The following is a 223,806-nucleotide window of genomic DNA, read 5'->3' as shown; positions in this document are numbered from 1 at the left end:
TTAGTACGCTCCATTAGGGTGTGCAGGGCTGCCAGCAATGGATGTTGAATGGAAGCTGTAGTGGAAATGCCAGACTGAGCTTGGTTTTGTGGCTAGCAAAGCTTGTAAGGGAGAAGCAGAATAAGAACCACCTGCAGGTGTTTTTGAATTGGGCTATAATCTGTATGCGTGTAGAAAAAATAGTGCATGTAGTTATCGTTCCAAGCACTGACCCAGCAATGTTAACGTGCCTACAGCCACGAGTAGGAAAATAAAACGAAGAGCTCACTGTACGCCTGCAGTTCATTAGCTGTGCAATGGCCTCGTGAAATTGCTGTAAGGCTTGTGATACGTATAGCAGATAACGTGAAGTAAATCTGTGTGCCTGTGCCCATACCAGTGGTAAATACATCGCTGAAGTCCAGGAATTCATACGTGCAAAGAATCCCTTGCTTTCGGTTGGCTGCAGTGTGTGACTGCCGAGTCAGAAGCCGAGCAGATGTTGGTATGGAATATGGTGTTCCCTTCCAGCTAAACAGAGATTGATAGTAATTAATACATGATCGCTTAAGTATAGTGTGGCGAGACAGCATGAAGGTTACTTTAATGGCCGCAGGGATGAAGGTAATCTGAAGGATTTCGTGTAAGCCTCTTGGATGCTGATACTCCTGCTTAAGTGCTAAGGAGTAAACTGCTTGGGACGTGCGAGGACCCTGCCTGGGCTCAGCTGTGGGCACCTGCCCTTGATTCAGCTCTGGGGAAGACCGGCATTAGAAAAAAAAAGGCTGAGAATGCTCTGTAACGTGTTATTTATGACCCTTATGGGGCCGCATTTTGGCAATGGCCAAACTCCCCCAGAGCTGAAGCTATAGATATTGCTTTGGTAGTCCCGAGCAGTGACAGCTGCACTGCAGATGAGCACCTGTGAATGCTTTATGTGCTGCCAGCAAAGAAGCTGGGATTTGTGGCAGCTGTTTCTGCTCAGCCACTGGAACTCAGCTGCCCAAATGTCAGACAGGTGCTTCTGAGTCTGCGCCTTTTAAGCTGGCTCTGGGAATAAAGGCACGTTTGTACTGAGGCAAGGGTGGCTGGATCTTTATGGGCGGGGTGGTCTTATTTGCTGGAGGTTTGTTTCCTCCTTTTACCAACCTTTGTGTAACTCAGTATCAGTTTAACTACAGTTGGATACAGAAGCTTTCTTCCTTGGATAAGGCGAAGAATTTGGCAGGGCTATTGACGTTTCCGTGTGACAGCATGGCTTAGCTTAAAGTATTTGGCTCAAATGCTGCTTCTTTTGGCTTTAATAGGAACTTCAAAAAACTAGTTTAAAGCTGAAGGCTTTTTGTGTTGAACTCTTTTCATTTCCTATACTTCATTAACTGATGCTTTCAGCTGAATAATAATAAATACATGTATTAACTTGAGATTTGTTAAGTTGGGCTAAAGGAGACTCAGGGTCTGCATTATGCAGAGACCTTCCAGGTGTCAGCTAAGCCACATGTTGGTATTTTAGATGTGCTATCGTGTACAACTGCCTTCTTAGTACTCCGTGTACACAGTTCATGGGTTATGTCATGAAGCAAGAAGCTGGACTGGCCCAGGGCCAGCTTACGTCTGTTAGATTTTACAGCAAAATGTCTTTTGGGATGAGGTCCATATTTTTTTTCTGTTGCTCTGTCAAGTCAAGGTAGGGTGGGCGGGCTGCTTGTTCTGCCTCCTGCACCCTGGCCTGATTTATTAGTTGCAGCAGAATAAGGTATCTGTCTTTCAGATTAATTACATGTAGAAGTGACTATACAATTCTAATTTTGAAATCCTATTTTCCTGGATTTAATGACTACTCTTTCACATCCATTCTGTTGAAGCAATGGGAGAGGATGCCTTAGAAACTCCTCCTTGACTACACAAAACAGCTACCAGGACCTTCGGGTTGCTCCTCCCAGTCCTCTTCAGTCAAAGTGAAGTGGGAAGGGGTGGCTGTGCCTCTGAATTGTGGGTGTCAGGTCCCCCCCCCCAAACCACAATGTGCAGGGATTAATGCTCTGCTGCTTCTCTCTGACAGCCACATCTGTGGAAGTTTGCAGCACCCTGAGGACAGCCCTATCAGAAGGACGGCAATGAATGCACAGCTGTACCACTTGAATATCAGGTATTAATCTTTAATTTCACATCACAGCAGTCGAGTGAATGGGTAAGGGAAAGAAACCCAAACCAAACAGCAGATATTTACATCTAAAATTCACACCACTTGTTTGTTGATTCTGGAAACATGCTATCACAATATATACAATGAAGTACCTTTAGGACACTTGTACAAAGTATTTTTTTTTCCTTTTCAATTTGATTTCCATTATAGATAAGATAGCTGTTCTGGTTGTATTTTAAACATGAATACACAAAAGAGAAGTGGTTAGAGGTTTTTGCCTTTTTTAAATAAGCACAGAATGCCAGAGGTTAAAAACACATTTACAGGGCAGAATACCAGTCAGACATCACAATCTATACATTTTTTGCTCAATTTCCTGTACAAATACACAGCATTCAAATGGGGGTATTTACAAAGAAGCATGAATAGAGGAAATTTTAAATATCACTTAATTTGTTTCCCAAAGGCTCTTGCTCTCTCCAGCCTCCCCAGTTTTGGCTGATTCTCCCACAACAGGGATACAGGATATCCCTTACCTGAAAAATGGTAAGCAGGATAAAAAGTGAAGGAAAGGATGGATAACTGTAGTCTCGCACACAGCAGTAAAACCAACCCAGCCACTGAAAAAATGTGTAGGACTCAGAAAAAATTCTAACTGCTTTTCTTCCATTGCTGTAGTTTCTTCCCATTTTTGTCTCAGATGGGGCGAGCAGGTATGATGGAGGTGAAGAGATCTGCTGCGGAATTTCACCAGTTGTTTCAGGAATGCACGTGCTGTTGTTACACAAAGAAAACCCAAGGAAGGCAGGTAGGTTGTGTCTGGATCAGAGTGAAGCACAGAACAATCGGGTGCTGTTCGAAACATCCCAGTACTGCGGTTATACAGAGAATCTTCAAATCCTGGTGCATCAGTGCAACAGCTGCTGTTGCTTCCACCTGCTCCGGGACTGAGTTTGATGGAGTTGCACTGTGCTAGAAAGCCACCCCGCCCTCCAGAGAAGTATTGGTTCTGTGAAGTACTTGTTCCAGCATTCACAAAACCTAAGAGCAGTCTATCTTCTGCACCCTATAAGTTAAGATCTGAAAAGGGCGACAGAATGCGTAGCAGATATCAGAACGACAGAACTTTAACTCCAGGGAGGCTCAAATTTAGTAAATTCAATAACTTATTCTATCCTCCTTTGTGTGGACCTGCCAAAATTGGGTATTTGTATACACCACCACTCGATTATCTTCAACCCCCTACAAATACACAGTTATGGCACACCCAGAATGCTCAGACTGCTGCTGTACAGCCCCTCTAATCAGAGCAAGGTGGTGCACTGTAAGAGACTGATGGGAGCTCCATGGGGCAGGTTTTCCAGCTGAATGGGACTCGGTCCCACATGAATTGCATTCTTGCTTTTGCAGTGTTATTTGCAGGACCTGCTGTCTTTTGGTGTGTTGTTTTTTATTTACAACGAGGATGTTCCATGTATCAGTACGTGTACTACTTTCAACCTTCCCACCAAAAAAGCAACCCAAATCAAATGTGGTCGGGGAGATGGAATTGAGTATTTAGTTCTCTTAAAAAAATTTCTAAGAATCTCAAACTAGAGAATAACATGAAAATATTTCACTCACTTCCATGGAATTACCTTGACTTACCTTCACTGAAACGTGACTCTGAACTGAGCTTTCACACTGTGTGCTACAGACACAGCTTGGTTCATTAACAGTTAGGATGGTTCTACTACTGGAGAACTCCTATTCCTGTTAGAGATTAAATGTCTACTGTATGCCAGATTTTTGATATCATTCTCTTCTTAATTGTGGAGGTTGTAGGGATTACAAGCAGCCTATGTTAGTAACAAAACAGAGGAAGCACAAGAGACTTTGTTCCATCTGAACGGGCCATTTAAGAAACAAAACCATAATTTATTAGTTTTGTGTGGGCTAGAGCTTGAGAAAGAAAGAAATCCTCTTAAAATCCCCTTCGTACGACAGCTGACCGAGCCCAGACTTTGTACAGACAGACCATCTTCAGGAGAGTTCAGAAGCAACGTACTCTGCCCTCTACCATTCAGAGGTAGTGCTAAGGTGACCTGTAAAAGCTGTGTATCCTTTTTTGCTTCTTTGCACTGTTTGTAGCAGGAGAAACTGAGTGGGCTAGGGCAACAACATGAGGTGTCCATGCTATTCCTATTTCTGACACTAATTTACGTGGCGGAGGTGAGTGCTCTGTTTGAATGTGCTTCAGGTTTTCAGTGGTTACTTACCATCTTCTGGAGTGTGCTTTGCAGTCTGCAGGTGAAAATGAATGTAAGGAAAGGCCACAACGTGTGTGGGCATGGCAGCAGGAAAGGGCATTGCTGACTTATCTAAAAAACACCAGATACCTGCTTTTGATCAAAAGTTTCTTAAAAGTTATTAAAATAGGAATTAAGATTTCTTCTAGTTCTTTTCACACCAGAGCCAAGATCAGCTCTGTTACTGCACGATTTTTTCCAGTCCTGTAACGTAACTGAACTAAGCAAATACCAATTAAATGGCTTGTTTTGCATACATATGTTTGCAGACTCCACCTCTGCACAGTTCTGTTTCTTGTTTTTATTTTTTTCTGTCCTAAATCTCCCACCTGCACTGAATTCTTCATCCCTTTCTGGAGCCTGACCATAAAAAATGGTGGTGGTGGGGGGGGAAGGCTGTTATCACCACACGGGGAGAAAAGAGCCAAAACCTTCAAAAAGAGAGAAGAATAAAATCTTACACAACTTCTTCATACATCCTAAAGAAGCAAAAGAGGAAAGAAATGTTCCTTCTTTACAGGTTGCCTTTGAGATTCCTGACTTAGGGTGCACACTACACTGGGCATTTCTTGCATCTGCCTGCTGTGGGAGATGGACGTCCTGCACACCAGCTGCAGTGAGTTTTGGAGTGGGGCTGAGGACGTGATGGTTTTGGGTAATGGATCTCAGCTCCTGGGTGATGGAAGTTGGTGAGAATTGTGATGTTCAGCCCTGAGGCAAGGAGTGGTGGATATTATGCATTTAAGCCACCTTTTCTTTACTGGTGAGTACCAGCTGTGGCATGAAAAGCTTTTTATTTTCTTTTAACTGGAATAGAAATGCTGGTGTCGACAGCCTGCCTGAGGCTGGGCATGGGAAAGGCCTACAATCAGGTCACAGCTCCAGTGGCTACTAACCTCCCCCTCATCCTGTAGCACAGATGAACAGCATGACTCCAATGAGAAAGCAGGTTGGCTTAGCCAGTGAAAGCAAAATCTAGGAAATCAAACAGTACATAAAAAACAAAGGAGGCAGAGTTTGTTGGAAATGGTATCTTGGAAATCAGTGCATCAGCACTGGTTAGATTGCCTCAGCACCTATGAACCAATGCAGGGAGGTCACTGCACAGATACGTACAATCCTGCTCCCAAATGAGCCAACATCTTCTCAGAGTTGCCATCTTTCTGCTGCCTGCTGCTCATGCACCTTCCAGACTGACAGTTCATAAAATCCCTGATTTCAGCAATGAGCTTTCACTTCTGTACAGCAACAAAATACGTCCCTAGTGCAACTGCTTCTACTCAAATGTGTCTCAGAGCTGGGAGGACAGCAGTTTCAAAACTGGCTTGCCACCTTTCCTCCTTCTTCCCCCTCCACTTAAAATAGTATTTTTTTCAGCTTCTGCAAGTCTCTATGGCTCGTGTGCCACGCGGTGCGGTTAAGAAACTGCAGAAGGAATAACCATCCACTGCACAGGAAGTGGAAAAAAACGTAATGGAAAGGTGTCAAAAGAAATTTGACAGGAAAGCAGCAACCTCCCTTGCTGGCCCCACTGCGTATGCGGGCTCCAGCCAAACTGGTGGCAGTAGAAGTCAGCTTGCTGTTCTCCGAGTCCCCAACTCTCCGCGCTCTGCTCACACCTGGAACGACGACGCAAGCTGCTTACCAGCAGTTTTCCTACTGCTCACTGATGCCGTGCTCCCATGCTACCCTGGCCTGCTCCTCCTTTCCACCACTCACTGGCTGGGACACTTTACGATGCAACTGGCGGTGTTTGTCATCATCTTCAATCATCATTCCCTCCTCATTCTCTATGTTTGGCAGCCGGGAGTGGTAAGGTTTGGGGGGTAGAGCAGGAGGGTCCAGGGTGTCCTGAGGAATGACTCCTGATGGAGCTGAGTGGCTTCGGCATGGCTGGGATTTGAGCGACTCGAGGACATCAGGCTCAGAGAGACTGTACCTGACAGGGAGGTAGGGTGTCTCTAGGTCTTCATCAGTGTTCCAGGCCTGGCTGGGGACAGAATCCATGGTGTCTGTGCGAGGAGGTGGTTCAGAGGAATGTCCAAAGTTACTCTCGCTCAAGGAGGAGACGCCGCTGCTTGCGCTGCCGGATAACGTGGAATTGCTTCCATCTAGACCAGACTGTGGACTGGTGGGGGACGCAGGGATGGGATGAAGAGGGGACTGTTAGGAGAAAGCAGAAATCGTGTTAAGATCAACAAGGGAGGCAACTCTAAAGCTTGTTAACATTTCAGCTTCTGACATTGCAGTTCTGGCTGTGTTCAAAACGTCAGCTACTGATGGTTTGTATAGACACTCCCCTGACGTACAGAAACACCTCTTGTGGACAAATCAGTGCACTTTACACAGCAGCTGAGGTGATAAAATCCCTCTGTACTGAGGGGGCCTGAAATCAGAACATATGCAAAGAAGGGAAGTGGGAGGGCCGACATTTAAGTTCAACAATTTATCAACTTTCAATGAATTTTCTCCTAAGTTAACAGCGTGTTAAAAACAGTGAACGTGTATTCAAGAACTACTCGGAGGTGACAGTGGAGGAGGGGGTCCTTCCAGAGCCTATTCTTCTCCTCCTCTGCCTCTCACTTCTTTCTTGCCACTTCTTTTTTTACCTTGCGCAGTGTTCGTGCAGGCAGTGCTGGAGGAGCATCACTGAGCTGGTGATGGAAGGCATCAAAGTGCAGCGAGTAGTGTCCTGGAATGAGACAAGGGTCAGAAATACAGCCCTGTGCAGCCTCACCTGCTGCAAGAGAGTTGGGATTTTAGATTCTGGAACGCCAAGTAACAGCTCCAAATGTTGATGAGCCTGCTCCAGCCTGGGGCTTCCCTTCTGACTGGTACTGCAGAGCGCATCTGTCACATCACAAAATGCTCGTGAGAAGTTTAGTGCAGTGATAGGTTTCCACCCACTCCTGTTATCAAGGATTTTGTGGCAAGGCAACAGGCTCATAAACAATGAACGTGGAAAGGTTTCTTTACTTGCTATATAACCATCGGTTATTGCTGAAGAAAGCCACTGGCGAAAAGCCAAGCTAGACTTCCAACACACACACACCTAATTCTAGTCCACACGAGTCCTTAAATTTGAAGGTCTTGAACAAAACTGAAAGTGTCCAGTGCTAACCTTGTTTCTGATGATTTCTAGAGGGGAAAACAAAGACTACAGCTGGCTTTCAGGAGGCCTAGTCATCTGGCACGACTGCATGACTTATCCAGCAGATCTACTGGGCTTTTCCTTACCATGGGGCAGGCTTCGGGGAGGTACTGGTGGGGCCAAGATGCTCCCAACGTGAGCAGACAGGAATGGCAGGGCCTCTCTGGTTCCGCTGTCTAGGCTCCAGCTACTGGGTGCTGCTGGTACAGCTGAAGGATTAAAACAGATTGAACTTGGGTAACGTAGGGGGGTCATGCGGCCAGAAGGACTGGCTTGCCGGTGAGCTCTTTAGTAGTAAAGAGGGGTGAGATTTGAAGAACTTGGGGATTGGAGGCATACAAAGGCATCATCTCATCTACAGCGTGTTTAGTTCATAGGGTGCTTTGTTAAGGAAGCGAGAGTTAGGTGATCAGTGTTTGTTAGTCTGCCCATCTCCCCTCCACTCATCCTCCAAGCACAGCTCTGAGAACTCTGAGGAGCAGCAGAACTCTGTGGAGTTTTGTTTGTTTTTACGAGCCAGGGAGTAAAAATGAAATCTGACTGATGGAACAGCAGCTAGATCTCAGCTACGAGCTGTTCTGCCTGGCAGTCAACAACTACAGAGCAGGAAGAAACGTGGGGCAGAACCCCAGTGAGTCTACCGCTGTATTACGGAGGCTAAGCAAAGTCTGGGTGAAGGATGTGAGGGCAAAGACACCCTCAATCTGTTGCAGAAGAAATCAGGGCTTCAGAGATCTGATGTGCTAGGCTCCAGAGCTGAACAGTGAATGTGTTCACAAAATACTTAGGGATAACAGCCCAGGCTCCTTGCATCACAAGGTCAGTGATGAGACTGAGCCTTCGTTAAGTGGGGAAGATAGAGGCAGGAGTGCTTTCCTCATATGACAGATACTGAGAATGAGTGTACGTGACTTTGTGATTTCATCATAATAGTTGTTTCTAACAACGAGAACATGGCAGGATCTCAAGAATTTTGTGAGCAGACATTACTAAAATGTATCCTCCTCTCCTCCAAATGCGCTCTAAGACTCAATTTGTTCTGAGGAGACAGACACACAGTAAATGCTGTGTACGTTTATAAACAACTGGTGAGTTTCATCAGCTCAGGCAGAAAAAAAAGGGGGGGGAGGAATAAAGTAATTTGGTGATTCTACCACAGAAAACTGAGATTAAAGGCAGCTTTTGCCATCTTAAGTTTGAAACATGAAAAATGGAAGCCTGGAGAAATAAACACAGAGTCTGACATAAGAGGAGAATTTATCCCTAATTAAAATGCCTGCAACCATTTTTCAGGTGTGTTTCTTCTCTAAAATGACTTTGAAAGGTTTATTATTTTTTTTTCCTTAGCTCACGAACACAGACTCCCCGAGATCTAAAACTCCCCAAGGTAAAAAGGATCAGAAAATGACAGCCTCAAAAGACAGCAGAAAGCCCATACAAATATCAAAGCAAATGTTGGTTTTAAAGAGAGACACTCAAAGGAAGAAGGGAGTACAAAGGAGATGCTAAGAATTCTGACAGAGAACAGGTTCAAACCAAAGGATACGTGCATCTCAACACAGGTAACATGGCTTCAGATGAACTTTCTGAGCAGCTCTGCTCATGCTCTACACATCCCAGTGCTGTGATATGCATTACAGCAATTGGAGTCAAAAGGTTAAAATGAAGAGGGACGAGATGCATAATGACGCCAGCCAGGGGATGCTCTGCTGCAGAATACCAGCATCAGATGAAAAGGACTCAACAGGACCTGGTTTTCTTGGCCTGTAAAATGACTGCTTTTCTTTGTCTGTTTGTTTTTAATACCGAGATGCAGCAGAAGACTGTGAAGAACAGAACATGGCACTCCAGTGTGCAATCCTTTTATACTTTCTCAGTGTTCTCTCATTCACTGCCTTCTGAGCTAAGTGCTGGAGATCATCCTAAGGTCAGATGATTCCAGATCATGGCTGCTGCCTGTTAAAATCAGAGCTGTATCCAAAATGCTTCAGGGAGAAACCTACCCAGGGAGCTCCAGTGATGCCCCAGCCCATCTCTCTCAGCCTCAGGGGCCAAGTTTCATTAGTGGGGCATCTGAACCGTTCTGCTCTGGGCAACTGATGTCACCCTGTTGTCAATGGGAATTACTGAGCAGCAGTTCTGATAAGGCAAGGAGGGGGGTGGAAAAATTCATGGAGCATGACTGCTAACAAAAACAAGGCAGACATCATCCTGACCAAGAGAGTGATGCTGGCTCCAGGGCTGCAGGAACGCCGGTAGCTGCAGTTACCTGGAGCAGAGCACGTTCCTGTTACACCATCCCCGAGAACGTCACCTGTCTTTCATGGCTTCTTCAGGCTTTAGGGGATTCTGTCTTGGGTTCCCTTCTCTTTGTGCTGTAGACATGCTCTTGCATAGATATTGCACACAAATACAAATTCACATCACATATATACCTTTTTCCAGTTCTTTCTCTTGTCCTGTCTAAAAATCTTACCGTGTCTGTCATGTTCAATTCAAATGCAACATGGCTAAGCTCTTAGTTCCTCACTCCCTAGCTTTAACTGCTGTCACTATTTGTTACTGTCATCAGAATCATCTGTTTAGAAATGCAGGTTGGCTTTTGCTTTCAGTCTCAACTTCTCTGTAATGCTGCCACACTGCTAAAGAAATGGATTCTGATTCAGTAGAAATTCTGGAATAGCATCTGGCTTTCTGTTTTTCAAAGAGTCCATTGAGTTCAGGCACAGCTGCTGAAACACAAACTCCGACAGAAGTCTAACAGAGTGCACTGTGCAGGTCAGACTAGAGGACTTTCCTGGCAGTCTTTCCTGGCCTCAAAATGTTTGACTTTCAGATGCTATTTCTCCTAACCGCACACACGACCATTGCTTTCTGATGGCAGCACCCATGTTTCAGATTTTGACTCAAGAATGTCTTATGAGAACCCTCTTCTACTTGTTCAGAGTGCTGCTCCTCCGATCATTTTGTGAGCCCATCACTTTGTCTGTGGCACCCCACTCACAAGCTCCTCCTCCAGCCCTGCATCAAAAACAAGCTCCTTCTCTCACGGTCTTTTTTTCCCCTTGGCTGCTTACCACCCTTTGCCAGATACATCAGAATCATTTCCCACCTATGTGCAGACCTGTCATGTCGGTCACTGGGATCATTTGGGAGATCCTCACATGAGTCATGGAAAAAGGGGAAAAATCAGAGACTCTTTAAAATCTCTTACTTCCAGGGGCTCCACTCATACTTTTTCAAAGCACTGAGTTAAGCATATGTTCCTAACAAGAAACTTAAGTATGAAACTACCTCAGAGAGAACAGAAGAAATGCCACTATTCTGAAGCATAAGTTCATGCTGAAACCAAAACAAGAACGATTTATACGGTATGAAGAAGAGCAGCAGCATACCTCATTATTTTTTCGGTAACAGTACAAATCCTTCACTCTTCTTTCAGAAATTTTCCTGTTTGTTTGGCTGGGAGCTCTGCCTGATAAAGGCTGATTTATTTCAATAACACAGTGCAAAAACAGCTTTTTGAAACAGAGAACTTGGTGCAACTCCACCCTTCTGTGAATGATCTGAAGTGACTATAGGTTGGCAGAAAGCCCAGTTAATTAAACTGTTAATTTAGAAAATGAGAGAATGCACTCTGTCAGGAAATGTAAAAGCCCATTCACTACTGCGTGATCAGAGTAATATTTTAGAAAGCATGCATGTTAACTGGGGAAAAAGAGTACCTTTCTCAGCCACGGAGAGGTTGGGATCGCTGCAAGGTTTGCATGGTCCAATCATTTGCTGCATCAAGGCGCGCTGAAAATTTGGAGGCTGAGGGAGAAGAGAGCACAGAACCTGTGGATTTCCGTTCACATTTTTAGGCAAAGAGATTTTTTAAATGAAAAAACCTTGTGGGAACCTGAAGACAGTCTACATGAGCAAGTAGTGCAGTGCAATCCTAGTGGATCTCTAGAGGGTAACAGCAGTACGGACCCAGTGCTCACAGTGCTGTGCTCTCTGAAGGAGTTATGTCAGAGCAGCTCTAGCCTGGTCTTGTGCCCGTTAGCAGCTTCAACACATGCCATGCTCTTCTGGAGCTTATCTCTTACTTGTCTTCATTTGAAATAATAGAGTTTGTGTGCTCTGAGACAGTTCTCTGATGTGAACTGAAGTATGGGAAGTGGGCATGGTCAGGAGATTCCCTTCAAAAGTGCATCCCAGAGCTGAACTGAAATGTTTGTACGTACACACGGTGAATTTCTCAGTCTGCCCAGAGAAAGCTGTAATTGTTTGGAGACCCCATACATTATTTCAGCCTCTTCTGTATTTTGTTACCTCTGGACATCACTGTAGAACTACTTAAAATCAACACTGACGCTAGCATGCAGGACTCATGAGTGGATAAATTAAGTGACACGACACTTGCAGAGGACCAGGGCTCAGAGGACAATCAATTGCAGCTTTAACAGTCATTACAATTTATGTCACCTGACTACCAAAGTGGGTTGTGTGGTTAGTATCAGAAGGTCTGTGTCCACTTCTTGGACCACTGTGAAAATGATCCGAAGTTCTCGTGCTTTCCAGAAACAGTAAGGAAAGCTTTAAAGCAGACAGCCCTTTTCAGTGTGGCTGAGCTAACAGAAGAGAAGTTAGATCTGCTACCTGTCCGTTTTCCATGATCGCTGCGGGGTACATGGCGCTGCTAGGCCGGTCCCGGTGGGTTGGCAGCAACATCATCAGCTCCCGAGTGTGGCGGTACTTATCTGGTAGAGAGGGAGAGCCTGTAAACAAGTGAGAGCAATCACGTACACGTGACAAACAACAGCCATGTCTCCATGCCCAGAGATCTAGTCCTCCTGTGCACTCAGTTCAGACGATGACCAAACAGGACTCAAGGAAACACGGCGCCGAGCACACGAAGCAGCTCACTGCTGGTGGGGTGCGTGGCACAGGATGAGGAACTGGCATGTTACTTATGGCGAGGGACACGGCGCGAGAGCTGCGTTGGCTCATCCCTCGCTGTGTGGTGCAAAGAGCTACATATGTGTAAACCAAGAAAGGGAAAAAGGGCAAGTGTGAATGAAGTGTTGCAGAGTTATACAGATGCTGTGTAACTGCGTACTGGGACTGAATGCAGCAGAAGGGGATAAAAGCCTGAGGTGCATGTTCAGTTCAAGCAGGAAGCTGCTTTATTCCTCAATTCTGGTAGAGACTGAGGCGTTGCCAAGTTGCTGGTGATACCACATTTGGCTTCCTCTTTGTTCTAAGAGCACAAAAACCAGTAATAAGCAGAATTTGCTATAAATGTGGGGGGCATTTTGCTCATAATGCCTCTGGGTAAGGGAGGATTTGTATTGATTGTATTGGTACGCTGAGCCATTGTATGACAACAGAATGTTTACCAGTGCTTATAGCTGGAATATGCTTGACCTGGTAGACCTAACTATTAGCTATCTGCATACTTGCCATTTCAGAAACAGCAGCATGCACGTAGACAGCTTCCTGGAGTGTGGAGATACTGGGGATTCGTGTCCTTCGAGGTGAGTGCCACACGACACTACGTCTCCTGATATGCAAGAGCTGGCAAGGGATTTGTTAGCAGAACGATTCCCATTAGTGACTCCCTGAAGTCTGATACTGCTGACAGACACATCCATTGGGATGCACGGTATTAGGCAGGAACTGATGATCGGGGGCTGCCAGGAGTGAGCTTTAATTTGCACTGATAATTCCACTGCGTCACAGACACGCACTGAACAGATGGCAGCACACAGCGCATTACAGAGCCATGCTGGCTTTTGGGGAATACATGCCCCCTCTTGCAGACTTTCCACAACCACACACATTATCTGAACAGCACTCCGACATATGAGCAAAGGCATTGGTGCTGGTTAATGCAGCTTTTACCCCAGCAAAAGCAAACATGCACTTTTTGAGACCGATATTCAGCACACAGTGGAAGGAACAATGTGTCCAGCAGAATGCAGGATAACCTCCTACAATAGCAACAATGCCCTCAGGGAGGCAGATCCCAGATTAATCCACACCCCCACCCCGAGGTGGACAGCCACGAAGTATCTGCATTCTAGTTCCGAACTCATTTTCTCCCCAGACATAAAACAGGAACATAATTACACAACATTCTTTGCTCTCATACACACACATCAGCTTGGAAAACAGTGTTATGCTTTATGCTGAGTCTCTTTTTCTCACACATCACAGGTAGTCCTACTCTGCATGACAACTGAAATGTACCCAACTCTTAGCTGTGCCCAGAACTGCACCACAACCCGCATGGTAAGCTTTTCCAGTTTATTTATTTTGTCCTGCTTTTTTGTCCAAGATGCAAACCACCTCGGTGTGCTATTGCTTAATGAGGGATTCTAGCTTCCACCAGGCCTTGCACTGCATGACCTGAAAAATCCCACACGTGCTGCACGTGGAGGCAGTTTCACCCTGCTGTTTGGTACCCTACATTTGGAAATGACTCGAGCCACAAAGATCGTGGCAGATTATGCCATGCATCCTCCTGCTAACAAATTAAGCACCAACACCTCCACACTGAGTGCCACGAGAGGAGTGGCCGTAACTGAAGCATTCATTTGTTAATAATCAGGCCTGCTGCTTTGGAAAGGAAGGGAACACAACCACTGTGGCTCTTTTCAGGGACTGACAAAATGCAAAAAACAACGTAAAATCTGAAAGCTTTCAGAACAGCCACAGAGGGCACCTAAAATGCTGCAGAGTGTACCAGGGCTCATCCTTTTCAGCCATACTATTCACGGGAAAGGAAAACCTATGCTGAAGGCAGAGGTAGCTTTTCTTATCTTCTTTTAATTATGAAAATGTCAATCGACTTCGTCACAAGCATTAGTTTTAAGGAATGACACTGAGAATGAACACAGTGGAGCTCCAAACTCAACGCATCTTTTTGGTTCTGATTCATCATTCTCTTTACTGTCATGAAATCAGTCGGTCCTGCACCGAACTGTCACTTCTTGGTTTTATTTGCAGGCAAATACCTGGGCTCATGCCAAGTTAAGACACCAGGATTCGCTTCCTGTCCCTGAAAACTGTGCAGGGGAAGCAGGGCACCTCGGGAGGTCAGTCACCAAGTGTCAGCAGGACATGCTTTGGGAAGGCTGGAGTACCAGATTCATTTTAAATGAAATTACTGAAGAAAACCCTAACACGCTCATAGTCCTTTCCAAGTGTTTTTGCATTACAATATCTATTTAGGAGACATTGCTTTACATACTCTTTTAACTCCAGTAGGGTTAGAGCAGTGCTTTGTATGAGTCACCTCAAATAAATTTCTTACTCATCCTGCATACACACTGCTTTCTTGATAGGAAAGAAGCTACAAAAGGGTTGAGCCAGGGAAGAACTGAAAGATGCATGCTTTAATCTGAAAAATAACTATTCATAATCTTCTAATTGCACAGTTAGACAATTCTTGCTATCTTCTGATTACAATTCTGTTTAAGTCTCGTGCTCTAAGTAGCATACAGTATAACTTCAGTATAAGGCTTGCTGCTTTCAGTATAAGGCTTGCTTTTTCTGCTCTTCAGCGGGACAATCACATCATCATTAATTACTGATCTATTAAACAAGATGTTGGATTAATGGCTTTATTACTTTGATTGGACAAACCAAACTATCTGCTTTTGTTGTCATTTTAAACATCAATGAAAGGGCTTTGTTTGGAAGTCAAGAATTGAACTACAATTCTATTTCCTGCTGGATTGTTAATGCAAAGGGCTGTGGCTTTCTTTGTTCACTAGTGGAACAAATCTGTATTAAAATACACCCAACTCCTCAGAACAGTGCTAGCAGCTGCGGTCCAGAAAAAACTCTGCAGTAGAAAAGCTGGTGAAGTATCCAGATAATGGGACAGCATTTTGGTTTTGCTTTTTAACCTCTACGTTAATGTGTCAATCAACAAAAAAACGTGCCTAACAAAATCCATGCTTTGCTTAAGGTCATGGGTGACAGAGTTGCTAACCTGGTAAATTTAGGTGGCCTGCATGAAATGAATTATTGATCCTCATGTAATTCCTGTCTGAGCAGTGGTTAGCTCTAGCACTCCAGCATTTTGTGACTACTTAGCTTTGTTGGCAGTCTCAGCAGAAAGGTCAAGGATCGGATGGGTCATGGAGACCAAACTATCCTCTCACCTCTAGAGGTGGTCCCTCCAGGACAGAGATGAGGCACATTGGTGGGGGCAGCGTGGGGAAGCTTGCACGGCTGCCGCCCATGCTGTATCTGTTCTGTGGGTAAATAGAGGGCTTCAGCCTCCAGTGTAGACAATCCACCACCTTTCACCAGCACTAAATTAAAAAGAATATAAATAAATACCAAAAAAAGAAGGAAAAAAAAAAGAAGGAAAAAAGAATAGAAGTGCATTGGCAGAGCTGCGCATGTAATGGTTGTGAAGTACCTTGCTCCAGCCAGTGATATACTGGTCCCTCAGTTACATAAGCATCAAATTCACCCAATTCAAAACCAAAACAAAAAGAAAAAATCACCAAAGGAGAAAATCAAAGCTGTATTACCACAGTGGAGCATTTTGTAGGGCTTTTCGTGGCTACAATTTCGTTCCAAACAGCAGTGTTGTAATAACCAGAGTGGTGACTTGCACACTGTGAAACAGAGAATCTGGGACTTCAAAATGCAATCCCACAGTGAATGGGTAAAGTCTGAATGCTATGCTCACCTAACTCGAAAGCGAACAAAGCAGAAAAGAAATCTATTATCTATGGCTGTCAAAACTTGTTAGTAAGGGTGAAGAACAGCACTGAGATATACACTGTAGTATTTTTCAAAATGGTTATTTCTTCATTACTGGTCATTTACATTGCCTAGCTCTCATCTCTAGGAGCTGCTGTTGACTCATCCATCAGCACCATGCCCTCTGCAGCATTCATCCCTTTGGTTTCTAAGCAACAGTGAAGAATACATGTAAGAGGGAAGTTGGTGCTGCTGAGAAGTCATCAAGCTCAGAAAGAATGGCACAGCCCATCACTGGGAGTGCTGGTTTTTTAAAATGAAAAATATGCTGAAATACTGTGAGCACCAAAGCCCTCAGATTCCCCAGAAGATTCAGACCTCATATGCCAGCTGAGGCACATCCACTTAAGGGTGACTTTCTGGCATGACGACTCTCTGCACTCAGTTCCATCTTCCCCTTTCTGTTACACCAGTTTCATCTCATTACTTTGCTGTTTCCATTGTCATTATTTTCCTTCTACTCTGTGGTAATTAGTAAAGCCATATGCCTTTATTTGAAGATGTGCACTTCTCTCACCTTCCCACTCAATCTGATTCTTCAATTAAATCATTTTGACAGATACATCCGTGTCATTACAACAGCTAGTCAATTAAGACTTTACTGCAAAATAGAGTGAGAAAGCCCCAAGCTGGCCTGACAGAAAGAAGTTTTTATTTGTCAACAAGCAACAGAAACCTTCTCCTGCCTGCTCTCGTACTCTGTCCATAAGGAGAAACACAGTTCCCCTGTGCAGAAAAAAGGGATAGGAATTAAACAACAGGCACTGTCTCTGTATTTCAGATACTTTCTTCATATACCTGTGAAACACAGTGTAGAAATTCATAAGCCTGCAATTAAGAATCCAAAATGAGAGAAGAAAACTCAAACAGAAGTTATCAAAGTCAGGAGACTGCACAGAGTACTTCTGCTTCAGCTGTGAGGTTTGGGAAGAACATGGTTAGATTTATCAAGACCAGGTATTATAACAGCAAAGGCAATTTAAGTACCTCTAGAGTTTGTCATTATATTTTCCCCTTCTTCAAGAATTTCCCAGCAGGGAAATCCTTTTTTGTCTTCATTCACATCTGCCAACATTCATTGTATACATATGCTTCTGCATGCACAACTTTCTGCTAAACTGCCTCAAGTTCTTTGTGCCACGATTTCATGAAATGTCTAAAGTGAAATTCCCATGTTTGTCTTCACAATCTCTCACTTTTAAGCACTGTATCAAAAAGTATTCTTATTTTCCACTACACTGCCTGTCACAATTTGTGGCAGAACAATAGAAACTATGATAAAATCCATCTGCCTGAAACCAGCACGCATCAGAGATAGCTCCAAATGCTGTTACAAAAAAGAAAGAAAAAGATCATTTTTTGAAAAAAGTAAAACATTTTGAAAAAAGAATCATTTTTGAAGACCCAAGCTCTGACAAAGCAACGCTGGTGTACGTCAGTGCAGGCAGCACTGCACCCAGTAAGCTGATGAGTTAAGGGATGCCTGCAGTTCCCATTAACCCTTATTTGAGTCCACTCGTTCTTACCTCGTGCACTGGAAGGAGCAGAGTTAATCATCTGGGATGGTGCCGAGTGCGTAGAGCTCAGGCTTGAGGTGGAAGGGCTGGCCTGGATGAGGATAAAACAGACACGTTGGTGCTGAGCCTCAGTGCCTGCAGTTAGGGTAAACAAACTGCAGGAGGCAGAGAAATCATCAGAGGAGAACAGAGTGGCTCACCACACTGGACTTTTACCTGTCTTATATCACCCTGTGTGACCTCTGACTAGGAAACAGCTATTAAGTCACTATTCATCTGCATTTGACTGTGGGACTAATTTCAGCCTCTCACAAACTAGAACAATATCAGCTGCATATGTTGAATAGGTCAGATGAATAACACGCTGACTAAAATCTCTATTTTGAAAGCAATGCTATAATCTCCGACAGCAGCACTTAGAAAACTTCTTCCCAAAGTAAATCTGTCTGAATTAATCTGTCTTCCCTCTTAAATGTCAGATTCCACTTATTCAGTTCTTCACAGATAATCTAGCAGAAAAGAGCAGTGTTTGGTGATGCAGACTGCGCTCGGAAGCACAGCCCTCCAAGCATGCTCAGTGCTGTTGCCACCAACAGCTCTTGCCGTGCTGGGCTGTACCTGCATGTGGTACATCTCCTCCGCAGCCTCCCCCACAGAACTGTCTGTTAGGATAACCAGGTTTCCCGTTTCACTGGAGGTGTGGGATGACAAAGAGGATGATGAGTGCCGGACTGAGCCAAGCAAGTTCAGTGGGCTGCAATGGAAACAGACAGAACAGGGCTGCAGTTAGTTTTTGAAGTCACACTTTTAATTTGTGAAGCCCAATTTTCTTTCAGTCTGGTTAAGTACTTGCTTTAGGTCACCTCTGCAAGTCAGACACTTCTGAATAAAATCAGACAAAAGAATCAAATCCATAAATACAAAAGAAGTGCTAGTAAGACTATACTTAAGATAACACAGTCTGTGGGACATCCAATTTCAGAATCCAGAGCCAGGTTAACACATCGTGATGCACACACACACAGTTTTTAAATAACAGAATGTTCTGCAATCATTCTCACTCTTAATGCTGCAGAATGATGGGGGGAAGCAGCTCAAAAACCTTTCTGAGGCACAAGGCACAGGTCACAATACAGACCTCCTCACTGCGTCCCTGGGCTTCTCCATTACAGTTGAAGGCAGCTTTCTACCTGGCAGTAAATTAAGTGCAAAGAGTGTGCAGGCTGCACTCTGTTCTCAATCAAATTTGTTTCTTTTTTGTCACTCTGAATCGCATACACAAATACATCTCTTGTACACTACAGGATCTCCCCAACTTACCCTAAGACCCAAAGTAGGCTTTACAAAGTGATGAATTTTGAGGAAAAAATTCCATTGCCCAGATCCCAAAATGCCAAGCCACAGGAGTGGTGTACGAGTCACTCAATTTTAATTTTAAAAAGAACATCACAATCCTGTGCTCAGGAGCAAGGTTCCACAGTTTTTTTTCTGCTAGGCTTAAAAACAGCTAAACTATGTAGACCTACCAAGAGAAACATGAAGAACCTCTGCCACTGCACCATTTGTCTGTCATCCTTGTCTCTGTTTCTCAGACTGGCATTTTCTAATAAGCAATGCTGGCTGGGTGCAGTGGCTTTGTTTGGGCCTGAAAATCCCCATTTTTGTCCTTAGTTTTTATAGCTGGGTATTCTGTCTCAATGAGCATTCACATCTTCAGCCTTCTGATATAAACAATTTTGGAGTCTTAAAAATGGGCACATATTGAGTTGTGTTTCTAAACCAAACAACAGGAATTCCCCGTTTCAGAAGATAAGGACCTATTTATTTGCCATTTGCATAACAGGAGAAGTTGGAACCTCCCAGGACAGATTGAATCTGGAGATGTGTAAGTAAGGCGATGTAACATCTGGAGGTATTTACCATTTGCTGCAAACCAGATTTCTCAGCTTCTTCATTCCAATCAACATTCAAGCTTTAATAGCTGAACAGCTGAATGAAGATGAAGGGCACTTCTGCCAGAACTCACTCTCCTCCTCCTCCCCCAGTACAGTTATCTGCTTTTTTACCCCCTGAATCTTAACGCAGCAGTGTGCAGAGATCCTGCATGTTTCAGCTGAAGACATCAGGGTACCTGTGTCGGTGAAGCAGCTTTATGCTCTCTGGGCTCATAGGTCCATGGGAAACCAGAACATTGCTGCGAGGTGTACTACTGCCAGAACAGGCCGGGCTCAGCTTATCCAAACCAGGTAACTCCTGCACAGGAGACACACAGTCACTTAATTACGAATATTTTAGCTAAGTAAGTCATGAGAAAATCACAACAGTTTTCTCAGAAAAAAGTCTTATTTGTTTCCATATTCCCTGTAATCATCTACAGTTATTCTGTGTTTCCACAGCAGGAAGAACTTCAGTATTTTTTTCTCTATTTCCAGCAATACTTCCCAGCCACCATTTCAGGAATTCTGGAGAAAAGCAGGGGCACAGTGTCATCCAAATCGCAACCATCTACATTTTCCTGGAAGGACACATGGACTGAATTCCTAAACTTTAATGGAAGGCAGAGAATTTGGGCTGACAACTGCAGCCTGTATGGACTGCATCTGCTCTGAAAGAGAAAGGCTGTATTTTAAAATGGTGATGCTGTCATTTCTGGCCATCCCTGCATCATGTTCGCTCCTCAGTACAGGGAGAAAGCCTTCAAGTTCAAAGCTTTCAGAAAACACATACTTCAGTTTGAAGTGACTGTTAACACATTTCAAATAAATCTTTTATGTTCTACAGAAAGAAGTCCTTCAGTTTGGTTGTGGCAACGTACAGTATGGTGTCAAGATAAGCACAAAAGTCTCAAATTTATCTGCCACAGAATGTTGATACACAGCCGAGCACACATGGGTGGGAGGTGCTGTTCCTAGAGGACGTGGTGTGTGCTTCTGGTAGTTAACAGGTACTGTGAACTGTCCTCTGGAGGCAGTTCTCATGACTTACATAGGACATGCAGACCGATAGCATCGTGTGCATACATCATCAGAGCTGGGTGCCTGAAGTGAGCGACAGGAATTTCTGTTGCTGTCTGTATATATAGAAAATACTTCTGGAGGACCTAATCCATGTCATGCTACTCTGAATGTTGACAGATCTAAGAGCTGAACATCTAATGTTTCCTGTTTATCTTTCTTTCTCTGCTTTATATCATTTTATGCCATGTAAGTAAAGCCTGAAAATTAAACTTCACAATTGTTCTGTGATGTTAAAATAAAACAGCATACAAACATTAAAAATCCCAGGAGGAGGACAGAGATAAGTTAACAGATTTGCTAGGACTTCCTCCTTGCATTCAAATGAAGAATTCTTGTGATTATTTGGCAGTCCAGTAGGTTTGATCAGTGCCACATCTGCCCAGTTCTTGTGGGAACGCTGCCGCAACAGGTGGAATTTTAATCATAATTCCGAGTGATTCAGAATAGGAAAATGGAAGACCAGCTTACGTGGTACAAACTAGATCTCATCATCTGGAACTGGTCTATCAGTTTCTTATGCAGAGGACGCATTTCTGGATGTACAAATTTCTCATGGACTGCCAGCCCCACTCCTAAGACGTGCACCTGTTAAAAAGAAAACAACAGCACAAAACTAAAGACTGAGAGAGTGGCAGCCTTCCCTTCAGCTCTGCCAGTGTGTATGGGAGTACTGCAAAGTATTCCCCTGTTCACTTACAGGGCTGCTGACAACCAAGGACCCAGAGAAGACCTGCAAGCTCATATTACTTCAACAAGTACTTTAATGTGAAGCAAATATGTTTATGTCATAGTGGATTACATTTCTTAAAGACAATTAAAAAAAAAAAAAAGATTGATTCTCTGTCCATGGTTAACAGCACTGAGTCCTCATAATTCAATGTGACCAAAAAATTTACACAATTTTTCAAAGGATCTTCAGATAACTGAGCTGAACCGTGGCAGCATGCCATGTGTGTTCACTGCTCATTATTTATTTAGAATGATCACATTTTCAAAGGTCAAACATATAGTATAAGTCACTGAAAGAGATCATAACAATTCTCAGATGAAAGGAAGTAGTAGTGATAGCAGGTTTAAAACGTATTTGATTCCCTACACGATCAGAACTCTCTACAAACAATAACTAATCAATCTTCAAACATCCTCTTGACAATTAAGGGGAGATAAACATTATCTTTGTTTTACAGATGGAAAATCTGAAATGCAGTTAAGTGATCTGTTGACAAAGCAGGCCTAGCAGCTCTGCTCAGACTTGGGTGCAGTGCTTAAAAGGGTTTTATTTTGCCAAACTTTCTATTAGCAAGGACGTGACTGTCTGATTTCACTCCCATCAAAGCATCCAGTGGGCTTTATCTACAACGATGTTTTGTGAAGATACTGAAGAAAAGCAGAACTGCAGATAATATAAACAGACATTAAATTTTCCCATGTGGCTCTGCCAGTTTAATGTAGAGCCAGGACAGGTCAGGCTCCATCTTTGACATTTACTAGGAACTAGGTAACTCAAAATGCCACACGTGAACAGCAGGCTTGAAGCATGGCACATCTGTTGGATAACAAATGGAGGCAACAGAATTTAGGTACTGTTAGCAGAGCTCCACCTAACACTGCCTAAGGTGATGGGCTCATTCATAAACTCCTTGACTATCTTCCCACCTTTTTGTTTAAATGTGCTTTGAATGTCCTGTACTGAAATTCCTTGTGAATGCATCAGTTGAATCTGGCATGTTTAGACTGCTGCTGAATGCAGAAACTACAGCAATGTTCCTTTCTGTCTGAAGAGCATTACCTGCTCCTGCATGAGTTCCTTGAGCTGTGTGATCTTCTCTGCATCTCCAGGGTGCTTTGTGATGTAATCTTTATCAAAAAAGGCCTGTAGGAAAAAAAAACAAAAAAAAACCATCTGCTAATGGAAGACATTCAGAATGAGTTGGTGTCAACAGACAAGAAGAGGAAGTTCAGGAATCTCAGAAAACTAAATACACGAAGCTAACAGCAGAAGTTCAATTTTATTGCTTCTAGCACTCTGGGGTCCAGGTAAAGCTACAGTAAGGTTTTTGCTACCTAGATGATTCGGTTGCTAATTTAAGGGAGCCAGCATAGGGCAGGCCTCGGCCCTGAAGGATCATGAATCTCATCGATTCATGTGATAACGATGGGCAATATCACTAAACCTTATAGCATCCAGTTACTTGAATTTTATATCATTTCCCCTCACAAAATTTCCTCAAATTGATGGAATTAAATGAGTATAATGGTAACTAATATAAGAGTGAAGAGAGCATTCTGTGCATGGCTTTGTAGGGAAGACCTGTCCCAGACCCCTGGACCACTGCTGCCATTTCTTACTCCTTCACTCTAGATTTACCTTTTGTGAAGTGGAATTTAATTATCAGCTTGTCAATGAATATTTCTGATAACATAGCAGATAACATCAGATAATTTCAGGGTCTCAGTGAGTCTGAAATTGGGCTAGCAAAGCTAACGGTTGAGTAGCAGGAAGTAGCAGCTTTTTCTGAATACAGGACCAATCAGTCTCAAATACCACAGCAAAATGGATTTATAAAATAAGAAATATCTTTTTTTGTACTGCCACTTCACTCCTGCATCTGCCAGCACAGGATTTCCATGTAACCCAAGTTTCACTCTTAAGAAACTCTGCTGCCAACTGCACCTACTTTAATGCAGCATCCCAATCCACCTTCGGATCCTCCTGTTAACACACAGCTACCCAAGCATGGATGCAGAATAATCAACCGTGAGGTTTAAATGTCACATTTAGATAAAGTGTGTGAAAATTTCTTACTTACCTTATTCCATATTTGCAACAAAAATGGGAATATAACTGAAAAATACTGATATTCATGAGCCTTACTAACCTCCTGGTACCGTGCAATTCCTCCATTCACAGCTGCATCAATCACTCCATTCAGACACATGCTGAGAAGATTAATGTTGCCATGCATTTGTTTATGCTGGTACTGGCTGATCAGCGTTCTCAGCTCCTGGTTTTTGTTCTCGACCACTTGAATGGCATTTTCCAAAGGACTTACTTCAACCTTAAAAGCAATAAAACATACTTTAATTCCACAGATGCTTCATTGTGATTTATTAACTTCCTTGAAAAGACATACTTGTAGATGGTTCAGTGATCGCTCTTACTTTTTACTGCTAGAAAATTAGCTAAGTTAACAAACTCCATTGTCAGTAATGTTCTATTTCAGGTCACAGAGTTGTGATGTCTTCTGTCTGTAAACTGAAGACATGGAAACAGTGCAATTATTTCATCTTTTTGGCACTTTCTCCTTCACACCGTCATGCTCCCCTGAATAATTCCCCCTGTTACATTCAGCAATTATTTAGACTAAGTGGTGTAAAAAGTACATACTTAATTGCTGATAAACTTGATCATTTTAAACAGCAGAATTTCAGCCAAAGGAGTTTTCAGTCCCCTATCCTGTGCCCTTTCAGACCTCAGTGACAGAGCTATGAACGTTACCAGTTCTCTTCTCTCCACTTCAAACCAACGAGAGATCCCAGGTAAGCTGTGAGTCAAGGTCAGAGTAGTGCGTTCAATCCACAAGCTCTGCAAAGAAAAATTGAGGGATGTGAGGTACAGAGTGAATCACAATCACATAATCTATACTCTTACTACAAGCGCTGGGGAGGGCAAATGTCAGAGAAGAATATATTAACCTTGTAAGCAGCCACATATTTGGCAGTATGTCATGCTGACAGTCACTTAAATACCAGAAAATAATTCAATATGCTCTAAAGCAACACATTCAGCGTTTCTGTTAACTTTCATCAGTTCAGTTTGGCCACCAGTTCTGTCATGGGAACCAAGAAGATGCGGTGAACATCTATGATCGTAAGAAAAGAAATCCAGCCAATCTAGAATCCACTCTTCGTTTCTCCTGGCACTTCAATGACTTCCCTTTAAACTGCACGATGCTCAGATGTGAAGCCACCAGATTCAACAGCCACTTGTTATTGATGTCCAGTCATCAAATCAGGACTACCTGAAAGGCTATACTGGCATAAACTAACAAGACAGTATGTGCCTTATTAAGATCAACACTTAAAGGCAGTTTAGTGACTGCTTGCACCTTAAACTCGTTGTCCTTGTCCTTTGGGCCTTTGTGGAAAGGCCTGTCATAGCGGAACTTGCGGATGTTGTTGACTCGGTAGAAGCTCTTTATGCGATCGGGGACACGGTCCATTTGCAGCACATCGATATTGTCTGGGATGGGAGTCACAGCATAGATCTGCAAATCTGCAAATTGCATTGTCAAAGAAAGCCACATAAAACAAGAAAGCTGCCTCTTCTGTGGAAAGAAACAGGATGATGAGTTCAGAAAGTCATGCTCCTCTTTGTTTTCTAACACCCTTCTTCTGCAAGTGAAACGAGGACACAGCACCGAAGTCCTGAGTGTCTACAGAGCTGCAGTACCTTACAGCCAGATCAAACAGAGCGAGACACATGAGGATGCACAAATTTTTGGATGTCTTACTACATACTCTCTAGATCAGGCCAACAGCCATCCTATTAGCATTAGAGCTAGGTGCTTCACTTCTGCAGGCAGTTCAGTAAATCTTTGTGTCTCTAAGTATTTAGGAACCTAAATATTTAATATTGACTTTTCATCTTAGATACTATACCTTTGTCTGCAGTCACAAGTTGCCCTATGTTCATCAGGGTAGTTAAACTGCTGTAGTCTCAGTGTTACAGACAAGACCTCTTGTGCAACAAGCACAAACAAACCTATGACAGTAAATATACAAACAATCCTTCCATCTATTAAAGTATCAGTGATACATAACATTGGAGAGAGAAAAGCATTTTGTATGGAAAATGAGTGGGAAGCACCAAACAATCTCACTTAATGGGAATGCTCTTAAGGTTAAAGTCCTGCAGTCCTGTGCAGTGTCCTTGCTGGTGTGACACGAGCCAAATGGCAGTGTTTTCATTACTAAACTCCCCCAGGTCTCTGCAGCCCCACTTAGTCATTACATGATTCTGTCCTTAAATGTATATAGTGTTATATTGGGTCCATCAAATTGCAGTACTCGTTACCAATGAGAGGAAAGAAATTTAGAGCCACAGTTTTAAAGGAGCTCTGCAACTTAAAAGAAAAGGAGACAACAGGAAACAAAGTCGCAGTGAAGAACACAACAGAAATTAACACTTTTAAATGTCTATCTGTTCCCAACAGCATGTTCTCCAAGAGAAGGTTCATTTAGTGCAGTTCAACGCCCCTTATGCCAATGCTAAAGGTGAAAGGCTGGATGTGAGCACCCTCTTGCACAGAGTTTGACCTGCAGAATAAAAGGCAACAGTCCTCTCCAACAACACAAAGAATCAGCCAATGTGTGCTACAGACAGATACATGGCTTTGTCCATATCCAGCTCCACCCAGGACAGTTATGAACTGAGATATCCAAGATGATCAGTACCACAGGCCTCCTAATTGTTTGCCCTTTTACTGAAGGATACATTGGGCATCGCACTGCAATATAGAGTCATCTGGGTGGTTTGGATGCTGCATTGCAATGGCTTGTGGGAACTCGCTCAGCATCCTCTGCTGGAAGGCTTCCAGCCTCTCGTAGTCGTGGCCCCGGCACACGTATTCTTTGTTCTGCAAGAAGGGCAAACATAAATGAATTTCCTTAGAAGTTAGGTTAAATGCAGTTGGCTTACATCTCACTTTAAATTTTACTGCTTCAAAAAGTGAGCTAAGTGACAAAGTCAACACGCTCACGTGAGAGTGAAATGTGCAGATCACACAGCTGGTATCTTTTATTTCCTTCTTTTTCATTAGAGTGTATTTCCTCAACTGAGAAATAAGTAGACCGTTCTGCTGCTCCCCCAACAAAAAGATACCTTTGCTCCCTCCACGCGTCGCGTTCAGTCCTATAGTTTTGTCTGATTTGCTTTTCAGACAAGCAAACAAGGAGTATCATTTAATCACAGTATTGAAACATGTCAAACAAAACTTAAGACTGGCTTCACTGTTCTATGCTGGGAAAGCTGCCATCAAATGCAACTTCCATGAACTGGGTAGAAGTCTGAGGATTTCATAGAACAGAGGGAGATACGTATTTATCAATTTACCAGCTATCTTTAGAAAGGTGCCATATCAAACCTCACAAAACATCCCTGCTTAGTCTCTGCTGCATCGTCACAGCCATGCAGTCCAGCCCTGATCATGTTCAGCACTGCTGGGACACTGCTGCTCACAGGGGAATAACTGAGCACATTCCACCTCAGCTCTAACAGCTAATTTCCTCGTGATGGCCAAATTTCCTTTCTGTCAGCAATGAAAAGTTTGCATTTAAAATATACCTCCAGAGCCATTAAACCATATGCTTAGAGTTCTTGGGCAGACTGGAACTCTGAACAGCAGGAGACAGCATCTCTATAGTCCTCAGTGCCATAAAGACTGCATTCCAGTGTCTTAGCCGTTATTAGTATTTTGTATTAGTATTTTGAGTGGTGGGAATGCTGCCTGATGTGAGACTTATCAAATCAGGCAAACCTAATTCTGGCAGCTTTGACTCTTATGCACATCACAATAGCTAGAAGTACAGGGAGATCTTTCTCCATCCAAAACAAACAAACAAGAACTAACCAGAAAAACCCAGCAAACAAGAAAGTTGCCCCGATTCTATTTCTTGCACTTTAACAGCTGCAGCATATGCTGTGACTTCTTGGTAATAGTAAAATGAAAGAGAGATTGGCAAAACCCGTTCATAACATTTAGCTAATGAGTGCAGCCTCTTTGGGTTTTTGCCCTTCACTTTTAGAGACAAGATCACATGGTGAAATCTGTGATGAAAACACAGTTCAGTCTGTAATGTCCCAGCTTTGCAGCTGCTATTACATCTGGAGTAATTTTTGAAGGTGAATCTCTTCATGACATTTACTGCATTCTGTTTTAATTTTTGATTGCAGCAACTGAGAAAACTGTATGAGCCTATAAGTAAAGTTGTTGGGATTCTAGAAATCCTAAAAACGCATCAAGGCTGTATTTAATAGACTCTTCACATAGAAGCCAGTGCAAGATCTCAGCACACGGCTTCTCAGTCCTTATTTGAACTTCTGGTAGGAGAAGACAGGAGCAGTTTTAATTTATTTATGTAGGAATGCTAGAAAGAGATGGAGATTCCACAGCCACGTGAGCAATGCCTTTTGTAGACAAAAGGGTCTCTACAAAATCACAGTTGTAGAAGGAAGTGGCTACTTTCTGTCTTAAACTATTCAACACTAGAAAATAAGAGAGAAAAGTGCATGAAGTTATTTCATCACTTTACACTGCTCTTGTATGCACCAGACAATTTTAAATCCACGTACATCTTTTCCTTCTCTAGATAGCTGCTATGAAACTCTCTGCAGTGTGATCCATGCAGATGCTACTGCTAATGGGCTCAGTGTGTGCACTGCATGGATCATTAGGGAGAGAAAGGAGGAAGGGGCATTCTAATGTGACTGCTACCACAGATACTGCTCCTAAATACAATTGCAGAACTAGCAGGGATTATAACTGTGTATGCTCATGTTCACTGTTAACATCTCCAGCCAGGAATCCATACTGCCACAGCACCTCACCGTGGGGCTCTGTAAGGCCGATCGGGGTCCACAACAAAACTGCAGCACACAGAATGCAGCAAGACACACAAGGATTCATTGACAGTACTTCAAACGTAGAATGCTTATGTGCCATGATGACTTTGCTGTCGTTTATTTTCTGCAACATCTGCTGTTAGATACTAAAAAGGAAAATGAGTTTTCTTGGGAGATTTTCAGAAAAGGGGACCTTTGTAGTGCAGCACTCAGCACTGCCTCATATACTCAGCTGAATGCTGACTGGGGCTCCCGCATTATGGCACTGTTCAGCTTCACCTCTGAGTGTAATAATGGCACTTTTTATCCACTGGTACTGCATCTTGATTGACTCCAGCTCATCTCCATTGAAATAACGTAATCACACACCAAGACTTTAATCTCAGCTAAAACACAGCAGAGGGAAGTTTAAGAATGCAATTTTCAGAATATGTACCCTTATGAAATCAAAATGGCAGTTTTGCTTTTTATAACTTATTACTGTATTACCCAAGAGTGCTGCCATCTCCTGTCAAGTCCTGTCTTCAGAGAGAAGACAAAACCATGCTGCTCCAGCCCTTCAAAGCACGCTTCAGGTTAGCTTGTCCTGTCAAGCTACATGGGAACAGCCATCAGCTATCCTGCAGCTTCTCCAGAAGGTGTCAGATTATATTCCCTCCCTACTCTGAACCAGCAACAAGAAACTGTGTGAACAAATGCCCATTTAAGTTTTATTCCTCATTAGGAAGAGAAAACATTTTCACTTCTCCAGTGGATCTCAGCGTGTGCTGACCCTGCGTACAGCAGCTCAAAGTGAGGATGTGTACAGAGAAGCTGACAGACTTTTTGCTCAACATCAGAAGCTTTTTGCTTGCAGAGAGCAGAAGAGTGCCATCAGTGTGGTTCTAGACACATTTTGCCACGTGAGATCTTTTTAAAAGCATAACTCGAGATGATGAAAATTGGTTGAAATAATGACCCACCAGTACTGCAAAAGAGCACCTTACTTAAATAGAGGTACATTTTGCTGATGTGAGATTACCAAAGATACACATACAGATCAGTCATGGTTCTGATCTGTGCTCCGAAGAGTACTGCCAATGAACGCTGCCCTTCAGCCCTGTCAGAAAGCTGCTTCTGCTTGCACAAGTGTAAAATATAAAATGAACAGCAGATGTCGTATCTCCACAACCAAAATTCAGAGCCAAGACTGCTACTCAGCCTGGTCCTTCTGCCATGTTTTGTAACTCCAGCTTACCCTCAGGAAGAACGGGAACTTTCGACCATAAAAACCAACTCTGAAGAACTCAGGCTCCAGGCGCTGCTGTTCCATGATATTATCATAATAGGTAGCTTCCATTTTCTGTGGAGGAAAACGACAGCTGCCATCAGGCTCTTAAAACACAAGAATCCCAAGCTACATTAAAATATCACATTACTCTTCTGCATACACGCACTTTTTCTTTTAATGAGAACAGTGATATTCTTTTAAAGATTAAAATTAATAATGAAACAGTCCACGTGGTGGAAGAGACCGTAATATCACCAAGCTCATTTTACATTTCGGGAGATGATGTGTGATTTTTTTCCTGTTGCATTTCATTTTAAACGAAACAAGTCTTGCATGTGACTTTCTGTGCGCTACAGAACGAAGGGCCAGGCTGAGGTTAAGGCCTGTATTCTAACTTCTCGCTCTAACCGAACTCTCTGCTCCCCACAGATGTCTGAAAAGCTGTACCAATTCAACTGGGTTTGCCTTAATTGAGTTGAAGAGCATGAAAAAGGACAGAATATAATTAAATCTTCCACAGGTGTGTATATCAGTAAGTTTAACATGGAAGGAAAAAGGAGTTTGGAAGCACTTTTCTTATTTTTGTGGCAGTGTGCTGGCATTGCATCAGGAGTGGGATTTCAAGCTCCCGTGCCAAACTGAGTCTCTGAAACACTCACAAGGATTTCACTGTATGAGAAAAGGTAGCTTTCTAAAGAGAAGCACCAGTCTGATGTCACTGCTTCCACTGCAGGGAACCCCTCACAGCAGCTTTGACTCAGAGCACCATGCCAAGGCTTTGTTCTTGGTTCTGCACACATTATCTCCTTTTGTAATATGGAGGAAGACCTGAAGTCACTGTGGGAATGTGCTAACTGAGGTGAACAGAATAAGGAAAAACTTGTACAGTGGGGAGAAATTCAAGCCAGTTCAGGTTGAGACAGATTTAGGGGCCTTGAACAGAAAACAGATCACACAGAGGTGAACAAAATGATAAGCTCAACAGGTTCCACTGCTAAGCTGAGATACTACTGCCTGCCCACTGACTGAACCCAATTAACAAAGAGGCGAAAAGAATAGCTAATTTACTCATGTTTCAGCAAAGCCTTGGCACACTACTTGACTAAGGTTTATTAGCAGGTCAATCTGCTCATCATCTGTAATCACCATCATAACCGTTTCCTGCACAACAGGAGGAATGTTCACACTGCCTTATTTTAGATGTCTTTGCACATTCATAAAGGTTATACACAGCAAAACTTTGACTTTTTCTGATTACAGCCACAATGCTGCAGATCTGCCCCAAATTGCATCAGGTTTGGTTTTACCAGGGCATCACACTTTTTGAACACTGTTGAGAAGGCCATAAATGTTTGCCTTCTCCATTCTGTTCTTCCTTTTCCATCCTCTTTTAAGTCAGCTGAGGCACATGTGTCCTAGATGTTTTTGGAATTAAAATGAAATACCAATAGATTAAAAGAAAAGGAAGAAAAAAGGGAAGTTTTGAGCAGAAATATATGTAAAACAGGCAATGGCAGGAGCAAGTTGAGATTCACGTCCATGTTTACTGCTGACAGACCTAAGAATGACACCAGTGGACCTACAACAGCACTAAAATGAATCCATGCCAAGGGAGTCAGCTGAGTTTGGTTCGTTGGTTGGTTTTTTGTTTTTTGAGAGGTGAGCAGAATTCCCAAGAGAATGAGAGTGTGCAAGGAGAGGAACTGCTGCCACGTACCCGAATCCAGCTGAGGCTCTGGTAGTCATAGAGACTCTCGTACTGCATGGCCAGCTCTCTGCACAGCGGGATCCCAAACTCCCAGCTCTGCAAAACCAAAGCAAATCACACTCACAGCGACCAGTACCTTTGCATCAACTAACAACCAGCTGAGAGGAGTATGGGAACTCATTTTAGGCAATTCATTAGGTATGAAACACCAGGGTTTAAGGGCAAAAATGCAATGTGATGAAATGTTTTCCACAAATATCAGACTCTCTCAAGATGGTAATGGAGGCACATACACTACTGAAATTACACACATGCTCTTGCTAATAGTTCACTCCGCAGACTGGGAACTTCTCTGGAGAAACACAGCTAACATCTTACTGTTAAATTCCCCACCCACCCAACATCTCAGCTTTCTGCACACACTGAAGTTAAGCCTCCCAGCAGCTGGGGCCCTTCCTGGGGCTGCTCTCTCCTACTAAGAACACAAAACCATCAAGCAGTGGGAAACTCTCCAATACAGAGACAAAGCATCCTTAGAACTGACATGCATTTTTGCACTGAGTACCTGTACCCAGAACTGAAAGCAAAACTCACTTCTTTAACTTACAGTCTGCATGCAGTCAGTCTTTTCTGGCACACCACAGCCACTGCCATCAGGGGTAAGGAGGAAGGAGGCTGAGTTCAGGCATGCCCACACACGGACAGGGACTCCCACATCACCAGCTTGTTTTTCAGAGTGCTCATTTTACACCCTTCAACTGAAATTTCCTCTTCTAGCACCTTTAACCTGCATAGATTGGAAATGCCCTGGGGGCTGCTTCTAACCACACTATGTGAAGGACACGGAACCCCCAGGTCTCAGCTGAACCTTTTTTAGATTATTTTTATGCACTGCTGGGATAACTTGCCTCTTTTCTTTTTAACTGAGACAGCGTTGCAGCGAAAACAAAAATAACCTGTGAGACTATCATCATCAGTTTTACAAAGAGTAATACCACAAACTACTGGTAATGGTAATTAACAGTAAACATGTAAAATAACAGAACTTCATATGGGAATACGTAGCTTTCCTTCACTTCAAGAGAATGTCTGCACCATTTGATTTAGCACAGTGGGCACTTTGCAGCGCTTCCTTTTACGCACACACTCTCAGTGTCTGTTCTCTTAATAGCAGATAGGATTTTGTCCCCCGAAGAGCAAAAACACAGTGAGTCTAAGAACTTCTGTTCTTAGAAAGAATAATTTCTTATTAAAAGAAAGAAAGAGAAAGAAAGAATAATTGGAAAAAGGAAAAAAAAGAAGTTCCCAGCTTTTTAGCTTCTGTAACTTACATAAGCACTTGCTATGTAAAAGATTCCTTCAGAATATCTCTGGAATTAGGAAACAATCTGAAACTCCAGCTCATGAACTGCTTAAATATTAACTGGGGTTGCGTGATCTCAAATTAATGGCATTTTTACTGCGGCTGTCAAAGTTCATGACGTTCAAACAGATGCACAGAACTGCAACCAGCAGCATTAGCTGGCTAAGTGCTTTAACTACAAACACAACGATGCCCACACTGCATGTCAAAGGGTTTCGGAGAAGTTACAGGATCAGTGCACAGACTTTCAGTCTTCAGGAATCAATGGCTTTTGTTACAACACATAGAAGCAGTCTCACTCCTGAATGGGATGCTGCTGCTAAAACCTACATAATTCTCTAATCTGTCTTCTGGATAGAAGCAGAAAGCTGACTGCCTTCCCTTCAGGCGGTCCTGAAGACGCAATCTTTTCTTGTTCCTTTTCTGACGTGAATTAAATCAACAAGATGTAACCACATCTCACTTCTATTTATACCAGCTCTTTCACAGGTACTATCACACTATTCCTGTCATATAGCTCAGGCTTTCTCTCTTTCGTTCATTCAGATTTCAACAGAGAGAAATTCTAATGTGCCAGCTGAATAATCTGTGGGTAATGCTGCAATGCGTATGTGGAAGAAATACAGTATACAGATAACTATACAGATTCTGTAATTCTGTGCAAACTTGTTAGAGAGGAAAGACAGACAGAGATCTGACAGTAAAGCAGAATAAATGGGCATCTGATGCGCTGGGATTCTCCTTTATAAAACTGGTGGTGCTAATGACTACAGTCTTCACAATGCAGAAATTGAATGTGTAGCTCCACATGCTGCACAAGGGCTCTTCCCTCGAACGCATTATCCTTCCCCTCCCAAACAATCTCCTAATGTCTCCACTGTTACTTTCATTCATTAGTGCTTTCTGTTTTGCTGTCTGATCTGGTTCTACATTCCGTATTATATCCTTCACTCGTGGAGCAGGTTCATGAGTCTTACTGCAGCTTTCTCCTACAACACCAGTAACGCTCATTTGTGCTGCTGACTGCACACAAGAGGCATAGATAGAGACAGTCAACATTTGTGAATGTTTCCTTTGTTTATTCACTTCCCAACGTGCAGATTTCTTTTGGAAGCATGACTCATATTAGTGTGCAAGAGAGAAATCAGTTCAAATGTTTGTAGCAGAGCACATGGCCTAAAAATGAACTGCTCTGGAAGTGTAGCACTGGATCTCTGGCAGCACTTGGCTGCAAGTAAGGAGAACGCACACCGTGGTGCTGGGAGGGGATCTGGTCAGAACTCTTAATAAAAACTAGAGCTGAACCGGGTAGAAAAGAGTTACGAAGTCCTCAAGGTATTGCTGTCCAGAAAAAAGGATGAGTCAGGTTCAAACTGTCCCACTCACTTTCCCTCAACTAGAACACCTTGAGTCTTAACAGACAAAATCACTGCTGACATCTGTGAACCAAAAAAACCCCTACCTTTCAAGTTATGCACCTCCACATGGTTCCCACTGAGTCACAAACCCATGGGAAGCACGGCAAGGCAGCAGGAAGGAGTATGCAGTGTGAAGGGTAAAAGGGTCTCGGAGCATCTGCACAGGGCTGCCTCCAGCCACACTGAGAATGAGGGCAGCCCAGCTGCCCTGGCCACGCCTCCCTTGCTCCGCTGTGGAGGACTGGCTTAGAGAAGGAGGTCATGTGTGGAGCACTGCAAACAAAACTGGATTTGAGAAGTGGTGCACCGCTGACCGGGCAATGATGAGGGAGTAAGTTTGCGGTGGAACCAGATGGCCCTGGTATGTGTGGGGAAAGAGCAACTAACTGGACACTGCTTATCTCGCAAGGATAGAGCAAGAACCACTGCTTAGCAATTATTCTAAAAATAGCATGTGTTCAGGGGTATAAAAGTACGTAACCTGCGCAATAAAGCTGGCTCAGCTGCATAATCATATTGATGTCTCTCTGAGTCCTTGCATCGGCATCTTAAGATCGTTCTGACGCGGCCGTGGTTCATCCTCCTGGGGTCACCACAACACTCCACTCCTCCTGCAGACCCCTCTGCCTCACACACCACTGCTTTTCTCCCTCACCGCTGTGAGACCTCTTCCCATGAACAAGCACAGAATTTCTGCGTCTTCTCCATGCTCCTCTGACCCCCCTTACTTACTGGAGGATTACAGAAGAATAAAAAACTGTCTAGATAGGCAACAGTAAGACAAAGAGCAACACGTTCCATTCTTCAGGACCCAGGGAGGTCCTCCTCCTTCCTTGAGGAGTGCAGAATACAAACACCAGGCATAAGCTAAGCGAGCAAGCTTCTCCCCCTCCCTGAGCTGGTCCCCATTAAACAGCAGCAGCGGATCTGGCTTCTCTCCATCTTTCAGAGCCTGAGTGACATATACACTGCTTAAGTAGATTAGTTAGACATTTAGCTACCATTTAAAATAAAGGAGGATTAAAGCACAGCCAAGTAACTCCAGAAATGCCCAAAAGGAAAAAAAAAACAACCGTAGAGGTGAACACTGCAATCTGTTAGGAGATTTATGGCAAAGTTATATCCATGAAGTTTGCACTCACCTTAAACGCCTGTATGGATGGCCTGCTCGTCAAAAATACAGGCTCAGTTTCTACATAGCCTCTTTATTATGCTTGGCTAAACCAGGTGGCACAATACTACCACATTTACATAAGTTAATAAGTGAATTTCTTTAAATGACAACTAAAAAGCTCTGAAATCTTCTGTTACTAAACAGAGAATCATATGCAGTATTATCAGAGAAGATCAATTTCTGAACCAAAAAAGATCTCTAGATAATAAATCACTTCCTCAGAAATAGGCCACGTGCCCTCACAAGCAGGAATCTGACTGCTTGGCCAAGTTCTGCAGAGAATGCCTCTGCCAGAAGCAAACTGGAATGCCAACCCTACATGAATGAAATCCCATTTCAATTTATCCCATTTCAATGTAATGCTGCCATCACCGTCATCATAAGAAAAACCAACCCCATAGTGCACATACAGATGTTGTGTTCCAGTGACACAAGCTGAACAGGTTTTTATTCCTGGAAAAAATAAAACTTTGACAATATTCTGACAGATGACATCACTTCTAACATTCACTTCTGAAACACAGCACTGCGATACAAATGACTGTAGCACCTATGTCAGTATCGATTTGAACAGATATTCATGGCAGGAAAAGCATACCAAATATGGAGAACTGAAATGTGTTCACTCTTGTCTCGTGCATTGGATGGAACTGCACGTTAAGAGAAAGCCACTTTAAATTCTCAGTTATACTGAAAAGGCTTTAATTTTTTAATATGGATCTCCTACAGTTACTTCTACCTACAGGACATTTACTGCTGGAGGCTGGAAACAGAACAAGTCCATCAGTGTAAAGCGAGACAAAGCACAACAGTCTGCACACCCTATGCTTTTTTTTTTTTTTTTAAGGAAATTAAGGAACTGGTGTTCATCAGTCTGCCTCGTCAGATGACCTGAGGTTTGCTTTACAGGCAGAAAACTGCTCCTGGTGGCCTACCTAAACTAGTTCCAAATGTTACACATAATGGAATATGCACACCCATTTTCTCATCTGTTTTTTCCTCTAAAGAGCCAAGAAGCAATTAGTCAAGTTACTAAACCTTATGGTACAAATTTACTTCCAGACTACTGAACTGAGATGATAGCCTTGCAAGCTCTAAGTCAGGAAAAGGGAAGGAAGCTGCTGGAAGAGAGAAGAAGTTGGCATACCTTCCCTTTGTTGAAGTAATGGATAATCTTACGGCACAGACCTTCCTTACGTTGCCACTCTGACTGAGATGGGTAATGCAGGAACTCTCTCAGAGGTCTGTCCTCCCACTGAAGCAACTCACAGTACAAAAGCAAAGTAAATGCAGCCTCTGTTGGAAATGCAACCATTGAACACTGAATCAATGATGATGAATCTCCAATAGGTTCAAAGATCACAAGCTGCTTCTAAAACATGCTGGAAGTTCTGATTTGCAATTTGTGAAAAGAAAACTGAAGCATTAAGTTAACATTACATCACTCAATGGCTTAAAATAGCAGCAGATAGCTATTTCTAAACCTGTTAGGTACAAGTCTGTTGAGTTCCTTTCTCCTGACTGCTTGACTTAAATGCACAGTCAGACACTCAGATGAGTAGCACGCATCAGAACTGAGCTGTGTAACACTGAGATGGGGTCTGTAGTCGTAAGCAGAGCTTGGACAACACAGAATTAGTCAGCAGACTTTTAAAGCGCCCCCTAAATACACAAAGAAATTTGGAGAATGGTAATGTAACAGCGGGTTCATGATTCTCATCTTCCTCTAATTTTCCACTGCTGCAATTTTTCAATCAATCTTTACTATAAAATTCAGGGTGCGAACTAACAGCTGCTGGACAGAACAAGGTGGACCTCAGCTTCTTATCTTTCTCAGTAACTGATTATAACAAAGCTTTTCCAAATGAATTCAATAGATAATAGAGAATAATGTTACAAGAATCAAAGCCTTTCAGTAGGACTTCCAACAGCCCGACTGGTGTCTCACTGACCTGTATAGTTCTCAGCCTGTAAGTGCATGTCGCACAGCTTGTGGATATAGCGGATGTACATCTCTTCCTTGTTAATTTCTGATTTATAGAAATTCTGTAAGAGAAAGAGAGTGGTTACTCTCACTGAGAATGTTCCTTCTTTCACAACAATCAGAAGTGCCTCTGTTTGTACAAAAGCACTGAAAACAGAATACGTTATTAACATAAAAGGAAAGGACTCATTCTTTCTGCACTCATGCAGATTTAACCCACCAACGTTACAACTATTTTCCAAAGTGAGGGCGGTCAAACATGGAAAGAAAAGGCAAGAGAGTTTGTGGGACCTCTGTGACAAAGTTCCTCAGAACGCAGCAGGACGAGGTGCAGGAGACACAACCTACACCACCCAGCTTCAGGCAGAGCTGGACCACAGCTCCCGGGAGCTCCTCCCAAGCCCTGTCATTTCACTGTGCCTGCGCCTGGATCCTGAACCTCGCTTGACACAGACTCCTACCCAACCTTCCCCACCCCAGCATCACAGTGTCACAAAGAGACAAAGAAAACATCTTCACCATAAGGTTAACAGTGCAACCAATTTTCTTGTTTTCTGTTTCATCTCCTTTCATGCAGTCCCTAAAAAAAAGCAGAGTAACATTACAACACACATCTGCAAGATTGCCTTTCGAAAAAAAGAGAAAAAACTTTTGACTGGGTCTGGGTATTTCCAAACTTTGATGCAGTTTCCTATTTTGTTCTGCTCTGGGACTGAAATATTCTGCTGCTTGTTGAAAAATAAGTTTAAAAACTATTATCTGTTCCTGAATTAAGCATGAAAATGGGTATCTGCACATCAAAGTTATATTGACCATTGCACCAAAAGCAAAGTCAGCTCCCTTGTGTTCTCTTTTAACGTGTCTCAGATATCTGGTCTTGCTTAGTTTTACAGCAGCTGTTGTTGGGAAAAGAAACAGCAGATCAGATCTAACTGGTAAGGAGAACAAAAAGTACAAACAAAAACGAGCAGCAAAGGATTTGTGATTGCAGAATACCCACACCTAGTCACAGGTTTTCACCTCTACTGAGCAGCAGAAGAAGCAAATAAATATTAGAAATCTTCAGCAGGCTGTATGGGTCAGTTCTACAGAGTTTTTAACTGTCTACTGTTCCATAAAAACAACTCAGTTTATGTGTGTGTATCTAATATGATGTATATAATATTTATATATAATGTATAATACTACATATATCTACATATATACGATTGCACTGTGAGAATGAGAGACTTTCCTCACCTTGGCTCTTTAACAGGAATGAGCGGCCAAGAACAAGTCAGGGCTCTGTGCTTTCTGCTGGGAGCCTTGCAGCACTGAGTGGGTATGGGACTCCAGCACTGTCCCAGGCAGCCCGCTCCACTGAGTGCCCAACCCGTATGTGAAGAAATTCTCTCTTAATTTTACGTAACACTTCCCCCATCAGGGAAGCATGCAGCTTGATAAACAATGGAAACGCTTTATGCGCAGGATAAATTTGTACTACTTCTTCACAAACTTCTTATACGCACACTCAGGACATGTTACACTGCTGTCAGATACCTGTAGTCAAGCAGGCGCTCCATGAGGCGAGTCACTGATGTAACAAAAGAGATTCCAGTCTCACGCCACGTCTCCTGCTCAATCTTCTCCAGCAAACTGTGCAGAGACGAAAAGACAGCAGGTGAGGCTTCTGCAGAACCAGCACTGTGCGTGCAGGCAGCCGCAGACAACTTGGTTTCTCCCTCATGAAACGAATGCTTAGAATGACTGTCTTACCTGGGATAAGGCCCAAAGAGCTGGGTTCTACTCCAGGCAGCATGAAGCAAAGACAAGGAAATTACAGAATTGACAGGAAAAAGAAAAACAACCTCACAATGCAGTGTAAACTGTGTGAAAAAGAGCACTGCCTGCAGGCACAACGGACTGCTGCACTGTTACCTGGAGCTCTGCTAACAGCACACAGAAGTTGGGAGCCTAAACCTAGTGCGAGTTCCTCTGCTCGTTCTCACATAAATTTTGGTCTCTCATGAGCAACCAAACAACCTTCCATCGCAATTTATTTAAACTGTACATAAACAGAAGCAATCTTTCTCTGATCAGCAAGCTAAGCAATACATGGAGAATCTCAGTGAGGTGACTGAAGAATGAGAAAAGGCCAGAGTAAAACCACTGAAAATCATCTGTGAAAAATGAGAAAAGAAAGCAAAGCCAAATGCTGGTATCCTGAACCTGACACAGATCTCTCCTCAAATCACTTGCCACTTCTATACTGGCAAGAGGAAAGAGAAACTGTTGGGTGTGTCCTCAGAGGAGGCAAACAACACCGGGATGATCTCCAGGTCGGGGACCTGCCTCCCACTTCAGCAAAACAGCTGAGATACAGAAGTCAGTGTCAACTTCTTATTTCACACTGCATTTATTAACTTTGCGAGAAAAAGAGTTGAACTTTTCTATTCTTTGGAATTGCTTCCTCAGAGCTCACAGTATTCTCAGAAAAGACAGTACAAATGTAAACTAAGAGTGTGCTGGACTTGAATTTCAAGGCTGTATTTCTTGGTAACACACTAGCATCTAAAAATACATCAAACTGTAGTCCTTAATTCTTAATATTTCAGGTTACAGGTGCCTTCAGGAGGAGCAAATGAAATGCAGAACATTCCCCTTGCCAAGTGAATAAAAGAACAAAGATATTCTCCTTTTTTCCCTAAAAGATGTATTTTTCACTGTACACTTGAAGTGCCAGAATTACCAAGGCTGATAGCCACAAACCAAAAGTGAATACGCTTACTTGCTTTCTAAGGAAAGCATACAGATGGGCAGACTTATCCAACTTGACAATAAATGATCTAGGTTGAAAAAGACCTTCAAAGTCACCACTTGGTGACCTCAGCCTTGACCTGCCAACCAACCTGATCTATTGAGTCCCACCATCAATCAGATCTCTCAGTGCCACATCCATAACTTAAATACCTCTGGGTATGGGACTTCACCACTGTCCCAGGCAGCCCATTCCAGTGAGTGCCCAACCTGTATGTAAAGAAATTCTCCCTAAAATCCAATCTAAACTTTTCCCGGTGCAATCTGATGCACATTCCTGGTGCAATCTCTGCTTTTCTGGTTCCCACTAGGGTGCCTCATGTATTTATTCTCATAACACTCCAGGAATTTCCGAAACTGTTTCCACTCTGCTTCACTGTACTTTAGCAATCACCTGGGAATCTGAAGTCCGACATTAGAACAAGGGCTAGTGATGGTGAGACTTCTTCTAGTTGCCTGTAGATTTCATCCAGGCCCTCATCCTGGCTGCCTGTTCTGTAACATACTCCCAGCATAATATCTACCTTATTGGCCTTAATGTATGGCTTGAATTCTGCTAATGATGTGTTTGGCTCATTAGAATATTAAAAGACTTAGTGTTAACTATTCTGGGCTCTCAAAGTTCTTTTGAAATAAACTAGGGTCATTAGAAATACAATTTAAAGATAGCTCAAGTAATCAAAGATAACTAAGTTGAAAGTCAGGTTTTAAGTCTGAAGTTCATCCTTACGAGTATTGCACGTTTGAAAGGGAGTGGAAATGCAGTGTTGTGATGGACCCTGCAAAAAGCACCTTACAACTGCTGAGCCAACACAAAGCATGACCTTCAAAAACTGGAAGCAGCAGAGGAAACCAGAGAGGAAAATCTCCTGCTGTAACAAGGCAGACTTGCTAGACTTTCTCAAACCAGTCCCATGGTCATGATTTCACATATTGCTAAGTAAAAAGAAAGGCACTGGCATCCCTAGCAAATCAATTTTTTACAGGAGGATGATAACTACTTACCTGCGCAGCCTGCTACTGGATTTTTCAGAAGAAAGACACAGAAGAATTTAGTTTTTATACTCTTTCCAGAACTAATGTGACACAGCTCTGTTTTGCTGAGAGCCATGTCATGAAAACCTGCCAGGATGCCCTTTACTGCATTCTCTGAAGATCAGCACTGGAGCTGCTACTGCAGCACGATGACTGCTTTGACTGCTTCCGTGACCCCACACAACACAGAGTGAGCAGAAACTGGCATAGCTTACAGCAGGCTGAAGAGTTCTCTGTAGTTCTCATCACCTTTTCCTTCGGACACCAGGCTGTCCAGCTTGTCGATCAACTCAGCTTCCACCTGGATGAAGAAGTGACTGGTTACAAATCAGCAGCTCGTGAAGAAGACAAGTTCCAAACACTAAGAGGACTGAAAGAACATTTCATTTCTCATGCCCTGGAGGCTTCACACTTCTGTGTGTGAGCAATTTATTTCTCTATAGCTCAGTTAAGTGGAAACACTTCTCCTATTTTGCAGTGAAATAGAAGGACTAAAATTAAATTATCCATTTGCTTATCAGAATCTAAATGAACATCCCAGGGGAGGTAACCCTGCTTCTTCCCAGGGGTTTCTGATGTTCATTCTCTTATCAAATAAATCATTCTGAGAACATTTTCTGTGAGCAAATATATCAAATAAACTATATTCTGTGCCAAAATCCATGCAGAAAAGCTAATTTATGGCATGATCACCACAAGTCTGCTGTGACGGTTCTGCTGGTAGGTAACTGACTTTCAATCATCCAGACATAATTACATTGGAAGATTATTTGTACATTGAACTCAGTTTTATCAAGCTTCTCTATGATTATATGATGCATTTCCTTTTCACACATATACAAGAACAGAATACTATTATTATGCTTCTCTTCCTTTACAAAGGTTATGAATACATATTCATTTCCCCTGCAGTCTAGTGCTCCATAGTCAAGTTTGAGATCAGATATTCCAGTACAATTGGTTCAAGTGCAGAATTCAACATATCTAACATTAAAGATTTTTTAATGTGTTTTCTTGGAAGTCTGATAGAAAACATGCTATCAATGCTAATGAAGACGGATGTTTCTAAAGGTTGAAAAGGTCTGTAGGAATATGGCTTGTTTTTAGTTAACCATAAACATAGTTTGAGTTTCTCTGTTTAACTGCCAAACTGGAAAGGAAGTAATGATGAGATGGAAGAGCAAATCACCCAGTGACAAACAAATGGTACCAGTGCTCCTGTAACTGAAATCATTAAAAGGAGTCATCATTTAGTCCATGAATCAGACTGCACTGTTACCTCCTACTGCTCAAAAAATTACCTTGTTAAAACATAAACTGCTGAAAAAAAAAAAGAAAGAAAAAGCCTGAAAATGGATTTCTTGTATTTTTGTATTTTTGAATACTAAAATGGTTGTAAAAATTTCCAAACAATTAAACTTCAAAATTAAAATAACCAAACAAACCCTCTCTTTTCCTGTAAGCTACAATAACTCGTCCAAAAACTTCAGAGCATCTGTCCATCTGTCTAGCATTATACTGGACAAAAGATAACTTCCTGCTTCGAGCTGCCAGTAAGGTTAAATGCACCTTGTACTGTTTAATTGTTACATTTAAGAAAGACTTTTGGGGCTGTAATGCAGCAGAGCACATCAGAGAGTAGAAAAGCTAAATGGTTATGAAGAGTTTATCTTTGATGCAATAAGTATAATCAGATCCAGAAACTACATGACTGTGGGTACTGTTAACTGTAAATGCCAGAGCAGAAGCTGTTCCATTGTTATGCTAATACAGCACCTCAAGCAAAAAGAGCACCGTGATCAAATGTCACCATAATAGTACTACCAGCAGAAATAATAATCAGGGGAGCTGAAGAGGAAAAAAACTCCACAGAAGCCCGTGGTAGTACTCTTCCACGTAGTCTCCGATGGATCAGGCTGAGGAAAAGGTCTGTTTCTCTCTTGGGATGATTGGAACTGGCATTTTAATATCACATGAATCATGATAATTGAAAAATGAAGTCAAATCATTTCTGGACACAGTTTGCATTGTGTGACTGTGCGGTAGAACTGCCTTCTCCAGAGCACCTATCTGCAGGTCCTTGCCACCAGTATGGCCTCAAACATGAGGATAATAAAGCACTGTCACCTGAGGACCCATTCCAAGCTTGTCCTTCATTATCAATACTTTGAACTTCCAGGGTCTGTTTTACAGTAAGAAATTTATGCCAATCTCTGACCATGACTGGGCAACAAAATGAGCACTCCCCTGGCTGTTCTGCAATCACAGCTCATGGCAGGTCCCAACAACAGAGCTTTTGCTGGCCACAACCATTCCAGCAGAGCTGCTACAATTTCTCCAACAATATTCAGTCACAAAATCTGTTTCAAAGCATGGTATAATTATGTAGTTATACAACACCGCTTTCTGGCTAGAAATTGAGTTCAGAGAAAGAAAGACCACTGCCTCCAACAATACTGGCTGAACTGTTAAGTCTTTATTTCTGGTTCCCAGAGTGACTCATTTCATGGCTGACAAGCTGTGTGGAAACCAATGAGAGCAGTGAACCCAGCACTTCACAAATTCTTTTCTCTTTCTCATCTGTGACGTGATGCACACATTGCTCTTCTCTTTATTCATAGAGAAACGTAGCTTGCTGTTAAGTGCTTAAACAATCCTGAGAGACCTGTAATAGTTTTGTGAGTGATGCTCCAAATCTGCTATTTTTATACATATGCATGACAACATCCTTGTCCCTATTGGACATGGATCAACAGATCCCTTGCTTCTAGCTGGGTACTGCAAGACAGAGCAGACGTGAATGCTGCCACTGGCTGGGAAGGTACCTCACCTGTTTGAAGTTGCCATTCTTTCTCTGCTCCCAGTCCATCATGTCATGGAAGATGGGAATCATGATATTCCGGACTTCTGGTTGCGGGACAAGCGTAACACCAAGAAAGGGGCCAATCATTCCCGGAATAAAGTGTATCTTATGCTCCCCTGTACAACACAAAACAACAGAAATTAAATAAAAGCCTTTGTTATCTGTCACTGAGAAGATGAGGTGCCTTTGCAAGAGTGATAGCAACAGGCCCAAACATGAAAAATGCTAGAGCATTCTTTTCCTGAACAGACTAAAACAACAGCATTTGCTTTACACCATTCCCTGAAAGTCTCTAAGAACGTTTTTAATTTCACTACAAAAGCCTTCAGAAAAAACTGTTGGTGCATTTCACTTGCAGAGGAATTCAAATTGTTAAAACCAACTGAATTAAAACATACTACCCGTGGGGGAAAAGAAGCCACAGATATTTCTAATTTATGAAGGAAAATATTTTGAAAAGGTTGGCGAGAATAACTCTATTTCATAAAACATATTTAGATTTCAAAGAACCACAGAGCTCTTCATCCTCAGTGCTATAAAAATCACAGTTTTGTAACTGACCTTGTCTTAGATCAAAATAGCACTGCTTCTCAGCAACAGAAACACAAGGCATTTTGCTAACAATGTATTCTGTGGTCTGCTTATTGTGCAGTCACAGAGAACAAATCAAAACAGCCATGTTTTGAACAACTCCCAGTGATAAATATCTCTGCATCAATAAGAGGTTTCTTTTTTCCTATTTGAATCCTTCTACCACAGTTTTCCAGTTACTTGATCTCCAGTATATATTGGAAAGTCTTCTTTTTCCTGCAGGTGCTTCAAACCTGCCTGTATCACCTTAGCTGTGAGAGATGGTCAGGTTTCTCACATTAAGATTTTTTCTTTTCACTTCCATAGTTACCTTCCTGATTGTCAAATTTGGTTTTGTTTCTTATAAGCTAGAGGGGCCAGAGCAAGTGTTCCAGAAACAAGAGCAACACTGGAAAACTTGCAGCCATAATGTAGCCCCTCTTCCCTTACTTAAGATTCTTCCTTATTTCTTCAAAGAGCATGTTACTGGTTTTAGTCGTGGCATTTTACAAGCAGCTCCCATTCAGCTGATTATCAACACAATACATTTGTGGACGTAGACCACATAACGCAGATGCTATTTGGTTGTTGTATTAACAAAATCCTGATCTATTTAAACTCAAGACTGCTGCAGTGCACTTCTCAAAGCAGAAGTCCTAGATGAAAATTCTCCATTTACCTTTTGAGACTTGTGCCGATGTATACTTTGTCCACTGTGTAACATATTTAATTTCTTTATCAAAATACATTAAGAAAAGGTGAAATTTTGTCACAAATCTTGCATTACTGTGGATAAGGCTTTTCTGTTTTGGGCTATTTTTAAGTAGTAATGTAGAATTTGTTATTTTATGCACATTAGATACCAGAAGAAGACTCAAAGAAAGAATCTTTACTGTATGTCACTTCTGGGCATTGGAATTAAACATCTACAGCTATAATTTCCTACCATAACTTTGGCTTTGAACCATCTCCAAATGTTGAAAATTAATCATACCTATGAAAATGTAAATATATGCTCTACTGTCTTGAATTAGAGGGAGGTTAGAGAGTATCCCCATGAGAAGAAGCAGACTGCAGCACAGTCCAAAGGATCAGAAAAAGATGATTTTATATTTGCAGATACATATAAACTGCCACTGATATGTCAAATAAAAGTCTGCCACAGTTGCAACTGAGAAAGCATTCAAATTGGTAGGAATGCATTACTTCAAATGAAGATAGTGCAGAAAAGGATCTTTGGTAGGAGAAGAGAAATGCTTCCTGGTTTTACAGATGTTACAAGAAAGTATTGTGTGATACTAAAAAAAAACCTACAAAATTCCAGAAGTCAGGGTTACCCCGGCTTTGGTTGTTATGACAGAGAATGAAGAGTCATACCTAGGTTCTGCCACATGCTGAAGAGCTCATATGCCATCATCACTCTCATATCACCATATCTGCAAGAGAGGATGGAGATAACTGCCTAACAGGAGAAACAAAACAAAACAACAACCCACAAAAGGCAGTGATGTTCAGACTACAATAGTTCAGCTGGAAAGATCATCAAGTCCAACTGCCTGAACACTTAATGGCTAACCAAAACTTAAAGCATATTATTAAGGGCACAATCCACCTGCCTCCAAAATAGAGAGGCATGGAGGCACCAATTTTGTTCCCATTAAATTCACATTCAAGTCAACAAAACCTGACTTTTCACAGAGCACTATATTAGGAGATCTACTTATGTGAAGTACTTCCACATTCCAGCTTCCATAACAGATCACAGAGACTTGTGGTATAAAAAGAAGTCTCTCTTTTTCAGGTGGCAGAAAAGACTGGGAAGCCAACAGAAGATCTTCTTACTTATCTAGTATCTTCTTTCTCTTAGCTGGTGTGGCGTTTTCTAGTTGGAGGCTTGGCTGGTTTATGAACAGCACTGCCAGGCTGAAATAGGAGTTCCACACCTGCAAAACAGGAAGGAAGTTTTGTAGCATTACACTCCAAGGAGCAAGTCTTAACAAGAAGACACCATAGGATAGCTTGGGTTGGGAGGGACCTTAGGGATCACCCAGCTCCAAATGCTACCTGCTACATCAGGGTACCGAAAGCTCCCTCCAGCCTGGGGCCCACAGCTTCTCCGGGCAATCTATTCCAGTGCCTCAATACCCTCTGTGTAAAGATTTTCTTCCTCACTTCTATCCGCATCTCTCCTCTTTCAGTTCAAAACTGTTTTCCCTTCTCCTGTCACTATTATCAAACTATGTTCCTTTGTCTGTAAGATCCTTTTTGTAACCAAGACACAATGTAATCAATACATACTTAAACCCTTAAACACATAAAGATTGCAATGGATTATTTAAACCTATATAGGAGATAAAATTAAAGAAGGTATTACCTTTACTCTTAGCACCGATGTTCAGAAATGACTAAACTTGGTTACCTCAGCAAAGTTCATATTACTCACTGTCTCCAGGCTGAACAGATTGTATCCCTCAAAAAACAGAGTTTTAGTAATATTGTGAATGACAGTCCTATGATTTTGTCTCTTTTCCCAAAGAAATGAGGCTTATACAACCATGCTGTGTATGCATGTGTGAAGGCACACGTCTGGCTGCTCTTCCTTAGTAACACCAAAGTTGTTATCTGCTTTCATCAGCATCAGGCAATATGGAAAACACTCTTAAGATACCGTATTCCTCCAAGGTTTAAGTCTCCAGGAAAAGAGGAAAACCCTTGGAAGAGGAAAATAATGCACAGCCCAACTTCAGGGAAAGCACTGCTTGAGTCTGTATTTTATTAGCCTTGGATTTCTAAGACAACAACTTCATTAGCTCCTCTGCTTAAAGAGATACTTGTTGCCTTTACAAAGGGCATCATTTGCCTGGTTCAAGCATTCTGTTCTACTTCCCCCAATCCAGACAAGATTCAAAGTTCTCTTATTGATTAGATCATCTTCCCAAAAATCAAATAGATGCTGCAAATTTAACCAGCTATTACAGAGAGCAGCTCTTGTTCCTTTGGTGCCACTAGCTTAAAAAAGCCCACAACCTACTCTCAGTACCAATCCTTACCTTAAAGTCAAAGTCTGTTTCTGTGAAATTCTTGTGCAGGGCAGAAGACAGGTACTGAACTGTTGTAACTATGATACTGCAGTCAAAAAAAGACAAGGAAAGAGGAAACATTTGACTCTGAAGTACAAATCACATGACAGCACTGTACGTGTTGTTCTACTATGCACACAGAGACATGCATTCTTCATGTAATGACTGCTAGATTCACACAGAAGTCACTTATCTTTCTGTGTTTTAATCAGCAGCCTGTAGGAAATGATAAAAGGTAAAGAATCTTCACCAGTATTGCAATTTGGGGAATTTACAGAGAAGTTTTTAAAACTCTGTGTATATTGTATGGCTGGGCCGTATCACCTGAAGTGAAACAACACAATACATCTGTTTTCCTTCTATTTTAACAGAAACATTTGTGGGTTTTTTGCAAAAGAACAGCAACTCAAGATGCTCAAGCTGCTTTAATTCCTGGCTATACAACAGTTCTTCATCTGTCACACAACAACATTTTTGAGTATTTCTGCAGTTTCCAATACTGCCCCTCCTTGCCACCTCCATTTGGGAGAAGAGGTGGCTAAGCACACTCCAGTGCTTAGCAATCAAGCTGCATAACAAATACAGGAGTTCACAGCATGTAGATAAAGCTTCAGCAACGTTAAAAAAACAACAGCAAATCTCTGATTCACACGCAAGCAATACTTCCAACAACACTGCTGAACCTATTTACCTTAGCCTAAGAATTTAAAACAAAATAGTGCCTAAGGGGACGAGGAAACCCACAGCATCTGAGATACATCCTCTTCCGTGTGCATTTTTCTTTTCTTACAAACATCATTTGATCTAAGATCCTGAAATACTGAAATCCACTCCTTCCACTTCACAATGGCACTGTGAACTCACAGAGCAGGACTCAGTGGCCAGGACCTCCTCCTGTAATGGGAAGCCCTGCAGTTCTCAGCTGGTAGTAATTCTATAGCTAGTTTATCTAATGCAACAAGAGACCAGCAAATAATTCCAGCCACGGAGTGTTCGTCACACTGCTACCGTTCCGAAGAGTGTGGTACTTAGCTGAAGGAAGAACTATAAAAAAATTTAGCATTTAAATGGCCACTGATAACTTAATTGAGAAAAATCTGTGTCATATCTGGTGTCACTGCTGGGGTCTAATCCTGTTCTAACAACCTGAGTCCTTCTAGGTACAGTAAAGGCAGCTAAAGGGAAAAAAAAAACCACAGATATTTGATGTAGTAATTTACTGAGAAAGGGAGACAAGAGGCATGGCTGCTAATACCTCTTGGTGTGGCTACCTGATCCCTGCCACTGTGCCACTCTTATCCTCAGTGCAGCTACTTCAGCTTTGGGTTTAAATCTGTAATTCTGACACCTCTGCATATTGGTAGACTATAACAAGCAGAATGACAACTGAACTCCCAGTTTGGTCTGAAGCGTTAAAATAAAGGCAGCATTGGGGTAAGTACTGCAGAGTTCTGCCTGGACCACAGCATTTCAATCTGATGAAACCACATCACAGGTTTTAAGTGCCCAGGAGAAAGAAATCTGATAGAGAATGGCAGAAGTTTATACCTGCTTCTCTACTTACTTGCTGGTGAGTAACCTCATCACCATCCAGTCTCGAGGAAAGACACTCATTTTCATAAGGTTCCGAAATACACAGAAAATCTTCAGGAGGAACTCCTATTGCACAGGTGAAGAAAAAGAGCAATAGTCATTAGCAGCTGAAGGTCTGTGCTCCTGACTGTAAGCACTTCTTAAGGTCAGAGTGCTCCTTTTGAGCATGAGGCCATCCATGCTGATGCATGGTAACAACAAATACTGGGATATTGCTTTATTTCCATCTAATATGTACTGATTGGGCTGTAGATGTCTTAAATCTTAACTTTCACAGTGAGACAAATTCTTCCTTATGAGCATAATATATGACAGCTGCTCCGAAAGTAAAGCCTCCTATTTTGACAGATATGGCAGTGACAAGAGGGCAATGTTTGAAAGAAAAGGTAAGGAGGTATGTATTTTATTAGATTAACTGACAGTTGGAAAAAAACTACTAGGGATAATATTTTCAGTCTGTCATGCTACTGAACATATCCTTAGTATTTGTTCTTATGGTTATATGCACAAATTTTAATTCAACAATAACTCTTTACACTGGTTTCACACAAGCACGATAATTCATAGGTTTTTTTATATATAATGAAAATTAATAGGTCAATTTATCAAATCATTTTCCTATGAGCAATACAATTATCTGAAACGTAATAATCTCAAGTAACTATCAACCTGAAATACATTGAACCCTACAACCAGAAGGCAAGAATTCCACCAGCACAAATTTATCTTCCTGACGTATTCAGCCTCTCTATATACATATGATCTGGAAGGACTACTCAAGGAAGAACTTCTCAGTGCTTCTCCATCTCATTTGTTAAGGTAACATAAGTTCCTGCTGCATTACACTCTTCTCATTGTCCTTATTTTATTAAGTGCCATGCTAATCAAAACCAAGCTATATAAAACCTTGTATTTATTTACAAAGTTATTCTGCCTCTTAAATAGACTGCTGTCTGAGATATTCCTCTTTCTTAAGGAAGGTGAGACAAGAAGTTGGTTTCTGCTGTTTTGAGAGGTTACATTTCAAAGTGTCAGTGACAAAAAAACCACCTAAGATGTCTGTGCCCCTCCCTCATCATCTACAAGGTCATGAACAACCATAATTAATGTTCACAAGTTTGGGAAGGGTGCAGAAAGACAAGTAGCAAGATTGCTGCTTTTCCAAGATAGATTCCATTTTCTAGAGACATCTGTATCCCAAAACAGGTTTGAAACATTCTTTTGACACATCATCTACTGTCCTAAGAGGGAAAGGAAGCTGTACAAAACCAGCGTGCCAGAGAGTGGGAACGATCAGCAGAACAAGCAAAGCCAGAGGGATTCCCTGTGCTCTCCCATTCTGAGCAAATGACCCCACAAAGCATCATATTCTGCTGTACCTTTAGTTCATCCTTGCTTTGGAAGTTGTCCAGCAAGTGCTGGAAATGAGTGTCTGACATCTGACGAAGCAAAGATAAAAGACAGGACACATATTCTCCCTGTTGACCGAATGAGAAATTCTTTAGGTCAGACAGTCTGAAATTCTGAGCATACAAAACTCAACTCAGGGTAAGGTATAAAGGGAGGGGTCTGAAATGGCCCCGATGCCTATGAGAGGGAAAGCTATCATGCACAGAGATTAAAAATACTGCATGTTAACAGTTCTTGAATGACTTAATATACAGGAATACATCTCTCAGAGGCCTACCACAGAAGCTGTTTTCACACGTATTTTAACAAATGTTGTAGTCTAAACAAAAACTATTAATACGGACATTAAAGAATTTCTCTCCAAGCATGCAGTTCTTGACAATCACGTTCTCAGTTACTATGTCTCACAAAGTGTGAGTGCTGCTCATGCAGGTGCACCAGGAATAATTTAACACAATTGCTGAGATACTGCAAACAGTATAGCAATAACAGCACGGGATCAGTACAGGCTGCCAAAGATGTCTGGAATCTTGTAAGTATTTGGCATATTAGTGCTCACCAAGTTACCTGCTGTCATAGCTACAATATTAACAGCACTCCATTAAGATACTCTGAATATAACTTGGGTAAGCCTACGTGAGTTACAATTACATTTCTGGCCTGCAAAGCAGATGCACCCTGACCAGTTACCACAGTATCCCAAAGTGTTTTCCAAAGATGGGCTCCCCCATTTTACATATCTGAAAGTAAAGCACAGAGAAGTTAAGCAATTTGTCCAAGATAATGACTATGGCAGTGGCAAGAAGGTAAGGAATATGTCTTTTGAGCGCCACTCTCCCTGTGAAACATGCAAACTACTTTCTAATTGGTATCTAAAAAGGACAATGCCTACTACCATGCTGTCAAATACAAATTCAGGAACAAATATGAGGGCATTCTGTACTTGGGGCTTTCCTATTTCCATTTTTATTTATTCTTACATTGTCTCAAGCATCTACCCACAAGCTTTGGCACAGGATGTTCCAATAAACTTCACAGGGCTGAACTTCATTTGAAAATCCATACGGTGGCACATGATAAATAATATTAAGTCAAATAGTAGAAGGAAAATGAGATGTCACTGGGTGCTGTAAAATCTACTAAAAACCCTTGCTGTTTATTGGGGTTCTTTTTTACTTTGTTTGAGCTAAAAAAGAAAGATAGCATCTTTTCACTTGTGTGAACGGTGTGCCTTAGTGTTCACCTGCCTGTGAGGCTTTGGCCATTAGATAAAAAAGCAAGACACACAGTGCAAAAGCTGTGTTAGAGATTCTACCAAATAGACCAGGATAGGCTAAAATAGAAAGGGCAACAAATCCAGAAAAGCTTATCAGCATTTCTGTTTCTGTCACCTGTTCCACTACATGTCAAGGAAAAGCCTTCTTCCCCTACATGTATGCTGGCAGAATACATAAAGTGCTGGCATTCTCCCTTCTCCCACAGAGCTCAACAGTTCATCTATCTTAGGCTCTGCAATTTCTTTTTCCAAAATATGCTGTATTTCATTTGTAAGAAAGAACCAGTGAACGCGAATAAAGATTTCCAGGGTGGTGCTAAGGGACTTGCCCACTTGGAATTATGGTATTCTCAGCCCTACTAATCAGTCTGAAGCCCACTCAGGAAGGAAGCCCTAGGCAGCAACTCAGTTAGCATATGTCCTAAGTTCTAATCACTATTTCGCAATCACAGATGAAAAGATAATCAAGAAAATGACCTGGAAATCCACAGAAGCCTCCTTTAGTCCTACTGCTTCTCACAGACCTCACTAGTGCACAGAGGAAGGAATGGATCTGTGACTTACTAAGGGAAAGAGACAAAGCCCTGGGCATTCATGCAGGAGAGATGATAATGAGGTGCAGGTGGTGGTGAGGGACTGAATCAAAGGTTAGAGAAGCAGGAAATAGAAACTGATTGTTAGTTACTAACAGTGATTTCTGCTGTGCACTGCGGGCAACGCTGCCCTCTTACCGCCTCCTGAGACTGCGATTTACTCATGATTGTTAGCAGAGTTTGTAAAAGCACATCCAGGAGGCTTTCCACCATCATCTCAACCTCCTCCACGACATCTCCCTCCTACAGAAGGTGGTGAGCAAACAGACAGTTAGAGACCAGAGAGGATGGACTGGCAGAGAATTCTTTGAGCCAGCCACACCACAAACACCCACTTTGGTAGAGACCTCCACAGTGGAGGCCCACAGAAGTACAAACAAATTCAATGTGGGTACCAGATGCTGCTGTGATGCCAGCGCGTTACCTCCTCCCTCTGATAGAAACATTCAGGGTCACAGATGTAATGGTAAATCTATAATCAAAGATCTGTATACATTCTGGAACACAACGGGGTCAAATTATGTTCACTGCTCTTTATTCTACGGCAGCGTTAATTTAGCTTATTACCCTGCCACCTTTCATTTCATTCCTTTCACACAAAGCAGTAACTTGTTATTAGAAGTACTCATTGGTACAATTTATATTTAGCACTTTGAGCTTCCTCCTTTTAAGTCAGGTGGGGAAATTTCACCACCCTTTGTTTGTGAGCATTGCTCTAAATGATCCAGTTACCATTTGGATCACATTATTATATGATCATCAAAGCAGGGTGTTTAAACTCAGCAGTGATTTCTAGAAGTATGTGTGATTTCATTGATTGGATAATTTTAGAGCATTCACTTAACATGAATCATAAATTGCTAGTTACTGTCCCTTGCAGAACTACAAGTCCTCGAGCTGCGTAGGGCTTTTGAACCTCACTGACATCTAAGTTCTGGGCTTGGATAAGAAAAACTAAACTGTGTCAAATCGGGTAAATGAATATGCCTTTTTCCTCTGCTAACAGCAAGAACACCGTGTAATCAGAATGCTTTGAGTCATGCATACAAAAGCAGACCCTGATTACAAATGTTCTCTTGCTGACAGAAAATTAGTAGAGTTTTATTTTCAGAAGGATCTTTGCAAAACCCGTATTAACTGACAGAAGTCCCTCAGCCTTCAATTTAGTGAGTGAGTGAGTGAGGGAATTAGAAAGTCAAGGAGTAGATTACCAAAGAGCTGGTCTTGATTATGGAGAAGATACTACTCAGAATCCCAGAGCAGATGAGTAGTTCCTTCTGCTGTCGTAGGTGAAGGTGAATGTGGTGAAGAACCACAGGAAGCAGGATGCGTCGAGACTCTGAAAGAAGGAAAATAAGATCACAGTTTGTACAAAAGAGACCTGAATTTCAATTATGTTCATTTGGCAGCCTTTAGGTATCCAAACTTCTTTGCTGTCAAATAGCATATTTAATTAATTGTTGCAAATTCTATCATACAGATTGCAAAAGAACACACTTCCAAGGGCTGTATGTAAAGAATGAATAGTGTCTCATTTTAAAAGTTGTAAATGCAGAATACATGAAGTCTTCAATACTGTTTCAGCTTGAAAACAACATTTGTGAACTGATACTTGCTGATCTTGATTTCCTATTGTTCAGACTTCTTCCTCAGTTCAAGGTGCTTTTCAGATCTGTTGTCACAGATAAGAGAGCTTTTCAATATATGCCTCTTGGACACTGGCTAATTCTTCTCATTTATCTGGCTTACAAACCTGAACTTTATTTAAGGAGGGACAGCAGGCAGCAGCTGCTGAAGACAGTAGTCAGAACAGGAAAAAAAGAGAAAAAAGTGGGAGGATGGCAAGGAACTGATAGGAGGGATGGAAGGGAAAGGAGCCAAGAAAAAGACAACGGATCTTCCTTTAACAGCAAGGCTGGAAGAGTAGGCAGGGTAGGCAGGCAAAAGAAGTCTGGCAACTAGAATCATCTTCTGAGGGACAGAAAGGATATGGGAAATTGCCGACCTGGGAGATGAGTACTGAGTTCACTAACTTCTGATTAGGGTAGATAAGCCCTATGTTGCTTTTTATCTTCTTTTATTACGTTCGTAATTTCATTCATTTGAAATAAACTCAATCTTCAGCCCTTATTCATTTAACCCATCATAAAGAACTACTAATATGTTGAGCTATACCAGTATGACAGTTACCACGTAAAAATTAAATATACTTTAAAAGAATGGTGGGCTTCTCTTGTAACTGTCCTCCTGTTTCTTCTCATGCAATTAGTTTGCTGGAAAGCAGATTAGCCTTCCTATCTACATCTTTGGAAGTGAAGTAGTGAACAATTAAAGAGTAATATAACATATAAAATGAGATTTGTTAAGGTACAGAATTTTATCAGTCTTCAGTAGCACAACTTACCTACAACGGATTTATTAATGTTTCCTACCACAGAAAAACTTACAAAGCACACATAATGAAGATACAAAGTAACCATGATGCTGCATAGAGAAATAATTAGCAAGTTCATTAGCACTCAGTAATGAACTGTCTGCAACAAAGCAACAGCGAACTCAATGGAATACGTTCCTACGTAAGAGCCAATCTTAGATTAGATCTTAGATTAGATCTTTGATACGTAAGAGCCAATCTTAGATCCATCCCATCATCTTACCTGGGAAGGAGAAGAGGCGGCTGTCCACAGTGCGTGCAATGGACTGGAGCTTAACGACATCCATCGACTGCCCGATGTGCACAGTACTGGGCATGCTGCCCAGCGTGCCCCTCACAAACTCTGCGACTTCCTGCACAGTGAACATCTGCAGCAGCTCATCAAAGATAGCAGGGAAGGAGTTCAGCAAAGCAGCCTGTAAAAAGCAGTCGAGGAAGTTCAAAATTCTGAATTCTTTAAGTGCAACTGAAGGCAGTGAAACAGAAACAACAGCAGGACTGAATTAAGGGTCTGGAAAAAGCTACTACGTAGTGAACTATGGCTGGAGCGAATGTTTTGCAGTACCTCAAGTTAATAAAGACCAAATCACTAGTACTATACAAATATCAAGCTCTGCTGCAGTACTAAGTCATATGGTAAGTTGAGCACAGTTCCTGGAGAACCTCAAGAGGCCGTTCTGTAGATACAGATTATAAAACAGAAAAGGCTATACAAGAACAGAAAACAGTCAATTTTTTGAAGGTTTACTTTTTTAAAAGAAATATTAGAAGTATTTCTGATTACAGTAGCTCAATATCAATATTTTGGACTGAGGAACTACAAAAGCCAGTTAAAACTCTTCAGAAAATATTCTGAAGAACACGCTGACAGACCCTTAACCATAGCACTAACTGTCATGTGATATTACAGTACCTCTGTAACAGGGACACAGTGCAACTTCATGTGAAAGAGGCATCACATCATGCAAGTGAGTGTGCACGTGACTCTTGCAATAATGGATACTTCCAGTGAGCTGGAGCTATCCAATAAATGGGAGTGCAGAAACAGTATCACCACAACACACCACAAACTCTTCATCTTTTGTTTCACACTTCTTCAGTTAATCCCCTGTTCTCAAGTTCCACAGACTTGGTGTCACACCTCCAAAATTTTACACTTCCTTTCTTTCCATCCCACCCAACAGCCATCCCCACCTCCTTCCTTACTAGAGGTCCACGACAGTTGCTGTACAGGCTGGTTTTCATGGAATCACAGAATCCTTGGTTGGAGAAGGCCTTAAAGATCACCAAGTCCAACCACCAGCCTGCTGGATCCCATCACTAGTCCTGGCACTGAGGGATGTGTGCTGTGTCCACACATCTCTTGAATACCTCCATTGCTGGAGTCTTCAGCCTGTGCAGCCTTCCCACAATGCCTGACTAACTTCCTCTGTAAAGAAACTCTCCCCAGAGTGAAGAGTTTTGCTGTCTTACTTCCAGCCACCCCAGCCCCAGTAGCCACCATCCTGCACACTTCCTTGCTGCTTTCCCCCTTCTTTATTGAAGCTATCCACTCTGCCATCCTGCAGAGGCTAAAACCTACTAGGCTTTGTTGCAGATTTCCGTTCAGCTTCGCCCTACCCGAGTCTTACCACCTTGTTCTATCCTGCAAGATCTTTTCCTCACGGATTTTTCTGTTCTCTCATTCCATAAACATTTCCATACACCTTTCATGCCGGCTCTAACACTCAGAATGCCTCTCCTAATCTCACGTAACAGACAGCACCCTTCTTTGCCATGTGTTTCTTCTAAGAATCTTTTCCTCCAAACAACAGCTCTATTCATTTAATAGTCTTTGAGCAAAGTGTAAATTATTTTCATGACTAACTTGGTAAACACTGAAGAGCCCATTAAATTATTCTGAATATAAATTTACCTCTTTCTTCTTCGTGCTTGTTATCTCTCTCAACATCTTGTCTTGTTACACTGAATTCAGATTACACAAAAACCCACATAGCCTCCTGGGTGTTGTCACCTATTTGTTGCTACACAGATACAATGTACTAACAAAATAAACAAATATGAATCATTTAAATAGTTCATGGTACTTTGGAAGGCTGTAACAGCTGCAAATCCATTCATCATCATTATCTTTAGGATAATGCAAACGAAATTATAATATTGGCCCAACAAAGTTTTCCTAATCTTATTTCTGTTACTATGAGGCAGAAGGATTGCTGCAGCCCTTCAGAATTTCCACTAGCAATTCAAGGATGTGTATGGGATCTCTTCAGGAAGTTTTGGCTCTGTCTTGAGGAACAGCTGCATTGTTTCAGCAGTTCCTTGAAGGGCCCTTTTCTGTGTAAGAACCTGAAGCATTCTGGAGCATCACTCTTGTCGAACTAATTGCCTGGAATTAAGGACACAAAGCAGTTCTTATCTCACTGCCGACAAAGGCTGCACTGAGATCTAATATCCTGGATAAGAGGAAAGGTGTGAAGGAAATTATGTTTACTAAGGCCTCAAGCACTTCTGTATAACAGCTGTCCAGATTTCTGACACTCAAATGTCATCTCCTTGGTTTGCCTGAACAATGTGATTTATGCCATTCTGCACATGCCCTCAATACTGTATTACCAAAGCTGCCATAAGCTGCTCCATTAATGACTGAAACATTCCATGTTTCCTAGTTTTAAAGTACCAGCCACTTAAACATTAAATTCTGGTTTATATGCAGGAAAAGATGGATTGGGGTAAGGAAAAGGGATTCACTGGGAACATCCACAATGAAATACTTGTGCGGTTTTGGGGATCGTTACTTACAAAATTAAATGACGGCCTTGAAGTACCACCACTTTTTTGTGGGGCACATGTCCCAGCTCCGCTCACCTGACCTCCAGGCTGAGAGGCCTACGGGGCAATTGGGATCAAGGGGCAACACAGTGGCACGGGGAAAACAAAACAGTAAACTTTTCAAAGATTAAACAAGGACAAACTTTCCAAATTACAAAAGTGTAGAGCAAAGATAGTAAGAAAAGAAACAAAAAAACAGAAAGGGAAAATAACCCCATCCTCAAAACTAGTTTCTCTCTGTACTTGTGATCCCTACAGCTAGAAACCAAACAAACCCAGCCTAAACATCCTACATTCACCAGATGCTGCTCCCACTCACTGTCTGAAAGAATCTGTGCACTGTTTTCTCATGCTCCTGTGTCACCTCATTAAACCCACTAATTAGTGATTAAACAAAAGAGTAGAGAACTCTTCTCAAAACCTTGCAGAACATCTTCTTAAGCAAGAGACCACATTGCTTCCCAAACCACTGCAGTCACTATTTTGTTGTGACATTCGCAGCAACGACTGCTTTGACAAGTTACAGTAGGTGCTCAAAACATCTGCAAATAGTAAATTAGTAATTACAAATCACCTTCATATTACCAGGATGTTCTAGGTGATCCATCCTTGAGATTTCCTGAGCGGAGGCATACACATAATATTTAACATTATTATTCACATCTTTTCAGCATAGAAGTGTGTCGTTTAGCAGAGTACTCTTCTCAAATATGAAATGAGACACTGCAAAATCCTCACTCACTTTGGTAGTATCTGTAGCCCACAGAAGTCTCAGTGAATTCACCTGGGCCATATTTAAAATAGCATATTAAATGAGAGTGTAGGTATCACAGTCTGCATGCAGTCAGGCTGCACATCATTCTAACTAATGTTAGACTATGCTGGAATTAAGTTTTCCAGACTGGGAGTACACTGGGACTACTGGGAGAACTTCTCCACGGCGATGTTGCTGTGACCTCTATTTTTGATGTGAGCTACTGTAACTACTTAAAATTTCTTCAGGACAAGTGTAAGAGCACCAGAGATTTGACAATACATTTTACTTTTGTGAAGAGGAGAAACTGAATTCTCATGTGACAAGTTGTTTCCCTCTTGAGACTCCACAGTTCAGCATCTGTAACTGATGTGGTGCAAAGATGCTCTGACACTCTCTATTGACTATTCTGTTTTTCAGTATTAACAGATTGCTAGAGCATGAAAGCTAAACTAATCTGCACTCAGCTGTCACGTGCCCATATACCACCATTGCAGAAAATAGTTGCCCTTCAGCTCGCCAGTTAAAGTGTAGAAAAAAGCAAACCTGTGTGAAGATCAGAGTCTCAGAACTCCTGCTGTCCAAGCTGAGCACAAATCTGATGGACTGGAAAAGCTCTTGGATGCTGGAGCGGAACTGCTCCTCCTCCATTCCACAAGTAGCTCTGGAGTAAAGGATCCGAGATTGGACAATGAACTTGAAAAGATATTCCAAGGCCTTAAGGAGCAGGAGAGGAAGGAAATTAAGACAGAGAGAAAGAAAAATACAGGAGCTTTAAAGAGAACCAGGAAAGACTCTAGGTGCATAATTGTTCAGCTTGGAAAAGAAAAAGAAAAGCAGGTTTTGTAAATTCTATAATTCAGTAAAGGAAGTGCTACTCATACACAAGTATTCATTCCCAACAATAATCTTTGTGACTAATACACCCCACTAACAAAAAAAAAAAAAAAACAAGCATGCATTTAACTCAACTAGATAAAGTCAATATACACAATCTGAGGAAAATTTTGGTGTAGATGGGAGATTTGGAGTTTGCTAATGACTTGGTACAGTGACTCTATCTGAAGAAGCTGTTTTCCTGTCTTCGTTCAAATTTTACCCTTACTTGAGCTTGCTAATCTGGGTTAAGATAAGTGGACTGTCAGTGGGACAGAAGTGTTTCCTGGAAAAAGAACTGCGTGCTTTTCAATATGAACACAACAGTGAAGCCTGCCTCTGACAGCCACAGGTACAGACAGAAATGAGTGCAGACACAGGAACAGAAGACATGGGCAGCACATGAAGCACTCTGGCAGCCCACAGCAATAGCAAGCAGCAGCTGCACTACACTGCGTGCACATCTTTTTACTTCCAGCTGGGATAACTTAAGGAACCTTCCCTTTATCATCACATACAAAATTTGGAGAGCACCCAGCAGAGGAACAATAACCTGCACAGAAATGGCATTTAACACCAATATGCACAGGTTGCTCCAAAAGCAATGCCACCTCCTTATTTCCATGGAAACGACACCAGGTAAAAAGAGCACAATAACACTACCTGACACAGTAAGTTCTCAGCTACAAAACACTGTTTTTCATTGCCACCATTAGCTGTTCATTTTTGCCAGCAATGAACAAGAGCCTGCATGTCCAACTCATAAAAATATGCACTTGCAGGAGACCACTGTTGCTGTCACCACTGCTGACACACAACACCTCCACCTCACTGTGCTCACATCCCCACTGTACGGTCTCCGCAGATGTTCAGCAAGCAGTGCCAAATGTCAACAGCTGCCATATTTTCCTGCACGGATGAATTCAGTGATTCATCTTAACTTCGTATACACTTCCATGTCAGATATCATTTTGTCAGAGTGCCCCTCTGCCACCATAACCTGTATAGCAACAAAATGTAATGGAATACTGGCAGGAAGGTTCAACCTCTGCTGCCATCCCACCAAGATTCACCTCTGATGTTCTGGGCCAACAAAATTAAACAGAAGGCATTACTTTCAGAGCAGCCCTCGAACTATGGGTGGTAGATGCTGCGGTCTGAAGGGCTGACAAAGTGGATATTTTTGTAGAAGAGTGATAATTTGTTCAAAGACACGTCTAGAAAGTCTCAATTAGCAACCTAAACACCTTTAGCTAAACTCTGTTTAGTAGTATCATTCAGAGCTCCATTTATTTGGCACCAATGTCAAGGAAGAACGACGCGCTGTTCTATGCAGCCTGCGACGAGCTTCCCAATCTACCCAAGGCCTACAGAGATGCTATGATGACTGTCATATTCCACACAGATAGAACACCTTTTCCATCATTTGGCACACAAAACTGTTAACACAGAAATGCACTGAACACCAGTGACATTTAGACTTCACTCTTCCCTCAGTGCTTAATGTGACAGACCATTAAGAGAGCATTAAGGAAGACAGATGTACAGTCTGACTGTATCCTCAGAACTCAGCACAGGAAACAACCAGGCTGCAATTCACTAATCATAGTTTATAGAGAAACATTCGAGCCATTACACTGTACTGATTCAAAATTATTCTTGTCTGATTCATTGTTTGGAACTTAAAGTAATTCTAATGACAAATTTTACTTTCATCTGATTTTTGCATCCATAACATACTTGAGCCACCACACTAAAATACGCATTTGAGTACTATAGGCAACAACTTGTTCTAAGCTTTAGAACACTACCACAGCTTTAAGGACAGAGAATGAGAATGTGAAATCTCCCACAAATCCATCTCAGATTTCAAAACCCTGGTGATGATTACAGTCATTTTTTTCAGGAATGATCACAACTTCAGTGACCTGGCAGTACTTCACTCATACCTCTGTAGTAAAGCACCTCCCAGCATAGCTTCCTTACTCCGAAGAACTCCAACAGGAAATAACACTTTATACTTCTGTCTGCTTCCAGATAAAGTTTAGTTGGTTCATAGCAGTCTTTAAGGTTAGCATCTCTGCTAACACAAAATACTGCAAATCAAGATGTGACAGGTTTTATGGGTTTGGTACAGACAACCAGATTTCTAATGTGAAAGCTCATGACTTTAACATGAAGATTATATTTTGCAGCAAACCACAGGATCTCTGTCTGAAAATCTGTAATTCTCCATTGGAAGTGCAATGGTAGGCTTTCAGCCTTGGCACACACAACCTAAACTGCTGCCTAGAGTGAATCCACCAAGACAACCAACCGAAGAGCTCACGCTGCTCACACAGGCAGCTGAGGTGCAAAAAACACAAACCAAGCCCTGTTAGCACACATCAGCACCTGGACTAGCTTTGCATTTTACTACTTACAAAATCCCAGATATGACACATATAGGGCCTTAAAGATGTAGAAGTGCACTGAAGAAATTCAAGCCATCTGTTACATTCAGGCTTAAAAAGAGAGATGTCAAAAGGAAAACAGTATCACATGAGAAGAAGTTTCTTCGAAGAAGAGGTCCCAACAGCTGAGCGCACACCAGTTACTGGCCATCAGCAGTCTGAAGACTCATGGGACCATCCCATGAAAAAACAAAATGACAAACACAATCATAACCTCATTTCCTCTCAACCACATCATCCTCAAATTTTACCAGGTACTTTAGCAGAGAAATGGGGAAAGAAATTTGTGTTTAGATAACACATGGCGAAGAACTTCTACTTACTGATGAGTAACCTTGCTTTCTTCTCTGTGTGACTGTCCATACACATGTTCACTCTTGTGAACACAGCAGCAGCACCTCAACTTGCACAGATTACCTGGTGCTCAGCTGCTGTATGCCCCAGGAGAACTAAAGGCAGAAGAGTACTCTTAAAAAACACAGCATCAGTTAGAAGCTGCTATGATTACACAGGTAAAGTGTTGGATAAATTTCTACAGGTGCAGTAGATTATGACACTCTTCACAGACATCATTAGAGTGATTTGTGCATTCAGGGACTATGCACAAAACCACTGAATGACTTTACTGTAGTGTATTCTTACATCCGGTGGACAGTCCAACAGCACATACGGACTCATCTGCCATAGAGAAGAAAAGTCTGTTTAGTTTCAAAAATAAAGCATACCTAACAGATGAATCCACCTTAACCTAACCTGCTTTAAGAAAAAACAGAGATTACTTTCTTAACTCAGGATATCCAAATATCACTTGAAGAAGGTAACCTTCCTCAAAAAGCCACCTTCATAAAAATACATGGAAATAAATACGAAGGCAAAGTCTCAAAGGACAGTCCCAAACAAGAACTTAACATCCAGTCAAAATCCCAGTAAGCAACTAGAATATCAGCTGAAGAAAGAGGTTCTGTTTTTTGTTGACCTTTACAGAATTTCATCAAAGCTTCTGTGAAAAACAAACATCCTTCTTACAAATAAACAAAAGAATTTTTGCAAGCTGCTCTTTCACCAAACTAAGATACAGACAACAGACTATACACACATCCACTTCACATTCAAGAACAGCTAGCAAACTTCTTCCTGCTCCTGGCAATGTTTTCTTCCAGAGAACCGAGTACTTGCTGTAAGTGCAAGAAGCAACTATTCTGCATTAGTAAGTGCAGAGATACAAGTGGAGGTACCAATCAGAGTCTTGTGAGAGCAGGTAAGAGACCTGAGGCAAGGTTTATAAAAGTGTTATCAACAAAAGGAGCAAGTCCTAGAAACAAGCTGTCCAGGGTAGAACAACTGCAATTACCTCCACAACTTTCTAGTATTCTTAGAAAAAGCAAGACTGTAGAAAATACAAATCACCAAAGAGGTAATTACTTCTGAATGAGGTAACTAGGAGTAAGTCCAGAAACATGGACGTTTCTTTTTGATATTCAAGAAAACAATGCGGAGAACTCTCCAGTCTCAAAAGGCAGGTTGAGAATATCAGGGTCTCACCTTCCAGGATGCCACAGTTCAGAAAATATGGGTTTCCACAAAATCAGCTGGGAAGTACAACATTGCTTGAGCCTCTGCCAAACACTGACCTTTTTCTTATCACCGATTCATGTAAAGCCTTGTGGCAATGGTACAGTTCAGCTCCAGAACACCGATACGAAGACAGGACTTTCTGAAACAGACCTTGCTTTTCCAGTGGATCCCTTGATCTAGGCAAAGCCACCTGCGATTACACCACCAGAAAATGCCTGAAGCTGAAAGGGCTCCACCTAGAGACATTTCACTAGTTTTACCATGTCTAGTGGGAAAGGTAAAACCGTCTGTGGGGCAAACCATGCAGACTCCTGCTACAGAATTTTCCATGTAGTCACTGGTAGATGTACTTAGATGCAGCCAACATGGAGCTTGTTAAGGGCTGCAAGCAAGGAAAATGACACCACGTGTTCTAGGACAGCTGGAGAAGTCCCTGTGTTACAATTCCTTCAGGTTTCATAGATCATTTCTGAGAAAAAGTCTTGAGTGAGGGAAGCCATTTCTGAGATAGGCTAGAGCACTGCTTGTTAACACTAAGGTCTGAATTAGAATTGTATGAGACGTCTGCATATCTATCATGTCCATGGGGAATCAAGAAAGAAAATGAATGATTTGGGCCTCCAAGATCTACTTGTGAAGCCAACAGTTTGCCTTAAGATGCAACAGCAGCTGCAGTGGTAGAGGATGCACTATTACGTCTGAAGCAACTCAGCTGTTCCTTGCTAGGAAGGGGCTTGTCAGCTCTTCAAAGTGACCCTACTCACTGAGAGGCAAACACTTGAGAGTCTCAGCAAGCAAAGAGCTGCTTTGGCATCCTTGGAAGAATTTACTTTATGTATTTATTTTATTTATTTTCAAACACTATGTTGAATAACTGACCTTCTGAAAGACATTCTGACACTCATACTTCCACAGCTGCTGAACAGAACTAGTATGAGGTTCAACAAATACCTCTTAGGAACAATATCACACATCTGTCTGCTACGCTGCACACCACTGAAGAGTTTGAGGGGGAGGAAAACCTCGCAACCATTGCAGGTAGGGATCTGCCTCCCATTTCTCAGGTTCCTTTGTAAATCCAAAAAATGAAGAATGAGGACGGAAACACAGAAGAAGAAAGCTGAGAGCTCCAACAGGATTTCATGAAAAGTCATCTCTGGCCCATTTTTACAACTCTGTATGGAACTTGGTTGAAAAAATATTACAAGTAAGTATCTTCTAAATACATAAATATCTACAAAAGCCAAAGTAAAAACCTGCATACTGCTCTTCTAAGTATCAACAGGAGATCTTGAAAGCTGTTTAATAGCAGGGATGCTGTACCATTCCAATTCTCTAAAAACAGAAACTACTTTCTCAAAAACGTTGAATAAATTAGGTCAAAGGAGACAAAGCAAAGCATAAAAATACCACAAGAGGGAATGAAAAACTGTGATAAAATCTGGAATGTATACTAAGACATAAGCACAAAGACATTCACAATAAATGACCTTTAACTTTCCCATGTATTTTGCCAGCAGTTAAAGCAACAATGTATGTGTACATGTGTGTGCTTCACCTGTAACATGCTTCACTTATTCATACTCATGTGAAAAAGTGAGAAAAGCGAAGTGCAAATCCCTGCCACTGCTGCCAGTTTTAAAAGCACCCACACTCAAAATGTTCAGTCGTAAGCCTGCCTACAGTGAGAAGGACCATCACCCAAAGACACTTTCCTGCAAAATTTGGACTCGCACATTTATCTGCTCTCTTTCTCTCTTACAGTCCCTTACAGTAAAACAAACACTTCATTTACTCTCTGAATTCTCTGTCATTAGTACCAAAATTATTCCCTTGACTTCCCACAACATTGTGAAGTTGTGCCTTCTTTCAATATCATACTCTTGTCAGGGAACCACGATTCCAGGTTCTGTGCAATGAGAAATGGTAAAACTTCCATCTTCCCAAAACAGGACAGAACTTGGATTGGCGATGCAATAAAGCTATGTCACAGCCACAAATGGAAACTGTATCTCTGAACCACAGCAGCTCTGCCCAATACATGAAAAAAAAAACCGCTCCCTGAAGTGCAAGGTGTAGACATAAACACATCTAACATGTGCATATATATTCCACTAAAGTGGCACTTAAATCTCCTTAAGGTTTCAAAAGGACTTACGAAGACGTAGTTCTTTCACTGTTTTCTGCACAGAAGCGAATCTGTTTCCCACAGTCATTACACTTTTGGCAATAAAACAAAATAATTCTAGTTAAACGCTTCAGATGTCAATGACAGACAACCCTTGATTTTATCTGCAGCTTCCTCAGCCCTTCTGGAGTCACGAACAAAATGGACACAAATACTTCCAATGAATACATACCCTCATTGCCTCCTGAATGTGGTCTTGGCGTACAAGCTCAGCTGAGTGGTCCATGTACCACTTCAAACAGCGGATCAATTCTCTGAACATAACAGCAATAAGAACAGTAACATGAAGATTAGCCATCACTGTCGAGTTTAAATAATATTCAATCACAACTGCTTCAGGATAGATCTTTACCAATCATCACTGTTCAGAGGCTGTCCCCTTCTACCTTTTTATCTTTCAACTCAGAGTTGATCAAACCTGCTTTCTTCATAGTCTTCTGCAACAGCAGACATTAAAGGGTTTGCAAATATGACTATACAACCTGTCTCTTGTACTTAACTCATTTCACACATTTTTAGCAGCACTTTCTCGTCCCTACTTAACCAGCCTGCAGAAGAATGTGCCCAAGGAGGTGAAGCTGCTGCTGGGGCAGCAGCAGCAGCTTCAAATACCATTTTAAAATAAGTCAGGAAGCAACATTTTGGTTCTTGAGAAAGATCTATTAAAAATAGTCAAACTTCAGTCCACTCCAATCATCAGCTACAGCTGAATTTTATACAACATATACTTTTATTTAAATTTCTAAACCAGAAAATAATTTCTTCTCTTGACCTCCTGATGACTACGAGAACATCAAAAAGATTATTAAAAATAGAACTATATTGCTTGCCTCTATCAAACCGAAATCAATGCATACTCTATATTTCTGGCCTGAAATGCTAGGCCTCCTCCAAGAAAGCAGTGTTTAGAAACTGAAGATCGCAAAGAACTATCCTCCTGGAGTGCACAGTACCATTTGGACTCCCTTAAAGAGCTATGTTTAAAACATTTCTACTAGCTGTTTGCTCTGACTGAAAGAAATGATTATTAATAGAGGGCAGAACACCTTTTTAGACTCTTTCTGCAGTTCTTTGTCTGCCACTGTCAGTATTTTTGATAAGGAAAACTAAACCCCTGAATACTAAGTCTCACTTCTTTCCCAATCAAGTCTGTCTTGTTGCCTGATGCAAAACTCAAAAGATATACTAGAAAATAAAGCAGAATCTTCAAAGTAACAGCGAAGATTAAGTTTCTGATCCACTGAAATATAAACAAGCACCTTACAACATTGAAAGTGTCTATTCTGGAAGTTATGACAATCAGTTCTGCAAGCTTTCACTCACATTCTATATCCCAATGTCCTTGGACAAGGAATGTATATACTCTTACAGCTCATTAGCTGGCAGACTGACAAGGAGGTGTTGCTGAGTGACATTTAGACAACCATGAAAATAGAATTTGTCGCTTCAGAAAGTCGAGGTAAAAATCAAAGTCTGCTCATTTCAACAGGTGACAACGAGCAGCTTTTCTCTGAAACCGTGCTGGAAAATTTATGTCCAGACAGTTCTGTTTTTGAAAACCACTGCTAACATAAACATTACGACTCCTAGTGACTTCATTCAAAGGCTTCTCACACTATCTTCTGAAGCGATGGATAAACAAATCTTACTTATAAGCCAGTGCTCCTGCAAAGTGCTTCTGAATGTAAGTGTCCATCACAGGTCGAAAATGAAAATACTTGCTGTCACGCAGTAGATTTATGATGAACACCTGAAAGAAATGAAGTAGTGAAGCCTCACTGAAGGAAACTGTGCATAGTGTTCTATAATAAACAAGCTACAGAACAGCAGAACACACAAGTTTCTTTATGTCAATACTTGTGTTATGAGATTTTATTGCATGCTTCACCCAGGTGACAGCAAATGCTGCTTACCACCCAACTGCGAGCTGAAGCCACTCAGGATTATTATATACATTCCAAATCACTGACCATGAGAAAGGAAAGTAAGAATTCATCAGCTCACCAAAGACTGAAAGACCAACAAGCCATACTTTTCAGTGTTGTCATCCAAAACTACAAACAGGGTGTCCAGAATGTCTTGAAGGAACTAAAATGACAAACAAAAAGTTTCAATTGTATTCAAAATAAGAACTTTTTGCCCTGCTTGAATTAAGTCATACATGTTGATACCTTTGTAAACCCAAGGACAAACTGTTTCAGGCCCAACCATGAGTCAAGACAGCTTTTCATTCATTTCTCCTAAGATTTTTTCTCTTTGTGAGGGATATTTCTAACTGAGAATTAAACTATAACAAAAATAAGAAATACGTACTACACATAAATAAAACTGAGTGTTCCTTCCTCTGTCAGCTGAACTGACCTTCCGTGCTACTTGGGTTGGAAAACAATGTATTTTAATTATCATAACATTAGAGTGTACTGGATGCCATTCTCATCAAATTTAAGACATGGAAGCACAATAAATGGTGCTCCAAATTCTGCTCAGTATCAAAAACTTCTGTAACAGGAATGAAAGTAGGGCTTCTGTAACAAACACTGAGTGATTCAAGCTATACACTGTCAATTGTTTCTCTCATCTGTAATACTGAATGCAGACAATTCAGTGATTTTACACATCTCAAAAAGATGACTGTGGAGAGGAGTGCAGAAGATGAAGTGAAACGCTGCTTTTGTCACTGTGATTTTTATATATATTCAAGTTAAATGTCTTGGGTGGAAAGCAAGAAATAAAAGGCAACAATTTATGAAGTCTCTGAAAAGATAAAATTCCTTTTCTAAAATTCTTTACTGCATTCTGTTCTTCATATCCCAATGCCAAATGGCAACCAATTAAAGGATTGAATCAACTTGGAATTCTCCTTGGAATAATTTAATACTTCTTTTAATTTTATTTTTTTCTGTAAGAAAATAAACACTTGTCCTGCCTTGCTATCGAATGTATTAAATATGACCTTGAATAATTCCAATATACACCAGGTATTTTCCTCTCATATTAATTTTACAGGTGCTATCAAGAAAGTTACAATTAAGATACGGCAACATTTAAATGCATTAGAACAAAGCAGCATAAGCTCCTAATCAAGGGATGGCATTTCTGTGTGACATTGGCACTCTGCACAACAGCACCACTTCACGGTTCTAGGAATTGCAGGATGGTGCACTCAACTTTCAGGGTTTCAGATTTGTTCTTCCTCTACACAGAGGTTTCAAACATATTTTCAAAACAGAAACACAGATCAATACCACTAGCTGCTTGAAAAGCTAAAACTTCTGTGTCAGCTCTATTTTCTTCACTCCAGAAATGGTCAACCATAGCTCCTTATTTCTGAAAATAGGAGTGGAACAGAAAAGCCTGCACAAAGCACCACTATCAGTGGCTGCGTTCCCATTAGGAAACAGCGTGGCTCAGTGGGGGCACATCCACAGAGCAGAACAATAGGTGCTGAGGATCAATGCTCACCGTACACGTGGATGAGGGTACTTTTCTTGGGACCAAAGCTGGCTTGATCCTGAGGATTGGATACTATGAATTTTTGGAGCGTTCAGTTTTGTATTAAAAAAAAAATCCCCATTCATACACTCTGAGACTTCACAGCATGAAACAAAGTATAATAAGAGGCAACAATCAGATGTGCACTGCAGGTATCAATTAGCTTACTAACACAGATACGTCCAAAGACTGTCATCACATGCAGTACCTTAACAATTTCCTCGCCGCTGACGTGTCTCAGTCTTCCTAAAATATCCATCACGCGATCTGGGTAAGCTTTCCATTTCAGCAGGGCAAGCAAATCCACTGCAGAACAGTAAGAGAGAAAGAGCTAGAATCCATACACAAAGGGCAGAAGGGCAACCACAGACCCAACTGAGATTCATTACACTACAGTTCTGCTCTTGTTGCTGCTCACATATCTTAGAAAAAAAAAAGGAAGAAAAACAAGAAGGAAAACAAACATTAAGAGCAACAGTACTAACAAGAATAAAAACAGGAGGAACTGTAAAGTCTTTCTGAGAGTAAAAATACTGCCACCTTCCCTAAGGCAACCTCACACTGCACTGTGAAAAAGACACTTTTTCTACTGTTTGTCTTCCTGTGCTTTGGGAACATTGCTGTAACAAGTTTTGGTTCACTTAGTAGCTCTGCAAGAGCCTAAAAAACAAACTCTAGGATTGCGTAAAAGTGTCAATATTGTTTTTTTTTCTTGTTGTTATTTAATCATTTAATTAAGTTATCTTCGTTTTAAAACAGTATTTATGTCAATAAAGCACACACACCTGCCCTGTTGCCATGAGCAATTCTGAAGTGCCAGCTACTTACCATTCTGGGTCAGTTTGGTAGAAGAAAGCTGTGTGGAGACTGAAAAGGACTCTTTGGTGCTGCGCTGGAAAATGAGACTGGAAGGAATATTGGGGCAGCCGTTGTAGTCCTCTTTGCAGCAAGGCAGCCCCAGGTAGAGAGCGTGGTTATTAAACGTGCTGTTCTCATCACACTGCATGCATAAAGAAAGGAGGTAGAACGTTACCTGGTCTATTCATTTCATCCCACACACACATCCTGATAGAAATTGCTTGGCAGTACTTTTATTGATCTTTTGGGTGCACACAAACACTTGTAAGAAAAAGCTGGGCGTATCACCTTCGGGGCTTTTATATACACAGAAGAAACTCGGTTTAAAAAAAAAAAGTGATCTCCCAACTATTCTGATTCTTTAGAACCTATCAGCACCTTCCAAATTAGTGTTGCTGTCTGAAATTCATACCGAATAAATAAACCAAAGCAAATCAATATGGCTAAAAGAAAAAAATGCACAGCTACAGCAACAAAAGAAACCCACACCTGAAAACTCTCCAGTGTCTTGCTACAACATTGCTGAGACACAGCAATGTAACAATGCGTTTGGAAATTCTGGTCATTGAAACACAATTTCTCAGTGCACAATAACAGTGTCAGCTGGTGAAACTGCTGAAGACTAGAAGACTCAAGATTGAATTTCAAACAGTCAGAATTAACGAAAGATAAATCATCAGTATCTGATGAGAAAAGCTGAGTTGTACCTACAACAGAAGGAGGTATCCACACCTAGTCATGTGGATTCAAATTTTTTAGTTCTTCTAATGTGGGGAGAAAATGATAATGCAGTGACAATTAGATATGTAAATTGAAATAAAGGTGAATAGTGGAGAAGATCTGGTACCTTATAAACATAAAGCTCATGGATATCATCCGACAATGTAGTGCCATCATCTCTCATCAACGGAGTGAATGCAAACCCAAAGAGCTTCTTTTCTCCCTTGTCTTTTGCTGTGACAGGAGATACAAGTACATAATCGTATTTGTTCATATTCTGTCCACATACTCCACAAAGTCACTCACTAAATTCTCTGTGCTCCTAACAAAAAGCAGGCAGGTTACATAAGAACCAATATATAACGTAGTGCTATGTTTAATCCATGCAAGTCATCAGCAAGCCTCAAAACAAACAGCAGTGTCAGAGAATCACAGAATGGTTTGGGTTGGAAGGAACCTGTAAAGGTTGTCTAGCTCCAACTGCCTCACCAAATACTAACATGCTGATCACAGTAAAATAAAACACGGGCATGCTATAAAGAAAACATTATACAGGAAAACACAGCAACAGAACAGCAGGGGAGAATATCTACAAAACGTTTTGCCCTGCAGGGATTGCTCATGATGCTTTGAATGTGCTGTTTAATGAACACAGCAACGGGCTAACAAACTACAGTAAAGATGCACGGTTAAAGTTGGCGCCTTCTTCCTGCTTTCCATAGAGTAACAGCCTCATTCGAGCATGAATCAACGAAGGAAAGACCTCAGACATTTTAGATTTCTTGAGGTTACATTCTGCACTCACTGGAGCAATGTCTGAACTCAAAGCGGAGGTGAGACCCACGAAACCTGTCAATGGGGATGGGCAGCTTGATGATCTCCCCCCATCGAGGGCTGTTGTTATGGTAAAGTACAAAAGAGTGGTATGCGCTCCTGCTTGGCTCTCCTGAGCCCAGGCTGATGCAGTCCTGGAACAAAAGAACACAATTTAAAAGACATCACATCACTACAGATGAGTCATTTTATTACACGGTGATAATCCTTATATAACTCATCTCTTTCTGTGGACGTATAGGAAGAGTCAGAAGCACAAACTCAGACACAACGAAATCTGAAATTCTTGAAGAAATTTTTGAACTGCATTTTGGGTCAAAAGAAGAGGCAGGACACCTGTGACAGCAAATGAATTCCAGTATCTCAATTTAATATTTAAGCAAAATTATTATTTAAACAGAATTTTATGCAGAACATGGGACAGATAGAATAAACACGAGTCCAAATAAGCAAGCACGTATCCAAAGAAGGACCCAGGGAATCATCACATAGTATTAGACATCTGGGAAAATATCATTTGATACAACCTCTCCTTCAGTATCTCAGATCAGAATCAATATTTGAACTGTTTTCTTAAAAATTTCAGTCTTTCATAACTGTAATCATCTGGACTCACTGAGTATCCCAGAAAATTCTGATCAAAGTTATTTCATTAGTGGCAAGAAAAGAATTTCTGTTAAGTAGCTGTTACCTAAAAATATCGTGACTTTCTGATTTTATACCTAAAACGTTCAGAGATCTTAACTAATCAGTCAAAATACAGATGAAAAAAAAATAAGTTGGTTTTATTCAGGAAGTATGGCAATGCTCAGTCGAAACATGAGAGAAGGAAAAATATGAAATCCTGAAATAATGACACTGAAAGTTCCCTAGTAATGAAGATACTGAGCAGGGAGCACATTTTCTTTTATAAGCACTAAATCATACTGCAGTCCTCGCAATTAAAGTGATGCAAAAGCTCTGACATCTTATAAAACCACGCAGAAAAAAGGACAGCTAAGATTCTTCACTTTTAGTATCTCAAGGGATAATGAACCAAGGAAGAAACAGAAGCCAAGCAGCATTGAAACAACACATGCGATATAAACTCTGATGAGAAAACACTCCACATGGAATAGTGTCAAAACATGATAGGTCATTTCCCCATGGTGTCTCTAAACTCTGTTCTAGAAACTACTACCCATGTTCATTTGGTATTTTTTCATGTGTAATCAAGAGACTATCGAGACATGTATGTCCCATTAACCAGATTAATTAATTCATTCAGTGCTAATTTTTCTGGCTTTGAGAAAGCTAAGAATTTGTGAAGGAGCCCAAAAAGAAAGAAAAGTTCACTGTCCTGGGATTCAATGCAAGAACAACCCCTCTGGACAGAGATTCAGTGCAGAGGCTCTAAGCCAAACTGCAGAACTGTGGCTCATATCCACAAAACTCAGTGCTATCAAGTCTTAGAAAACACATGCTACTTGCCACAGTCCAGGCACAAGGTGTATTCTGCATGTTTTTCATACAGCAACAAACACCAAACTAGCACCCACACTAAAAGGCTGCAGTGAGAGGAGTGGTGGCAGACCAAAAGCCCACAGTGCCTTCAAGTTCCTAAACGTGTCAAGGCTTTTATTTTTCAGACTATACTGCAAGATACTAATAATTGGGTGAGACCATGTCGAAAAGAAAACACTTTCATCTTGTTTGGGACTGATTTCCACTGTTTTCAGTACGATTACTTCTGAACCAAGATATACTCAAGAGCAATAAGAATCTGAAACAGAATATTTTCACTAACACTAAGCATGGTTCTGCTACAGGCTTCACAGAGCCGTAATTTCTGCACCACAGTGTAAATCAGCATACGCTTTCTTATTTGGCTTTCGGAAACACTGAAGGTCAGGAACAGCGTTCAGCCAAAAGTGGTGTGCTGGGGTCAACGATCACACATTCAGTGCACTGCCCATGCTATTGTAAGCTTCAACTGGAGACTTTTTATTAGTTTCCCTACCGCACTATCAACTGAAAGTTATTAAATTAACCCTATGATTAGAAAAATGAAAGAGAAGGCAGAAAATAGCTGCACTTGACTGCGAATGCAACCTCGAGTCACACAAGAGATCATTCGGCAGTCAGACAACCCGAGGCAGTTCACATCATCAGTCCCACGCTGAGCCCTAGCCAACACAAACTTCATTCTTATCTTACATATTAAGAAGTTTAAATTGCACTCCTCTTGTTGCAGTCTCAGTGTTTCCCTTTAGATTATGCTGGATGACTGAAACAAAAGTTCCCCCCTTCAGCAGTCCCTCTGCAGCTTCGCCTTTGCCCCCATTTAGGAAAAAAGTTGTATGGTCATCCTCTGAGCGAAACCAGATCCCCTCCTAATGGAAACGACAGGTTCCAACACACTGATTGATCTTACCCTACCACAGATTACAGAAACCAGGTGCTTGCAGTGAAAAAATAAGTTTTAAACAAAATTCTTAATATATAATGTGAAATACTAAAATAGCCTGGACTAATAAAGCTGTATTTTATTTTATGGATCGATGGAGACCACGAGCTCTTAACAGTTTTCAAGGCCTTTCTATAGATTTAGATTTTATTAAAAGTCATATGCATTTAATAGGGTCAATTGTCTTCCATAAGGACTTTATCACTAAAAGGTAAGACAACCCACAAAGTCAGAAGTCATTCCAGGTGGCTGTCCCATTCACTTTACCTTTGGGAGATGAATTTACAGAATTTTTGTATCAAGTAGAATCTATGGCAGCAATGAAAAAAGACAATGCCCCGTTAGTTTCTGAACTCAATTCTATGCGACTATTTCCTTATCCTGTGTGGTTATGATTTTTACTTCAAATTACCATTTAGAACTTTGAATTATGTCTCTATATTCAGTTCAACCAATGTTTGGTTTCATGTGTTATTTTTCTAGGTCTATCGTGCAATAAGAGAGAGCACAAATGTACTTATGCAGTGAGAAGGGGATCAAATTAAAGGGAAGGAATTCAGGTTTTATTGTTCTTGATAGCACTTTCACTTGTATTTCAGTTGACATTTGCTGGTGTAGTACGTCCTATGTAGAAAAATTCTGATGACTGCATGCTTGAAATACACTTTGATCTGAAGGACAATTAGGCTTCATGAACCAAAGATCTCCCTGGCATACTCAAAAAATCTTCATTGCTTTGACTGGAACTACACTGAGTAGCAATAATATAGAAATTGGTGCAAAGGTAAAGTCTCTGTTACAAAAAGTATCTTCACCTGATTTGTTTTTTATTTGGATTGAGTGACTTTGATTATTCTCTGAGTTTGTGCCATGCCCCATCTCCAGTTCCACCCACAGCCTTGAAGTAGTGCTGGAGCAATGGCAACGGTAAGGAAAATGTAACAGCATCTCAGTGACCACCCCAGCTGAAAACAGAAGATAACTGGTAACATCTACAAACTATGCTGGCATTTGAAAACGATGATCTTGCACTTTGGAGAACAAAGATCTACCACTGTCTTTGGCAGGCTGCTCTGTAAATACAGCAATGATTAAAAACACATGCCACTCAAGTTGAAATGTATGCCTAATGCAATTACACAGGAAAGGATTGTGATCTTCCAGAAACAGCTGTGAGCACAAAGCAGTTCCTTAAAAGAGATGTACTTAATTTTTAATCAGATCACAAGCAATTATGATAATAAGAGAAAAGTTCCCCTTTCAATTCAAAAAACAAACTGTGGCAATGAGTTAAGACACACGGGCACTTCGGTGCTTAGGCTGTTCTAAGAGAATGGCTACAAATACCATTTTATTGCATCGAAGGTTAAAAAACAAAAGAAGGGGAAGTTATGATTAATACATTTTAATACAGCTGCTTCTCCATTCCTAATAGAAGTTTCTGTCAAAATACTTCTACCTCCCTTTCCTCACTCTTTCCCACCCCACACAAAGCTGACTTATCTACTTCCTTCTCTTCAGCAATACTGAAGAAGAGAGAAAGAAAGACACTAAACAACACCATCCACAACTGGAACGAAGCCCTCCCACAGTGAAAGCCAAGATCTTGGAAACAAGGCTACTGAACTACACACTCAACACACTAACTCCAACAACAGTCTTGCTTGTCTTATCGTGTACACTATTTCATTTCAGTTATTTGTCACACGCTCTTCTGTGCATTCTCTGACTGCAGTTACTCTTAATTTTACTATTGCCACTGCCATCATGCTGCAAAATTACATGAGCTTTTCAGTTTGTAAAGATTTTCTCTGAAGCACCTATTCCCACATGGAGCAGTGCTCCAAATCCTTTCAAATAGGCAAGTGAGCACTTCTTTCATTACAATAGTTTAAAACCGTGTCAAAACCAAAAATAGTAAGAACTAGTTTCAGTTTAGAGTTTCCCTGGCATCAGATAACAGAGACAGCATGCATGCACATGGAACAAGCAGATGGCATCCAAAAGTCAAAGAGGAAACAAGTGCTTACCTTCAAGATTTCTCCATCTGCATACAGAACATACATGGTCACTTCGATGTTCTTCTGCACGCTTTTTCCACCTCTTTCAAAGTCTCCCTTTTCCAATGTCAGGTATAAGTCATTGCGTATATCACCTGCAGGGGAAGAACAAGGCACGTGCCTAAACTCACCACGGGAGACACAGGGCTTGTCTGAAACTGATGCTGATTCTGCAAACCATTCTGTCTTCTGCAAGACCATGGCTGATGCCAAATCATTCCAAGCAGCAAGTTAATTGTTAATAAAGATGAACATTTTGATATCAATGCACAAAATCAGACTGTTGTTAGTAATGCCTTTATTAAGTGTGAACTTGGAATCAATACCTGCTTTACTGCGTGTGAGTCAAGAAAGGAAAACAAAACCTCTGCTACTTTGCCTAGTTATGAGATGCAGCTATCAGGACAAAGCTGAAAAAACATCAGTAGTGTCAGACTTCCTATTTTCATTACACTATACAACAGATGAGCATTTTTGTGGTGATGGGTAGAAAAATAATTTCTGTTAAATCTTCTTGGAGTATTTTGTAGATTTGCAAAATTTTCCTTTTATCGTAATAAGAAAATAAAGGCAGCCTTTTTGGAAACTTGGTTGTAATTCAGTTGAGATGGACAAGGAGGGAATTATTGTTTTTTCAGCTAGATTTCTGGCTAGCTCCTGGTATCCATATGTAAGAATGTAAGAAAGCAGGCAGTATGGATACTTGCCAGTTTATTACTATCCCACTTCAAGAGCTCTCACAGCAAATGACGATACTCAGCAATACAAACGCTGGCACCTCTCTCAGGTTTGTCATTACCCTGAATTTAACAGAGTCCAGTTCACTTCTTATTTTGTTCTAAGAATACGGTTTGGGAAATGTTGCTTTCAAAAGGAATGCAGTCAATTCCATAGCATGCACCAAGAGGACAGCAGGTAGCACCTGCTTCTCCCTAAGATTTAGTTACTGCTTCCATTTTGTGACCGTGCACCTATCATTTCTTATTTTTTTGTCACAAAGAGAAATGTACAAAGGGGTAATATAAAAAAATATAAACATTTTTAACAACTAGAAATTGAACCCTTTCAAGGCAAGTATTTTGTTAAGCAGACTCAAGAGTAAATAATGAAATGCTGTAATGGTTAACCAGCAAAGCAGAGACTCCTCCAATGCTTAATTTCTTCCAACTCAGTACTTGGAGAAGTTGATGCAGTTAAATCTGTTTATTAATCAGAAGCACAATGAAGCAAGCAGTGTATGTTTTCAGGCAGTGAGGGATATCCTTCTGTCCATCAAAGACACACTACAATTTTTTCTTGAAGTCCCTAACCCCACCAAATTCATTCCTGATCTTTCTGGAGGGACAAACAATAGAAGCTTTCAGTCTTGCCTTTACAGCCATTTTTATTTCTGGAGATAAGTACAACTTTATAGGCACAGAAGTAGCACTCTGGAGCTGCAGCTCGGTGCTACCTGCTAGCTCTCCTATGAAGGGAATCCGTATGCGAAATGTCCTCTTGCCATCAGCCCTGCTGGCAGCACAGGCTCACAGAGTGGGCAGCAGGACATGCCTCACAGCAAGGGCTCAGGGACTGCTGTGCTTCACTGCTGGGAAAAAGATGACAGCAAGAGGGTCGCAAGAGCCCTCCAGTATTCACTCTGGTCTTCTCATCAAAGAATAGTCATCACATGGAACACTCCACAGAGAAAATTATCTGTGCACTTTTCTGGCTGTTTAAAATACAGCCAAGACACCTATATGTCGATCACAGGAATGTCAAATAAATGTAAAAGTCACAGCAAAAGATGGCTTAAGTCAGGGATTTTGTTTTGATATTCCTGCAGCTCAACAGCCTCCAGCCTTATTTCATAGCAGCATGCACAATGAGGAAAAAAAAATCCAATTTATACACTGTAATTCTTAATAGAAATTAATTGTATCCATACAATTAGCATTTTGGAGATTCTTATTTATGGCCTCTTCTCTGGAACAGGGTCTGGCTACACAAAGTCCAACACCAGATTGCAAATCATTTCCCAGCCTAAATTAAATGTAGAGTTTGGTGTATGTATAGCATCTAATCTTCCATTAAGCTTAACAGGAGGGATATTACTTCACTAATTGAAAAAACGCCTGTGGGGTGAGGGGCAAAGGAATCTAGATAGTAGTGGATTTGCATCAAAACGAAGAAAAAAAGGGAAAAAGTACTTCAGTGAAGTGTAATGGGGCATCTTCTCTTGTAAAAATAGTTTATAGCATCTTAAAAAAACAACAGAAAAGGCCATTATTTACAGTAAAAATAGCAAAGACCAAAAGCCTCTGACTCCTGGGCATTATTGCACTCATCAGCTTCTTCAAAGTCTGGAGTTAAAGCCAGAAACCCAAAGCCTTCAGTCTGTGTGTAACCATGAAAACATGCTTCCTACAAAGAATTCCCTCTTCCTAGCATGTCAGTGAACCTCACCTCCTGCTGCGTCCGTGCAGCCTTTTTTTCCTGACTGCTGCTCTCACTCTTGAGGTTTCTGAGCTCAGATACAGTAAAGGGCTCCACAGAAAACAGAGCAAAGGCTTGGACACAGAGCAGCGTATTAGACATTTTGTTCTGAGTATGCAAATTGCAAGGCTAGAAGCAAAATGCTGCACAACAGCACAAAAGTGCCTGAGCAGATTGCACCGTGCAGCTCGTACATGACGAAACAAGAAGTGTGATCAGTAGAATCAAGAGACCCTTGTCAGCTCCGACACCAAACAATAGCAAGTCAAAAATCTTGGCAGATAGAGCTCTTCCCCTGCTTGACTCTATCTCAAAATAGAAAAAGGGAGGAATAAAGGGCTTGTTTAATAAAGCAGACACCTTCATGCAAACAATCCTGGCTCGGGAGTGACAACAACACTTCTCTTGCACTCTGGGAGAAAAGCAGCATGGTGCGGTAGCGTGGATCGCAGCAGCCTCTCCCATCCTCGCAAGGAGGACAGCATAGCTCATAAAAGTGGGTCAGCGTTGGCCTCCTATCGTTAGCACAGTAAAAGAGTGCTAGAAGGCTAGTGGGCCAAAAGTATCTGTAGGCTCCAACCAGTGGGCGGCACTTTAACTGAGGACACTCATGTCAGGATGAAATAAAGCAGCCAGTGAGTTTTCAGAATGGTATTTGTTTTAAAGGCCATCCCTCAACAAATGCTTTGAATTTAAAAACCAACATACACTGCTCTCTAGTACAAAATATGTGCAGTTTTTACATATGCAGTTCCTGAGATAAAATCTTTATGAAATGTCTTGACATACAGCATTTCTCACAATAAGAATTATCTTGTGGTGTCTCATGCTGCTCCTTGTTTATTCTCCCATCACTTATATTGGGGTTTTTGTTTCATTTATTATTGCTCTTTTAAAATCTAACTACAAAGCCTTATGTCAAATATTTATATTTAAATTACAAGGTCATTAAATATTAACTATGGGGGTTTTGCTTATATTGAAGTGAAATCTTTTTCTTGTCACTCAACACTATTTTATTTTAAACAGGTGGTGGAAAAGAATATAAGAGTCATATACCAGTTCTGTGTTTACAACACACACTCTACACATTCCAAATATTGTGGCCAAACTTAGTAACAAACAGTCCAATGGACAATAACTGTGTTAGAGTAAGTATGATTTACACTGGTTTTGCAGGTTTTCTACTCGAAGACTAAGGAGCTTCTTGAACAGCAAAGTAGTAACCATGTGCAGAACCAGTCTGTATATAACTTAACACGTCCTTTAAGGGATCCTAAAAGTATTTGTACACTGTGGACAGGAATGGTCCCAATTTTACACAAGTAAACACTGTGCCAAAAAATGTTATGTTGTAAGTTCGTACTGGGGAAAGAGGAAAACAAACCTCTACGTCTTTTGAAAATCTCAGCATTTTGCCAGGGAACTCCAGCTCATAAGAGTGGGCAAGAAGGACATACAATGGCTTCTGAAGAATAAACACCATGATATATTTACATTCTATATACAAGGGAATATCCTCACAACATCCTCCATCAATATCACCCTGCTGGTTCCACTGAAGGTACAGCACAGTAAGCCTAAGGGTTTGACTCAGTAAGAGTCGGTCCAGTTAGGAAAGTACAGTCTTCAAAGCAACCGTAAACTGCAGAGCACTAACACAGCTCCTTACAAGGGCTGCTGCTTCCTCTGCTCAGGAGCACCATGTGGAAAGATGTTCCCTGCACACACCAGAACGGGGTGCCAGGAATTGCCTTCTGACCTCAGCAGCCTGCTCCACCCTTACATTAGGTAGCAACTTTCTACATTCTTGAATATTGACGGCATGCAACTATTAACATTTCTGGGAATAACACTGCATTGTAAGGGGAGACAGCTTGTAACTATTGCCTACCTACCAAACAAAACTTTTTTTTCCCCCTGTATAAAAAGAACATTAGGCAAGTTTATTTCTGTGTGACCCTCGAGCTTTTGGTGAACAAAACACCCAAACTGTTTCAATGCCTGCAATTACAAAGTGAACAAATGATGCTTAGTAGATTATTTGCGATCCATTGTTGCACTTCTGTGTAAGGAGTAGAATATGGTGCTTTTTAAATTCAAAGATTTGCCTCGAACAGTTTCCTGCCAGTATTCATAAGCTGAATTACTAATTAATTAAAAATCCAAATTAATATTTTCTACTTTCCATTTTCTGACAGTTTATTAGTGACAAAAAACATTCTTTATTCTCCTTAGAAATGCTTTTTGGGGGTAATTACTACCTAACTGTATCTTTCGGCCTCATCAATTCTGTCCCCCTGAATATTCTGAGGATGGCTGATGAGTCTTGCCACATCCAATTCTCAATGTGTTTCTGCCACCCGAAAGAACAGATGCTGAGATTTTTCTCACACCTCTGCTACTGTTGAATCTTTCCTAAGTACTTAAGTTGGCCTGCAGTATGAAGAGACTGGTTAGATGAAGCCTCTGTTACCAGTTTCCCTGTAATGTTATGATTTATTACCTTTACAAATCCCAAACATTCCATGAAAGGTATGAAAATGGGAAAAAGCAAGCAATAAGCAGACATTATACAGAAAAGCAGAAACTTACACCCAACTATCTTCATCTCTGCATCAGAAAGAAAGGGGGGAGAATAAAAGGAAAGGAGAGAGAAGCCAGGAAATTAAGACAAGGAGAGAGAAGAAAAAAAAGAGAAAGAAACATCACTCACAAGTAGAAGATGAAGCATGCACTTTTCATCAGAGGATCAAAGTAAAAGACAGAACACTTATCAGCACATAGGGAAGGGAAGGGATGTCCTTTGGGGAAATGACAAACACACATGCCTATGCAATAGATTTCTGATCAGCAAGTTCTGTATACAAACAAAGTTGCAATCCAAAAGGCAAGCAGCACATGCCTCATTGCTTTTATCTCTGGGAAAAGGTAAAATTGTCAGGATCAGATGGACATTCTTCAACCCAATAGCAACTTACAAAAGAATAAAAACCAAAAACCAAAACCAACCAAAAACCCACCACCGCTTTTTGAGGCTGCGCTGAGCGAATCCCTTCCAATTTGGGCAAAAAGAGCATTAGTCTTCACGACGCTCTTCTCAGACCACAACACATCAGGAAACAAAGAACATTTTACACTTAAAACTGAAGACATGCACGGTTATTTTAAAATATATTAACAACTTTCTTCATAACCATGCAAGATCTAGGCACATAAAGACTGGTTTCACTTCATTTCTTAATGATTTCCACTCACGTTGCTCTTATCTGAGTGGGGGAAAGTGAGCTTGATATAGGACCTAGTGCTACTGTTAAAAAAAATGGGGTAGGAGAATTGTGTGGTAAGACACAGCTACAGAACTTTAATGGTTAAGACATCTACATTTGAAAGGAATTTCTAATAAATAAGGAAATGAAGATGTTAAAACCCACAACCAAGAAGATCAATTTGAAACGTCAGCTCTGTTTGCCTTAAAGAAAATACATCTCTTGGTTCAGCAGAACAACTGTTGCATATTTTGATAATATTAAGTGACATAGCCTTTATTAATTGATTAATCAAAATAATTATTAAATCACTGCCTTAAAATCAGCATCCACTTGCAAAATACAAGTTATGATCTTCCTGTGCTCTTCTCAAAGAGGAAAGAAATCCTGTCCTTAAAGAGAAAGAAACAGTTCTGAAGCAAAGGAAGGAAATGGCAGTTTGACAAAGACAATTAAAGAAACAGATATGGTTGAGAACTGCTAAAAGGTTTCATCTGGTTGCTCTGTAAATGCTCTTTTCTAATTCCAGACAATACTAGTACAACACCCAGTCTGACCCTGGCTGTAACGACATGGGCACAAGCAGTGAGATGACAGGCAGCCCTTATTCATGTAGCTTTGCTCAACCACCTGAAGGATAACTTCCTCTATCCCAATGCTCTATCCCAGCCATCATGTAAACTCAAACCGGTTTCATCTACTGTTTTTTAAAGAATAAATGAAAAATGTGTGAGCACTTGCTGTCACAATTCACACATAATAGAATGAATAATGTTTACGGCATCAGCACAGCTATATTATATTTTCATGTCCTGATTTTTCAATGAAGAAGATCCAGGACAATGACTTTTTTTGTTTGCTCAGAGCACCATTCATGACTACCTCAGTCTCTGCATCCTATGTCTACTCTAGCAATGTCCTCACTTGTCATTATGGTGACAGTCTGTTCACTCCCCATGACTGCCTTGGCTTTCCTACCTGGCACTCAAGCATATTTACAAACTGCCTTTTCTCCACAAATGAGTTTTCCCTCTGCCCCCAGACAGAAATGCCTAAAGCTTGGCATCAAAACTACTGTGTGTGTGGACCTCTTGCATCCCACTTGGAATTGAGAATTTCTGGGAGTTCAGCACCTTCAGAGGCTACAAGCTCTAACCAGCAGAGTGGTGGTCATTCCACCTGTTTGTTGTATCAGTCAGTAATTTCAGTAGGCCAATCTGTCTGTCCCAATTGTCTCAATATAAAATCAATTCCAAGCATATCATCATCTTAACAGAATGCTTTTGTGAAGAACACAACTGGAAAAGATACTGGGCTGATCACACCTGGAAAGATCACTACCATACATATGAAGATCCCTATGAAGGGAGCATTGCAAGGATTCCCTGTGGAAACTGGTTTTAATTTAGTTAAATGTCCAAGGTGTCAAAGCTGAATATCACCAAGACCATATGTATGTATAATTTGGTTGACCTCCCTTGCACTGAAGCAGTGTTTTCTCTAGTGTTCTTAATTAGAAATTAGAAATAGAAATTTTAATTAGCTTCACTAGATAGACAATCTCTAAAGTTTAGGGTAGGAACAGCTTTTGCAGAACACTGCTAACTTCCTTACTCAGCACCTGGACAAAAGCATTGCTCACTACAGCAAAAGCACAGGGAAGACAGGCTTGCAATGTCAGGCTGCAGAAACAGGATAGGGGGAACACCAAGGCCAAAAAGCCATTCTTCAGGTTGGCTATAATTGAATTAAGTCTGAAGGACCTGAGAGGCAGCTCTACAACTGCAGAAGTGCAATTCTTGCATGAGAATCAGGTAAATAAATTTTGGTTAAATTGGTTTTGGTGCTGACTTTTCTAGCTGTGATCTAGCTTTTCTAGCTGACGTCTAGATGTCATGTCAGTGGCAGCACACCATCATGCAACCACAGTGTCACCATATCTACACACAATATTTAATCTTTTCTTTATTTGGCTGCTTTAAAGCCCATAATATGGGAAGACCATATTATTGTATTAGTTATTTTCAAGTGCATTAGTAAATAACATATTGTTCTAAACCCTTTTACTTTAGATTCTAGAAAAACTTCCCACATGGAATATGGGGAATCAATTTTTGTTGTGCTTCCTCAAGAGCCTCCATAATAAAGTTACAACTGCTTATGATACTGATGTGTCACTGCAGTCCTTCCAGTAATAAAATCTGATTGTTTTGCCATTATGTATCATTAAATTTCTTATGCCTGCAAAGTCATCCTTGGTCTTATTATATTGCAAAGCAATAAGGTTGTATTTCAAATGCTATACATGCAACATAATTAGAAAGCCCATTTCTTATTACACTGTAAAAATTAAGGATGTTTAATGCCAGTTTTTGCATTAAACCATGATTGTGACTGGCTAGGTTCCAATGATAAATGAACTCTTGGCTATGTTGTGCCTACCTCAACTCCTGCCAAAAAGACAACCATCTCAAACTGCTGCTCCAGAAGCAAGGAGCACATGGAGCACAGCAACATTTCAGCCATGGCAGCTGCTGCAGGGACTAGGTGCTCTTAAGACCAGCTGGAAAATCACCAGATCTGCAGCCTCATGTACTGTGCAATTCAGGGCAAAAGGATCATAGTAACTCCAAAGATCATGGTGGCAAAGTAGAAAAAACTATTAAGAAGAAAATTCATGCATTATAAAATAAACATCTCTGTGCTTAGTCTACACAAGCAACTTCTAGTTGTGGAAAAAGAAATAATGTGAACTTTCAAGATCATCTCCAATATGTATGAATGTAACAATTTTATTGAGTGTCCACTGATTAAAGCCTGCCTCCCCAAATCCACAATTGGCATGTAGTGACAAACAAGACAATTCCTGTATTTTTAATCCTCTTTAAGATTTTTTTTATGGTTGTCTAAGGAGAACATGAAAAAAACATGACCAGTATTTTAGGACTAGAGTTGTTACGCTTACCTGGCATTATGACATCGGGGAAACCCAGCTTCCTGGTAACAGAAACCCCTCTGTTAAAGATCATGGGGTTTTCCCTTCGAACCTGCTCCATGTCACCACGAAGAAGCTGAAGAGATATTATAAGTCCTGAAAAAAAACCCACAAAATTATTCATTTTTTAGATTTGAGAATTAGACGCCTGAATGTACAAGGTGTGCAGCTAAAATACTGCCTTGGCTTATGGTTAATTTAATACAATTTTATACAAGTACCCAAACACAGAGTTATTTTTTGCCTTAGAGTAACTTAGAAGTAAAATGGGAGAAACAAATCTGCTTTGAATGACCAGTTAGGAGCATATTATGCAAATGACAATGTTCTTAAAGTCAGAATACTTAATTTCAATGACACAAAGTATTTAACATTTCTATACATCACACACATGGCATTACAGTACAAGCAACATTACTTCTATACTACCATATCACACAACCTTGTAGAACATCACAGAAGTGCCTTTAATAACACTTGATACCATTAGAAAAACGCTCAAAGCTCATCCGTTCCACTTGATTCTTGACCTACTTCATGTAAGAATGTTGACTTTAATGAAATCCAGTACATCAACATATTTCATGAGAACCAACAGGTGAAAGTGAACTTGGAAAACAAGAGCCAGAAATGCTCAGCAGCTAGCTCTGTCAATGATACAGCAGATACGAAGGACTAAACTTATGCAAGAACTGCTGAGATGGGGGAGAACCAACCAGAGCTGGCTCTCAGGGTTCAAATCACAAATGTGATTTGATCACAAATGTGATTTGAACATTTCTGCACTGCAGGAGTAGGTTATGAGAAGCCCAGTCTGCGTTACTTATGCTACAGTCTCGTCAGATTGCAATACAGTCCCTCACACTGGGAAAGTACTTCTGCCAAGGTTCAAACTCTCGATCCAGAGATGCATTAGATCTTAATATGTTTCAAATGATTATCTTAAAAAGCTGAAGATGAGAGTAAAAATCTATTTGTTTTTCTTCTGCTCTTCAAAAATGCCCATACCTGAAGAAGAAAGTTTTAGGCAGACACCTAGCAGTTGAAATTTTCCAAGTCACTAACAATTCAGGACAACATTTGAAAGATTAGTGGCAGATGAACTTCTCTGTAATAGGAACAACAAGGAAGGGGATCAGCTTTGAATGTTACAAATCCCAAAACTCAAAACTCTTTTATTTGCTTTTCTGTTGTGTCTGACATCTGTGCAGTTGAGAAGTGCATATTCCACTACAACAACTGAATATACGAACAAAAGAAACTGGGGCAATAATAGTATTTGGACATCAGTGTGCTCGTCTGAATCATAGTCTCACTTAGTACTGCACAACTACCTGCACCCAAGCAGAGCACTGTCTTATTTGCGAGTTTCTTTTGGGATGAAATAGCAATGCCATCCTTAAATCAGTTAACTATTAATGAAGTTACAGTGAAAGATGTACATTTACTTTCTGTGTATATCTGTCATTAACCAAGAAAATAAAAATAGATGTGAAAGGTCACAAAAGACTTGCTAAGACACTTATTCTCCTCAACTGTGTAGTGAAACAGTCAGTACTGAAAGCATCACAGAGACTTTGTGACAATCAATTTGTAGGTATGAAAACTTCACTTAATTTGGGATCAGAATTTTCTGGACAGTGAGGCAAGTACCTTAGAGAAATACAGTATCTGGTTTTATTTGGCTTTACGTGGCTCACAGTGATGCACCATATCCTCGGAAGAGCAATCCATAGATATATATGATACCTGGAAGTTTCAAGGGAATACAGGATGAACTGGAAGATTCTTTTACTCAGGGAAATTCCGATGAATACATTTGAATCCTTCAGACAGTGTGCAGGGAAGTCTGCTCACAGTAACCTCAGCGCTAGCACCAGAAAGACACAAGGGAGCTCTGCCAGTGCTGATAGCTGCTAATATTGTATTCATCCATGGGCTAGCAGTTATCACAGCATACACTATAAACACAACAACCATAAGCTAATTCAGGCCACTACTATCCCCAGTGGTGAGATCTTCAGGGATAAATAAATACAACAGATAAAAAGGTTAAGGAAATTAAGCATGCTGAAACCACATCATTATTATTTTCAACTGTATCTGAAAAGGAAAGTTAGCAAGTATTTATTATAATTCCTGGTTGAAGTGGCAAAGGTAAGGCAGTTTACACCTGTAAACAGAACACAAATTTAAGTTAAACACTTAAATCATCACAGTAGGTACAGAAATGCAGCTATGTGTAATCTCACTGAACTACTCCACTCTAAATAATCAGCAGTCTCCTAAAGGAAATCATCAGCTGTTATCATCAGAGAAGTATGCAAGTAAATATTTACCATAGTTGGAGCTGGGTGCAGTGTACTTGGTGCTGGACTTGCGAATAATATTTTCATGGATCTGACACCATTCATTTTCATTGTTACACCTAAAATAAAAGAACATTGATTCAAGCTAAAAGCGTGACAGGAAAGTCAACTTTGTTGCAGAAATAACATAAAAGCTTGTGGGGTTTTGATGCACAAGCATCAAAAATTCTTGTAAAAGCGAAGGGAAAAAAAACATTTTCCCTAATAAAATAAAAAGTTATCTCCTTTATGGACACTTTTGAGTCCGCAGTGACATTTCTGTCGTTAAAGCGATTGCTTCATTCTTCATATCGTGATATAATGAAGATGAAAATATCTTTTGTTGAATCATCTGCACATAGAAAATTGGTTTCAAGTTGAAAGTAACTGTTGTCATATATTATTGTTCTGTGTATCATAAACAACAACAACAAACTTAGATCCAAGAAATAAAAAGTAGAATTTGGAAGATAATATAAAGATGTTTTTTAGTATCTCAGACATTGACACTGAGTCTTTTCCTTACATACATACTTTACAGAGCACCTTGAACATGATGTAACCCCACCACCCAAACTGCAGCAAAGGCTTATGCATGCATCTGTACATAGTCCATCTTCTGCAGGAGTTTTCTGTAATAGTCCACTCATCTAAATGCAATTTTAATAAGCATAAAGAGTAAGTGCTATAATTTTTCACTTTTCAGTTAAAGTCCTTGACACATTTCCAGGATAGAAATTACAATATAACTCTGTGAAGAGATCTGTCCTATTTCCACTCAATATTATTTCACTGTAAAAAACTCACAATGTTAACACCAGCTTCAATAACGCACTGGAATCTGGTATGCAAATTATAATCTGTTTCAAGCAATATCCATGCAATGGAGCTGGCTGCATGGTCCTTGGTTAGACAATCAAATTCAAAACAGCTGGATGTACATCTAAAAGCAGTGTCGAGAAACAAAACTGTCGTAAACATTTCCTGCTAATTCTGTCTTTCCTGCCAGGTTATGCAATTAAAGGCTCTTCTTCCTGACCAGAATGGAACAGAGGAGCCCTGCTAACCTCAGCAGAGAGCACAGCCACTGACCCTGCTCCTCCTGCAGCAGAATTAGAAGGGAAACATTCAGCACTCAGTGCTGGGGAGGAAACTGCTGGATGAATCAGCAACAAAGGCACTCTGGATTGCTTTACAGACTGAAAAGGGCTCCCGTCCTCAATGCATTACTGACTCTGGGGACATGGGTCTTGTGATGGGATGCTGAGAAACAGCTTTCAAGGATTCTTCAAGATATGAATTGCAGGGAAATAGAGGGCCAAGAGTATAAAAGGGCTCAGTCATAAATAATCATGCTGCTGTCAGAATGAAGATACATTCACAACTCTACTTTGTAAACGATTAATGCTTTGTGTATGTTTCTACTGTCATTACTTGGCAGTCTGATCAACAACACTGTGCTTAGTTTTGGGCTCCCTAATACCAAAAGAAAAATGCCTCTCTCCTGAGAGAGCCCAGTGGATGGGCAGGGGCTGAGGAAAAAGGGATTTTTTTGGCCTGGAGAAGACAAGGCAAGGGGATAACAAGTTCAGCAGCTTTGTGTTCAAGAAACATTTGGATGTTGTACTGAAAGACAGGGTTTAGTGGGGAAATATTGGTGAAAGGTGGATGGTGATGACCCTGGAGGTCTCCTCCAACCCTGGCGATTATGCAATCCTATGATTCTTTTTCATACCTACAAGCCATCATTAAGACAGCAGCCAGGTTCCTCAGTGAGGCGTGGTGCCACGATGTAAAGCTACAGGCTTTAGCTCCCATAAGAAACGACAGTTCCCTTCAACAGGAATGATGACTGTTATTTAGCTGAACATTAAAGCCGAATAGCTTTGTTTGTACTAATAACAAGTAAAGCTGTATAACCAATCTGGTAAAGTTGCAAAGCTTCCAGGAAAAAAAAAAGTGCCATCAGCACCTACAGCTTGTTATCACATAATGAAGAGATGCACTAAGAATGCTATAATGTACTTCGCACTAGTATAAGCTCAGCTAAATGACAATTTTACAAGTATGATTATCTAGTTGAAAAAACAAAATGCAACCTTTCTCACCAACAGTTCTATTGGTGAAAAAAGAAACAGAAAAGAAGAGTGTTGATCATGTCTAACTGCCTTTTAAACCTGTTATTTGAAGTGTTTAAAGTACAAATGAAAATCAGCAACATTTAACTCAGCGGTAATAATGAATCTTATTCTTCGTGAAGTGCAACTGAATTAAACAACTGAATTAACATTTCTTTCCTATTTGACTTTCACCTAAAGGAAACCCCAACAACAAAGAAACAAACAAACAACAACAACAAATCAAACAAAAAACTCTTCCAAAAGCACGTTGTAAGCTTTTGGCTCCTACAAAGTGTCTTGAGAAAGAAAAACTTTGCAGAACTTGCTCCACGCTTACTAATATTTTAAAACATTTATTGATCTCCTCCAAGAGCATGTAACATTAGCAAAATTGGGGTATGATATGAACCTGCTATGGTGAAGACAAGAGAGATTTTCTGGCTGCTGCATTATGGAACTGAATAATAGTCTTCTGGTAAAAGGAGTTAAAGACGTCCAGAAAAAGGCGTAGCCAGTAATTTTCTGTTGTGTCAGAATTATCACACCATGAGAGTGGTGACAAGAATAGCAAGTTAACCCCTGCAGCCTGTTACAGTACACTTACCAATACCCCCTACAAATGTTGAGTAATTATTGTACAAGCAAAAGAAACAGACGATTTAGAATAAATTAAGCACCATGTGCAAACAGTAATAAAGGAGAAATGGAGAAAAGTCATGTCCTCTCTGCTTGCTCCCTAAAACGCTGCAAGGCTGTATTTCTGGTTCATCAGGTGAAGTGAGGCTGGGACTATCCCACATGGTTCTCCACTTATCTCAACATCCCTCCTTCACTGCATGGGTTTGGGCAGCAGATGTCTGAGCTGACCACGGAACATAGGACCCCTTCCCACAGTGACACAGGAGGGCAGGCAGGGTGCATGTTCCTGCCTGCTGCCTGCAGGTCGCCCTCCTCACCTTTTTGGATTAGGGATGTTACGATTCACACCCTGTCTATTCCTATTCCTCTATTTATAGACCTGTTTGGAAACTTATTTAATATTTAGCTTACTCATCAGGAAAAAAAATACGTACTCTCTCCATGTTCTTTACTCTACTTTCCTTGCCAAGACGTTTGAAATTATTTATTCCACTGCAAATAATATTTTCCTTAAAGTAAAAAGGGAACCAACAGGATGAATTCTGTACCATCCTTCACCCCCATAGCTGAGGTTACAGCAAACATTCAACTTCTGATAACTTCTCACTTGCTGTATCAACCTCTGGAGTTGAATTTAAATAGATTTCAGTCTTCAATGATTTATGCTTGTAAATCAAGCTGGAACAAGGTTGTCCCCAAATCAATGGAGTGTAAATTTAGCTTAAAGCTAGTTTTGGACCAAACACCAAAGTCAGCTGTACTACGCATTTCCTCTAACGCAAAGAATATTCTCCCCAGATATGAAATGCTGGCCTGAGAGCACTTCCCAGTAATGGATTTTATTGTGTTTTGTGAACATTTCACCTGTTTTCTGAATTACCTGTTTTAAGAACTTTCTCCTGAGCCATCCATCATCTCTGCAGCTTGGCTGGTTCTACAGTAAATCTACCAAGTGGAATGTCTGCTGTACTACATCAGACCCTGATGTCAAACAGACAGGGACAGAAATGCAACGTCTGTCTGTCCAGCTGGGCAAATAGCAACTGAATTTCAACAGGGAAAAGGCAACATAGCACACTAAAAGGAAAGAAACTTGAGAACTAGTGCTAAAGGAAGAGGAAAACGCACAAAGGACTGTGGAAATGTAGGAAAAAAAGACCCCAAACCCTTAAAAAGATGAAAGGAAAGTACATGCAAGTTTTAGAGAAGTGGAAACAACAACACAAGGAATAAGGTGCAGTGATCAAAATCACACAATTGAAGATAAAAAATCATATAACAGTATGAAATCAAGGTATCTTAAAAGTATATGGACTGATATTTTAGTTTTCATCTCACTTTTAAGTGTACATTATTAAGAAGAATTACAGAAGTAAACCTTCATGCCTTTACATAATGAGCTTATAGCTAGAGCTGTGATAGTCTATCCTCTTAGTAAGATTATAACATGACTGCAGGATTAACCAACAGCAGATTGTGAGCAAAAAGACTTTTTCAAACATAAATCTTTAACAATAGTAAGGCAGACTGGTGAAGTAAATTGATTTTTTTCTTCCTTTGTGTGTTCTCTCTCGTGGATCCAGCAATAGCCTCAATTTAAATGCCATGTATTTCTTTCAGCCGCAGGTTTTCAACTTTTTTCCAGCTGCTCCCTCTTAGGGAGGTTTTTCTGTCTTTAAGTTTTACCCAGACAGTGTACAAAAATAATGCTTCTTCTTTAAAAATACACCTCCCTCCTTAACTCATCTCATTATGTTTTGGGGTTGGCTTAAGGCATATTAAAAATAAAAAAAGTGAGTGCAGTAGGTAAGAAAAGTAGTTCAGCACTGTTTAAGCATTCATGTACAATTTCCAGTTCATAAATGACAAAACTTTGTTATTTCAACTCTTATCTACTAAGCAAGATAAGTTAGCTTAGCCAAATGAATGCGCAAAGAGAAGATGTAAGCAGACCAACCTGTGAAAACATTCTGTCAGGAAGACTAACAGCTATTAAAGCTGCAAAAGGGAAAAACTGGCACTTTGTAGCTACATCAACATATTCCCCCTTCTGAAGACTTCTGTTGGAGGGTTACAGAGAACACTCCAAAGAGCAGTGGCATAAAAGAACCATCTACAACACTCCAGTGAATGATAATGCCAACAAAAGATTTGAAACATCTGTTTACAGAGTTGAACTTTGTTATGTGCCCTACATCCTCTCTGAGAAGGCAGTAATGGCTGCCTATGGATGTTAAAAACAAAGAGTTTGGGAAGCAGAAGAGAAGAACAACAACTGGTATAAACCTACTTCAGCACTTTGGCAGACACAGCTGGTATTTTGGGTGGTCTGCAGGGAATCCATACTAACAGGACACTTGAAGGAAAGTAGAAGAAAAGGAACAGTTCTCTACCGTGTGATTTTTCTTCATGGCAGCATTATGACTTTGGCTGCGTGAATTGATAATCTGTCACTGACAAATGAACAAGCCCACTATTTAACAGATTTTTCAGCAATCAGAAGCTAAAGATTAACTACAAAGGCATCAAACCAGAAATCAGATTCAGAACACTTCCTTACTGTAAACATTCAGAATGTGGCAGTTGTGATATATTAACATATCTCTACAAGTCCAACATTAACCAATTATATAACCAGAAACCATCATCTTGAAATAAGCTGAAACTGAACGATGACAAAATGCCAAATTATCCAGATTCCATTGTCAAAGAGGAAAGAAGTCCATTTTCCTCCCTTCAACTTGTCATTTTTGCTACAGTTTTCATAACTGCCAGCAAAACAAGAATGGAAGAGCTGACTCCGAGAGACTTGCTTTGGACATACTGATTTCTAATTTAGGAAGAACTATTAAAGAATCTTTCCCTGAACAATTAAATCTTTTTTTTTGTTGTTTCTAGCTTCCCGTGAATGGCAGATTTTCTGCTGCTGGATGCACATCTCACAGAACAACGAAGTTCTATTACCCCTCCAATTATCTTATTACTCAGATGGTGGCTCTAGACCATAAAATAATGTTTTCTGTATCTCAGCCCATCTGTAAAGCAGATCTTGCCAGTATTTCTTTTCACTGACAAGGTATTTAAACAGCCTCTGCAGTCTTCAGACAGTCTGTGCTCTCTTCATTACAATTATGAGACCACACTGCACAGTAAGAATTGGAAGTTCAAAGTTCAAAATCACAAATCAACTGGAGATAGACTCTGGCTCAGAAAATGTTGACTTGTTTTGAGTTTTTCAGTCACACACTATTGACTTCAGTTGTTTTCTAGATCTTTTTTTGGTTGTTGTGACTGAAAAAATTTGGAGATGCTGCTTCTGTAACTACTTCCTTCATCAAGGGCAACAGAAAATATTTCTGTGTTTTTGAGCTTAACAGATTTTAAATAAGGCACAATAATAAAAACATAGCCTTGTATGTCATGTAGACTTGGGCAATATTCAATAATTTCTAAAGCATTTAACATACCCAAAACATCTGTAATAATATTCATTGCTTTCTATGAGCTTCTGAAACAATAACTGCCATCAGCACTAGTTCAACTTGTCAACATAAAAAGCAGCTTATGGCACTTTAATATCTCTTCAGCATCAACATACAGAGTCTTCTTTTCCTTACTTCTTTTACTTTTAAGAGTTACTCACGTGTAAACTTTGAGAACAAAATCCTTTTCTTCTTTTATTTCAGTGATTGACTGAAGGACATCCATGATGCTCAACACTGCGCAGCCATAGGGGCGGCGATAGTGTAAATGTGGGGGCCCTTTTTTTGAGTCATTTAGCAACATGCGACCTAAAATCATCAGAAATTCAGGATGTTAGACTCTGAAATGCAGCAATTCCATCAACTGTGTTCTGTTATCCCTCTAAGAACGTATACCTACAGTAAACATCAGCAAAACTGCAATCCTCCCTATATCTGTAGCTTTCTTTTCTCCTCATACTGTTTTTAATTCAGAGGTCCACTTGAACCTAGCTGACTCACTGGGCTACTTCAATTAAGGAACATGAACTTATTAGCTAACAAAACACTCAAGGACGAAGTGAATGGTGCAATGTATGGTCATTGTTGATGCGCACCCTCATGACATATCCAGCTCAGCTGACTACAAATCATTTCTCAAATGAGACAAGAATGTATCTTGCATTTATCTCCGCATCCACACAGTGATCCACTGTGGTCCTTCTGTTTTAATCCACTATTTACATGTATTTTCACATCACACAATTGTTTTAAGGGAATGTATTTCATATAGTGTAATTTATCTTGTTTGTCTTGGAGCACTCTGAGATAAGCTGTGCAGTGACTAACTTCCAGTTTTCTAAGAGTCAAATACGTATAGGCCAGAAAAAATCATCATGATCATCTAAGTCAACACTACACATAATCTGTCCAGCACATCTTGCATCGATATTAGGAATCCGAACTTAGACTATAGCACAGCTTTAAATATTTCTACAAGCTCCATTCGATATATAACTCAGGTGAAGTAATTACAGCTTTCTAGCATTTCATAACACTCTGAAGTCAGACAGTGAAAAATGGATCCTTCTAATACACTTGTGAATTTGATGGCTTCTACTGTCATTCACAGGAAAGTCTGACAAACCTATCATTTCCTTATGCCACTTAAACATTCTCTACTTCAGAAAAGAGACCAGTGGCTGTTAATGGGAACTTGTGATGAATTGGTTGGATGGAAAGAAGGTTGAATATAATTTCACTGCAAACACTACCACATCATTTTTCATCTAAAAGCAACTGAAGAGACTCCCACATTCCTACCTATGCACTGTTAACATTTTAGGTCTAAATGTCTGTAATAAGTTACACGATATAGGTAAATATTTACTTGCTTATTTCCCAGTGAAAGTGTGTGCATTCATAATTTAGAACCATTTAACTACCTGTTACTTACTAATAATACCCTATTAACTGGAGCTTTTTTCCTATCAAGGAAAAAAACTTTTTCTCATCTAGAAGTGTTTCTGGCAATGTAATTTTTATACCAGAAATCGCACTTCACTGAAGCACCCTGCTGGGCTAATACATTCACGTCACTGTCTGTGAACTACTTCAAGCTATACCATATTAGAAACATTCTAAATGGAATTTGATCTTAAACCTTCTTGTACTTGCTACTTATATTTTCAAAGACAAAAGAAGCCTTGCCTCGCCTAGAATAGCCAGAGAAACCACTCTAAAAATGGTGACTACTCAAAAAGACTCAGCAAGGAAGGGCTTCTTTCCTTGGGTAGGGTCAGCTCATACCACCAAGCATCCACATCTCTTTGTTTGGTAGTTCTACCTGAACAGACAGGAAATCAGAAAGAAGCAAGCATTATGTTACTGGATGTTGGGCTGCAAGCAGGCAGATGCTACTGCAAATATTCCTTTTTGGTGTCAGATGGCAGAACCATCAATAGGTGTGAGAGATTCCCTTATTATTTACAGGCACCTCCTTGAACGTATCACTTAAACAAGTGTGGGTACTTGGAAGTACTGCAGATTCCTACTGCAGAAAACAGGTCTTCTTATCTATTTATCTAACACCCCTGAGTGGCCTGGCATGACAAGCCCTGCACCATAAACTACCTTAATATGATAAGTACTTCGTAACAAGTATTTTCAGTTCCTTCCCCCTCCTCCTAAGTGTGATGTTGGACCAAACATTTTGTCTCACACTGAGAAAATAACACCATCGTTACAGAGCCATCAGGAACTTTTTCACACGTGCAACAGATGGTCTCAGCAGTAACCTGGGCAGACAGACACGGTCTGTAACTAAGTTTTCTAACTCATTAAATCATTATAACATCAGCTCAGTAAAACAAATATTTTAAATACTTGTAATAACACTGTTAGTTTATATATATTTCAATGAATACATCATACTGTACCTATTCGAATTACATGGGCAACTATGTACAAATCTCTCTTCATGTCCTTGCTGCTGAGATCCTAGAAGATTGGAAAAAACAGAGTTGATAAAAAACAGAACACACTGCAGTTCCAAAGCCTGCAAAACTCCCACAAACAATACTGCACAGCATGACTCTGCATTCATTTAGCATCTTTATATTTAAATATCCGGAAGTATTATTATTTCCAATATACCAATTAAACAATAAGAAAGCATAGAAAGAGTATATTTGGTTGGCATGTTCTCTACAAGGAAAATAAATGAAATATACTGACTCCACTGGCTAGAAACGCTATATCAAAATCACAGTATCTAGTTTTGATAGAATATTTTGATGCTACAACAAAATCATCTCAATTGTACTCAGGACATACAAGCTCTGTCTCTACAGGCTGATGGGTGCCAAGGTGAGCTCATTCGTAGCTAACAATCTTCAAAATTCAAAAGCAGGGTGGGCTGCACACAGTCTGCTGGCTGGAAAGGCCTCCTGCCCCTACAAATTGACAAACTGTGCCCTAGGGTTACTAGGGGATGTGGGGAGGGCCACTCTGAAATAAAAACGGTATTGGAATAACTAAGAAATGAACTCAGTTTTATGATACAGTTGTTTAGAGAAATACAAGACACCTTAAAATGTTATTTTAGGGCAAGTAACTATAGAGATATGAAAACTGAAAATTCCGTTCAGCATGATGAACTTCAAGAAAATCTAGTAAATGGGTAAAGGAGAATCTAAGGAAAAGCAAAAGGAGAGCTGAAGCTGACGAGAAACAAGAAAAAAGAGCACTACTGATCCTGACAAATCCTTACAGGTAGAGAAAATAAATGAAGAAGAGGAATAGAGTACTTTTCGATAATTCATTACTGCAGCAATTTGCACTCACATTAGAAACTGCCCTTGATGCCTTTATTTGTTTCTGACAGTTTCGTAGACATTGATCAACCACGACACTCTCCCCCATACTTTTTTCTTTTCTTTGTACTAAGGATCCAACAAACATCTCATCCTAAAAGCATTAGCACTGTTCAACGTATTTTGCTTGTAAGACTAAATCCCAAGAAAAGAAGATTTCAAATAGATCCTGTGTGCTGTGAGAATCTTCACTGATGTTTTACACTCTCTCGCAAAGAGGCTCCTCATGTTCTACAGCAGCAGCTGTCACCTCTCGGCTCTACTACATGCTGTCACCTCATTGATCTGCACTGGCTTCTGCCATACAGCATCCAGACCCTCCCCAAACGTAACTGGCATTGCTCCAGACACTTCTGAGGAAAGAGGAACTGTCAGCAGGAACCTCAGACTGACAAATGCACTCTAAGATGGTGGCAGAGGGAGTGGAGTACGTGAAAGAAACATCCAAGGAGAAGCTTCAAAGCTTGGTTACCACTGTTCACTTCATTCCTCTCCTTGTCCTGAAGCAATGCCCATCACCTCTGTCACAGTTTTATGATTTTTGTTATCAGTATTCCACATCATAACATTATGTGAGGCACTGGGAGTTACTGCTGCAGCTCCATGCACTGCTGAAATTCTGGGCACCTGGTTCTCAGAAGAGAATTCCGTGCCCCGGAGGACACTGCGTTCCTGTTCTCCACCCAGAGGCAAAGTTCAAACTGCATGCAAGTCCCGAGACCTCTCTTTGCTGTTCATGTCAGCAGTGGAGGTTCCCTCACCATCTGGCCTTCAGCTTCAGAATGAGGCCTTTGGTTTCAGACTATCTCTCTATCACTTTATTTGATTTATTAGCTTCATTTCCAAATACATTAATTATATTATTTTGCATTCCGATGCCTTATTTAGTAAACTAGTTCTCCTCCTCAGATCACTGACAATGTTTTGTTTTGGGGCCCACCTCCCTGTCACTTCCTTTTTTCCCTTCCCCTTTCCCAGAGCATGGGTCCGTTTGTCTCCCACCCCATTAGCCACAGAGCCAGGCCGAACCGGCCCATAAACCACTGACAACCTCACATTGTTTTAAGGCATAACACAGCTTTTGTGTGGCGTTTTCAACGTAATGCTCTTAGGACACTTCTAGGGCTTTTGATATGACTTTAAGAACAACTTCATCAGGGAACTGTCTACATTCTCATGTTTCTCTTCCCTTCCCTTTCCCTCCTTTCCTACTGACTGATGAGATGATGCCCACCCCAGCCATTGCAGCCCCTGCTAAGCTGTTCAGTGGGGTGGGCAGAACAGCACTGTGATTTGGCAGTGCTCAAACACAACTCGCCCTTCTGACAGTATACTTTTCGGAAAGTACAATACAGGAATCAGTGGGAAAAAACTCAGTAGCATTCAAATAAAAGGTTTTTTCTAAAAGCAAAATAAAAAATAACCCTAAGCAGTATTAAGTCATTATAAAAGGAAACCATGTAATTTTTAAAACAGTGGACACCACTCTTAGTCTGATCCAATTCGGTGAATTAAAAATCATGCTTTGCAGGACCCTAAAATATCAACTTTAATTCACACACTAAGATTCTTTCCTCTGTGACATAAGAAACTGAATCTCAACCACTGAGATTATGATGGCAATGCAAACACTGAATGTGACATTTTAGTGACATTCCTATATAGAGCACAATAAAATCCCAACATGGGGAGAACTTATTTTAAAGAGAAGTTTCAGCTGCCTTCAAATAGCACTACATAGCTGAATTACAGCAGGCACATAATAAACTCATGGTTGTGTCTTCTGACTCCATTTCAAAGGACCACTCTCAGGGCAGCACATACACTGAGCTGCAAATACACTGTTTGGTGTGCCCCCAGCTACCAGCTCATGTCTCTCTGCAGCAGAAGAATCAAGCTATTAAATCCTCCTTAATGTTTTCTCTTCAAGTCTATTTTGCTGCTGGAAGAAGAAAACATACTTTTGAGACTTTCTTCGCCACCTACCATACCAACGTAGCATATGGCAGGCTCGTGTGTCTTGGAGAAACTGAAGCTCTGTGATAGAAAGGGATTTGACATAACTTTAATCTCAGCACTGCCTGGCAATATACTTCAAAAAAAAATCAAATAAAAAAGGGAGGTGATGGTTAATACTAGATAGTAGTAGTTTTTTTCTGTGAAAATATCTGTGATTCAACACAAAGATTTTTGTTACAATATAAGATTGCCAGTTCTAATTAACAGCAACCTAGATAACTATTTTTTCAAAGGGCAGCTGTCAAAATAACAGAAAACAGTAGGGTGTGCACATATTGATGGGTTCACACATTGGGTGTTTTTCAGTTTCACAAAAAACTACACTGTATCACAGTCAGAGACAAAAGCTGTGGGCACAGATGGCCCTGTGCTCCATTTCTGTACCGCAGAGGTTTTTACAAGGGAGAAATGCTTACTGCGACACAGACCCCGCAATCCCAAATCCTCACACCCCTCTGAGAAGTCTTCACATGATTTCTTTGGAACGAATCCACACACACAGCTCAGGACTCCAGAAGAGGAGTAGCTACATTTATTTTTGGTTATGGGCAATATAATTAAATCTAATTCCCGTGCTCTGAGCACGGCATACACAAGGAGTTTATTTCCCACATCCTGACCATTTAAATTCACTCTGGTTGATAATGCAAAACAATCTCATGAGAATTCTAGCTGCAAGGCTCTTTAGAAAATTGCTAGTAGGAAAAGTTTTCTATATCTGCTAAGGAGAAGAGCCACTTTCTAATAATGGTTAGTTCCTTGCAATGTTAGTTACCATAAAGACCCAACCGTGCATTCAACAACCAACCAACCAAACAATAAATGTCAAAACACCAACAAAAGACCCAACACAGCAGTATCAAGGATGCCCAACTGCAACTGAGATAGCTTCATGAAATTGAGTTGCCAGAGACAGCAAGGTATTTAACCTGAAAAGAAAACTCATGCTGCGTAGCTACATTTTAATTCTGATCTAGAAAAGCTTCTGAAGTGTGACCAGCCTGGAATTTAGTTGAGCAAGCTTTAACCTTCAGAGGAGGCAGTTTCTCATCTTTGGTGTGAAATGACAACTGATCAAAAACCTAAGACGAAATCTTACCCAAGGAGATGGCTGAACACCTCAACACAACAGAGATAGAAGGAAAAGACAGAAATATCTTGAGTTAGCAGGGCTTCTTCCCTCTGGTAAGGATGAGAGTTTTGGAAAGATACTGGGATCCAGGGAGCACGATTAGGAAATCAATGAATTGATTTAAATACAAGACTAATATAACATTGGGAACAAACCCGCACTGAAATAATAGGGCTACCTTAGCTTGGAAGCACCCAGAAGACCTCAAGCTCTCTTCCTTTTAAGCAATGCACATTCACTGCAAGATTACCATGGATGTCAAATGGTGAGGGCAAGGCACTCAAGAGAATTTCAGTAAGGTTTACAGAAACAGCACTGACGTTGTATACTAGAAGATTTTCCCTCTGACGAGCCAATATGCAGTGACATACAATCTGTCTTGTCTTTTCCCAAACTGTATTCCTTCAAAACCAGTAATCAGAACAATCCATCAACCACGGTAGTGAGAATGCATCAAGCACTGAAGTGCAGCACAGAAGAGGTTGGGAAATGCTAGGAGCAGCAGAGAGTGGGGACCCTGGGGCTCCTGAGTTCTCGTGAGAGACATTTCTTGGAGGAGGACTGTGTGCTGAGACAGCCCAAGGGGTCTTGGGAAAGGCTGCAGCCAGGCCTGGGAGAGATGTGTGACACAAGAACACGATGGACAAGTGAACATTCTGAACTCCCTCTGATTAATGTTCAGGCATTTTGAAATTTCCTGAACAAGAGAAGATTGGCCTTTTAGGTATGATCAAAGAAAACTTGGCTTTTGAGAGGGAAGGCACTTGGGGATGCTTCTTCAAAGTCTCTGACTCAACAGTCCAGTGAGTCATGGATGTGCTTAGCAGGTCCCAGCCAACACAGAGCCAGCAGTTGTGAGCACTGAGCACACCCTGCCTGATCCTGCACTTCACAACATGACTCAATGTCCTCACTGAGAACATGTGAACGACAGCTTATAAGGGAAAGATGCCTCACAGCGAACCCCAAACGCTACTGTGCTGGCCAGCTAGTATCTGTTTTGATAATAGTCAGAATTGGGATTTCCTCTGAAATAAAATTCTGTTGTAGGACAGAAATCTTCTGAGACGATTCTTGACTGCATCTGTTTAGTGTCAGTGCTAGCTCCCAGGATACACAAAGCTATGAAAGCTACCCTGTATCACTGATGCACTGTCTGTATTTTATTCTGTCTCATATGCAGGGGAAGTGATGTATACAGAACTTCCACACTGTGATTAACTGCAGCTACGCAGCCAGAATCTGTACAGAGCAGACCAGAAAGCTGCACCTGGATTTCTACAGAACCATAACCACCTGTTTAAAGGAGAAAGGCAATTGAAAGACAATTTCAATGCATCAAGGTTAAAAAGCAGACAGAAAGTTCATCTGAAAATGATTCTCTGTTGCTCTGTTACACACCTTGCACGCTGCTCTGAATAGACTCGTGAAAAATATCACATCAGCATTGGGCATTTTTTTGCACAGATTTTCCCAATTATCCTAGTTTCTGTGATGTAGCCAAAAGATTTACAAGACAAAAGTGACAGGCAACTTGACGAAGCACCTCTGGGAATTGACACTGAGACAATTTTAGTTTTTTCGTAAATTTTAAGTAGAAAGGTGGCTTGGGAGTGATCTCTGAGTACCTGTAACTGAGTATGGAGTGGCAATACTTGCAGCTGGCCTCCTTCATAGGTTGGCTTCATTTGTGATACCTGTCTCCTCTGGAACAGTTATGCCCCTGGGCCTATCATCACTCTCTTTGTGCTTTTGAAATCATGCAAAGACTGTCTGCAGGTCAGCAGAGCAACACTTTCACAGTGTGAAGCAAGGAGGCTGTAGCATGACCAAGTAGCGTGGCAGCAATGCAGATGGTGAAGTTTGACGGTTGAAACGCTTTAAAATGCTGGAACGCCATTAAGTGCCAAACCTGATACAAACCAGTCTATGCTGTCCTTTGGGAATAACACTGAGCAATTATTAATCCTGAAGTCAAGCTTTCTGAGTCATCCAGGCAGCAGTGCTAAAGCTTGCTTCCCAGACATTTTTCTCTTAGAACAAAAATACATTCGTTAAGGACACTGGTGTCAGCAGAAACTGCAAAACTAAGACACTGCTACCTCTGTTGACACTGAATAAGCCAGTAGCACTTTGTTTATTGTGCCAAAACCTGTACTGATGTTAGCATCATCTTGAGCGCTATTTTGGAAAAGGTTCACATCATTTCCACCCAGATGGAGGCAGAATTGAGCACCCTTATTCCTGCCTAGACATGGACTGTTCTTTAAGAGAAGAAATTTTAAGGATAAAAGGAACGGTGCTGGGAACCATGCCTGTTTCAGTGTCCCACACTGCCTGACTCTATAGGCTTTCATTGCCAGGACTACAGTTTATACCAAAGCTGTCTTCCATCTTCTTTTTCACTGAAAGCAAAAATGCTTTTCCCAAATTACTTCTACTATGTGCACGAAGGTGAATCATGATGGAAAGTGTTTATTACACTCAGGATGTGAAATTCCTTACTGCTCATCTACGACAAGCCTTAAGCTTCAGAACTCTAGATTTCCATATTCTTTCTTAGAAATGACTGATAGAAGTAGTCTGACATTTGATACAGAGGCAATTTGTAACACAGCTTAAGACGAGTGAAATGCAGATACTGAAGTCTGCATGTTTTGACGCTACTGTCTTGGTACTGCTGTCAAGAACTAGTACCACAAAGCAAAGGCAGCAGTCAGGTGACAGGTCTGTCTGAAAAATAGAAAGGAAGTGAACCTCAGCTGGATATTTCACTCCCAACTGAAGTATCACCCGGGGGATCCTGTTTTGCTGGCACAGATGGTTAGAAAGGTCTTGGTACAGTTCACTCTGCTTTGCATCAGCTCAGAGCAGCTAGGTCCATAATGCCTACTGAAGAAACCAGAGAAGACACAGCTGGTTCCTTCAGTAAAACCAACTTGCAGTGCCTCACTTTGGCTGCTGCTCCTGCAGCATGTCCTGGACTTTTCATTCCATCACACAGACTGTGCTACCAACATGGGAAGCTCCTGCTGCACCATGCCCCCGGGGCTGCTAACAGACTCTCCAATAGGCCAAGGCAGAAACCTGTTTGGAGAACTGTATTTGTGTGTTTATGCACACGTGCATGTGTTGTATTTGCTTCCCTAACTCTGGAAAAAGCACCTTGCTTTATGTTCAGGCCAATCAGTTTTTCAGTTTGCCCCGTTACTTGAGTGCATAATGCATGCAATGAAAATACACAACATTTCATACTATAAGCAAGAACAAAGTTACAAAGCATTACAAAACATTTCAGAGTATTTGCTTAGCTGTAAAAATAATTCAGAAGCATTTCTCTTTTTTTCCTGTTAACATTTAGTTATAATGATAACCAAACTTAAAAACAGCATCCACTTCTGCTTAACACATGGGAAAGAAAGAACAGTGCTCTCCCTTCTCAGCATTTCCATAATCTCACTAGTGTAAGGGAAGAAGGGAAGAAAGAAAGACACGTACTGTGAACAGTGCACACATTCGATCTATCTTCTCTGGATTCCTGGGGCCTCCATTCTTGTTCAACCTCACCATAAACCTCTCACTACAAAGCAAACAATATTAAAGAAAAAACATGAGTTTCATTTATACACTTTAGCAGAAAAATACAGCTACATACATTTTTAATAAAGGATGCACTCGTTATTTTTGTAATTCTAAAGCATATGAAACAGCAGTCATTAATACAGATACTATTACATGGAATACTGCAAAAGACCTAACAAGTCAGTACTCTGATGAGAAAATATCACATTCACGATAGAATAGCATTAAAATAATGTGAATGTATTTGAAGCACGGGATTTGTACATGTCACAGGTACTTCACGTGAGGGGAAGGCACACTTGTTGAAGCATATACTGCTTTTGGTAGAGGGAAGTTCATTAAAATCCACTCAGAAGTAACAAGAATATCGAGTGACCAAACTCCATCCACACACTATTATTAGAAGGAATACATTAAATCAAACACACTGTGATGCAATTGACTGAAAAAGCTCATCAAACAAATGACAGTACTTTTACCAGCAACAGCAGCAGAAATGAAGGCTGTGAAATACATAGTCCTTACTCCTGCTTGTAGGCCATGGACACTGATCTTTAGCAAAACAGAGAACTCGCATGTACAAATTCACTAGATGAGTAGTTATTCACTAACGTGCAACGAATTATCAACCAGATTTTCTTTTCCATAGATTCATAGAAATAAAGCATGAGCACAGCACATCCTAAAGACTTCAGGTTACTTTTCCATCATCACACAGATCCTTTTGATCTTACCCTGTAAGATTGTATATTCTAGTAACCTTTATTTGACTAAACACATTTTCCAGCATAGCTGGCCTGAAAAGCACGAAGCACACACTGCTTTCTCTGGTAGCTTGCTCCAAGGGTATTCATCCTGACTGCCAAAATGTACGGGTTATCACCAGCATGGAAACATCTGGTTTTGGTGCTCAGCTACAGATTTTTGTTACCCTTTCCTCAGTAAAGGTCCCTCTAGAAAAGGCATCTTCTTACAGAGCACTGATGTCAGTCACTGGTTACACTGTGTGATCAAACATCTCTCTAAAAGCACATGAACAACTAAGTGCTGTTAAGAAACTTGTTCTAAAGTGACGGAATATATAGAGCTTATCTACAGTGTTATTTTTCAGCACAGATTCACAAACATTTCTACCAACATGCAGCAGTCTCACAGCAGTCCCAGCTATGACATAAGCATACGTGTGTGTCTTCTGCACTTGAATTCTGAACTAATCCCAGCTCTGTAATTCATTAGGCATCATATACTAGCCTTTCTACCACAGCATTACACCATGAGCTCATTTGGAGCAACATGAATAAATGCTGACACATTTTCAAGTTGTTGCTTCTTTAGGAACAGTGCCTACTGCATTACACACTGCTCACACATCTTGCTGTCCATCTTTGCTTATGTGCTTATCTTGCTAAGCAGTGCAGACCATGCTCTGTCTGCTTCACTCTCTCCTTTACTGTTTCTTCAGTCTCTATGTATCCCACTTCTTCCAGCAAGAATTTCAGTTCACTTGCTGTAAATGCTAATAAGCTCTAAGATTGCTAACACAGCTTGAAGAAATCCAATGGGCACACACATCTGATGACTCCTTACTAATAACAACCTTCTGAGACATCATTTAGTAAGATAATGTTTTAACAAATGCTTTAGTGACATAGCATAATCTAATCTTTTAATAAGAATTTTATGATGTATCAAGTACACCATTACATCTTCAGTGCTTTATGGTAACAGCTGCATTATGGTAACAACATTATGCCTTCACATTTACCTCTAGCCACTGAATACATAATCACAAAGAATGAAGTCAGAATTTTAAAAGTGAGACCCGTTTTCAAGAAAAACATGTTAATTGTATTAAGATGCACTGGTATGGGTGCTGGCCTCACAGCACCTGCTGCTGCTGGCATCCAGCTCTGCCTGCTGCCATGGATTTCAGAAAAAAGCAGAATGGTTTTGGTGGGCAGAATGGTTATGGTGATGCCCACTGGTAGACAGGGAAATACAACGGGAAAGCACACTTCATGCCATCAATTTCTAAATGGGAATCATGTTTTATGTCACTAACATACGAAGTCACTTTAAGAGACATTAAATCATAGCCCTTCTCATTCCAGTCTGCAGCAACAAGTGTCAGTATTTCTGAAAAATATTGCTTGGGGAGACTTTAGTTTCAATTAATTCCCTTCATTTTCCTCCCTGAGTAAGTGCCATCGTACTGTCTTTCACCTAGAAAGTTTGTTTGTGGGGTAGAATATGTTTCTTTTCTGCTATGATTATAATTGGTAAAACATCTCCTTCGTGAAGAAAAATGCCTTAAAAAACAATAATGACTTTTAGAGCTACAAAAGTTACTTTGATAAAATAAATATCACTCCTCTTTAAAACTGAACTTGGAACAACAGTAACTGCAAATCTGCCACAACCTGCTAGCTCACTGAACAACAATCGCTACGCCCCACGCGTGCTAAGCAGCCCCACTTTTAAGAGCACAAACGCATCTGATCCGTCACTGCTGCTGCTCAGAACGTAACCCAGCCCTCAGCCTGGGATGCAACATGCAAAGCAGCAAGAAGGCAGGCAGCAATCAGCCTAGCAGCGAGCAGGGACCGTGAGCAATTACATCTGCAGAGGGAAAGGTGTTCCAATGTGAAGTTGTCCATCCAAAACTGAAGCACAAATCAAAGGGGGTTTGATTGCAACCCCCTAGAAGTTATCATCCCCTACATCTGCCCTGGGGGGGGTCACATCTGGAATACACTCACTGCATTGCAGTGGTCACAGCAGACACTGCTTTCTCATTTGAAACTCTGACTGAAGTTTGGAAGGGAAACCAAACCACTAGCAGAGCACTGAGCTCTTCCATGAGCTGGAAATTCATACTACTGTTCCACATTATATTTACATAAGCAGAAAATGCTGAATCCCAAATGAAGTGAAAACCAGACAAACAGAAACAACGATTGTCCATACCAAAGGTCCACTTTAGCCTACTGTTCAGTGATGCCAATAGTGGACAGATAGGGAAGGATGAGAAGAATAAGATAAACGTACAAGTGAAGTTAGAAAATCACAGCAGCATCTTTAGCAGCTCTGGATAAAATGAGCCTGGGAAAGTATTCAGGCCGTTACACTTAAAAGCCATGACCAACCATTTCAAGAGTTGCTATGTAAACAGCAAATGTTTACCTGTGCATCACAACACTACACAAAGCATGCATCCCATACCATCGTTTAAGAATTAAAACTCAGTATATTGAATATTTGAGAAATAATCTTTTAGTTTCACTGATGTCAATAGTAAAAATTCTTGTATTTTACATCTCTAGTGAGTTTGTACTTTTCAACTTTTGACAAAGGTTTTCTTTGAAAAAAATATTTCAGCACTAACAACCATTTCATTTTCCAACCTGAAGCTGAATGCAGTACTGCACACCTCAGAACCCTCTGCATGCTGCCCCTCTGGCAATGGCAGCGTGAGGGACTGACAAATCCTGGAGCTGAGATGTCTGGTTCTCACACAGTCACAGTCTATTCATACCTGACCCATTACCAAAAGTTGTCCTGCTTGGCCTGCTTTCAAAATGTTGAAAGATACATTCTGGAGGCTCATGTGATAATCTATTGCAAGGTTTTTCTCCGCTAGCAAGTGGAAATATTTCAAATTTTCCCTTTTTCCTCTTTCAGCCACAGAGAACAGCTGGGTTGCTGTCCCCACACGCCAGTGCTTTTCAACATATGAGACTGACTGCCATTCTTTCCACCCAGCTATTCATCTACTCTCCCCTCGTTCCAGCACTGCCCACTAACAACCTTTGAATTCCTTCTTTTAATTTCCAGTCCACCCCAGAGAACTCTCGAGCTCATTAAGGAGACTCTGAGGGAAGCAGCACTTGAGCACTGTGGGACACGAGGAGGTGCCACTGTGGGAGCAGATCCCACTGCAACACAAGTCGGACAGAAGGACGGTGCTGAGATCAGGCAACCATAAAAACCCACGCTTCTTCAAGAGTCATTTCTCCTAACCTCCATTTTTGTTTTTCTGCTCCAGGATTTCTCTCACCTTTGGTACTCCTGTTTAGGAACAGCTTTCAGAAAGCAGACAAAACATCCCACAAAGGTCTCCCTGCTGCCGATAATGATGTGAGTATATCCTGGCACGGATGCAAACCTTTTACAACACGACACTGTTGACCCATTTTTCCAGCTAGTCAGATGTCCCCCTTTTACAGCTGCAAATTTATTTCTACATAGAAAGAAACCAGCAATAATAACTCTGTTTCCAACTGCTCTGAAGATCCACCGCCTTCAGCTTCAATTCCTTCTTAAGGCAAAGGAAGGGCACACACATTTAGGGTCAATAAACCTGGCAAGAATTCAATCAATGTATTTCTTATTTTAAGATCTACTTCCTTGGAAGGAGTTCCATGTCCAGGCTGTCTTCTCCTCACGGTTATTCTCTGCACAAAAAGTATGCACAGAATCTAGACAACATTAAAGTTCTGTAGGACCAAAATGTCAAATCTGAGTAAAGTGGATATTGAAGTAATTGCCCATTTTTTGCAAGCACCAAGCATTTTTATTACAAACAGAACTGCATTAACTGCTAAGTGAAAACAAACACATACTACTCTCAATTAATAGAAAACCTCAAACAAATCACAAGGAAAAAAAACCAAAAACAAAACAACAGCAGTTACATAACACAACTGTCAAATGAGTGGTGGAAATCAGGTATGGAGAGGTTGTGAGTATCTGATGCCATCTGACAACTGCCAAACAAGCCTCTTTTTTCAGCTATTCTGAAAACACACCAAAACAGTTCCTTCCTGCATAAAACCAGAAATAAGGAACATACCAAAACACAGAAAAGCATTAACATTTTTCCTTATTGACTTCAGACCTAAGAAGAGCTGCACCAGTCGCAGCATCTTAAACAAAAGCTTATTTGTTCCTCTCATTCCTACGTGCCAGAAGCAATCCTCAATTACTTTATCTGCAAGGTCTCCTCCCGTGCTAACTCTCATCATGGTGAAACCCCCTCTTGTGTAGCATTAAAGCAAGTTTTACAATCACTGGCACCATTAGCAATTGCTAACGCTACTGAAACACAAGAAACATTGCTCTGATAAGCAAAGTCAATGAGCTTCTTGTTCTTTAACTTGAAAGGCAATAAAATGAAAGAAGTACAGTGTCTCACTTCTTGGCTTCCTTTAACTGGATGAAAAGCAGGACCATACTGAACTGACATCTGTTTCTGCAAAAAGGAAGGAAGCAATCGGTGGTTTGGGACATTACACGTTCAGCATGAAGGAAGGGGCAAACAGGGACAAAATTTACTGCAGGGTGAGCTAGAGTAGCATTATGCCTATAGGGAGCTTCTGTTGTTTAATGTTTTTGTTTGTGGGTTTTTTGTTTTTTGTTTTTAATTCTGCACAACATGCAAAGACAAGAACACAAGGCCTGGCAACAAGCACAGAATGGATTAGTGAGCTCCCCTTGTACAAGCTCAGGTTTAATGGCAGGTTTAATTAGTGTGTGGTTGCAAGGCAAAAATCCCGACCACATACTCCTGTATGAATGTGGGTACAGCATTACTACATGCAGAGTGGCCAGGCAAGAGCAGCCACCTCCTTTCCCCTTGCTCACTCCTACCATTTAAGAAATGGATAAGAGCATGATACTTAATTCTCACAAAAATCTTTTCTACTCTCATCTTCTAGTGAAATCTACTTAACAGTAATTCTAGAAAAAAAAAAAGAGTTGGGAAATAAACATCATCAGCATTTTAAGTTGTTATGTAAAAATCTGAGAATCATTTTCATGCCAGATAAAAACCTGAGAATCAATCTTGTGCAGCGCAAGCCCAAGTTAATGGCAAGATACCAATACAAATTCTTTTGACAAAATGCCAATAGTAACTCAGCTCACAGCATGGGGTTGCAGCTCAGGTACAAAGATCTCAGGACGAGCGAGTCGCTCGCTATGAGAACGGCAAGCTCGCCAACGCTTGCCTTCGAAGTGCTGCTGCCATGCTGTGCACACCATACTTTGGACAGTTTAATTCACTGATACAATGAAATGCTGAACTCCTCCTGCTGCCGTGTGCACGAGCTCTCCAAGGACAACGTGGTGACCAAGTGAATGGAACTGTATTAGGAACTGCTGGTGTATAAAACAGACAAAAAGAAGAGGGTGGGCAATAAAAAATTGAACAACATTCTCTAAACTGTACAGTTTCCACATGCCAATGTGTGCAGGAGCTAACTTGGGAAACAATTCTGTATTGGAGAGCAGAGCAGAAGTTATCCAACACCTCCATGCACTGGCTGCTTCTCTTCAGTCAAGTCATTGGAGCTCACCAGCTGAGTGTGTGGTGGCAGAGAGAAAATAATGGCTGCATTGCCCTGGCTTCCCTTTGCTACTGCAATCTACTTAACAATAGCATTGTGGGGCTTCTCTCATCTCTCTGTAAAACCTTTCTTTCCATTTTCCACATTCCTCAAAATCTTTCTCACGTTTTTCAATGCAAAAACATAAGCATACAGTGTAACCAAAGTGGGTCACTATGGGTACACTGATGCTTTTGAGAACACAATGTAGAAACCTTCTAAAAAGGAAATCAGGACTTCTGAGGTTGTATTTTAATCAGATAGTGTCATACAATGAAATTATACGCACACACTGATATCACAGTCACTGCTCGTTGTCATAAATATGGGGTTGACTTTTTTGCCTCAAAATGCCTTAAGTAACAAGAGAGGATTTCTAATGAAATACAAGAGCTCACAACACATGGCAGGTACATGAAGAAAGGGAAAAGTAATTCTATGACAGAGAAAAATCTAACTTTGCTTTCTCAAAGGAGCTTGTAAGTATTTTAAAAACTACTTTGAGGGAAGATCACAAGTACCTTCAGCATACAGCATCCTCTTGGTGAAAATATTTCAGAATACATAGACACAGTGCTATTGTATTTAAAAGGCAGAACTCTTGAGATGATTAAGCAATCTGTTTGCTGTTCATTTAGGAATATCCTCCATAAAGAGCTTTACACATTTATTTTCCACTAATGTGATATACTTTTACAATACCTATTTATGCTCATCTGTTGGAAAGAAAAAGCTGCCGTGAGGCTGACCAAGTAACAAAATCACCCAGTGTGTCATAGGAGGAGTCTCCAGGTCTCAATTTAAGTATGAGTGCAAGTCAAAGCACATGCACAAAAAGGCACCAGCATCTCAGTAAGAACTCAGTTCCCATGAATAACACAAGCCAGAAATGAGCACTATTAGCCATGGCACAGCAGCACGTGAGTGATCCGGTGTCGATAGGGGTCACCCTTGAACCCCAAGACAGAAGGATCACCTCTGCTGAACTTTGCAGATTGTCTGCACAATGATTCATGGACTATTTAAAAATCTTTCTTTTCAGGCAAGTACTGATGGGTTTTCTTCCTTTTCTTTTTCTTACTTTCTTCTCTTTTGTCATCAGCTGCCTTCTCCAGATGACCTGCCATAACCCTGCTCAGAAAAACAAGCCAAGAGAAGTACATGGCCTTGGTTTATGCAGAGTATTTTATAACGATGTTTTAGAAAAAAGAACACCAAATTTGTGAGGGAAATGAATCAGGCTCTGAGAAAACAGCTCTAAGCAACAAAGTTTGCTTCCCAGCAAATTCAGGCTTAATGCTCATGAATTATTAAGTTGCCTCTTTGGCTAGAAGCCACGGGGGAGGATTACAAAGCTCACAGTAAGACCGTTACTGCAAACAGTCTTCACTGTTTCCATGGAAACAGAAATTAGTTAAAATAACTACCTGCCATTTCGCTCACCATACTCAAGGAAAAACCACCAAATGTTAAGAAGGTTATTAAAGCTTGCAGGAGAAACGTAGCTGAGGACCAATTACAGTCTCCTTGGGCTCTCACGCATCCACCACACCAAACGTTTCACACCACGTTGGGCCTTTCTTTCCTATTTACACCACGGAAAGTAGATACTTGTGCTCCTGAAAGGAATCCTCTCCATCAGCTACAAAAAAAAATTAAGAATAAATCTGTATCTAAAACAAGAGACATCAGTCATACGTTGTGATTCCTTGGTCCCTGCTGGTGGTCTCGACCAAGACTGAAGAAAAGCAGGACAGCCCCACCTGCCAGTTGGTCGGCGTGAAACGCTTGAGTGGAACCACACGGAAGAGTTGCAATTCTGGATTACAACTATTTTAGGGCATATGCCATCACTGTCCATAACCTGGGAAAAGCTAATTGATCAGAACACGTTTGGATGTCTGACACAGAGATCCGCCCGTTTCACCCTTGCACACTTCCAGACAGAGGCAAAGATCTGCTCTACTCCGACATCTCACAACACATCAGACAGCAAAACCTTTCCTAGGGCTACGTGCTCATGGGATGATGCTTTTGTTCTTACTGAGCCAAAAAAAGGGGAGAAAAAAGAAAAGACAACAACAAAACCCACAGCTCATTCATTCCTCTTAAAAACTTAAAAACACAAATGGCCCTTTAAGAAAAATGGGCATCCCTGCAGACTGCTGTGTGACACTGCCAACCTGAAGGCATTTCCTGGGGAAGAGCGGCAGTGTGAGCAGAGATGGGACGTGACTGATTGTGCACAAGATCCTCTTTTAAGATGGACTCATTTAAGAAATCTCACAGGACAGAATGCACATCTCTAATTAAACCACACGCCTCTCTACACAACTTTCACATATAAATGCAGTTACTGTTTTAAATATGCAGCATTTACAGGTGATAAATGGGAAAATCAAGCAAATGGAAACACATGCACCAGAGATCTTGTTCATTGTGTACTGCAGTTAGTGAAAGCAGGTAAATAAACAGTAAATTATGTCTTCCATATCTTGCTATGGTATACAGAGGTCCATCTGGCTTTGTTCATGACCCAAACTCTGTGGCAGGCAATACTCTGTTTACCTCACATAAAGACAAAGACATCCTCCAGGCATTTGGAAGAAAAAGTCCATGGAGAAGAAGCAGCAATTGGATATACCTGTTGAGTGTTTTTCTCTCTCTTTGTGCTAAGTAGGAAAGTGCTGCTTGCATTTGTACATCTTTGAGATTCGTGCCATTTCAAATTTATTTATTGCCAGAAGTGCCCAGGAGCACAGGGAACAGGACAGGCCAACAGGGCACAGTGCAACAGACAGGAGGGAGAGGCAAGTGAGGAAGAGGTGGAAGGTCCACACGGGATGTTACCTAGGTCAAAGCAGCCAATTCCACACCTCCAGACTGCCTCTGCCAAGAAGGACAGAAGGGTGGCAGTCCTCGGCAGCTCCCTTCTGAGGGGTCCCATATGTCAGCCAGACCCTACCTGTAGGTTTGGCCCAGGGATATTTCCAGGAAACTCCCTAGTCTGATCCACCCTTCTGATTATTATCCTTTACTGATAGTTCATGCTGGCAGTGAAGTCGCTGAGAGAAAGCTGATGACACAGTGGGATCACTCCCACAACTGGAGTGCTGCAATGGAGGACTATAGGCTCTTCAAAAGGGATAGGCAAGGAAGGAAGGGCAGTGGGGTGGCTGTCTAATTATGATATACCGTATCATTGAGTTCAGGACTGGAAATAATAAGGTTGACTCCCACGGGCAAGGATCAGGGCGAGGGCCAACAAGGCAGACATCGTAGGGTATGTTATAGACTGCCTAACCAGCATGAAGAGACAGGACTTCTATGAGCAGCTGCCAGAAGTCACATAATTGCTGTCCCCCTGTGCCATAAGACAAGCCAGCAGGGAGGAAGACTGGCATGGATGAACTTTTCCTGAGGCTCCAGGAGAAAAAGGGAATCTACCTCCTGTGGAGGAAGGGGGAGAGTACACGGAAGTGGTTAGGATATGCAGGGAGAGGCAAAAGCCCAACATGAACTCAACACGGCTACTATAGTATAAGAGAACAGAAATACTTTTTTACCAGAATATTAACAGTAAGAGGAGGGCTAAGGAGAATCTCCATCCTTTACTGGTTGCAGCAGGGAACATGATGTGGATAAGGAAAAGGCTGAAGTTCTCAATGCCTTCTTTACATCTACCTTTAAATCTCAAATCAGTTATCCTCAGGCTTCCCCTGACATGGAATTCTGGGATGGTGAGCAGAATATATCCTCCACAATTCAGGTGAAAACACTTAGAGACCTACTACTCCACCTGGACTGTCAGAAGACCATGGGGCTGGATGGGATTCACTCAAGGGTGCTGAAAGAGCTGGTGGAGGTGATCGCCAAGCCGCTTTCCGTCATCTATCAGTGATCTTGGTCAACCAGAGATGTCTCAGAGAACTGGAGGCTTGTCAATGTGACTCTCATCAACAAGCAAGGCTATAAGGAGGATCTGGGGAACTACAGGCCCACCAGCCTGACCTCAGTGCCACAGATGGTTATAAGGCAGATCATCTTGAGTGAGATCACACAGCATGTGCAGGACAACCAGGGATCAGACCCAGCCAGCACAGCTTCATGAATGCAGATCCTGACTGACAAACCATTTCTTTCTATGACTGAGTAACCCACCTAGTGCATGAGGAAAAACCTGTTGACATAGTCGACCTACACTTCAGCCAAGCCTCTGACACTGTCCTCCACATTATTCCCCTGGAGAAGCTGACAGGCCATGATTTGGACAGGTGCACTCTTTTGGTGGGTAAAGAACTGGCTGCATGGCTCACAGAGTTAAATCCAGCTGGTGACCGGTCACAAGTGGTGATCCCCAGGGGTTGATACTGTTTAATATCTTTATTGATGACCAGGGATTGAGTATGCCCTCTGTAAATTTACAAATGACACCAAGTTGGGAGGAATTATTGATCTCTCTGAGGCTAAGAAGGCCTTTCAGAGGGATGCAGACAGGCTGGACAGCAGGCCTGAGGCCAAAGGGATGAAGTTCAACAAGACTGAGTTCCAGGTCCTGCACTTTGACCACAATGCCCTCAGGCAACAATACAGGCTTGGGGCAGAGTGGCTAGAAGACTATGTAGAGGAAACACACCTGGGGAAACATCTGGAAGTGCCCTGTCAACTGCAGCAGCTTATCTGTTCGCACCACCTGATTCAGTCTGCTGCCAGGCCTCAGCTGGAAGTTTTCCTTCGGAGGTGGCTGCTGTGAGGTCCATATTCATCTTCTGACACTTAGCAGGGGATTGCAAATGCAGGTCTCTCCTTCCTGGGCTTCATTTTCTCTTCTTGCAAGCCTTACTGTTTCATCCAGCCATGGACACTTTGCAACAGGTTGCAAAACAGTGCTGTCATTTTCTCAGCTTCCTTTCCTCGCCCTCCTCAGACTCACAGTTTCATCCAGCATTTTGCAGGAGGTTCCCAACTGAGGCAGGATCTTTCTGCCTTCCTCTTAGCACGATGCACAATGACACACATCCTTCAGGCTTAACAGCACAACACTCAGCAGTCCAGGCCTGAAGTTTCATTGCACTTGTGCTCCATGAATCCATGGCAATCAGTGTCCAGCAGCAGGGCTGGCCACGGTGAATTTTGACATCAGAAGGCTATGGTGACAGCAGCCTAGGCAGCATCCCAGCCATCATCATCACCTTCTAGGCATGTTCAGACAGTTCTCAGTGCATCCCACTGCTTACTCCTCCACTCCAAACTCAGCTTCTCTAGGAGCCAATGGGTGACAGTGTTGCAAGTGCTCCTCAGGAGGAGGTAGATGCTATGCACCGTTCTCTCCTCAAAGCAGCAATGATTCTCAAGCATGGCTCTCAGCCAGCTCCTTCCACACTCCTGTGGGAATCTCACTGAGGGACCATGGACTGCTCTCCATCCCCCGTCTCAGTTATTGCCTGACATGATGGATCGAGTTTACATGGCGAGGTTTTGCTGCAGGACTGACCTCTGTGATAACAGCAAGCTTAGGTGCAGACAGTGTCAAAAGAAAATCAAAATACATGCCATGACACCTTGGCACCAAGAGGGGACGACGTACATACTGCACAGAGCACAACCTTACAAATGGTACCTCACAGCACTGCAACAGCACCTGGAAGCAGCACAGTTCTGTAAACACTGGAGCACTTTGATCTGGACAGGCACAGGACGAAACAAGACAAAAATAAACCCAAAGCAACAATATTCCTCTGATCTCCATTAGAAAAACGATAATTAGAACTGCAGAAGTAGTTTTCTCCTCTTTGCTTTGTAACTGTAGTAATCCTTGAACATCCTATTCAAACCACTTCAAAAGTTTCCCTTTGCAGTGTTAATGCAAGAAAACTTTAAATGGAACTATAAAGAGACCTACATTCCCAGCATGGGGGAAATTTCCCACCACGTTCACTTGAAATACAAAGGATATATGTGGATATTTCTGGATGTATGTGGATTCACAGGAGAAATTTTCTAGATATTCTGTCAACCATTTGAAATACTTCAGAAAAAGTAAAGAAATCAGCTCTAGCATACTTCATGCTGTACTGTTCCTGTTTCTACTGTTACTGGAACACTTGTCCTTTCCTTGCTTTCAGTACCCAGCACCTATGCAACAACTCAGAAAAGCAAACAAAAGCTGCCCCCAGTATGCATCCAAAATATTTTTCTTGAAACACAGACAATACAAACTCAACTATAGGCAGTGCTGGTGGAGGATTAGCTATCCCAGCAGACTAGGTTACTAGAAGAGGCAAAAATAAGATTTTATCATGAGTCAGACAAAGAAAAAGCTCGTTAGTTGCTAAGCTTAATCCCTAGGAAAATTCTCTGAATATTAAGGAAATAATTCAGAATGATAGAAAATTATTTTTCCCAGTAGATAAAGTATTATACCAACAGTGAAACAGATAAGTGTTCTGTTCTGAAATAACTCTGAGAAAGCTGCCATTCAAACACCTAACAAATGGAAAGTTTAGTATGCAACTGCTCAATAAAACACAAATATCATTTTCTGCTTCTGAACATAGCAACTGAAAACAGAGGAACACAACAGTATTTTAAACATAATTAACAGGGAACAAGTACACACACATTACTACAGCACTACCAGACCTGCTGCCTGAACAGAGAGGTAATGTAGAAAAAAGCATTTTAGGGTCAATTCCAGCCTCTGAGGAAGAACACAGTGAGACTTTTTTGGCACAGCTCAAACTAGGTTCCAGTTACACTTACTATCATTCCTCTTTTTCTTGGTGTTTCCACATTAAGTATATCAATTTCTTTTTCAGCTGTGCAACTTTAGCTGTACCCACTCATCCAGCAACACTGTCTTTCTTTCTTAGGAATAAGGCCACTTCTTTTTGCTTACTCTTCCCCCTAACCACGTTTCCCAGCCCTCTGCCAGCTCTCAGCTGCTGAGCCTCCCTCCACCCAAGCAGCATCTCGTTTCCAGGATGTGAACAGTTCCTACAGCTGTGCTTTGCAGCATGCAGAGTCACTATGTACAGGCATTCTCCCATTAAGCATTCTGATCACACACAGACCACAGCTCTGAGGACTCAACCACCTACTGTGAACCTGCAGAAAATTTGCTATCACTGTTCCAGAAGACTACTTAGTGCTAGAAATGAAAGTTTTAGACAATGGTAAATGTCTAAAATAGGAAACATTACAAGAAAATAACCCAAAAACAAACACATAAGCACAATGTGCTTTTACTTATGATGTTTTTGCTTGTTTTCCTTGCTAAGATTTTTAAGCAGCTGATATGTATTCCTATTGATAGTTTAAAGGTTAAGAAAGCAAGACTAAAAAATTAAGAGAACCATGGAGCTAATTGTTATCAAGAACTGTATGGGGTTTCCATGGCAAGGGTTTGGCAGCACAGGTCTCCTCAGGTCTCCCAGCAGCTGCCCCAGCTTCAAAGGACGGCCCCTGTGGTAAAGACGATGCTGGAGCAGTGCTTGGAGACGTGCAGGCTGTGGGAAGCCCACGCAGGATCAGCTAAGAAGGATGACATCCATGGGAGGGACCCATGTGAAGCAGGAGCACAGCGAGCATGGAGGAGCAGCAGAGACCAAGCGTCAGGGACTGATGGCAGCCCCCACTCCCAGTTCCTCTGAGGCACTGGGGAGCTGGTGAGAAGCCTCCCTTACCTCAGCCCATGAGCTTTTCCATTCCATTTTCTCCCCTCTCCTTTTGGGGAGGAGGGTAAGAGAGCAGCATGGTGAACTCAGCTACCAACTGCCGTGCAACCACCACCGAAGCAGAGAGAGGAAGAACCGCACACAATCTGGCAAGGTTACTTCCAGCAACATCTGCATTCTGTCACCTGGACTGGGGATACTGCATCAGAGAAAACCCCTACTATGGAAAAATGAAAACGGATGCCCCAGAAGCTCATCATTTCTAAATGTACAGACATTCAGCGTGCGGTGAATTTTATTCTCCGCTTTCTAAACACTGTCACAGTTTCTTTTTAAAACCTAAAAACCAGGCAGTATGGTGAATTTTGTCAGTTCAGCTCTGCCTATCAGAAGGTAATGGAAGTTTAGAGATACTAAATCAGATCACCGCAGACTGTAGAAGTGTGTACTCTTCCTATTCTTCCCTACACTGGAGAATTCTTCTTTACACATCTAGCATCTCAAACTTTTATAGATTTGTATTCCAAGCTATTTTGGTTGAAAAGTATCTGAACACCACTATTTACATGATCACTGCTCTTAGCCCATATCCGACTCCAGATCAATGTTAATAACAGTAGTGCCATTTCAAAAATCCTGCTGTACCCTTGAGAAAATGGCCAGATGCTTTCACTTCACGTGACCTGGAATAGCCAAACCCAACCACCGTGATAGGGACTAATGGCAACTATTGGAACATCATTACGTTTATAAGTCATATTTCTTAGAATTGATTTGTAAGTGGCATTAAATTCATAAGATAAAAGGCGGGGATAACATGAGTAGTGAAGTCTGCCTCACAGCATCCACCCAAAAATTAAAATACTTCCATGAAAACCACATTTTTATATCCCTTATTAGCATTAGGAACAAAGTTGTATTTTCTCTCATTTTGTATATTGCATAAGCATTTGAACACTGGCAGGACTAAGTGTTCTGAAACCACTGCATTCCTACTATCTTATGGAAAACTGGCTTGGAAAGAAAGACACTTCTACCTTTCTAGTCTTTTAGAATCACTGTGAGACTCAGCTCCTTCATGGTTGTGCTTGTGCTTCTTTAGCCATCTGCTAAGAAAGAATAGATTACAATCATATTCTTCAGCGAGAATGTGAAAGGGCATCTCAGCAAACAAGTTCTTCTCACAGCGAGAAACCTCAGGTCTAAATGGCAACCTTGTTAACAGCTCCACATAGCAGAGGGAAGAATCAAAGAAAACCTGAAGCTGCTTCAGAAATGGACTTCAAAAGACTTCTCTACTGCACCTAACCAATCCATGTTGGCTTCTATTAGAAAAGCCACACACATTTATCAATTAACCACTGAACTACAGTCCTGTTTCAACACTGCTGCATGCTTTCCCATCTAACAGGCTCCGTGCTTCGTTGTCCCAGGTAGAGAGGAATCATAAATTTTGTTATTCTAAGGTAAAACCTTTGGAGGTAAAATATTCAGCCAAAATACCTTTTCCAGTCAAGATCAGTTTTTGTTATGGTACTTCCAGGAAGCTAACAGCTGATTACTAGTAATATATTAGAAACACTTCTAATAGCAGATTCTTCTTTAAGAAGAAGAATTCTTCTTTTCTTCTTTTTTCAATATCATCATGATGATTGAATCTTGCCTACTATTTAATATAGACCATTTATTTTAACACACACCTTCGGGTTTGTTTATTTTAAGAAGGAAGAAGGAGGAGCAGAGACAGATGTCTGCCCTATAAAATGTACATTTTGTTATTCCTTTTTTTTAATCCCACATCTACTGATGTTTTCTCCTAAGTGCATCCCTCCTTACATCAGACTACAGATGTGTTATGCTTATGATGCTTATTGGGACATCAACTGATAAGAAAAAAGGTATTATGTATACTCTGGTAGTACTCTGTATCTGAGAACAAACTTGTACAGGCAGCTTACATTCCAGCAAACATTCCTCAGTAGGACATCATGCCCTGACCCTGTATCTGGAAGTCCAAACACACTGTTTCCAGTCAGGTCCAAATTTATCAACTAACTAATAAGGAAAGATAAAATAATAGTTAAGTATGCACTCACTGTGTAAGGTTATCTAGTATATCATCATTAACGTAAAGCCTAAAGCACATTTTAGTATAAAGTACCTAAAAAAAAGTGAAAAATGCTAATCTTTCCAAGTTAATAACCACCCAAATTGTTAAACAACTGCCTTGCCTCTCCTACATTCATCTCTCATTGCTGTGCTTTACACTCCCACAAATTCAGTCTCATGAATGATTATGATTCCATTCCTCTTTTCCTTCTCTCCTTTCAACAAGGAGTATTTTATTTGTATTTTCTTTTCTAAATCAAATTCTTTCTAATGATAGCTAGAGAAGAAAATTCTACTAATTCCTTTCGGACGTTTCTCCTATAATGAGAACAAAGAAAAGAGTCAACATTTGAAGAAAACAGAAATGAAAGGAATGCATTGAGAGAAGCAAAAATACTTAAGAGATGAAAAACTCAGGTAACTATTTGTTGAGGTTCTGAAGAAACAGATTCCCAAAAAAAAGGAGATATGAAAAAAACCCAGTGGTTAAAACACGGTGCTCTGAGCTTACTGCACCCAGACAGACATTGTGGAAATGAGACCCTCCCCAGAATAAGAAGGATAGAAGTTTGCATACACAGGAACTAGCAATAGCTTTCATGGTCAGTAACGTAGCATCATTCCTCTCTTTTTATTGTACTGTAAGATAAATGGGTCCTAAGTACATACATTTATATCAGCTCTTTAAACCTGATGATCACCAGTGATTTCCACAAGTCTCCCATGTATCAGAGATTAAGGAGTCCAGGTTAGGAAGCATGCAGGCAGAAGGAATATATGGCTCTGCATTTGCAGGCATACATTTCTCTGTTTCACCATAAAAACCTAACTCTCTCCCTCACCTGTAAGTGACAGCTATCACAATTCCCTCAAAGCCATCTTAACACTGAAGAACTGTGGAAAAAAACCATACTGAGACACAAAGAAGACAGGAGCTGCGTGATGCACCTAGAAATGAAGAGCAGTTCTCAGCAATACACAGCCATTATTTCTCCAGTTTTATATTCTTCCATCCTTGGTTTTTCTTATCTCTCAGTTACTTGCACAGGCCCCATATAAGGTATTGTCAATTGGATTATATTTATTTATCTTTCTCTAATTTCAATTTGATAAGCATCATTCGAATTGCATTTCACTAGAAGATACATCCATCTTGTTTTGCCCCTCTACAGCACTGAACAAAAACCAAGGCACAGTTAGTAGTCAGACAATAATTAAATAGATCCGTGAAAGCAGTGCCTCATGCAACACTACTTCATTCTCTTTATCTGATGAAGAATCACAATTAGTAGAACAAATTCAATTTTCTCAGAGTGGTACACAGATTGGTTTCCAGTTCAGCCAAAGACATCCAAGCCCAAACTGCTAATGTCCAGAGGAATTCTTTTACACCATCTCATGCCATGACAGACGCATTGAAGATATCCCAATGCTTGTTTCAGGATTCAGAGCATTCGGAAGGTCTTTCACAGGAAAAAAAAAAAAAAAAACCACAAAAAACAATAAATTGCACAGGACAAACCAAAGTAAACTTGCCATCTTCTGTGCTGTAAGAGGGAGCTGGATATGTTGCATGTTCCCCAGGGACTTTCTGAATGTTGGCATAACCACTATCATAGTGCATAATATATGCATTTGCCATAAAATTGCCATAAACTGAAGTATTAAAGTTTGGTACCAAAGGCTTTCTTGCTTGTATAAGGCATTAAAAGTAAAAATGAGGGACAGATTTTGCAACAAAAACTCCTGACTACTTTAAGACATACAAACAGACTTTCACCCTTTTGGTGTGAGCCATTATCTCAAGCTCAACTGGCAGGCTGTTTCTGTTATGGGCTGACGAGTTACTGAGGCAGATGTTTCTTAATCCTATTCTATATAATCCAAAGAATTTATTATAAATAATTTTGTCAAAGTAATAAAGTTTCCTTTTTTTTAAAATCTGATAGCAGTATTATTCTTAGCATCTGTATTTCCCCACTGTCATCTCTTATCTTCTTCTTTTCAGACAGCACAGATCACTGTACAGTATCACACGTGCAATGAGAACCTAAAATACCTCAAACTGTATTTCTATTGCTGCTGCACTCTTCTGATCGCTCACATGTAACTGGTGCGTGTTGTTACCTCCACTGCTCAAAAAACAGTGAAAAGTTTAACTCAGACTTCAGTAAACCTGAGTAGGAAAAAATTACTCCAACTAATTAGCTGAATGAGATTTGTAATCTGTTACTGCAAACAGTCTTCACTGTTTCCATGGAAACAGAAATTAGTTAAAACAAAACAAGAGACATCAGTCATACGCTGTGATTCCTTGGTCCCTGCTGGTGGTCTCGACCAAGACTGAAGAAAAGCAGGACAGCCCCACCTGCCAGTTGGTCGGTGTGAAACGCTTGAGTGGAACCACACGGAAGAGTTGCAATTCTGGATTACAACTATTTTAGGGCATATGCCATCACTGTCTATAACCTGGGAAAAGCTAATTGATCAGAACACGTTTGGATGTCTGACACAGAGATCCGCTCGTTTCACCCTTGCACACTTCCAGACAGAGGCAAAGATCTGCTCTACTCCGACATCTCACAACACATCAGACAGCAAAACCTTTCCTAGGGCTACGTGCTCATGGGATGATGCTTTTGTTCTTACTGAGCCAAAAAAGGGAAGAAAAAAGACAACAACAAAACCCACAGCTCATTCATTCCTCTTAAAAACTTAAAAACACAAATGGCCCTTTAAGAAAAATGGGCATCCCTGCAGACTGCTGTGTGACACTGCCAACCTGAAGGCATTTCCTGGGGAAGAGCGGCAGTGTGAGCAGAGATGGGACGTGACTGATTGTGCACAAGATCCTCTTTTAAGATGGACTCATTTAAGAAATCTCACAGGACAGAATGCACATCTCTAATTAAACCACACACCTCTCTACACAAATGCAGACGGTCACTGTTTCTTTTAAATATGCAGCATTTACAAGTGATAAATGGGAAAATCAAGCAAATGCAAATTGTGGAGAAGTCAAGGGAATAAAAGTCAGCTGGAATATGTGGAAAAGGAAATGAAAAGTCACTACTACTTTTTTTTTAATTTAATTTTTAAACAAACACACATGCAAAAACCTTATAGAAATTCTCCATAGCTTATATCTGTCTAAATAGATTAGTAGTTGAGTTAGGTTTATAGTGTGCTAGGTGCCCAAAGCATGCTGGAAGTCAGTCAGTCTCCACCACAATAGTGGAAAGAGTTCAGATAAGAAATTCATCAACATCATCATCACTTCAGAAAAGTCAATTTGTCCTTCTCATTCTGAAGCACTTGCAGAAGCTCTGCTAAGTTTTCACTTAAATGCACTATTTCCTGAGGCATACAGAGGAGGAAAGAAACTTCATCTTATAAAGCAGACATAAACATATCACTAAATTTACACCAGAGTGTTTGTTTTCCACTTTCAAGTTTTTTTTTTTTCTAAAACAGAGCTTAACCTCATTAAATACTTCTTCCCACCCCTCTTATGGGATGTAAGACAATATAATTTGCTTTCACTATAGCAGATGCATAATGTGAAGTGCTAAGTAGTAACTGTTTGCACATCTGAGCACTCTTATATATACTTAAATCTCCCTGAGCCACACACACTGCAACTCTTACTTTTTTTTAATCACTGGCAAGAAGCCTTCAAGGCTTTCCCACTCCATGTTAACATACTATGCAAAATGCAGCCCAAGACAATTCCTCAGCAGAAGCACTTTCTGAGGCCTTCCACAGTCATGGCAGCAGTTTGTCAGTTCCTCTTTCCTGCAGCTTTTGTCATCTTAACAGTTTTACTGCTTCATGGTATTAAATAATTACAGCTTATTTTATTGGCCATTTTTTGCTTTCCTTCTTAACAGGTATTTTCTGTTAACCCTCTCACAGAGGAATCATAGACACGTGCTCCTGTCTGTAGCAGTACAAGAATTTCTCAGGCAATGGTGGTGAGCATGGTGCAGTATCACAGTGGCCTTTGTTGCCACATTTTGCAAAATAATTTATAAGTTGACAAACTAAATGGGGCAGACATATTCAAAAGATGAATTTGATTCATTACAGCTTTCTAACATACAAGACTTTTTTTGAGTGGGATTTATTTTGAAAAGCTACAAAGCCTTTACCATTGTACTCTGAGCTCCCCTGGACAGCACAACGTTCTTCCGAAGAAAGAGAAGAATGTTTTGGGGCTCTTCCCTCAGCTTAGAGGGAAACATTTGCTGAAATACATAGAACAGTTTTAACCACAGCATCGAAAGTGATTAGTGTCAACTGTCAGGACATGCTTCAATCACAGCTCAAAAAACCCAGACATGCTGTGCTTCAGATCAGGCCACACTATCGTTAGCCTCGTTTCCAAGACACACTGCAGTCATTGCAATACTCTTCTACTCAGTCTGATATTTTCAAAACACACTTGTGAAGGAAAAATGCACAACATTTCATACTTCCTGACATTACTATCAGTTACCTCAAGGTACTGAGCAGCAGTTATCCAGCCCAGACACGAGGATCAACAGAAATATCCCACTGGATATTGGTAAAGTAGTGATGAAAATAAGCTATACTGTATCATGCCTGTAAAGCAAGAACTAAATGAATGCTCCGGAGCCTCATTTCAGCACTCAAACACACAACAGTCCTCTTTTGGAGTCACATTGCATGACACTGCAATTACTGATACTTCTCAACAGCCCTAGGAAAGCAGCTAGTAAAACATTAAGACCTCCAGTAAGGCATGAAGATCAACTGAGAAACCTAAACAAAACTCAACTATTCGGTGGCTGTAACGCATTGGCTATTTACAAGAACCAGGTTTCATGCATAATGTTTGGCATTACTGAGTCCATGTATGCCTTGTAGGACTATCAATTCATGATCTCTCAGTGTGCTTTCAGTTGTGATACAAGAGCAACTCATGCTTTCCTCCAATAATACACATGCTTTCCTCACATTTGAGAATACTTATGTATTAAGTCCTACCTGATCTGCTTGCCTTCTCGAACATCATATAAAGAAAAAAAGACATCAGTGTCTTCTCCAATTGTATTGTAGGTGAAGCTCTTCAGACTGAGGAAGAAGTGATGAGGCACTGGCATACGGCAAGCATCTCCATGACGCTGACGAATTGTATCCACCTGATTAAACAAACCTTTTTTACTTGGTCACAAATAAAGGACATGACTGAGTTGATAATTTCAACTGAAACTTTGATCTCTTTTCTCTATCAACTAAAGCTTAACCTCAAATATATCCGATCTTAAAGACAGACAATGAAGTTTTTATCCTGTCTTTTACACTGGATGAACTTCTACTCAAGTTTTTAAGCATAACATTTATTTATTTATTTTTTTATTTAGTATCTGCAGTTCATTTGTGGAAATCATTTAGAACCAGACTTTAGAAGCTGACAGCCCTGCAGATACAACAAAGAAATCCTAATGTTCGTTGGTCACACAAGCAATCTACAAAGTCAAACAGCAGAAAGGTTTGTATGTTTTACTTAGTAGATCAAGACCAATTTACAACAGTGAGAACTGTACTAAAAAAAAGAATACAATTAGAAATAACTTCTATTTTATTTTCATAGCACTTTACATCTGTTACAGCCTGATGTTAGTAAACATATTGCACGACTGACCTAAGCTCACTAGGCTAGTCTCCTCTGAATGTGTTAGACAGGCAGACACTAACAAAGGCAGCCTTAATATATTGTCAGAGTTTCAACTCAGATTTGCAGTAGACTTCAAAACGCAGCTTAAAACAATTTTTGCTCTGGATTCTGAATTAAATCCAACTAAATCCTCACCCTTTAAAGACTTGCACCTGTGCAAGCACAGCTCCCTAGGAAAGAACAGATCCAGACTTCATGACCAAGAAGGGATTACGTTATTACAGAGAGGACATGTAAAACAAAAACCTCCTAAGTTACATGTTAGCAGGAAGAAAGGAGACTCACACAGGCAGACTGAGGCTTCTGGTCTCACTAGAGAACTTGCTCTTTGAAAGAACAACTGAGAGCTGAGGAAAAGAGGCCTAAGCAGACTTTGAAGAAGGACCTGTTGAAGTAGTTAATTATTCTCAAGGTGCTTTTGAGGAACTTGGATACCCAATGATCTCCATCAAACAAATATACACAGATACGTTATCAAAGACAGAAACAGCAAAAATTCTTATGTAGACAATGTTTACCTGTGATGTACTCTGCTGGACACTGTGTCTACTCGACAAATGCTGCAGAGAAACAGAATAGTAAAATTGAAACTGTTCTGATGTAAGAAAATACTGTCACTACATTTATGTTGCATTAAAAGAGCATTTTGTAAATAAGACTGCTCAACATTATTACCAGCTCTTCATTGTCCTTTTCTCAGAATGCATCATGACTCACAAGACCACTAGCTCTGCTAAAAGATTTTCCCAGCTAAGCCATTTGCTAGGACAACTAATTGAATTTTCAGGTTGTATTTACCAAAGCTTTCAATGTAAATGGTTGTCACAATCTAGACAGAGTTTCCAAGGCTGTAATACTACTTTCTGAAAAGTCTACCAACACCTCACCTAATCTTCATTTATCAGTATGCCAGTCCATGAAAAGCTGCATTTGTTAATCAAGAAATAAAACAAAAAATGAACAACACTGACTTCTAGGAAGAAGGATGAATTTTATACATAAAATGAAATATATGTTATATATATATTTATTGATTTATTTCTATATATAAATTTAAAATCTTTTTTCTCAGATCAGGAAACGAAATCCTGAAAACCAGGTAGCAACTCTTCTACAATTTCAGCTGTCCTACACCTGCACAGAAGCATTCGTACAGCACTGCATCTGTGCAGCAGAACTCAGAGGATGATCCTGTATTTAAAGCCCTTCATACTAAAACGAAATGTTATAATCAGAAAATGGTCTGCAAGTCTCACTGAACCCATCTAATCTCCAAGTGGAGATTTAAATACTAATCTAAATTGAAAAGGTTTCAGAGAGCTTTAAAAACCATATAATTAATGATTCTGCCATGCACAATCCACATTTATTCATCTTACCATTAGTACTTTAAACTGGAATATTAACACTACCACATACTGACACTTTCTCTTCATTCTCCCCCCATCTCTACCCTTCTATTTCATAGCCAATATCTCAATCTGAAGAAACGGACACATTCTAGCAGGACCAGCAGGGTCTGATAACCTTCTAGCTTCAGAAGAGATGAGAGCAGAAGATATCCCTCCAACTGTATTTAGCAACACTTTTCCCAAACAAATCAAATGCACAACATTCTTAAAATTGAAAATTTTACCACGGGAAGTAATAACTTTGTGTAAAATGCTTCACTTTCCTGCCACAGATGGGAAAGCCCAGAGTTACTGCACGCATTTCCCTGCTAATAAGGGACCGTTTCCTGCGGTACATTTAATGCTCTACAATTCTGTGGGCTCTCAGAACTATTTCCACAAGATTATTTTGCAATGAAAAATATCAGAGGTAATTTGATAATCTGTTAAGTATTTTGCCATAAGTACAGAAAATTCTCACCATGAGGAAAAAAAATCAATAAAAAGAAATTTTAAAAATCTTCAATGGGTAAAATAAACTTCAGCAAATAACAGGTGTTCAGCTGTTTTGGTTCCCGAGATTACCTTCTGACCATGTAGGAGATGTGATTAGGCAGTACTGTCTTCCTGAATCTACAAACTAAAGCAGTGGTAAAATGTGAACTGACTAATGGTCATGTCCTGAATAGCAGCAGAGATCTGAACAGAAAACCGTGCTGTGGGCATTCTCTTTAGGATTAAGATGGGGCACGTAACTAAGACTGCTCCAACAATTAAACATTACCTATTTTCTGTGTTACAAGTATTCAGCTTTAAAAAAAACCACAACAACTTCAGAAAGGAGAGCAGAGTAATAAAGTAATCCAGTTAGCAATTTATGTGGCACTGTGTGAGTCATTACCCATTTAATTTTGTAGCAAAAGTTATTTCTGTACTTCATGTGAAGGAAAACTCTCCAGTAATAGCAGCAAGGTCTCCTCAGTCTATGGCAAACCAGGAACAAACTTAAAAATCAGTACTGTGGGCAGGCATACTTCGTCCTTTTTTATGTAGAAGAATTTCAATTTCTTTACATGAAATGCACTGTTATATTGTATAAATAATCAAAAAGGGGATTCCTATTAAAGGACACCGAGTGCGTTTTCTAAGGGACACTGCCAGATAACAAAGATTGATTTAATGTTCAAAAATTAGTTTTGCTTAAGGCAAGTTATTCAGCAGTCTCTCTCCTTCCCTTCTGTGACCTTAAAAATCTCAGAGAGGGAGCAAGCATGCCTATTATCTGTGCACATCCTAGAAGCAGATTTTTCACTTCAATTTTTATACCTATCTGAGGACTGTCCTCAAAGAATCAAACAATGGCTCTCATGGGTTTTCTGGACTCACACGACCGCTGATCAACTCCAGGTTCAAGACGTTTTAATTAATGGAAGTGAGGACAAACAACACTAGATCATACAGAGAGGAACATTCCTATTTCTCCTAACAGGTTAATGACTGTTGTTTGAAGTAATGATCAAGAAACCCCAAAGCAGTCTGTTAAGACTCCTTCACTGTATCTCAATAAAGCTTGTAGGGTCATCTGTCTGGTTCGTGGCACTTTTAGATGAACAGACGTGTGCAAGGCAGCACCACAATTTGACTGTGGAGCTTCTAAGGCTTTGCGTATTCCACCAGATAAAATTCAGCAGTGTACCTGCTAAAGGCAGCTGTCAAATGGCAAATGGCACATTATCTTGTGTAATGTCTGCCAAGTGCAGGAACCAGGAAGCCTGGCCTTTGACAGAGAACAAAAATAAACATGGTGGTGTGGCCCAAGGAAGACAAGGCTGCTGCAAAGAGGCAGGAAGCAATCTGTTCTGCTGTGGACACAACTGGAAGATGTGAAGCTTAATCTGCAACAAATAAAGCCCATGAATTTTCTTTCCACTACTAATAAAATTTCCCAGTTGAGAAGACAGTGATCCAAGCAAAAAGATTGCCTGGGTGAAATCACCACGTTTTTTTAAGAGATGAAATTGTCAGAAATGACACTAAGTAGGAAAACAGACTGGATGACCTTTCAAGATTCTCCAGACCTATTTTTCTTTAATTACACATACAGTAAAAAGATTCATTTAATGCTAATACACTGATTTAGCAACAAAGACGAAAATTTAAAATTATTTCCTATGTCTTTCTGACTTTTTTTTCTTCTTTTGAAAAAACAGATTTAAAGAACAAAGATCCATAGGAAGAAACAACATTCAAAATTACCTTCTCCACTTTTTTACACTGTATTATTCTCTAAATGGAATTTAGCTTTGTCTGCCATTTCCAAAACTAAGTTGGTACATTCTTATTAGAACGAATTGGGGGTACTGAAGACACTGACTACTCTCACAGCAAGGGTGTAAAGGAGAATGATGTAAGAAATAAAAAAGCTTACATTTTTTTCAGTCAAGACAATTCATAAAGATACTTTCCCCCTTCTTTCAATCCCAAAACAAAAGCTCAGAGCCATCTCCCACAGATTTCTTACCATTTTATACAGATCTGACACACTGATCTGATCTGAATCCACCACTTCAAAGTCCTTTCGAGGAACTAAATCTAGACCCAAATGCCTGCAAAAGAAAAGGAAGAACAATGGTAAGCATAATACACTGTGCCTACAATTACCAGCTACACATACTTACTCAAGGACAAGGAGAAGGGAATTACCAAAATGAATTTGAATCTTTTTCCAATTGTTAACCATTAAACAATCCTTTAAAATAAATTTAAATGTAAATATTGAATCAAAACATGCTCTGAGCTTGTTACTTTTTCTTCACTCATTTCAGTGGAGCTATAACAATTTATGTTAGTTGAAGATTTTGGCCAGTATTTTGGAGCAGTACGGTCATTTCCTACAAAGTGATGCAGTAGGCAAACAAGCTTAGTACAATTCCTTCTGATGCAGAATTCAGGTAGGGTTCTTCACCATGTAATGGAAAAACCTTCCCACCAGTGACCCTGATATTTGCTTTGGGAAGCTGCTCTGAATGAAACTTCTGGTGCTCACACAACTGAACTCCCAACTTTATCACTGCACAAGCATACTTTTCCTTATGATCTGTAGCTACAAAAATACTAACAGGAATTTTAACCTAAACTACAGGAGGACTGTAGCTCAGATCAAAACCAAACTATTAAAAAAAAAAAAAAAAGTATACCAATCCAAACGTTACTACTTCAGAGAGAATTTTCTGCTCTGCATTTGTTCAGCTTGAGACATAAGGCACTCAGACAACTACAGTAAAAAGCTATTCCATTTATGCATATTAGCAGTAAAATTCAAGAAACACATCAATGAACCATTTCCCTGCTTTCATCTTACATAAATTTGATATTTCACTTGCATATGTTTTATATTGAACTTCTTACTAGTCCCAAAGAACAACCAGTCAGCAGAGGTGTCCTCACGGTCCACCCTTTTCTCCTGTCATCAACTAGACAACAAAAGCAAATTCCAACTTAATTTTGTAGTCAGAGAAGCACTCTGTGCAGTACTTTTCCTGATGGCAAATAAGGTTGGTTTGTTTGTTTTCTTTCCAAATAAAAATTCATTCTCAGGTAGCACAGACTAGTTTTGTATGCTGCAACAAACAGAAGCCTCCAAGCAACCCAGCATCTCTTGCTGAGCAGTTAAAACATGAGCAGTAAGAGGCAGTGGTTTGTAAGAAGTCCAGTTGCCTTTGTTGACCATTGTACTTGTTAATTATTTCCCTTAACTTTCCCAACTCCCTATTTTCAAAATTAACTAATTAATTTAAGCTCTGCTTAATCAGGCTTTCCTTACTTAATATTATCCTAAACCCATCCCAGCTACTCTCAAGAGCACAGCTCAGCCCATGTTCACTTACTGGCAGACAGCTGCTCAGCAGTTCTGATTGCCATGAAAATACCATACAGACAAATGAGAATTTCCGCATTCTTAGTTCTTTGCCAAAACAATTACATTTTCAGTGGGGGAAAAAGGGAACCATTTACCTTCTTCAATGCAATTCTCATGCCAAAAACTTGTTTTGATAGTCTAGGGCTAAAATGTGGAATGCAATAGTTATGCACTTTTCACACACTTCGTTCTGATTAAACCAAGACAGTATCTGAGAATTGCTGCTGTAAATATGGAAATTACTGTATTTAATTACCAGACAAAAAAAGATTGAGAATGAATTAAGTAGTCCTCAACTGCAGCTACCACTGGAACATACTTATAACACAAAGTCAAAAAATATTGTAGAAAAAATGGTAACAGGTAAAAATAGTAATATGTAAAGAGTCAATTTCAAAGTGTTTCAAGTGAAAGTTAATGCTCACTTTGTTAATTTACAGAGAACTTCCTAAATCTGAACCGGTAACCCACCCCCAGAAGAGCTGATCAAGCACGTGTGCAAACACACAGACACACCTGAAGTGTGCGTGAAGGACTTTCTCCTCAATATAGGGAAATAGCAAATGATTTTCCAATAATGTGGTCAACATCACAGAAAACTGCTTTGTAGTTCTTATATAATTACAAAGAACTATCAAGAGTTTACAGAATAAACTGCCAAATCTAATCATAGCCTGATACTGTTCTGGTGTCAAAATTTCAACTCTCTGGAGAACTAAAGACGAACTGCTTGAACTCATTACTCGCATGGCAAAGTTAATTTCTACTTAATAACGTTCAACAAAGCTGCACAGCATCCCTGAGAAACTTACCTGGTGCTCTATTTTTAGTTAAATCCCTTAACTCCATGGATCTCCAGCCCAGAAGACTCTCATTCTCTAAAATTACATTAATCTTGTGCAATATTTGTTCCCAGCAGATAAAGGTTCCTTCTTTCTTTAGTTCTCATATTGTGTGTATCAAAGTCCAGGTTTATTAATTTAATCTTTTTTCTTTTTTTCCCAACAATAGACTGACAACATCATGTTTGAAATGACAATGACAGTTAGTGGCCCACTTTCACTCTGTATTATAAAATACTGTGGGGATATAAGAACACCAGCTGCCAAGCAATATTTCTGCAAAACATATCATGCATAAAAATGAGGTAACGTGCTGCTTTGTCTCTTTGACAGTTTGTCTCTCCACAGCACTCTTTCACAAGCGTTTTCGTTTACAGCATTTTGTTGTGGCTTTTGTTGTGCCCTAAGACTCCTCTGACTTTGAAAAATATTTCCCTAGTGCTCCGACAAAAGATTCCCATCCTGGCAGCTATCTCTTGGCACTGTACGACTGGGGCAAGTTCTACTGACACTGAGAAATTGCCTCTCCTCCACAGTGCAGTCCTTGGAACTTAAGACTTCATTTTACCTTCTTTGGTTGGGGAATGGACCTGTGCGCTTTTCTCTCTGATAATACCAAGCCCAAGGTTAGCATCTGTAAGGCTGACAGGGATGGACATACAACTCTCTTGGCTGAAGGAAATCAGCTTGGTTTAAACTGCATTTGATTTCAAAGAGTGGTCTTAAATTAGAATACATTCACAGATGTATAACATGAATGCCAAACTACTTCCAACACATAGACACACAAGTTACAGCAATTCCTCCTGGAAGTACCTTGCAGAAATACTGTCATTTAACTCAAAGATGTGTTTAGGAGGCACATGTAATCTGTAAGAACAGACTGGGAGAGCATCTCTAAAGCATTCAGTATCTCCTTCCTTCAGCTCCAAAACCACACATTTTACCCTGATTCTGTATCTAACTTTGAAACCACACGTTTTCATCCTTCTCTATTTCTTGTCCTATTCCTTCTCCATGTTAAAGCCTCACTTCATATCACTCATGTTCATCTAATAGAAGTACACATAAAACGAGCGCGGTGAAGGGGAAAGAAATGACTGACAACTATTTACAATAACTGTAGACATTAAATAAAACCAATGGAAATACAAAAAAATACACTACAAGGGCTTCAGTCTATGTAATGTTTAATCAATGTAATGTTACACAGGAAGCCATTTCTTAAAATGAAGATGAAGGGTAAGTTATCTTAGAAAGAAACTGATTAACAGAGATGGCAGCAAATACATCTGAGCATGGAAGCATCAGAACACAGAGCGAGATCTTTCCTCAAAGATGATACCCAGGAGAGTTCCTCACAGCTGTAATCCCTTCTCAATCATCACATTGCTATCAGTACATTCAGAAGAGAAAAACGTTGCACATTCAGAGAGAAACGGCAACTATTCTTCCTGCATCCTCCTTAAAGGCTTTTCATCATGGCTGCTTAAATTGTTTGCTACTACTTCGCTCACGTTTGAAGCAGCAAGGACAACTAGTGTAAGAATTTCTGTCATTCTCTTGGGAGTTTCCAGATGTTTACTCACGTTTACATTCAGTATCTGCAGGTACATTTTCCAAGCATCAAGCTAATTGTTGCAACACTACCAGGAAGTAATTATTATGCCTTTATGTCAAGAAAAGTATGACAATAGAGTATTGTCACTCAAAAACAACACTTACTTCATTGGCTCATGCTATCCCCTTGACAGCGTTACATGTTAGTATTAAGTTGGTACTGACACTGCAACTGCCCCTGGCTTGCCCACTGCAATTCTGAGATACAAGAAGGACCACAACCAGATAAAATTCATTTTATCTGAATAACAGCATGAAAGATTTATTTACAAATGCTTTTTTCTGCTTTTTTTTTAATCCTCATTAAACAGTTTTGTAACTTTTGTCTATGTATGCATCTTTCTCATTGTATGTGGAAGACTGCTTTCAGTGCAACGGTTTAAACAACATTTTAAGTGAAAAATAATCTGACTAAAAAGTAGCAAAAATCTACAAATTGATCTTGTTCAACTTGTCTGCCCAAAGTTTTGGTGGCTCCACTTTTCCTATTCTCTTTCTGAGCCTAACCATGGAACATCCCAGACTTATATGGAAGGAAGCATCTTGGATTTAGCATAAAAGAGAAAGTGATTGTGGTCACAAACTTGGATGTTTTCTTCTGGCAGGTACTCTATGAATCTGACGATCGCTGAAGATGAACTCTGATGTTTAAGCTGAATTACTCTGAAGAACTTTCACCTGTACTTTTGGTAAATTAAGCATCTGCATACCAGGGCAATTAATTGTGGAGCAGAAGCAGAGCATTTCTATTTCAAATGAAGACTGTAGGTCAGATTCCTTCCTCTGCTTTCAGTGCAAAGGACTGTAAAATGATACTGCTCTCTCTTAGGAAGAAAGTTTGATTGTGATTTATCAGCCCATGCACCAGAAAAGTTGAAAATCTTACCCATTTTCTATCTTAAAATAAACAAAACACAAATAGAAACTCGATTTTGAAAAGTTCAGTAATTTTCCTTGTAATATAATTTAAAATTAGATGATGAACTGCAGATATCTCTATAATATGATTTAAAATAAGACAAGGAATTGAATTGTAGAGGTCAGCTTTTATATATATACACAAGTTTCCTACAATACTGTTTTTTCCCTATTGTTTATAGGCCACTGGACTCAATAGCACTTCAGACTTCAATTATCAATAACTGATCAATGCCCAAATAAATCATATCAGAGTGAAATATTTTTTAAAAAATAAAGTCTTTTTAATACTCTGTACAAAACCTAACAAGACATGGAGGCAAAACATACCATACAAGATTTCACCTGTGCAAAGATACCCAAAAGGACGCTTCAGACCTAACTCTTAAAGCAATAAGATGCTGATCTGAAAGTGCTCTTTTGATTATTTGAGAAATAAAAAGCTATCTAGTAGTAATATCAGCCACTGTGTGCATATAAAAACCTAAATGAGGACAACTGGAAGAGGAGACAGCACCATAAAAATAGAGGCATCATAGTTGTGTTCTGGGGAAAATGAATGCATCAGTAACAGAAGATTAAACCACTACAGTAAGTAAAAATTAATAGTGCATTAAAAGAATGACCAGCAACAATACAGAAGATTAGCAACCTATTTTTGAATTACATTCCTTCATTTTTAAGAAACCAAACTACAAAGTAAACTTCCTTAATATTTTAAATTAAGCATACAGACATAAGTGGAAGTTCACAGCTGCACTTCCAAAAACAGCCCGAATTAATATAGCCCAAATTGCTTCTCCACAAAAAAAAATAATCCCCAAACAACATCTAATTACTAACCCAGGGACTGTATTTCTTCCTCAATTTCTGCCAGCTCCCACAACAAACAAGGGATGATCATCAGAACTGCTGCCAGGTTACTTAAACGAAAACAATACCAGTTCAAAAGCCAAACAAAACAGTCCTGACTTGTGGTGATAGGAAATTGGAATTTCATGTTTGCATCACTCCCTTCCAATTAACGCAATGCATTAACGACCAAGGTCAGGATAAAGGTAGCTTCAGGCTGAATAAAATGCTACATACCAGTGTAGAATTTCTGAAAGCTATTTGGTCTTGGAATGTCTCCTATTAAATTATACTACTTTAAGTAACTACAGACCTACTCACATGGCATGTACTTAAGTTTCTTTGTTAGCACTAACATGTTAGTAATTATATATTTCATTTATTTGTAAATCTCAAATATGACAGAACTCTCCTGTCATTCTTTGAAAAATAGCACTACGTGAATATACAGATGAAAAACAATGTTTTTAACAAATTGAGACACCTGGTCATGAGTTTCATGATAAAATTTGAGTGGAGATACAAGAAAGTGCTGTTGACCTTCAACAGTTCCATTTATATTTAAATACCTCATCGTGTACGGATGCAATCAAATACCTTTTCATTCACATAGATCTTTATCCAGTTCCTTTACTGATACCCTCTTCTGTTTCAGCAGGAATTTCTGACACTATGTACTTTTTTCTTTAGAGAGAACAATACCTATTCCCAGATGAGAAATGAATTCAGTCACAAATGTTTCTACCTACTGATTTACCTGATTCCTTTCCGTAGTTGTCACGCATTGGATTTGCCTTTACAGCTTTACTGTACCTCGTATTTCATGATTTTACATTTAGTGCATTTAAAAATAAAAAGCTTTCTATAGTCACCTAGTTTAGCAGCCCATTCTCTTAACTGTTGTCTGCTGCCCTCCTATTTTCTTCTTATTTTTGCTACTTCCAGTTGCTAACTTCATCCATATAGTTTTTGAGGAAAAAATGTCTAGATAATGTTCAAACATGGTTTCTTGCTTCCCATTTGATCCAGTGGGAATGACAATGGAAAACATCGGTAGGTCTGAATCGCAGACCAATGACTTGATGACATCTATTATGTTAAGTACTTCAGGGCTATTATTCATTAGGAGAGAAACACTGTGTGGGGGGGTAGCAAAAATTTCCTGATACTGTGTAAGAGGGAGTATGTGACTAAGGAGTGGAGTCATAAAAAAAGATACGTTCATGAAAAACATTTGCCTTTCCTCATTAATTATCGACTTAAGGTGATACATTCCCCCCTGCCCACCCCTCACCCCTCATATTTTAACTAGCACTAATCCTACCCCTAGCTGAAATGCAGTAGCTACATGCCTGAGGAGGGTGGTATTTACTTTGAAAAGGTTATATGAATGTCAAGCAAAACTTACCTGTCTGATAGACTGTATCTCAGAACAAAACCAGCACTGCTGAAGGGCTAGTTTCTGTGTAACAGTACCTTATTACCATTTCACCTTCTATCTGAATTGCACTATTCACTAGATTTGTAAAAAATTATCCACCAAGTCACAGTGGAATTTACCGAAGAGTCTAAACCTCTAAGAAGTCTCATCAGCAGCCAAGAACATGGATTATATTAAAAACTTACATAACACAGTCTCAGTTTCAGTGTAACTGCTACCAGTTGTTATCAAATCAACCATTCAGATATTTGTTCTATGGAAAAAAATGGGGTTTAGTATCTATGAACACACATTCCCAGGCATAATATTCGCTACACTGACACAAATAAAGTAAATTGACCTACATCACTTAGAAGTGCATACAGCCTTAGAAAAGACCTACAATTATTAAGCAAATGGCTCATCTGTTTGTAGCACAGCAGACTTAGGCAGAAAACTCACTGTAAGAAGTTCTATATGATTTCCAAATAAGTAAACGTTCTGTTAATAAATACTGTTGCAAAGAAAAGCTTCTTTTTTTCCTTCTAAATTAAATCTATTTAAAAATAATTAGAACAAACAGTACCCAGCTGGTACCTGTACTTACTCATTGCCCCAGTCCAGCCTCACTGTGAGGTGTCTCTTGACCTCTCGCACCTGATCCTGCGTCAAGTGACCTGACAGCAGCTGTCTACGTAGGTCAATGAGTTCATTCATCACATGGCGCAGTTTGTAGAAAAGATCTACCTTATGCTTCTGTAAAGGCATATTTTTGGGAGGGGAGCAGAAGAGAAAGGAAGAGGAAACAAAAAAGAGTGAAAGAAAGGGATCAGTAAGTTTGGAAAGAGGAAAAAAGAAAAAGAGAGGCAAAAGAAAAGTGGTGGGGAGAGAAGAAAAAGGCAGGGAAGAGAAAGGGGAGAGAAAAAAACAGTGAGAGATTTATAAGTTCAGAAGAAGCAAGAGGGGGAGAGAAGACAGACCAAGACAGAGGAAACAGAAAGAGAGAGATTAATAAGTTACTAAATTTACATTTAATTACCCTAGAGGAACATTAATCCAGTTTGTACAAGCTTTAAAATACTTATATCGAAAAGCAGTGTTACTGATGCTATTTAAATTGAATAAATTATATCTACATTTTGGGCTCAATTTGCTAAGGGATCCACTTTCTGATGGAACCTAATGCCACAGCTAAAACAATTCATTATGCGCAACAGGGATCACTTATTCCATCAGCTAATAAATTCAGAGCGGGGAGAACGCCTGCCTTCAGTCAGCTGTTAGCATCATGCTCTGAACTCTTAACAGTGATGATTTACCACACTGGAAAAGCACTTTCCATATTTTAAGTATTCTACTCACTGAAAATCACCCAGGTTTCTATGATACGCGGTAGTGGGAAAATGAATATTCATTATATGCACCCTGAAAGGGACTAAAACAATTACCGATGAAATCTACCTGAAAAACTACTTTCAAAGAGGAACATTACCAGATAAAATAGAAAAATAAAAATTAAAAAATACAAACCACACCATTAGTAGCAAAGATTTTCTAAGCAACTAACCCTCAATCATTTCCAACAGAACCGGTACTCTTCAGGAGTGGGAAAAAGGCAGAACAGGAATTAACTACAGGGGAAGACCCCTCCAAAGAGGCGGCTCCGGAGGTAACAGCAAAGACCACCTATACGCAGCCAAGCATAAAGAAGGGTGTCTACGTTGTATCTGCTAGATGAGAACTGCTCAAAAAGGCTTTAAAACAGCTGCCGTGTAACAAATGAAGAAACGAAGAAGGAAACTAACTTACCACCAAGTGCAGCTGAACTGTCATTGTTTCTTTTTTAAACAACTCTATTTCATTCCTATCTGTGAGCAAACCTTCAAAGCAAAGGATCTCACCTGGGGAAAACACGGGGACTAAAACTCAGACTTCATACACCAGCACTGCTCTGACTGCATTTCTGGTTGTAGATCAGTGTTTTGTAAAAGCCCTCTAAATGAAGATAAGATCATTTATCTCTACTACATCTGACAGAAGAACATCCACAAAGTGTTTCCTATTGCAACATATTATTAGAAAAGCATGTTTTTCATGTGCCTAACCAAAAATAAGTAACATAAGATGAAGGAAGAATTTCCATCTGCTTGGATTTGTTTACCACCAAGATCACTAATCTCATGTGACTTCCAGAAACAAATTGCAATATATTCAGTTTTGATCAGAAATGTATTAATTTCTCTGAGTCTGATTAACATCCATACTGCTGAATTAGGTTGAGCACGGATGGGACTGTCTGGAGCTCCTAATAAATTTTGAGATGAAAAGATGCACATTCTTTCAGCTACACTTCAACATTGATTTGGCCCCTTCTGAAAGAGCTGGGACACAGACACCAACAGAAAGAAACATATTTCCAAAGCTGGAAATACTTATTCTAAGGAGATATTCATGTATAGCTGGTGAGTATATCATGACTAAAATTGCGTTTGGGTTTTCTCATTAAATGCAGTGAAAGTAAATCACCCCCAAGCTGATAAAGATGGGGGGTGAAAGGAAGCTCCTGTTTTTCTATTGTACTTGTGCAAAAAAGAACACGTAGCAAGTTCTGCTGATGTAAGATGAAGACAAGTAAATTTGCTGTATACTGTCTATAATGAGCTGGCAATTAAATGATCATTAATCATAAATTTGATTAAATCATCATAGAATAAATCATCATAGTAGTTGGGAAGGGATAGTGATAGGAGGATGGTTGGACTAGATGATCTTGTAGGTCCTTTCCAACCTTATGAACCTATGAATCATGAGAATCAGCTCCAAAATCATCATATGAAGACTTCTCAAAGAAACCTACTGTGATGAAAGAAGTAATACTCTCACTCTTGCATAGATGGTTCATGGTTATCAATTCAAGCCCAGAACACCATGCTGGTTAAATTACTGTATGTTTGAGAGTTCTTTCCTGCAGTATCAGAATGACAGAATCATAGAATCCCCAAGTTGGAAAAGAGCTACAAGATCGTCCAGTCCAATCGTCCATCTGTTGGTGATACCAACAGATCCCTCTAAACCATGTTCCCCAACATAATATCTAAACATTTCCTGAACATCTCCAGGGTTGGGGACACCACCACCTCCCTGGGCAGCCCTTTCCAGTGCCTGACCACTCTTTCAGAGAAGTATTTCCTAACATCCAGACTGAACTTCTCCTGGAGCAACTTGAAGCCATTCCCTCTCATCCTATCACTAGTTAAAAGAAAAGGCTGATCCGCAGCTCAGTACAACCTCCCTTCAGGTCATTATAGAGTGCAATAAGGTCTCCCCCCTTAAGAGCCTCCTCTTCAGGAGACTGAACAATCCCAAACTCCCTCAGCAGCTCCCCCTAAGACCTGTGCTCCCTCACCAGTTTTGTTGCCCTTCTCTGAACACACTCCAGGGCCTCAATGTCTTTCTTGCAGTGAGGGGCCCAAAACTGAACACAGTACTCGAGGTGAGGCTTCACCAGTGCTGAGTACAGGGGGACAATTACGTCCCTGCTCCCGCTGACAACACTTTCTGATACGAGCCAGGAAGCAGTTACTTCAACCCCAGATAAACAAGAAATAATTTGTAAAGCAATTTCATAAAAGCAAATCATATTAGGTCCTACACTAGTCCAAAAAATCTTCTCTAGCCTGGGCAGGACAGGGAGGAAGGTGAATGGGGACTGCAGTCAGTCTGCAGCAGCACCAGTCTCCTCACACTTCTCCAGGGCCCATCCCAAAGGCTGCAGCCCTTCAGGATCAGCCCTGCTCCAGCACAAGCTGTCACAGGTACTGCTCTGCAGTGCTTCCCTCGTGGGCTAAAGGGAAAACTCCACTCAGGCCCTGGCAGCATCACTTCAGTGCCCTTCAACCTCATTCCCTGCCAACATTGGTGTTCTAGGGCTGTTTCACATTCTCTTCGTCCTTACAGCCTGCACAGCAGTTTGTCCCTCCTTCTGGGTGCTTCCCCACAGGGTCAGTGCTGAGAGCCCCTCCCTGTCCTGAGGTTTGTCTGCTGCACAACCACCTGGCCCAGGCCCAGCCCAGGCAGCACCCACAGAGAAACCTGGGCACCCAGCACAGGTGTTCAAGGCTTTAAGGAGCTAGTGAGGTAACACAGGCCTCCAGTGACACACACATACATCAGGTGTTTTACACGAGATGCCTCATCAGGATTTTAAAATCAGAAGCTGGAGGACAAACTTGTTTGACACCTCAGTACAACAAAATGCACTGTTTCATACCTGCAGCAGCTTTGGAACACTAATACTAACACTGTCATTTTTATCTAAATAAGTACCACATAACATGAAAATACGAAAGACTGGTGATGTATGAATTGAATCACTGCATGGTTGGGTTGGGAGGGACCTCCCAGCCACACCCCTGCCCTGGGCTGGCTGCCTCCAGTTCAGGCTGCCCAGGGACCTCCATGTCCTGTGGCACCTCCAGGGATGGGTATCCACAGCTCCAGGCAGTGATGCCAGCACCTTGCTGCCCTCTGAGTGAACAGCTCCTCCCTTATGTCTAATCCAGATCTCTCTTCTTTCAGTTTGAAGACATTACCCTTGTCCTGTCAGCACACTCCCTGACAAGGAGTTCCTCTCCAGCTTTCCTGTAGCCCCTTTAGGTACTGGAAGCTCTCCCCTTGAGCCTTCTCTTCTTCAGGCTGAACAGCCCCCACAGGAGAGGTGCTCCAGTCCTCTGAACACCCTCTTGGCCATATGACCGAAACTGTAATCATTTTGCTGTCATAATTTCATGTAACACTGCTGTAAGGATATTGGAATTTCTAGAACTGCCCCTTAGGACTCCTCCTACACAATTGTGTTGGGCTCTAATGGGGGGGGAGGACACAAAAGCATTATTTCTGTTACAAGAGCAAGTGAGCAGACATTCCCCTGGCTCCGTCCTATAGGTTTCAGTATCTAACTCAGATGCTAAATCTTGCAAGCATTATCAACAGATGACAAGAAGCAGTAAATCTCAAAACAACAAAGAACACTTTCTAGTTTTCTCTGGATTTTTTAATTAAGCAAATTATTTTATATTAAAGTTAATTGCACTGTAATTTTGTTCTACATTTATAGTTTAATCTTACACAAAGTGTCCAATGTTTATTACCATGCAAAACTAAAAAACTACAAGCTTTGCAAGAAATGGTTTAATAGAGCTATCACTGTATTTCCAAGCAATGCCACTCTTGTAAGGTTTCCTTTCAAAAACTGATCATTTATTTCAAATCTTTCAAATTAATATCAAACAATTAATTAGAAATAAGTATTTCACTCTTCAGAAAGACTCCATTCTTCTGGAAAGCCACAGAAGCATAACGAACTTGGAAATTGATAGAGGCTTTTTGATTCTAGGCCTAGAGCTTCTTATTTTAAGCTCATATTTGTAGTGTAAAACAGATAAAGTTGGTGCTGATGAGAGAGAATTTGGCCTTCAAATGCACCCCAAACTGCACCCAGAAACTTAGCTGCTCAAGTGTTTCTCTGAGAAACTCACAACTATTTAATGGGTACATATTTAAAACATGAACAGAGGAAGAATGCCCCTGTTTCCAGACCCTGCAGGAAACAAAGGGGAGTAAAATGGATCCTCCAGTGATCCATCCAGTACAGCATATCTAACACACCAATTATCCCAGCTAACGCTCTGTTCAGTACTTATTAGTTGCTCACCTCAGGGGCATGACAGCTGAGGTGCCTTTTAATGGCTGTAGGAACTTAACTGATGTTTCAAACCTTCTGAGAAATTTAGCTGAAGTAATGGAACAACTCCAAACATTATGAAAAAGAAATCTTGAGAGGCAGTGTAAACATGAACAATGCCCCTGTAGAATTTATGTTAGATTCCCATGATCCTACAGGACACGAGTGATACTGCCTGGATTTCTGTTAACACAAGTGAAAAACTGCTATGGCAAGATGTCCAACCAATTCTACACTGAAAAGTAATTTGATGTAATTTGATAGAAAAAAGATTATCTGTACTTCTGAAGAGAAAAGGGAATGAACTGGATGAAAAGCATAACTCTAAGCACTGGATGTTCATTTTAATAAGAAATGTTAAGAAACTATGGAATGATAAAAATACAGAATATTGAAAAGGAAGAATCATAGAATTGCTCAGGTTAGAAAAGGCTCTTCCCCTTGTGCTGTGTTAAATGACATTATGTGGATCACCATACACTCTGCTTAACTAGTGCAGTAAGTTCTTCCTGCACGCATTCTGCTTCTTCCAAACAGGGAAATCCTGAAGCTAAGAGCTGTCAGGCACATGCCATGTGCATCAGAAACTTCATGAAAAGCTTCCTTGCCATTCTGGGCAACCATACAGGCAGAAATGACAAGAATGCTGGCTTTCCCCAGGTTACTAAGAATGAAGCCTGTGATGTGAAGTGTTAAATTATACTGAAGCAGATTTTATATAGGCATCCTCAAACTTGCAGCAGGTTTACAAGTCCTCTCCGAGACTCCTTATGCCCACCATTTCTCTGCTATGTATTAGAAATCTAATTTGTGCAGAACTTTTGCTAGCATCTTCATCCTCTTAGAAGTACATAATATGATTTAATAAAAAAACACAAATACAATGAAGCTCTGTATGAAAGACAGAAAACTTCAATTGTTTGACCTACTCTAAAAACGAAGTGCTATGGAGTATCAAAGCTATCTACAGACCAGTCCGAATCTAGAGATGCATTCTATCTGCTGCAAACCAAATCAACGCCCCACAGATCTTCATGGTTATAAACGTCATGCAAATAGGAATGCAAGTAACATTATAATAGCAATACTAAAGGAAATAACAAAAGACAAAGCAAGAAAAGACTGATTTTATACAAGCTATTCCTTCCTGAAAAGAGTTGGTTTTCTTTCACAGTCTCTATTACTCTCTACAACAGACAGTGGGTAACTCCTGTTGTCACAAACCAACCCATCTCAAGTACATGGGCTCTTCACAAAGTTCCATGAACAAAGATCTTAGTGAGTGGTTGGTACCACATTACAGCTGTTCTCCAATAACAGGTTGGCTCCCTTTGTGCATATCACCTCATAGACCCTAAAGCTGAAGATGCAATTAAGAAATTGCTTTTATGGATAGCAATGTGTTAGGGTACAAAGAAAAACATACTTTTTAATTTCTGTTATAATTTCTGCCCTTTAAAAATCAATTATATTTCTAATTAACGATATCATTTACATTATCTATAAATAACAATAGGTACCAGCAGTTAGGATGTGCATCTTAACTGTTTTATCTTTTTCTTACTTAAAGCTTCAGATCCTTGAGTAATCCAACAGAGCAATTTGACACAAATAACAGATGCCAACATTAAGCACTTCCAGCAAGGCTCTCCTGTCTGACTTCATGCTAGTAGCATTTACGCGCTCTCGTAACTTTTAGGCTCTACCAAGAAACACAAATTGGCCTCAACGAGACAGGTCATAATTCTGGATTTAAATTAGTGTTGCATAGCTTGTTATTCAACCAAAAAATGGGATAAAAAATAAAGAAATTTTGCCACAGCGTGATTGAAGTTCCTAAATTAGGATTAACTGCAGCATTAACTTCTCTCCATAACGTCACAACAGACTTGTAGCAAAGCTTGAGGAAATGGAATTGAAGGGGATAATTACTCAGACTAACTCTGAGATTTAATTTTCCTTCAGCACTTTTAGTGCTATAAAACCAGTGGCATTAATAACATTCCTTTTCAATCCATATCACGTTCATAGAAACCGGTTCCAAATCTTCTGCATATTCAATGTACTTCATTTGATTTCATTTTGAAAAGTAAGCACAAGTTTAAGTTATTTTCCATTTGGAGAAAAAAAAAACATATGCAAATCTTCTGCTATTTAATCAAGCATGATTTCCTCAGTTTTTCTGATGTCTCTGTGCCTCCCCCACCTCCTCCTCTGAATGGCTTCACCGTGTCATGTGAAAGAACACTACATGAAAAGAACACAGCACATTTTGCTATCACGCTTGTTCAGAAGCATTACTTTATCAACGAAATGGAAGAAATGCAGGTCAACCTTTGGAAACATGGCAGTGTGGAAAAAGCCCAAGAGAAGACAGCTACACAAACAAGGCTTTCTCCTTTTTCCCCAGCATCTGATCCTAAATCTCCCTCTGAATAAGATCAGCACAACTGAAATAGGAGTGGAGCTAAGGAGAAAGGGCTGTAAATCAATTAAGACTCTGGCATACATACAGCTGACTTTGACAGCAGACAATTCTGTCAGGCCTTGGAGATATATGAACACCTTCTGTGCTGAGTGTTCACAGGGCACATTTTCTGAGCTTCTTTTATTACATGAAGAATAAATTATTCTGATTGCGAGACAGTGGAAGTTGGAGAAAACCAGAAACAACATGAGACTTCAGACAGCATCTCCAAATTGGGCAACACTGAAAACACCTATTCAAAGCACAGTGCTGGCCACGCTCAGCACCATTCCTTCCTCAAGAGGAGAGGCCTCACAAGTAAGGAAGCACTGCTTTTGATGAAGGCTGTCAGTAAGTATGAGACCCCTGCAATGACATCCTCTAACAACTAGAGCTAAAACGGACAAGTGTTGCTCTGTTCACCATCACCTTTCACCAGTTGGGTAGGCTTGAAGACTTCTGTTTTGTGTCTATTTATGTAAAAATCACAATCACAACAGTACTTTAGATCCGTTATGTGTTCCTATGTGGTCTTCCACTGGGAAGAATAATTATCCTGATCCACAGCAACTACTTTCTCCCCTCCCCACCACTCAGGAAGTCGTGGTACAGCAGAGCTTGCAATATTGCTAAGTCTGGCAAATAGCAAAAAGGTGGAGTTTCAAAATGCTGCAGCTGCCAACTCGGACAGTCCTTCAGAATGCCTCCTACTGGAGTTATTGTCCCTCCCTGCCAACAGAAGCCACTTATTCTCTAATCCATTAGAAAATGGGAAACCATAGGATCTTCATCTGGAACTAAACTTGGAGGATTTGAGGGAGGTTCTAATGCACATAGTACTAACTTGTAGTATTCACCTGTCTGACAAATAATAGATGAGACCACTTCATTCTGAAAGGATTAAAGTAGTACTGGATAAACACAGAAGCATACGTGTTTTGTACTCTACAGTCTTTTCACCACTATTTAAATTCAAAATAACTTTTTAGAAGAAAATTTCTTACTCATGACTGAATTGAGACATTCTTTTACAAAAATGAGTACCTCTCCAAACAATGAATGTTAGAGTCATTTTCTGTATGACAGAAAACTTATATTACCTTCCACATCATTTTGTGTTAAATGCTTTTGTTTCCACTTTTAAGAATGATGATGGTATCTTTATTCAAAGGTCGATTAGTGAATAATTAACATATTCACACTAATTAGCAACAGTCAAAATGTCTACATTACAACTTGTATGATAGATACCTACCAAGAAATTCAAATTTTCCCCTTAACAGTGCCTTGTACTGCTGTGTCAAATTCTGAAGTTGAAAAATGCTCTCTCCAATTTAACTTAAGCATCAGCTCCTTCACTGCTATTTACATATTTAAGAGGAAGCTTCCTGTCAACCACAGTGAAGTGCATAACAGAACCACACAGAATCACAGAACTGAAGGGGTTGGAAGGGACCTCCAGAGATCATCGAGTCCACCCCCCCTGCCAAAGCAGCTCCCTAGCCCAGGTTGCACAGGTAGGTGTCCAGCAGGGTCTTGAACGTCTCCACAGAAGGAGACTTCACCACCTCTCAGGGCAGCCTGTGCCAGGGATAACCTGAGACACCCAACCTTTTCTCAGCTTCCCCCACACAGTGTTACACAGCACACAGAATTCTCATTCACACACATGCAGGGGTCTGGAAGAAGTGTTACTGCTTTGGGCACAGCAGCAAGAAAAGCATTTTCCAAAGAGATCACAGGTACTGAACAACTGGGGGCTACATATACCATCTTAAATGTCTCTTTGGATTTTGTCTCTTGTTAGACGTTCATGCAGTGTGTGCCACATACATACTTTGTGCCAAAAGCCATTTTATAAAACTTGTGTTAGAGGTACCTCAAGTGTTAAGGGAAAAAAAAATACAAAAAAGCACTACCAGAACACATATTATTATTCCAACAAAATATGACAACAGATCAGTATTTGCAGACCAGTCTAATCAGTGGTCTTCGCAATACATTATCCTGGCATGATGCCACAGTTTGTCCTACAACATTTCTGTGAATCCCTATAGAAAAGGTTGCATGTATTTTAACAGCTTTCCAACCACATAGTTCCCGTGCAAATTAACACATGCAGATATTCCAATACTGTTCAACTGCAAAAAACTTGCAGCTATGTTTCTCGTAGACTCATTCCAGTAAGTCTCATTCTTCCAAAAGTGTGAATTTCAACTTCAGAGAAACTTCGGTCAGCAGAAAAACTTGAAAATTCCATTTTTCTTGTATAATATTTACTCTGCAATCAACTACTTAATAAAACTACATTAATTTTAGTTCTCATATTTCCACATAGTAAGAATTCAGTGTAGCAACCGTACTGTAAAAAAATTTAAAAAATCAAGAAATTACATAAATAATGAGAAAACCTACTCCTACTTAAAATCATGACTTTAGATTAGGAGCATCTTGCTGTTCAGAGATCAGGAAGAAGTCTACATTCCTGTTTTACACATAGCATTTACTCTTGTGCAATTCGTAGAACCACAGCGCGGTTGGGTTGGAAGGGACCTCCCAGCCCCACCCCCACTGTGGGCTGGCTGCCCCCAGCTCAGGCTGCCCAGGACCCCCCCACAGCCTGAGGCACCCTCAGGGATGGGCACCCCCAGCTCTCTGCCAAGTCTACATCAAGGCTTCACCACCTTCTGAATGAAAATTCTCCGAACGTGTAACCTAAATCTCCCCTCTTTCAGTTTGAATTCGCTGATCCCACCGTGTTTGTCACGAAGAGCAGCAGTCCCAGGACAGACCGCTGGCAGATGCCACTCATGAGCGGCCTCCACGAGACACAGAGCCTGCAGCAATCCAGCCAGCTCCTCACCCACTGAGCAGTCAACAAATCACTGAAGACAACACAAGGCATCTGTTACAGGCTGCACTGACTAAAACCTCCTGATTTACCTGACACATTAAAACACAAGATGAGCTAGATTTTAAAGTCGTGTTTCTGTCACTATAGGATGACTGAACCAATTTTACTGATAAAATCACAACTGACTTATGCACAGAAAATTAATCCTAACCCCTTATTTAAAAAGAAACGAAAAAGAGCAAGATGAACAACCAGAATACCTCAGTGAATTATGTGACAGTTCTAAGACCGAATGTTTAGAACTAAGAGCTCCCAGAATCAGATACCACAGCCCAACAGAGGAAAACAGTTTAGGGGAAAAGAAATTACAATTGCTTTACAAAAGGCACAACAGCAACAGAGGTTGGTGTATTTGGCCACCGTGCTGATACTGACGTTGTGAACCACGTGGGTGGTGCTGGCTATGCTTAGGACCAGGTGACATTCATGTTTTAAGGAAGATGCCTCCATGCAGCTAAGAGCAAACAGAAACGTGCTGTATGATCAGCTCCCGTATTCTGGGACGAGATTCATAGGTTCATAGGTTCATAAGGTTGGAAAGGACCTACAAGATCATCTAGTCCAACCATCCTCCTATCACCTTGGAACAGCCAGATGCGCTGTTTAAAGATGTCTGAGACATTAAAGCATCATCCATATTAACAATTCCTTCCTTGCTGCTAAATACAGCAGTACATACGACCTCAGGACAAATGCTGGTAAAACTGATTCAAATGCAAGCTCAAGATAAGCTCCTCAACCCTATGAAAGAATGTGTGAAGCAGACTAGCTGTAAACTCAGGCACAAGGCTGACAGCCACCTCACAGTGACTAAAACACAAATCACAATCTTGCAGTTAGAACGTGAGGGGCAAAGTCAGAGAAGGCAGCAAGTAGTAAGTAAACTACATATTAAAAAAAAAGCTGTTTCTAACTCTCTGCTTTTACTTGCTCTTTAGTCAAGCTTTTGGTAAGTGAAAGATTAAAATAGTTAAGAGGAGTAGAGCTGCAAGTAGAAATGTAGAAGAAAACAGGCAGAATTCTCACCTTCCCAACTTAATAGTGTTTGTACTGCGTATGTGACAACAACTCTACAAGTATCTGTAACAGACTTGTAGGTGGCAGCTGTTAAACGTGCAGATTTTAAACCAAAAACCCAACACCATCACAACAAAAATATGTTTTTCTACATTGGGAACTTCACTATTCAAAAAGCAAATACCAAAGCATTCCTACTGGTACTAAATACATTTTTTTCACCTCTTCTAAACAGGAGTATCTCCTGTGGTGGACATTGTTTTCACTAGTGCTTAAAAATGAAGCAGCATGCTCTACAGACCAACATGAGGAAGAAGGAAGAGACAAAAATGAGGGACAAAAGGAAAGAAAAAGATATCACTATAGGGGTTAACACTGAGCTTTAGGCACACTGCTGAAAAACCGCCAGTTAATAAATAATAGTCAAGCACCAGCTCAGCATTGTTTTTTGACTGCAAACCAGTCCTCCTGGCAATGCCACCAATTCAGCAGTGAAGGATCAGTATGAACAAAAGAACAAGCTCGACTCACACCCTGCACACCACCTGAGTGCTTTCTGCCGGCCACACACTCAAAGCTGTCCACGCTGTCTGCTCTTCTCTACAGCGTTGCAAACATTAATAAGCCAAGAAACGAACTGAACATCAGTCTTTTCCACAGCTTCTAAGTAAGCTGTCATCCTTGACAAGTAGATAAAATTCATCAGAAACCACAAAGAATGTCTTTCAAGGGTACAAGGATCAGCACAGGATCACCAAGACATCACTACAGAAAGATGCCTGAACAGTTATTGGACTCTCCCATACAATTCTCTTGCCCAAAACAAAATATCATAAACAGCAGTGCAGTATATCCACTTCTTAATACTACTTTTTCATTTTAGTAATTCTGTTTTTTCAGTGCAGCTGGTTCTGACTAAACAGATTTAAAGATCCATCAATTTCAAGACTATAAAGGATTATTGTGATTATCTCGTCTGAGTTCCCGCAGGGCGCAACACCATAGAAACTCACTCACAGATTGCCACCACATATTTTCTGGGTGATAATGCAGCTACCAATCATTTAAAATACAAACTAGTTTCGTTTTAAAGACAACAGCGATCCATCAACAACTGCTTCCCATAATTAATTGAACCTCGTTGTTAATTATAGTAATTATTAAAATTTGGATTTACTTCTGCGCTGAATTGGCATGGCTTCCATTCACAAATCCTGCATGCTGTTCTGGGTGTTCTGACAGAACTGGCAGGCTGTGGTGGGTTTCTGACAGCGTGCCCCCATTAACAGTCACCTACCTAAAACCTCTCCTGCACGTACCCGTGCGTAAGCCATAAATAGGCCGACTCCCCACTGCAGTTCTGCAGTTTTTCTGAATAAATGCACACAGTAATTTCTTCACTCAGCTCCACGTAGGTCAGGCTCCTGCCAGAATATTATTCTCACTGTTACCCACTTTTCTGTCTCTGTGTATTTACCTATTAAACACTGATAAGCTGTGGATAAATGACTGAGTCTTTAAAGCAAAGGGACTGTGCAGAAGACGACATATATCAACATGCAAGGTAAGATACAAACCCAAGACTGAGTCTGATTGTTTTGAACACTTAGTTTAGAGAAGGTAGGGTCTAGGAAAACAAGTTAAATCAAAAACTTGCAGGAAAGAACAGCATAATATCTTCTCCCTGTCCACAGCAAACAGAGTAAGAAATAACACGCTTTAAGTACTGGATATTCAGCACAGCCTTCAGAAAAAATATTTAACAGTATGAACCACAATGTACAGCATTTTTTGAGAGGCTGCAGAATATCTACTGATATTGGTAGTTTTCTTCCTCTTTTTATTTAAGAGAAAAAAGCAACAGGCAAGACAAGCTCACACAAGAAATGCTGCAATTCAAAATTAGCACATCAAAGGGGGTTACATGGTCTGGGTATCCCCATACCTTCTAGGTCCACTCTCCTATCATTCCTTTCAAGTGTCACCTCTGCTATGAAGAGGACACTGCAGAACCAGTAGTAGTTACTTAATAACCACATTTTTAGTTAACACACAGATTTTCAACTATTGCCCTCCTTTGTCCTCCAAGATGCCGCTCTGCCTCTGAAGGGAAGGCTATTATTGTTCTCTTAGCTATCAAAATCAAGTAAAAGCCAATGCTCAATCGGTTAGCTGTGATAATGTTGCATCATTTTAAGTGTCTCTGCACCTCAGGACACAAACACCATCTGCAGGTCCTTTCTATATTTGGATGTATTAGAATAGCTGCTGTTTAAATGAGCCAAGTATCTGACACAAACCTCACATTTTCTGAACTAATCATTATTTCACTCTCTATTTCTGCACTATCAGCAAATTTCATGAAACTGCATTTCTTTCTGATTTCTATTATGAGCATAGTGAGTAACATTAAGACAAGAACTGCAAGTCCTATTACAAGCAGCACCTCTGAATAATTCTCCACTTTCTTCTACTTCATCAATTCATCTATTTTTAAACCATTTAGTAATTGCTACAGTTAATTCTGTACCATTATTTTTTTTCATCATAGTGCCAAGGTATGCTAGATGCAGAAAACTACATTTACCATTAATTCTATCAGCACAACTTGTAACTACATTTAGGCATGTGCTCAGGTATACAGCTGACAACTTCTTAAGAGAAAGCCAGCACTGGAAAACAGGGAAACTCAACTATGGATTTTTAAGATGTCAAGTCAGAAAAGATGATGGCCTGGGACAGCCAGGAGACGTCTGGAGAACACACGCTACAGAGCGTGCTGGTGAGATTCAGGCTGTACAGGCTGTCAGCTGAGTGAGGAGTCCACTGGGGCTTAGAGGGCAATCAGCAGAATGCACTCAACATGTGCTAAGTTCCTAGTGGCATCCCTTGGTGCATTAACGTCTTTATTAAGCTGGTTATTGGAATACAGCACACTCACACTCTCAGATAATACCAAACTTGGGGAAGCATTCAATACAGCAGAGGACAGGGCTGCTAATTAGAGTGGTTTCTCTAACAGGCTGAAAAAAACAAGAACCTCACAAAGGTCTTCCAAGGGAAATGTGAAGTCCTCATCTCCTGGATGGCATAGCCTTATGCAACAAGGAAAGACACCACAACGTGGTGATCCTGGTGAAGAAGCTGTACAGGAGCCAGCAGTGATCCCCTTGGAATCCCATCATCATATGTATGGGGCTGCACTAGCAAGACAGCAACCAGCAGGTCAAGGGAGGCAATTCCCCAACTCAGCACTTATGTGACACCTGTGTACCTATCATCTGAAATTGCCCAATGGGAAGACTGAGATAGGAGGGATCCAGATTCCTCTCAGAGGTGCTTCAGAAAAGGAATAAAGACAGCATACTCTGGAAATTCAAGCTAGATAAAAAGAGAGCTTTTGGGTTTTTTTTTTTCCTTGTGGGAGGGTCAAAATTTAGAAGAGGTTGCTGCTCTCCTTAGAGAAGCTGAGGCATAGTCATAAAATGTCAGAAGTCACATGAAAATGTTTCTCGTGAGCACAAGGCTAACCTTCTCCAGTTCTGTCTGATTTTTAAGCCGAATTGATCTCATGGAGATAGTAAGTACAAAAATAATCAAGTTTCACATCAGAATAACTTGTGGTAACCTATAGAGAAGCACATTATTAGGCTATTACTAACAATATAAAAACTCCTTTTATTAGTAATCACTGATCTGTTACATTAAATTGTACCACTGTGTTAGCGCAGGCAGCATAATCCACCAGAAATGCAAGTTGCTAAGAAAGCCCAGAAGTCCCAGGTGACAGTACACCTGGCTGCCTGCTCCTGCTGCCTCCTCTCCACACACAGTGATGGGTGCTCGTACATGCACGTGGCCTCGTGAAGAATCTCATCTGCCAGAAATACGGCAGCAGAAATCACAATGGCTCACATTCAGCCAGGTGAGTCCCAATGCCCACTGTGCAGCCTCACACACACCAGTGCTGTAAGCAGAGTGTATTAGGAAGCTTTGTTTCTCATAGTTCCTTTTTGCCTGGATGGCCTTTGGCTTCAGCTGGAATAGCACTGCAGCCCCTCCTATGGCAGGAGCAGTAACATTACATCTCTTCCCTGTACACAGTCCCTCAATGCCAAGAAGATACTTTTATTGTTATTATTTTTAACCGAATTAAAATTGGTGAAAAACTTCAACAGAATGAGTCAAGGGTGGGGGAGAGAGGGCAGAAAAAAGAAGGCAAAAAGAAGAAAAGGAAGAAGGAAGGAGAGAAGAATGGAGAAATCTGTGCCAGGCATCCCCTCAGAAGGCTCTGGCCTTCTTGGGGACCTCCACAGAGAGAAGACTCACAGGGTACAGCTTCCTGATTTCCTCTAATAATAATATGAGACAGCTCTGTTAGAAATTCATTTTTTTTTCAATGCACAACCATCTTTCAAAAACCAACCAACCAACCACAGACCAACAGCACCAAACACAGTATCATCTTTTATGGGTGCCCTGAGATGGTACCGTAATTTGGATCAGAATTTCACCCGCACTGTGTGAATGTTTCAGCTCCCTGTCAATCTGCATGGAAGTTCTAAGCTGTCTCTGTGCAACGCTGGCGAGCTGCCCACTTCATCTGTTCCCCAGATCTACTAAAGAACCTGGAAGATGAAGGAAAAGTTACGAACTAAGGTACTAGTTCACTACAACTGTAATGCCATTGGTTTCATCAACAACATCCAATCACATTTATGTTATTCCTAGCGTACTATGCTGGCAATGGACTAACTCCTACATGGTGCCCAGAATACTTGCATCTCTGATGTTTCCAACGCAGATTTATGTGATGACATCCAACAATATTACAGTGAGAGCTGCCATGTCTGCAATTTTTGTCAGCCCTGAGAGAGAAAAACTCACTGTAGCTGTTCCAAGTATGACACCAACAGCCAACAAGAGGCCTGATCAGTTTATTAAAATCTTTCTCCCAACCCTAAGCTTGTCAGCAATGCTGCTAATTCCCATAAAACAAAGTGCCATTCTGTTTATATTATCTAATGTAAGCATAGACAAACGTCAACAGAAAACATCTCTGGGTTGCATCTTAGCACTAAACAGGTCGTAAAGCTCTCCTCTTTCAGGAGGCAAAGCAGTGTCCCCATCGCACCACCTTTCAGCTCCTCTCAGAGCAATTATAAAATGCTTTGTGTACCACTTTTTAGTCACGTAAGTCAATGTTCCTGAAAATTTTCTGTTGCAGGAAAAGGTAAGTCAACACTTATTCTATTTGTTTTCTATCAGTTAGGCTTACAATTAAATAAGAGAAATGTAATTTAGGAAATATGAAATATCCAATAAAATTTGAAGTAGGAGAAAACATTAAAATTTCATCAAAATAAATACACAATTACATCACAGTGGGATTGGCTAGGAAAGTAACCCACATGGAAATCACATAACAAACCCACATTTAAAATCTACATATAGACCAACACATGGACTAACGAGGTCAGACATCAGAAGTCTGTCACCCATGACATTTAGATGAAATACATACAGTATCACTTATACAGAATGCCTTGAAAATTTTTTATTGTTACAATTCATTCTTACCACATCTACCATTATTAATGCTTTTATTTCCAAATAAACTAATTAACTCCATTAACTCTAACAAGATGTTCATAAAAACCTGTTGTTTTTCTTTTGCTTTGTGTTTTTTGTTTGGTTTTTTTAACCGCCTTTCCTTAGCACAGACACAGAGAAGACAACATTAAAAAGAAACCTCTGATGCTATTCTTCACTAGCTTTCCCAGAAAATAAGTTGACTTTCTCTTAGCATATGAGCAAGTATTCCATGTCACATTTCAGAAACATATTAAGCCGAGTCTAAGGTTTTATAGCATGATTCTCTAGCAAGTCCATCTGGCAGCATGAGTAAATCCACCTCAAATCACTAGATGCTCAGTATGCAAAACTCTCACTGCAGAGACGCTGCAGAAGTTTCCCTTCCCACAGACATTAACTAGCCCTGGGCACTTCGTATTCAGCTTGAGCTAATCAGGTCAAGACAAAAATCCTGAAACCAAGTGTTAACAAGTTAGTCCTTAAGAACAATACCTCAGCACTTCTTCAGTACACACTATGACTACAGTGAAGACTTCCAGATCATATGTAAAACAAAATTACTTCATTAACTGCTACCTGAAGTTCTGAGGGATTCAGGAAAAATGAATCATGATTTTTCAAGATTTTTGGTATGGGTATTCCACGTCGTAACATCATGTAGTGCATTTGGAGTTAAAGAGTTAATGCTCCAGCTCCATGGATCTGTGGATCGACAGTTATGGGTGTACCTGTCTCAGAAGAGAACTCCATTCCCCAGAGCACTGTGCGATGCTTTGCATTTTTACGTGTTTACGCTCAGAGGGAAAGATAAAAACTGTCTGCGGTCACAGGACACTCTCTTTCCTTTGGGATCCACTCAGCAGTGGGTGCTCGCTGCCGTCCGCCTTCAGCGTTAGCGTAAGGCCTTTGGTTTGTCGAAATATTTTTATTTGATTTATTAGCTTCAATTCCAATTATATTGTATTATATTGTGTTATTTTGCTTTCTGATATCTATTTAGTAAATTAGCTTTCCTCCTCAGATCGTTGCCTCTGTTTTGTTCCTAGGCCCATCTCCCTTTTCCCTTTCCCCCTTTCCTGGGGCGTGGCTCTGTGGGTCCCCTGCACCAATTGTCACAGAACCAGGTCAAACCAGCCCGGTAAACCGCTGACAAGGAGGAAGACACAGATGGATTTGCAAAATAGGATTACTTTCTTCAACCCACTGGTGGTGTACCTTGACCCACATCAAACACTGAACGCTCTCGGGTAATAGAAGGTATGGAGAAGCAACAGCACGAGGACAAGGACGTTGGGATTTTAACTGCTGAATCAGAAAACAGAAGCAACATGTGCACCCGTGCACAATGAACTGCACACAATAAACTGAGCTACTGCTCACTGAAGAGTTCGCAGAAGTTCAGAAAAGAAACAAGCAAATACTACACCTACATCAAAGAGTTGCAATAATGTAATAACTATAATCCCACATCTCTGAATACCATCCACGTAAGCACCCTGCCCGAAGGCATGAACCACTGGGTGCAGCAGCCAGAAGCAGGAGCTGCAGCAGTGCTGCACAGCCGCTCACTGCCTGCAGGAACCTGCTGCTGCCAGGCAGCACAGCGTGTGAGTTGGGCACTGGGCAGGAGGGGACAGGAAGGGGACAAGCTGCTGCTTCCTGGAGCCTGAAAGGCCCAGCGAGGTATTAAATAGCAGTTCCCCTTCCTCCTTGAAAGGAAGCAATCTGAGCTTCAGTTCTGGATGCTCAGACTGCAGAGCAAGCAGTCACAATTTTCCCCTCGCCTCTAATGACATATCTGAAAGAATAACAATGAGAACTGAAATCTGCCCCAGCAACTGTGATCTAATTTAGATTAAACAGCTAACTGGAATGATAGAAAATATAAAAGGTACCATTACCTCCTCTGCTATGTAAAGGTCTATGAATTTTGACTAATGTCATTTTACCAAGAAAATGACACATAAAGAACTTGGGGGTCAGCATCTTCCAGATGCATGGGAAGTCCTTTCAGCTCAAGTACACTGCAAAATTCACACAGTTTGGTAGAGTGGGAATAGAAAATTTTACAGCTATATTGCCTCTAGAAAACGATGTGAGAAGAGACACGTGCACGCCATCTTCACTGGTGATAAGACTTTCAGCATAAGAGTAGACTCTGAATAAGGCAAATGAAAACTAAGTTTCTTCGGAGCCACAGCTGTTACTTACCCCCTTCTCCCAGAAGTGGCTGACGGTGCCCCTGGCCCCCCAGGCACTTGCTGAGCCCCCACACCCACCAGCCTGCACGTGTGTGTGAGCTGAACGAGGGCTGGGATTACAGCTACTGGAAGCCCCCGACTCAGAGCGCAGGCACACACACCAGCAGGCAGTATCTGGAAACCATGTAATCCTACTTGATTTACACTTCCATTATTTCAGCAGCAATTTTTCTGCAATATGTACTGGATCTCATCTAAACACATCAGCTCTGGAGGTATTGCCAACTGGCACTAAAAAAAATGGTTATTTGTTTCGTAAGTTATTGAGGTGTTCTAAATTCATTTACTTTTAAAATTAACTTTTCATATCATCTGATGGATTTGTTCCCAAAGCAGTACATTTCTTAGGGGTAAAAGTACAGCCATAAGTAATCTTTGCTCTTACTGTAAAGAAAAGCAATAGCAGCTAAAAACTGGAATCAAACTCAGCAATCAGTGTTTCCTAATATTTAATCAATGTTTATGATTAAAACCAGAAATATCTGTATCTGTATCTGTGAAAAATCAGCTGGGGTAAGGCTTGGCACCTACATTTTAAAGGAAAAGGCATATGAAAACAAACACAAGCATCTGAGGAGCTACGGTACAGTTTGCTCCAGGGAACCTCTCTCAATTTTGTTATTTATCTCTCTTTGCATTACTTTTATTTTAAGCAACCTTTATGTGTAAAATCTAGCATGGTAACTTCTACTAAACAATAAAACTTAAGGCAACGTACAGAAGAGATTCTGAAAAGAGAATTCATTTCTCCAATGGCCGTGAATCCCCATTAGCTCAAACAGAATCAATTTAAAATTAAGCGCAAATTCAGTTTTTGAAGATAGCAATCTGCATTTCTTTCTATTTTTTCATTCTATCATTCAGAAGGAACAGATGTTATGAGAAAATTACTCAAGGAGAAAGTCAAGCACTCAAGAAATTGAGAAGAAAAAATAACCGAAATTAGCCCACACTCCAGCACGTATGCTTTATAACAGTTTTTAAATGCATGGCCACCAGAATCCCTTTACTCTGACCAATTAATCACAGAATCACAGAATGGCCTGGGTTGAAAAGAACCTCAAAGAACATCCTGTTTCTCCCCCCTGCCATGGGCAGGGTCACCAGCCACGAGAGCAGGCTGCCCAGAGCCACATCCAGCCTTGCCCTGAATGCCTCCAGGGATGGGGCATCCACAACCTCTCTGGGCAACCTGTTCCAGTGTGTCACCACCCACCAAACATCCAACCTCAATCTCCCCTGGCTTAGTTTAAAACCATTCCCCCTTGTCCCTACCACTATCAACCCATAAACAGTCACTCCCCTTCCTGTTTATATGCTCTCTTTGTTAATGAACATCCATCTCTCTAACCTCTGCAGCCCAATGCTAATGCCTTCAGCTTACTGCAAACTAATCAAATGTATTCGAAAGAGTTCTGCATTGCATTCAGCATCCAAGTGCTTAAAATCTATAACAGTTTTGCAAACATACATTCAAGATCAGAAATCATCTATTATCTTCCTGGTTTTCCTGAGAGATCCACTAATTCTGAGGGACTAACTTGTGATCTCTCCCCTAATATCTTCATGGAAGAAGGTCCCAACCTCAGGGAGTGCTCCGTTTTTTCGGTTGTTGCTTTTCAAGCATGGCTCTCCCTCCTTCAGGAGCCCTTTGTTAGCAACCACTGTTCATCATACAACAGTTGTAGCATATGACAGAAGGGAGGGGGTTTGCAGCCTCATTACCACATACCATATGGCAAATGACCGCAAAATGAAAGGTCTTAACAGGCTCTTAAAGAAAAAGCAGACTGAACTGAGACCAGAGGCATTCCCCTGGTTCTTGAATGCTTATTTTCGGATGTCTACTTACACACTGAAAACAGTTTGTGTTATTTACCAATTGTCTCTGCAATATATCCATAACCACATAGCTGGAAGGTGAAGAAAGAAGGCTGAAGTCTTTAATAACTATACTGAATGTTTTAATTTGACCTCGATACCGCATGCAAATACTAGTACCTAGCCATTTGTCACACTTACCACTGCGTTTTCAAATCAGGATGCTTTTCTTTCCTGTCTGTTTAGGAGGACACAATGACCAGCAACTATCTCCTGCCCAGCCAAATGCAACAGTGCAGTGAGTAATCAAACCTGGCATGCCAAGTGCTAGCTGCTCACCACTGCAGCTACAGCTACAGCCTTTGGGAGGTTGCAGTTTTTAGTAGGGAATAATTTTTATTATTAAACTTCCCACCCGTTAAACTTCCTGCTACACATCCTGTTTAGAAAACTTATTTTAATATTTTTATGTTAAAACATAACAACAGGTATTACATATTAGCTACCTATTCACGTGTAATTCTTAAGGATAGAAACAACAGGAAGTAACAAACCAGGACAAGGGTGAAGGACACTTCTCAACACCACATGGACAACAGTGCCTTACAGGCTGCCAAAAAGACAGATGTTCTTTGCTTTTCTAATAAACAAAAATAAAATCTGTCTTCTATAAAACGAAATCCAACAAACTGCCTTTTTAGTTCCAACAAATGCCCACTGGGGATGATCCATCTTTGTCCTCCTGAGCTCTAGGCATGCACACAAGCTCACTGGCTCACTCAAGAACGCCAGACTGCTGGTTTCCCTTACCCACATTTTCCTCCATTCTCTCGTTCTCTGTCCTTAAACAGAGAACAAAACCCAAAGTGTCATCTTCTTCAAGATACATCTCTAGAAGCCTGCAGTCAAACTACACCACTTCTCTCTTCCAAAAGCTGTTTCTGTGATAACACCATACTGGGAACAGCCCAGGCGAGCCCCCTGCTGCCGATGATGAACCTCAAATCCTGATCAGACTTTTGGGCTGAAACCTTTCTCTCTTCTAACACAATAAAGAGTTCAGTTTGTATATAGCACAAAAGCAATGAATTGAAAGCATCTGCAAGTCAGCCACTGCTTTCCCTCAGTAACTTCTTGTTTCCCTGCTGATTGTCTGTTCTCACCTCATGTTGAGCCAACATTCAATAAACTCAAATTCCTGTCTTCTGACATTGCACACACAATTTAAATGGGTATTGTTGTTTGCAGCATATGGTAGATTGGACAAAGCTCTTAACTACAAACTAGCTTGTTCTTTAAAAACTGAATGGAAACTACAAAAATAAAAAGGTATTTTGCAATGAATTTCAGCATTAGGAAAGGCAGCCTTCTACTTTCCAAAATAAAAGAGAATATTATGATATTCCACATTAAATAATGCTTCTTTCACAAAGCAAGAAAGAAATTATAAAAACACTGTGTACAGTCTGTCACTGTAAGACTTGTCAAGGACACCCAAAAGTGACTTGCACTTAAGTGCCTTTATTTTAAAAACCTACTGAAATCTATCCATCTCCATGGCAACTCAAAGCATGTACTCCTCCCATACAATATGATTAAAACTTCTTGTGAGTTCTGTTTTACAGACAAGCTTTTGGTATTACAAAACCAAACATTACTGTATCTATATCTGAACCTCTACGTGGATGCCAATGAAATGCGAAACATGCTGCATGTACTGCTGCTTGTTACACTGCTCTTGAAATCAAACTTCCCATTAATTCTGTGGTCATCCAAGGCAAGGAAATTTCAATCCAATTACTGTAGTTTTTCAAATATGAATGCTGTAAGACCTGTTTACAAATGATTCTTATTTTATTCTTGTCAAAATCTATGCTTCTTTCAATTCTTCAGAACTCCCAGACTTCTACAAATCACTACAAAGAACCAACAGAATTAATTTTCTTAAAACTACAGAATACAAAGAGTAAATACAGGAATGCTTTATCTCCAAATACAAAGCACTTCAGTGAACTTCAGCAAGTTGGTGCCGAAGAAGAGATGTTCTGAAACTGACTGTATTTTATGGCAGTGACCTAATAAATAGTAAATGCAGATTCTAACTGAGGCCCATTCCAGAGACAAAACGCAGAATTCACGACAAGATCTTCAAAAAGAACTATACGTAATAAGTAAATGCAACTCTCAGTTGAACAAAGCATGTAGACTTCACTCAACTTTCCAAAAACAATGTTTCTAAGCAGCACAATCCTCTACAATTTATGATTGAGTTTATTCTTTAAGATGTTGAGTAGAGCGACATAAAACATGCCACGACACTTCATCTCCAGCTTCCCCTTCCATGACCAAACGTACTGGATTATAAAGATATCCCCCTTACACACACAGCAGTGTTCATCACGCTCCAAACCATTCTGCACACACCTTTCACAATCCAATCAAGAAAATGTTCAAGTATTTTCTAGTAATCAAATGGCAAGTCAGCTAAAAACCTTTGATTAGGGTTGCTAAGCAATCAGATGTTTCCTCAGTGCATTCTCTGAGAAGATGAAGAAGTAGATGCAACCCACAGTGGAAATAATTCCTCTTTGCTTCTTTCATGTTCAGCGCAGCGCTTCGTAAGACCATCAGGTGTCACACTCACAGACAAGTTCCTGGGCACTCCATAAGATCCACTGTCCATTGTAATCATGAAAAATACAAAACACTTCCACAATGCCATCAAACATAGGACATGAGATGACTGAGTTTTATGCTAGCATCAACCTGGGCCAGGCTTGCTCCTAAGACTCCTTCCAAACACCTTTTTCACAATGCTTGAACTATCACAGTAACGGAGTTTCCTGTCTGCAGGTAACACTGAACTGGCTCAGAATGGGGAGAAGTGACCACACAATGTTTCCAAAGATGAGTTTTGAACTAACACTCCTCTGCAGTAGCCAGGGAAGCCGTACAGCACAAAGATCAGCTCCAATTGCACCATGTCCTTTTGCTCACTCCTATACAACACAGGAGTACCAGAACATTTAAAAGGAGCCAACAGGAATTGTCTTTAAACTCAGCTGGCAAAGAATTTCACCAATTCCCAGTGGCCTGGATCTTATTCCACACTCTTCCCCCCGGCTCTCCTTCTGCAGGAGAGTAGCATATTACACTTATTGATCTGACCAAATTCTAAATTGGGCAGTTATGTTCGGTCTCTCTGCAGCATTCTGCTATTTCAACAGAAATAATCCCCACATCACATTTTAAACTCTGAGGAATTTCTTTTTACTGCTAAAATAGCTACTGTGCTCCACCTATGAGTTGCAGTATCTCTTAAGCTGACTTAAGAACTCACAGGAGTCTTGTTTGACCTAATTAACTAAACCTGACGGAGAACTTGAAGATCCTTTATTTAGAAGTAGTGTAAAATAACAAATCTTATCAACACCTACAGGGTAAAAGAAAGCTATCCACCTTATGGCATGATTGGAAAGTCTTTGGAAGTCATATTCTAGTCTGGGCAACAGCCTGACAGCTACACAAATGCAGGTCATCAAAACAAATGCAATTCTGCATCTTTACCCAGCTTTGTACATTCAGAAGTCACTCCTGAAGATTTTGTTTTGTTTTGTTTTCTTTTTCTGTTCTGTCTTATCTCTTTAGAGTACTCACAAGAATAAGCTCAGCTTCCCATAGTAGTACTTACAATAACTCTTATTTTTATTTTCTCTCCCAGTACATATGAAGTGCAATATCAGAGAAGGGAACTCTGGTAACTTCTCCGTATAGACCTTTGTAATATTAAAAAGGGACAAGCTGAACTTGCTTTTAAAATTCTTAGGCTTCCCAGAGAAGGAAAAAGGTATATTGTCCAAATTAACCTTAAACAACAACACAGAGTATATGCACCAAGAATAACACAAAAGCAGTGCCATACACTTAGTGACTATATACATATGTGCATACACACACATGGACATCTGGTCAGTTACTGTTATCAGAAACTCCACCCATGATATGAGCAACTCAGTAAACAGTGTTTACATAGCACGGATTTAAAACATTTGGTTCCTGGTTACTCCTTCCCAAAAACTTCACATAATGGTGATACAAGCAGGAAAATCCTAAGTCAGTAGGTTACAGGGAAGGGTGGCCTCTGGGACACAAAGCAGCTCCTGATCCTGCACTCATCTGCAAAGCCTGCAGACAGGCAGGTAAGTTGGAAAACTAGTTTATCTGCCAGTACTGGGACACTGCGTGTGCACAGACTACTTATTCAAATAGAAAAAAAGAAACACTCTTTTTTATCCCAAAACTAAAAAAAAAGCATTTATTGTTTTAGAAATTAATATTAAATATTAAGTATCTGTTACAGATTACTCCAAGTAACTGTTAGATGGGCATACAGTTTTTAACCAGATTACCACTAACGTTACAAAAAACATTCAATATAAGCTACCAAAACCCTTGAACAGATTTCCTCCTGCCTTTCATATCAGTATTACTCGCACCCCTACACCTTTCCAGGCAGAGAGAAACCTCCCGTACTGTCAGAAATAATATTGCTTTCTTAGCACTTGGAGATGCTCTCAGTAGTTGGACTGTGATACTATGAAGCACAGAACACCAGCATGCATCACCTTATTTCCACTTCATTTAAGCACAGTCTTTCCTTAAGAACTCATTGCATATAAATGTCTTTTTCTCTACTGTCTCAGCTTCTAGTTCTAGTAACACAATTATATATCTTTCACGTTGCCAGCAGAAATCATAAGACTACCACAACACTCTGGTACTCTGGCTCATCTTTCCAGTATGTATTTTATAGTCTACAAGCAGAAAGTACTGCACAGCTCCTAACTCAAAGCTATTCGAGCTTCCCTGCTTCCAGTACTTTACATGACTTCATTTTCTACAATGGTTTCTCAAACCTGAGCTTTGCTTTACCCTCCCTCTTTCTTAGCTTTCTCCTCCTCACTCCAGATTCTTTCAGCTGAGCCCTTTTGTCCTGGAACATCAGAGCACTTGTTTTCAAGCAGTGTTTTAGTTGCTCCAGGCTTCCCAGATTTCACATTCCTGAGTCTATTTCTTAACTGAGAGGCACACAGAAACCTTACAATGCACCCCAACTGTAGCAGTACCCAGGAAGGTTCTTGGAATTTTCTAATTAAGACAAATTCATCTTTCAGACTATAATCCAAGCAAGAAGTCTGCCAAAACACAAGACAAACAGCTCAGCCTATTCAGAGCTACGGAAAGGTGCTCTACATTTTGTTTGGTGGTTGTCTATGACGTAACAGTACTGCACTGCAGAGGTGCCTACTGCTGCCATTTATAGGCACTGACCTACTGAAAACATCTGCACTAACCACCAGCGTGTTAACTTCCCCTACAGTTCAGAACTTTTTGACAAGGCACAGCAGAGTGATGAATAACATTAATTAGATTTCTTAAATGATTCATATTACAACTCAGGATTAATAAAAATTTCTGCTGCTGCTGACCTAACACTAAGCAAGCATTTCTCTTCAGTCCCTTAACACAGTTTACTATGTGACATCACTGTTTAATTGCTAGTGGGACACCATCCCAGCACTGCCACATCCATCTGTACGCCTCTCTACAATTCCTCAGGCATCACAAAGATATTCTGTGACCTTTGTGACTTCTGATAACCCCTTAACAACAGGGGAGCTTGTTCCTTCATGTCATGAAAGCTATACTACCACATCAGCAGCACCAAACATAAGAAAACTTTAATTTTACTGTGAAGGTGGTCAAACTGACAGCTTTGCCCAGTTACAGTCTCTGCTGCAAAGATGATCAAAATTTCACTGGACTCCACTGTGGGCAACATGCTCTGCCTGGACTCTGCTGTGTAAGCAGCCAACGGGATGGTCTGAAGAGGTCCCCTCCAACCTACATGATTTTGTGATAATTTCTATGTTATTTTTTGTTTGATTTCAGAGGGAAAAAGCAACATAATTTTCCCTCACTCAAGAAGATTTGCAAGCTTGTTTTCCGAAGCAGATGCCTGCTTCCCAAATGATACGAAACAAGTAAATTTTTTCCCCTGTTATTTAAGAATACAATAACTTTGTGTGCAACTTTATAAGTGTAATGAGCTAGAATAGAAAGCAGTCCCAGAAATAGAGACATTAAATGAAAGTTTATAGCTAGAGCTTTCTTTTCCCTCTCATCAAAACATAGCTATAACAATCAAAAAGAAATAGATTAGTAGAATGGAAGTTTAACTCATTTCTAAGTAAAATAATTCTCCTTTCTCAGCTTCAATGCTATTGCTAGCAATACTGTTGCCTCTTTCACAAGACATTGGGGAGAGTGAAAAATCTACCTTAAAGAATGAAAGCACACAACATTTGGAATGGAAAAAATACAAGGAGCAATGGGTGTGAAAGTGGTACTCAGAAGATTGTATATCGCGTGTGCCAGAGTAGAATAAGTGGAAGCAACAGAAGGAAAGGTAATTTCATAATAGACTTGGTTGCTTTTTGAAGGCAGTAAGGAACGGGACTCACTGTGCTAGAGACATGCTAGACTCATCTTTTCTGTTTATATTTCCCAAATACCTAACTACTAATACTTCAGGTTTAAGTAAGTTTCTACATAGAGGCATTTCTCTAAACTAAAGAAAGAAAGAAAATTCTTGAAATACCCAGAGTTCTTGGTCCTAAGTCAATAGTTACAGATTATCATGACTAAGAAAAAGAATGTAAACAAAAAGGAAAACAGTATTTCCAAATATGCAGGTTTCTTATTTGCTGTTCCATAGGATCTGGCCATTAAAAACAGTACTAATGGAATATAATGAAAGCAGAGCTAGGTGACATTGTCTGTCAGCAACTGAAAATTATATAAAATAGATGAGTAAACTTGACTGTTTATTTTTAATACTGAAGGAACAATAATATGGAAAGGCTTCTGTTTGAGTTCTTCCTCTATTAAAACCCCAGACACTAAAACAAATACAGACTGTGCTGAGTAATTCTTCGAGGGAACTCACAGAAATATTCCATTTTGATGTTACTAAACACATTTATCTACTTAAGAACACGATTTAAACAATGAAGGTTACAGATATGAAGGCAAAATTTCAAAGCTGCTAGAGTTTCCAGAATAGTCCACGTGAATTTCAAATTATCAGGGCTTCTATAGTTATCCACTCCCCCCAGACAAAATTTAATCTACAGTTTTATTTCATGTTTATTTCCTAATGAACTGGAAAGCATGCAGCATGTCTCTCATTCAGGGTATCTGAAAAATGCTGTGCAATGAGTAGAGTACTGTTCTTACCACATACAGCTGTTTCCAGAGCACAGCCCATTCCTGTAGTGTTGCTGTGACCTCAGTCACAACAGAATCTTCAAGTGGCACAACTGTTTCATATTGCCTAGGCAAGAAGAGGACAAAAATTAGGAGAGTTACTCTGGAAAAGGTATAAATAAGTACCAGCGCAGTTATTTGAAGAACATTAACAGTGACATTTTTTGAGCTCTCAAAGAACAATGTTTTAGGAGTAACATTTTGTCTATTATAACACTCAAACATGACCAGCTTCCTATCACATTACATTCCTCCATTACATTCCCAGGAATTTGCTTATGTGAAGCATTTTCTAGTTACATGCTCAATATTTAAACCATTCTGAGGTCAGTGAAAGCACCTCTTGTGATCACAGCATGTTAAATTACTTTGTCTGTAAACGGGGTCCTTCCGTTTGTGTTCCATCTAATCCAGTCCGACACTTTTATCCCCCTGAGGAGCATGCTGGCCAGGACCAAACACCCAGAACATCTACCCTTTATGAACCTTCCCTAATCTGAAGGCTTCTTCAGCACTGGATTTCAGAGAAACCTAAACAGGCTATCCTCTAACCAGAATAACAGAACTCATCCCTTTGCAGTCACAGTCTTCCTTACCAATGGCAGGAGCAGCACAGCACTCTTCCTTCATTACACTAAGAATGTGATATTTAACATACATATAACTATACAACGTGCTATCTGACCTGCCCTTTATGTTGAACAATATTACAGACAAATGGTGGCAGGGAGGATGAAGTTAATGGCCTACAACGTGCCAGGGAAGGTTTAGGTTGACAGTTCAGTTTGGTGGTTAGACACAATGGTCTATAAGGTCTTCTCCAAGCTAAATGAATCTATGATTCAATGATTTTAAGTCACTGTGTTTCTGTGTTTCCCTGGTGTAGAGAACTAAGTTCCAATACTCCATTTCTAAGCTACAAAAATAAATTCACATCAACAACGTAAGTAAATAGGTTCATAGGTTCATAAGGTTGGAAAGGACCTACAAGATCATCTAGTCCAACCATCCTCCTATCACTGTCCCTACCCAACTACTAAATCAAATCCCTTAGCACCTCATCTAAATGCTTCTTGAACAGCGCTAGGGATGGTGCCTCACCCACCTCCCTAGGCAGGCCATCCCAGTGCCTGACCACTCTTTCAGAGAAAAAATGTTTCCTCAGGTCTAATCTAAATCTTCCCCGGCGCAACTTGTGGCCATTCCCTCTCATCCTGTCGTTATTTATCAGGGAGAAGAGGCCCACCCCCTCCTCACCACAACCCCCCTTCAGGAAGAGGTAGAGTGCAATAAGGTCTCCTCTGAGCCTCCTCTTCTCCAGACTAAGCAATCCCAGCTTATGGGATAAAAATTTTATGTTATTTCAAAATACATGCACATTAGAAACATCACCATCTTCAAAACCTGATGTGGCAATATTAGGTATGCATTCAACCTATTAAAACTGGGACTGGAAAGCCCCAGGACAGTAAGGCAGACTTTTCTATTATGATGCTAATGACCTTACCCTTCCCACTCAAAAACTAACACCTGGCATCTGAGAATCTGCCCTCCTCTACTACAGCACTTCTTCAAATACAGACAAAGTGAAAGGCTAGGAAATCTCTATTCGTGTTTAAACACATCTCCACAGAACACACTTGCAATCTGAAGGATGACACTAAGAATATGATGAAAAGCCAACATCTACTCTTTAGCTCATATTCAAAGATCAATTTCATGGTTAAATAAAGATTCTGTATTTAGTACACACCATCAAAATGTTGCTTGACACTAACAACGTTAAAGAAGCAGCCAACCATTTTTGCTGAAACTTTAATTCTGTTCAGATTGTTGAGAATACCATTACAGTGAAGGGACTCGACAGTTCAACATTTCTTTAAGAAACCACAGAAGACTAAAGGATAAAATCTACAAGATACTTCAGCCAAAATGAGAAAAAGAATATGAAAACCTAAGAAAAGCATTGTTCTGAAGAATATTTTTACAAACAGATTTACAAATTGCTTGGTGTGAGTAAAAACAAACCATTCTGGAAGACTAGCCTTCAACAATATGGCTGGATTTACTAAGTATGCAGGACTGCACTGCAGCATTTCAATAAAATGCTTTGCATTCCCATAACTATAACTTCTTCTATATTATAAATATATACTCATGACATTACATTTGAGTTATAACTCAAAAATAAGAATAGCACATACTATGCTTTGTTATTTTACAAGTGTTCCTACCAATACTTGGAATATGTTCTTAAATACAAAAAATAAGAATAGCACATACTATGCTTTGTTATTTTACAAGTGTTCCTACCAATACTTGGAATATGTTCTTAAATACAGGGGCAGAATTGTATTTATTTATTTTTACCAATGCATGGCAAACGATCTCTGAGTCAGAACTGTATCACATTCTGCTATATCAATTGGTATACCAATCTTAGATACTTATTTTTAAAAAACAGTAATAATCGTTCAACTGAGAATCCAAATATCCTGAACTGGTTGCTCTTCATGAATTCTGAATTAACCTCAAGCACTAGTAACAATAAATTGCAGGAAATTATTCTTTTCCATAAGGAGAGTACACATCAGGAGCAGTCACTTCATACAAAATATCTGTTTTCTTGCACCCCAAAGTTATGAAGCATCCATGCCTACTGCTGCCCTTAGAAACAGTCCATTTGAGAATAATCACATAATGCAAGACTATCAGAAGTCACATCTTTTTCTGCAGGCACTTCACTAAATGCCATCTTTTAGTTTTATCTTCCACATTTAACCTTCCACCTTGGGCAACCGTCTGAAATGCTTCACTTTTAATTCTCCCCACAACAGTCCTAATGTAGAAAATGTAGATAACAGCAGTCCTGAGCACACAGGAGCCGCAGTCAACCCCGCAGGAAACTGCAGTAAGAGCTCTGACATCATGTCACTATCAGCACTGCTATTCACATTAACTAAATTAACCCTACGCCTAATAAGCCCTTCTGCTGCAGTGAAGGCAAAAGATAATTCAGCAGAGCATACTTTAGTCGTTCTCTGGGGTGAGGTGTGGGGGCTGGATGTTTCTGAAAAGTTTCAAAGTAGCATAGTTACCTTGTCAGCTATATATGGATGAAAATCTGTTGAGAAATGAGATCTGCAGCCTACGTGCCAGTGCCTCCCTAACAAACAGAATAGAATATAGAATTCTGCCAGCGAGGAGCAACAAGAAATTAAAAATATAAATAGAATTCTTTAAAATGGGTGCATATCAGGCAATGCCTCTGAAGCCCTGATTTTATGAGCAAAAGCAAAAAGGAGCAAATAACAGAACTGCTTCCTGCAACATTAAAAACAATAAAAAAAAACAAGGAATTTATGATAGAGCATTGCAGAAGAACGTTTAAATTTCAGAACTTAATAAACACAAGCTACAATTACATTTTAGTATCTCTTTCTTAGATTCCCTTCTAAAAGAAAAAACGTAGTTTCTTAAAAGAAGGAAAACCCACTCACCCTCTGTTACTGACAATTGCCTTTTTCAAGTGAATATAGTTAGCAGGAAAAATCCCCTGCAAGAGAGAAAAGCCTGCAAGTTAGAGAAACAACACTTGCATACGTATATTAACACTAAAAACTGCAACTTATTTATATACATATACCATTGCCAGTACACCATATTAACACCCTTTCCCTCATCACTGTGCCAAAGACACTGCCACAGAGCCAAGTCAGCATTCAAACTGGACATGGTCTATCAATGTAGTTTATTTTAGGACAGGGCAGCACACTGAATCAAACCTCTCTCCTGAAGTCAGTTTCTTCAAAGCAAAGTTTTGCAAGTCTATTAAATAAAAATATCATACCAACACATGCCAAGTAGATTTCATCCCCCACAGCTCCTGAGGTGCTCAGAAACACTGTTCTATGTGAAATGTCCTCTGGCATAAAAACAGTGGGTAAGCCAACTACACCCAAATGAGAAGTCATTCTAAGCCTACATGCTGTTGCTTTGGTATGGACAAGACCAAAATAAAGGATCTACATTTAGCAAAATTTCTTCATGCTGCAAAGAGTCTGTAAGCCCAATAACTTGCTAACAGGTGATAAGCAAACAGGCATGAGGTGTGACAAGCAGAAAGAGCTCTGCAAAATGAGCAGCTCGCAGTTAGCAGGAAGGAATGAAGGACAGCAGTAACAACCAGGGATGCTGACTGCAGAGATGCAAGCTAGCTAGCACAAGTGACGGTTGTGCAGCTCACAGCGTGACATCAGCACAACTCCAGGCCTCCCCTTCAGCACACTGCATTACTTAAGTGACAAGGGGCCTAGGCTTAAAACAAAACATCCACCATCCAATTTGCGACTAGCCCCTGTCCCAATCTTTCACTGAGGAAAGAAGCATTTTATTACCTGCACACCTCAGGCTATCCTCTTTCTAGCAAAGAACTGCCTAAACCCACCCAGCACAGCTCCAGGTGTTTGCCTTTCGCTGCTTCCATGACAGATGGGCTCTAACTCAGACTGTTCTATCAAGAGATGAAAAGAGAGGAAAATGGGTAATTTAAACCAAAATCTCTATCACACCCCATCACCTCTGTAAAAAAAGCCCCATATGCCCAGAGCAGCCTCAGCTGGTTTGTAAGAATGTGCACCCCAGTGGGCAACAGGAGATCAGCAGTGCTAATCTGCAGGTGAGGAACAGCAGTCAGCCACTCACAATCATTTCCATAATCAGTGTGAGCTTTTCAATTTTTAGAACATTAAAACTGTATAATAACCCAGGAAGACATTTATTCAGGATGGTGAGAGTTTGGAAAGGAACGTAAAGAAAATGGTATTCAAAAGGCTCAGGAAAAATCCTCCATTCCGATAGGCATGTTTGACATTGCAGAAGAAATAGAGATTAAACAAACAGTACTGGCCTCGTGGAGAAGAAAAGTAAATTATTTCAGCCCCACAAAAATCTGGAGAAAAAAGGAAATGCTACTTCAGTTTCTTGTCTGGTTCCCTTCCAATCCATGCTTTCTACTTCTGTGATCCTGCACTGCTACCTATGAAACCAAGGCAGGTAGGAAGGGCACACAGATCAAAACTGCACGTACTCAAGCAGAAGAGGTAGCAGTGCACACAAAACAAGCAGTGGCATTTTCACAAAGAGAGGACTGCATTCATGTGAACAATTTCAGTAACAACAGAAAAAAAAGTAGTCTGAAGCATGAGGAATCAAATGCCCTTCTATTTTGAAGCACAAACTGTATTTACACCAGAAGACAATGCAGGAGAGAACTGCTTACTTGTCTGGATACATACATTTATATAAATATACATGCACTCATCAGAACAGTCAAAGAAGTTCAAGTAAAAAAAAAGGTTACAACTGGAAAATAACCAAATGAAGTAATTAAACAGTAAAAATCTGAAACAATGAACCCTTATCAGACATTTTTCCATAATTGCCTTAAAATGATAAAGCAAATTATTAAATGTCTTCTTTAAGAACCTTCATTAAGCAGAGTAGGAACACCCTCCTATGGTTTTCCAGGAGTCATATGGAATCTGGTCATGGTCAAACTGGATGAGATTTACAAGTATTAGACAGGTTTAATGGTACACATCAGGAAGATCTCTGACTTTGGGGTGACAAGTAATGTCCTCTAAATTTAGAAAATAAATCTGATCTCATCACCTGAAGAAAGTGAGAGGTAAGCACAATCTCAGGTAGTAACAGCTAACAGGGCTGCAACAGCAGAACAGAGACAATCTACCAGTAAATCAAAAGACTTACCTTCACATTGGGCTTCTTAATGGAAACACCTCTGTACCACCCTACAACCAGAGAAAACACACAACGTTACATTCCGGCACTGCAGCTGTTACAGAGAAGCAAGCTGACCAGAAACAGTACAATCACTGAGATCATCTCAAAACCACCATCAAACCACACATCAGACTTCAAAATATTGTTTTGTTTGGCTCTGCAATAATGACAAGCAATTAAGGATTTGGAATGCTCCTATTTCTTCCATCAGGAATAAAAGCAACTCAGCACATTTGGTCACTTCACTAACAATAGTAAGCTACCATTAAAAGATGTGCTCAGCATGCAAACTGCAAATGTCTTTCCCAGGTGCTGGTACAGGAGTCTCATCCTAGTATTTACCATAATCAAAAACCCAGGCTCCAAAAACCTATTCTTTTAAAGACAAGAAAAGCCATTACCATACATTTCTAGCATTGTTTAAACAAATATAAATCCTTTGGATGTGTCTGGTCTTATGTCTGCCTCAAGAAAAGACTTCAGGATCTCATTTCACAAATCCAATTACCATTCCTGCATGCCCCATCAGATAACAGCCCCAGACAGGACTATACATCAGGAGTAAGAGCCAAAGCTACGAGTCCAACAGAAGAACCCAATTACTTGCATTTTACAGAGGTGGAATTAATGTCACTGCATCAGAGGAATTCATCTAGGAAAAAAAATATTAAAGCTCTAAAATCACCATTCAGTTTAACCATGAAAGAGAAGCGCGTTCAAGTCAGCGCTGCAGAAGAGCAACTATTCCTCCTCATAACACACAAAATTACCAGGAATTGGTGTTACAAACATGCTGCTCTCCTCCCCTGTGGCTCTGGTGCACTGCAGCCCTGTGCCTGGCCCACCCCAGAGGCACAGCAGTGCCCCCCCTGCCCAGCAGAAAGCTCCGAGTCACGTTCAATTTCCAGTGATTTATTGCTTGTTAATGAACTAGGGAGAAAGATGGGATTGAAAACTCAGAAACAGAAAAAGGTGGCTAAGAAGTGGCATTAATTTTATGAATAAGTTAATGTGAATCAGGTGTAGGCATGCACAGCCTAGTGAAGTTTTAGTAAGTGATGTAAAAATTTGAGGACAGATGACATTAGCATGTAGGTCTTGTGTCAGAAAACTTACATCCTCTACAGAGAAAGGCTGTGCTTCATGGACATTCTACTACCCCGCTTTCCTTTCCAGCAGCTCAGAATCAACCTGCCTGACCCAGCAGATGGCCAAGGGGAGGCAAGCACTTCGCTCCAACTGGTTTGGAATAAATGAATCCCTGCACAGGGTGTGGGGCTTGGATGGAGGCAGCAGTCTTCACAGCAGCCTGCACAGAGCTGTATTTTCATCTGGTGGCTAAAACTGCTGAGAATAGAGCAGCACTTTGGCAGCCACAGAACAGTGTTCGCACAGCATCGGTGCTTTCTCTCTTTCTCACTCTGTCACCCCCAACAAACTGTTGGTGCAGGAATTCCCCAGTTCCTTAACCAAACTGATTTCAAACACCTCGAACTTTCAGTTTTCAGCATGAACAAAGTTGAACTCAAGTGCTGCAGAAGAAAACAGAATGAACTGTATTCCCATGGCGATGTGCTCCAGACAGGTCACTGTTTCTTAAAGCCCTGTTCCACCATTGCTTTTCCACACTGCTACACCAGAGCACACAGTGCTGGAGATGAAGGAAGCACTGTACCTAAGCTAAAGATCACACACTGCATTTTGAAGGAGAAATATCAAAGTCAGGATTAAAAAAAAAATGCTTTAGAACTGATTTTCTCAATACTATCTAATGATATCTGATGGAAAAAAAAGTAGGCTGCTCTGCAGCTCTGCCCTCTGCACACAGCAGAAACTCCCTCCAGGAGCTGTGGGAAGAACTACTTCTTTGGTAGTAAAACTGGAGAAAAAATAAAAGGAAAAACACATCATGATGCCATTCCCCCTGCACTCTAACACCACCACTTGCTTAAAACTTTTACTGCCAATCACACTGTCTGCACATACAATCACTGTAAGCAGTAACAAAAGCTAAACAGAAGTGTACTTGGTAGTGTAGGCAACTCGCTGCCTTTGCCTATAGGGCTCCTGCAGCCCTAAGAAGCAATACACTCTCCACTTAGCTCTGCCAAATCCTACAGTTCAGCAAGACCTCTGAAGAAGCAGGATAGAAAAATGCATTGTGAACCTATTTTTCTTTTATATCTTCCAAGGATATGGACACGTGGAAATACATAATGTAGGATTAGAAACCTGCATAGTCAGGAAAGGACTGAAAAAAAGCTTTTACAAAGATGCATCCCACTCAGAAGCCACAGCAGTAGTGCAGTCCCAATTCAAGGGACTCTGGGGTAGATGAGCACAATTCAATGTTATCAGCTGAGAGATGAGAAGAGTTACCCATGATTTTTGATCTTTCCTTGACAGTGCCTTGAACAAAACACAATTATTCTTCCTAAAAGTTGCCTCCTAACCCTTTTCAGATCTTCAGTTAATCAGCAACAAGTCTGTCACACAGAAGAAGCCAGGCCCTTTTCTACTCAGCGCAGAATAACAAAAGGGTTCTACCTGAATGGTATTCATCTGTTTCTCAAGGGAAAAAAAGCTCAGCTACTGAGGATGAGTAAAGGAGCATCAGCTTCAGAGCTCAGGACAAACAAACTCCACAAACAAACAGAATTCTGGAAACAAATTACGTAAGTATTCATAGCAAATTATAAATTAGTATTTTACATAAGGATTGCTTGTAGATCATGCCACAGGAAATCAAACCTTCACCGTCCTACAACAATAAATGCCACAAAAAGCCAGGTTTAAATAATTAACACTACCAGAGTTAGTAGTTAGACCACTGCTTGCTGAAGAGTCTGCTGTAGTCCCTATTGCAGGCACAGTTCCAGTGAGAAAGCACTGCAGGCAGCAGCCAATGACAGGGCTGGCACCGGAATGCCTCCCAGCCGGGTGCAGGACAGCACAGGCACTGAGGTTAACAGAAGTCTGCTTAAAAGACAACTTAAAGACTCATGCAAGGGAAGCTGAAAGGAGAACATTTAAATCACACCATAACCCATAACCTCAATAATAACCCACGTGTTCTTCAAACACCTTCCTCCCTTACAGCTCAAATGAAATGCCCCAGTCTCAAGGCTGCCAGAAAAGGCTCCGAATGGCAGAGCTCGTGTTTGCAGGAGCACTGTGAGAGATGGGAGACCAACTCCCTGCACTAGAAAACAGAAATCACAACTGCCTCAATTGCCTTTGGGGCTAAATAGAGATGGAAGTGCTGTTTGTTTTACACTGCAGACAACCGTGATTAGAAGAGCACTCAGGAAATGCCTATCTTTTACTTCTATCTATCAAAAGCTCCCTGATTTTGCAGTCAGTATCCAGAACAGAAAGACTAGCACTTCTGCCAAGCAAGGCCCAGGACACATATCCTATGATGTTGATTCACCAGTCTGAAACAACCATGTTTGCTTAAAGCAGTCAGAACACCTTGCAAACTAACAAAGTCCACACCCAGCACAACCACCCTGGACATCACCCAAACAAGTGTGCAACACAGTACCCCCACCCCTCGCCTGCTGACTGCAAGCCATGGTGTACACTGCTACAGAACTACACTGATTTATTAGCACTACTGAAAGGAAAGCTGCACAAAATACAAGCTGCTGCCAGTGCTGCAGTAGAAGCCTACACTCGGGTCCTGCCACAGCCTCACGTTCTCCAGCTGTGAGCAGCCTGTCATGAGGGAAATGAGCTGTCTCATCAGATGCAGCAATGGATGACAAAGATGAAATGGCTTTTGCATCATAAGTTCTGTTGGTCCCACTACTGATTAAAAAAAAATCACAGCCCACTATTGGATCACAGGCCACACTGGTCCCAGGATGCATTTTACAATGCTGCCTGAGAATGTGGACAGCTAATGGACTGCCTCAGCAGCCTGCCATCCCATAGAGCCATTCGAACCACAGCAGCTGCACACAAGCACACACTGCTCAGCTGGTGTCAGCCCAACACTTAAGGTACAACCACCTACTCACAGCATGACCTCCATGTGCCGTGTGATATCTGAAGAAATGAAACTTTGCATCTCCACAGGGACCGTATCATCACGTTACACACTGTATAAATACGATCGATGCGGCAGAATGCAAAACAATTCAATGGATAAATAAGTCACAAATCACTGATGAAGTTTCTGTTAGTTAATTCCCAGCTATGGTTAAAGTAAATTACCACGCAAAGTCCCACTAGAAATTTGATAAGCATACATTGTGTTATTAAGCTCCCCTAAATGTTTGTGATTTTTGGCCAAAAGCTGTACTTCATGATTCCAGACCGTAAGCATCCAATGAAAACAAACCACAATTTACTTTGCAGGGATGACAAGCTGTTGGGATTTATCTACTTGTTTAAGTTAGCAAGCAGACTTTTATTCTAGTAACTGCTCAGCTTCAGAAAGATTGATAAGTACCGGACAGCACCTTTCATCTGATCTTGTTTATCTCTGTTGAGGAGACATGTCAAGAAAAAAAGATGCTTTGTGAAACCATTACAAAAATCAATTTTAGGATAAAATGGTGGAAGCTTTTAGCTAAAGTCTTCCAAAACAAAGATGCCATAATGTCAGGAAAAACCACTCTCAGACTTGAACAAGGAAAAATGAGGGTTTCACGCTGGAACTACTGCAATTAAAACATGCAAATGAGCACATGGAGTTGAACAGATCTCCCAGTCGTTAACTGGAAAATACCAAGAAAGGGACACAATGAAGGAAAGTCAGAGCCAGGTAAGAGCCATCTACTCCCTCTATGTACAGCTCAGTCAGCAGTGTGCTCTGCTCATCATTGGCTCTGAGCATTCTTCAAAGGGAGACCTGGCTTTAAGCTTGCAGAAATCAGATGCAAAAGGCAGCAGCAATCGTGCTAAAACTGAGCTGGTCCCCAAAGAGAGCTCGGGCTGAGGAGCTACATTTGCCATGGTCAAGAAAAGCAAACCGCCGGAGTAGTTTCTCAGAGAAGAACAATTACTGGTAGGAGGAGGAGGCAGGAAGGGACTTCCAAGAAACAAACCTGCAAAGCAAAGTAAGCGTTCCACACACTTGTAATTGGGCACCTGTCCTAAGAAAGGCAAATGTGAAAACATGATTTCACATTCTGAAAAATATTTAGAAATCGAGATGCCTCTTCGGTTAAAGCGTGCTGCTGCATTACTTAAGGAATTCTTCCAAGTTATCAATCCCAACATGTTTCCTCTTTAAAAGGCACAATAATCTCTTTAACAATCTACTTAGGTTTCTGTGTTTAAGAAAAATGTCTCACTGAACACAACTTCAAGCCATGAGGCCACGGTATCAGAGAGGCAACACCGTGACTTGCTGCAGCTCCCTGACAAGTGAACAGAAACCCCAAGCATCACCTCACACCTTTTCTCTTAAGCACAAATTAGGAATGTACTGAAAAACGGGTTTTTTTAAACAACTGCTGAAAAATACTCAATGCATTAAGACAGGATAACTATTGTTTTGAATACCGTTTAATGATTACATTTAACTATTAGATTTTGAAGTTGCTCAACGCCTAACACTGAAAAAGGTGTCAGCTGTACCACTGATAACTAACATCTGAACTGTGTTTAGCTTTTATTCCATTAGCAATTACAATTAAATTCTGCATACTGTAGATCTTAGAGATCTACTAGACTCCGTATTTAGTAGATACACACATCTTATTTATCTAAAAATCTGAATAAATACTAAGCCTTTCCGGCCTTGTGAGTAACCCTCAAGACCTGCAGGACAGCTCTCTTTTGCATACACTGGCCAATCAACAATTGCTTCTGCCAGTTAATCCGCACGTAAGCCGCTTGCAGGCTGAGTGCATCTAGCACGATGCAGTGACCCAAAGGAGCACTGACAGCCACGAGCAGTGAGAGCTGCCTGCCTGAAGGCAGCAGCCACCCAGAGCAGCCTGCTGTGAGATGGAACAGCACCCAACTCCTGCCCAGCCTGCTGCCAGAAGGGCCACAGCAGCACAGCCTGGCCTCAGTCACACAGAAGGCCATCCAGAAGCCATCCCTGCTTTCCAAAGTAGTCAGGCAATATTTCCTACAGTAGCTGTGTGGGTCCAAGTGAATTCTGCTCCTCAGGCACAGGAAAATGGCTCTCCACTGGAGGCTTGGGAGCATGGCAGAGATACCACTCTCAAGCACAGAGCTCTTCAAAACTACAGAAGAAACCAACCAGCACAGCTCGCAGGTGTCCCACACACCCCAAGCCTCCATTTGGCCACGCTGTCACTGCTGGATAACAAGGCAGCTAGCTATATTACACATGTGGCTTAAGAACTCTGCTGCTAACACAAATTAAACTGTGCATTTTTAAAAGTTGCACAGACAACTACAATTAAAAAACAGATGTGCTCATGTGTTATGAGACAATATCCATTAATGTTAGTGCTATTATCCTTAAAGCTCCATTGTATGCAAATACATGCATATATACACATACACACATGCACGTGCACGCAAGCACATTTGTTCCTTTACTCTGCAAATGCATACAAGGCTCAGCTGCAGAGCTACATGACAACCTGACATAGGAAGTTCCCTCTTCTATCCAATGTGCTCAAAATGCAACAACTGCTTTCCACACCAGTCACTATGAAACACTTGCTGCTGTAACAGTTAACCCAGATACAGATAACACTCATTATCATTAGAAATGTGTACCTTCAGATGTACAGGTAACATTTCTGTCTTGAACTCATCAGCCAGTCTCAGAAATCCTTCTCCATGCCACTAGCACTCTGTGTGTACATCAATCCTCTCAACTCTAATTTGCATTAGTTAACATCAGTTTACCCACTCTGCTTGTACGAAAGGACCCCCAGCAATTGATGCAGAGCATAAGATGAAGTACAGTCCATTCTAATCAAAGACACTGTTAAACAACCACTTGGACCACAATGTTTCAACAATTACTACTTTTCCTTCCTGTTAACAGCATACTTTGTGTGTGTTTGTGCTTTTCTGCGTGATTTCCACATGTGACAGCTGCAGCACAGACCACCTGAGAACCACAGCATCACTGCGTGGCTGAGGCTGGTGAGGAGCTCCAGGGGTCACCTGGTGCCACCACTGCCCCACGAGGCCACACAGAGCAGTGCCCAGCCCTGTGCCCGCAGCTCTGAGGGACTCAGCCTCTGGGGGAAACCTGTGATCCATCCCAGCACAGAAGTGTCCAGAAGTGTTTGTTGATGCTCAGGGAGGGCACCACTGGAACAATAAAGGAGTTTCACATTGCGTGGTTCCAGATGTAGCAAAACTAACGTATCTTTTTATGCATATGAAATCTATGCCAAAAGCCCCTCAAAAAAAACCCCAAACCACCAAGACAGGATGGCGCGCTTAAAAAGCAGATAACCCACATGCACCAAAGGCTCCATCCACCCAGGAGAACCCTCTACCAGAGGGCCTTCTTTCTCAGCCATCTGAAGACTGACCTCAAAATTACTGGGAAAGAAAATACACAGAGCCCAATTACTGTAACACTTTAAAAAGATGGATTATCCTTTTGCTTCCTCATAAGCAAGCTTCTCCTTTTGGTACCATGCCTTTTTTTCCTCAGTTTTGGAACTTTCCCAGATTACTGGAAATGGTTTGAAAATATCATGACTGCTCTCAAAGATATCACTGTTTTCCCTTAGAGTTATATTATTCTTTTCAAGTACATTTTCCTGAGCCTGTGTTGTGTACGAATACTCAAGACCTAACAAAGCTTAGCCCATTACAACATGCTGTTTTTAAACACATCATGACCAACTTGCACGTGTAATAGCAGCTGTACCGTTTACAACATGCTTCTCTGTAAATTAAACATTGCCACTGAACTGCAAAACTCCATTCAAATCTTTCTAAGCAAAGGTGAGGAAGCCACAGTTTTTATAGAAGAATCACAAACATTGGCTTAATTTTTCATTGAAGAGGGAAACAAAACTCCTGAAGGGAGGAGGAAATCACGAAGAGCAGAAGACAGCTCTAGGCATGAGAGAAGGAAAAGCCTTCTGACAGGCAGCCAGAAGGTTTATACAGGAACTTCAGCACTGGAGGTGAAACAGGAATGTAACAAAAACAGAAATAAAACCACAGTTTTGTGGAATGCAAACATAGACTGTAGATCTGTGGATCTGGGTTCTGAATTAATATTTAAACACTTCAGGATTAAGGTTACATTATTCAATCTCAGTATATAAACAAACATACTGTATGTTGTCAACTTCTCTCTCAATAAACACGTTTTATACCACTTGCTTACTCTGAATGTTAGGATAAGAAGTGTTCTCCTTTTAAACACAACAACTTCAATAAGACTAGTCCCAGGAGCACAGCAGGGGACCAGGACGTGCAGTTCACTCACACACACAAGAACCATAGTTACAGCTGTAACATTAACACTGGCATTCTCCTTTAGGAACAAAAAGAACACGGGACAATGCCTGCACTTCTCTCTATATCTCTATTCTTCAATTTATTCCCAGTATTACTCCTAAATTGCATCCCTGTTTCACAACTAATGTTTCTCACATGCTCAGACATTCCTAAGCAATAAATGCTGGTATGCTTAATTGAAACACATAACAGCAAAAAAACAAAAACCAACAACATAATATACACTTTACATGATGAAAATTTCTTGAAAGCCCCAATTACAACACAACAATCAGGTCAGGGTTCAAGATTTTCTGGACAGATGGTTAACTTAAAACACACTGACCCCCTATCAGACTGGATTAGTGCCAGAAGCACTCAGTCTTTCCTACAGAAAGTGGGTCAGATTAGTTCTTTATCCAAGTGCTTTGATTTGATGCATCATTATTTCAGAGCAACTTACTAAAATCTGCTGCATTAAAATATTTGTATATTCTTACATAGCAAATAGGATTGCCTCCTGGGCATCACACTTACCTTCACATTTCTCCAAGATCTGCACAGTTTCACCTAGCTCCAGCACCAAGCCTTGTGGCACAGCTCCTCGGAAGCTGCATATCACTAAAGGGTGGGGAAAAAGAGAGAGAGACATATGAGCACTGAATCTGGGTGTGAATTTTCATTCTAAGCATAGCACTTCAGCTTATTCCCTACATAAAAATAGCTATTACACAGCTGCCCAGAAAACCTGTCAGCCAACTTCTCCGCATCAGACATCTTCACTTTGGCCCTTATCACAGGTTAAGCTCAGCAGTGACATAAAAGCACGGCTTTTTATGAAACTTTTGAATCAAGCGAGGCTCAATCACTTCAATCACCAACTCTAGATTCATATTAGACACAGAGATTTCCTTGTCTCAATTCTTACTCTTACTGCACAGTGCACAAGAACAGAAAGTAATAACTTCAAAGAAAATAATGAAGTGCTCTAATCACTTTTCTTCAAGTTGCAACCATAGCAATTAATATCTGTGCAGCTAACACACTAGGAAAATCCTATACTAATGTGTACTGTGATGTTTAACTCTATACCCTGAAGAATATAAAGGGATCTGTAATTTTCAAGAACTATCACAATGCACTTCTGAAACATTTTTCAAGATATCATTTATTTAATTAACCTCAACTTTAAACACAAATTTAAAACTATGATATCGCATAAGGATATAATCTTTTAACTCTAATTATGACAGGGACGTAGATATTTCCAGAAATATGACATGTTAAAAGAAAGGACAAAGGAATTGTGCATCAGCTTTACTCCCCACTGCCTCCTGCCCCAAATCCTGTGCCCACCCACCAGCATGTACAAACTCACACAGGCACAGACACAGCAGAGCCACCCCAGCCCTATTCCCAGAGTCCAGGGCAGGCAGCCCCAGCTGGCCAGCAAGCCAGACTCACTCCTCAGCTATGAAAAACTCACACTAGAGTTTTCAGCAATCAAAAAACACTTCGTACTTCTCCCTACAGCCACCCGACGTTTCACCAGCAGGCCACCAGCACAGCTTTGGTGGCTCCTCCTTGCCCCTCCAGCAATCCACACAACTGACCTTTAAATTCGAATTTTTTCTTTTTATGGGGAATTTTACCATAGTAGGAAGGTATATTTTTTATTATATTTAAACTGTTTTGAAAAAATATAGTTCTGTAATAAAATAATATTATTCCTCCATTTAGACCAACAAAAGTGCAAGACAAAACCAAGCATACATTGAGAACACTGTAAGATCTTCAGCGAAGAACTACCACTGAGAATAAAAAGAAGAAAAATGAAGAAATATTAATGCAATAACAACATGTATCCAGTTAAGGGATTATATGCATCCTCTAGATACAAGAGAATTAAAATATACATGTGAGAATATAGGAGAGGCATTTCTCCTTCTCTGAAGGTGCCACGATCACCAGCACAGACAGGAGCTGTGACCTCCTGACCCACAGTGCCTGCAGGTTAATGACCACTGCTCTCACTCAGGGGAGCCCAGCAAATATGTGAGCACCACACAAGTTTGGAATTAGGGACCGGACAGTTTCCTATGGCAATTATTTCCTACAGCAAGGCAACTAAAGAAAGGAAGGATGTACCCTGGAAGAAACAAACGAACACCTGGATGTGATGCAAATACTACTCCCTTGGTCACAGGTACCGCCTACTACACGGCAATACGAAGTAAGCACGCAACGAAAATTAATGGAAAGGCACTAGGAGAATAGAGTACCACTTTTTTCAACTACTGATACAATCAATTTCAAAAATAAGGCAAAATAATGACTTACATATATTTAGGCCTATAGGAAATCATTCTAATAGATTTGTTGATTTATAGAAGGAAACTGTCCGTTTATGTCACCAGCAGAAACATTTAATAAAGAAAAGCTCATAAGGGCTCTACTATATCAATATGACCTGAGCTCTGTAGAATGCAGGGTACATCACTTAGACACTCTGAGCCCTTTTCTTACACCCACTGACTCGGAAGAAAAAAGGAAAAATAAAACCCAGAGAACAGAAGTGAGCTCCATCCATCAGCTGTGGACACAACCAGGATGTCCATTCTCAACTACAACTTAAGTTCTCAAATAAAAAAAATCCTCCACCTCACCTTGTTGATAGAGCTTAATCAAAATAGTTCCTTCATCGATACATTTGTGGGCTATGTAAATCTGCTGTGCTGGACAACTTTAATGACCCACAGTGTATGCAAATAGCCAGATAGATATTTTCAGAGTAAGACACCAACCTAAATGAAAGCGAACCCCAGTAAGCTGACTGAGTGCACCAAGCTGCATCCTGCACATCTATTCAACACGGCCCACAGTTTATCATCTCTGAAATAAAAAAGACCCATAAAAACAGCTGCTGATGGCGATGCAATCCCTGAACTCTGGGGCTGTTCTACTGATATATGACTTCAAAGGTTACTGCAGATGTTACCACTTTAATAGCTAAAAACTAATAATGCAACACAACCTTATTTACGAAGCCACTTCTAGGCATACAATTCTTCTCTGCAGTATTACTTGAAAGGAATGAACACAAACATGGGTGGGAAATACAGAATAATTGAGACCTTCAAAGGAAAATAAATTACTGATGGGGCTCCGGTATCTGATTTTCATGCTTCCCACAGAGAAATCCCTCATAGCAGAACGAACACCTCCAAACCACCCGTACTCAGCAGTCCCCAGAGCGAAGCAGCAGTGCTTCACCAGAACAGCCACGCAGCAAAACCTTCCCCCACCACTTACCAGCTATCAGCAACCCCTCACAGACTCTAGACAGACTGCTGAAACACACAGCATCTACATCTAAGTATTAAACCCCTTTTTCATCAGCCAAATTTGTTAGGGTGCCATAGAACTTAATTTCAGCCAGTAGTTCAACCAGCACACCTCCCAAGGGGGAGACTTTGAAAAAGCACAGCAGAGTGTGCACAGTAACCATCGCCAGGACAGAAGTTCCTTAATCGTGCTGCTTGAACTGCAGGGCCACAGCAAAAGGAACAGCTGTGATGAGAAAGGCACAGACTTATTTGCACAGGATGCTCTCCAGCTGTGGCAGAGAATAGGAAGAGACCGTGGTGTAGCACATAGCAACAGATGGACAGGGAGAAGCAGTTCGGAAATCCGAATTCACCAAGCAGGAGAGGACAGATTCAGAAATGTTCTCCTCGCTTAGCGAAGTGCTCTGACACAGCAGGAGCAGCCACCATACAAGGTAGCAGCAGTAAGAGAAATTGCTTCAAAAGAACAGAATTAAAGGTGCACAGATAAACACGGCACCTTAAGAAGGAGCTGGTATGTTTTTGCAGTTAAGTGATCCCTAACACCATGTAACTAAAGGAGCTGCTTGCCACGTGGATGAGAAAGATCCAGTCACTGCAACCTACCAGGATTTCAGAAGAGGGACTGCTCTGAAACATCCCCTGTCTAAAGCTCTTGCAGAAACTGATTGGGCTTTGATGAAGGAAGAAGGCATTTGCATGGATCAGAAACTAGTAAAGAGAGATAACAGACTTATTTCTTCTTTTTCCTTCCTAAAAACAGACTGGCCAGTAAGCTCCAAGGGAATACCTGCTGAAAGCTGTTCTCTTTAAAATATTGCTAAGTGATCCAGAAAAGCTGCAAAGTGGCCAAGTTGTGCTGCTACGTGGGGTGACATGGTTCTGCAGGGGGACCTAGCAGGACCACACTGCACACAGATGCCATTCAGCCCATCCACATAGGGATGCACAATCCTAACCTCACCACCAACCCACACTCTCACTTTGCACTCACCACTCTGAGCAGAAGCCCAGGACCAACAGTAACAACTCCGGGCATCAGCTCAGTGCTCAGGTACCTCCAAACCCTCTCTGCGTTGCACAGCAGAATACTATCTTGGGAAAATAGGCAAGGCAATTATATACAGTACTGTATAAAATCCACAGCAAACAACCACATGTCAGCTTTCCTCTTTACCAAAACCAAATCCTTTGTCATAAAGGACAGAACACCATACAGAAAGGCAGAAAGAAGTGAGACAAGATGCTGCAAACATGGCACAAGAGCCTTACATGATGAATTATTAACTAGGATAGGATGTTTAGACTGAGAGGGGTCTAACTCACGAGTGCCCAACCTTCTAGCTTGCCTGGGCCTGAGAGAAGAGGAATTGTCTTGGTCTGCATATAAAACGTATAAAAATAGACAATGTGTAAGAATTTATTCTTTTTTTTTAACTTTTTTTTTATTTTTACATGTTTTATTGAAAGATTAAAGGAGAGTAGCAAAAACAAAACTAGTGGGGTATGTGACCCTGTTTTTGTGGCACCGATGCATCAGACAGGTTCAATGGAGGTGGCTGAAATTCCTACTGGGTTCTCAAAAGTGCTCAGAGATTTTTGATGAAATTTTCCTCTTCCTGCACACCATCTTTGAGAATCCATCTTCACAAATGTACGTGCTGCCAAAAAGTGATGAGATAAATGAGGTGTGATTATCAAGTGAGGGACATTTATCCCTGCTAAGATGAAGCATATAAAAGTCCAGCTGGTGGACTGATCAGATTTTTGACTTGAATATCTGATTACAACTCCATACATTCCACCTGAAAATTTGCAGGTGTTGACCAAAAACAGAGCTGCGTATACCAAAAAAGTGTTATTTTTTCAGCACTCTTGAAATCTATCCTCAAATTCCTTTATCAAATGGAAAGCAAAGCTGCATGGCTTTTGCTGTTCACAGGACTGTGTTCAGAACGCATCAAAACACAACTTATTCTCTTATAACACAACTTATTCTCTTATCAACTTATTCTCCATAACTTGATTTAGCACAGCAGTGCACCCTATGCCCCAAGTTTCAGCCCAGGCAGGGTTAACATCACTCCGATGGGTGTTTGGTTCATAGGTTCATAAGGTTGGAAAGGACCTACAAGATCATCTAGTCCAACCATCCTCCTATCACTATCTCTACCCAACTACTAAATCAAATCCCTTAGCACCTCATCTAAACGCTTCTTGAACAGCGCTAGGGATGGTGCCTCACCCACCTCCCTAGGCAGGCCATTCCAGTGCCTGACCACTCTTTCAGAAAAAAAATGTTTCCTCAGGTCTAATCTAAATCTTCCCCGGCGCAACTTGTGGCCATTCCCTCTCGTCCTGTCGTTATTTATCAGGGAGAAGAGGCCCACCCCCTCCTCACCACAACCCCCCTTCAGGAAGTGGTAGAGTGCAATAAGGTCTCCTCTGAGCCTCCTCTTCTCCAGACTAAACAATCCCAGCTCCCTCAGCCGCTCCTCATAAGACTTGTGCTCCAGACCCCTCACCAGTTTTGTTGCCCTTCTCTGAACAAGCTCCAGGGCCTCAATGTCCTTCTTGTAGTGAGGGGCCCAAAACTGAACACAGTACTCGAGGTGCGGCCGTACCAGAGCTGAGTACAGGGGGATGATCACCTCCCTGCTCCTGCTGGCTGCACTATTTCTAATACAGGCCAGGATGCCGTTGGCCTTCTTGGCCACCTGGGCACACTGCCGGCTCATGTTGAGCCGAGCATCAACCAACACCCCCAGGTCCTTTTCCTCTCTACATTCTTCAAGCCATTCTGCCCCAAGCCTATAGCATTGCATGGGGTTATTGTGGCCAAAGTGCAGGACCCGGCACTTGGTCTTATTGAACCTCATCCCATTGAGCTCAGCCCAGCTGTTCAGCCTATCCAGATCCCTCTGAAGGGCCTCCCTACCCTCAGGCAGTTTGACACATCCTCCCAACTTTGTGTCATCTGCAAACTTACTGAGGGTACACTCAATTCCCTCATCTAGGTCATCAATAAAGATATTAAACAAGATGGGCCCCAAAACTGACCCTTGGGGGACACCACTCGTAACAGGACACCAGCTGGACTTAACTCCATTAACCACTACCCTCTGGGCACGGCCCTCCAGCCAGTTCTCCACCCAGAGAAGAGTGAACCTGTCCACACCACGGGCTGCCAGTTTCCTCAGGAGAATACTGTGGGAGACAGTGTCGAAGGCCTTGCTGAAGTCCAGGTAGACTACATCAACAGCCTTTCCCTCATCTTCCTGTCTGGTCACCCAGTCATAGAAGGAGATGAGGTTGGACAAGCATGACCTGCCCCTGGTGAACCCGTGCTGGCTGGGTCTGATCCCTTTATTGCCATGGACGTGTCGTGTGATTTCCCTCAAGATCATCTGTTCCATAACTTTCCCTGATACCGAGGTCAGGCTGACAGGCCTGTAGTTCCCCGGGTCTTCCTTACGGCCTTTCTTGTAGATGGGAGTCACATCGGCAAGCCTCCAATCTTGTGGGACCTCTCCAGATAACCAGGAGTGCTGATAGATGGCAGAAAGTGGCTTGGCAATCACCTCTGCCAGCTCCCTCAGCACCCTTGGGTGGATCCCATCTGGCCCCATGGACTTGTGGCAGTTCAGATGGAGGAGTAGATCTCTGACTGTCTCTGCTTGGATCACAGGGGGTGCATTATGCGCCCCGTCCCGGACTTCCAGGTCAGGGCAAGTACCCTGTGGACAACTGTTCCGTCTATTAAAGACAGATGTGAAGAAGGCATTGAGAACCTCAGCCTTTTCCTTATCATCTGTGGTTACATTCCCTGCCTCATTGAGTAAAGGAGGGAAATTTTCCTTAGTTTTTCTCTTACTGTTAATATATTTGTAAAAGGGTTTCCTGTTCTCCTTTACAGCAGTAGCCAGTCTAAGTTCAAGCTGGGCTTTAGCATTTCTAATTTTCTGCCTGCAGATCTTGGCCAGTTCTCTGTAGTCACCCCAAGTAGCCTGACCCATCTTCCAGAGGACATAGACTCTCTTTTTCTCTCAGAGTCTCAACAAAAGATCCCGGTTCATCCACACTGGTCTTTTTCTCCTCCGGCTTGACTTACGGGACTCCGGGACTGCCTGCTCCTGTGCCTTTAAGATTTCCATCTTGAGGAGCATCCAGGCTTCCTGGACCCCTTTACCCCTCAGGAGCAAGTCCCAAGGGACCCTTGCAACAAGTGTCCTGAACAGGTCAAAGTCTGCCCTCTGGAAGTCCAAGGTAATAGTTTTGCTAGTCACCCTCTTGACGTCACCCAGAATAGCAAACTCCACCATTTCATGGTCACTCTGGCCAAGACAATCTCCAACCTTCACATCCCCTACTAGTCCTTCCCTGTTAGTGAAAAGTAGGTCAAAGCAAGGCATCTCCCCGGTAGGCTCTTGCACCAGCTGTGTCAGGAAGCAATCATCCACACATTCTAGAAATCTCAAGGACTGCTTCCTCTGCACAGTATTGTATTTCCAGCATATATCAGGGAAGTTGAAGTCCCCCATGAGAACGAGTGCTGGCCATCATGCAACATCTACGAGTTGTTTATAGAACACCTCGTCTATTTCTTCATCCTGACTAGGTGGTCTATAACAGACCCCCACCACGATGTCACTCCTAAAGACTATCCCCCTGATCCTTATCCATAGACACTCTACTTTGTCATTTCCAACCACAAGCTCTTCAATATCAAAACACTCTTGGATATAGAGAGCTATGCCGCCACCCTTTCTTCCCTGTCTATCCCTTCTGAAGAGCTTGTAGCCATCAATCCCAGTATTCCAGTCATGGGAGAGGTCCCACCATGTTTCTGTAATAGCCACAAGGTCATAGTTAGCCTGCCTCACAATGGCTTCAAGCTCTTCTTGTTTATTGCCCATACTGCGTGCATTGGTATAGATGCACTTCAGCTGAGATATCTGCCTCGCCCCTTTCTCCAGCACAGCCTCCTTAGGCTCTTTACTGGTGAGCCCTGTTTTATCCCCTTCCCCCGTCACAGCTAGTTTAAAGCTCTCTCAATGAGTCCAGCTAGCTCCTGTGCTAGGATTCGTTTCCCCCTTTGGGATAGGTGTGTCCCATCAACAGATAACAGGCCAGGAGCCGAGTAAACTGTCCCATGGTCAAAAAACCCAAAGTGTCTATCTCTACACCAACCTCTCAGCCAGTTATTCATCACCTGTGTTGTTGGTGAGTGATGGGTGTGCTGGGGCTGGGCTGCTCTACAGGAAAAGCCACTGCCACAACAGCTTTGGGTAGGGGTCAGCCACAGGACAGACATGCTTTAGGTAGCTGCTAAGTTGCACGGAGCACATCAACAGGGAACAAGTCATCCATCACTTTCAGTACGAAGAGCAAAGCTACATCAAACAAAAGGGCTATAGTGAGTTCAGAACTTTAAATAAAGATCCGTTCTGCATGGGGCAGAGTTAAACTGTGAAACTCCACACAAGATGGCACTGGGTGTTAAAAGTAAACACTATCTCCAGAGTCCAAAAGGAAATGGGACAAATTAACAGATGCATGCCACTTCAGGTTCAGCAGCTCCCCAACCCAGAGAGTATTTAGGTCCTGGGGAAGCATCCCATCAGCTTATCACGCTGCACTGCTCTGCTGGAAACACATGCTGCACATCATTGTCAAGGGGAAACTGAAGGAGCTGAGTGTTTGGCTGGGCTGACAGGATCCCTCCCACACCGTCCTTAGGGAATCCCATTTTGAGCTTCTGCTGTCCCTTGTTATTGATTTGTGACCTTACCTGAACACTATTAAGGCAAAAAGAGGATACAATTCACTGTTACAGAAACATTAGATTTCATGTCTCATTATTACCCTCTGCTGCCCAGCCAGACAACAGAGCTGTTTTTCACTTCTGCAGTGACACAGTTGATAATACATCTTCCTTTCTGAAATTGCTTCTTATCCAATTTCTGTGTCCCAGCTTCCCCACCTAGGCTCACCTGGGCCTCAATGTCTCCACAGATCATTCTTCTTCTCAAACAGATTACATCAACTGCACGATAAACTTAGTAAGAGAACTGTGTCACATTTTTACATGAACAGTGGGAAAAGCTGAAAGGAAAATAGGAAAATGGCCCAGAAGTGTGCAGTACAGCACAGCCACGTGCAAGCCCAGGCAGGATCCAGCTGTCTAACTGCTTCCAAAGACCAGTTTTCATCGTATATAAGTAAAGCTGCTTTGCAGCACTATGTATTAGTATAGGTCCACACGCTGTGCCCATCTTTTCTTATTCTTCTGCAACCTATTTCCACACATCACAGAAAAGCCTATAAAAATATCCTGATGTTGCATAATGAACTATTTACAACACAAAATACAGTTCAGCCCCCAGTAATTCATCACTTTGCTTTCATAAGGGAACAGGGCCCTCATGAACTCCATCAGGTAACTCTGGGGAGGAAAAAAAACCATTTCACACTACCAGCTGAGACCACATCTATGTTCTGTTCATACAGTCATTTTTAGTTGCATAACGTTACAGTGGAAGAAGTGTAAGAACTTCATTTCTGGTGTAACAATTACCATCTTGTGAACTTCCAGCACATCAGTGTTTCTTTATAGCTTCCAAAGACAAAGCTTTCTGGCATTTCTGACAGTTCGCTCCAGTTTTCCAGTCCTTATTACATTTGACCAAAAGTCTTCATAGTCTCTAACATATAACCATATCCAAACTCACAGCTGTATCCCACCAGCTCAGAATTTCACATTTACTTTAGGTAAACACATACAACATCCTCTTGAATTTCACAGGCCCTATAAAAGAGCATAAAGCCATTAGCTTCACAATGGACCTGCTACATGCCACAGCCTGCACATGGCTTTTGTTTGCTTGCTTAGTTCATCATTGCAATAGTAAACTTTGCCTGAAATGTTTTTGAGTTCTTTAATTCAGAAACGTTAGAGTGGGTCACTCTGGAAGTCACTAATTACACTATTAGAAGTATATAAGAAAATACTTCCAACTCATTTTTATTGCAGTGTGGTGGAGGAAGGTTCTTAGAGGAAGTGATGCTCTGGGTGGCATTAACTCACCAGGGGAGATCTCTTACCACTTCTTAACACACATGATGAGTTACAGCATTTCTTACACAGTCTTACAGACAGACATAACATTACATTCAACTACTAGTAGTTCTCACCATTACTTGTTAACATCAAGTACAAGTTGATCTCTGAGACTCTAGGATTGAGGGTCTCAGTTATGGAAAGGCCTAGGCTGGGCAGCCAGCCACAAAGAAAAGCCCTGAATGTCTCATGGAGCAGTTTTGAAGAACGGAACAGAAGACAAAAATGGTCACGAGGTGCGGGGTCACTTCCACAGCTGAGTGCTGATGGACTGACTGCTCCCCTGCGCTCCTCCTCCGCCCGAGCTCTGCCCGTACCCCAGCACACTGTTGGCTCCGTAGTTCATCCCAGCCACCTGCTGGGTCATCTGAGCAATGTTCCACTTTCTTGAAGAAAACCAAGTAATTGTTCCAGATGATTACTGTGAGGACGTAGCTTTTCCCTAAACAGCTTTTTTAGTATGAATACATATATTGGAAGCATCCACTGTCAAACAGCGTAAGCTAGATTTAACAGATGAATAAGACAAACCCTATCTTCCCCCATGCAGTACCTACATGACAATAACGCCCTCATGTAAACTAGGGAGAGCTACAATGACTCTAAACCCAATGTCTTTCCCTTAACAGAGGCTAGAACAAGGAAGTGACGGAAAGGCACGAGAACAAAGATGCAGCTTTGCACAACTTGAGCAATGCCTGAACTGGGACTCCCTAAGGTAGAAGTTTTCACTAGCATTACAATTTACATATGTATAAAACAGTGCACCTCCAGACCTGTTCTTCTCCAGACCCACCCAAATGTTTTCCCACAACTTTAACACCCACATCCCCCCAGGACTGCACACTTTACTCACACATCGCACAGAAAACACCTTCATTTGTTAAGATTCAGCATTACCAGTGTCCTCTGTCTCATATTAAAACAAAGAGTAAACAACAAATTTCAGTTCTTCCTGTCCACACCATTCACAATTTTAGAACCCCCTCTTTTCTAACATCTAGCTTCACCTGCCTGTGAGGTACCCACGCTGCACAGCCCCATAAGGGGTAGGTACTCCCAAAGCTAACCTGCTGGTATGAGCCCCACAGAACTGCAACCCTTTTGCCTACAAAAAGGAGGAGCTCCTGCAAACAGAGCACTGCAGGCCTGATCATTTAAAAGGCCAAATAATAGTTTATGAAGGAAAAAAGCCTTCAGATTTCTATCAGGAATTAGACGTCATTATGATTGATTTTTTGGAGGAACAGCTTGATGAAGCCTGGCAGCTCCAGAGCTTGCCCTGTCTCACCTGGATGATAATTTGACAAGGGAACAGAGTCACAAGAAAATTTAGATGAAAACGTTCTCATTTAATTTTTACAGATACCTGGAAGAATATTTTCACCCCCACAGTATACCTTCCTAGCATGTACATGACCAATTATTTATCAGAAATTAACTTGAGACAGTCAAAGCCATGTGCAAGATCAGGCCCCATTCAGCAGGTATGTTTACGAAGAAAACAAGAAACAAACATCTTCATAACACTCTGCTGGTGAAGCAAGGACAACACAAAGAGGTTCGGCCTGAGGGAAAGGATGAGCCCAGTTACACCCCAAAGAGTCAGCTAGCCAGGTACATGGAGGATGTGTAGGAGGGGAGCTCTCAGAGCGTGCTGGCACACTCACCACAGAACAGGGCTCTAATCCGATTGGAACTGCCAGGCACTAATGTAATACACACACACCAAAAAAAGATTATCAAAAGCTGATTAAAAGCCATCCAAACGTTACAATGGGAGAGAAGGGATTAAACAAAAGACTCGCCTTAGAAGAGAGCTAAAGAATTTTTTGACCTTATTAATGGTCTTTATGAACTTCTATGGCAAACCCCAAGGAAGAAAAAAAAAAATACTGCAGAACCGAAGGGAATCTGCTGAACACAAGGCACTGAGTGTTACCCAAATTACAGCACAATTAAGTGAAGGTACTTGGGGCCAGCCAGCAGTTGCTAGGCAGCAGTTGCTGCTGCCAGGATGCTGCACAGTACACACAGAGCCTGGGCCAGGAGCTGCCGGCAGCACATCCCTGCAGCAGAACACCCTTGCAGGCAGGCAGGCCTGCCGCCATCGCACGGCATCCGCAGGGCGCTCGCGCGGCTGCCTAGCAACACCGCCTCCTCCTCCTGAGTCATGCTAGGAAAATAGTTGTGTAAAAAAAGAAACAGATGCCTGAGAAGAAAGGTGATCATTCACTAGCAAAGTGAATTACCGCAAGCATCCTTCCCCCACTCTCCTGGTTAAAAATAGAGATTAGGCTCAAAAATCAGGAGCTGTTTAAAATAGTTTTGCACATCCTGCTGACAAGAGGTAGGGTTGAAACAAAAAGCGGCGTCCACTTTCTTACCTACATTAAGGAGCTGACTTTGAGCTTCCAGCCCTGCAGGCACAGTCCTGGTCGCTCCCCCCTCACCTGTACATCAATGCCCAGCTATCAGCTTCTCCATTCTCTCCTGGGGGAACAGAAGTCCTCCACCCAGACACCATTCCCTGTACATGGAAAGAACATGGAAGCCCCTTTTTAACTCTCAGAGCAGGGACAAGGGCTACCTCACACCAGCTGCCAAAGGGGAGAACCCCCCCCCCCATCATGGTGCTGCTCCACACCATTCTACACCAACAGTGTGAGCTAGCAAGGGCTCCAATATACTGCTAAGCACCAGGAGATACAATGAGAAACCAGCTAAGTCTGGCTACCCTGGATAACAGAGGTGGCACTACCTTCCCAGGCAACCTGCTCAAGCACTTGGCTGGCAGTGGTTCAAGAGCACATGTCCCTGACAGTAACAGACCACTGCTCCCCATCCTGTCACTGAACAGCTCTGAGGAGCGGCTGCACTGCCTCCCCTGCAGCTCCCCGCCAGCAGGCTCCTTCCTGCCCTCCTCGCAGGCCCCAGCCCCGCACTGCATACCATTCCACACCCACTACTTATACAACTTCCAGCCCTGCTGCCTGACTGCTGTCAGGCACCTTGGTGGTCGGGATCTATTTGCACACCTCCCATCAGGAGAAGGGCAGGACGAAGACAGCAGACAGGAGGGCACTTAGCTTCCACACTGCAGCTGAAATACTGCAGTCTGCAACACAAGAACTTGTTGAGGAGATCTGAAGACAGCTCCCAACACTGCTAAGAAACCTCTCAAGTCACACGAGAACTTTCATCTGTTTGGTCATCTATTTCCTGCATCAGGGGCAGACATTGGTGGGAAGGCAGAAGAGGGTGAAGCTTCCCACCAATGCTCTGGGATAAGTTGTTGCCACATGACAGAGAGCAGCAGAGGGGCAATCTGAGAAAACTGTGTCTGCCACGGAAGCGTATATGAAACAAAGGTGTGCCACTGAATTCCTCCATGCAGAAAAAAATGGAGACTACTGACACTGACACCCGTGGACACAAATATTTATGGAGCAAACAGCGGATTTGAGCACAGGGAGGTGGTGGGTGGTGCATTTCAGCAGTGGTGACAGTGACATGAAAGACAAGGAACATTCTGGTAAGGCCATGTGCAGCTGTCATACCGTGAAATGAAGAGCACCTCAATCAGCTCATCCGTGCAAATCTACTAATGGTGGTTACTGTGCCAAAAAATACTGTTTCATAGCTGAGAATGTGCTCTATCAAACAGTGTTATTGTGTGCTTTGTATGCATTGTTGTTCCCATGGAAATAACCAGGCTGCATTACTTTCAGAGCAACCTAGGTGGTTTTCACAGTAATTTATGTATTTTTGGGAATTCTTATCCCATGCTGTCACTCCCTTACTTGTGCCTGCGCTCCCCCCTTCATGCATGTGACAAAGCCCAGCACCCAACTTACATAAATGAGAACGCGCTGAGGTGAGGCAGGCCATGTCAAGCAGCTATTGCCAGCAGCATCCCCTGTGAGGAAGAGCACGGGGAACAAACAGCAGCAGGCCTTGCTGTGGGGAGCACCCAGCAGTGCCCACAAGTGCCTGCTTAACCCCACATGTGGCACGCTCCTGCAGTAGATCATTGGACAGGGCAGCCCACATCCTCCAGCATAACTCAGGACCGGGTGTTGGGGTACAAACAGGCGTGCAAAAAGCCACTACTGCTTTCAACCTGCTTCTGTTCAACCCACAGTTCCTTTGGGTCTGATGTGTACGTAAGCCTTCATTAACGAGATCAGAAAACAGAAAGGGGAGGAGTACTAAATTAACACCTGGCAAAATCATCATGGCACAAAGCTTGGTAACACAATGATTAGTATTAAAAAAAAAAATCAATTGCCACTACCAGCACTAAAACTGAGCACAAGCTTCCTTACATCTTAAGATCTAGTGAAACCTTCGCTTTTGTGTCAGACAGTTCTACCAGAACTGGCCAGCTTACCACTGACAGCAGAAGGACCTGCCTCCAAGCCCAGGAGGCAGCCAGCAGCACCTGCCATGCCTCTCCTTAAAGCCCAGTGCTCCAACAGTCCACAGAAGAGAGTGAAGAAGCACCGAAGCAGGAATGACCTCCACATGCTGCAAAGCACTGGGCCTGCCCACAGCTGTCAGCCTTCCTATTGCCTCCACCACAAATTGACTAGAGGTTGTTTAAAATAACACTGGTAACAGGTCTAAGAGGAAGGGAACTACAGCTGCAGAGAGCTTAAGGGATGCTCCCAGGATCTCAGAAGAGATTACCAGGTTAATTTTCACTTCCAAACACCTGAAGGGAGGCTTGATTTTAATATCAGTCACTTGGTTGAGGTCTTTTGTCTCTCTGCTTTGAGAGCGCACACAGATTTTGAAACAGTAAAAGAAAAAAATGTAGTGGTATTCAAACTGATTCATAACAACAGCAATTAGTGCACCTCTCTCTGAACAGGACCCTACTGCATGCTTCCTTCAGCCTCCTGCACAGTGAAAATTACATCTGAAAAAGCAATACAAACTGAATCATCATACAGATCACCAAAAATTGTTATCTGAAGCATAAAAAGTTGCAGCAAAATCTGTAACAGCTGAATAACCCCTCAGGCTTTCAATTCCTTCGTTGGTGTTCTCACACCTGAGCAGATCTCCCATCTCATCTAAGAAACGTGTGCGACTACCAATTATACTGCAGGCTGGAGGTCATCAGGCACTTACAGCTCTTTCCCACAAGAACTACCACAAAGCACTGGGTAACATCCCAATCAGAAAAGCTGCCATAGGTCCATCTCATGTGCTCATGAAGATAAGGAGAAGAAACATCCTCATTCCTAAAGATCCTCTTTCTGCGGGCATTAAAATGCCAACACATACATTGCTGAGACTACTCCAGAGCACAACTATGCAAAAGAAGTAAACCAAAGAATTGCTTCTTGAACAAACACAAAAGCCTAGCTTCCTACAAATGGGCACTGAAATTCCCATTCCCTTTCACAGCACAAAGCCAAGGCAGTGCCTGTCTCTACCCAGCCCCATTCCTGCCCACAAAGCACCTCCCGGTCACTCCATGCTCACACTAGCAGCTTCCTCTCCACGTCCTCCAGCATCAAACAAATTGGACTAGGAAAGCTCCTGAGAGACCTTTATTATCTGTTCTCAGCATGTCAGCAGCTGCCGATTTGCACTCCTATTGCAGATCACTAGAAAGTCCTTCCTTTTCCATCCCCATCAGCAATTTTCATAACATTTGTAGGAAACGTACGTCTGAGACTGCCACCTCTCATCATAAAGCGTTGCTCATCATCAGTGGAGAAGTACTGCTAGGTGAAGACAGATAGCCCATACACCTAAGGATTTTCATCCTTAGAAAGTAAGCCTGACTGTGGACAGGGCCAGAGAGCTTTCTCCCCATCCCACAGGCAAACAGCAGAGGTCCTAAAGGTGTTGGCCAAACACACTGCACAGTGTAACTACGAGCAAAGTGTTCTGAAAGACATCACAGCATCAAGAGTTAGAGCCCATATTGCAGCACACAACACTGCATACAAACCACACAATAAGCTGCTAAAGTAGGTACCTGGATTCCTTGCCATCACATACAGTCTAAATGCCTTCTTTTCAACCTTCTTTCTCCCATAGTTAGGAAATCTTTGCTAGCTTCTACCGTAAACGTGGGCAGCTAGAATTTACATGATCTCAAACTAGTAATAGGTCACTCCTCATCCAGCTCTGCAGACCCATTTCTCACACGAGTAGCTATGCTGTCATCTGGTTGCTGTTTTCTAGGGTAAATGAGCCAAGATACATTCAGCTCTTCCCACAGAACAGTATATCCAATCCCAGGTTATCCCGGTAACAGCAGAGGTACAGATGTACACTGAAGTGAAAAGGCATTGCTTGCTACACTCCATGAAGCCTCCCTCAGCTTTGCTGTCTATGCTGAAAGTCTCTGCTCACACACACACACCTTGGTTCCTTCCCAGAGATGTTTCAAGGGATTATTCATTTCTCATTCCATCAAATAACATTTATCTACTTCTTCTATGACCCCTGGCTGATGCTTTCATTTGCTCATTCTCAAGTTCAAGAAATAAAAACTTGTTCTTCAGGGCAAAATAACAGAACTAAGAACTATTCCAATGCACTGACCACAGCTTTCCAGACAAAGCAGCAAGCCCACAACTACTACCACCACCTCCCAGAAAACTGTTACTCTGAGGTTTGTGAGCACATCCTCCGTATGGCTTTGGTCCCAAGGCAGATTACTGAAAAATATCCTTAGTCACATCCCTGTTGCTGCCAGGCTGTCACAGCTGCTGGCAGTAAGGTAAGAAGAAGATGAAATACAATCTATATCCCACAACACAGAACCCAGTTGCAGGGACTGATACTGCTTCCCAGCTTTGGAAGTCACAGAACCATAGTGCTGCTTGGATTGGAAGGGACCTCCAAGCCCCACCCCACCAAGGACCAGCTGATCCCACCAGACCTGGCTGCCCAGGGCCCCTCCACCAAACACGGATTTTTTTCAATTTCAGAGAGGGACCTCTTACCATCTCTCTGAAATTTTTCATTTTAAACATGTAAAAAACTGCTTCAGTGATGCAGAGAAGATACAGTGTCAATCACCTCTAAGCACTCCTTCATCTGCCCACTGCTTGACACATGAGGGGGTGAAATCTGAGCTCGATGGTAGGAGCTGCATGGAGGCAAGGCAGACTTATTTCTAAGTCTTGCTTTTCCATACATTACTATGAATTGCAAAATGCACAAACCAACATATAGCAGCAGGAAAGATACTGATCAAAAAGCACAGGAGCTACAGTATAGAACTGTAACTAGGACATTAGGATGCTCCATCCTAGCAGCAAGGAAAACATTTGTTTTGTACATTTATGCTTATAGATTTACTTCTTATTCTCACCAATTGAGTTCACTTTGTGCAAATAAAGTAACCAACAGATTTTAACCCAGGAACTCTCAACAAAACAACAGCAGGTGCTGTTTATTTAGGCAGGTTTTCCCTTTCCCCCATGATTTAGCACCCACACGTCTGGTACGGCCAGCCACAAAGCACAGGATTAACAACGTTCATCTTAGTTAGGTTGGTGGGGATTTTTTGAGAATCACCTAAACACGCTCCTTGCAGATATAAAGCAGCAAAAATTTACAGCCTGTTTAATTAGATAATCAGCTCACAAGCATTTACCAAATTTTAATTAGCAGTTATTTACTAGAGAGGTCTCTTTCACTTGCTTAGTTTCTTCTTTGAATTTATTCTTATTATAGAATATTTGCTTTAGAAGCATAATGCAACTACTATTTTCTTCAAGAGAGAGACTGCTTTAGAAACACTGGAACACTAGGGGGCTGGAGAGTTCGTTATCCACAATAATCCACTCGGAGACCTCAGCAGCAGTTTGTACCGGGGGCCATGCTCAGCAGTGCCTGCAGGAGAGCTGCTGCCTCCCTGAGCACACCAGCTGGGAGCACACACATGGGATGCGAGCATTTCTACTGAAGGGAAACAGTCACAGCAGACTGCAGATAGTAGCAGGGAGGGGCAAGCAAGGAAGCACTTCAGCTGTGTCAGTGGAGCTTTCCATTTCTTTATTTTAAATATCCCAAGCAATTTTGGAATATCTTTGCTGCAAAAGTACGTGAGGAGTTGTGAGCAAGATGGGCAGTGCTGCAGGCATCTGAGGCTGCTTCAGCTGCAGCTAGAGAGGCACGAGAACTTCAGAACTGCCAGAAAGCTGCTGATGTTCCATCAATAACTTTAATGAATTCTCATGCAGTAACGAGTCGGCGTAGCTGTGAAGCGTGCCAGTGCGTGACAAATGTCTTCTCAAACTCTTTGAAAGCCACTTCAGAATACAAAACCCTTCTGTGTCAATATGCTGAGAGGGGAAATATAGTATCTTCCTGAAAAAAGTCCACATAAATGACACGGTGTCACAGTTCCTCCGACGGTATTCCACATTCACAATACCCCACAACGCACTGAGAGTTAAAGAGGTAACGCTGCAGTTTTGTAGACTGTCGTATTTCGCGACTTGTCGTCCAGGGTGAGATGAGAGGAAGGCACAAATCAAGAGTTACTTCCAATACATAGAACTGCAGCCAGATTATCTACACTGTGGCACAGTGTCACTCTGCCAAGAACACGGAGCAGGCAGCTGGGCCTGCCCAGGGGCACCGCTGTCTCACCAGAGCTGCATGTTGTGTTGGGGGAGTTAGCAAAGTATTTTTATTCCCCCCAACTGAGAAACGCACAGTGCCTCAGTCCAGAGGTACATCAGAAACATTTCAGAGCTTGAGAAGTGCATGGATAGAAGTACACAGGGTTTCTTGGGATGGACAGTGATAAGCAAATTAATAAAGCCGAAGATGTAAGCTCACACCACTAACTCATGCCAAGAAAATTCCTTTAGCACACATTCTTTTGTTTGTGAAACTACAATAACTCAAATCAGCAAGATTTCAAGAAATCTAAACCTATTTTGCTTCCTCTTGTTTCTTCTATTGTTTTTTTTTTTTTTTTGGCAACATATCCCCCAACAACAAAATTTCTCCTATACCTCCTGCAGCAGAGTGCACCCAACAAGCGAGGCCCAACAGCCCTCCCCACGGAGCACAGTCCCCCACCTGTGGTACCGAGCTCCTGAAACCAGCCGGGTTTCCCACCCGCCCTCAGTGGCCAAGCAGAATGCAAACCCCAAAGTCCCAGTGCCCACCATGCCAGCATCTAACAGCAGGGAAAAATGACCGCAGAACAGAGAACCAACACGAGCAAGTTCCCAACACCCTGCATCCTCCAAAACCACTACACAAAGCACAACACAATTTGCTGGTTTTACATAATCCTGGTGATTACATATTGCCCTACAGAACACACCACACTTGATGTCTTTAAAAAAAAAAAAGAAGCGAATTGCTAATTCATCTGTGTATTACAGAAGATGTGTGGGACGCACCACGCCAAATGCTGGCTGCACAGAGTGCAGAACTAATCAGAAGCATTTCGATGCATTCTGCTGCTTGCTGGCACGTTCAGAGTTTGCTTTAAGCATCACCAGCATTGCGACTTCAAGCTGTGTGCATGCCGCCAGCCCAAAGCCCCTGAAAGCAGTACGGGGCCGATCTTTGCAGCAAGTCAGAGGGTGTTTTTCATATCGACAGAAACCGATGACCACGACCCTCCGTGAAACTTAAAATACGCTATGTAAGCCATTGCTAACTATGCTCTTAATGAGATGTTCAGGAAGCAGATCAGGTTTTTATTACGATTACACAGCGAACCATTTAAAAACACGCTAAACCAACATAAAAACCAAGCGCGCGGTTTCTTTTGGGGATGCACGGCGCTACCACACCTACCAGAAACCTCCCACCGTGTTCGCGGCCCTAACATTGAAAACACACACCCAAAAAAATTAAAGCAAAAAACAAAAAAACCCAAACCCGGCGGCGGTGCCCTCAGATCGGTGCACCCGAGCGGTGGGCAGCAGGGGAAGGGAAGGGGACCGTCCCCGCGCCCCCGGCCCGGCCGCTCCCGCCGCAGGTGCACCACTGCCGCCCCCTAATGACACCGCCGCGGAGCCCAACTCCACATAAACAACACCGCGGCGGATGAAGGCGCGGAGGAACGCGGATCGCGCACGCGGGGGACGAAGGGATGAGCGGCGCGTCCTCTTCCCGGCGGGCGCCATCGGGCCCCGGAGCATAGAGCCCCGAGGCCGGGCACGGCGTCCAGGAGGGATGGCAGGGCAGCGGGGTGGGGGGGAAACCTACCCACGCCGTATTTCTCCTCCTCGGTCGGGCTCCACATGCTGCTGGCGCTGCGGCGGCCGCCGGCCGCGGGTCCCCTGGGCAGAGCGGGGCTGGCGGGCGGGAGCTGCTCATGGAGCGGGGGCGGCTGCTGCTGCTCCTCCTCCTCCTCTTCCCTCCTCCTCCACCTCCTCCTCCCACAGCGGGGGCGCCGCAGCGCAGCCCCCGCCTCAGGCTGTCCGCGCCCAGCGGGTGCCGGCCTGAGGGGGGTTGGGGACTGAGAGGGATGGGATGGGGGGGGGCGGGGGGAGGTCGTCCCCCTCCCGCCCGCCCGCGCGCAGAGCGGCGGCGGCCGCGCTTCACCTCAGCCCCCGCCGCCGGCCCGACGGTTCTCCCAGCGCGGCTCCCAGCCCCGCTGCCGCTCCTGTCGCCGTCGTCGTCGTCGTCGTCGTCGTCGTCGTCGCCGCCGCCGAAGGACTCGGGCTGCCGCGCCCCCCCCGGCCGCTGGAGTGCTCCGCGCACGCGCAGCTCGCCCCGCACCGCCCTCCCGTTCCCTTTCCCTCCCTTCCCGCGCGAGGCGCGAGGCGTGGGGGCGGGGCTGGCAGCGTCGGGCCGCCTCTGCTCAGCGCAGTGCCCGTGTTTGTGTGGGTCGGTGTTCTGTGAGAACCAGGACTGAGACCAACCGACGGGCTATCATTCTTTTATAAAGCACTGAAACCATAGGGGGATGGGAGCTGAGGGCAGCCAAGTGGGTACAGCGTGGGTTGGGTCTCTGCTGCTCACGAGGAACATCCTGCATGGCGGGGTGGGTTCTCTCTTGGCTCCCTCGTTACAGAGCAGGAGTGGATGTCCTCCACACAGGCCGTGTTCACCCCGCTGCTCTTCCAGAACATCTCCCACGTTACTGTGACTGCAGAAGTTCCTCCAGGTGTATCTGCACCTCCAGAGGACTTGCTATGGAGATCTGTAACCCAAACGCTTCAGCACATAAGGTTGGCCCTGGAGTAAAAGCAGAGCTAGGAAGCACAGCTTTCTGACAGCGAGAGCACCAGCCCCTAAGGGGGACCAGATTTGTAAAGCACTGACCAACTTGTTTTTTATTTTTTTAATGGATTTCCAAAGCTTCTACGGTCCTGGCCAAACAGGCGTGTTGCCCAGCGACACGTTATCTTTCCGTAAAGCCTAAATCTGCATTCCCCGCAACATATTAAAACCTGAAGTATGTGATTCAAAGTGTTGTGTGTATCTGACATGTTGATGGCTGGCAGATTAGCAGCTTTTCTCCACCTAGAGCCTTCCCAAAGCCTCAGGAAGGAAACAACACTCTCCACACAGCATTTTCAGAAACCTTTGGAACTAAATTGCTTGATGTCAAGTCTTAGAAGTGCACCAAACTTGTTAATAATCTAACTTCAGATGCACCCAGCACTTTTTATAGAGTATCTCTTCTATCATTATGTAATAAAACAGAATGAAAGTCATCAATTTGCACTACAGAACTTAGGTTGCTGTGGAAACCTTCATTATTTATCTTTTTTAAGTTCCTGTTGAAAACTTCCTTTTCAACACTGAACACGGCTAGCTTTCTCTATAGGTTTTTGTTTGCTTTTGTGATGTTGGTTTTTCTTTTCCCGTACAGAGAACAAACAGAAAGCAGCCAATAAATGAGTATGCTTTACATTATTGATGTAGAAAAAACAATTTATTCAATCACGTCTTAATTCAGATCCATATTAAGGCATATATATTTACAATAGCTTCATTACTTTGCTTGGTGAGGCACTCCCACAGCATGCAGAAATAACTTTCTGAAGGGACAAAAAACTGGCACTGAGTAGCATGTGTTGGAGATAGACTGCTGCTGGTATTGAGAATTTAAGATTACTTTTTTCAGCAATAAGTACCTGTTCATCTCTTGCTAGTACTGAGAGCAGGAAACTCTGCAGTGACAGGAATCAGTCAGTTCTTCCCAGTTTCCTCATTCTACAGCAGTTCTTGGATTCTTCTCTGCCAGCTGGCCAGCAGTGAAGCAGATCCCTTTCTGGCTTGAGGAAAGAAAGAAAAAAGAACAAAGAAAAAAGAAAACCCACAATTTTCTTCAACATGCATCCATGTCCAAATTCACTCTTTCCATCACAGTAAATACAAGATACAGGTGGAGTTGGGAATGCTAGGACAGAACCTTGTGAAGTTCAATAAACTTGAGAAATACGCAGAGGTCTATGAGACTGCTGAGAGAGCAGGACCTGCAAGGAACTAAAAACACACAAACATTTTGCTTGAAGGCAACTGTGATTTTCATTTCCTCATCATGGATGAGTAAATGATAGCATGAACAGTTAGTGTCCTATTGATGACAGATGACTTGTAGTATGTACTACTCATGTCTGTCCGACACTCTTTCTGCACTGCTGTTGGTTGTGTTTACTTTTGAGTAGTCACTAGCATGGTGCTTGACCTGCTTAAGAAGAAACAGGCAGTGCATTTGACTGTAGAGTCACCAGAATGCACGTTTGCAGAACTTAAAGTTACCAAAGGTATTTACATCTGTTCCTCTGATAAATGTGTTTGCCAGTTTAGTGAGTCTCCTGTCACCCCTACATACATACTGACTGCTCTGGTAAATACTCTTAGCCTAAGTGTAGTGCAGAACAAACATCTCATCCTGTAAGGAGGCAGAGGCACTGGTGTCCCAGTAGTCCCAGGATCATCCACATGCAAAAGGACAGATCACAGTGAACGGCGATATTGTGCCAGGCTGCAAAACAGCTTTCACTTCCATCTTCTACCTCTCAACACAGCTGACTTCTGCAACCTCAATATCCATACTGTTCCATAAAGCACAGGAAAAGCATAATAATATGGTGTGAAGATAAGCAAGAAATGTGGAGGTTTATATGTCCAAATTTTTTTTATGAGCTGTTTTTAGTTTTTCCTATTGTAATACACAGTTCGAAACCATAACAACAGAACTGGAATCCAATGCCTGCTTCATTAGATTGTTTAGATGGTTCAAAGGTTTTGTTGAAATTAACTTCAGCAATCAAAGTATGGTTTGCATCTTCTCTAAATGACAGAGCTTTTATAAGAACTTAGGCCAGTGGACATCATGAATCCCAAATGTAAATGCTTTTCAGAGTAAGGCAACAGCCCCTTAACTTCTGAGTTTTTGTTGCTAAACTTCTGTGTTGTACCATGCAGAAACAATGACAAACACACACTTTGAGGCCTTTTTTATTGGAAAAGACAACTAAGGAAGAAAAAGCATTAATCATTTTGAATAACTGTTCCTAAAAGTTATTTAACAACGACTGTGTACAGGAGCTGTTATGTCAGGAATGCCGGGAGCTGCTTACGGTTATACTACAGCAGGTGCAATTGTCCTTATCCAAACAATACACATTAACGTTCAACACGGTATTAATTAATGTACATCTTGCACCGTATCATCTTGCTATAATATAATTTAGATGTGAGAGACAGCTGTCTAGAGAATGGAGAGATTTGACATAGTTTCTTTCTCTTAAATAGATCAAGGGAACCGCGCAATCCTTTTGAATGCTGTGCAAGGGACAATGGAAGGGCAGAGTGCAGAGAGCAGGGGGTCTTATACCTCCCTGCAAGCAAATTCTTCTCAGGTGTCCCAGCCTTACTGTGTCATGCAACATATAACCTTCTGCCCTCCTTTTCACCTAACAGCATCTCCAAACCTTTCTCCCCATTCTCAGGCTATAGATGTTGTCACTTTATTTATTTGAATATTTATTTATTTATAATAAAATATTTATTTATAATAATATTTATATTATTGCTGCAACCCCCTGCTCTACACACATAGCCCAGATTCCCCACTATAAGAGAAAATCCGGGATGAATTCTAACCCTCTCTGACAAACAAATTTTTTGCTTACATTACTTTCTTTCCTTCACTTGAGGTTCCAGCTTTACATGTTTGTTTCTTATGTAGTTCATATTCTCCTCCTGCTGGTAAGATGGCTTAAGCCATTAAACAACTTGGCTTCCCATTGAATTATAAATTCCTCACCTTGCAGGAAGAACCAAAACGATCTGAAGCAAATACACTCCAGCACCATTTGCCACATCCTGCAGGTCCTTTTGAAACACAAAGTTTTTCTCCTCTGTACTTCAAAGTGGAGGTTCACATGTCCCAGAAACCGAGTTGTTCTTTTTTGATGAAATAATCTTCTGAAACTTTTAAGCAGGGAGTCTCAGTTCTTGAGGTATGGATCCCAACGACATTATTTTTCCTCTAGCATAAGGCCCTCTTGTGAACTAAGCCACCACACTGCAAATCTAAAATGTAGCAAATGACACCAATTCATTTCTTTTTTTAAACACTTACCCATTCCAGTGTTCACGTCCCACAACCTCATTCACCTGTATATTCTTTCATCAGGACAGCGATTGCTTAGGACAACCCCAAACCATCACAAGACACATCTGACAGTTACAAACGTGACTTTTCTCCAGTTGAAATATTGCTTAAAAAGAAACTATAAGAACAGGAAAGAACGAGACTTGTGTAAGAACAGAGATGGATCAGTGTTTTTATGCCAACATGAAACTGTAAGTTTCTATGTTGCTTGGCTACAAGGTGTCTGAATTAAGTCAGACAAATATTTTATTTTATAGTGTTTTATGCACAGAAGTACAGAACGGATTGACTAACACTTCGATACCAATAGCATGCATCAAGTGTAACTATGAAAAATCAGTGCAGGTGGTAATTTTTCAGTCACTGGGACCTTTATTTATAATACACCACAGCTCGTGCTGAATAAACATTTTCCTGTACTAAGGAAACAGAATACCTTGCCCTTCAGTTAGTAAAAAGGGACATTTCTCATGTGAACCCTCGTGTGCCATAAGTCACAGAATCACAGAATGGCAGTGGGCAGAGTTCAGCAAGTCCAGCTCCCGTGCTAAAGCAGGTCCCTGCAGTAGGGTAATACTTAGAGGAGGTCACATACTTAAACTATTTGAGGAGAACACTATTGCAGCCCCATTCTCACCTACATACCCTTATATTCTCACTGCAGTGAATTATCTATTAAAAGAGAGAGAAAATAAAGCATTAATTAGCACTATTGTGACAAACTGATACCTTTTCCTATTAATTCCCTCTAATGTTCAGGGTATAAGAAGCACTACCAAAGCAGCAATTAGCTCCTGTCATTTCTGAAATGAGAGTTCAGAAATATTTGCAAACTCCACTTGTGAGCATGTTTGGGTTTTTTTGTTTCTTTGTTTTGTTTTGTTTGTTTGTCTATTTTCCTGGACTTTCACTTCTGATTTTAGACATTTCTCATGTTATGTTTATGTATATCCCTTGAAAGATACTTTGACTGTAAGAAACTGAGTGAAACCACTTGAGCAGCAGCTTCATGGGTCCTGAAAGTCCTCCAGGGCTGCTGCCTCAGAGGCTGACTTTAACTACAATCCCTAGCCGAGTCTCTACAGATGAACGCAGTCATATTTATTGGTGCATGTATTTACTTATTTAAGTGCTCTCTCTAACGGTGTTGCATTGTTTAGGGACAAACGAACCTTGGTTCATAGAGAAGAGCGACTAGAGCCTTAGCAGCTTGCTCTGTACCCTTTGCACACACTGCTGAGTGTGGAAAGGGAGCGGGTTGATGCCCCTCTGAGCTGGCTGGAGGGTGCGGGCAGGATCACCTTGCTGCCAGCTCGCTGTCCGCAGCTCGGGTGACCCCTCTCGCACAGCGAGACGCGGAGCAGCGGCCATTTTGCGGCGCGGTGCGGAGCTGTGCGGTGCGGAGCTGTGTGCGGTGCGGAGCTGTGCGGTGCGGAGCTGTGTGTGGTGCGGAGCTGTGAGCGGTGCGGAGCTGTGTGCGGTGCGGAGCTGTGTGCGGTGCGGAGCTGTGAGCGGTGCGGAGCTGTGCGGTGCGGAGCTGTGCGGTGCGGAGCTGTGAGCGGTGCGGAGCTGTGCGGTGCGGAGCTGTGTGCGGTGCGGAGCTGTGTGCGGTGCGGAGCTGTGCGGTGCGGAGCTGTGTGCGGTGCGGAGCTGTGTGCGGTGCGGAGCTGTGCGGTGCGGAGCTGTGTGTGGTGCGGAGCTGTGAGCGGTGCGGAGCTGTGTGCGGTGCGGAGCTGTGTGCGGTGCGGAGCTGTGAGCGGTGCGGAGCTGTGTGCGGTGCGGAGCTGTGTGCGGTGCGGAGCTGTGTGCGGTGCGGAGCTGTGAGCGGTGCGGAGCTGTGCGGTGCGGAGCTGTGAGCGGTGCGGAGCTGTGAGGTGCGGAGCTGTGCGGTGCGGAGCTGTGTGCGGTGCGGAGCTGTGAGCGGTGCGGAGCTGTGCGGTGCGGAGCTGTGTGCAGTGCGGAGCTGTGAGGTGCGGAGCTGTGCGGTGCGGAGCTGTGTGCGGTGCGGAGCTGTGTGCGGTGCGGAGCTGTGCGGTGCGGAGCTGTGCGGTGCAGTACGGAGCAGCCCGGGGCGCTCTCCATGGTGCTGTCGCGGGCGGGCGGCACTCGCGGCCCGGCACGGCTGTGCTGCCTTCAAGACGCGCAAGTCCTCTCCCTCGGACTGCACCTCTGCTCCACTTCCCCTCCTTCTAGCAAGGGCACAGTGTCCTCTTTCCACGCCTCCGTGTTTTAATGAGGAAAGCACAAGCGAAGCGTGTTGGTCTACCCACGTGCTGAAGGACCAACAGGCTGCTCTGTGTCTGGCCATCACTATGACCTGTACAGAGTGTATGTTCTTATCTGGAAATTAAGCTGGCATCAACACAAATGACAGGAAAAAAAGGAGTTTAGAAATACTGACACGACTAATTTCAGGTCCTGATGGACTTCATTCATTTCTTCATCTCCTTTTTGATCTGTGGAATGCTGGTGCACACAGTTTAGTTGGGGCCATACTGTTCCAGTTCAACTACTGAGAAGCCTGATTGCTGGAATACAGTGATTAGTATTTTCTACTTTTCTCTTGTACGTGTTATTTACATATTTCTATTTTAAAATACATCTGTCCTATAAACTAAACTATAAAATATTTTATTTTTAAACTAAGTACAGTATTGTTTCTGTGCAAACTCAAAATAAATACAGAATACCTTTTGATAATACATAAATATTACAAAGTTTGTGGCTCTTGTTTTTGTTGTTGTTAAATTGAAACAGTTAAAATGTGAAAAGTTCAATACATAGCTAAATCAAGCCTCTAACTGCTAATGTCATGTGCCCAGAAGGTCATGCACTTAACGAACAGAATAATGGTTAAATCTTTGTGCAAACTTTAGATTCCAAAATGAATTTGAAATGTAATTCCTGGGAAAGAGATGACAATATTCTGATGTTTGAGAGAGAGAGATCTCCTGCTTGTGTTTCCAGCATGCCAAGAACATTTCAGTCTTTTATAGATCAAGCCTTTGGAACCTAGTCTCAGTGCATGCTTAAGTCACAATTACATCAACAGACATTCTGCTGTGTCACTTACATTAACTGGAAAAATGAAACAATCAAACAAACAAAAAACCCAAACCAAAAACAAAACAAAAACTGAAATAAATGTATTTTAGGAGTTTTGACCTCTGTAATGAAACCAAGCAGAATCTTGAGCAGAATAAAATAAAGTAGGAACATTACTTGACATGGCAGAAAAAATTAGTTAAGAATAAGAATTACATAAACTGATGTGACTCTGAGAAAAAAACTGAAGTTAAATGAAGCATCTGAGGCACGGCCTCGGGTGTGAACGATCCAAATCATTTATTATACGTTCTAACATCCCTTGTATGCATTCACAAGTTTTCTCTTTCAACTTTTCCACCCACATTTACATGTCAAGAAAACATTCCACAAACACTCCTTAACTGTGCATGCAGGACTTATCCAGTCAGAGTCATGAGTTGTCCCAAGCCATGCCTTCTTCAATCCAGTCAGGGTAGTTAACACACAGCCATCATGTAACTTGACTGTTTTTCTCTCCTGGAGCCTTCCTTGATTCTCAGTATTCCTTTCTCATGCCATTTATCTTGCTGTACAGCATCTGCTCTTTCTTGAATCCTAACAGTTACTGTTAATCCACCTGATCTACTTATATCAAGCTCTGAAACAGAATCAACAAAGTGACCAGAAGCTGATTCATCTACGTAACAAAAGCATGGACACCTCATGAGCATAACAAAGTAATCAATGATCTCAGAAATATGCTCTCATCCCTGAATTTAGTACATAAAATAGGGAAGGGACTCCTAATATGCCTAACAATCTCTTATCAGAACAACATCCATATGTCCCCTCCAGTGTTGAATATTCGTTTTTCCTTAACGGTGTTCCTGACATCCTTGTAATGGAATTCTGAAGTTTCTTATAGTTGCTGAACAAGCAAAAAGGACATAGATTAAAGTCAAGTCCTCCCAGCCTCTCCCCCAAATACTTTAAAGCTCGGTGAACAATCCTGATGTAAACTCAAGCAGTAAAGACTTAGCCTAGAGCTCCTCAAGATGCTGTCTAGCTGTTGCAGACATACAAACAGCAGCTCAGTCTGTAGGAGAGGTACTTTCCTGAAAAACAACAAAAAACGTCCTCATATAATGCAGTGTCAGAATCAGTGAACAGGAGAAAAAGTCTTGGTTAAGCAGACTATTTCCACACAGAGGGGAAAAAAAAGAAGTATTGTGCAGATGCTAATTAAAAACAAAGAGTATATTCTTCACCTCATGCAAACCTGTGCAATAAAAAACTTTAATTCTTTATGTAGCTATCAACATACTAAATAAGTAGCATTGTACCATCCCTTAGCATAATTGTTTGTCAGAAACAGAAGTGCACAATTCTCCAAGAAAGCTCTCAGTAACACATTCCACCTGGAGGCAGGCTGTCGAAAGAGGAAGGTATACTCATATTGTGGTTTTCAATGAAAGGCACAAAAATCTCAAACACCAAAAGAGGTAGAAAACTTAGCATGATCACTGAGAAACCAAGTATGACCCAAGTATTGCTTCAGACACTTTTTTTTTTAAGTATAAAGGCAGCATCCATTAATAAACCCATTAATTCCCCCAAGGGAAATGGAAGATTGAAATCTTGAGAGAAGAGTTTGCAGAAGTTATTTTTTCAGTCATCTTTTTTCTTACAAAGCATGACACACTGCAGAGGATGGACTCAGAAGATTTGTTTTTCATTTACAAATTTATTTATGATTTATAAATTATTCATCATGTCACATTGCCATTGAGTTTTGTGTTGGCCATGGACACTGCTACCTTTCTACACAGGATAAACAAGCACATACTTGTTTAGTAGCACTAAACCCAGCAACAAATACAAAAATACATCATGCCATTCATCCAGAGCACAACCATACACCGCAAACAGATTCTTGTCTAATTGAACATGTTAGTAATTGAAAGTTAAGATTCAGGCAATTCTTAATAATTCCCTTTATGTCCCTATTAGCAATGTCTCCAGGATCTTGGATTCAATGTGCACTGTTACAAACTACTCACTGTTGGCAATTATGAAACTGCAGATTTTGATATAACTTCTGCATTTTCCTATTTCCCATTTCCTACTTGTTTTTTTTTTTGTTTGTTTGTTTGTTTTTTCTTTTGGTGCCTACTCTATCTCTCAGTCCCCACTGCAGGTTCAGAATATTATTTTGTTCTCACAATGCTTGACTGTATTAGCTTGAGTTGAACTGTGGCAGCTGTTCCTTGTCACCCTCTACACTAGATGCATTCAGCAGAGATTTGGCATTTCAAAGCCACTGTCTGGAGGAGCTAATGGCAGGATTTGGAGAGGACAGGTAATCTTCCTCTAATACTAATTCCATTGCAAACTGGTAAAACCTGTAGTTCAACCTCAAATATAATATAATAAAATAAAATTACTATCCCTTACCAGCTAGATTAGAATTCACATTAATTGTTGCAGTATTTTTTATTAGACCAACTCACTCTGAGGAATGGATCAGACAGATTATTGGGTGCAAAATCTGCTGAAGAAATTGTTATTGAAACTTCTATCAGTGCCTATGAAGAGGCAAGAATTTATTACCCAATGATAACGTTATGACTGGAGTTACAAAATACTGTGTATCCCTAAAGAATAAAACATAAAAATTATAACTAATAAAATAAGAAATGAAAATAGACATATATCATATGTGATTCAAGTAAAGTATTTTTCTGTTGTGGGTAAGATTACAGTTCGAATGACTAATAATTAAACTGTATGTCTGCTGTATCATTTAAAATGATCTAATGAAAACATCTGAGAATAATGATGATGAAAAGTGGTAAAAACAAATTACAGAAATAAACTGCAGCAATATAAACATACTATTATGAAACAAGGACAGGATAGGTTAAAGAAATGTAGGTAGCACAGACAAACAGAATTTCCAAGACAAAATAATCTGGGGGAATGATAAGCAAATAATGAGTATGCTCAAGATTTTCAAGAGCATTCCAGAATTGGGTTCAATTAAAAAAATAATGCTATGTCTTCCAGAAATTGTATCAGTATAGGATCTGATTTCCAGACAGAAACAGGAAAATCAGTGTTCCTGTCAGCAGTGTCATTCATGTCCTCGTTAGTGTGAGAGTTGCCAGACTTCTCTTCCAAACGTCTTATGACTTCACATGAAGTGATACTGTTGTGAATGTGGTTTTGATTTGCAACGTGGACATTATGAAAGAGTTGATCAAATCACCTTGGAGTGAAGGAACTAAGATGGTTCTATTTAAATGAAATGGTAAACAAACATTGGACTCAATTTTGATTGTAATAGAAGAATCTTTTGGTAACTATGGTAACTGTTTACTGAAAATAATTTGGCTGAAAAACTTAGGAACTTAAATAAACTCTATACCTTCATGCTCAACTGAAAGCAATAGATAAGAGTTAATCTGAAATTTGAATGCCGAACAAAGACACATCAGTAAAAAATGGGCTCCGAATGCCATTTGGTGTACATATGAAAAGAAACCACTGTAGAAGGCAAAGGTCAAAGAGTTCAACACAGATTGACAACCTCAGGGCACAAATCTCCAAATTCTAGAATATTTTGACATCTCAGTGTCATGGTCTGAAATATGTTTTTAATTTGCTTAACCTTTTAATTCCAGTCCTTAAATGAGACAGTTTCATTTAAGAACTGAACCAGAGATTCAACAACTATTTTGCTATTACTCAAACATCAGCAAGCAAAGTTTTCAAATGCTTTCGAATGATATGCTAAAGAAAAATACCAAGTATGACAAAACATAAGTTTTATTTAAATATAAAATTACTTTTCAAGATAAAGCTGTACATATAGGATAATCTACAGGTAACCTACCCTATTTTCACTGAGACTCAATGGTATACAAAGTAGAGAACAAAGATAGTAGTGGGGGGAACTGAGTGCTTCAGAGATGCCAATGGGTCCTGAGTCTTCCAGGGCTCTTTCTGAGATAGTATTTTCATGTAGTAGTCATTTCACAGCACTGCCCAAAAGAAGTTTCGGCCTACCTGACTTTTTCCTGCTGTAACCATCCACAAGGTAGGTCCAGGAGCTGAAGGATGTGACCAAAGTTACATTCATCAGTTTGTACGGAAGCCTACTTGTTCTTCCCAAACAGAGAACATGACCAATGCAAAGAATATCCTTGTATAGACAGTTCAGCAGGAATTTCATAGAATACCATAAAACAAAAATCTGCAACCAATGAAACATCTACTGATGGCAGCCAAAAGCAGCTGTGAACCCTTCATCACATTACAAATGTAACACTAGAAATGATCCTATAAAACTGCAGTGAACTACAACAAATATGTCCATATAAAGTTAGCTTGCTTACAACAAAGTAAGTCAGGCAGGATTTGGCTGAGCTACCTGAATTTAAGAAGTTGCATTTTAGTGTTTTATTCTAAATACATATTTATGGGAACGGCAGCATAGAAAATACTTTATTTGAAAGCCAACCACAGCCATCTGATTTGCTCAAGCAAGTTATAAACCAGAGATGAATCCTACACAAAGGAACTTCGCTCTGAAGCTATACACTTCCAGAAATGGCTTTCACTAATTCAGATCTTTACAATCCACAAATGCCTAATTCACTAGGATTATTTGTTGAAGTATTAAAAAAGTTTTCTATTTACAATGAATATGAATCAGGGGAGGTTTCCCTCTTAACGTCATGTAAATGTGTTAGCTAAAGTGCCTTTGGGACTGAAGTATAATAATACTGAAAAATATAATGGTAACTATCATCCCTAAAATACCATTATTGTGCATCTTCAGCATTACATATCTATTAAAGATTAATACAACCCTATGAAGATTTTATTACTGCTACTAGCAGTAGCTCAGTCCAGACAACTAGAATGAAGCAATCAGACCATAAGCAGCTATATAACTAATCATAACAAACCTCATTGTGTTTACAAGTCTCAGTGAGGGCAACGTGGAGCTTGGATGGATTCAGATGAAAGGGGAAACTGCTATTACTAACTAACTGAAATCTAATCTTACCACATAGTTCTGCATTCCTTCCATAACATAACATACAGTGCCAACTTCTGGTATCCATCCTCTCCCCCCCAAAAAAAAAAAGAAATCTGAAAGGTTCAAGAAAAAAAGCTGAAAGAATAATCTTATGTTCTGAAAAAGAAAACTTCCTGGCACAGAGGTTTAAAGAGATCTGTCTCGTTAGCTTTATCAAAGAGATGGGTAAGACATGATATGATCAGAGTCTGTAAGTATATACACAAGGAGATCTCTGATAGCTCCTTAAAATCTAGCAGATAAAGGCATTATAAGATCAAAAGACTCAATGCAGATGACCTATTAAGACTGGAATAGGTGTAGATTTTTAATCAAGGGAGAATTGTTAGAATCTAACAAAGGATGCAAAAGATTCTTCATTGCTTTAGTTTTTCACTCTAGGATGGCTTTAACTTGAAAAAACAAAGAAACATTCAATAAATGCAAACACGAAGGTCAGTGCTGATGCAAATTGGTGAAATATCTTGGTGAAATACTTAACACTTGTGGCTTTTATTTTGTTTGTTTGTTTTTGTGGTAGGTAATTGGTACCATTCTCTACATAACAAAATATTGAGTAGGTGACCTCATCTCGATTTTATATTTGTTACTGAAAATGAAAACACATGTATGCAAATATACTGTAACATCATAGAATTATCACAGGATCATAGAATATCCCAGTGAAAGTGACTCACAAGGTTTGCAGAATGATTGAGGCTGGAAAGGACCACTTGAATTCATTTAGTCCAAACCCCTGCTTCAAGCAGTGTCATCTAGATCACACTACCCAGGATCACATTCAGATTGAAGGAGAGCCCACAGTCTCTCCTGCAGCTTGTTCCAGTGCTTTGTAACTTTCAAAGTAAAGTTTTTTGTCATGTGCAAATGGAACTTCGAGTGTTACCGTTTGAGGCTGTTATCTCTTATCCTGTTGCCAGGCACCACAGAAAACAGCCTGGCCTCATAGTGTTGATACCCTCCCTTTAGATATTTTTAACACATTAATAAGGTCCTCTTTCAGTCTTCTCTGGGCTAAACAGGCCCAATTCTCTCAGCCTTTTCTCATAGAGAGATGCTTCCTTCTGGACTTCCTGAACCTCCAGGATTCACTGTTACAGAGGGCTGGTCTCAGAAGTGAAGACTGAAGCAAAGAAGGCATTCAGTAACTGACTTCTCTGAATTCTTGGTCTCCAGAGCACCTGCCCCATTCAGCAGCAGGTCCATGTTTTTCTAGTTTTTCTTTTGCTCCTGATATATGTGAAGAAGCCCATCATCTTGTTCTTTACAGTACTTGTCAGTTTAAATTCTAAACGGGCCTTAGCCTTTTCTGTCATGTCTCTGCATACTCAAACAACACCCCTATCTTACTCCCAAGTGGCCCATCCTCTTTTCCACATTCTGTGCACTTCTCATGGTTTCCTTGCTCATCCATGCAGGTCTCCTGCCTTGCTAGACTTCTTACTAGTGCAGATGCACTGACTCTGAGCCTGGAAGATGATGTTTGAATACTGACCTTCTTTCTTGATCTCCTCTTCCTTCTAGGACCTGATCCCATAAGATTCCTCCAAGCAGGTTCCTGAAGTCCAACCCTGAGCTTCACTGCGTGAGCTGATTCACACAGAAACACTGAAACCCAAACCATATGGCTAAGAATGGCATCCCAATGCATCCTGAGCTGCAACAGAGCAGGACCATGCCCACCACCCTCCAGGGCAGAGCCTTTTCCTGACCCCCACCTGACATCTCCATGCCATTCCTTCGGGTCCTGTCACTGTCCCCAGAGAGCAGAGCTCAGCACTGCCCCTCTGCTCCCTGTGAAGAGCTGTAGACCTTCTCACAGTAAATGACAGAGATGTTATTATAAAACTATATTGTTGGATGCTGTATTTTATCTTTATTTTTATTTTACGGAAACAAAAATTAGAATTAAAAACATTTTTGTATCCTTTCTCATAAAAAAAAGTGACTTCAAGTCAAGGAAGAGAAGCCTCATTATAAATTGCCTGAAACTTTTTTGGAATTTTTGCAGCCAGGAAAAAATATTTTAGCTCAGATCCCATGATTTTTCCTATTTTTGTCGTTCAGAACTTCCTTCCAGGCTTAATAAGCTAAAAGATGCTACAGACACGACAACTCTCACTGGCATGTTGACAGACTGTGCTCAGCCTCAGTGGGCAACACCACCTACATTTGGTATTAAAGAGAGAACTACAGGTTTACCTGTTCATTTAAGAAATAGAGCTGTCTGAATCTGCTCACAGATTTGGAATGGCTGAACGAATCCTGGAAATTATGGCACTGCAAGCAGGGTGTGAGTGAAATGGTGAACGCTGACCAGTGAAATTCACAGGTACTAGCAGTTGTCAAAATTCACAGCTGCAATGATATCCTACTTAACCATCACATACATTTATATTTTATCAGGCTGTTCACATGCCTGATCCTCCCTGTCTGCCTATCATCAACTCTCAGTCTTGGTTTCTCCATGTACTTCTCAGCTGTGACTCCTCTGCTCCAGATTTAGCACAGGAGTGGAATGGAGGACCTGACTCTACCTCTGAGGAATAGGATGAGGGACTTTGTCCCTCCTTTTCCTGTCCTATTCATACAAGCAAAGTGAAGATCAGTATGACCCTGCCTCTCTCTGCTTTCTAGTTCTGATGAAATGGTGCTAGGGCTGGCAGGGCCTTGGTGCACAGTTTGCTGTCACAGTCCTATCTCCCTGGTGGAACAGGGCGCTGAGTGGCACACAGTGGTGCCCAGCATTTGCCAAGCAAATGGGTCAAACTGCAGAACAACTCACTGACTTCTGCTCCAGCCTTCACACACATGTTCTTCCATGAGAAGCCCAGCACCTTGCAGTCCCTTCAAACTTCTCTTTGCTTAGGAAAAGGGAAAAGATGTTTTAATACTATGTAATCTCCAACAGTTTTTCTAACTATTTAGTGTTTCTGAGTCATACAATCCTCGAATCAGTTCTCAAGTGGTTAAGACTCAGACAGGCAGACAGAATATACACCTGGGAAGGTAGACAACAGATTTCCAATAAAATCATGACTTTGTGCACACTTTCCAATAAAAAAAAAATGTTTGAGATTCTAAAAGCAGTCACAGTGTTTTTCCATCTGCATACTGGTTCCTGTTGCCTAAAGGATATCCAAAAGCAGCCCAAGGGGCTGCGTGCTACAGTTCCATGGGAAAACACATGGGAAATGAGCAGCCTTTTTTGTTTCATCTCAGCATTGCCCTTCTGAAATATTCCAGGCGTATTTTGACTTGCTGTGCACAACATTCAGATTATGTGTCTCTTTTTCAGTGATTCATTGGGTTAGCTAACGCAGTAGCTGCTCTATGGTTTTTCTTCCAGATTAGTCTGAATCTAATGCAGTATTAACAGGTCAGCTGTCTTTACCAATTACTTACAGGGTTAAACTTTTGCTGTAGCAAAAGCCTCAGTTGAAGCACTATGGAAAAGAGATCAACTCAGGAATTGAGAGCACAAAGCTCACTTTTGTGCAAGACTTTCCAGAACATGATCCTGCTGAACTCAGCTGTGTGTGGAAGAGAAATGCTTGCTTGAATGAGCACACTGCAGCTAGATGACAAGCTCAGAGGCAAATGATTAAATCTGGATAGATGAATCTTGCATTGTCTTTCAGTCCTTGTATGGAGTAAGGTAGAGAACTTTCATAGGAACAAACCTGGCTTGGAACGTAGCTCTGATTGGCAGTGTACCCCATTCATTGGAGGTCTTTGTAGCTGATGGTGAGCCTAACATTTCCTGTTAGCTGCAGCTAGACAGACACCATTACTTGGGAACACACAAAGTCAGGCTGTAAACAGCTTTTCTGCTTCTTCTGTTAGAGGGCTGTCCACCGCACTCTTGGGCTTCAGGCCATTTATCTCACACACTTTTGTTCTCCAGCTGATTAATGGACATTCATAGTTGTTCCTGGAGTTCACAGTCTAGTTCACTTTTCACCAGAAGCAGTCCAGTTTGTGTTGTGAGGCAAATTGCACTAAATGGGAATGATCGACAGATTTACTTCCAAATTGCAAAGGCAGAGGTACTCTGTGGTAAAAAAGAAAAAATGGATCTCAAGCTTGAAATGTTATTTCTTGGTAGGCTCTGAGATAAATATAGTGAGATACAAAATAAAAAGCAGAGAACGTGGAATTGAAATAAAAATATGGCCTCCAACTTTCTAAATTTAGTGTACAGAATTAGGCTTTGTTTTGAAGGCAAATGGATGGACATCAAACCATTAACAAAAGCCTTAGTGGAGATAAGTACTTGTGCTGCAGAGGAGGGTGTGCTGGAAGAGCCTGTGCTGCTGGGAAGGGAACATGTTCTGCCATTCTCCAGGCCACAGTGAAGAGGCGGCTCTGCATACTCCTCAGGCGCCGGTGTCAGAGGTATGGCAGAGATAGATAGCACAACGTTCAGCTGCCCTAGGAGCAGATCTAATAATAATTGAGCAGGGCATTTATCACAGAAAACAGAATGGTAAAATAGTAATTTACAATTAGTTCCAAATCAGGTTAGAGATAAAAATATCAAGCTAATTGGCTTGCCAGGCAATATTGAGCAGAAGAACCCTACAGGATCTCTCGAGCCGTAGTCCTTTACAGAGTAAAGGTGATTTGTATGAAAAACAGCCTTCAAGAAGCTCATAGTGAGGAACAGATAAAAAGGAATTCCTCAAAGAAATAATCACAGCTTTACTACTCCGGTAACAATCATTCACGTGGCTAAAAAGTGCAGTTCATGTAAGGACACCTGTCTGAAGCTCCTGTAGGAAAACTGTTTTCAGGGGTTATGGTTCTGCTCTCTCAAATTTAATCCTGTCCTGAAAGTTGATGTTAGAAAGTATATATTTAATCTCAAATATTGAACTTTTATACTGCACTTCAAAATAGATACAAATTATGTGGCTATCTAGCAAAGTAACCTAATATTTAGCCTTAACAGCTTTAAAGAGGCTACACCTTCATAACTCATCCTTCAAATTTGTTTCACTGAATCGCAGGGTTTGGAAGGGATACCACAAGCTCACCTAGTCCACCCTCCCATCAAAGCAGTACCCTACAGTAGATCACACAAGTCAGCATCCAGCCAGGTCTTGAATATCTCCACAGAAGGAGACTTAAAGGCCCTTTCTGCATTTCTCCTCTTATTTCTAGTCTAGCTTTACCATCGCTTGCAATCCATGTTGGCAAGACATCCCAGCTGAGTTTTGCACTTCATTTCTCAGCTATCTAGAGCCTAGTTACATATTTCAAAGGGATTCCTCATCCCAACTTTGAGAGAACTTGAGAAAATAAAACCTGAGAATTTTCCGAGACAGAGCGTATGGCTCAGCACCAGCAGCTATGGCCAAGTGCTCCAAAATACTCTGCTGAATACCCACCACGCTCAGTGCTTAGATAAATGAGCGTCTGTAGCGCTCTCAGAGAAAACAAGCTTTTCAGAAAGCCTTGACTACATCAAACTGGTTGAATCTATGAAGACTATACAGAATTGAAGTCATTCTGTGACCTGAGGCTGTAGTAAAAATGAATTTAATTAAACAGCTATGGTAGTATATAAATGAGATGTGAATTGCATTTGGGGGAGTATCAAAATGGGAATGTAAATAATTATGGTTTGTATGGAGATGGAGAGAAGAAAATGTAGATTATACAGATGCAGATACTGATTTAAAAAGTTTTGGAGTTTAGAAAGAATTGCCATGGTGCAACCTTAAGTAATGCCTAAATCTTATTTAGAAGTCATGGGTATTGAATTAACATTCAGACGTTTTTATATTTTGCCATTAATTTGGCTGTTGAATAAGCATAAATGTAGCTACCTGAAATAGACTGAGTACATGGTATATAATTCAGTTTCCTCTGACTCTCAGCAGACAGAAGATGAACTGGTGTACATGTAGTTGCAATAGACATGCACATGTAAAGCAGATTCCACATCAAAGAAATTACAATTGAAATAGATTCTGTCATAAAAGCAGAGGCAGTACTATATAATCAAAATAGAGTGGTGGAAAGTATCAGATCAGTTCCATGGTATTCAAAGGTTCTTTCAAGAAAGAATTGACTGAATTGAAAAGTGAAAGAAACTTGGGACATTGATAGAAGTGGATGAAGGGCACTGCAAGGAATAAATACATTTGAGTTGATAACAACTGGCAAAGAGGAAAGGATATTGGTCCAGAGCCATAAGTAGGAGCTGCGTGATGACAGTGGGACACTAAGGAAAGGACAGCATGCAAGATACGGAGAGCTCCTTTGAGATGTCAGAAGGCCTCACTACAGCTCAGGAAACAGAACCTGTGAGAAGGGAGCAAAAAAAAGTAGTTACGATGTAAATTGGAGCCAAAAAGAATTGAAGGAATATAAACCATGAGATTTCACAAAATGCTTGTGACAGGAGTTGCCACGGTGCCCACAGTGAGCTGGAGCTACTGATCTCCTCCATACACGTGCACTGGTGTATGGCGAAAAACACGAGGGATGCTCTGAAAGCAACTGCTCCTATTTTATCGTGTTGGCCCAAGATGGTGGAGGAGGATATTGGTGGAATGGCAGTAGAGACCAAACCTTCCTGCTGCTGTGCCACACATGGCAGCAGTGGGGCAGCCTGACAAAGTGATGTCTGACAAGGAAGGGAATATAAAGCCAATGTGTGGGATTGCATTTCTTCATGCTGAAACAATGGCACCCACTGACATTCACCAGTGCTCAATGAACATTTATGGAGACCATGCAGTGGATGTGAGCACAGTGAGGCAGTGGGGTGGTGTGTTTTGGCAGTGAGACGGTGATAGTGGGTCACTTCTGCTGATGTAGGCTATTATAAGTGTGGCATGTAGACTGTTGGTCATCACTGGTGAAATGTGTAGCTAATGGTGCTGGTGATGTAGAAAAATATTATCTTATAGCTGAGAATTTTCTCTATCAAATAGTGTTACTGTGCTCTTTGCAGCTGTTGTTGTTTCCATGGAAATAAATAGGTGATGTTATTTTCAGAGCAGTCAATGTATCTATGGCTTCATCAGCAGGAATAAACACTTCAGCATGCAGAGGCCAGTGCCCAGTGACTGGCACACACACACACACACACACAGAGTTTTCTGAACTTTCAGAATGAAATAGAACAGTGCTTCTGGAAAAGATATTTCAGCACTGGGACTTGAAAACATCATTAAAATTTCACACAACTATTTAGGAAAAAAATGACTGCAACAAAGCACTTTTACTCAGTCACTATAAATATGAACATGAGGCAGTACTGTAGGACTTCTCTTCTTTGTTTTCTCTTTTAATAGCTGTGGTCACAAGCCTCACTGTATTGTGCTGTTGGGCACGCTTAGACCCTGACCAATTGCTCTTTTGCACAGCCAGCAACCATGTGATTCCAACTCCAAATGTAAGACTAACAGGCTGTTGCACTAAAAGGAAAAGCAAAACATGTCATTAGTGGTCTTTCACTGATCTAATTTAATCAATTTGCAGCTTCAGAAGAAATGAATATGATCCCAGGGAAATTGCCAGAAAGCCTGAGCCATGTACAGCACTTGGAACAAAAGTCTGTCATCATCTGGTGATGTACTGATGCTTTGATTTCCATGCTGAGGATTAAAAACACCTACATTTTCCTAGGTAGCAACTCTGTATGGGAACTGCTGAATCACGGCCTGAACCACTGATAGGTTACCTGAGGTGAGCACTGAGTCAGCCATGGGGGCACAGGTGAAGGTGATATACCTGTGTGATTGGAGGGGGTGGAGCCTGGCTCCACCTCTCCCAAACCCCATTTAAGGGCTGACCACCACCATCTTCTCTTTTGTATTATTTGCATCCTATTTATATAGAACTACTTAAAATATGCCATCATCTATACTATTTCGTTGTGAAGTACCATCCTTGGGAGTTATTTACCCCACAAACCCTCAGCACACATCAGGTTTATTTATTAACACTTAGTAAAAATCACTTATGGCTTTTTCTCTACATTTACAAACTCTTCTAAAGCCGTAGCCACTGCATTAGAATTGCACTGTTCCCTGCATCAGTCAGCTTAAGTCTTAAGAGATGGCTTCTCACCGATCTGCACTCTTACATATGTGCAAATATTATGAACTCCAGCAGAGCAAAAGCAATGCAGTTTCTGAAAGTGTTCATCTGTAGGCTTGGGAGCAGCAGCTGTGCTGCAGGAGGGCACAGAACAAGCAGCTGAGAGTCTCCTGGTGCATTAAGTCAGAGACAGTTGTGAGTCAGAGCCCAAAGCAAGTCATTGACAACTGGCAGGAACAGCATTAACCCTCAGACACTTTCCGTTACAAAGAGAGGCTCCACAGACTTCAGAGCATCACCATTTCCAAGAGCACACTGTGCCAGGGGACTGCCTTTGATGCACACGCAACAAAGGTTTTGATCCAAGGGATTTCACAATACCTTTGTTTGGAACCAGCCAGCTACATAAACCAGGACCTGAGGACTTCAGCCCCAGTAAATGCCAAAGATAGAACCCTGTTGGTTCTTTCTATTCTTTTAGCTCAATTATTTTCTTGAGAAATAACAGTAACATTCCAAAACCAGCATCTTTTTGCCTGCATTTGACAGGTGTGCAAATGTTCAGATGAATATATATTTAATATTTCCACTATGATGAAACAAGAAAATGCTGGAATGGCCTGCCTAGGGAAGTGGTGGAGTCACTGTCCCTTGAGCTGTTCAAGAAGTGTTTAGATGAGGTGCTAAGGGATTTGGTTTAGTAGTTCAGTGGGTAGGGATGGTGATAGGAGGATGGTTGGGCTAGATGATCTTGTAGGTCCTTTCCAACCTAGTGTTTCTAGTTTCTATGTTCTAAAACATTCAAAGGCAGTTAAAGAAAACAAAAATAAACCACCACAATTTCCCTCCTTTTAGAGAAAAAAAAATGCTATTATTTGTGATTATTCCCAGTGAGATTTTTTGGAGTGTATACAGAGCATGGCAAATGCTGTTCTACGGGATGCTTTTCCTTAACCTAGAAGTTGTTATTCACATATCTTGATTTAACTACCATGAGAGATTCCTTCAACATAGAAGAGATGCCTTCACATGGGAATATATAAAAATAATAATGGCATTTCTGAACCAGATTTCTCCAACATATTCAATTCTTTTTCTATTGAGGACTTCTAGTCATCAGCGGATTTCCTGCTCATCGGTTTCCTTCAGACATCAGCAATACATGAATTTCTGGTGTAAATTAATTTAGCTCCACCGAGGAATTTCCAGCCAAGGATCTGGCCTAATGCATTCAGTAGATAAACTGTCTTCTATCATACTACAGTATCTTCAAAGTGATGATTTATCTGCGTATTCCGCAGTACAAGATAACAGTCTTGGTACAGTGAGTCTGAACTGAAAGTGAGCCTTCTTAGGCCCAAGGTAATTTTTGCTTGTTTTAATGAAGGAATTCCATCCCCACAAAAGAAAAAACCACAAGCCCTTCCAAGTTTCTCTTGCTCTGCAGAATTTCTGAAGGCTCACTGGAGCTTTTGTGTGATGTGTGGGGACAATGTTCTCTTACAGTGCAGAACTGAAATGGCTGAAAGAAAGAACAGAAATGGAAGATTGGCATTTCAGAGCTGTTAGAAAGGTGCAGCACTGATTTACTCAGGAGTATCTGTGGGGAAAAAAATGACAATTTTTCCACGTGAAAGCCATGTATGGAATATAACTGATCCGACTGAATAGCACTTATGTCTTCCAGTAAATTACTACTGAATTCCAATCAAAATCATGTTCCTTCTCCTCCTATTTTTGTGTTAGCTGCTGTTGCCACCTCTAAGTACAGATGCCTGCCTGCACTGCCAAACCAACCAGCATTCCCCATGGTTTGTCCAGCTTCAGTGCCTTATGAAAAAGTGAAAACAAAAAGTAAATACAACCAGCAACACCTGCCAGCACTGCCGATCCTGTGCCCAACTGAAAGGACATGAGGAAGCAAAGTGCCCCCTTTGAAGCTGCAGCCAATTGGTTTACACATTTTCTCAGGACATGAGAAGTCACAGACCGTGCTGCAGCCATGTTCCCACCAAAGTCATGTACATTGCAATGACAGAAACACACCATGCACTTTCCCATCAAGGGAAAATCTGCGATTTCGATCAGCACAAGAACAGAAGGAGAAGAGGCAGCCTTCTAGCACAGCTAAAACAAGATGGTGCCAGCAGCACGTCTTCTGACACAAACACAGCTCCAGTAGATGACGACAGCTTGGTAGCCAGAGCTGTGAATGCTATTACACACAGTCTGATGTGTCTTAGCTAATAGGAAAATAAATAAATACATTCCATGGTTTCTAATCCTCTCCAACAGAAAAGCTCTGTATGCAAAAGTCAAATGGAAACACAAAATGATATTCAGGGAAATGCTATGTAGTTTAGTGTACCACAGGTAGAGCAACTATGAGACGATAAAAAAAGACACTGCTGAACAGCAACAAGAGCAAGATTCAGCAGAACACAGCAGAAGAACTACAGAGAAAGTATTGGCGTTTGTGCCTTCCTCTCAGCATTGTGCTGCCTTTTCTGATTCAGCGCTGCCCTCACTTCCAACGTCATAGTAAATGGCAAACCAAACAGGTTCAGAACTGCAGAGGCATCTCATCCCATCAGCCATAAAGCCATCATGGTCTGGGCTCGTTATCAGAGAAGCAGGGAAACTTATTCCGATTGATGAAATAAGTAAATGAGACTCTACTGCAAACGCTTCCAAGAAACGTCAGTATTTCTGCACAACAAAACCAAGACAGCTGGGCCTGTGTCCTGGAGAAGAGCTCAAGAGCACTGTGCGCTCTGTGGCTGTTCTCAGAGCTTTTTT

At 41.2% G+C, this 223,806-nt stretch overlaps 1 protein-coding gene across 2 annotated transcripts; it reads right to left on the bottom strand.

The window, feature by feature from the left end:
- Positions 1 to 4,207: 4,207 nt before the first annotated feature.
- Positions 4,208 to 200,599, bottom strand: DOCK3 (dedicator of cytokinesis 3). 2 transcript variants are annotated; one of them, XM_065749928.1, is made up of 55 exons: positions 200,444 to 200,599; positions 180,299 to 180,382; positions 171,317 to 171,357; positions 169,045 to 169,100; positions 165,515 to 165,611; positions 137,005 to 137,153; positions 129,348 to 129,432; positions 125,954 to 125,995; positions 124,745 to 124,899; positions 103,480 to 103,561; positions 95,895 to 95,955; positions 93,639 to 93,786; positions 87,228 to 87,316; positions 84,859 to 84,984; positions 76,120 to 76,244; positions 71,615 to 71,777; positions 70,937 to 71,043; positions 70,060 to 70,231; positions 69,440 to 69,537; positions 67,744 to 67,827; positions 67,389 to 67,489; positions 65,912 to 65,993; positions 59,194 to 59,364; positions 55,285 to 55,477; positions 53,839 to 53,966; positions 52,766 to 52,870; positions 50,728 to 50,826; positions 49,320 to 49,414; positions 47,726 to 47,801; positions 46,518 to 46,618; positions 46,053 to 46,111; positions 44,073 to 44,221; positions 41,458 to 41,543; positions 39,167 to 39,193; positions 38,951 to 39,046; positions 37,931 to 37,991; positions 37,380 to 37,473; positions 36,575 to 36,723; positions 31,482 to 31,568; positions 29,732 to 29,836; positions 26,368 to 26,509; positions 24,980 to 25,146; positions 24,370 to 24,456; positions 23,750 to 23,929; positions 22,660 to 22,743; positions 21,339 to 21,455; positions 19,985 to 20,106; positions 18,472 to 18,607; positions 17,863 to 17,944; positions 15,724 to 15,876; positions 12,209 to 12,327; positions 11,290 to 11,377; positions 7,651 to 7,773; positions 7,023 to 7,105; positions 4,208 to 6,576 (listed from the first exon to the last, which is right to left on the bottom strand). In XM_065749928.1, the coding sequence occupies exons 1-55, from the start codon at positions 200,478 to 200,480 to the stop codon at positions 6,070 to 6,072; spliced, it is 6,255 nt and encodes a 2,084-aa protein (XP_065606000.1). In that variant the 5' UTR covers positions 200,481 to 200,599; the 3' UTR covers positions 4,208 to 6,069. The 2 variants fall into 2 exon arrangements, with proteins under 2 accessions (XP_065606000.1, XP_065606001.1); XM_065749929.1 differs by lacking the exons at positions 137,005 to 137,153; positions 169,045 to 169,100; positions 171,317 to 171,357; positions 180,299 to 180,382; positions 200,444 to 200,599 and having other exon boundaries at positions 52,724 to 52,870; positions 165,515 to 165,603.
- Between the last annotated feature and the right edge of the window lie 23,207 nt (positions 200,600 to 223,806).

Source organism: Cyrtonyx montezumae, unplaced genomic scaffold, assembly GCF_038088225.1.
Source record: "Cyrtonyx montezumae isolate F1298 unplaced genomic scaffold, pur_monq_1.0 scaffold_6, whole genome shotgun sequence".
NCBI lineage: Eukaryota > Metazoa > Chordata > Aves > Galliformes > Odontophoridae > Cyrtonyx > Cyrtonyx montezumae.
This window is presented reverse-complemented; position numbering and strand designations above follow the sequence as displayed.

Coding starts and splice junctions, on each gene's coding strand:
- DOCK3 (XM_065749928.1), bottom strand. CDS start 200,480: ATGTGGAGCCCGACCGAGGAGGAGAAATACGGCGTGG. Junction 129,433..137,004: donor AGGCTGGACTGGGGCAATGA/GTAAGTACAGGT, acceptor TTTCTTTTGCAG/GCATTTGGGTCTAGATTTAG. Junction 67,490..67,743: donor TGTTGGTCTTTCAGTCTTTG/GTGAGCTGATGA, acceptor CATTTCTTTCAG/GTGTTCATCATAAATCTACT.